Below are 256,292 nucleotides of genomic sequence, written 5' to 3' on the forward strand. Positions count from 1 at the left end.
CAAGAAAATATCCAGGTGTTATTGAGGGAGAATTGGTGCTGTTTTGAAGGAAAATGTGGCCACACCAAATACTGATTTAGCTTTTTTATGTTTACTGGACTTTGTATCAAATTAATTGTTAAATGAAAACTATTTATGGCATTATTTTTTATAACATCCTCACCATGCTACACATTTCACAAGTTCCTGAAACTTTTGCAGTACTGTATACTGCATATGCAATTTATAAAAGTAATTCATTAACATTAATTAATGTCTTAGGTATCATGAACAAGCAATGAACAACATACATTTTCCAGCATTTAATTTCTCTTTGTTAATGTTAGTTAATAAAAATAAAATTGTTCATTGTTAGTTCATTTTAATTAATAGTGCATTAACTAATGTTAACAAGTACAACTTTTGGTTTAAAAAATGTAGTAGTTTATGTTGAAATTAACGTTAACTAAGATTAGTTAGTCTATAGACACAAACCTGACGTTCTGAAAATGTTCTGTATAAACATTATTCACAGCTGTGCCATTTACAGTTTTTGATGTGAATGAACATTAGGCTGTACAGTCTTTTCTATAGCACACTCTGTATAAAGCTCCTAGATCATATAATATCACATCACATCTATTTATTATTATTTTATTTTTTCAGTGTTGTTCAATTTGTTTCAGATTGTTAGTTGAACAATTTAAAACACTTTAAACAACAGTACAGCTGATTTAAACAACCCTCACAGCCTCATTGTCCTTCCAGTCAAAAATGCAACTGTCAACTACAGTAAGTGCATGCCAGTGTCAGCATTCTACAGGCTTACCACATCTATATATTTACACATCTTAGCTAAAATGAAAAACCCTTGTAGGCTTCAGAGAGGGTTTCATAAAGCACCTTCCAGTTTTCACAATATAAGTTTTATATCATTGTCTATTTGATTTTCTTTGCCAAACTTACACATGTGCAGATGCAATGCTTCTGTTTTGGAAAAGACATATTCTCTCTCTTTGGCTTGGAGTTGACAGTGAGTTGATCTGAAAGAAAATCCCTTTTATCTTAAGGAAATCAAATATATTTTCTGTTTTAGACACACTATCCTCTATGTCACATTCAAGGTTAAGTTAATTGATTTTTTATTGATTCAGACAATGCAACAGACAAGTTGTAATTAAACGAATGAAATCAGCCGCATATACAGCAATGTTTTTCTTGTTTATTATCAGCAATTCATCAGACACATACAGTATAAACAACCTGTAGGAAAAGAAAGCAACATTTTCACACAGTAACCTGGTTCACCCCAACGAAGATCAGTAACATCAGTATCTCTCTCTCTCTCTCTCTCTCTCTCTCTCTCTCTCTCTACACACACACACACACACACACACACACACACACACACACACACACACACACTTCGAGAGGTTTATCCTAAACACTTTGTAAAGTAAAAAATAAATGAACAAATCTATATATAACTAAAGAAATCATTAAATAATAGATAATTTATGTATTTACAAATTAACAAAACAAATATTAACATATACATAAGCAAACATTACTTTCACCCATTGTAGATAATTGAAAGTAAATTTCATGATATGCCTTTAGAGATCAATAGTGCCCATAGTTCATTCACTGTAGATATGGTTTCTGGGAATATTGGCCCTAATCTACTTATTTGTGCTTTTTAACCAATTGTTTTGTTGGTTGGTGACACTGATGGCTGTTTCAGTCACATCTGAATCCACATATCATCTTCTTAGCCAAACCTGTTGATGTACAACATGCACTTTCATGTTTTCCTGGTGTGATTATTTTAACCTTTTTATTTTCTTTCCCTATTCCTTTCAAAATTGAACATTACAAACATGTAATGTGCAATCACAAACCATAAGAGTTTGATCAAACTTAATGTTATGAGTTAATGAGACATTTTAAACCTCAGTTATTTTAAACCAGAGATAATACTGCCAAACTGAATCTTTGAATATCAGAGCTTTGGTTTTTGTAGAGTAGCTGATCTAGATTTGCACACCGTTGTTGTGTTAGGTAGACATGGTAGATAGATTGCAAACAGAATAGCTTTACATAGACACAGAAGGATGACCAATACTTAAAAGCAAACATCATACTGTTTAAAGACTGTGAACACAGAGCCCTTTGAATCCAAGAAGAAAGACATGGAAAACTTCACCAACCCAGATCTCTAAGGTGAAAAGAACCATTGGATAATACACATTAAGTCAATCAGGCAAAGAAAGCAACACATCTCTGATTGTAACTGTACATACAACAGGGGGTTTTGTTGAGTCCACAATGAATCTTTTCAACTGTGCCCCATTATCACAAACAAGAGGAAACCAGTAAACAAGTATGTATAAAAAAAACATTGGTGAGCTTCGTCAGAAGTAAAAGGGCTACTTTTTACTCTCTCTCTCTTTATAATAAACAGTTCTAGCACAAGAATGTACATCATCTTGTTTCAGGAGAGGCAGCTTTATATGGCAATGCAATATAAGTAAATGTTCATGCTGCACTAATATAGTGCAAAATGGAGCCTGAATACAGAGAAGGGGAAAGGCAGGCCAGAGTGTTTATGGGGGTGCTAGAGGCCCATATAATCTGCTCATTTCAATCCTTCTTACCACAAAATATTGATGCGGAGAAGGATCCAGCAGAAATTCAAGCATATTTCAGGGCTGAAAATGCAAAATTGTGTATTTAAGTTGTTTGAAAATGACTTGTCCCAACAGCTACCTACAATGTCTGTCTCAGCATCAACAGTCAAAACACTGCAGAAACTGACAAGAAGTGTGATATAAAAGAGAAGGGCATATTTTGTGCTTTCTCAGCAAACACGTCTCTATTTAAAAGGGTCCTGCAACTTTCCTCCTGACAGACAAGTTTATATAGAAAGATGGCAGACAGGTGAAGGCAGACTTCCTAAAGAAGACCAGAATCTGTGAAGGCTCTCGTGAAAGAAAGTATAAACTTGAACGTAAAAAAGGAGGAGGGAGAAATATCATATAAACATGAACAGAGTCTCACTGAGGTTCCAAGAGCGTCTTATAAAAAGCAGTCCATAAGTTTGCGTGAGTCTCTTTGTTTGAGGCTTTGAACCGGTAGCCAACTGTGGAGGGATGCGGGTATCTCTAGTACAAGCAGATGCGGGTAAGCTACATGTCAGCATCACCATCATAAGCCAGAGTCAGAGGCTTGAGTCTGTTCATCTGTCTTCTCTGGGGCTTCTTTGGCTTTTTGCTGTGGAGGAAAAAAGAAAAATCCAATGAACCTTTGCTGCAGATACAATAAGATTGCAAGGTTGTTTCCCTACACATACATCTACTAAAGATCTGTAATATTTTCTTTAAACAATTAGATAAATACAATTTGTTACCTCTGCAAAATGCGTGTATTTAAACAAAATAGGGCTTTTGGTGTCGTTAGACTTCCATGCATTCCATGCTTTAGTAAAAGGCTAGTTCTCATGCCATAGATGAATCTAGTATCGCTTACACTACTATCCCTGCTATATATATATATATATATATATATATATATATACTAATATATATATATATATATATATATATATATACACACACACACACAGTTGAAGTCAGAAGTTTACATACACCTTAGCCAAATACATTTAAACACAATTTCTGATATTTAATCATAAAACAACATTCACTGTCTTAGGTCAGTTAGGATCACTACTTTATTTTAATAATGTAAAATTTCAGAATAATAGTAGAGATAATTATTTATTTAAGCTTTTAATTCTTTAATCACATTCACAGTGGGTCAGAAGTTTACATAGTATTTGGTAGCATTGCCTTTCAATTGTGCTTTCAAATATTTTGGGTAGCCTTCCACAAGGTTCTCACAATAATATTTTGGAATATCATCTGGTCTAATGAAACAAAAAATTGAACTATTTGGCCATAGTGACCATCATTATGTTTGGAGGAAAAATGGTGAGGCTTGCAAGCCAAAGAACACCATCCCAACTGTGAAGCATGGGGGTGGCAGCATCATGTTGGGGTGCTTTGCTGCAGGAGGGACTGGTGCACTTAAATATATGGTATCATGGATATATGGTATCATGGGGAAGGAAAATTATGTGGATATATTGAAGCAACATCTCAAGACATCAGCCAGGAAGTTAAAGCTCAGTCGCAAATGGTTCTTCCAAATGAACAATGACCCCAAGCATACCTCCAAAGTTGTGGCAAAATGGCTTAAGGACAACAAAGTCAAGGTATTGGAGTGGCCATCACAAAGCCCTGACCTCAATCCGATAGAACATTTGCGGGCAGAACTGAAAAAGTGTGTGCAAGCAAGGAGCCTAAAAACCTGACTCAGTTACACCAGTTCTGTCTGGAGGAATGGGCCAAAATTCCAGCAACTTATTGTGAGAAGCTTGTGGAACATTTGACCAAAGTTAAACAATTGAAAGGCAAAGCTACCAAATACTAGCAAAGTGTATGTAAACTTCTGACCCACTGGGAATGTGATGAAATAATTAATAGCCTATATAAATAGTTCTCTCTGCTATTATTCTGACATTTCACATTCTTAAAATAAAGTAGTGATCCTAACTGAAGGGAAGGTTTTCTAAGATTAAATGTCAGGAATTGTGAAAAACTGAGTTTAAATGTATTTTGAAAGGTGTATGTAAAAAAGGGTTGCCCCTTACCAAATATCTTCCTAGTCAACAAGTAGTTCTTAGTTTAAGCTATTTGTCTAATCTAGTTGTCGCACAATTATGATATTAATTTAATTACTTACATCTATGTTTTTTGAAGGGCATCAGAAATGAAAATGTAAGCACAGCGTAGTTTTAGCTGGAAGACTACAGCTGTACATCATTACACCATTTGCTAGGTAACCCCTAACCAATCACATGTAAGACATTGCTTTATAAGTCTGCTCACAATCTATCACATTGATGTTTCAGTGTGCTAACACAGCAACCACCACCACCAGTTGAGTCCCATCCTGTACGGGGGTAGGCTCCTCGCCCCTGCCTCCTATCTCCGGCAGGATATGACGGTTCCTAGTACTACAACTTCGGACCGCCAGACGGGGCTTACGCCAAAGAGAGACATTTCTTTTCTGTTTTATATTCATCAAATAAATGAGTTTGCATGTCACCTTCTTGGGGTCACCTTCTTGCCCACTTGAAATGATCCCACACTTTGGATTTCCTGCCCGACATAATTAATTACCACATGGACCAGCAATGTAAATTATCATGTCTGTCCGTCTATGACTGCGTGACTTCGCCACTTCCTGTGGATTTTTTTTTCTGTGACCAACTTGTTTATATATATATATATATATATATAAATAAGAAAAGAAAAAACTTAAACTAGCCTAGGCTGCTTTGGTTTTAGCTTTCTGGTTTTAGCTGCTTTAGTTGGTCTCCTCCTGACCTGGTCAGACAAAAAGTGCCCACAACCCTCTAAAACAGCAAAACAGACTAACCTTATCAGTTTTGGGAGACTCCCAAACCACCTTATGCTGCTTAAAGCTGCATTATTTGAAGGTTAAAAAATATCATATTAAGTATGCCAATGAGGAAATTTGTTATGGAATTAAAAAGATGATAAACTGGTTAGCTGATTAGTCATTAGCTGCCATGCTGATTTATGGAAGGAAGCATAGCATATGCTATAGCTATAAAGGCAATAAGGAAGTAGCCAGCAGCATTTTCCAGCCCACTAAGAACTCTATCTTAGACTTACCTTAGGGAGTACTGTGGTAAAGAGACACAGAGTGTGGGACACATGTGGCACAGAGTTAGGGACACATGTGAATACAACATCCTCTAAACCCCAGTGCCAAGATTTCAAATGTAGTACGTAATAAACTATTAGAACAACTAATGTAATTTAATGGGTGAAGCAATAATATGAGATGAAGTGAAATAATCTGCATGTATTTGAATGTGTATCTATGTTGTATGATAAGAAGAACACAAAACAAAAACAAAAGCCTTCAATGAGGATGATCATGGCTATGCTCTAACTTACCATCAGAGGGCAGTGTGATCATAGAAATTGGCCTATATATTGGGCACCTGGCTAACTTCTGATAAAAACTGCTCAAATTAAACAGACATATGTTAATATAACAAAAAAAAAAAAAAAAAAAAAAACAACAAAAATAATAATAATAATATATTAAGGAAATACACCGCCATAGAGCTAGACCTCTGAACTACAACTCCATTTCTAACTGTTGAACAACCTGCTCACCTCCTCCAAACAGCTCCACATAGTCAGATAGTCACATGTGACAGTGAGAAGGCATGTTTGAAGGACATGAATGGCCACAGGACAAGGCCACATGGGAGGGGACTGAGCTGAGAGCTCTAGTTGATCTGACTCTCAATGTGCTGACATTCAGGGCAGGTATATTTCAACTCTTGGTCGTTGGGTCTGACCCAAACCACAGAGGACATGGACGGGTCCGGGCTCAGAGGGGAGCGCCGGGCCAGCATACAAAAACTGACAGATATTGGGTTAAGGTAACAAATGAAAGAAAAAGTCAAATGGAAACAGAGTGACACATGCAAAGGAAATTAACTTTAAATAAATGATGAATACAATTTAAATAATATAGCAGATGAGTTATGGAAGGAATTAAAATAATATCTTGTTTGTTGTTATATATATAAAAAAAACGAATTCTTACCAGGCTAAGTAAGTCATAGAGACAATGAACACAAGCAGTACAAAAGCTCCAGCTGCCACACCATAAACCCAGGTCTTCAGTTTGCCATCTGTGCAGGTACACACACATCAACACAAGTACACACACAGCTGCATTTCTACCTTATCACAGCAAAGGCAACAAACATTACTTAAAGGAATAGCTCACCAATAAAATTTAAATTCTCTCATCATTTACTCACCCTCATGCCATCTAAGACTTTCTTTCTTCTGCAGAACAAAAACAAAGATTTTCAGAAGAAAATCTTAGCTTTGTTAGTGTATATACAATGCAAGTGAATGGTGACCTAAATTTTTAAACTCCAAAAATCACATATAGGAAGCACAAAAGTAGTCCACACGAAGCCAGTGGTTTAATCCATGTCTTGTAATGGGATTGAATCGAAAAGACCAAAATACAACTCCTTTTTTCACTATAAATTTTGAAGAGCAGTCTCCTTGCTGATCGTGATTTTAAGCTTGATTACACTTCCTAGCACCATCAATAAATCTGCAGTGTCAAGCACTAGGAAGTGTAATCAAGCTTGAAATCATGATTGTGCCTAGAGACTGAAATGGCAAGGAATAAAGTGAAAAAGAGTTATATTTTTGGTCTGTTTTTACCCAAAATTGATTGTATCATTTCAGAAGACATGGATTAAACTACTGTAGTCGAATGGATTACTTTTATGCTGCTTTTATGTGCCTTTTGGAGCTTATAAGTTTTATCACCATTTAATTGTATTGTGTGGGCCTACAGAGCTGAGATATTCTTCTAAAAATCTTTGCTTGTGCTATGCAGAAGAAAGAAAGTCATACACATCTGGGATGGCATGAGTGTAAGTAAAGGATGAGTGAATTTTCATTTCTGTCTGAACTAACCCTTTAATGTAAACTATTCTCTACTATCTGCTGGAAAAACATTTACTTGTTTTCAATATATTTATATTCGATCAGCCACAACATTAAAACCACCTGCCTTATATCGTGTAGGTCGCCCTCGTGATGCAAAACAGCTCTGATCCTTTGAGGCATGGACTGCATAAGATCTCTGAGGGTGTCCTGTGGTATCTGGCACCAATATGTTGGCAGCAGATCTTTTAAGTTCTGTAAGTTCCGAGGTGGACGCTCCATGGATTGGACTTGTGGGTCCAGCTCAATCGGATCGAGATCTGGGGAATTTGGTGGCCAAGTCAACACCTTGAACTCTTTGTCATGTTCTTCAAACCATTCCTGAATTTTTGCAGTGTGGCAGGCGCATTATCCTGTAGAAAGAGGTCACTGCCATCAGGGAACACAGTTGCCATGAAGGAGTGTACGTGGTCTGCAACAATCTTTAGGTAGGTGGTATGTGTCTATGTGACATCCACATGAATGCCAGGATCCAAGGTTTCCCAGCAGAGCATCACACTGCCTCAGCCGGCCTGGCTTCTTCCTATTGTGCATCCAGCTGCAATCTCTTCCCCAGGTAAACCACACAGACAAACCACACTGTCCCAAAAGAGAATGATCTAAAAGAAAATATGATTCATCAGACCAGGCCACCTTCTTCCATTGCTCCATGGTCCAGTTCTGAAAGTTCGGTGGTAGACAGGTCAGAATGGGCACTCCGAGCGGTCTGCAGCTACACGTCCCCATATGCAGCAAGCTGCGATGTGCTGTGTGTTCTGACACCTTTCTATCATGGCCAACATTACGTTTTTCAGCAATTTGTGCTACAGTAGCTCTTCTGTGGGATCAGACCAAACCTTAGCCTTGGTTCCCCACGTGCATCAATGATCCTTGGGTGCCCATGACCCTGTCACCAGTTCACCGGTTGTCCTTCCTTGGACTACTTTTGGTAGGTACTAAACATTGCATACAGGAAACACCCCACAATACCTGCAGATTTAGAGATGCTCTGACCAAGTCATCTAGCCATCACAATTTGACCCTTGTCAGAGTCACTCAGATCCTTATGCTTGCCCATTTTTCCTGCTTCCAACACATGAAATTCACGAACTGACTGTTCACTTGCTGCCTAATATATCTCACCTCTTGACAGATGCCATTGTAACTAATGTTATTCACTTCACCTGTCAGTGGGTTTAATGTTGTGGCTGATCAGTGTGTATACCAAAACGTTTTGCACACAACCAGTCAACAGTTTGGATACAATCTTTCTATTAGGCTACTATATAGGCTACTAGATAATTTCTAGCCTTTTAGAATAGTAGTTTAAACTCTCGGAATCATGCTGTGACCAAACAAATGTTAAAATATCCAATTTCAAATGTAAAAAATTCTAATCTATCTTATAGTTTCTTCAAAGTAGCCACCATTTGCACACTCTTGTCATTCTCATCCAAATAGGAAGTTTTTTTAAATTATTATTATTATTTGTTCTTAAAGCTGAAGTATACAATTTTTGCATCACTTGCCCCACTGAACGGAATTGCAAAAATAAAAAAAGTTTTCAAAAAAGCTTTCTGAATACACCCCTCACCTGCAACTGCTAATTGAAAACAAACAGGAATTTTATAGTGCCACAGAGACACAGTGTTTCCAGTTTTTGAGAAAATGCACCTATAGTTGTCACTGCATATTAAGCTGGGATATAAGAAAGTATTATAACACATAAAAATGTACATACTTCAGCTTTAAAAAATGTTCTGTGTTAACAAATTCATACATAGTCTACAAAACTAATTGACAGCATTTCTGCATCAGCTTTAAGAACAAAAGGTTTTTAAGATCATGAGAAACACAAATTTCGTCAGTGTGTTCAGACTTTTGACTGATTGTGTCATTTGAATACATTTAGCAAGGTAAAAAAAAAACATTTGTTGTGAGTAAAAATGGTTAGCAGTAGCTAGTGTCAAATATTAGTCTCTATGTAGTCTCTTTATAGCATCTTTAAATGCTTGTAAAGGGCCTGTGCAAATAATTTCAAACATGGCCTTTCCACAAACTTACCAGGTCCGAAGGGTTGCAGGAACCAGGTGCGACCAGAGCGACCTGGCAGGTTGGCGGTGGGCTGGGTGGGGTTCAGGGCTCTAATCGTCTTCACATCAGCCTTGCTGTCTCCGGCAGTGGGGATCTCAAGCACTGGTATGACCGTGCATTGATCCAGCACTCCATCTGATGTCATGACCTCAGTATAACCCTCTTCACAGCCGCATATGCCAGCCTTTCAGGGGGAGCCATTGCACCAATTACACAAAACCATTAAACTCTCTGTATACTGTATATCAGGCAAACATTGTATGCTTGTCTAGCTTGTGTAGAACAAAAACTGTACTGTCTAAGTCTAAGGATCTAAAGTTTTATTGACATTTAAGATATTTAAGAGCAGCTTTGACTTTTTTGATAAGAACTCCTTTTGTGTTCCACAGGAAAAAAAAGGCATACAAAATTCAAACAACATGAGGGTGGCTAAATTGATTGAACAGACTGACCTGATGTGAATAATTTTTTGGCCACTGCATTTAAAAAACGTTGTTACAAAATGTATGTAACTTAATTATCGAAAATACATTTTATTTTTAATTATTTTGAAGTCGCATTCAAAAGCTGCTTGTCTCAAACATTGAAGGAGGCATGTGTCCCCTAAGATTGAAGAGGCATGATGCTTTTGATGCCAGATTTCTATTTGTGGCAATCCCTTTTCCTCTAAACAGCTGCTAATTTAATTCAGTTTAAGTCTCCTGCAATCACTGGTGTTAGCTTTCTCTCTACCAGTGTCATGTTGTTCTTTTCTCTCTTTAATAGCTCTGTTGGATGCTAAGAATATTTGTGTTCCATCTAGTAATGATATCAAAGATACCTTAGCTCTTTCTTCTGGGCTATTTTAGTGTGTTTCCTGGTTCTGAAAAACATCAGAGGATTATGAGAATGCTAAAGATTCTCCAAAGCCATGAGTCCATGTTCTTGCAGGGCTGCTGACAAGATACATCACAGCATGCGTTCTTTCACTGACAATACATTTGGGTCTGCATGAGATTCGCCTTTCTCTGGGCCTGAAGGCTTGTGTGATTGGCACACTCACTGTTAACTCGGAATGCACAAGTAATTTGCATCTTAAATGGTGGGTGCAAGATAGTGGGGAAGGATGCAGCAAAAAGATCTGATATGAATGTATGTAGTTTAGAGCCACAATGAAGTGTTTCAATACACAGTGTGTGGCCGGATTCTGATACGCTCATAATTATCTCATACAGTGCAAATAATATGCAATGGGGGAGAGCACACCAGATGACGATCTTCAAAGGATGAGGATGTGCTAAAAAACCCATAAACATATTGATACTGTACTTGTAAGAACTTAGAATAAGTTAATCCAAAGATGTTTGTATAAGAATAGAAACACTTAAACACATTTACATGTGATAAAAATAAATTATATATACTGTAAATGGAACATACCATATACTTCTATTTTTAAATATAAAGCATATCATAATTACTACATAGTATAATATTACATCCGCAAGTGATGGAGAAATACTTCTTGAAGCTCTGATGTAATTTGCAGGTGTATGGTGGAATTGTATTCGCTGTTTAAGAATGTAATATTACTTGCAAGTGAAACACTCATAAAATCTCAGAAGCAGCAGAATAAAAAAAGTGCACTGTAACATATATGGAATTTAGTTATGAAGAGTTATTTATGATTATTTCAGATTTACATTGACTTGCTTGCATTGGCGTTTTGATACAGTTTGAACAGTTTTCTGTGAGAGTGACACGAGTGAAGTGCACTTTTACATAAATCTACCTCTGTATAGTTTAATGAGCATATTTTAATATTTAGGTGCAATCCGAACAAATAGCTGAACTGAACTCTTGAAGCCTATCATTTTATTTTATTTCTATGTAAAAGAACTGCATATAAAGGGGTAAAAGCACACAAATGGCTTAGAGTTAGATTGAAAAAAAGATCACAAAAAAAATCACATTGAATCCAGCCTGGCTGTTTACACTGAAGGCATACTGGATAAAATCAGATCACGTATCCGATTTATTTCCACATATTACAGTGGCCAAGATTGGATTTGAAAATGTCAAATTCAGTGTGCTTGTGGTGTGAACGTTTGTCATATTTTACTCATTTCTGGGCACAATTTTGTAAACCCCCCAACCAAAAACAACAAAACAGCACTGTTACGCTTAATAATATAAAGCTCTTGAGTAATACTGACTTGTCTTCCCTAAGGTGTTTCTTTGGGCTTGCAATGCGACTGGTTCTAATATTATCTGACACTGGTCACAGTATGCTTGATATAATTGGTTTCCTAAGTCCATGCATAGCACTAACACTCTTATATCTGTCAGCAAAAAAACTGAGCTGCACTTAAACCTGTATTTTTCCATTTAATTTGATGGCAAACTTGCAGATTTAGTTTTCCTTTTAAAAGCTGATGAGGAGATATCAGATCCTCCTATTATAACCTGTGTACAACAGGCTGTGCTTCTTGGTTCTCATATTTCAGATCTTCCCATTAAGCATCCCTGCACTATGTCTTAATCTACTGCACTGAATATCCATGAGAACAAGATATTCATGTTTGTTGTCTGCCTGAATCTCAGTACACACATCAGCCAGCATCCATACATAAACGTGCATACAAACTAACCTCAGTGCAGTATGAGCGAGGTTTGTCACAGGCCGGGTCACATGATCTGTCTGCCACTGGCTCGCCTGTCAATGGGCATCCACCTGCAGGGTAAAAGGTCAAAGTTCAGCTACATAGACAGGAAGGAAGAGAAATGACATACAGGGTGAATTCTGAAAGACCTTGGTGTGCACTTTAAGGGGACTGTGAAAAGGGGATCTTTCCACATGATCATTAGAGAAGAGTATTTTCAGTTAATGATCACATGACGCCCTACGAATATCACTGGAAAAATTCCTTACATATTTACTAGCAATGCACTGATGTATCGGTCAATCATCAGTATCAGACAATTAAAGTAACTATCTGCACTATCGGACATGGGCTGATTATAACGCATGCAGCTTTTGAAAGAAAATATCTCTTGTGTGGAATTACTTTGAATTGGGTGAAAATAACAGCAAAGTTGCAAGCTTTACCATGCTAGAATTTCACAAAGTTGAGTTACCGGTAAACTTTTAAATCAACTAATTTGATAATACTCCTCAAAACTCCACACAGCAAGGAATACAATGAGTTTGGTCAACTTTAAGCAAAGGCTGCTTCAACTAAAATGCTTCATCATTCAGAATTCAATTAAGAACAAACAAACATACACACACACATATATATGGCCAATTTAATGTGAGCCTAACAAGAGGCTATTTAGAATTCACAAAATGTGAGCTAATAATGTACTTTTTGTAAGTTACCAGTTACTCAAAAAAGCATGGAAAACAGAGTACTCACAAAAACGCGAGAGGTCTCAGACATGAGCTTGAGATGTCAACTCAAGGGCATAAGAGCCCAGAGTAGCAAAGCATCTAACCCACAACGTTCGATGAATGTGTGTGAAGAGAACCCTATCGCAACACAAACTTGTCATAAAAACTGATGAATGTGAGCGGAGAGGACCAGCCTGCCGCATCACAAACTTGTTCAGGCATGAGCCGAGATGTCGACTCAAGGGCATAAGAGCCCAGAGTAGCAAAGCGTCTAACCCATAAAGTTTGATGAATGTGTGCGAAGAGAACCCTATCGCATCACAAACTTGTCATAAAAACTGATGAATGTGAGCGGAGAGGACCAGCCTGCCGCATCACAAACTTGTTCAGGCATGAGCTGAGATGTCGACTCAAGGGCATAAGAGCCCAGAGTAGCAAAGCATCTAAACTATAAAAGTTTAATGAATGTGCGCGGAGAGGACCAACCTGCCGCACCGCAAACTTGCTGCAGAGGGAGACCTCTAGCCAAGGCTTTAGAGGATGAGAGCCCTCTGGAAGAGTGCGCCCTTAAACCTACTGGCGAAGCTTGAACGCGCGCCTCGTAGGCCCGGGCAGTAAGGTCCCTCACCCAAAGTGACAACCCGGTCACGGCTTCAAAGTGAAGAACTGCTGCCCTGACTTTACGCCACTAGCAAATGCGGTGGACATAATTCTGAAGGGCACAGACTGGACAAAGTCTGACTAGTCTTTAGCTGCTCCGGCATTACAAACGGCAGGGAGCAGAAGGATTAGAGAATGACTGGCCAAGGGTCGAGAAAGGCACCTTGGGCAGGTAGTCAGGGTGAGGGTGCAAAGAATGCTCTTGGTCCTACCTAGGGCAACTCAAAACAGGCCGGCAAAAGAGACAGAGCCTGTAGGTACCCAAGTCTCCTTAGAGACGTAATTGCCATATGAAAAACCATCTTGAGAGTCAGAAGTCTACCAAACGCTGACTCTAGAGGTTTTAAAAAGGGGGGTCTTACCCTATGAAGAGGTCCTAGCAAGGATGCCTCTTAGAGGGCACCCCGCCCACCAAGGCATGGCAAACCGAAGTGGAAGCCACGTAGAACCTGGCAGTGGCGAGGCAAGTGCCCGCTGACAGTTCTTTCCACAGAAAATCCAGAACTGAAGCAAACTGGCAGTTAGCTGGTTCTGTAATTTGAACTTATTAGAAGGAAACGCATGCAGGCGCATTTGTGCCATGTATGCGCCACCACGATCAGCACCCCCAAGGGAGGGGGACTGGGTGACTCGGGGAGAAGTAGAGGAGACATTGCGCTATCAACAGAGGCGAAGAGGTCCTCTTCTGCCCTGTAAAATCTACCCAGATCAGTTCCAAGTGAGGGAGCCCTAGCGCTTGCAATGGTCTCGATAACTTCAGGAGAAAGCCCTGTGAACCTCAGTTGGTACCCTACAGGCCCAAGGCGAGCCGTCGAGGAGAGATATTAACTCCGAGAACCATATCCTGTTTAGCCAGCGCAGCGCCATTAATAGGAGGCAAGACCCTTGCTGGTGAACATTGCCAAGACTCCCGGGAGCAGAGAAACCGGGGAGAGAAACGCATACAGACGCATTCTGGGTCATGTATGTGTTTTAACGTCCAGACCCAAGGGGGCTGGGTGATTTCAGGGAGAAGTAGAGGAGACATTGCTCTATTCATAGAGGCGAAGAGGTCCTCTTCTGCCCTAAGATCTCACCCAAACTTGTTCCAAGTGGAAAAAGCCCGGCATTTAAAAGGTCTCGATAACCTCAGGAGAGAGCCCTGTGTCCCTCAGTTGGTACCCTTAGGGGCCAAACATGAAAGATTCCACAATTTGGGCAGGGATGAAACATTGCCCTGTGCCTGAGACAGAAGATCCTTCCTGTTCGGCATCTCCAAAGGCGAGCCGTCGAGGGAAGAGATTAGCTCAGAGAACCAAGCCCTGTTCAGCCAGCGCGGTGCTATCAGTAAGAGGCAAAAACCCTTGCTGGCGAACTCTGGGCAACTACTAACTTAGGGTGGAGTTCTTAACTCCCCCGTTGGTATGGACCGTAAATCTGCTCCCATATACGGGCATCCAGGGATATAACTGACCTGAGTGACAGGAGCTTGCCCTGGGCCCTAAGGAGAACCCAACGTGTCAGAAATACAGCTGACAAGAACGTGGGTCTCCTTGATGATTTATGTAAGAGGCTACCGCTGCATTGTCCACCCGCACCAAGACATGGCAGCCTCAGGAGGAGGTATTTCAGGGCCAGAAATACAGCCATCAACCCGAGACAGAGACTGTGACAACCGAGCTGATGACCCTCCTATCCCCTTAAGCTGGACGACCACTTAAGGCCGCTACCCCGCCCATCAGGGAGGCGTCTGTCGTTAGCAGCCTGCGACAACAAGACACACCTAGAGTGGGACCCAAGGCAGAAAACCGGGGTCTGAACCACATAGAAAGGGAACGAAGCCTGAGGCGCGTAACCCTATTTAGCCTAGGGGTTTTGGCCCTTGGAAGAAATCCCCTGGCTTTTGGCCACAACAAAAACGGTCTCTTGAGCAGAAGGTCCAGAGGGATCACTGTGGACGCATTCGCCCTGAGACCTGGAAATCATTGATACTGATAACAGTGCAACCTTGACCTAGCCTGACTTTGCTCAGGGTGATCTAAATGGACTCAATCCTAGCGGGAGACAGTTGTGCCCGCATTGAGATTGAACTCCATACGATGCCCCGATAGACAGTGTTCTGAGTGGGAGAGAGGATGCTTTTCTTGGCGTTGAGCCTCAACCCCAGAGAAACAGATGAGCTAAGACGATGTCCCTGTGCTGAACTGCCAGTTCCTGGAACTGCACTAGGATCAGCCAGTCGTCTACATAATTCAGAATGCAGATGCCCCAGAGCCAGCGCTACATCATGCATTGTGAATGTGCAGGTAAAAAGGGCTAGGCTGAGTGAAAGAACCTGACCCTGGAAGACTTCGCCCCCGGAAGTGAACCTCAGGAACTTTCCATGTTGTGGCAGAACTTCTAAATGAAGTATAGAAGTGCGTCATAAGATCAATGGTGACCAGCCAAACGAGTTGTAGGGCTTGAGACACGACCGTCTTGACAGGCATCATCTTGGACTTGAACACCCATGGGTAGTTCAAGCTTTAAGCTCTAAGCCAGACGCCACCCCTCACCCTCCATGGGAAATGGGAAGTATTTAGTGTAATAACCTAACTCTCTCTCTGGAAGGGGAACACATACCATGGCCCCTTTAACCAGGAGATTGAGTTACATATTTTTTTTTTTTACATAAAAAGAAATCCGGTTCACGGTAGTGAGAACATGCCATTGAAACACGGAAAAGCGGCGAGTGAATTAAATCCTGACGCCCTTATAAGACCCACAGAAAATAATATATCCGGCAGAAGTTCCCACGCTGCCAGGATCTCTGAGATGGGTATTATATTTTAACACTTCCTGTTGAGGGGTTGTCGAGTGTTTCGAGTCCTGAATAAAATGCAGGAACAGCGAAAAACACCCAACTGGGAGGAACAGCATAGTGTGCAGAGCAGCATAGTGTGCAGAGCAGCACCAGCCTGACCTGCTGCTTGATAAGCCCTTCCCACTAAAGTGGAGGTTGTCTTACAAGGCTTTGAGGGGAGAGAGGGCTTCTTAAGTGACGATGCCGAGCCCAGCAAGAGATAGCCCGCAAGTGTCTCTTCGACCGGCGGCATCACTGAATACCGCCGTGCCTCAGCACCCACGACAGTCGAATATAATGACGTCAAGGGTATGTGAACACGGGAAGAAAATATATATATATATATATATATATATATATATATATATATATATATATATATATATATATATATATATATATATATATATATATATTTTTTTTTTTTTTTTTTTTTTAGGGGTTCTCCATGAGCGAAAAAGCTCTTAATGGAGGTTTATCAAAGAAGGGAAGGAACCCATGAGGCGTTCCCTTTCTTAGACTGGAAGATAAAATCTATCCCCTAATTTGGAGCGTTTGGGGGTCTCTTTTTCGCGTGGCCAGACCAATCTGGCAACCGCACGAGTAACAACATCGAGCAATTCCTCCGTAGATTTTTTTATCACGGACAGAAAGCTCGGAGGCGGGAAGAGAATAGCGATCCACCTCATGATCCGAGAAGCGTCGAGATCATGTGAAGAAACAGCTGGGTTTGGGGAGAGAGTGAGAGAAAGGGATCAACCCGTCTCTTGCTCCTCAGCCAAAACCATGCAAGAGCCCCACGAACGATCTTCTTTTCGAGAGTGCTGACTCCCGGAAGCAAGCGAGGCGAGCACGACGCACTCTGCCTGTTAAAGCAAATCGCAGTGCTCGCTCCCACCCTGCTGCAACGCGAGCAGCGTGCTCCCAAACAAACAGCAAAAACTGATGTGTGTCGTCTTCAGCTATAGAGCAAGAAGAGGGAACACGCACCGCTTATGGCTTTCAGTCATTCTCTCTTTTTTAGAAATATATATATATAATATTTTCTAAACAGAAGAGAAAAGAGAACAAAGAACAAAGTTCACTGCACACTGTCTAACTGATTCTAACTCCTAACAGAGGAAAGAAAGTTTTGACAGGGTGTGTGAAACACAGAAACAGAATCGCTCTGAAAAAAGAGTTTCTGACGACACCTGGTGACGTATGCATTTATAGCCTGGCCTCAGGTGCATCTAATGATTACATCAGCCGAGGCTATAAATTCCGGTCAATGTTCATTGACGTGTTCCACACATTATTCAGCTCGGCTCACAGTGAAAGATGTTCCCCGTAGCGCTTAGCAGCGCAACATCATAGTGAAGCCTTTTGTAAAGGGAACATGAATACAGCTGCTTTTTACATTTCTTTCGAAGTTGTGTAATTAATTATCAGTGACTTGACAGAAGGTAATGTAGCATAAAATAATCTTATATCGGTATCGGCACACAAATTTTGTAGCAGTGCATCCCTAATAGAGTACTTAATAAATGTTTGTTTGTTTGTTTGTTTTTACCCAGCACCATTAAATTAGACAGTGCACACTATTTGAATTCAAGGCACAATCAGGCTATATTTGATGCAAATGTTTTATTTGTTACAGTCTTACCATTTATTAGCATGGGTTTTACTGCCATGTAAGAAGTAATTTTTTGAAGTGTGTCGAAGTGGCTTACATTGGCTTAAACTGACACCTAGTGGCCTGGATGCTGCATTATTAAAACAGAGTAGTTTACAGTTACCAGTGCCATTGTAGAAATTCACTATGAACAGTAAAATAGGATTAAATTCATCCATGCATAAAAGTGTCCAATTATAGGACAGTTAATGAGATTAAGTGAGTGGTATTCAGCTGGTCATGTGATGCTAACGTGGCTGCCCCTGTCCCATGTATAATAAAAGAGCTTTTATTAGGTTACTGATATGACTGAACTCTTCATCTCACATGAGTTGTCAAGATTTCATACATTTCAAAATTACTATTCATTGCTTTAGAAGTGAAACTTTTACAATGAGGGAAAAAAGTACTGATTGAACCTTTAAGGTAACATTCTGATTAAAATAAAGTGCCAGCGATGTATTGCTTTGTGTAGTGTGTTCCAAATGTGCACATATGAAAGTAATGCCCTGCACCCTTCAGTGTACTCAAAGTGCTCAACCCTTTGGAGTAGGACATAGGGCATGATGCTCAATTTTGAATGGAATTAGCTGACGGAAACACACAGTGTATTATCCTGGAGGAAAAAGGCATCAAAGACTCTCCATTCTGTTTGTCTCGCTTCTCGCTTTCTGTCTTTCTTTTTCTCTCTCTCTCTGGAAATGCAAAGCAGTGCCAGGCACGTTTCACTCCATGTCTTCCTTCCCTTCAAGCTCAGCTGACAGACATATTATGATACAAGTTCTGAATTACTGCCTCAAGTTAACTGATATGCATGAGGCAGTTATTATAAAGTAAAAAAGCAAACCTCAGGGAACATCGATACATTACCATTATTTCTGTATATAATATGAATTTCTGACTATATGAGCAAAGGTCCAAAAGAGAGGGGAAGCTCGCACACAATGTGTATAAAAAGTCTCAAATATTTTTTGTTTATCGAGAGGCCCAAAAGTACAAAAAGAGCTCTTCTGGACCTTAGTATGATTTTTTGAGCTTATGCACCACAGCTACCTTTCAGTATTTGGCGCGGGCGTCTACAGCTTTTGTTCTTCTGTTGGTTTACTGACTATGAGCAGACATTGGCTTCTCTTCTCCTGAGTCCCATATGAATATCTAGGCACTGTAGAACACAATTAAAAAATTATCATCTTCTTGGGAAGCCTATGTATATGATCTTAAAGTATGCAAGCATGTCTTTCTCGCTCTCGCTTTCTATCTTCCTCTCTACTAACTATAGCCTGTGGGAATCCACTGGAATGAGCAGCCAGCGGCAAATGCAGGGGTTTTATTTTCTATAAGCTGAGGTGAATCAATACATCCAATCAACAATGAGAGAAGTGAAATTGAGCAGCCTCCACTGCTTCTGCCTGTTACAATGACAATTGTTAAGGTGACAACTCACACTAGGTGTGTCATACGTAGCTGGTTTAAATCAGAAACCTAGTTACCATGCGTGTAACTAGGAAAATTGAAAGTCATTTTTAAGACCTTTAAAGTAAAGATGTTGACTACCAGACCTGGAGTCGCAAGTTCGATTGACTCGAGTCTGGCTTCCTAAGCAACCAATTGGCCCGGTTGCTAGGGTGGGTAGAGTCACTTTGGGTTAACCTCCTCGTGGTCGCCATAATGTGGTTCTTGCTCTCGGTGTGGATGCCACGGAGAATAGCGTGAAGCCTCCACATGCACTAGGTCTCCGCGGTAACATGCTCAACAAGCCATGTAATAAGATGCGAGGACTGACTGTCTCAGACGTAGAGGCAACTGAGATTTGTTATCGGCCACCCGGATTGAGGCGAGTCACCACTCCACCATGAGGACCTAGAGCGCATTGGGAATTGGGCATGCATAGGGATAGTTTGGGATAGTTTGCCCAAAAATCTAAATTATGTCATCAACTTTTTTGTTCTACGGAAGAAAGTCATAAAAGTTTGGAACAACTTGAGGGTCATGTTTGGTGACCTTCAAGGTATCCCTTTAAGCATATGTCTCAGGTGATAATTCTGATATATTCTAGGTTTAATACAAGTTAAGCTCAATCGAAAGCATTTGTAAAAAATATTACTAACTCTTCCATTCTTCTCTTTATCGAGGTTATAGTGAGACACTTACAATGGAAGTGAATGTGGTCACTTCCATATATATGCCTTTAAGTTCCATTCTGTAACATTTTTACCTTTAGAAAGAAGCTAAAGCTACTGGTCTCCTTTTAAAGGTGCACCACAAACTGTAAGCAATGGCAGGAACATGTTAACTAATTAGCATCTTTGATGAATATTCATACTGCTGCACACTTTAATGTCACTCATGGATATGCATAACTGGGGATCAGGTTGCTTCAAAGGGATTGGTTATAGCACTAGAAATGCTTCCGCACTGATCGGCCAATCAAAAGTGGCCAGACTCATGCATGCCATCTGGAATGAGGTCAGTTTGGGTGGCTCAGTGTAGAGGACAAATAAACACCTTTAAATTGTATGGAGGGCAAAGGGAATGATTCCAATCTGCATTTGGTGTAAGTATGGTATTACAAATCTCAAAGCAAAATGAAATCTCATATTTAAATGTATTTATTTATTTTTTTCAAATTGAGGTTCTAAAAAGGATGAGTAACATAGGCATGCTGCTGTCCTCACATATCTCGTTTGCGCCAAAACATGGATGTATGCAAACATAGAAATACATGCATAGACACATTGACATACATGGGAGGATAGCTGGCATGATGGTGAATGGGATTAAACTGTGGGTGTGACATTGTCAGGGATTAAAAGATTATTTCTATGATGTATATACAGATGTATAAGAGGAGTCATCATACTTGTCAGCCTCCCTGGCTCTGACTGGAAATGACAGCACAGGATGTCAATTTTATCTCAAATTACAGTCTTTCATCAAACACTCATTCAGTGGAGAGAATATTGACAGTTTTGTCAGTGATAAAAATGTTTTCCAGTGAACCTCTGTACATCAACAGCAGATAAAGTGCAGTTTATTTGTGTTTCTACCAACTAGTGCATCCATAACTGCACTTGAGTCCTTTATTTTTTCAACACTCATCAAAATAATTTTATCAATGAGTATTTTTATCTTGTTTTCCACTTAAAAATATCCTCAAAATAATATACATTTACTTGAGCAAAATTGCATAAGCTATAAATATATTTTCTTGGCCTATTGGGAAATTGTTTGAGGTTTATGCTGAAAAATAGACTTCAATATTCTCTCCAAACAAGTCTTGATATCTTACCCAATTTTGAATGAATGATCAATGTATTTTACCCAATTAAATAAGATTAGCATATTTTAAGGATGTTTATATATTTTTTACTGGAAAAGAAGACAGAAATAGTGATTAAGAATTATTTATTGCTGAAAAAGATGGATGCAAGTATATTTATTCTAATCCTAAAACATATTAAAACACATTGACTGTGCCCCATTTACTCCTCTCATCCACAATGGAATGGTGTTTTCCTCCACAGAAACGGAGAATTTTCGAAAATGTAAATACTCTCTAGCACTGCATTCTTTGGAAAATGTATTTAACCTAAAACGTATTAGTTTAAATGTGACCTCAGAGGATTAGAGAGATCATAATGAGCACACACATCCACACCTGTGACGTTTAATCCATCTGAGCGCTGGCACCATACTTGTCGAGATGAGCCTTTCCATGCACCAGTCATCCATTTGTACTCATAACACTGGCCCTCTTAAAACACATAAAACACAATTATGTAGATAGTGACACACTGATAAATATAAAAAAAAATATTATTGTTATTTTTTTTTTTTACTTTTAGGTAGTTCTATATTGTGCAAACGTTGTATAGTGAGGATTTAAAAAAATAAATAAAGCAATTCATCTTTTTTATTTATAAATCAACTTCATGCAAAGTGCAGTAAACATAAATAAATACATACAAAAATATATATATATATTTTCTTTTTGTGTGACTATCTTATGCCTTTGAAACTTCTCTGCAAAAGGAATGTTTGTAAATCTAAAATTGATATTTCCTTTGTTTTTTCTAAATTGATACACTAAAGCAGAAGATATAAAATAACCATCTTAAAACAAATGTTTTTTGTGATCGTATGTCCTTAAGACCTTTGCACAGCTCTGTGCCTATATGTCAAATTTTTCGACTGACCCTGGTTGTTTCAGACCCACCTGTACACGGTCGCGCTTCCCATTCCTGTTCTGGGCACTGCAGAAGATTCTCGGGTTCCTGAGCTACAACAGCACGAGAACGCACCTGCACAGAACCAAATCCCAAATCGTCCCCACTGATACAGCTCAGCTGACATGGGCTCCATGCAGTCCAGTCCATCAGATAACACTCACCTGCCGAACACACAAACACCTCAGTTAGAATATTAATGGGTGATTCATTGAGAGAGGTTACTGGGTCTAAAACGAAAATGTTCAGCTTTGTAGTTTGTTGTGCAAAAATATTTAGTTCCATGTTGCGAATCTGTACGACGAGAGGATGTGTGACCAATAGAGGATCGAAATGTCACATACTGGCCTCTTGGCTCAATTCAAAGAATACATATTTTAAAGCTGTGTGTTTTATTGTTTGGAACAATATGAGTCTGAGTAATAGATGACAGAATTTTCAATTTTGGGTGAAAAATTCCTTTAAGAATGCCAAAAGTCAAATCCTCTAGTTATCAATTTGAATGTGGTCTCCGGATCAATTCGGTTGAAGTGGGACAGTCTGTCGTATTATAACAGCAATGCTGATTTATGTATGAACAGCTGACAATGGCTTAAGTCACACAAAATATAATTTATCGAAGAGCACACTGCATTAGAATTAATATTCAGATGTAAAGTAGTGCACAAAGTCAGATTAATTCCAATTTTTATGATGCTTATCATTTAAGAATGTTAAATGTAGCACTATCCAAAGAGCAGGGCCAGAAATTAACCAGGGCTCAGTTTAAAATGCCATGGAAAGTGACAAAAATGCCCCAAATATTGAACATTTTTGTCAAAAATGCTCCTAAAGTGAATTCTTAAATTTTTTATATCTGTTCCCCAACCTTCGATACTGTATATGCCATTATATTCTATTAAAGTCCCATAGACCATTTCAAGGATGTAAACAATAACTAAGGAACTGGAACTCTGCTGACCCTGAAGCATTTACGGATCCTGTAAATAAGGCTCTGAGATAACATATTTTCTCAAAGAATATCAAACGTTTACCTGAAGTGGCTTAAATATGTTGTTCATCCTGATCGTCTAAGCCATTAATGTGATAAGTGTATCATACCTTAGAAAATCACAATATTTCCTCAGTGGAGAGATCGGGAATATTGGATCGCTCCTGTTATAATAAATACTGTGGCGCAGCTCTGCTGCTGACCCAGTGCTTCACTTGTGTATTGTTGTTTGTTTTTTCTTCATTGTTTTGTGTTATTTGTTTTGTTTATTTATTTATTTATTTTTCCTGTGCTAAAATTAGTACGTAAAATATGAAAATTAGATGCTTTATTTACTGGGTGATGGCGCATATGGTGATGTGGCTAGCAGCAGTCGGCATGGAGGTGAACGCCGTGAGTGGCATTCTCGTGTATAATCGGGAGGAACTTCTGTTATTAGTCCCCCATTTACGGAATAACTGCCTGAAAGTGGAATTGCCTGAGGATTGTGAAGACCTGCTTAGGAAATCCAGGACAAGGATATGCAAGAGAGAAGAAACGAGGACCAAGAGGTGGGGGTGCGCCAAAGGGTTAAAAGGAGAGGCTGCAGACGCGCTTTGCCTGTAATTACCTTGTCAAATGTACGGTCCCTACGAAGTAAAATGGAGGAACTATCATTGAAAGTTAAGTATGATAGTGATTTTAGACAAAGTAATGTATTATGTTTTATGGAGACCTGGTTAAAAGAAGAAATCCAGGATATCGACATAAGTGGATATACAATGATAAGAGCAGACAGGGATGAAATTGCGTGTTATAAAGCTATTGGAGGAGGTCTGTGTATCTATGTGGATAACAGATGGGCAACTCAATTCCAAATACATGAACAAGTGTGCACTCCGGATTTCGAAATTTTGTCTCTGTCTTTTAGACCTTTTTATCTCCCTAGGGAGTTAACAATTATTTTAGTATATGTTCCTGGACCGGTCTATGAAAAAGCCAGGACCAAAATAGCAGAAAGTTTTAATGATGCACTGGCCCGTTCATCTGAACAAACAGTATTTATTCTGGGGGATGTGAACTCTTGTGATCTGTCATTCTATCTACCCGCTCTATACCAATATGTGGATTGTCCATCTAGACTTTCTCACATTTTGGAAATATTTCTGATGGTTATAAAGCTATTTGCCCCCCTTCCTTGGGGAAGTCAGACCACAATATTGTACATTTATTCCCCAGATATCGGGCTAAGATGAAACAGGAGAAACCGGTTGTTAAGTACATACACCTGTGGACTGAGCAAAGCAAAGATCATTTGAGAGATTGCTTTGACCAAACCAACTGGCAATTGTTTTTTAATGTATGTGACAATGTTCATGATACACTATCACGTCTTGTTTAAATTTTTGTGAGAACAATTGTGTTCAAAACAAAACAGTATGTATATACCCAAATAATAAGAAGTGGCTCACTAAAGATCTTAAAATATGCCTTAATGAGAAACGTGAGGCCTTTATGAAGGGTGATAAGGAATTAGTTCGAGAGAAGAATAGAGAACTTAGGGGGGAAATTAAAAGTGCTAAACTTGAATATAAGAATCAAATTTAAAGTATTTTATTTTAAGGGTAATGCAAAGCAGGCATGGGAGAGTTTGAATGTTATGATGGGAAGAAAGGGGAAGATAATTTACACCACTCCTTCATATAATGCATCTTTTGCTGATGATTTAAATGTATTTTTTAGTAGGTTTGATACTGAATCTAATAGGGTTTGTTCTGAAATTCCTTTATATGAGAATATTACCCTGGAAGAATATGAGATTGCGTACTGTTTGTCTTGTATTAACCCTAATAAGGCACCTGGACCTGATGGGCTGACTGGGCGGGTATTGAAAGACTGTATTTATCAATTGACTGGGGTTTTTACTCAACTATTCCAGCTTTTGATAAATGCAAAAACAGTACCAAATTTATGTAAAATATCTACTGTCATTCCCATACCAAAAAAAACAGGACAAGGATTTTAGACCCATTGCCCTCACATCTGTATTGGGAAAATGCATGGAAAGAGTAATCATGACACATCTAATGAATTATGTGAGTGATGTTCTTTGCATATAGAAAAGCTAGAGGTACTGATGATGCTGGGTTAACTTTATATAATTCAGTTGCTGAACATGTACAACAAACTACAAACTACGCTAGGATTTTGTTTTTAGACTTTACATCAGCATTTAACACAATGAAAATCCATATTCTTATGATTAATTTGAGGATTAACGGGGGACTTATTTGGTGGATTAAAGATTTCCTTTCTAAACATCCACAAAGAGTGGTTGTTAATGGCAACATGTCTAGAACAATTATAGCAAACACAGGAGCCCCACAAGGAGCAATTGTATCACCGTTACTCTTTTCTTTGTATATTAATGAGTTTCCAATTAGAAATAAGGCTTTTCGTCTTTGCTGATGATATGGCTCATACCAAGAGCACATAAAAGCCCTTTTTGAGTGGTGTCAGCTTAGTTCACTTGTGGTAAATGTGGATAAAACAAAAGAATAGGTAATTACTGGAAATAAGCAGAATATTTTGAAGTTGGAACCTGTAATATTTTGTGGGAATCCAATTTAATTTGTTTGCAATTTTAAGATGCTCAACTTAGTTTTATAGAGAATACTGACAGCATCTGTATGAAAGCTCAGCAAAGGTTGTATTTGATCAGGAGGTTATATCACTTTGGTGATAGAACATAATTGAAATGGTCTATAAATATTTAGTTGAAAGTATTTTAACTTTTAACATGACCTTGTGGTATGGTAATTTGAGTGTTAAAAACAGGGTCAAGATTACCAAGATTGTAAATGAAGCCAGTAAGATAATCGGCAAGACACAGATACATCTGAATGATCTATATACATGTAAAGTCAAGCAAAAGGCTTTAGTGATAGTAGGGAATGTGTCTAACACTCTTCATGGTGAGTTTCACCTGTTGCCATCAGGGAGACCTTATAATGCAAGGGATCGATGACTTCTGTCTTGTTTTGTATGCCTTTTTTAATGTATATGTATATTTATATATTGTTTGTCATGTATTGTATGGTGAAGCCAGAGACAATTTTCCACAACGTGGATAATAAATTTAACCAAACAACCAACCAACCAACCAATGAAGCTGTTCAAGGCAAGGTAATGATAAAAATACTTGTCTCTTTCTTCTGTGCTAGCTTCTACACTGCTCCATCTACTATGATATCTTAAAGCTCTACCAGTCAAACAATTAGATGGCATACATTTTGTTCAGCAGAGATAAGATGTGTGCCAAAGTTGTTAATACTGCAAGTATTCAGCAATCTCGCTTCATTGCAGCGATTCATGCATCCATTTATAGTTGCTTTTTCGGCGATCTAAACACTTTAATTTCCATTAGTTCTAGGCATCCAGGGAGCATCCAGCCACCACATTTTAATAATGCCATTTTATGTTAAACGTGTTAATGTTAATAACGTTAATCTTGTTAAAGTTGCTAAGAATGAAGTGCATCACGCTGTTTGAATGAGTTTGAACACTATCAGGAAATGTTCAAGGGACAAAGACGTTACATCCTTAAACCAACAAATAGTCCTTAAAATTGTCTATTAGTTGGAGTATTTGATTTACTTAACATGGATGACATACTGTCTGTTTTTAAATAGTTAGAAAAATAAATCCTTCATAAATATCCAAAACTCATAAAAATCTATGTGAAGTGTGTAATGGGAGATCAGGAAAAGAAAAACCAAAGACATAGAGAGAGTGCAGTAGTAGGTCACAACTGGAGTTTTATCGATTGGGGTGAGACAGGATGTGTTTCATGGTTCTCCGCTTCTAGGAGAAAGAATGATGGGGTCAAAGGCCAGAGCAGGGCAACCACAAAATTGCAACTACACTGAGAGCAATGCATTATCTCACTGATACTAACCCTAACACAGCACAAACCTCCCCAGATAGCAAAAAATATCCGCACGGCTTCTTTTTGCCGCCGTCCCTAAGCTATCGGCTATAGGTGCGTCCCACTGGCGGGGATGAAACGTTTGCCGCCGAATTCGTCACTCCCATTTCTTGCGAGATGCCGCAAGATGGTCTTCATTTTCTCTAGCGGTTGCCTCGGGCTGATCGACCGCGGGCGGCTGGCGGCAAGCCGCTTTGAAATACAAGGATTTCTACTCTCAAAATCGACCAGCCATGTTGGCTATTATTATTTTTTGCTCCAAACCATTAGGGTTTATAACAGAGTCTTGACTCTTGATTCCATGATAAGGTAAGGTTTAGGAAATGACATTTAAATTACTTTGAAACTCTGAAGCGATTATACAGTAATATATGTAAAATATATTGAATTATTTTATGCACTTGAAAATTGTTTACATTTCTTTGATTGCTGCACATTTGAGACATGCACCAATAAACCAAAAATAATTCCTTTTTGTAAAACTTACTTGGCAATAAATATCTTTATGAATCTGATTAGGTTTTAAAATAGATATTTAATTAATGGTATGAACAATTTAGCAGAATAAATTGATGAAGTTAGACTTTTCACGAATGCCTGACTATCAGTGAACAGTGAAAGACATCTGCAACATGGCCAAAATCTCGGGTATACTTTAATTTTTTTTATTAATTTGCAACCATGGTGATATCTGTCATAAACATGAAAATCCCTGTTTTGATGTGAAGGATAAACTCAATGAAAAAGCGAAATTATCCTCTGGTTTCACAGTTGCGCAGAAATTTCGTTTATGTCTAAATTTTTTCCAAACTCGATTTTTTTTGTTATTTTACCTTTTACAGGTTTTGCAATTATGACCTGTACAAATATTTAAGAAAGTGTTAAAGTCCCTGTAAAGGCAATAAAAAAAAATCTAAACGCATTATAAATGTTAAAAATGTATTGCTAAAACACATTACAAATACTGAACTGTGAAGTTCCTCTTACGCCATATCTGTTTCCGGTTTACTTGCGCGTCGCCCAAAATGTCTGTTTTTACTCGATGTCTCCAGAATCTTCCGAAAATACGCGTCAGTGATGTTCATCGCATTGTTGATGCCTGGTCCCCTGCTCCGACAAGCAAGAAGGACAAGGGCTTTAAACTCTACATATCAAGTTATCTGCACAACTACAAGGGTAAGTATTTTAATCTAATGTGGTGTGCCGGCAGATAGCGGCTAAGCTAGTTCGCCACGTGTTCATTTTGTATGTAAGGTTAGTATAGAAGCTTGTTTTTTCTTAGTTTTAAAGCAGACTGTTTGTTAATTTGTGTGATAATTGTAATATAAATTATATTAACTTGCTCTCCTCTCAGTTTCTAATAAAGATCAGGGCACAGGTGAAGTCACTGTCAGGGCATTGTGCTACAGGTCCAGGAGGAAAGCAGATAAACCTCACAGTTTGAGTGTATGGTGAAGCTAGAATTGATAAGACCGCAGTTACAGGCTTGTTACTTTAATAGCCCGATGTTCCTGGGGACTCGGCTAAGGTTATTCATGTTTAATGTAACTCAAATCAAATGAAAACAGTTATTGTAGGCAGGTAAGTTTCCTAGCTGGTCCCTCCGGGTAAAATTAGTTCTTATTCAAGTTTTCAACTCAGTCATTCGTTTAAGATGCAATCTTGTGTTATAAGTATTAGGCTATCATGATTATAAAGTGAGCAAGCTATATAAATAAGTATTTAATATAATAAAAGTGTAGAGCAACAACCGAGGGTGTAAGGTAAAGGCTGAATATTGTAGATTTATTACAATATGTTGCATGTTTGAATTCAAATACCTGTGGATATGCAGGAGCACACACTCTACAAATGCCTGACTGGAGATTTGCCTGATCTATCCGTCCTTCAGGTGAGTAGGGATATAACAATAGCAAATTTCACCGTACAGTATGATATATCAACCAAAATATGTATACCAATATTTCATTATTTTCTTTTTCCTCCCCTTTTACAAACAAATATTCTGCTTCAAAGAAAAAAATTAAATTGATGTTATCATAAGGGTTCTTCATTATGAACTTGTATGCCATGCATAACACACTGTGGATAGAAATTACAGGGAAAGTTACTGGTATGATAATTGTGGTTATATTATATTACTATTATATTTAGTGTATTGCTAATCAATATATTGTTACTTCCCAGGTGACAGCGGCTCACTTCAAGAGCAGGTGTAGCAAGTTGGGACAATGTTGAAGACATTTGCTCGCACTGGGCAATCAGGTACAACTTGCAAACAACACCTGTGGTTGTTGGTTTAATTCCCACTGGGGCCACCTGTACATGTAGTAGACCTAGATATAAATGTGATAGTTTAGTAGTTGAGGGACCAGGACTGACTACTTTATTCTTTTATTCTGGGAACCCCTGTAGGTACAGATCAAATCCTAATGCTGCGACGTCTTGGAGTTTGGCGATGTTGTGCGTAGCATGGACAACAAAATGCTATGCTGCAACATTTCAGTGCCAATGTGTCTGTTGGAGAGTTATCCCTGCCAGGGGATCTGTTACTCCCCCTAGACACCCAGGAAGATTTGGCGTTGCTTGACAACAGTTTGAGGCAGGATAAAGAGCTCCAGTAACGATTTGTAAGTGTGCCGATTTCGTTTATAACGCCATAGGGTAATCTAAAAAGTAAAATTAAGATCGTACACTGCATATTCTACAGTCTGAATCCACAGCCTGTCACATTTTAAATTTATGAGAAGCTTCAGAGAAATGTAATTTGTAACATGTTTTTTTTGTATTTTCAGCTTCGATTTTTGGCAATCAAATGTGGGAGGGACCTTAAGACAACCGTGTGGCGAATGCTTCAGAGTATCTTCTCTAATCACCTTTCCATCAATACAACCTGGACTGGTGTAGGGGATAAAGCATGTTTTAGAGACATGTTCCTGAAGACCATTGTTCAAAGTAAGTTGGATATTTTTTTATATTTAAGTAGATGTGTATGACCTTATGCCATTCAAATGGAATGACAGATCTTTATTTTCTACAGGAGCCATCCGGAAGAACCCGGCAACCCAGGATGCCACTGATGAGGCGATCCAGGTTAACGTTACGCGTTACCTGAAAGGAGCATCTGAACATGAAGGTGGAAAAAGGCGCTGCACAGCTGAGAGGGACCCACAGCCGACCCCTTAAACCTAGGCTGACTACTGACACCCCAGCATCACTGACAACTGGAACCCTTTCTTTATCCTGCAGTCAGTAACATCAAGACCCCTAAAAAAGCCTGCTAAAAGTGTCAGACTACACTCACCCAATCCACACTGTTCACTGTGGAAATTGCTCTTTTTTTTTTCTTTTTTTTTTTCTTTTCTCTCTTGACCCTGCTTTGAGGGCAGCTCCTTGGATGAATATGGGATGGTTTGTGCTTTTATACAGGTGCACACGGAATCACTGAAGATATGCCAATTTGCACTGCCTCATTCTGGAGGTCGGGGAAAACCGGTGATTCTTAGCCCACTACGCCACGCAGTCCCCAATCTCTCCAGACATTCTGATTGGCTGTGTTCTCTACAGCCAGATTTTCTGCTGTTAATTATATTTATTCCCACTTGTTGTCATGTGTAAGTTGAATGTCAAAATGTATATTATACCTGTTATCCTGCACATTCCTTGATACCAAAGATCTCAATTATTGCATATACAATTTGCTGCTTATTTCATTGTTACAGTGCTTAACTATTCTATTTTTAAATATAGCTTGTAAATCCTAGATTATACATCTAATACTTGATATTGCACATTAACTAGTACCAAAAATTCTACTTTCATTCCGTCACACAGTGCTTAACTGTTATTCTATTGTTAAATATAGCTTGTCAATCCTTGTGCCACAGGTCAGCATTGCGGTTATAATGGTATATTCTACTCCAGAGCTTTACTCTAAATTATTACCACTTAACCTTTTGTTAGAAATGACTTGTAAATATGATGTTATACCTCAATTTATTTGGTATCCTGCACTTTCTTTGGTACCAAATATCCTCATTGCTTATGTTTCCTGGTAATTCTTTTCATCCCAGAGATGACCTCTTTATATTATTAACAATTATTGTAAGTGTTACAATAGTGTTTTAAAAAAAAAAACATTTTTTTTTTTACCAAAATTGAATTGGAAACCTGCATGTTCTTTAGTGTGTGTTTGTGTATGTTTGTATTTTTCTGTTATTTATATTTCAGTGATCTGACATCTTGTTTCAATGACAGTTACTGTACTTTGAAATGTGGAATTAAAACGCCAAATGGAAATTTGTCTGGTTTGATCAATCATTATTCTTGATAAACTGCACGCTATAAATATATATATATATATATATATATATATATATATATATATATACAATAAGCGGCGGCAGATCGCTCGAAAAAAGCGTTTGCCTCTGCCGCTCCGCGGAAGGTCCGCCTTCGATGTAACGGCGGCGGAACAGCGGATGGCCAGCGGGCCGGACGCGGAATGAAGGTGGTAGGAAGGCGGCTGCCGCTTTTAAAAAGCAAACGTGTTTGCGATATCGCCATTCTGCCGCTTCTACTGCCGCCGGAGCACCGCCAGCGGCCCGCCGACTTATTGCTATCTGGGTCAGAGCCCCACAGACCAGATGGTACATTACTGCCACTGCCAGCTCGCTCACAATACTTTCTTTCTGCCACCAAGAACATGTCAAAACATTGACTTATCTGTAACTCAAACTACCTTGCTGAACCCAAAATGCTATTAAAAATTTGCTAGAACAGAAATCCTTTTTTTTGGTTGTTTTTTCCAACCTGCCAAAATTATAGTATGATAATTCACACATCTTGGAATACTCAAGTTTATCTATAAAAAAGTTGTATGAAGTAATACAGTAGGGCATATGAGGGAGTGTCCCAATGATTTTTTTTTTTATTGTCTCATAAAGCTATGCTGAAGTTTGCTATGCCAAAAGTCTGACTGATTTAGAAGCAAGCTGCTTGACATGGAAACACAAGCTTGTAAACTTTTTAATGCACTTCCCTCAGGCCAGTGTGAGGAAGTTTTTGAATGCTTTAGCTATAGGCAAACTGAGTTAAACTTCTTGTATCTTAGGCTGGATTGAGTTTCTTTTTTTTTTTTCAACAGGGTAACCTTCATAAACCAAGCTGAATCAGCATGGTACAATTTCAATACTTGAATTTGCAGGCAGACATAGTCTTAAGAAGGGAACATTTGTGACATAAAATTTTACCTGGGCAGGGCACCGTGCAGGACTCTTGTAGGATTATCTGTTTGTCTCCATCCACTGTCTGTTCTAGGTCTCCACACAGCTCCTCATCAACCATACTACCCTGATCCTTCCCAGAGCCATCAGGCACAAAGCAGGACACATTCCTGAACCGTAGACCCTCTCCACACAGTGCACCCTAAAGCAAACATATAATTATCACACTATTGTCTGCATTTAGACAACAGGTATTTTGTATTAGATTAATGTTGAACTCTACACAATAACACTTCCTTTGATTAAAATAAAAGTAAAGAGACAAAGACAAAAACAAAAAACATCTTAAAGCAGCCTAAGCTGGACTTCAGTTGATCTAGCTGGTCTCCCATCATGGTTAAGCGGGTGTTCAGCTGATTTAGCTGGTGTTCAGCTGATTTAGCTAGTCAGCAAGCTGGTATCTCTGCTTGACCAGTTGAGGGGTGCCCCAAAATCCTCTAAAATGAACAAACCAGACCAGCCAGACCAGTTGGGGTACCATCTAAAACCAGCCTAAGGGTGCCCAGCCCGATCCTGCTAAAAGCAAAGCAGCATAAACCAGCCTAAACTGGTTTTCTGGTTTTAGCTGGTTTGGCTTTAATTTGGTTTACCAGCCAGGACAAGCTGGTCTTCAGATGGTGCATTTGGTCTTCAAGCTGGTGTTTAGCTGGTTTGGCTGGTCAGCAAACTGGTCCACCTGCCCAACCAGTTAAGGGATGCCCCAAAACCCTTTAAAACTAGCAATCCAGACCAAACAGAGCAGGCTAGAAGACCAGCAAAGACCAGCACACCATCTTAGACTGTTTTTTTACAGCAGGGTTTTCTTTAGCATTCTAGACCTGGAAATTGCAATAGTCTTTGTGATTATACAAAAAAGGGCACAAAAAATAATCAGCATTGTTTCTCAGTGCAGTGTCTGCCTCATGTTTTGGACTGTCATCTACCTATATAACTTTTTCATGCCTCCTGAAAATGTCTTAAAATATAAGGCACAATTGTTGCAATGCTGCATAAGACCACTGAGAGTTGTCAGAAGACTCGACTTGGAGACAGGCAGCAGAGAACAAAGGGTAGAGTCAATATTCTCTCACAGTCTGCATTTTGACAGGGGCATGAGGTAGAAGGGGGAGAAAGAAAGAGAGAGAAAGGGAGAAAGGGAGAGTCTGTCGGCTTTAATTAAACCCCTTGTTGGGCCCTGAAAGCCAGACTGATGATAGCAGGAAGTCGACAGCAGAAATTCTCGGGAAAGGGCAAAGCTGTAGAAGGTTAAGGGATATTCAGAATATATATTTTGTATTCGCACATTAAAAACTACAGTCTTTGTCTTCTGGAAAAAACATACTCATGAATTATCTTGCCACACAGATTTTGACCAATCAAACACTCTCTGAAAAAAGAAAGACCCTCCCCCTAATGCCACCTACAACTGCATAGTAAAAAGGCTCATGGCTGTGACGTATCTAAAGCCTGTTGACTAATTACATAAAAAGCCATAAGTCCTTTAATTTGTCTCGCCCAAACTTCCGTTTTCAAAAGAAAATATGTTGATTTCATGGGGTCTTTATCTTATCTTACACTCCCCAAACCGATTCAAAGAATTACCTCAGACTTGCAAGGAGACCAAGCAATGTATCTCCAGCTGTAGCAGGGTTTAACAGGACAGGGTTTCCACTGTTCCAGTTGTGAGGAACATGGTCTTCCATCTCCCTGAGAGGCCTGGATCACAGTTCTCCTCCTCCAGAGCTTTCCTATAAGAAATATGAGAAAAATACAGATTTATTTAAGTTATTGCACTTTAACAGCTTGTTAAAATTTTAATACCTTCAGTATTTGATGTTTGTTCAGACACTGTAGTTCTAAGCTAACATTTTGAATAAGCAATGACAAATGTTATTTTAAATTCATTCAAACAATGGCGGCAGAACACCCTAGTTTTCCAGATGCACGGCATTTTTTATGTACATCTTGCACTCTAACCTCAAGCACACAGACTCAAGACTCATTGAATGAAATAAAGGCTTTTACTGTAAGTGAATCATCTCAAGTTACACACACTATCACAGGTAACTCAATTCCTCCCCAAAGGAGAGCCAAAAAATGATGTGTGACCTGAAACTTTTTTTTTCTATGTTGTAATGTTCTTCATGTCTGTGAATAATTTAATCAACCACGCATTTTTCGAGCCTAATTCCAGGTCCTAAAACCATTCGGAATGTTAATCTCTCTCTCTCTCTCTCTGTGGAGTAGAGACACTTTCAGGCAGAATGCATCCTGCTGTTTAAGAGTGGCGCCCAGGGGAGTCTTGCAATAAAACTCTGTCAATTAGTCGTAGTCTCAGTGTGAAATGCATGAGCGTGAGTCTGCCACACCCTTTTCTTACTAGAGCAATTATTTCACATGGCAGGAGGTACAACAAAGAACCAAATAATAGAAACTTATAAAACATGAAAATGTGCATTACTGTTACTCTATGATCTTAAGAAGCCCTTAAAGATATTTATGTGTTTTTCCTCAGGGCAAGAAGAATATTTTTTTGAAGGGTCTAGAAATCTGCAATATGCAACAACTGGCATGCAGTGCTAGTCTTGAAATAAAGACCACTGACCATTTTGCAGTAAAGTAGTGGCTGTTCCCTGTCAAAAAGCTACACTTATGATGCTGTGCTGAATTAACGCTTTGGGAACAACTTTAGGTGTGATCAGCTGTGAATATGTGTGCAACACGTCAATGAAAATTGACAGCAATTTAAAGCCTCTGCTGGTGACATCATTGGATGCACCTGTAGCAGGGCTATAAATAGATGTGTCACAGGTGCATCGTCAGATCTTTTGTCTTCAAATCACTCTGTGTGTGTGTGCTTCATGAGCCTGTCAGAAACTTTCTACATTCCTCTGTTAGGAGTTAGAATTGTTAGGCAGTGTGCAGAAACCTTTCTCTTTTATTTAAAAAAAAAAAAAGAAAAAGAAAAAGAATGACAGATAAACAAAGCAAGCGGTGTGTGTTCTCATGTTTACGCTCTATGGCTGAAGCGGACCAGTTTTGCTTTGTGTGTTTGGGGGTAGAGCATGCTGCTCTTGCGTTGCGGCAGGGTGAGTGCAAGCATTGCGATCTGTTTACAGTCAAAATGCTTCACACTCGTCTCACTTACTTCCAAGAGCCAGCGCCCACTCTTTCATTGTGGGGCTCTCGCATAGATCTGGCAGAGGAGCGAGAGACGGGTCCGTCCCTACCGCTCGCTCTCTCCCCAGATCCAGCTGATCCTTCTCGTGAGCCTGAAGCGTGCCTCGGCGCCTCTTCGGTTCACAAGGGGGACGCTGAACCTCTGTATATTCCACGCACAATAATAAAGCGGCTGAGGTATTACTTGAGGTGGTTACTTGGGCTGTGGCCAGACTATAGTTAGACTGGTCATGCAAAAAAGAGACCCCCCCCCCCAACACTCCAAACTAGAAGACAGATTTCTGTCTGGTGGCCAAAAGTAAATAAATAAAAAGGGAAGGGAACGCTATATCAGTCCCTTCCTTTCTTCTATGAACTCCATAACGAACGTTCTCATTCATGGAGGAATCCTTATACTTCCCGTGTCTTTGTGCCGTCGACGTTGACATATTTGACAATCGTGGGTGCTGAGGCTCGGGGGTATTCGGTGATGCCGTCGGTAGAAGAGACACTTGTGGGTTATCTCTCGCCTGGCTCGGCATCATCACTAAAGAGACCCACTCTCCCCACAAAGCTGTGCAGGACCACCTCCACGCTTGTGGGGAAGACTTATCAGGCAACAGGTCAGGCTGGTGCTGCCCTGCACACTATGGCAGTGTTACAGGCGTATTAGGCTAAACTTTTGAAGGACCTGAGTGCGGGCACCACAGTCGATGAAGAGGATTTCTCTGAGCTTCGTTGAGCCACGGATCTGTCTCTCTGCACGACCAAGCAGACGGCCTGCGCCATTGGCCGGTCTATGTCTGCTTTAGCCAGCATAGAGAAACACTTATGGCTTAACCTATCGGGCATCAGAGACAAGGATAAAACTTTCCATCTCGATGCCCCGGTTTTGCCTTCTGGCTTATTTGACGCTATGAATATAGTTATCACTAGGTTCCAGGAGGCAAAAAGTCACGAGGAAGCCTTCAGGCAATTCCTTCCTCACCACACTCAGGGGAAGGGGTCGTCAGCCACCCAGCCCCGCCCGGTCCTTCTAGACAGGAGACTCAAAAACAAAGCGTGGCGAATCGTGATCCCCCTCGTAAAGACTGGGGACCGGTTTGTTGCCCTCAGCAGCCCCCAAAGCAAGACCTCAGGGCAGTTATTTCTAGAAAAAAACACCCTGATGGTTTTGCACCCAGCTTTGTGGGGGTAGCCCCCCCCCCCTTGGGACGGGTCACGTGAAACATCCACCTGTACCCTCCTGATACCCCCACGAAAACGCTCCATTCCCGCCGCCACTGGTTTTTTGGGAGTTAGCAGTTTCTAGCGAAATGTTGGGTGTTCCCCAACATTTGGGTGTTGCTTCCTGCCTTAGTCCAGGACACGGGACACTTGACATCCCCTCAACAGTAAGTGTCAGAAACGATACCCATCTCAGAGAACCTGGCAGCATGGAAACTACTGCCAAGTGGTTCTATGTGGATCCTACGAACAGTAGAAAAAGGCTACAGAATTTAATTTGTTTGCCATCCTCCGCGTTTCAACGGCATGGTTCCACTACCGTGAAACCTGAGCAAGCATGTTATTTTCATTCTTCCATTCGGTCTAGTCTTATCACCCCGCATATTCACAGAATGCATGGATGGAGCACTGGCTCATTTGCGACTCCGGGGCATCCGCATTCTGAATTACATAGACGACTGGCTGATACTAGCACAGTCACAAGAACTGGCATTACAGCACAGGGATATCGTCTTAGCTCATCTGGTTTCTCTGGGGTTGAGGCTCAACGCCAAGAAAAGCGTCCTCTCTCCCACTCAGAAAACGACCTATCTGGGGATCGTATGGAATTCGATCACAATGCGGGCACAATTGTCTCCCGCTCTAATCGAGTCCATTCAGAACATCCAGAGCAAAGTCAGGCTAGGCCAAGGTTGCACTGTTGCCTGAATGGGAGCAGATTTACTGTCCAGACAGAAAATACCGACGGGGAGTGGAAACTCCACCCCGAGGTTGTGGAACAAATCTGGGTGAGATTTTACAGGGCAGATGTCTCTCCTCGACAGCTCCCCTTGGGCGATTCCGGACAGGAGGGACCTTCTGTCTCACGCTCAGGGGAAAATATTTCATCCCCGGCCAGAGCTGTGGAACCTTCATGTTTTGCCCCTGAAGGGTACCAACTGAGGGACACTGGGTTTTCAAGTTAACAGAGCAGCCGCGGCCGTCTACCCGGGGACGGAGGAGCCCGGGCGCCTGTAAACAGAGGATGGCCTCCAACCACGAGGGGAGAAGGGGCTCCTAACCGACCACCTGGAGAGGTAAGGGCTGCTGCCAGGGGTGGAAGAGACCCCTATCAGCCGCTGAAACAAGACGGGTTCTGAGACCACCGACCGCGAGTGGGGAGGGTCTCACTGCCGACTGCCAGGGGCGGGGGAGACCCCTTCTGTTCCCCGAGAACAGTTAGAGGGTGGAGGAGTGGCCGAGGACCAAGCTACGGTGTATCAGAGAACCGGTGAGTACGTTTTTTTTTCATCTCTCTCTCCTCACTCTCTCCCACTGCCACTCCGCGTTGGCCTTTTCCCTCTCTTTTAAATTTTACAAAAGGATTTTTTGGGGGGTACTACACTGTTACAGGAAGTACCCCCTATTTTAATTATTTTGGTTTCCCTCCCCCTGTCCCCTCCCAGATTCATTAAGGTGGGGATGACCTGCCGGCAGACGGGGCTTTAGGGCATGCCCTCCCCCAGGGAAAGAGGGGGGGTGGGGGGGCAGGGGGAGGTTGTATGTCAAGGACCCCAGCCAGAGAGAACGGGGAGGAATGTGACAGGGCAGAGGGCGGGGCCGGGTCGTGATACTGCACACCCGGTCCCTTATCAGGCTAATTAAACCTCCAAGAGGGATAAAGGCCGACTGTGGACGGTGGTGCAAGAGAGAGAGAAAGAGAGAATATTTACGGGCAGCTGACCGTCATGTTTGTGTTTGTGTCTTTTGTTTAAGTTTTTAATTAAAATATTATTTATATTGTCAAGCTGGTTCTCGCCTCCTCCTTTCCATTGAACTCCATTACAGTAGGTTTACATTTATGTTTGCATTTTATTCATTAAAAGCCCACCCCATTATCGTTTACCTCGATATATTCCACCCTGACCATTTAACTGGATGGACATCTGAGTTTTCTGTAATTTAGCCTGACAGGTATGTTATAAAATATTTAAACATAAAAATACTTATAAAATGTGTATTACATTTTTCAAAGGATTCAAGGCCAAAAAGTCACCGAATTGTAGAAATTACCCGTTTACCACTTAAGGTTACCAAGCCTATAAGTAGGAATTCTGTTATGCACTGCCACCTTAGTCTCACATAGCCAGACCTTTGATTATACGACACAAGGTCTGGTCCACGTTGCAGCTTATTTTGACCAAGGACTGCCCACAGAGACAAGCACATATTATATATTATACTAGATTTAGTTTAGTTTTTTGGATTTTCTCCCCTTTTCTCATGCCCAATCCCCAATGCGTGCTAAGTCCTCATAGAGGCGTAGTGACTTGCCTCAATCCGGGTGGCGGAGGACGAATCTTATTTGCCTCTGCGTCTGAGACAGTGAATCCACACATCTTATCATGTGGCTTGTTGAGCACGTTACCGCGGAGACCTAGCATGTGTGGAGGGTCACATAATTCTCCAAGGCAACTCACCACATGCCTAACCGAGAGTGGAACCACATGACTCTACCCACCCCAGCAACCGGGCGGCCAATTGGTTGCTTAGGAAGCCTTTCTGGAGTCACCCCCTGGATTGGAATTTGTAACTCCAGGTGTGGTAGACAGAATCTTTACTTGCTGAGCTACCCATGCCTCCCTTATTATACCAGATATGTTATACCATAGTAAAAGTTAAGCATGAGAAAAAATACACACGCATGCATGCACACACACACTATTTAAATTAAATTATTTGAAAATCAATTAACTGATTAAATTAAATTCATGATTAATATTCACAATTTCTTAATAATTACTGTTGTTAATACTGTTATATAATAATAATAGTAATGATTATTTTTATGATGATGATTTTAATAGTTATAATAACAATAATTAGTAGTATTTTATTATTAATATAATTATAAATTTTATTCAGCAAATAGGGTGCAAATCCATAGATATGATTTATGAAGATTTTACAAGTGCAGAAATAAATGACACATCTGCACATTTAATCACACATTTAATAATAAAATTATTTTGTGATATATTTACAACATAACTAATCAATTCTGACTTCTACATTCATAACCATCCAATATACCTAAGTATCAGGCTTTAGAAAAACAAATATATAGGTCAAAAACCTTTTATAAAATGGAATTTAATACATCACATATTGTTAGGCAGTCACGTACCTGTACAGTCTAGTCACACAAGTTAATATTTCAATGTATCTGAAGCTCAAAACGGGTCAGAAAATTCTGCAGATGGTCGAAACCCCACTCAGCCCCCATATGACTCTCCATTGTAAATAAATGACTTCCATTCTATCATCTGTCGTGTGTTGAATGCAGTCTAAACTACAGATTAACAGAATACAGCTCTCTTTCATGTTGGCTTTCAAAGAGTGTACCTAGTACTAGCTTGATTTGTTTTATTTAGAAAAAAGCTGAATGTACACAACCTTGTAGGGCATGGGTAGGTACTTTGTAATGTTAAACACTATCGTAGCCCAGTCCCCGGCTGAGACGCTGCCCTGAAGCTAGTTGTACCAGATGCAATTCATCTTCTCTGAAGCCTGCCATGATGGACCTTCTCTGCGGACAAGCCTCTCTGAAGCTCCCTGCTTTCCAACAACCACAAACCAAATCAACTCGCAGTTCCTGGTGTACTCTTTATATATGCTGGATTCAGTTGGGAAAACTGTGGATACAAAAGTGCTTGTGAGCCTTTGAGTGAGTTTCTAGCTGTAGGGATCTCTCTTATATCGGTTCTCTCCCTCTCCTATCTCTCTGCCATTTAATCTTTTCCTGACTATTTGCCATCTCTCTTCTGGCGGCCAGTGTGTGAGATTTAGGGCAAACCGAATTTAACCGATGAGCCACAAGGTATCCATTGCAAGCTGTTGCATTCAGCTCTTGGATTCACTTTCAATAAATCTTGTTTGAAAATAGTTGCACTACATGGACAAAATTATGTTGACACCCAAAAGCCACACCCATATGCACATGATGAAGATTTCATGTCAAAAATGTTATTAAGGAGTTGGTCCTCCCTTTCCAGCTATAACAGCTTTCACTCTTCTTAGAAGGCTAGATGTTGGAACATGGCTGCAGGGATTTGCTCCCATTCAGAAACAAGAGCATCAGTGAGGTCAGGCTAGTGCATGTTGGGTAATGGGCCATTCCAATTTCTCTCAAAGGTGATAAGCCGGGTTCATGTAAAGCCAGTAAAATTCTTCCGCACTAGACTTTGTAAACCATTTCTATATAGCTTTGTGGGTTCTACTAAACGTTGGCCTAATGAGATTTCATGGCTATATCCTTGATTTAATGCATCTTTTAGTAATACTGTAAGTGTAGCTATAAAAGCCAAACTCATACTTTTGGCCATGTAGTGTATTTGGTAGAGATGCACCGACTGCAATTTTCTTGGCCGATTCCGATTTCCGATTTTTTTTTTTGCAAGTGTGACCTGCCAATACCGATTTTTTCCAATTCCGATTTTCTTTCTAAGAACTATTATTGACCGCATATACAAACAAAATCTACCTTTGTTCAATCTAAAATGTTATTTTCATAATAAAATAAATTATTAAACATTAAAATTTACCCCAAACTGCACTAAGTTACAGGATCTTCTCTCACTTAAACAACTCTCAAAATAAAGTGCTCTGTGACTAGAAAGGGGTAGAAATAACAATTAACTGCAAATGAGTTGCTTTATATAACAAAACCGATGTAATTTTCCACTATTTTTATAAATGGACCTTTTTTCTTTATTACTCATCTAAAAAAACAATTCCAAAGATTACAAGCCTATGAACAAAACTGAAGTGTCCAATACGCTCAACATTGACATTAAGCTTACGTTAGATGTCCAAATATCAGTTGTAAAACTTATTGCTGCTTCGAGATCGGCTTGTCCCGGGAGTCTCCCGTATTTCACACCCATCAACACCCCCCCTCCTGTTTTGTTATTTCTCCCGGGAAACTCCCATAATTTGTATGGCCCAAACCACGTTATATGAATAATCACATCAATATATTATTCCAAAGTTGTCCAGTTGCCAGATATTGTATCAAACTCATCCTACTCACACAATCGACAGATTGATTACAAATCATTTGTGACCTCAACCTGGAAACCTACAACCCAGTTGCTCTGTTGATATCTGTGCAGGTAGTAGATGTGGGATGTTGGATCAAGCATCACTGGTACATGGAAGGAGAAGACTCAGCTGGTGCTCCGGTGGAAAAAAAAATATATACATGTACATTTAACAACAGCTGGATGTTAGAATTTAATTTCATATCCCAAAGCCATATCAACAATACCCACGCCTTTTGCAATGTGTGTAGCACTGATTTTAATATCGGACATGTTGGGAAAAATTACATTACTCAGCACAATAAATCACAATGGCACAATTTGTATAGTATTTAGCCTGCCTCCGCCATCCAGCACCCCCTTCCCCTGCCGGATTTGTGTACCCAAATGTTGACCGATAACAGGCTGCGTGTGTAACATGACACGAGATTAAACAACTCGTGTATCGAGGAAATGTATCAGATTTCTGAACCCTCTGTCCTCAACTATGGAGAACAGCTGGTCATACAGGACCATGAATTCCATAATTTTCCTCGTAATTGTTTTGGTCTTTTCGCTGCTCATACCAAGGAAAGATAGGAAAGGCTGCTGACTTGTGGCTGGTTTAGAGCTCTGACTAGCTTTAGCCGCTTTCCCTTTTTAGCTTCTTTTTTAAAATGGGCATTTTCAGCTGGGTGATGGTGTTTTAAATGTCTAATTAGGTTTGTTATTCCGAATTTTATTGTGGTGGTTCCCCCACGGTTTACTTTAGCCTTACAATTATTACACATTTCGAACTTTATGTATTCTTCACTCACAGTAAAGATCTTCCACGCCAATGACGTTTACATGCGGCTGTGACGTTATTGCCTGCGCCGCTGGCAACAAAACAGACCGGCCAGTCACTGGTCCGGGCCGAGCATGCAGAAAATCGGCTGATTCCGGTCCCTGGCCGGTCGATCGGTCGGTGCATCTCTAGTATTTGGCATTCGCGTCTGTGCACAAGCCAGAGAATTGTTCTCTTCCTCTTAAGAGCTACTGATCACCTGCTGATTCTCTATCTTTGTGGGATTCTTCTTGCCTGGGGACAGATTAGGGATGCCACTATGAACTAAGCCAGTACAGGTTTCATATAGCAGCAGGGTTTTCTCTTGTTGCTGCTGCCCATTGCCTCAAACACCTTGTATAGTGGAGAGGTCTCTAAGGCCCCAAGCACACAAACATAATGGGCCCAAAATCAATCGTCAGAGCAGATGGAATTACACTTAAGGACATCATTATCCTCCTCTGAAATGCTGGTTTTGGGAGATAACAATTGTTCTCACACCATTAATTTTTTTGTGGTTTTAGCCAACACTCTAAAAGACAACTAAAAGCTCAGTGTCATTCCCAAAAACCTGCCATTTGAGGAACCAGTCATGCTAGCTAACATCAAAAAACAATGTTTTGGACCGCAAGACCAAAACATCCTCCTGATGCTGTTGATATTGTCTGAAACAGTCAATGACACTCAAACTAGGCACTGCTGAGACTGTGAATTAACAGACCGATTTAGTGAAATTCAATCACACAAAATCGGCAAATTTTAGCATGTGCTAGCTCATATCAAACTACTAGTGTGAATGTTTTAGTTCTCCAAGCGGCCTACCTGCAAGGCCACAGGTGTGAGAGCAATCAGTCCAAGATGACCAATCAGAAAGCTGGCAGTTGATGGGGCACTCGACCACACAGGAAGCATTCATCTGCCATTTTTTATCAAGACCAAGCTGAAATAACATAGATGAATACAGTTAGGATTTACAACAATGGAAGCAGTACAGCAACACTGAACATATGCTGTAAACAATATTACCATACCTCCTCACAAAACTTGATGTCCACAGATTTGCCATCACTGCGAACACAGTCCAACATGCGTGTCTTGAATCCAACCCCACACACCGCTCGTTCACTCAGCTGACATGTGCTCCAGTCTGGATGTGAAAGATCAATTTCATTTATTTTTAAGTCTCTTATTTGAGGTCTATGTCAAGTCTCAAGTCAATTTATTTGTGACAAAAGGGCCAGTCTCAGACTTGAGTTTCCATTTCTCATTCTAAGTGTCTGAAAATGTCCCAACATTTAAGCTGGCAGATGATTAGCTGCAATCAGTGTAACATATCTCTGTGATTCCTTTATCTTTAAATGGATCTGGCAGCTAATGCAAATGCTGCAGATGAGATGTGGTCTGTAATTACCTGTAATATTGTAAGAGTAATGGAAACAGTTGGTGTTCATGGTGCATTGTTCCTTCTCTGTTGTTGGAGGACACTGTTTTCCTTCACCAGGCTGACGGATAGGGCTGGCAGTCCTCTGCCTTGTACTGTTTACATTGCATGGCTTAAAAACACAAAAAGAGCTTTCAATGAACAAATGAATGACAACCTTGCTGAAAAAAACAAGCCTAATATGGTTTGCTCTTTTAAGCTCGTCTCTCAGGTTGACCAGCTGAAAGTGCCCAAAACCCATCTAAACCAGCCAACAGACCAACCTAAACAAACTATCAAACCACCTTAGCTTGATTTAAAGATGACACGCAATCAAAATTGTCCCAGTTTATTTTATTAATGCATGTTACTGGTCTTATTAGATCCGATTCACATCCATCTTTAATCAAAATAAGTTTTAACCCTACCCCTTCAAGAGTATAAACAAAACTTCCATCATAGCAGCTAATGCAGAGATGATAAGGTGTATTTTTGACTGTTTTTTGACTGTTACGAGCCAGTTGGCTTGAGTTTATATTTTGAGTGAGGAGGAATAATGGCAAATTTGCAGACATTTCACTCCTGAATTGCTGAGGTGATCTCTAATGAATAAAACATGATTGCCTCTGGAGGTTATTCATATTTTTAATGCAGGTATATTGGTATGTACAAGTAAGTGTTTTTTCCCTGTATATGTAAATGTTAAAATGTTGTAATCTTTTACTCACTCATTTTTCAACAGCTACAGCCTCGACACAAGAAAAGACAGTGATGTGCTTGTGTGTTTATGTTGCCAGTTTGATCATTAGTGTGTTGAGATCACTGCTTAGTTTCACCGATAAAGGGCTCTGGCTTGAGCAGCACGGTGGAAAGGGTGTGTGTTTGTGTGCACTGCAAACTTGCATTCAGATCTGCCTCCATTCCGCTATGCAATGTCCACTTTTCACATTCCAATCAACAACCGATGGATAAAATCATGTCACTGCCCTAATATTTTTTTCTAATTCGATCAGCTGTTGCACTTGGAAATACATTGCAATAAGTCTGTCACAACTTCCGTTTAATGCCGACTTTAAGATTTTTTGCAGCAGGGAAACTAATAACATGATGAACAATCTATTTAAAAAGGCAATCTTCAATTGTTCAGCATATGTGCAGCGGATATATTTTGCTTTCAAATTGTATTGCTAATTCAGATGTTGGCTGTTTTTTCTGAGGGAAATAAATGCCTCCCTGATTTCAGAACATTCATGTGTAAGATGGTTTAAGCTTTAGCGCATTTTCAATGCTGGAATCCCCTCTGTATTCATGACAATTATCTTCCCTTGCAGTTTGGTGGCAGCATGCCTGGGAATCACACTGAAAGAGACATGAGTAACCCTCCCTCTGAGAGAATCCTCAAAAACGCCTGTGCACAGGCTTATGCCAATCCAAAAATATTTAAAGCGTAAGCTCACAACCCAACAAAAAGCTTAACAAAACTCCAAGCATCAACCTCCACCATACAAAAACACTTTCCACACCAATGACTTCCAATTTTCCTTTATTTACTGGTGCTGGTCCACTGCCAACAAAAATGAAACAATGTTAAATTGGTGTTGGCCGAGCTTGTGAGCTACTCTGAAAAAACATGCTGTGTGTCAAATCCTACTCTACAGGAAATGGAAAAATAGGTGGAAGTGTTCTAGACTCTCACTGGCCAATCAGTATGCACTGAAGTTCCCAGACAATGGTTGGGCATTTATGGAATGTGTGCATTGAAAAATGCTGTGTGGAATGTTAAGTTAGGTTTAAACTATCCATCGAAATTACATTTATATAAATATATTGTATTTGTTTATCTTGGTTCATGTTATTTCTATATACAGTATACTAATCCATTTATCACATTAAGTTGTATATGTTAACAATAACTACTGCATTATGAGCTAACACAAACTTAGCAATAAGCAAAAGTATATTTATTAATTAACATTAATCGAGATTAATAAACACTTTAAAAATCATGATACCTAGTGCATTAACTAATGTTAACTTATAGAACAATATTGTAAGGTGTTCCTAATTTCTTTATAAATATAATTTTCTTACTAATGGGCATCGACTCCAAGGGCCCCAGTCGGTCAAAACACAGTCCTCTGGACAGGGAAGTTTTCTTTCTCTGGCCCCAAGAGGCATTTCCTCTGGATCACAGAGATAGTCCTCTACAGGGTCTGAAGGCCCATTAACAGTGTTCTGCATGCACCTTCATAAAAAGAAACAAGCTTGTGAGCTTATTGTTCATTTAACTATTATGAACACTATGAAGCCATAATAGAAGATTTAGCATTGTTGTTGTTTGTGATACTCCTACCTTACTTTCCTCGTCTGTACACCATCACCGCAGTTCTCCTTCAGATCAACATTGCTGACCCTCCAAACGCTCCATGGCTCAGCCACCCAGACATACTGACTACAGTCGCTCAGACACGGGACCACTTCATACACCTGAAGATACACCACAACACTTTCAGCAGGGGCGTAGCAACCATATTAACTTATTACAACCTGAAACATTATAGGTTTAGACAGGTAACTGCTATAATTATGAATGAGAGAAATTGCATCGTTGAATATGGCTGCTCTAGGAATAAAAGTCTGGCTTTATAGTTAGAGCCAGTCAACTTTTCAATAGATGTGTCGTCCTTCTGTTTCCTCAAGAATGTGTATGCAAAATAGCTGGATCAGCTTAAAAATATTGTTTCTTTATGCATGAGTTGAGCTAAAGAATTACAATGTATGATACCGATGTTGTCACATTTTGTTGCTGATTTGAAACATGTTTTTTTAATTGAAATCTTGACCAGTCGTTTTGGAGATTTAGATTTTCCCCCATTCAAGTACAGTAAATAGGAACTGTACTTGTATAAATAGAAAATAGCTTAACCGAAGCATTAGAGGCCATCAAGTGACCAGACTCGCCTTAAAGGTACTTTGTTATATTATTAATTATATTTATAATATATAATTTCTTTATATTTATTGGTTGCAAACTGGTTGCTTTTAACATAGACTGAAGGAACATGCAAGCAAACATAATGTCAAATTCATAATATTAATGAGACAAGCCAATAAGGTTTACAATGTGTCCCCTAATGTTCAGATCTTTCCTACGTTTCATCCTGTCGAGTCATACATTTATCAAGATCTTGAATTAATGATTCTTTAAAAAAATATATTCCCATTCATCAAAACCAATTGATTAATCAAGAGAGTGCAACATTCAATTATTGGTGTGTTTCTATGTGGTTTAAAACTTGAGATTTTTACCTGAGCCTGTGGCAGGATTCCAACCATGATAGGAGAGAAGATGAAAGAGAAAAAATAGAGAGCAGAGAAGTTATTGCATGTCAGTCATTTAGATAACCTCAGAGGACAATCTTTTCATGCTGTGTATATTTACACCATTTTAGCCATCCTCTTTAAAAATCTGATGCCATTCTAAAGCATAGAAAATGTTTGTTTCATAATACACAAACCCCTTACTGTGTTAATAATAAAATAAAATGTTGTTCTATTTGTTCTTTTATTTGAAAATGTATAACACCTTTGCAAGTTTAATGACTCTTATGATAATTAATCATTAAAATAGACAAGTGCATATCCAACAGCATTATATAAATATGACTGGATTCAACATTGCTACATACTTGATTCACATGGTCCAGTTTGGGGCAGGGCCTTCCACCATTATAAGGTTTTTCTCGAAGCCACTTGGATCGTACTTTGACTCCACTGCCACAAGACTTACTGCATCGAGACCAGTTTGACCACTCACTGAGTTTGCAGTCAGATGGGCAGGGGATAATACAAGCTTCCTCAATATATCCTGCGAAAGTAAGATAGAGACAAATTAGGGTTCCCCATCTGTCACTCACTCGACGTTGTGTCGATTGTAGTGACACAAGGGGTCTCTTCTGAGAGCCTTGCGTACCTTCTATACTTGAACTTGAGTAAATGCCAATGTCAAATTGGCAAACAGAATTTGCATGCCCCGCCCTGGACATACGGGTATAAAGGGAGCGGGCAAGCGAATGCCAGATAGATTTTTCTTCGGAGCCGAACGGTTGTGTGATCAGTGAGCTGTGTGACACATGACTGCTTCACCCACCTCTGTAAGAGAGCTTGCTGTTGGATCTTTCTCCTCTCTGCACAATGTGCAGACTCTGCCCCTGGGCGCTTCGACAGCGCTTCTCTTATAAAAGAGTTGACTTCTTTGAAAGAGTTTATTTTCCTCTAAAAGAGTTTGATCCTGGTAAAAGAGCAACATACACAAGTGAGCGTTGAACGTTCTTTTCAGGACGTGTCTTTTTAAAGATGCCCTTCCAACAGTGTAGTTCCTGGATGCGGTCGATTTCTCTCCACTTCTGATTGTCATAAAAGCTGTGTCATGTGCCTGGGCTGCGAACACACACAGACAGCGTTTTATGAATGGTTTATGTTCTCAGTGCGAGAACATAGCCATGGCAACATTGCGGTCGCGGCTTTCTTTTCTAACGAGAGAAAGCCACTTCAGTCTTTCTTTCTTCCCACAGAATTCAGGACGACCCGGCTGGCATTGAAGACGATTTGAGGATGACAACAGGCTCTGTTTCGCCGGGTAAAACCCCATGAACCACCCGGCACGCTTGCTTACTTCCGTACGAGCTCGGGATGTGTGCTGTTCACTTCGCGGCCAGCCTGCATTCTCCTTCAAGCCCCCGGAATTGGATGATGATTGGATAGCATCACAGCGGCGTCTGATGCTGATGACTCGCCTGGGCTTCCACCTTTGGGTCCGCTCGACCAGTCTGAGCCTGACGCACGGATGTCCGCTATGCTTTCCCGGGCCGGCTTGAGCACGAGGTGGACTGGAAACCTCTGTCCCCATCTCACAACTACTCGATCGATTCCGCTGGTCATAGCTACGCCCCCCCCGGGAGGTCCTTCAGGTGGACAGAGCGGTTGCTATCCACCTGTGTCCCGAGAATGCCGCCACTTGTCGGGACCGTCCGATACTCCCTCCAAGGCCTGTAGGACAATGTCACCACTGACTGCGAAAGCCTACAGCGCCACTGGACAGGCTGCCTCCGCCTTGCATGCCATGGCTCCTGGTAGAGTTACACCAAGCCAAGGCACTCAAAGATCTGTTCCTGGGTAGTGCCGATCCTGACGTGCTGTAGGAACTGCGCTCTGCCAACGACCTCGTTCTCAGAGCTACGAAGGTCACAGTGCAAGCACTCGAGCAGGCGATGGCCACCCTCGAGTTCCAGTAACGCCATTTATGGCTGAACTTGGTCGAGATGCGCAACGTTGACGAACCCGCTTCCTCAACGCCCCTGTCTCCAAGTTCGGTCTCTTCGACGACTGTCTGGCATTCACTCGCCCTCTCCCTTTATACCCGTATGTCCGGGGTGGGGCATGCTAATTCTGTCTGCCAACTTGACATTAGCCTTTTCTAAAGTTTAAGTTCAGAGGTAAGCGAGGCTCTCAGAAGAGACCCCTTGTGTCACTACAATTGACACAACGTCTCGTTCCTTCCATCGGGGAATGGAGGTTACAACAGTAACCATGACATTTCTAAAACAGTATCAGTCAAACGAACATGAGGTTCACATGATGCAGTTATAACAATGGTTACTGGAGTTTGTCTAATACATTTTGACAAGTGAAACAGTGCTGAAGCACAGTGTCTCGGTTTCTGTTGAAGTTTAATTTTACATCACAACTTGCAAAGGTCATGTTTCATTCTGGACATTCTTGGTTGGAAAGCCAAACAGATGGTATAATAAACAAGCTAGCTCAAGTAAATATCTAAGAATATTTCAGAGGATTACTCAAACTGTAGGCTGCAGGAGGCTGCAAGAATTCCACATTGGCAATAATGCATTGCTCCTTCAAACCTACAAGCACAACAATATTTGATGCTAACAAGCCATTGGATGATTACTCCATGGCTTTACAGCAGTTTTAATGAGCATTTCAGAAAGACACAAATAGACACATTTCTGGTTGCCGGTTGCATACAGATGTTAAAGCACAATGTGAGATATCTGATTTGCTTTTAGGCAGATCGTGACATTTGCAGTGACAACCTGTCTATGAACCAATAAGAACTTGTAAATGAATCCTTCCTTCTAGGGACAACAAACCTTTTGTTAATGAGAACATTTTAGAATATAGTGACTGATATCAATCTCTTGTCCAATATACACAGTATTGAACCGTCCCTTTATGAACACGTTCAAGAAGAGACCATCAGTAACATATAAATTACAGTATACATAACAATATTTTTTTCATGTTAGATAAAAGTAGGAGTAGATAACGTTGAAAGTCTTCAGCACAAATTGAGTAGGTGCCATTCAAACAGAACATGTTTTTGCATCTGTCTGTGCTTTTTTGTAAACTGTTGTTTTATATAAACATGCACTAGACGGACATCTTTGACAGTCACGCTGCGCCAAATGCCACATTTTTAAGATGCCATGTCAAGTTAAAAAGAACATCACCTTTTAAAAACATGTCTCGAGACACCTGCGATCTATTCTATTCATTGTATTGCATCTACAGCACCTTTTCTTAACACAATAACACATTCTGTCTGAAGGGCCCCTTATCTCTCTGCCTATTATCATGAGAGGGATTGTTCCAGATATTTTTGCAAGTGTTGTTCTAAATCAGGAAAAAAAAAGAATATTCTCACACATACTATTACATTTTGGGCTATCTTTTTGCAATTCACAGCCTGTGCCTATAAATTTTAAATTGGACAACTCACAAAAAATTTGCTTAAACAATCCAATGACAACAAATCAAAAGGTAAAAACTCTTTGCACTGAATTTTGTTTTGCAATGTATCTTCTCATAGTTGGATTAAACACAGGCTCGACCCCCAACAAATCGCCTCAGGCAACATGTCAACCTGACAGTCTCACAAGCAAGCAACAATGCTTCAAATTGTGAGGAGCACAGAGTCTGAAAGGAGCTAGGGGTGTCTCATAACCAGCAGGAAATGAAAGAGAGGGAGAGGGTAACGCCCTGCCTCTGTCAGCACATCTGCACTGTAGGGATGCTGAGTCTCTGAGTCACTCACAGGCCTCAAGCTGAGTGCGTACAATCCATACGAATGGATTGTGACTCATAAAAAGAGAGATCTTAACATCACGAGCTCTTGCATTGCCCAAAACATTCAAGCACTGTAGTTTCCCACATTTTAATCTGGGGCTGAGGGGAATGGATTGCCAAATGCTCTTTTCTGTATCCCATGCTGTAGGAGATGATGAAAGGTGTCCATACCGAATTAGACTATGAACACTGTTGTGGAGCTCAAATGTTTTGCATTGATTTTTGTATTGACCATCAGTGGGTGTAAAAAATACTTAGCGAGATAAGCTCTTTTCTGTTTTAAGTGAAGAGAGACTAACTAAAAGGATACAACAAAAAGGATAAAAACATGCATGCTTCTATTGTGCATTGTTTAGTAAAACATATTCTGCAAAAGCCCCAAAACGCTCATATGCATTTCAAATTGGATGAAACTGAGAAAACTGCTTGTAGCTGTTTGTTTTGTATTTTCAGTTTGATGCATGCAGTTAATTGTTTCTCATATTTGTATTACTACATACATTAGGCTATAAAAGCCTAAGACCACATTGATATTATGGCCTTTTTTCTCATTAAATCCTGGAAATAAACACGTTTTAGGATGTTGAGAAATAGGGAAATAAAGGGAAAACAAAATTAATTGCAATTGAAAAGTAGGAGTATTAACCATGTTAACTATTTTGCACAAAGACCAGATTTCCTTGCCTCCACACAGGATGCTTTTTGGAACATTCTCATATAATGTTGTGATAACACAAATCATCAGGTTTTGCATACATGTCTGCAGTTCATGTTAGAATTTTCACAACAGAAGCATTTTCTCTAGTGTTTTCAGACTTTTGGACCCCAATTTACATTGTATTCAAATCACTTATGTGTGTCATTACTGTTAACCCACCATGACTGTTGCAGCGTGATGTCTCTACAAGGCGGTTATCTTGGTCATAGCACACCGTGGCTTGATATCGGTAGCCCTGGCCACACTCCTTGGTATCACCTTGCACTTTCATACCCAAAAGACCCTCTACACGGCCACCCTCGGGCAGGATGCAGTCAGACCAATTACCCACCGGCTGGGCGTTGTACTTGTTGCAGGGGCAGTACTGGGTCTCACTCAGGGGGTACATCTGGGTGTTTTTACATTGCTCTCTCTTTTTGCTTTTACCTGAGCACACAATCACATAAATCAGTAGATTTGAGATCAACAAACTTTAGAAGACATAATATCATGGATAGTTAATTCAAAAATGAAAAATATGTCACACTTATAATTTTCTCTTCTCTGTGGAATACAAATGGAGATGCCTCAATCAGCAATTACGTTCAATGCATTTTCTTTCCAAACAAGGAAACTGAATAATGACTGAGGCTAGCGTTCTGCCTAACATTTCCTTTTGTGTTTAATGGAAGCAAGAATGTCACATGGGTTTGAAACAACATGAAGGTGGGAAACTGATATTTTTATTTTTATTTTTTTTTTTGGGGGTGAACAATGATTTTAATAAAATGGTTCAATGTTCAGGGTATCTTTAAATATTTTTAAATAAAATGGTCAAGAATTAAGTTAAACGTATCCTAATTTAGATTTATCCAAGTTAAAATACCTATGCGCTAATCTCATGTAATCTTTTTGGACAGTTGCCAGACTTAAAGCAGGTCTTTTAAAGGGCAATTACACACACTGTATTTTTGTAACCTTCTAAATCAGTGACTAAGCCCCTCATGGCACTTTACGCTACAGATTAAACCCTATTTCTGGCTCAGTTGAGATTCAGGCACACTCATGTAATTGACAGCATTTAGCAAAACTACTTAAATCATGGAGTGTTTTCCAATCAAGTTAATTGATCACGCAAAAACCTGTCTTGTTTAATCTAGTTTAACCAGGTATTATCTGCACTGGTTATGTGCTGCTCCATGTGTTATAATAAAGACATTGCCATTATTTTCAGTGCAAACATGCCTCCTTTCTATGTAAATGAGTTTTATTATAGACTGCACCCGCACCATTTTATCAAGACAAGTGGTGTAGATGAAAAGAATGCCAAATAATGTTAGTCTGTTGAATCCTTGACAATTAAGCACACAGAACTGGCCAGCAAGGCTGCACCATGCAAATTACCTTTAGTCCTAATCCTTTGGCCCTGTCTGCACCATTACCTTATCTACATACATCTTTAGTGACTCGGGTACTAAATCAATGCAGACAATGGTGCTCATTCATGTAACTCTTGTAAATATATGAGTAAATTCTGTATGAGTAATTTGCACATGAAATGGACCTTTCCGAAAATTGTCCTCCGGATTCACAAATGCCTGGTCACCTGAGATTTGTTAGTTAAATGTGTGCATGTTAGTGAATTCAAAATATTCATAAATACAGGGCGTGTGAATGTTCACTCACAATTATCATAAATCCACACCCACAAAAATGCCTTTTAAGGAAGTCCTCAGACATGCCAGTAATTGTGAATAGGGACATGAGGAACAGTAATGAAAGGGTTTTAAAATGAAGTGCATTCAAATCACAAAATGTTGATTTAGCAAACACGCTGGTGTGGTCACAAAGAAAGTGAAGAACCAGGTTCTTTTGTGAATCAAACAATCCAAGAGGTCAAAACAAACAGTTGACACAAAGCGTTAGTGTAATGTTCAGTTCAATAATGATGGTAACAGTGATATTTCCTTTGCAACTGGAAGACTCTTTAGGGAAATTAATAGAATGCCTGAAGAAGGTCTTTAACCGAAACGTTGTAAGCTAATAAAAATTTGCAAGTAAAATGACAGAGTGAGGGTTGTTTCTATTTTTTCCCCCTTATTTTGAATATTATGCGCCTGCCCAAACATGTTTATTTATAGGTTTAAAGCATTAACATTGACCATACACTAACAACTAAATGCAATTTATCAATGACTACACAGAATTATGAATCCAAATTATAGAGCTCATATTAAATAAAGAAACTGCCCAACCAGTAACCTTATAGGGCATTCATTTTTTCAAGAAAATCAGACAAAAAGACATCTTTCCTTTAACTTTTTTAATAACATTAATTCTTAGTGTATTTCCCCATATACCATAACTAAGTTCAATTAAAAAAACAGTGGGTGAGAACAATCTGTTTGTGCATTTATTTAGTCACTTAGGCAGAGACACATTTGCATAAGCAAGTAATCATTGCACCAGCTGATTCATATAGAAGCAGCACTTACCAACTAGCATCCTTTTCCTGGTTCTAACGCCCACACAATCAGCAGCACAGGATGAGAATTTGGACCAGTTAGTCAGCTGGCAGTCATTCTGGCATGGAAGCTGACAGTATTGAGTGAGTTGAGGCATAGGACCAGCAAACTTGAGACAGGCTGAAACATCTACCGGTCCACCATCTAACTTCTTACAGGAGACAACTGTGCGATAGAAGAGATATCACAAACTGATAGGCGTGCATTATACAAGATAATTAACAAAAGAGGCAACTATGACACATTACATGATCGACAGCATATGAACACCCAAGCTGTGAAGACAAATCTTAATGTTAGGGCATAGAATGAAATTATATATAAAGGGCAAAAAAAAAAAAAAAAGCAAAGCACAACAAAACAAAACTATACTCAAAGTAAGCCAACATTAAGGAAAACTCTGCTTGTCTCTGGGCAACACTGATAAAGATAAACCCACTTTCATCTGCAAAGCCACAAATATTGAATGAAGATAAGCATCTTGTAATGGATTACACTAGTAGACGGATAAATGCCTATTGACTCGGGAACCAGAACAGATCCAAACATATATGGTGAAAGCCATTGTATTGGATTTCTTCTTCTACCATGTCTGTGTATTGCAGGATATTACGGGTAATGGTTGCTAATGTAGGCTGTGCTGAGAAGTGTTGTGTATCTTGATATCTAATGAAGCTCTTTACATTATGGTTCTAATGTGAATCTGGGAATCATCTGCAGACACGCTCTTACTTTGACCAAAGTCCAAGCTCTTCACGGGATACATGTCCTACAGTATTACAAGTAAGGCATATTATTTCTCTTTTAATATTGTTTTACATTTTCAAACAATATTTTGTTTCCATATAAATGCGTTTTAATGTCAGTTATGAATTATGTGGAACTTTGTGTCTAATTTAATGGTAAATGCAACTCTATAAGAGATATTTAATGATTGTATAGCACCAACATCAACTGTCTTGAGGCATAAAAACCAACACTCTTATCTTTCATTTTCAAAGATGTTTTTCAATCACACCACAGTAATGGGCTTGCGTTTGAACCCAGAAAGAGTTTACTGGTGAGAGTCAGAGCAAAGGGTTTAGCTTTTGACTGCTTCAGAGATGGCCCCAAATAACTTGAACAACATTTATTTTGGATCCAGAAGCATTTACACAGATTTCTCACCAATTTGGAATGCCCAATACCCACCTCTTAGTAGGATATTGTGGTGGGGCAGTAACTCACCTCAATCCGGATGGAAGAAGACAAGTCTCAGTTGCCTCCACTTCTGAGACAGTCAATCTGTGCATCGTATCACGTGGCTCACTGTGCATGACACTGCGGAGACTCACAGTATGTGGAGGCTCATGCTACTCTCCGCGATCCACGCACAACTTACCACACACCCCGTTTAGAGCAAGAACCACTAATCATGACCACGAGGAGGTTTCCCCATGTAACTCTACCCCCGGGCCAATTTGGTTGCTTAGGAGACCTGGCTAGAGTCATTCAGCATGCCCTGGATTCAAAATTGCGACTCCAGGGGTGTTAGTCAGTGTCAATCCTCACTGAGATGCCCAGGCCTCCGCATTTAGACAGATATTAATGTTGTTAATAAAGAGCCAAAAATAGTGCTATGATGCTAACTCTCAGTCACATATCAAATGACAACAAATCATATGCATTTGCAACCTGTTTAAAAATCTCCCCAGCTTCAATGTGAACCATAGCTACAAGTATAAACAAAGATATTTCAACATATATGGCCTACTATTGTAAGATGTTGCATCTTTCTTATAGAAAGGTTGATGATGAGGGGTCTTCTGTACCTCTACCCTGTAGTCCTGGTCCACAGGTCTCCTGAGCTCCAGGAGTGTCCTGCCGAATGGTCCAAGGCACCAACTGACATCTACGCCACTTGTGAGTTTTCCACCTATGGCACAGAAAGACAAGTTTTATACAGTGGGGACCCCAAGAAACTTCAGAATCCCCAACTCCACTTGATCTGATTACCCCCACCCCCCGCCCCGTTCCCTGATCATATGGCGAAGTAAGATTACTTTTTGCCCACCCCCACAAAGATCACATACTAGTACCAGCCTTGTTTACCTGTAGCCTGGACAAAAAGATGAGGCATCACATTCCTTTTCCTGGAAGAGAACTTCTGGGCAGTCCTGGCCCCCATTGGCTGGAAGCTGAACAATGATACGTTTCCTGGATTGCTTCTTTTGATGGCACCTCCTTAATTTACACAGGAAGAGATATCGCGTATAAATGCAGAAAAGCTCATAAAGAAAATGTTATCACTCATAAATATAATCAGTACATAAACTTTGCCTGATTACATTGCATTTAACAAGGTTTATCCTTAAAATGTGCAAAAATGGCAGTACATTTAAGCTATCATATGCTTTGTGATTTAACGACTTTAATATTAAGTGCTATTCAGAAATGAAATGATGATAATGAGGCTACAATGGTCAGCTTTTTAAAACTTGATTAAGCTATTTATCCTCTCATTGAACTTCTCCACTAGGAAAAGGCAGTTATAAATATGTGTCTCGTTGTTGATTATTTATTCTCTTTTTATAGCATTACAAGGTAGAGGTACAAATTGATAGGGTAGTTCCCTTTGTAAAAATAACAGATATTTTTAAATATGCAAACATATTGTACATTATTTAAATGCAATCAATGCCAACAACAAAGAAGAAGAAAAATGGATGTGTAGAGTAGGATGAAATAAAAAATATTAGCACGTTGAAGTACCTCTCCACCAGATGTTAATTGAGAGGCATTAAGCCAATGTTTCCTACAAAACACACTCAAGTGTGACATTCACAGAAAAAAATGATATTAACAAGCAATAGCAATGCAGCACAAGTATGTCTTATATAACAAATTGCTCAGATATTGTCTGCTTATTATAATATTTGCTCTGGTTCCGACAGGCGGGGTTGCCAGGCAACAATACATTTCATAGTGTTGATAGAGAGCCACTGTGGAAACAAAGACTGTTTTTAACACTCCTGATGGAATGCTGAGAAAGCAACAAATAATAATTTATTTTATGCTCTTTAACCAATTTATAATTTTTTTTAAAGCAGAGAACCTGTCTGGCATGAGGAGGGGCAAGGTGTCCAATCACTGTATGGAGTGACGATGCAGTCTCTCTTACAGGGCAGAAGACATGGTCTCACTGTCTCCGGACGCAGGCTCTCTGGACACCTACATAAACACATTAAAACAGGATGGAGATGTTCACACTAACCAGGACCACATTTTCCAAAAGCATCGTAAGCCTAAGTAGATCGTAGAAACCATTAGCGCCAAAACAATTTAACGATCAACTTAAGCTTGCAATGCTTTTGGGAAACACAGCCTAGGACAATGAAATCACTGAACATAGCATGCATCACTGTGAATATATGTACCGCTAAATGATTAGATGGCTTGAAATACTTTTGGGAAGTAGACATTTCCACCATTGTGCAATGCTATTTTTTACTTTGTTCTTCAATGTAAACATGTGCTAGATGTACGTCTTTGACCATTGTGCCGCATTCAACTGTCTTGTTTGGATGCCGTGTCAGGTAAAAAAGCATGTCAACTTTTAAAAGCACATCTTGAGACACCTATATTTTGTTATGTGCATAGCTTTTTTTAGGGCAAGAATGAATTTGGTCTAGACGGTCCCTTAGTATAGTGCAAAATCATCCAAGTAACAATTTCATTGTTCTTGATACACTGTATTCAGAACACATGATAATAAAGCATTAACTTGACTTCTTTTTAGACAATTACTATAAGTGTAAACTGCATAATGTAAATAAATGAGTTCAGTCTCAACAATTGTGTTTTTGTTATAGTTGTCCTTTTGAATATACTGTATGACACTTTCTTCTCCTTTCTGTTCCTATCCCTGTGTCATTCCAATTTTCCTGTTCCTTTCACACACAGTCCCAGCCCCATAATGATCAACATGCAGCTCGTGTGTGCAAATCTGCATCTGTATGTGAATGTGCAGATCAGTGGGTAAAGCCCAGCACATGAATAACCCTGGGAAGAAAGCAGTTGCTCATTTCCATTGCCAGCATGGTGTGCCCGAGCACTCTGTTTCCACATCCACTGACAGAATAATGCAGCTATTAAACTGAATAAATAAACAGTTAATTTATTTTCCCAGTAGACACCTTGACGGGGAGACCAGACCTAGATGCTTAAAACTACCAGCTGAGAGCTCATCTACTTACAGTCACAAACTGTCAATAAAGAGCATGCACTGGACTGAGGGATGTTTTTTATAAAACATAATAGATAATATGCTTCAATATCTATTGCAACAAAGGGTAATAAAAGTTTATGGACTTTCTGTGACCCGCTTGAGGACAATGAAAGGACATGTAGAGGCATTGTTATGGGTAGACAATGAACAGAATAATTATTTAAATATGTATGAGGATATAATTATACCTTAAAACCATGATTAATGGTTAGGAAAAATTTTACCAATTAGTAAGCTCTTTGTAACATCTTGTGAAGATGAGTGCTATATTATATCTAAATATAAAATACATTTAGACAGAATAAAATCTCTTCTTTAAGCAAGCAGCTCAATATACTACATTATTTTGATTTATATTTACAAAAATGCACACACACACACGCATGCACACACAAATAATTAACTGCAATGAAATAACATTTTTCATTCACATTTTGTATTTTGTTTCGTGAATTCCAAAGAAACACACACATTAATAGAAACGTACTTTTTAGGTGGCACCTGGCCTACATTGACCCGGACACAGATAACTTTCCGTGTCTGCATCCCTACCGAGCAGAACGCCTCATTAGTGCCGACTCCTGCTCCACTGTGGCTGAGCGAGCTGTTGGCAGGAGGAACGGAGGTATCCTCTATGCACTGACCCCAGGGTCCCGTTTGCCAGTGGTACACAGTGCAGGGATGATCATTACAGTTACGCACCTCCTGCAAAGCACCGCTGTTTGGGCACTGACTCCCACCTAGGAGATAAAAGTGTTATGGAAGTGTTAGAATTATGGGTAATTTATAAACCCAAACCATTGTGAAATAAAAGCTGTTGACCTGGTATTTGACCATCCTCTACATCATTAAAGACTAACCAACCCAAATAAATGTACTTGAGGATTTGTGTCAAACGTCCACCTTATTCTTAAACATACACACAGTGACCACTTTATGCGGAGACATGCGGCGTGTGGGAATAGCGGAGATTTCAACCCCATTATATCAAATATTATTCTGCTGTGTCTCATAGATGCATTTATTAAAATTAGATGTTTGTTCCAATCTTGCAAATAAAACTCTCCACGAAGCAGGGAGGTTATTCAGATGCTCCATCAAGACAAGTCGGCTCCCTCATGATAATGCGCATTGCGTATTGGATGGAAAACATGCACCAATTTGTATTTTCTTAAGTTGAATTTTTAGAAATGCACTTAAAAAATGCTAATCATTTAGATGGAAACTCAGCTACTGAGATCAAATTTTTTCCACATTCTGATGGTTGATGAAAACATTTACTGAAGCTCCTGACCCGTATCTGCTGCCACACGATTGGCTGATTATATAATCACATAAATAAGTAGGTGTACAGGTGAACCTATTAAAGTGGTCTTTGAGTGTATATTATCTTGGTAATGTATAGGCAAGGCAAGGCAAGTTTATTTATATAGCACATTTCATACACAATGGTAATTCAAAGTGCTTTACATAGAAGAGATTAAAATAAGAATAAAAAAATAAGAATAATTGAAACAGTTTAGAATAAAATAAAATAAAATACAGTACAAACAGTCGGACACACAGTGGCACAGTGCTCATTCAGTAAATGCACAGCTAAACAGATGTGTTTTAAGTCTGGATTTGAATGTGACTACTGTAGGAGCACATCTGATCTCTTCTGGAAGCTGGTTCCAGCTGCGGCTGGCATAATAGCTAAAAGCAGACTCTCCTTGCTTAGAGTGAACCCTTGGTATTTCTAGCTTATATGATCCTAATGATCTGAGTGATCTGTTGGGTTTATATTCAGTGAGCATATCTGCAATATATTGAGGTCCTAGCCCATTGAGTGATTTATATACCAGTAATAATAGGGAGTCAGTCTATAATTTACTAAACTAAACAAAACTAAACTGTGAAGTACTAAACTAAACTGTACTCAAATATTTGTGCCAAACGTTGATCTAAATCTATTTGTAGAATTTTACATATCATTAGAGATATTAAATAAATATTATTAATTTCAATCAACCCACAGAACACAGTAAATGGTTCAAATTGGGCCTATTCATCATATCAGTGCACACACACACACACACACACACACACACACACACACACACACACACACACACACACACACACACACACACACACACACACACACACACACAATCATTTTAGACGTACATTTTATAACTTATGATTTATTCTACAGAGACAGCATATGATCTAATTTCAGACTGCAGTATGGAGGTATGATATTGGACCAACTTTGCTCAGAAAATTTTGGATTACAATATCAACTACAGCGTGATAATCTGGAACATCCCTCCACAAAATATCCTTCTTTCCTAATTACTATTATTGTTAACTTTTGCTTTTGTGGTTTGTTAATCTGTTATTTTCTTATATACTGAAGATATATACTTTCAATAAGAATAAAAAAAAACATGTACTAAAGTGGTATTGTGGCTATTTTTTTATTTAAAAAGTTGACCCTATGAGCAGCTCTCATGGACTTGATGAAATATGAGCAGTGTTAAATATATGAGGTTACTGTGACCATAACTGTTAAGATGAGAGCTGGGACACTACAGGAACCCAAATTTATTGCTTGGATTTCATTAGAAACCACAGTGAGGCAAAGCAACAGAATCCCCATGGACTAGGCAGCCATTATCTAAAAAGTGTGCACAAACAACAACACACCAACAAATGACAAAATGTTAAACCAGTGAATGAGAAAAATGTATGTTTTCAGCAGCGCTCCTTGTTCAAGAGCACCTGAAATAATGAATAATTGGTGTTTCCTTTGTAGCAATGCATAACAAAGAACTTCAGTACCTCATTTATTAAAAAAAGGTATCGACTACTACCACACACTTCATTAGACATGTGAGAATCATTAGGAAACACTTGCTGAGATTTGTTAGGCAGAGCCACCATAAAAGAGAATAATAAATACTTCACAGTTACAAAAGGGAAGTTGTTTAACCCAAACTTCTCATACTATTGCAGGGCATGCCAGAGAAATGCATTAGCACAGCTTCAAAAAGCTGCACCAGAAACACATTGTTTTAAATGGGTATTATCCCTTGGGTTATTTTTTTGACCTGTGGCTCAGATGAAGACTAATCCTTAGTACAATTACAAAAGTGAGTCAGTGCATAGCTCTGAGTAATTTCATGCTCTTCACCCAACTCTGCCCCATTAAGGGCTGCAGGTCATTTTGCACCTCAACCCATCCATAGTCAGTTTTGAATGTATCTTCTCTTGGTGTTGGACGCAATGGTGTCTGCATGACATACTCAAGAAATTGTTGGTTCTGAAACTGTCAAGCTCTCCACCGAAAAAATTTAACACCCCGCCGAGTGTTAAAATAAAATTATATATAAAACATAAATAAATAAATAAATAAATTATGTTTAAAATTGTATTCAAATTGTATTGATACACACTCTGGTTGGAATAAGTGAGATCTAAGGCCTTCTTTGGAGAGAAGGGAGGGCCATCCACAATTCAAGCAACGAGTCTGTGGATATACTGTGTTGATATTTAAAGACCTCATGAAATCGCATGAGATGTGCAGTTTTATTATTTCCTTTTGAAACTGTTAGTTTGGACGGGACATATTGTAGGGTGTGCCACTTTTTTTTTTTAATAGCCAAAAGGCTTTAGTTCCCCGTCTGTCGCTCACTTCGACATTGTGTCGAAGAAGCGACACTAGGGGACTCTTTTGAGCACAGAATATGCCTCTGATCTATGAAAAAAGGCCAATGAGATTTAGGCAGACAGTATTTGCATACCCCGCCCCGTACATACGGGTATAAAAGTGGAGAAATACGTCAAGTTCATTCTGAAATTTTCTTCAGAGCCGATGGTCGTGTTGCAGTCAGCTTCGAGTTACACACCCGTTCCTGTTCCTCTGACGCTTGCTGGCTGTTGGATCTACGGCGTACTTCTCCTTCTCTGCGCAACAGTGCAGTTTACCCCTGGGCGCTTCAACAGCGCAAAACTAAAAGAGATTTATAAAAGAGTGATTTTCTCTGAAACAGATATTTTCCTCTAAATGAGCAATACACAGCTGGTGTTGAAAGTCCTTTTCAGGACGCATTTTTATAAAGATGCCCTTCAGCCCCTGTGTAGTTCCTGGATATGGTAGAGTGCTCTCCGCTTCAGACGGCCACAGGCGTTGTCTCGTGTGTCTGGATTGTGATCACACCGAGGCAGCGTTTGTGGATGGTTCATATTTTCACTGCGAGAACATGACCATGGCAACGTTGCGGTCACGGCTCGCTTTCAATAGAAAGCACGGCACTCCAGCCGCACCCCGCATTGCTCCTGCTTCCCATGGGATTGAGGACGATGTGGCTGGCGATGGAGGCGATCTGAGGAGGCAGTGGGGGCAGTGGGTGCAGCTCCGCCGGGTAAGGCCCCTTGGGCCACCCGACCCCCGGCACGCTCATTGACTCCATGCTCGAGGCAACAGCGGCTCGACTTACAGCCAGCCTGCCTATCCTCTAGAGCTCGAGGTGGATGATGCATTGGAGAGCGCAGCGTCTAATGCTGATGACTCCCCTGGGCTGCCGCGCAGATGTCCGATATGCTTGCCCGGGCCACCGACAGCATGGAGCTGGACTGGAACCCTCCATCCTCCCCACAGCCATCGCGGTTGGATGACTTGTTCCTGGGGGCTCCGCGCCGCACAGAGTCCAGTTTTTCCCGGAAGTGCATAATGAGCTGACGTCTGCTTGGAGGGCACCCCTCTCCACTCGTCACAAAGCCATTCGCTCATCCGCTCTCGCTACCCTCGACGTCGGAGTGGCCCACGGGTACACGGCGATTCCCCAGGTGGACAGGGCTGTTGCGCTCCACTTGTGTCCAGAAAGCCCTACCACCTGGCGGGGTCGCCCTGTACTCCCCTCTAAGGCCTGTAGGACAATGTCTTCATTGACGGCCAAAGCCTACAGCACCACTGGACATGCCGCTTCCGCCCTGCATGCCATGGCCCTCCTGCAAGTCCACCAGGCCAAGGCACTGAAAGATGTGCACGGGGGACATGCTGCAAGAACTGCGCTCAGCGACCGACCTCACCCTCAGAGTCACGAAGGTCACAGCGCAGTCACTTGGGCAGGTGATGGCCACCCTCGTGGTCCAGGAACGTCATCTGTGGCTGCACTTGGTGGAGATGCGTGAGACAGACAAAGTGTGCTTCCTCAACACCCCTGTCTCCCAGTTCAGCTTTATCGGCAACACCGTCGAGGACTTTACCCAGCAGTTCTCGGCGGGGAAGAAACAGACGGAGGCCATTTTGCATATCCTGCCCCGCCGCAAACCTGCCACCATGGACTATGCCCCGTCTGCTCACCGAGGGCGTCCTCCTCCAGCGAAGAAACGCCCTGCTTCGCCTCAACCCGGGCCCAGCTCTCAGCGCACGTGTCGAGCACCCTGCAGAAAGACGATGCCCCCCCATCTCACGGACCCCCTCGAGGACCCGCAAGGCTCCCAGGTGCTCCTGAGACGATCTACCCAGGGACCAAGACGTTAGCTCAGGAGCGGGTAAGCAGACCGCTCCGTCCCCCGGTGGAGGGCCGGGAGGAGAATCTTTTGTTAAATTTATTTAATTTATTTCACCCCTAGACAGGTCTGTGGTACCCATATTCTCAGTAAAATAGCTATTTCCTTTGTCTCTGGGTAACCTGGCCCGCAAATGCCGTTCTCACAGCACACCTCAACAGTCCCGGCATGCTGGACGTGGACCCTCCGTCCTCACCCACATGACTGTTCCCCGGCCGGCCGGTTCTTACGAGTCCAGAGGATGCCGCTACAGGACCTCCTCCTCATTCACTAACCCAACCCCTGCCAGGTGTGCAGAGAAAGGTAAGTGCTTCCAGTCTTTTCTCACCACCAGAGCCTCGGGACGCGTCCACGCCTCCCGACACCGTACTACCTGCTCCACCCCGCTGCGAAGCCCCGCCGGGTACGTAAAAAATAATCATCCCTTTGGTGCCCCTAGCACGGAGCTTAGATGAGTGGCTTTCACTTCCCAACCCGTCACGCTGGCCCGGACCATTTGACTCGGTTACGCAATTCAGTTTGCCAGGCCTCCGCCCCCCTTCGCGGGCGTCCGCTTTTTTTTTTGCCGAACATTCCAAATCCCCGCACGTGGAAATCGCTACTCTCTTACTCAAAGACGTGATAGAGCCTGTCCCTCCAACCGAGATGAAGAAGGGTTTCTACAGCCCTTACTTCATCATACCCAAGAAAGGCGGCGGCGTACAACCAATCTTGGACTTGCAAGTTTTCAACCGGGAATTGCACAAACTCCCGTTCAAAATGCTCACGCAAAAACACATCTTAACTTGCGTCCGCAATCTAGATTGGTTTGCAGCGGTAGACCTGATGGACGTGTACTTTCACGTCTCAATCCTGCCTCGACACCGACCCTTCCTACGGTTCGTGTTCGACGGCCAGGCATATCAGTACAAAGTCCTCCCCTTCGGCATGTCTCTGTCCCCTCGCGTCTTCACGAAAGCTGCAGAGGCAGCCCTTGCCCCGCTCTGAGAAGCCGGAATCCGCATATTCAATTACCTCTATGACTGGCTCATTCTGGCCCACTCCTGAGAGTTACTAAGCACTCACAGAGACCAGGTGCTCAGGCACCTCAGCCGTTTGAGGCTTCCAAAAAGAGCAAGCTCACCCTGGTTAAGAGCATCTCTTTCCTCGGCATGGAGTTAGACTCAGTCTCAATGTTAGCACGTCTCACCAATGAGACTCAGTGATGGAATACCTCGCCACCTTCAGGCCAAGCACAATGGTCCCTTTAAAACTTTTCCAGAGGCTCCTGGGGCATATGGCGTCCTCCGCGGTGGTCTCGCCGATGGGGTTGATGCATATGAGACCGCTTCAGCACTGGCTTCAGACTTGACACCCAAGATGAGCATGGCGCCACAGCACGCACCGGGTGATGGTCACCACCGCCTGCCGCCAAACATTCAAACCCTAGACAGACCTCTGCTTTTTGCAGGCAGGAGTGCTCTTGCAGCAGGTGTCCCGATGCATCCTGGTCATGACCCACGCCTCCAGATCAGGTTGGGGAGACGTGTGCAACAGGCACGCAGCCACGGGCTGTTGGAAAGGGGCCCCGCTGTGCTGGCACATCAATTGCCTAGAGTTGCTGACTGTTATCGTTGCCCTGTGGAAGTTTCTCCCGTTAGTTCTAAACAAACATATCCTAGTCAGGTCAGACAGCACCACCGCGGTATCGTACATAAATAACCAAGGCGGCATACGCTCCCGCCACATGTCGCGACTCGCCCGTCGTCTCCTCCTTTGGAGCCAGCAAAGTCAAGTCGCTGCCCGCTACTCACATCCCCGGCGACATCAATGTGTTAGCGGACGCGCTGTCATGACAACACTGGCCCGGTGGAGAGTGGAGGCTTCACCCCAGTTGGTCCAGCTGATTTGGGAACGATTCGGCCTGGCCCAGGTAGACCTGTTTGCATCCCGAGAGACCTCCCATTCCCAGGTGCTGTGCAAGGTCAGGGAGGACGAGGAATAAGTCACCCTAGGTGCTCCCTACTGGCCCACCCATGCCTGGTTCTTGGACCTCGTACTCCTTGCGACAGCCCCTTCCTGGCATATTCCCCTGAGGAAAGGCCTTCTTTCTCAGGGATGGGGCACGCTCTGGCATCCGCACCCAGACCTCTGAAACCTCCGCGTCTGGCCCCTGGATGGGATGCAGAAGATCTAGCTGGTCTATCACCTGCCGTTGTAGACATGATCAGCCAAGCCTGAGCCCCCTCTACCAGGCAACATTACGCCCTGAAGTGGTGCTTGTTTTGAACACACAATTGGTGTTCTTCCCAGGCTGAAGACTCACAGAAGTGTGCAGTTAGGTCAGTGCTCTTATTCCTGGCAGAGAGGTTGGAGGGGAGGCTGTCCCTTTCCTCCTTGAAGGTGTATGTTGCTGCTATCGCTGCCCACCACGACGCAGTAGACCGCAAGTCTTTGGGCAAGCACGACTTAATCATCAGGTTCCTAAGAGGCACCCGGAGGTTAAATCTTTCCTGGCCAAGCCTGTTCCCCTCCTGGGATCTCTCTGTGGTCAGAGACCTCCCTTCAATCTGCTCGAATCAGTTGGACTCAGGGCCCTCTCTCTAAAGACTGCCCTGTAGAACTCGGTAACACGCTGACGAACTGGCCAGGTGGATCGCTTGCACCTAGTGCCCTTTCCCTCGGCCGAGGTAAAACTGTGCGCTTTCTCTCTCAGGAGATTCCGTATATTCGAATCCCTGGATGACTCCTCCCTAGCCCTATGGGTCTGCAATTTGGCAGAGGAATTAGCTGACCCAATCCACTGCGGGTACTCAAATCTACCCTGTACTGGAATAGGTGCTCCACAGGTCGGGACTCCTGCGTGGACTCCTCCTGTGTGTATTTTTCACGGTACGATCCCCTTGCGAGTGGACCCGTGTCTCCCTTAGACAGTTCCAGCTGCCCTCCGGTCGCCGTGCTGTAGCAACTCCCCCCTCCTTGAGGCTGGATCTACCACCATGACATTTTTTCCACATGTGACCTGGGTGTCCCATGTGATGTATTTCGCCACTTTACCTCCCCGTCCCTGGGCAGATGTGGTCTCCGCAGGGTCTTTTCCCAAACTGGGTAAGACCCCTTTCCCGCGATGCATGTAAGGGCCCCAGCTGTTTGGCTCTATGCAGGAAACGAGGGAAAAGAGGCCTGGCTAGGCTCGGCCCGTTCCCAGGTTGGCAAGCATTGCCTTGTTCCCCTGTTTAGGGTAACCAAAAGGATTCCGACGACTTTTATGGGACATTGGGGAAGGATACGTGCAGTCTGACACAACTGGTCGCCTTTGCATGTGAAATACTTGCCCGCTCTTGTGTCAGCAGTACACGAACACGGCTCAGAGCATGGCGTGATTTGAATTGGACCCCTAGTGTCGCTTCTTCGACACAAAGTCGAAGTGAGCAACAGACAGGGAATGTCTAGGTTACATATGTAACCTCCATTCTCTGATGAGGGAACGAGACGTTGTGTCCTCCCGGCCACGTAGCTGAGCCGAGCCACTGTAGTGGCCGGACCTTTTCCGGCTCCTCAGAAAACTCCTGAATAACCTTGACGTATTTCTCCACTTTTATACCCATATGTCCGGGGGTTGGGTATGAAAATACTGTCTGCCTAATTCTCATTGGCTTTTTTTCATAGATCAGAGGCATATTCGGCGCTCAAGATAGACCCCTAGTGTTGCTTCTTCGACACAACGTCTCGTTCCCTGAGGTTACATACATAACCTAGACGTTACCTTTCATCATAGCCAGGAACCATAATTTGCTACTTGCTTCTTAGTTGAAGGTATCAGGGAGGAGGGTCATTCTCATTCTAGAGACCATTTGATTGAAATCTGAAGTGCAAGATGAGTCATCAATATTTTGTTATTTGCTTTCCCAAAAGGAAATGTTTTATTTATTTTTTAAATATGTTTGAAAGCTAAAGGTTAATTCTGTCAACTTGCAGTAGTACAGGAGCATACAGATGACTTAAAAAAAAATAGTGTTCTGTCAAAATTGACGTAAACTTAATTGCTATAAATTTGCAGCAAACTCATTAATACCTCGGCTTCAATCTATGTGTTTTTATGTGCATTTTGGGGTATTGCATAAAAAAACACTGGATGGAAACACCAAGATGCAAATAAAATCTCCAAAATGTGCATCAAATTCTTAAGCGCACACTTGAGGAGGAAAACTTTTTTGAGCTGCATAAAATACATTTGCAGCTTGGATGGAAACTATTGTCACCAAAGGTTTGCTGCAGATTCAACACAGTGAAGAGCTGAAAACTTCTGGCTAACATTTGCAGTGAATTACAAGCTCAATTGCATGTAAAAATAATGAGTGGGAAAGTTAGTCAGACCACTAGATTTTTTGTAAGGCTAGATAGACTTAAAATCACAAAACTTTTATTTTGATTTCATAAGGTCACATCTCCACTTAATTTCACACCTAGTTCAGGTCTTAGAGCCTATACTTACGAGACAACGAGTTGAATTTCCCTACTGCTCCATGCTAATAGAACTCTCTTCATCATCTCACAGATGGCAAGCAGAGCTGTATCTACTGAACTTCATGCTACCGTCAGCACACACCTGCTTTCTCAGACGCTTGTCATCAATTTGATGCACCGTCTCCTGAATCGTTTGACGGTTAATGATCTGAGCACCACAGCACGTAGCACAATCCACCACAGGGCAAACTCATCATTGCGCATATGTGACCACACATTCATGATAAATCCATAGAGTTATCAAACACACTACTTACTGGGACTGGGATTAGTTGTCACACTTTTTACTCAGGGTAGGTTTATTTTTTAAAGTCTGTGCACATACCTTAAAGGGGTCATGACATGAGGAATTACATTTTTCCTTGATCTTTCAACATACAACATACTATAAATAAAACACACTGTAAGTTTCAGAACTTATAACTTCTTCCTCACTGCAACAAGAGCATTTACTGAAACCAGGCTGCCAAAACAACTCCACTACTTCCTCCACATTGTGATGTCACAGTGGTGTTCATTTGCATCTGACCACCACCACAATAACATCTCAACAGATACTTTACCTTATCACTTCTGTAGCCTGCTCAGTAGCTGTCAGTCAATTGCAGAAAGCCAATCATAACATTGTTTACTGTGGCATTTACTGTCAAATCATGAAGGAGAAGCAGCACAAAAAACAGGGCATTTCTGACAGGGTCAATAATGATGGAAAATGGTCATGTTTACAAATGACTGTTTTTTTGTGTAAAAAAACCTAGATTAATATTATTATTGAACCTCAAGGAACATATCAAAATAATTTAAAAAGCATGCCATGACCCCTTTAAAGTGTTATCAACAGTAAAATTAATGTCTGGGTTACTGTCATAACCTCCGTTCCCTGATGGAGGGAACGAGACATGTATCGATGTAGTGACACCAGGAGTCTCTCTTGAGAGCCTCGTTTACCTCTTATCTTTCAGAAAAGGCCAATGAGAATTGCCGAACAGAATATGCATGCCCCTCCCCCGGACATATGGGTATAAAAGGAAGGAAGTGTCCATCTGTTCAGACATGTTTTGAGCTGAGGAGCTGAGAGTAAGGTCCCGGCTATTTCAGCGGCCAGTACAGTGTTGTGGCAAGAGGGACACCCTGTCACTCACTCTAAGTCGTGTCGATGTAGTGACACTAGGGGTCCCTATCTAAAAATGCCACAATACTGAACTATTTTACGTGGACTGCTCATGCAGGTGCAAGCAAGCTGCTGCGTGCAAATATAGCAGGTACATCAGACAGGGGGACCGTACCATGGAAAATACATCACAGGAGATTATTGAAATAATCAAAACCTGTGAAGCACCTGTTCCAGTACAGGCAAATCGTGCCTGCGGTGGGTCTGGCTGAGGTTACTCTTTTCCCAGTTGACCCAAAGCCCTAAACGGCTGAGGTGCCTGAGCACCAGACCCCTGTGTGCATAGAGCAACTGTCGAGAGTGTGCCAAGATTCCAAGGCGCTTTCCAATGCAGGGGCGAAACTCTCATCCAGCTCAGGGGCTCCGAAAAAGACATCAGACTGACCGTAAGGCGAGCTGGTCTCATCCCAGTACCGGACGATGCAGACGAGCGTGCTGGGGAACAGGTGGTCCGCAGGGATTTACCTGGCGAAACCACGCCCGTTAATTCAGTGAAATTAATTACAAAAAATACAAAAATACTAACATAGAGAAAATTATATCCATCACAAGCTCTAAAACTGCTCCAGTGAGAAATCATTAATATCTATGATTTGTTTACTGTCTTTGGAGTTTTGCTGTAACACAAATCATTAATTGTTAAGCAAATGCATGAAGAAGTGGTGCTGTTATGGTTAAAATGTTATTGTGATTAGTGGTAATGTGACCAATATTAATCTGATTTAAATTGGGATCCTCTCAGAATAGCGCTGAGATGAGTGACTGATGATTGAGAGCAGCTGGAGAATTGTAGGCCTACATGTTTTATTGACACCGCGAGTGGGCATACTGAAGGGAGTGAAGCTGAACGTGCTCATCGCTCAAATAGTCTCTATCACTCAACACAACATCTGATTGTCACTACTCACGTTACATCACGTATACTCCGATTTGTATTTGCATGTTTATTTGTTGTTTAATTCCTTTGTATACCCTTTAGCAGTCTCATTATCGTCCTGCTCACAGTGCAGCAAGTCAGAATTACTACCGTAATGACTCTAGAAAATGGGCAACTTAATATTCCTACACGTGTAATTCTTACATAATTAAAAAAAATAATAGATTAATCGAATAACAGCATGTCTGAAAGTTTAAATTTGTGAATACTTAGAATTGCCAGAAATTCACCCTCCAGAGGCCACATTGTCATGCTGTGAAAATGCTCATTCATTAGAGTAGCAGTGCATGTGTGATTTAAAACAAAGATCAGCTGATCAAGATTTTTGTCTGATCGATCGGTGCACCCCTATGAGTTATGATTACTAATGCAATCATGACTGTATAAATTGTGTTATGTTCAAGGAAAACAAGCTGATTTGCTCCCATCTGCAGTCTGTTCCACAAGCCGCAAATACAGGATGTGGAATTGAATATCTGGCCGGTGAGTGGCAGAGGGAAGAAGTAGATTTCAGCCCAGAAGCAATCACTTAACCATCAGTCTATTTTACATCAGACACACACTCTTACATCGTCAGCTCACCTGAGGTTTGAATCACTTAACGCTCAGAGATCCTCATAACTTTCTGATGGGTGGCTTTTTTTGCGAGTCTGCTCACACGGAAGATTGCTAAACTAGCACTAAGGAGGTTAGTGCATCTAGCTATTCACAACCTGCTAATGTCTACTTAAACATCTGTGTGGCTACAAAGCTATATCAGCAACAAATTAACTACATTATCTTTAGAAATAAAGGTAGTGATTATACCAAAGAGGGCAGGAACCTTTGGAACCATAGAGAAAACTTCAAAAAGACAAAACAAGCTTTTATAGTCTAGCTTTGCATTCAATACATCTTTCAAAGGTTAATCACAGATAGTACTACAGCCGTGGCCAAAAGTATTGTCAGTGACCTAAATTTTGTGTTTCGCAAAGTTTTCTGCTTCAGTTTTTGTGGTGTTGATTCACATTGTTTCTAGATTATTGTGCAGAGTGATCTGATGCATTTTAAATAATTGCAAAAAGCTTCATTGGCCAAAAACAATTACTATCACAAAAACCCAAATTTCACAGTTTTTTAGCCATGGCACAAAATGACCAGCTAACATCATTTCACTAATCATATACAGTCAGGTCCATAAATATTGGGACATCGACACAATTCTAATCTTTTTGGCTCTATACACCACCACAATGGATTTGAAATGAAATGAACAATATGTGCTTTAACTGCAGACTTTCAGCTTTAATTTGAGGGTATTTACATCTAAATCAGGTGAACGGTGTAGGAATTACAACAGTTTGTATATGTGCCTCCCAAGAGACCAAAAGTAATGGGACAATTGGCTGCTCAGCTGTTCCATGGCCAGGTGTGTGTTATTCCCTCATTATCCCATTTACAAGGATCAGATAAAAGGTCCAGAGTTCATTTCAAGTGTGCTATTTGCATTTGGAATCTGTTGCTGTCAACTCTCAATATGAGATCAAAAGAGCTGTCACTATCAGTGAAGCAAGCCATCATTAGGCTGAAAAATCAAAACAAACCCATCAGAGAGATAGCAAAAACATTAGGTGTGGCCAAATCAACTGTTTGGAACATTCTTAAAAAGAAAGAAGCAGAGCTCAGCAACACCAAAAGACCCGAAAGACCACGGAAAACAACTGTGGTGGATGACTGAAGAATTCTTTCCCTGGTGAAGAAAACACCCTTCACAACAGTTGGCCAGATCAAGAACACTCTGCAGGAGGTAGGTGTATGTGTGTCAAAGTCAACAATCAAGAGAAGACTTCACCAGAGTGAATACAGAGGGTTCACCACAAGATGTAAACCATTGGTGAGCCTCAAAAACAGGAAGGCCAGATTAGAGTTTGCCAAACAACATCTAAAAAAGCCTTCACAGTTCTGGAACAACATCCTATGGACAGATGAGACAAAGATCAACTTGTACCAGAGTGATGGGAAGAGAAGAGTATGGAGAAGGAAAGGAACTGCTCATGATCCAAAGCATACCACCTCATCAGTGAAGCATGGTGGTGGTAGTGTCATGACGTGGGCATGTATGGCTGCCAATGGAACTGGTTCTCTTGTATTTATTGATGATGTGACTGCTGACAAAAGCAGCAGGATGGATTCTGAAGTGTTTCGGGCAATATTATCTGCACATATTCAGCCAAATGCTTCAGAACTCATTGGACAGCGCTTCACAGTACAGATGGACAATGACCCGAAGCATACTGTGAAAGCAACCAAAGAGTTTTTAAGGGAAAGAAGTGGAATGTTATCCAGTGGAAAGTCAATCACCTGACCTGAATCCGATTGAGCATGCATTTCACTTGCTGAAAGAACAAGCAGGAACTGAAGACAGTTGCAGTAGAGGCTTGGCAGAGCATCACCAGGGATGAAACCCAGCATATGGTGATGTCTATGCTTTCCAGACTTCAGGCTGTAATTGACTGCAAAGGATTTGCAACCAAGTATTAAAAAGTGAAAGTTTAATTTATGATTGTTAATATGTCCCATTACTTTTGGTCCCTTAAAAAGTGGGAGGCACATATACAAACTGTTGTAATTCCTACACGGTTCACCTGATTTGGGTGTAAATACCCTCAAATGAATGCTGAAAGTCTGCAGTTAAAGCACATCTTGTTCGTTTCATTTCAATCCCATTGTGGTGGTGTATAGAGCCAAAAAGATTAGAATTGTGTTGATGTCCCAATATTTATGGACCTGACTGTACAAATCCCAGCTGCACCTGGGAAAGTGTGAACGAGTACAAGTCAGGTGAAAGCACTCTATCATTCTGATTGAATTATAAGCCATCATTGCTTTGCATCAAAATGGCCTCACATGCAAGGAAATTGCTGTTAAGAATATTGCACCTGAAAGAACCATTTAAGAAGAACTTCAAGGAAAGAGGTTCAACTGCAGTGAAGAAGGCTTCAGGACATCCCAGAGTGTCCAGCAAGTGCCAGGACCGGATCCTCCTGAGGAGTCGGCTATTGAATTGTATCACCACCAGTGCAGAGCTTGCTCAATATTGGCAGCAGGTTGGTGTGAGTGCATCTACACACATAGTGAGGTGAATACTTTTGGACAATGGCCTGGTGTCAAGAAGGGCAGCAAAGAAGGCACTTCTCTCAAGAAAAATATCAAGGACAGACTGAAATTCTTCAGGAAGTACAAGGATTGGACAACAGAAGACTTGTGCAAAGTTATTTTCTCTGATGAAGCCCCCTTCTGACTCTTTGGGACATCTGGAAAATTGATAGTCCGGAGAAGAAAAGTTGAACGCTACCATGAGTCCTGTGTCATGCCAACAGTGAAGCATCCTGAGACCATCCATGTGTTGGGTTGTTTTTCATCTAAGGGAGTGGGCTCTCTCACAATTCTGCCCAAAAACACTGCCATGAATAAAGAATGGTATCAAAAGATACCTGCAAGAGCAACTTCTCCCAATGATCCAGGAGCAATTTGCTGGTGATCCGTGCATTTTCCAGCATGATGGAGCACCATGTCACAAGGCGAGAGTGGTAATGAAGTGGCTTTGAGATCATTACATTGAAATTTTTGGATCTGTGGCCAGGCAACTCCCCTGATCTTAATCCCATAGAGAACCTGTGGTCAATCCTCAAAAGACGAGAGGACAAGCAGAAGCCCACAAATTGTGATCAACTCAGAGTACTATTAAGGCTAGAATGGATTACCATTAGTCAGGATTTGGCCCAGAAGCTGATATCCAGCATGCCAGAGTGAATTGCAGAGGTTATGAAGAACAAGGGTCAACACTGTAAATATTGACTCTTAGTATATATTGAATCTTTTTGCCAATAAAAGCCTTTAAAACGTCTCGGGTTATGACTATAACCCTTGTTCCCTGAGAAGGGAACGAGACACTGCGTCGTCCTGCCACGCCCCTCAAGGCCTGAGAGCGGCTTGCTTCATCGCTAGGCTAATGTGTATGTGTACCGGCGTCACTTTTATGCATCCGGTTATGCCGTCACATGTTACGTCATGACGCAACACCAATCAAGATTGGAATAGTTTCATTCATAATTCAGAGGCGCACGCTAAGGAGCGTTCCCCAAAGAGTCGTTTTCAACGACGCAGTGTCTCGTTCCCTTCTCAGGGAACAAGGGTTATAGTCATAACCCGAGACGTTCCCTTCCGAGGGAACTCGCACTGCGTCGTTGAAAACGACTCTTTGGGGAACGAATGCCCACTAGGCCACGCACCGAAAAAAAAGGCCTGCCCTAGGGTGAAACTGAACTCAGGCACTCAGCTAGGACGAGAGCACATGTGCGCCAGGCGTACTAGGGAGGTGCAGACTGTAAAACCTGATGAAAGTGTGCGGGGTAGCCCAACCGGCTGCCTCACAGATCTCCTGGAGGGGTACTCCCGATAAGAGAGCCCTAGAGGACGCCATGCCTCTAGTTGAATGAGCCCTCACGGCCAAAGGTGAAGGCAAATTGCGCACCTTGTAGGCCGAGATAATAGCCTGAACAATCCAATTACTAATGGTTTGTTTCGAGGCAGGGAGCCCCTTCTTAGGTGACCCAAAACACACTAACAGTTGGTCCGACCTCCTCCAAGAAGAGGACCTCTCGAGGTAAACACTCAAAGATCTGACAGGGCAGATCAAATGGAGCCTCTCTTCTTCTGCCGACACATGAGGTGGAGGATAAAAAGCCTGCAGGACCGTAGACCGTGCCGTGTTAGACGGCACCTTAGGCACATAGCCAGGTCTCGGGTGTAAAATGGCTTTAACTCCGCCAGGGGCAAACTCCAAGCAAGCTGGCGTCACTGCCAGGGCTTGAAGATCACCCACCCTCTTTAGAGAGGTAATAGCTAAGAGAAAAGCCATCTTGAACGTCAGGTCCTTGGGCGAAGCCGACTGAAGGGGTTCGAAGGGGGCCAGGGATAACCCTTCGAGAACCACCGCCAGGTCCCAGGCAGGAACCCTGGACCTGGTTGTCGGTCTCATCCTCCATGTACCACGGAGAAAACGAATGACCAGCTGGTGCCTCCCCAGAGGCCCATCACTCAGTGGTGCATGGAACGCCGAAATGGCAGCCACGTACACCTTAAGTGTGGAAGGGGAGAGACCCGCAGAGAAACGATCTTGAAGAAACTCCAGAACTGAAGCCACCGGGCAGTTAACTGGATCTAATTCATGTTCTCTACACCAAGTGGAGAACACATTCCACTTGAGGCCATATAATCTCCTAGTAGACGGAGCCCTAGAGCCAAGTATGGTTTCAACCACCCCCGCTGATAGACCAGCATTTAGGTACTGAACCCCCTCAGGGGCCAGACCCACAGTTTCCACAGCTCTGGACGAGGGTGGAAGACTGTGCCCCCCGCCTGAGACAACAGATCCCTCCTCAGAGGAATCTGCCATGGCGGAGCTATCAGGAGTGAAATTATGTCTGAGAACCATACTCGGGCCGGCCACATGGGGGCAACCAGAAGTAGACTGATGCCCTCTTGGCGGACCCTTTCCAGGACTCCCGGGAGCAGAGCGATCGGGGAAATGCGTACAGGCGAAGCCTCGGCCAAGCCTGTACCATGGCATCCAACCCCAGTGGGGCTGGATGTGAGAGGGAGAACCAAAGTGGACAGTGGGACGTCTCTCGAGACGCGAATAGATCCACTTCTGATGGTCCAAATTTGTCCCATATCAACTTCACCACCTCTGGATGAAGTCTCCATTCCCCGGGCCTCAGCCCCTGCCTCGACAGGATGTCTGCTCCCTGATTCTGAACCCCGGAATATACATGCTCTGATAGACAGTATTTTCCCTTGGGACCAAAGAATTATCTGATGCGCCAGTCTGCACAGAGGGCGCGATCTGAGTCCTCCTTGTCGGTTCAGATAAGCTACCACTGATGTATTGTCCGAACGTACTAGGACATGGTAACCTTTGATGTCTGGAAGGAAGCTCCTCAGAGCCCTGAACACAGCCAACATCTCTAGACAGTTTATGTGCCAAGAATGATGATGGTCCTGCCACAGACCCCTGGCAAAAGCGGCCGTCCATGACCGCGCCCCAGCCAGTGAGGGAGGCGTCTGTCGAAACGGTTTTCCGGCGACATGACGCTCCCAACACTGGCCCTAGGGACAGGAACCAAGGTTTCTTCCATATTAGCAGAGAACGAAGGCATCTGCGCGTTACTCTGATTATACGAAATGGATTCCCCTTGGGGAAAACACCTGGCTTTCAGCCACCACTGGAGGGGCCTCATGTGTAGAAGGCCCAAAGGTATCAAGTTGGATGCCGCTGCCATGAGGCCCAGCAGTCTTTGAAACTGCTTTACAGTGATGGCCTGGCCTAGTTTTAACCCGGACACCATCGCCAGAACGGACTCGATACGTGCAGGAGACATGCGTGCCTGCATCGTAACCGAGTCCCACACAACACCCAGAAACGTTGTGCACTGGGATGGTTGTAACACACTCTTTTGTGTTGAGTCTCAACGCCAAACTTCGAATATGGCCAAGGACGACATCTCGATGCCGAACCGCCATTTCTCGAGACTGGGCCAGAATGAGCCAGTCATCGATAAAATTCAGTATGCGGATGCCCTGAAGTCTCAGAGGAGCAGGAGCTGCATCCATACATTTGGTGAATGTGCGGGGAGAGAGTGCTAGGCCGAACGGAAGAACCCGATATTGGTAAGCTTCGCCCCCGAAAGCGAACCTCAGGAACCTCCTGTGACATGGAAGGATGGGTACATGAAAATAGGCGTCTTTTAGATCTATCATGACAAACCAGTCCTCGGATCTGATCTGACTCACGATGACAGGAATGGTAAGCATTTTGAACCTGAACCTCCTCAAAGGCCGGTTCAAAACTCTGAGATCTAAAATCGGCCTCAACCCCCCATCCTTCTCTACAAAATCTACTACGGGAACCAGTCTCTCGAGGCTGGTCTCGGGTGTTTTTCGAGCACTGTTCTCGACTTCCTGAAGCGAGATACCGGCAGGATTTAGTCGATACAGTCCTTGTGACCACAATTGATGTGTGTTTTTTATTTTTTGACGCGAACAGCACGGTGTGCGTTCGCTGGAAATTGATGTGGCCCGAAGCGTCAGAGACGGCGGGAACCGACACCGATTTCCTGAGAACTCCGCGCTGCGAGAGCAACCTCGGTTGCTCTGCAGCGGGGAGACAGCCCTCCGAGGTTCTACCACCTCGGTAGGACCTCTTTCCCGAAGCTTCCACTAAGGGAACCAGCCTCTCGAGGCTGGTCTCGGGTGTTTTTCAAGCACTGTTCTCGACTTCCTGAAGCGAAAGACCGGCAGGATTTAGTCGATACGGTTTCTGTGACCACCATTGATGCTTGTTTTTTTTTTTTTTGACACGAACGGCACGGTGTGCGTTCGCTGGAAATTGATGTGGCCCGAAGCGTCAGAGACGGCGGGAACCGACACCGATTTCCTGAGGACTCCGCTGCGAGAGCAACCTCGGTTGCTCTGCAGCGGGGGACAGCCCTCCGAGGTTCTACCACCTCGGTAGGACCGCTTTCCGAAGCTTCCACTAAGGGAACCAGCCTCTCGAGGCTGGTCTCGGGTGTTTTTCAAGCACTGTTCTCGACTTCCTGAAGCGAAAGACCGGCAGGATTTAGTCGATACGGTTTCTGTGACCACCACTGATGCTTGTTTTTTTTTTTTTTGACACGAACGGCACGGTGTGCGTTCGCTGGAAATTGATGTGGCCCGAAGCGTCAGAGACGGCGGGAACCGACACCGATTTCCTGAGGACTCCGCTGCGAGAGCAACCTCGGTTGCTCTGCAGCGGGGGGGACAGCCCTCCGAGGTTCTACCACCTCGGTAGGACCTCTTTCCTGAAGCTTCAACTAAGGGAACCAGCCTCTCGAGGCTGGTCTCGGGTGTTTTTCGAGCACTGTTCCCGACTTCCTGAAGCGGGAAACCGGCAGGATTTAGTCGATACGGTTCTTGTGACCACAATTGATGCTTGTTGTTTTTTATTTTATTTTTATTTATTTTTTTTTTTTTTTGACACGAACGTTCGCTGTGCGTTCGCTGGAAATTGATGTGGCCCGAAGCGTCAGAGACGGCGGGAAACCAACACCGATTGTGTGCGGCCATGTAAGCCCTACTTATTAAAGCAGATGTATCTCTGCAGGGCTTACTAGGCAGCGCCGGGGTTTTAGCCCATATACCGTGCCCCCAAAACATCGTCTGTAATCAAACACTGGGGCTGGAGATACGGGATGAATGCGGTTTACCCCACGATCTCGTTTTAGATATCTTTGTGGAGATCGGGGAAAAACGGCAAACCCCGGCGCTGAGTTTGTGATCTGTGCCGCAGGAAACGCACGTCTAATTGCTTTCAACTTGCGTTCCCTGCTCATTTTGTGGCCAGCTGATATTCAGTCTGGCCACGGCACGCGTCACAACCTCAATCAGCTCCTCATAAGCTTGGCCAAAAACTGGCGTGCTTGGCTCACGGTCGTCCGCATCGATGCTGAGCATATCCACTTCCTCGGAAGCAGTGAGCTCAAGCAAGGGGACCTGATCATGGGCAGAAGAAGCCGCGACGCGGGCTTCTGCACCACTCACAGTAGGCTCGGGATCCTCAAACGAAGAATGAGAACGTGCCGCAGCAGTCTCATTCTCATCTGCAAAATCCCGCTGCGAACCCCGCGATTTCAATCGCCGCGCTGCCTCAACAGACGCGGGACCAAAACCGTGGGGAACGCGAGCCTGACCGTGCTCATCGAAGCACGCCAACCGGGAGCACAGCACTCTCATGGGTAGTGCTTCACAACTTTCACAGGCAGATCCCTCGAGAGCTGCCTGTGCGTGCTGTGCTCCCAAACAGTTCACACATAAAGCGTGCGTGTCCCTACCCGTAATGAAACGAGGGCAGGGGTGCACGCACTTCTTGAACTGTTCGGTGGCCATAATATTTTTAAATCAGACAAACAACACCAAATAAGACAAACAATTTCAACATAGAGCGCTTGCTGAAGAGCGAAAGCTAATGTGTATGTGTACCGGCGTCACTTTTATGCATCCGGTTATGCCGTCACATGTTACGTCATGACGCAACACCAATCAAGATTGGAATAGTTTCATTCATAATTCAGAGGCGCACGCTAAGGAGCGTTCCCCAAAGAGTCGTTTTCAACGACGCAGTGCGAGTTCCCTCGGAAGGGAACTTATGAAATACTTATCATTGTTTTCCAGTATATCATAGAGACTAAAATAATCTGCAAATACTGAAGCAGCAAACTTTACAAAACACAAAATGTATGTCACTGCCAATACTTTTGGCCACGGCTGTAATGTTAACCAGAGTAGTTTTAGCAGTAGACTGCATCTAAAGCATGGTATTGTTCTCAGAGTGTAACATATTTCCACTAGTCCTTACCATACATTATTGTCACCCAAGCAACAATTATTACAGTAGCTGTAAAATGCAGAGGACAGAAACAAAACAAAAACTAAAAAATAGAGAGTGGTCATCATGGTGGAGGAGAAATGGGAAGAACACAGGGATTGTGATTAAAATATTTGCACCTTCCCCAACATTGTAGGCCATAATGGAGCGTGCTCTGGTCTGCTTGCCCTCTGTGTTTTTTCCTGAGCAACTGTTGGAGCACAGAGACCAGGTAGTCCAGGGACTGAGCACACAGTCCTTTGGGCATGGCACCTCACACAGCACAGGCATGGGTAGGATGGCATCACGACACAGCTGTCTGTCCACATATTTACCTGAAAACAGCAAAACATAGGGCAAGTTATATTCACACATCAAAAACGTGGACCCCATGAAGACTAGCAGGGATGGATGGATCAATCTTGAACTAGTGATCATTTTGAAACTGATGTCTGACATAAAATGGAGATCCTTACTTTTTAAACAGGGGTTTTAATATATATTTAGAATGAAAATGTATGTGTATCATAAGCTTTGAAGTTATCCAATGGTTTTTTAATATTTGTCACAGACAGCGCTTGTGCCTCAGTCATGTTGCTCATTCAAACAGATAGAGCAGTGCGAAGTTAATAACAAAGAAACACTTTCTGGCATTATTTGAGAGGAAAAACATTTATTTTATTTTAAAGTTGTTGAAAGACTGAACATATACTGGAATTAAATACTATATATTTTTTAATTAAAATAAAAACAGTTCATTTGCAGTTAGGGCTTATTAAATGTTTTAAAATGATGGCTTTCAAGTACTATGATAAATAGATAAAATGACCAGAAAAATAAATAAATATAATAATAATAATAATAAAAATTGCCAAGATTTTACCCCAAACTTGAGTGTTATAGTGATAAAGTATAGATAAATGAGGAACAGTTTTAGAGGAACATTTGTCAACATCTGCCAACACTTTTGAGAAAGAAATATGTTTTTCTCAGTAACAAAATGCTTATATAAAATAAACACTTCAGAAAAGAGTGCACCATGTCCTGTTCATTTCAATTAAATGTTGCATTTGTAACACCTCCAGAATCTACAAACAAATGAGCCCCTTTTTTTCCTAGCAAAAATATGTCTTTTTACTTTAAATACTGTTACAAAATATTGTTTTCACTTACTGAACAGTTACTGGAAAAAGAAAAAAACTAAACTGAAAATGACAAATTAGTGTTTTGTCTAAATAGAAATACAATAACTTGCATATATATATATATATACAATATAATTTAGATCATTTATATATACTTATATAGGACATGTATTTAGCTATATAAATTTGCAACATTTCAAAATTTATTAAATCTTAGTTCAAATTAAAATCAAATTATCTCAAAATCATTTAAACATTTAGCAGTGCTGAATGGTGATAGAAAGTAGTAATTTAAATGTTTCTTGCTATTTATCTGGGAGAACTTAAATTAAGCCTTAAATATAAACCTTTGATTTATAGGGACCTTTAGCCCCATTGCACTGTGCTTAGTAATGGATTGAAAAGAAAATGCTGATATGACCAATCCTTATAGGCTAGCAACCACTTTGTGGAAATTATCAGAATTCAAATAAACTAATACTCATAAAACCGAGAGTATGATTGTGAAAATGCTAACACATAAAAGACTAAATCCATTCCTGTACTGCAGCACAAGAAATACACCTACAGATTTAAAAACAGGAAAACGGACAAGAAAAGCAAAGTCAAACATCACTCATTGATAAAAAAAAAAGCATTGTGTGAGCATTAATAGACTAGTCACTGTGTGCGTAAATAAATCTACCCAGACAGAGAATTCACACATGCATGCAATCCACAGCCAAGTGCTGTCATTATGTCCAACTGTGCACAGCAACAGCACAAACATTCAGTGCCAAACACCCACATTCACTCACATGTACTCTTAAGGACTTCCCTTCAATAAATTAATTTCCACACTATTGCGCTCCATATACGCTTACACATACGTATATAGCCCTTCATGAAAATCTTCAGATTTATGAAATATTAAGCAATATGCAAAAGGTTACACTGCACAGATAGAACTCCTTTGCACATTTATGGCTTATATTTTCCTCAACAGTTTAACAGCATGACACAGAGGTTCTGTAGATGTTAATGTGCTTCTAGTGCACATAAATTCTAGATTACCTTATACATCAGCTCTTTAAAGTCAAATAGAATGTGACAGCTGTGCTCTCAGAAGAGAGAGGACCCAGCGATATTTGCAAACACATGAAATGCAAGCTGCTCTTAAAAGTGTACACTTTGTACAGAGTCAAGGCCCTCTGTGAGACATTTTAAGATCAACATTACACATTCATTCTTTTTTATTTATTTATTTTTAGCTTAATGTTAAAAATAAGAAAACATCATGACCTATTATTTTCAATTAATTACATGAAAAAAGCTCCCAAAAATAATTACACTGTAAGTACACACAGTTCATTAGTATACTTCATTGCTGGTCTAATTACATTGTAAAATGAGTATTGTAATTTTAATTGTGACATTTTGTAAAACAATTTTACTGCACTGTCAGTGTTAAATTGTGATCTTTGCATCAAATACATTACATAAGCATGGTCTTTGTGAAACACAAGGGGTTTGTGAGATTGTGATAAAAATGACAATACTAAATTAAATGAAATAAAAATTTATTAAATGTATATATATATATATATATATATGTGTATATATATATACATATATATACATTACATTGACACAGGAGTACAAAAAGGTGGAATAACCAGGGTATCAGGATTCCTGGAACACACAGACACTCTCACCCAGATCATTAATTAATTAAGACGTATAAGAATGTGAAAAAAAGTAATGTAAACATGATGTAAATTGTATTTTGTGCAATTTTCTTTTTTTTGTAAATTAATATGTGCTGTATTATAGGTTATCATTTGTAGCGTCTGGAGGAATCAATGGACTAATCATTCTGAATAACAAAGAACCCACTGTTAAAACTCCCCTAATCACTGAAATAGCGCCAACTAGTCTCCACAGCACAATGCGCTATTGACAAATAGACACTCCAGCTATTGACAAGCCCCTTTCCCATGTGACTCGCCTCACACCACGTGCTTTACCATGTGAGAAAAGCCATGTGAGACTTTGAACGTAAAAATGTGTGTGTGTGTGTGTCTTTCAGTTAAAATCTAGAAATGTTTATTCTTAAGGAAATATGCGTAATCCCTGTACGTTGTGTATTTCTGATGATAGATCAAAACTAGTTGAAATTTGTTTAGTTGTGTAGTAAAACTCTGAGGCCGTATATTTAATAGCCTAAGAGTGTATATCCACTTTTAAGTGTACCAAATACACGTTTCTTGGTATCAAATTAAACCTTACGACTTGTCCTAGCTGAATAAAAATATAAGATTACCTTAGAATTGTATTCTGCTATGTTTTACCATCTTTTGAGTTATTCAAGCCAAAGCCGGACCCGGTCATGCAAATGAGCCTTGACGGGACAAAGGGACCATCTCATGCCCAAAATAAGGGAGACTTTTACGACCTCCAAAGGAATCTGCAGAGATTGCTGATTCTCACTTAATTCTTACTGAGAAGGAGAAATGAACCCTTTTAATCCTATATATTCTATATATATATATCCATGTGATAAATGTATTGACATGTATCTAATGTTCCATCTCATGAGTTCCCTTTATGTTGTTTGGTCTATGTTTTCTTGCAAACTCTAATGGGTTAATGTTTCAGACTTTGCATACTATGGTTAACCGAAATCATATGTGTGGCACATTTGGTCTCTATAACTTGGTATTTTGAAGATCGAAATGACTGTGTACATGATATGTCGATAACAACAACATATTAGTATTACAAGAATATGTCCTAGTTTCTTCATTGGCTACCACCCCTCCAGGGTGCACACCAAGGAGCACCCTTAGAACAAAGAGCAATAAACCAAATTCCCGCCTGGAACTTCCACCCTTCTTATTGGTCGAGCCAATGAGAGGTGGGACACGTTTTTGTAAGGTTATAAATTGCATCCACACTGGCCCTTCGCTCTCTTATCTCTTCCTTCTTCTTGGCTGCTCCCAACTCCCAACTTACTTCATCTCTCCTCCCTTCCCCTTGGACTCCCCCCGGCACCCCTCTCTCTTCTCTTCTGCTGAACATTGCAACTTCTCGGAACAACCCTTCAACTCTCTCTTCAAGTGAGTCTCAACTCCACGCTCTGGAAACACCGAACCGAAATCCTCCGTCTCAAGAACGCCACGAGGACACGACATACACGCAGTCTTGCTCAGCCACACTAAGGTCCATTTTGCAAGTATTATTTCATCTGAAATCCAAACGCGTTAAAGTGTGTAATTCCATTTGCTGGCTCTTAAAGGGTTAATTGTTGTAATAAGTTGGCTATCCTTATAATAATCCATCTATTTTCCTTATTGCTTTTACTGTGTTTAACTTGCGTATTTTATGTTTATTCTATGTTAAATGTTTGTTTGTTGAGTTTGTGATATATCCTAGTTCTTTGTATTAAACCCAATTATATGCTTGGTTGTCTGTGTGTGTTGGTCATAGAACAAAGCCTCTTTAATGTGCGATCTAAAGCTACGAGCTGATATTATCAAAGTAAGTTAACGTGCTTTGATGAGTAAGCTTATAACTAAGAATAAACCTTCAAGGGAATTGATCAGGAGTATTTAGCAAAGCAGTTCAGCTGGACGAACTGACTGATTCGTGGTAGCCTACGGGTCAATTCCATTAAGGTGTTATTAAAATTAATATAGCCTGTCTGCATATAATGTATATTCCTAATTAATTATAATTTGTTGTGTTTAATTATCTATATACATTTGAAGCAGTCTCTTGGACTACATAAGCCCTTTTTGGGGCGTTTTTGTATGTATTGGTATCTGGGTCAACCCGTATGATTAATCATTGATTACGATCATTGAAATTAATTGTACATTCCCCAAACCTGACCTGGATACCCTACACATTACATAGACTAGTAGGGGGTACATCAAGTAAATAATTTAGGTCATAGAGGTTCCACAGAGAGAAAAGTTGCAGAGTGTCTTGCACCCTGGTTTAAATAGTATCGGCCACACAGTGCAGCTATTTGTACCCATAAATGGTCTAGTCAACAGGTGTCGCTCTAGTAGTGTGGTGTGTAAAGACAGTGTGAGAATGTGTATTGTTGTCCTCGCAGCCCCAGTTCAAGGCCGCCTTTTGTCCCACTCTTGTTCATATCTGATTTCCTGTTTCCACTCTTGGCAGAAACCATAGTTTTAATGCAATTAACCATGGTATTACTTTCGTAATACGGTGGTAAAATAGTAATCATGTTTAATTTTGTGGTTACTGTAAATTTGCAACATATACTTGTGAAACTATGGTTACTGTAGTAACACCAAGGATATTTATTCTAAGGTAAGATTAGAGTTAGGTCATCAAGGAAGAATAGTCTAGGGAGATCTCAAAATTCCACACCATCTCACTGCTGAATGTAGAGGAAATGTTTACCTCAACAGTTGGGAAACCACTACATTGACACAGGAGTACAAAAAGGTGGAATAACCAGGGTATCAGGATTCCTGGAACACACAGACACTCTCACCCAGATCATTAGGGAGGCAAAGGAGCAAAAAGGATATCTAGCAGTTCTCTGACTGGATCTGGCAAATGCATATAGCTCGATCCCAAATCAGCTGGTTAAAACTACCCTGAAGAAGTACCATGTGCCAGGCTCCGAGATCCGAGATCTGCTCAAAGATTACTTTGGCAACTTCAAGATGAGGTTCGCAGTTCACTGTTTTTTTACACAAAAGAGTGGCAGAGGCTAGAGGCTGAGATTGTAACAGGTTGCATAATTTCCATCATCTTGTTTCCTGCAGCGATGCACCTGCTTGTGAAATCTGCAGAGAGGCCAAGCCATGGACCAATATTTAGGTCTAACATAAGACAACCACCTACACGAGCATTCGTGGGTGAAATTACCATAACAACATGGTCAGTTATTGAGGGAAAGTGGATGCAAAAAGAACTCAAGAGGCTAATGACATGGGCTAGAATTACCTTCAAACCCAGCAAGTCCATGAGTCAAGTCCTGGGGAAAGTGAAGGTAGATAACGTCTCGGGTTACTTGACTAACCCTTGTTCCCTGATAAAAGCGGAATGAGATGCTGCACTGAATTAGCGCTTTGGGAACAACTTTAGGTGTGACCAGCTGTGAATATGTGTGCAGCACATCAATGAAAATTGACCAGAATTTATAGCCTCTGCTGTTGACATCATTGGATGCACATGTAGCAGGGCTATAAATAGATGCGTCACAGGTGCATCATCAGGTATTTTGTCTGAAGAGCAGACCTGGGGCATCTCAGTGCGGCAATGAAGAGCAGCATTTCGTTCCACTATTATCAGGGAACAAGGGATACAGTCAAGTAACCCGAGATGTTCCCTTTCAAAAAGCTGAACTTATGAAGCTGCGCTGAATTAGCGCTTTGGGAAGGAGAATACCCACGCCGCCGCACTGTGGATGTCCGGACACCTTACGGTTGTGTAGTCTGATCACAAAAGCTCAAGAAGTCTCAGACATGAGCTTGTGATGTTGACTCAAGGACATAAGAGCCTGGAGTGGCATGAACATCCAAACTATAATAACTAATGAATGTGTGTGGAGACGACCAGGCTGCCGCATAACAAACATGCTGCAGAGGGACACCTCTAGCCAAGGCTTTAGAGGAGGCGACCCCTCTGGTAGAGTGAGCCCTGATATCTACTGGCGAAGCCGTGCGCCTCGTAGGCCAGGGCAATAGCGTCCCTCACCAAATGCGACATAGTCTGCTTGGTGGCGGCCGCCCCCCCTGTTTGCGGCCCCCATTGCAAACGAATAGTTGCCCTGAATTATGCCACTGGCTAGTGTGGTGGACTTAAGTCTGAAGGGCATGGACTGGACAAAGTCTTACTTCTGAAGTGACCAGAAGTAAGGTCAAGAAAGGTACCTTAGGCAGGTAGTCAGGATGAGGGTGCAAAATTGCTTTAGCCATTCCTGGGGCAAAATCTAAGCAGGCTGGCAAGACAGACAGTGCCTGTAGTTCCCCAATTCTCTTTTAGAGAGGTAAAAGAAAAAACATCTTGAGAGTCAGAAGTGGTTCGAAGGGTGTCAACCAGACCCTCAAGGACTATTGCTAAGTCCCATGAAGGGGTCCTGGTCCTAGCAGGAGGCCTCAGTTGCATAGCTCCACGAATGAAGCGAGCGAGTAGAGGATGTCTCCCCAAAGGCAACCCGTCCATCAAGGCGTGGCAAGCAGAAATGGCGGCCACATAGACCCTGAGAGTGGCGGGGCATATGACCGCTGACAAACTTTCCCTGCAGAAAGTCCAGAAATGAAGCAATCTGGCAGTTAACTAGATCTGCATTATTTCAAAGACTCCCCAATGATTGGCGTAGATTCATCTGGTAGAGGGACCCCTAGCACTTAAAATGGTCTCGATAACCTCAGGTGAAAACCCAATGTCCCTCAGTTGGTACCCTTCAGGGGCCAAATATGAAGGTTCCACAGCTCAGGCCGGGGATGAAATATTGTCCCCTGAGCCTGAGACAGAAGGTCCCTCCTGTCTGGAATCGACCAAGGCGAGCCGTCGAGGAGAGACATTATCTCCGAGAACCATACCCTGTTTGGCCAGCGCAGCGCTATCAGTAAGAGGCAGGACCCTTGCTGGCGAACTCTGGCCAAATCTCCCGGGAGCAGAGAAATCATGGGAAACGCATACAGACGCATTCTGGGCCATGTATACACCATCGCGTCCAGACCCAGGGGGGCTGGGTGACTCAGAGAGAAGTAGAGGGGACATTGCGCTGTCTGTTGAGAGGCGAAGAGGTCCACTTCTGCCCTGTAAAATCTATCTCAGATTTGTTCCACTACCTCGGGGTGGAGTTTCCACTCCCCCGTCTGTATTTTCTGTCTGGACAGTAAATCTGCTCCCATTCAGGCATCCAGGGATACAAGCTTCTCTGATTAACAAGAGCTTGCCCTGGGCCCAAAGGAGAATCTGCCGTGCCAGTCTGTGCAGCTGGCTTGAACGTAGACCTCCTTGATGTTTTATGTAAGAGACTACAGCTGTGTTGTCCACACACACCAAGACATGGCAGTCTCTGGAGGAAGTATTTCAGGGCCAGAAATACAGCCATCACAAGAGACAGTTAATGTGACAATCAAGCTGACGACCATCACATTCCCCTTGAGCTGGACGACCACTTAAGACTGCTACCCAGCCCGTCAGGGAGGCGTCTATCGTTAGAAACCTGCGACGGCAAGACGCACCTAGAGTGGGACCCAAAGTGAGGAACCGGGGTCTGAACCACATAGAAAGGGTATGTAGCATGTGGCGCGTAACTCTTATCAGCCTAGGGGATTGGCCCTTGGATTAAATCCCCTGGCTTTGAGCCACAACTGAAATGGTCTTATGTGCAAAAAGTCCCAAAGGGATCACCGAGGACGCAGTTGCCATGAGACCTAGTAGTCGTTGATACTGACGAATAGTGCAACCTTGGCCTAGCCTGACTTTGCTCAGGGTGTTCTCAATGGACTCGATTAGAGCTGGAGACAATTGTGCCCACATTGTGATCGAATTCCATACGATTTCCAGATAGGTAGTTTTCTGAGTGGGAGAGAGGATGCTTTTCTTGCCATTGAGCCTCAACCCCAGAGAAACCAGATAAGCTAAGACGATATCCCTGTGCTGTAATGCCAGTTCTTGTGACTGTGCTAGTATCAGCAAGTCGTCTATGTAATTCAGAATGCAGATGCCCTGGAGTCGCAAAGGAGCCAGTGCTGCATCCATGCATTCCGTGAATGTGCGGGGTGATAAGGCTAGACCGAATGGAAGAACCTGATATTGGAAAGCTTTGTCCCCGAAAGCGAACCTCAGGAACTTCCTGTGTTGTGGCAGACTTTCTATATGAAAGTACGCATCCATGAGATCGATCGTGACCAACCAATCGCAATGTTGGATTTGAGACATAGAACCACCTGGCAGTAGTTTCCATGCTGCCAGGTTATCTGAGATGGATATCACTTCTGACACTTCCTGTTGAGGGGATGTCAAGTGTCCCGTGTCCTTGACTAAGGCAGGAAGCAACGCAACACCGTACATTTAGCTGGAAATTGATAACTCCCAAAACACCAGAGGCGGCGGGAATGGAGCGGTTTTGTGGGGGTATCGGGAGGATACAGGTGGATGTTTCACGTGACCCGTCCCAAGGGGGGCTACCCACACAAAGCTGGGTGCAAAACCTTCAGGTTTTTTTATATTTTTTAAATAACTGCCCTGAGGTCTTGCTTTGGGTGCTGCTGAGGGCGACAAACCAGCACCCAGTCTTTATGAGGGGGAGCACGATTCGCCACGCTTTGTTTTTGAGCCTCCCATCTAGAAGGACCTGGGCAGCGCTGGGTGGCTGATGGCCCCTGCCCCTGAGTGTGGCAAGGAAGGAATTGCCCGAAGGCTTCCTCGTGACTTTTTGCACCCTGGAACCTGGTGATAACTATATTTATAGCGTCACCAAATAAGTCAGAAGGCGAAATCAGGGCATCGAGAAGGAAAGTTTTGTCCTTGTCTCTGATGCCCTATAGGTTAAGCCATAAGAGTTTCTCCGTGCTGACTAAGCAGACATAGACCGGCCAATGGCGCGGGCCGTCTGCTTGGTCGTGCAGGGAGACAGATCCGTGGCTCGACGAAGCTCAGAGAAAGCCTCTTCGTCCACTGTGGTGCCCGCACTCAGGTCTTTCATCAGATTAGCCTAGTAACACTGCCATAGTGTGCAGGGCAGCACCAGCCTGACCTGCTGCCTGATAAGCCTTCCCCACAAGCGTGGAGGTGGTTCTGCACAGCTTTGTGGGAAGAGAGGGTCTCTTTAGTGATGATGCCGAGCCAGGCGAGAGATAACCCGCAAGTGTCTCCTCTACCGGCGGCATCAATGAATACCCCCGAGCCTCAGCACCCACTAAAGTCAAATATGTCGATGTCGAGGGCAAGGAGACACGGGACGTATAAGGATTCCTCCATGAATAAGAACTCTTGTTATGGAGGTCATAGAATAAAGGAAGGGACTGATATAGTGTTCCCTTAATTTTTGGCCACCAGACAGAAATCTGTCTTCTAGTTTGGAGCGTTTGGGGGTCTCTTGTTCGCATAGCCAGTCTAACTATAGTCTGGCCACAGCCCGAGTAACCACCTCGAGTAATTCCTCAGCTGCTTTATTATTGTGTGTGGAATGCACAGAGGTTCAGCGTCTCCCTCGTGTACCGAAGAGGCACCGAGGCACGCTTCAGGCTTACAAGAAGGATCAGTTGTATCTGGGGAGAGAGCGAGTGATAGGGATGGACCCGTCTCTCGCTCCTCAGCCAGATCTATGCGAGAGCCCCATGATGAAAGTGTAGGCACTGGCACTTGGAAGCGAGATGAGTTTGAAGCATTTTGACTGTAAACAGATCGCAATGCCTGCACCCGCCCTGTCGCCACGCAAGAGCAGCATGCTCTTCCCCAAACACACAAAGCAAAACTGGTGTGTGTCCGTTTCAGCCATAGAACATAAAAATGACAACACACACTGCTTGCTTTGTTTATCAGTCATACTTTTCCTTCTTTTTTATTTTTTTAAAGAAAAGAGAAAGGTTTCTGCACACTGTCTAACAATTCTAACTCCTAACAGAGGAACGTAGAAAGTTTCTGACAGGCTCATGAAGCACACACACACACACACACAGAGCACTTCATTGATGCACTGAGATGCCCCAGGACTGCTCTTCAGACAAAAATCTGACGATGCACCTGTGACACATCTATTTATAGCCCTGCTACAGGTGCATCCAGTGATGTCACCAGCAGAGGCTATAAATTCCGGTCAATTTTCATTGACGTGTTGCACACATATTCACAGCTGGTCACACCTAAAGTTGTTCCCAAAGCGATAATTCAGCGCAGCATCTTAAGTGTAGCTTTTTGAAAGGGAACAACTTCAGATTCACGCTTGGGGTAGATGAGATTTCAACGTTGTCAGAGAAATCGGTCAAAAGTCTGGGAAAATGGTTTTATGACACCCTCAAAGACACAACAAGAATTTATAAGGTGGTGGATAAGGCTGAGGAGTGGATGAAGAGGGTGGACAGAGCGGCCTGCCAGGGAGTTATAAAGCCTAGTGTTAACAGTATGGTATCCTCTCACAACTTCTCTGGCCCTACCTAGTATGCTAATCCCCACCTAATGACCACAGTTGAGGGAATGGAGAATGGAAGGACTCCTAAAGAGTTGGCTAGGTGTTCCCAAAAGCTTTAGTAACATCCAGCTGTATACCTCATGTACTAGTCAAAGAGTTCCAGGTGACACAGGTCAGGCAAGTGAAATTCCTTAGAGATGAAAAGACATCAAGATGAGGACAGTGGGAATTGAGGATTGCACTGGGTAGAAACGGTCAGCCACAACAACAGACCTGGAGCCAGATACAAGATTACATTATTAAGACATTGATAGTCTCATGGGAAGTGTGCAAAGAGGAAGCTGCAGAAATACCAACGGCTGGTGGATGAAAGTGTCCAGAAACGATGGAGAGCAAGGTGCCTGCCAGTGGAGGTTGGAGCCAGAGGCTTTCTGGGATAGTCACTTTGGAGAGCGTTGAAAACACTGGGCATCAAAGTTCAACAGCACAGGAAAATCATCAGTACAGTCGGCCAAGAGTCAGAAGACCATGGCTGTGGCTGTGGCTGTGGTAAGGAGAGAATAGCATTGGGTCAGCCACCTGGTTCAGGTCGGCATGATTAACCTGGCTGGTGCACCCTTCAGAAGATGTTGTGATAGCGAAGGTAATCACCTGAGGATGAACCAGGTTGCAGCTGTACATCCAGCTGTATTTCAAATAATTATGAAACAAACACTATATTGACATTTAAAAAGGGAAATTGCTAAACTTTTTTCACAGGGTAACCTAGGGTAAGATGACATCAGAATAGCTTACAGTGTAAAATAATGTAATCTTTATAATGACAGAACAGGCTGCATGTATGAAAATACACAGAATTTTTAGTTCATACTTTAAATATACTTTATATAAAGTATATGTCAGTAATTTCAAATCTCTGTTTTTTTTAGTGGGGATTCATGGAATGTAATGGGGATTGAGAGATATACTTTGTTAGCCTGTTGTATCATATTTGATACATATGGATTTCAACATGCTTTTTCAGTAAAATAATATACACAATTTTAACCAAGCATAAGTTTTTTATATTCATCAAATACAAATTTAAAAAAAATCAGTAACAATGTAATCATTACTGTCACTTTTACTTTATTAAAATATGCTAATTTATCCCAAAATAATCATTTTTGAAGAAGTCCACCGCCAAATTAAATAGATCGATATAAAAAAATAACCACTAGGTGGTACCATAAACATGTCTTTTTAGCTTGAACAGAAAGTGAAACAGGAGCCGTCAAACATTGTGTATCACATTTGATACATACAGGATTATAGGTTTAAATATGGGTGCAAATATTATCTGACACTATGTGCACCAGGGTACAATTAATAGTTACCGTTATTTGCACCAGAGTTGGGGTGAAAATTAAAGCTGCAACTATTTGCACTGTGGTGTAAATAGCATAATTTGGTGTGGTGTAAATTGCATATTTTATATCTCATTAAAAGATAATGTTTCAGTTTTAATACATGACACCAGAAAACCAGAACACAAAAGCAGTGTTTTGATCATAGAGGTCATCTGAAAGACCTAGTTTTGGACACCAACCCCTCTGTGGACTGTGCACCAGCCCTTGTATCGAATAGTGAAGCCCACCCCTGAAAAAAAGCCCAAAGTGACTGAGTCAGATGACACCGCAGGACCCCATGGGACACAACAGATCCATTCTCATCAGCACCAGACAACAGAGATCACAAATTGAGAGAAGAGGAGAGGCACTAGGGAACAATGGGAAGTGGTTGAGAACGGGGGTGGGACTTCCACACACCACTATTGTGGACACACATTCAAGAGGAGGCATTCCATGTCAGGAAAAAAACATTATATTCTTTTACAGACATTCAAGTGCCTTGTTACAGGTTTGATTGGAAAACAAGATGAATTAGATCTTACAAAATAGATCAATTTACCACAAATCCTATTCAACATTTTCACAACAACATATTTATATGGCATCAATTGCTTTGTGATAATCATAAAAATAAAGAAAGAAAAAGTTTAATTATTATTAGGGCTGTCAATCGATTAAATGTTTTAATTAAATTATTTACAGTACATGACATGCCGATTAATTAATCTAATTAATCATACATATAAATATTTACTAAGACACTCAAATAACAATAATTCTTAATATTTCTTTTATAATTATAATTATATTTTAGAAATCTAATTATTCAGTTAATTAAAATGCAGTACATTATTGTGGTAGAGTATTTGTTTCCATATTACTGAACATATGTCTTTCATTAGCCTACATGGCACAGCAATCCGTTTTGCAACTGAATTAGTCAAAATTTCCGAGATAGATCTATTATAAGGGCTTGTCTAAGGATGCGTTAATGTACACATGCATCAGACAGACACTTTTGGAGCATCTCACTTTGGATGTGTTGCATCATAAACTGTGTTTTTTGGTCTTGTGTCAAGTTAATCATAGTTTGAACTTAGAAAAACTTATCTCTGGATTCCTGCAATCGAAAATCGTGCTCCGTCCAACAGTGTTTCAACGCAAGAATGTTGTGTGCTGTCACTACTGTCAAGCAAGCCTGAGTTTATTTTGTTCTATGTACTGCTGCGAGTTGCCAATAAAGCTTATGAGTTTACTTACTGCCTCCTGCTGAAAACAGGTGATAGGAATATTTGTTCTTATGGTGATTATTTGCGTAAATTTTTATCATGCTTTTTTAATATATATAATTGATCACTGAATTAATGTGTTATATTTACAGCCCTAATTATAATGCATGATATGCTAATTAATCAAATGTATTATAAATAATGCATATCAAAATTTGCTGAGAAAGTCCCCTAAATGAAGATCATTATGAAGGACATTACTACAGCAGATTAGTAAAGCATTGAATAGATGTTACAAAAAAAATACTTTAGGAGTCAAAATATGAATTGTTTTATTTTCATTTAATTGAAATCTATCATCGGGCTACAGTCCACCATCTGTAGTTCAATTTTGCATCAAGTTTTTCAAATTGCACCATATTTGCCATATTTTAGGACACCATAGCAAGTTAAAAGTACTTTCAATTAATATATATATATATATATATATATATATAAAAAAAATTTTGGAGTGTTTCCTGTAGCAGCTGATGGAGCTGGGCTGACTGAGAAACCTACAGAAACATGCTTGAATTGTTCCAATTGTATAAAATTCCATGTCATTGGGCAATAGGCATGACTGAATGTGTTAATCATGATTTGTACTGTGTATATCTATCTATCTATCTATCTATCTATACTGTGTATCTAAAAATACTACAAATGCTACAAAATCCTTCAACCTTTGCTGAGAAAAATTACCATTAAATTCCAAATGACTTATAAAATCACTCAGCAAGTAAATGCTGGGAGAAATCTAATATCAGCTGTATGTCTACCCTTTATGCATCTCAGATGTGTTAAATCTCACCTGCGTCTGACTGTCCCCTGATGGAAAAGAACCAGACAGCACCTGACATTTCCTCTATCGAGTGCTGTCACATCCTGATGAGGCTGCACACTACACTTCTCAAAGTTAATGAGGGAGAGAGGTAGTTCAGCTAAATGCAGGCTGACACGGAGAAAGACTTTGAGTTAATTTTATTTATACAGGCAGCTCTACATCATAGCCAGAACAACATTTCACCATCTCAACTGTGAGGCAGGACAAAAAATAAATTAAAATATGACCTTGAACAAATCATATTATTCCTCTGTGGACTGATACATATAGACCAAATACAGTACACTGATCAGCCACAACATAAAAATCATTGACAGGTAAAGTGAATATATAGTGGATATATTAGGCAGCAAGTGAACAGTCAGTTCGTGAATTTCATGTTTTGGAAGCAGGAAAAATGGGCAAGCGTAAGGATCAGAGTGACTCTGACAAGGGCCAAATTCTGATAGCTAGACGTCTGGGTCAGATCATCTCCAAAACAGGAGGTCTTGTGGGGTGTACCCAGTATGCAGTGGTTAGTACCTACCAAAAGTTGTCCAAGGAAGGACAACTGATGAGCATGCAACTGAGTCATGGGCACCCAAGGATCATTGACAAAGAGGCAGTGTGATGTTCTGCTGGGAAACCTTGGGTCCTGGCATTCATGTGGATGTTACTTTTACACGTACCACCTACCTAAAGATTGTTGCAGATCATGTACACCCCATGTCAACAGTATTCCCTCATAGTAGTGGCCTCTCTCAGTAGGATAATGCGCCCTGCCACACTGAAAGATATTTTCAGGAATGGTTGAAGGAACATGACAAAGAGTTCAAGGTGGTGACTTCTGATTGAGCATTTATGAGATGTGCTGGACCAAATAGTTTGATTGATGGAGGACCCACCTCGCAACTTACAGGATTTAAAGGATCTGCTGCTAACATCTTGGTACCAGATACAACATGTTGTGGCTGATTGGTGTAGAAATGTCTTTAAAAACTAAAAACAAAAACATGCAGTTAAACTTTACAATAAAGTTGTATTTTAAACATTAGATGCATTGTTGTTCATTGTTTGTTCATGTTAGTACATCATACATTAACTAATATTAACATATGCAACTTTAAATGTAAAAATGTATATGTTGAAATTAGCATTAATCAAGATTAATAAATGCTATAAGTATTGCTCATTGTTATAATAATATTGATCGTTGTTAGGTCTACTTACTGTTACTACAACTTACTTACTAATGTTAATGAATATAACCTTATTCTAGTGTGTTACCAGATATCCTATATGTTTCTACATCTTCTACACATGCTATAGTTCTTAATATGGCCAATTTGTTTTCATAGCTTGTATCTATTATCAAAATAAATATCTTATATGATCTTTGGTTGACTCAGTTGCTTCTATGGAGAGTAGTATTTTTAAATGTTCATTTACAGTGTTACTGAGAAACACTTTCTATTAAGGGGTCTATGGGTTGGCTGAATGTCTGTGTGGGATGGTTCCTGGGTCACAAATGGTGTGCAACCCCTGTTATTGTGTTTCAAAATATATTTTTGCATTTACATAGCTTGAAAGAATAGTTAGTACAAGATGATCCGTTTGTTAGTTTAGCTATGTGTTTATCAGTGTGAAAATCACTGATCTTTGAAATATTCATTATACATTCTACAGGCGATTACAGACTATAGAATTCCACATGCAGTTTAGCTACTGTATGTGGCATGTTAGGGAAGGTGTCTCTGGGTAACTGTCTAGGAAATGAGCTTCATTCGAAGGGGGGGTAGGGAAGTGGTAGTCGTCTCTGTGGTGACAGCTGAGGCACCGGCAGTATGACACCTTCAGCTGGTGTGAATGGGATCCTTTATTATAAGACTTGCAAATCTGATTGAGATGCACACACACACTAGTGTTTTTCTCTGCCTTTCTCTCTCCCCTGAGTCCTCATTAGCCACGTGAATGCTGAGGTTCTGGAATGTCACAGTAATTGCCATGTCCATACACTGAAATTTACATTTACAAGGAGTGAAATGTGAGGATGTAAAATACAATTACGGTGTGCGCTCATAATCGATTCATTATTGCAAGCTGAGTCGTTGCCAGACCTCAACACAAGACATTAACAATAAAGAAAGCAAAGATAAAGAAGTCGCAGAGCTGGCGGTTCTATTTTAAACATTGAAAATTCTTCTTGTCCCTCACATCCACAATGATTTAAGGTTAATTATTTTTGATGAGCTGCACTGAATAATTAATTTAATTTCCAGATGTTGGCAGCATACTTTCAATCTCTCTCATTAAGAATTAATGTTACCCTTTGTTAAAATATTTGCTCAACTTTGCTCTAGTCCCTGTTACATTACATTTAGTACATTAAATTAATTAGACGGGAAGAATTAGAATTAAAGTTTTGCCACACATACCTCACTACAATATCCACAAAATCTCATTCAAATGTTTTTCACTAAAACATAGCTGGGCTATTTGACTCCTAAAATATATGTGCTTACAGTAGCTGTACAAAGTACATAAAGTATATAAATTTTATATATTTAAAAAAAAAGATTTTTTTAGCCCCACACCACCAGATAGAAGCTTCTGTTGACAAAAGCTTTTTTATACAGCAAGAGCAAACAATCTAATAATTCCCAAACCACCAAGAGCTTATGCAATATTAAGTAATTGAAGCTTTGTGTTATTTACTATCCAGTATGCATTTGTTTGTGTGAGTCCATAAATATTTGTTTATCAGTGTAGTCTAGTCCAGTGGATCACAACTGGTGGGTCGCAACCCAAACAATGTGTGGAGCACTTGCTCCTGTTTCACACATCACAATAAAAGACTGAGCACAAGCTAGTCCTGAATAAATTATTTACTCAATTACAATAATGACAATTGTGCTTGTGCATTGTGAGATTTCAATGTATCCAAGTGGCTCAAGTGTTTTACTACATTCACCAAAATGTATTCAGATACATTTAATGATTTTGTGTCCATTTCTGGTGATTCCAGAAGGTGGTGGCAAATGAGTGTCTTGTGTGAAATTAGTTAGTCACTGAATCAACGATCAAAAAAATATTTTAATCCTTTAAAATGTGTATGTTTACAGACCTACAAAGAGACTTTAGTAGAGGTTTTAAGCAGTATAAGAACAAAGCAAATCTATCATTTCCCTACAGTTTGTGAGCTGCTGAGCATGGCTTTTATCAAAAGAGAACAATAATAGTCTTATAATAATTATAATGAGTTTCAATAATGTCTGTGCATTTTCGTGTATAAAAAAGCATGTCTGCATATCTATTCACATCCGTAAAATGCATGTATTCTAAGAACACAGCAGATCTATCTTTTTTACAGTTTGTCGACTACTCACCAACACTGAGATAAAAAAAAAACAGGAGCTGATATTAAAAATAGCTTTAGATATTTAACACAGATCTAGAAATCTGCTTAAATTGGCAAAAATAACCTCACAAACATAATGTAAAAGGCATAACTTAATGAAGACTCATGCACTTATATAAAGTGCATTTCACGTAATGCTGCCAATCAAGAACAATATGCAGATAAATAACTCTCATATTGTGAGTTCCTCATCTCTAGATTATTAATTTAGATCAACATCAATGCCGATAAAAAACATGGATAAATGTGCATTGTTGAAAGCAACTTTGTAGAAATGAACTGAGCCGTGTTGATTAGACTGTCTGACTGACGGCCTATTACGTAAGAGTTGTCTGGCTCATGAAACTCACCCGTGATTGGCTGGATGGTTGCTCAATCAGCCCAAAGAAACAAAACGCAAAGAATACTGTATACAAATCCACTATTTGGACTAGGTATGGGTTTAGCTTGGAAAAGTGCGCGGGACAAAAGTCACCTTTTTAAAGAGTGCGGGGGATATGTCCCCCATGTCCCCTGTGGCTGCAATGCCCTTGATTGTACACATTCAGGATTAATAAGCTTATGAACATTTAAAAAAAAAAAAGGTGAAAACTTTTCCCACAAAACTTGTTGCTGACTTCAAAGGCAGTGTCCTTTACAAAAATCCAGTTCAGGCAAACTTACTGCAAACTTGCTTCAAATTTGCCACAATTCCCCACTCATTATTTTCACATACAAATGAGCTTTGCATCAAACACTTCAATGTCACCAAAGGTTTGCTGCAGGTTCACCACTGCAAACATCTGGCAAAAATTTTCAAGGAATCGTAAGCTAATTGGCATGTGAAAATAATGAGTGGTATATTTGCAGCAGGTTTGTAGTAAGTTTGTCAGAACTTTCAATTTTTTGTAAGGAGTGTCAAATCAAACTGTACAATCTGTTGGTGCAATTGATCTTTCATTCTGTAAAAGCCAAAAAGGACAGGTTGAGTGACCTGTCTCACTAAATTTTCAAGGGTAGATCTGTTAGCTACTGGACAATTACAGTGCATGCTTGATTATATAGAGCAAGCACTACAGAATTGCTGAAATGCGTTCTTGTAAGAACTTTATAACGGGGCTCAAGCACATTAAGCAGATCCTTAAATCCTGTGTTCTCTACGAATATGTGTGGTCGCATATCTACAGCAATAAATGCTGTAAATCCTATGGCATTTGTTATTGCTTTAGCTCTATCTGAGCTTGCAACATGAGGCTGCTTGAACACCGTGGTGAGACTAACTTGCAAAGGCTGTTTTTTCACAGATGGTGCTGGTGTTAGCATACTTAGTCAACCCAATAACATTCAAATGCTATTGGATATTTGCTGGACTTTGGGATAGTAAGACAGTAGACCACCTTAACACATGTGGCTTAGTGTTTAGAAGACTACGTATAAGGCAGCAGTGGCACTTTGTATTGCTCTGAATTCCCCCTCTGGCTACTCTAACAATAGAGAACTACTACCAGCCGCCCATGCAAAAACAGCAATTACCGCATTGGGCATGAGTCCAGAACATAAGCCCTTTGGACAGCTTTCAAGAGTGGACCCAGCTGTGCAAGAACAAAACAATCTGGGGTTGTTCCTGCATTCGACACACTACACGCCTGGACATGACCCTGAAACAAAAAGTCTTTTCAAGCAAATATTTTTAATTAGCCTAAATTATTCAAAAATAAAGAATTAATGGGTTATCTCAGATAATACAAATGGTTGGTGTATGTACTACTGTATATCACTTACCATCACTGTCAACACATTGTACTTGTGGATTTTGGGTTCCTGGTCCACATACTTTGTCATTGTCTGGAACACACTCTTCCAGCTTCACCAGCAGCCAATCATAGCAATTGGGCTCCTCACAGGGAATTGCTTCAGTCAGGTGGGGGCAATTTCCTGTCCCACCAGTGGGCTCATTCATTATTTTCCTTTTCCTAAGTTTGAAACCTGTAGATGAGCACAAATCATAGTATTAAGTATCACAATTAATTTGACTTCTTTCTGTGCTGAAAATAATAATAATATAAGTTAATATAATTTTTTGTGTTGTTTTTCAGTAAGATATCTAATTAGTTAATAATAATAATACAATGTTTACTTTTCTTAACCACTGACAATTTTCTTTTCTTTTTTGTTATAAGCATAAATCTAACAAAATGTACAAATTGTGAGGTTTGTTCTTAAAAATAGAAAAACGATTAACCAATGAGGAAAGGAAAATAAACTTATTCAAGATAAAAAAAAAATAAGTCTTGTTATCTTATGCAATTTTGCTTCTCATGTAAATGAATTTTGTTTAAAGGATGTTTAAATATGTTTCAGAAAATAAGCCAAAGACACTTGTTAAGAATTTTATCATTATTATTATTATTATTATTATTATTACTTAATTTTTTGCAGTTTGGTTGACACATTCAGCAGTCTTTGATTTTTCTACAAAGTCAACATTGTGTTAAATGTGCATGTAGGAAACGTAAGTGTGCATATTGCCATTGCAATATTAATGTTATTTGCGTTGTCATAAACAGTGCAACAAAAAGAAAGAAAGAAAGAAAGAAAGAAAGAAAGAAAGAAAGAAAGAAAGAAAGAAAGAAAGACATATTCCACTCACTTAGGGTTTTTGGTGACACCTAATTTGTTTCAGAGCGATTCATATGAATTTAGGATTTGTACTGTAAGTGAACACTCCACATTAACTCCAGAACACAAAGTACACCAGGTTCACTTTATTTTCACTTCCATGTAATTCCAAATACATTTGGCCATTACATTTGGTTATTATAAAAAGACAATGCATGTGGCTAATGCATGTAACTACACTGAAACACAGTTTGTGGGCTCCTGAGGTCATATCATGCACAAGATATCTACTAGTCAACTGGTTGGTTGCAGCCGCTAGTGTTAAGCCCTATCAAATGTCACAGTGTGTCATTGCGCAATAATCATAATATTACATTTAACATATCAGTCCATTAAGCGTGGGAGATGACAGAAATTACTGGAGCAGCTCATCATAATGAATATTATTATTTCTTCCATCATTACAATTGCTTTGCACTGAAGGGACTAATGCAATCAGCAATCCATTAATACAGAAGAGGCTTTGGCTCCAGGGGTATTCCCATTCAAGTGCAGAAAAAGCTCCAGTGAAAATATATATATATATTATTTTTTTAAATAGAAGAAAGGAACTGGACTCAGGAGTGGCACAAGGTCACCTACATGTCTCCTGCCATCACCCTCCCCTTTCTGTTGCTAGTCTCTGGCCTCTGCTTTAATCTACATTGCTGTTTGGGGCCGATAAGGCAATATGGAATGGGGGGCCTTTAGGAGTTAGTTGGAGATGGTAGCGTTGTCTCTTTCTCTGATTACTTCTGTCCCTCTGTCTCTTTCTGGCTTTATTTAATCAGAAGGTCAGTATAAAGCACATTGTGGTTGGGCGAGGTGGGGAAGGGGGTGTAAGGGGATTGTATCACATACTGTCAGTCAGCCCTAAGGTGTCTGATGGTGCGTGTGTGTGTGTGTTTGTGTGTGTGTCCTTATCAGACAAAGCAGGATACTGGATTTCTTATGACCCCCTGTTAATAAAAAAAAGACAAAGCCACAGCCTTAGAGAAATATAATCCAAATCTTGTGATTTATCAAATCCAAGGTTCACGCAGACATATTTTTTGTTGCTTTATGTTGAGATGTCACTTATAATTTGTACCTTATCACACATTCAAGTTTATTTAAGCACCTTGTATGGGCTATGCAGATTACTGATATATTACAGTAGAACAGCCTTGCTGTCATAGTAATATAGTTTAGGGGGCGTTCACACTGGATGTGTTTTCACCTTTGAGTGCTACATTGCTTTTTTCAGTTTTCTTCAGCATCTAACACAAGATCCTCATGTTTTTATAAAATAACGGCAACTTTTAAAAACGTATTACTGATATAATACAGAAGAACAGACTTGCTGATATTGTAACATAGTTAAGAGGCCATTCACACATATGCATTTTTGCATATGCGTCTCTTTTCTATGTAAGCATGCACTAGATGGAAATGTTTTGACCGCTGTCAAAAATTGCTTTTTTTCCAGTGTCTCACATTTGACCACTGCATTTTTCATATGTCACCTCAGGTCTAATTGAATGACAAATTATAAAAATACATTTTTGAGACATCTGCAAACTTTTTGATTCATGGCGCTCTGTCTAGCTGTTTTTAGGTCAGTAGCCTGAACGGCCCCTTAACAATGCCATTCCAAAGTATGGACCTACCTACTCATTCTTTATTATTATTATTTTCCACATTTTAGAAGAATAGGAAAGTCATCAAATCTATGAATCTAAGAAAAGGAAGTTCAAGAATTTTTACATGATCAAAAATATTAAACAAATCAACTGACTCATCTAATTCAAATTCATTTTTTTCAACTACAATTTAAAGAAATAAATATAAACAATTGATACTTGCTACCAACTAAATCCAAACATTTCAGCACAAGGCTTAAGAATGAAAGCTTTTTAAGATCATGAGAAACAAATTTGGTCTAGTGCATCCTAACCTTTGACTGGAATCATACATCTAACATTTATCACTAGTAAAGGGTAACAAATCATTGAGTTGGTTTCCATGGACGAGTCGTGCGTCATCACACAGATTTTGCATTCCCTGATCCATAAGCGAACAATCACTTATATGTTTTGTTAACAAGCACATTAGTGTCATGTTGTTCCACTCCCTAAAACTTCTCTCTGTTAGCCCACTTCACCCTGAATAATGAGCAACACTCTCAGATAAACAGTATGTATATACACACATGTGCTAGAGCCTGCCATTGAGCTATGTGACACAAAGTATGAAGCATGGACATCAGAAAAGAAAGAGCATGGAAGACTTGTTCAGAGAATATCCATCATTAAGATGCATGGTAGAGAATTTCCTCCATCCCATCCTTTTGAGTCGCTTCATTAGGGATGAGTCAATATGCATTAGTCATAGCATGGGTTGCTGTCCCAGGCATAATTAACGAGAAAAGCAGCCAGCATGCCACCACCTTTGATACACTAGTAGCACCTTTCAACATTTACAGGGAATATAAATCGGTAAACTTGTGCTAACTCCCAGACTAACAGGTTCTTTGGTACTTCTATAGAGAATTTTATGTTTGTGTATTGACATTTACATTAATGCATTTGGGAGATGCTTTTCTCCAAAGTTCATGTTAAACATTTGATCAATATACTGTACTTTTCTTGGGAATTATCATTGCTGCCACATGCTCTACCAATTAAGCTACAGTTCTCAGACCGTCTGATAGGCCATTCACATGGAATGTTTTTTGCACATGCACTCGATGGACATCTTTTACAGCTGTTGTCTTTTTAGACATTGTGTCAAGTGAAAAATAATTGATACTTTAAAAAACATGTCTGGAGACACCTGCGTTCTATTATATGCTCTGCATTACATTTTTCTGGTGCAAGAACGTGGTCTTTCTGAATGGCCCAAACCCATAATCTCTCTATTTATATATAACATTTTTTTCTTCATGTTTTGGTGTTAAGTTTGGTTGTTTTTCCTCCCTCTACAAAGGCACTTAACCCACAAACCTATGAGAAAATGAATCTTCTGCTCCAGTAGGCAGTGATAACTTTATGGAACAGATGGTGATGGCGCAGATAGTGGTGAAGAGGTGGGGCGGTGTGAGTTATGTGTTGAAAAGGATTCTGTACACAATTCATGAGATTCACAATGAAAGAAGGCAGTTTATTGATCCGCTCTGTTTCAAAAGAGCAAGATGGGTGAAACTACATCTCTCTGATCAAAACAGTTAAAGATGAAAAAGACCTATAATTCAAACTAAGATTACTCTCACCTTTCTTGGTGGACTGATCTTGGCAGTTTTCAAAGGTGCAGAGCCCCCATGCGCTCCAAGAAGACACCTCACATTCCATAGGGCAGGGAATATGGCACAGCTGAGTGGTGTTAGGAGGAACACCCAAACATAGGTCATTGTCCACTGGACGAGAGGCTGAGGAAACATATGCAATCACAATGTAACAGAGTTTCTAGACAAACAGAACATCTGTAATGTGCAATTAATAATATGCAATGCAATACATACAGCGGAAACCAGGGCTAGTTATCACAATGTTTTCACAGAGGTTTTGATGGTTTTATGCACAGATATATATAACCAGCTTTTGGGAAAGTTGTCATAGAAGCTCAACCTGTGTCTGATGAACTGTATCTTTTTTCCTAGGCAAGAGCAGTGAAAACGTTAAAGACTTCAAATGAGGTGACTATGTAGAAAATTACTTTTAAAAATACACCTACCCTGTGAAATATTCACTGTGACAACTAGCCTTGGTCTCCCACAAATCATGCAGAATAATGTACTTTGCAATATACAGTATATACATGTGAACATGACTCATTAAAATATGACAAAAATACTAATGCTTGATTATTTTGATAGCATTTTTGAGTTCTGCTAAATGAATAATTTTTCATTATTTTATTTTAATTATTACATTTACGTCTAATTAAAACTTTGTTTCATTTTGTTTGATAAGAACAGTATAGGGAAGACAGGAAATGTGGAACAACATGCAAGGATGCAAGCCAGACTCGATCTTGTCTGCTAGCATGAGCACCACTGGTCAACAAGTGAGAGCACATGCACTAACCCATAAGCCGTAGCTTACACTTAAAAAGGCATTTCTAAATAATTATTCTGTGAACAAATTTTGTTTTTCTAAAGTATTTATGTATCAGTGAAATTCAGAGCATGAAAATCAAAACAACAATGCAATTTGAGAACATCATATGGACAAATGCTCACACATGTTTACCAAGACATCTTCCAAGATCCTCTTTTGTCTTTGTTTTCCTTATATTCATAATTAGCTACAATATAGCTCCAAGCCATATAGGTGACTTTTGGCAAGGTCAGTGCATGAATGGATCTGCCACTGACATCCTGTGATGGATCTTCTCTTAATTCACATGCAAATTGCTCTGCATCCAAAAGGTGTACTTTGACTAATCACTAAAAATGATTTGCGTTATAACTGTGTTGATTTACAGAGTGATTTTAGTGATTGATTTCATGGTTTTATGCTGGAACAGTTATGTTGAGTTAATGATTCACTCAAGCTTGTTTAAAATAGAAATTAAAAAGGTATTTGTGAAGTGCTCTGCTGGGAACTGCTGCATCTACCACTCAATTTAGTGAGCTAAAATTACTCTCCATTCTAAAACTGATGCATCAAACAAAAATAAACAAAAATAAAAAGGTTGCTGTCAAATTGTCAAACTGATGAAATTGACTTGCAAATGCAGATCCCTTATTCCCAAGAATAGACCTTTCTCCATTCACTCCATACATGTTATTAAAGGGAATTAAAAATTTAGGTCATGTACTCACCTTAATGTTGATCCAAACTTTGGACTTTCCATGAAACAAAAATGTTATGCAGAGTCCCCATTCACTTACATTGTATGGAAAAACATACAATAAAGTGAATGGTGACTGAAGCCAACATTCTCCCTTACATCTCTTTTTGTGTTCCAAGGAAGAAAGAAAGATTGTTTGGTACCACATGAGGTTGAGTAATAATGACAGAATTTATTTTTGGGTGAACTATCCATTTAAGACATGATTGTGTTTTTGAGGAATTGAGGTGGACAAAAGCCTGTCTGACTTCCTGTTTCAGTGGTTCCCCTATTCACCGTCCTGTTAACCCACTCTGATTAATAACCCTCTCCTTGCAGGTTGACCTTGTTCAGGTGGCACAATACTCGCTTGGAGGTCTGATGCAGTTTGCCCACTCAGGGTTTCCCCGACCTATTTATAGCATGAGATTCCCATCAGTCACTCTGTCTGTCTGAGAGCTGCCAACACATTCACCTGTTTGCGCATTCATCATCATCATCATCAATAACTTTCTCTACCTTCAGGGTGGTGCTGCATGGATGCTCTGTAACAAAGCCATGTAGTTAAATATCTCATAAAGATCCACAACAGGGTGCTACATTGATTATATTCTGGAGAGCAACACGGCCGAGCTGAACCGAATGAACATTGGCCGCACTGTTGTTATGTTCTGTCTCCTTGTGACTGAGATGTGTTAATGGATAAAGACTGAGCCAGCAGCTGCTTTCCCCCTGTTGTCTAAATGTCAGAAGCCCCCCACAGGGAGAGGAAATCAAGCACAGCTTCCCCAGGCCTATACAGCAGAGCAGGAAGCTGGAAGGGTTGTGGCACTGGCAAAGAGGAAGACAAGCTGCCTTTGATATGTAAAATGCATGCTTTGTGTTCACTGCCACTCTGGAATTCATAATACAGGTTTAGGAGGCCATAATCTCAGAATAATTGAAACACATTCAAATTCCTATAGCAATAAATAATGTATATGGGCATATACTGTATATTGAGCCTGTTGCATGTAGTAGACAATACTAAAGCAATATATCTTGATAAAGCCCATTGACAGCTATTTTCTATTAAAGGAATATTCTTAGTTAAGCTCAATCAATAGCATTTATGGCACAATGTTGATTAACCCCCAAACATGACAACGAAGTTGTAAAATTGGATATAGCTTTACACAGAAAAGTTCAGTAAGTGATTTTAATCACACTAAAATCATGTTATCACATATTGTTTGTTTTGTTGCTATACGTTTGAAACAGTGAGTTTTTTGTTTACATTTACGGATTGGCCCCATTCAAATTCCTTCGAAATTTGTGTGCCAGACAAGCCTCCCAAGAGGGATAAAGGTCGATTGCAGAGGATATTTATCCCTCTCGGGAGGCTTGATTAGCCTAATACGGGACCGGGTGTGTATGATCACAACCCGGCCCCGCCCTCCGCCCTGCCACAATGTGCCTCACTGTGCCTCACTGTAACCCAATTTTTTGCTTTTTTTTGTGACTAGCTCTGACCAGTAGATGGCGATATGCATGAAGAACGTGAATTGCCTAAAACAAAAGAAGAATGAGGAAGTGAATGTGGAGATTAATAGTAAAAAAAAGGACTAAAACATTTATCTTTTTCTCAACAACTATTCTGTTGCTTCTAAACACATGGATTTAGCCAGTGGAGTTGTTTGGATTACTTTTATGTTTCCTTTATTTGATTTTTGCAGATTCAGATTTCTGGCCACCATTCAATTCCATAGTATGGACCTATAGAACTGCAGAAGAAAGAAAGTCATACACTAATGGCAATTTCCTGAAGGTAAGTAAATAATGAATATTGATATTCCTTCAAGCATTAGAGTTTGTCCTATTCATTTTTGTCTGAGTCTGGCACTGTACAGAATAGGCAGGTTGCAGGAAAACTTCTCGGGTTATGACTATAACCCTTGTTCCCTGAGAACGAGACACTGCGTCATTGAAAACGACTCTTTGGGGAACGCTGCTTAGCGTGCGCCTCTGAAGTATGAATGAAACTATTCCAATCTTGATTGGTGTTGCGTCATGACGTAAAATGTGACGGCATAACCGGATGCATATAAGTGACGCCGGCACACACACATTAGCCTAGCGATGAACCAAGCCGCTCTCAGGCCTTGAGGGGCGTGGCAGGACGACGCAGTGTCTCGTTACCTTCTCAGGGAACAAGGGTTATAGTCATAACCCGAGACGTTCCCTTCCGAGGGAACTCGCACTGCGTCGTTGAAAACGACTCTTTGGGGAACGAATGCCCACTAGGCCACGCACTGAAAAAAGGCCTGCCCTAGGGTGAAACTGAACTCAGGCACTCAGCTAGGACGAGAGCACACATGCGCCAGGCGTACTAGGGAGGTGCAGACTATAAAACCTGATGAAAGTGTGTGGGGTAGCCCAACCGGCTGCCTCACAGATCTCCTGGAGGGGTACTCCCGATAAGAGAGCCCTAGAGGACGCCATGCCTCTAGTTGAATGAGCCCTTATGGCCAAAGGTGAAGGCAAATTGTGCACCTTGTAGGCCGAGATAATAGCCTGAACAATCCAATTACTAATGGTTTGTTTCGAGGCAGGAGCCCCTTCTTAGGTGACCCAAAACACACTAACAGTTGGTCCGACCTCCTCCAGGAAGAGGACCTCTCGAGGTAACAGCTCAAAGCTCTGACAGGGCAGAGCAAATGGAGCCTCTCTTCTTCTGCCGACACATGAGGTGGAGGATGAAATGCCTGCAGGACCGTGGACCGTGCCGTGTTAGACGGCACCTTAGGCACATAGCCAGGTCTCGGGTGCAAAATGGCTTTAACTCCGCCAGGGGCAAACTCCAAGCAAGCTGGCATCACTGCCAGGGCTTGAAGATCACCCACCCTCTTTAGAGAGGTAATAGCTAAGAGAAAAGCCATCTTGAACGTCAGGTCCTTGGGCTGAAGCCGACTGAAGGGGTTCGAAGGGGCCAGGGATAACCCTTCGAGAACCACCGCCAGGTCCCAGGCAGGAACCCTGGACCTGGTTGCCGGTCTCATCCTCCATGTACCACGGAGAAAACGAATGACCAGCTGGTGCCTCCCCAGAGGCCCATCACTCAGTGGTGCATGGAACGCCGAAATGGCAGCCACGTACACCTTAAGTGTGGAAGGGGAGAGACCCGCAGAGAAACGATCTTGAAGAAACTCCAGAACTGAAGCCACCGGGCAGTTAACTGGATCTAATTCACATTCTCTACACCAAGTGGAGAACACATTCCACTTGAGGCCATATAATCTCCTAGTACACAGAGCCCTAGAGCTAAGTATGGTTTCAACCACCCCCGCTGATAGACCAGCATTTAGGTACTGAACCCCCTCAGGGGCCAGACCCACAGTTTACACAGCTCTGAACGAGGGTGGAAGACTGTGCCCCCTGCCTGAGACAACAGATCCCTCCTCAGAGGAATCTGCCATGGCAGAGCTATCAGGAGTGAAATTATGTCTGAGAACCATACTCGGGCCGGCCACATCGGGGCAACCAGAAGAAGACTGATGCCCTCTTGGCGGACCCTTCCCAAGACTCCTGGGAGCAGAGCGATCGGGGGAAATGCGTACAGGCGAAGCCGGAATATATATTGATCTGATAGACAGTATTTTCCCTTGGGACCAAAGAATTATCTGATGCGCCAGTCTGCACAGAGGGCACGATCTGAGTCCTCCTTGTCGGTTCAGATAAGCTACCACTGATGTATTGTCCGAACGTACTAGGACATGGTAACCTTTGATGTCTGGAAGGAAGCTCCTCAGAGCCCTGAACACAGCCAACGTCTCTAGACAGTTTATGTGCCAAGAATGATGATGGTCCTGCCACAGACCCCTGGCAAAGCGGCCGTCCATGACCGCGCCCCAGCCAGTGAGGGAGGCGTCTGTCGAAACGGTTTTCCGGCGACATGACGCTCCCAACACTGGCCCTTGGGACAGGAACCAAGGTTTCTTCCATATTAGCAGAGAACGAAGGCACCTGCGGCGTTACTCTGATTATACTGAAATGGATTCCCCTTGGGGAAAACCCTTGGCTTTCAGCCACCACTGGAGGGGCCTCATGTGTAGAAGGCCCAAAGGTACAATGTTGGATGCCGCTGCCATGAGGCCCAGCAGTCTTTGAAATTGCTTTACAGTGATGGCCTGGCCTAGCTTTAACCCGGCCACCATCGCCATAAGGGACTCGATACGTGCAGGAGACATGCGTGCCTGCATCGTAACCGAGTTCCACACAACGCCCAGAAACGTTGTGCACTGGGATGGTTGTAACACACTCTTTTTTGTGTTGAGTCTCAACCCCAAACTTTGAATGTGGCCAAGAACGACATCTCAATGCCGAACCGCCATTTCTCAAGACTGGGCCAGAATGAGCCAGTCGTCGATATAATTCAGTATAGGGATGCCCTGAAGTCTCAGTGGAGCAAGAGCTGCATCCATACATTTGGTGAATGTGCGGGGAGATAGTGCTAGGCCGAACGGAAGAACCCGATATTGGTAAGCTTAGCCCCGAAGCGAACCTCAGGAACCTCCTGTGACATGGAAGGATGGATACATGAAAATAGGTGTCTTTTAGATCTATCGTGACAAACCAGTCCTCGGATCTGATCTGACTCACGATGACAGGAATAGTAAGCATTTTGAACCTGAACCTCCTCAGAGTCCGGTTCAAAACTCTGAGATCTAAAATCGGCCTCAACCCCCCATCCTTATTTGGAACTATAAAGTACCGGCTGTAAAAACCGGACTCCCTGTCTGAATGAGGAACACGTTCTATGGCCTCCTTCAGCAGCAGAGATTGCACTTCTTGTTCCATCACCTGAGCCTGCCCCGGAACCACTGTAGTCTGCACCACCCCAGAGAATTTGGGGGGGCGGTGCCCGAACTGCAGTCTGCACCCTGATTTTATTATATGCAGGACCCATGCAGATATGTTGGGAAGATGATTCCATGCCTCTACAAAATCTACTAAGGGAACCAGCCTCTCGAGGCTGGTCTCGGGTGTTTTTCGCGCACTGTTCTCGACCTCCTGAAGCGGGATACCGGCAGGATTTGGTCGATACAGTTCTTGTGACCACAATTGATGTGTGTTTTTTATTTTATTTTATTTTTTTGACGCGAACGGCACGGTGTGCGTTCGCTGGAAATTGGTGTGGCCCGAAGCATCAGAGATGGCGGGAAACCGACACCCATTTCCTGAGGGCTCAGCTGCGAGAACAACCTCGGTTGCTCTGCAGCGGGGGGGGCAGCCCTCCGAGGTTCTACCACCCTGGTTAGGACCTCTTCCCCGAAGCCCTACTAGCCTTAAGGACGTCCCTCAGGTCGGCCCCCTGGCTGGAGGGCTTCCGCAGGGAGCGTTTCCTCTGTTGCCAAGCTCCTGGAGGAGGGGCTCTAGAGGAAACGCTCTGCTTTTGCTCTGCGCGGTGCGAGGAGCTGACTGAAGGCTGGGGCTGATCTATTTGCCCCACCCTACTTGATTTAGACTTGGATTTACGGGGGAGAAACTGCTTGAATGCCGCAGATTGTTTCCTCGCCTCCTGAAACCTGTCGACGACCGATGTAACGGCGTCGCCGAACAGGCCAGAGGGTGAGAGCGGGGCATCAAGCAAAAAAGCTCTGTCTTTTTCTTTTATTCCCGACAAATTTAGCCACAGATGCCTCTCCGTGGTCACCATAGCTGCCATAGAGCGGCCAATAGTGCGGGCCGTCTCTTTAGTGGCCCGGAGAGACAGATCTGCGGCTCTGCGCAACTCCGCGATATCTTCGGGAGTTGGCCCCTCCCCCTCGTCTAAATCTTTCAGGAGATCGGCCTGGTACGCCTGCAAAATCGCCATTGAGTGCAGGCATGAACCAGCCCGACCTGCCGCCATGTAAGCCCTGCTTATTAATGCAGATGTATCTCTGCAGGGCTTACTAGGCAGCGCCGGGGTTTAAAGGGAAGATGCCGACTCAGAAGAGAGGTAACCGGCTAAAGCCTCCTCCACACCAGGCATCTTCCCATAGCCCATATCCCGTGCCCCTAAAACATAGCTGTAATCGACCACACTGGGGGTGGAGACACGGGACGAATGTGGTTTATCCCACGATCTCGAGATCTCTTTGTGGAGATCGGGGAAAAACGGCAAACCCCTGCGCTGGGGTTGTGAGGTGTGCTGCAGGAAACGCTCGTCTAATTTGCTTCCGACGTGCGTTCCCTGCTCATTTTGTGGCCAGCTAATGTTAAGTCTGGCCACAGCAAGTGTCACAACCTGAACCAGCTCCTCATAAGCCTGGCCGAAACCCGGCGTGCTTGGCTCACGGTCGTCCACATCAATGCTGAGCATTTCCACTTCCTCGGAAGCAGAGAGCTCGAGCATTGGGACCTGATCGTGGGCAGAAGAAGCCGCGACGCGGGCTTCTGCACCACTCACAGTAGGCTCGGGATCCTCAAACGAAGAATGAGAAAGTGCCGGAGCAGTCTCATTCTCATCTGCAAGATCCCGCTGCGAACCCCACGATCTCAATCACCACGCTGCCTCAACAGACGCGGGACCAGAACCGTGAGGAACGCGAGCCTGACCGTGCTCATCAAAGCACGCCAACCGGGAGCGCAGCACTCTCAGGGGTAGTGCTTCACAGCTTTCACAGGCAGATCCCTCGAGAGCTGCCTGTGCGTGCTGCGCTCCCAAACAGTTCACACACAAATCGTGCATGTCCCTACCCGTGATAACATGAGGGCAGGGGTGCACGCACTTCTTGAACTGTTCGGTGTCCATAATTCTTTTAAATAGGACAAACAACACCAAATAAGACAAACAATATACATAGAGCGCTTGCTGAAGAGCGAAAGCTAATGTGTGTGTGTGCCGGCATCACTTTTATGCATCCGGTTATGCCGTCACATGTTACGTCATGACGCAACACCAATCAAGATTGGAATAGTTTCATTCATACTTCAGAGGCGCACGCTAAGGAGCGTTCCCCAAAGAGTCGTTTTCAACGACGCAGTGCGAGTTCCCTCGGAAGGGAACTTGATTGTCCAACAAAAAAATTCTAAACTATGACCCCTGGAACTGAATGACCAGATTGAATCTGCTTAAAGCACACAATATCTGTCTTTGAGTACCTGTGAATAATTCCAAAGAGCTAGTGGCAAATCACTTTGAAATGTCCAATCATGTGGAGCTTGAAATTAAATCCTCTCAAATCTGTCTGAAATTCCCTTTGGGGAAAAGTGACAGATTTTTTTATTATTATTATTATTGATTAAAATGAACCAGCCAAATGAGAAAGACGTTTAAAGCTGTAGTTTGTCATTTCTGCACTACTAGCATCACCAAATGGAACTGCAAAAACAAGTATTATTTTTAAAATATCTCCCTCATCCTTCATTGGCTGGACAAACATATAGTCCTGGTTGAGCCAATGTTGCTCTGTAGGGTTTGTTGGGTGTCAGCATATTAAGTTGGGATAGGTGAAAGTATTTTAACGTCAAACCAATTACACTTCAGTTTTACTCAGAAAAGGACAATAGAGTAGAAAATAACTAAACATGATTTGAATAAAGATGATAAAGGTATAAACTGAGTGAGATAAACAATATGTAAAAAGAGCATAATGACTGTATTCGTCACATGAGGCAGAGCTAGACAGAGCTAGGTGTGGAAAAGCTTGAGGTGTATGTATGTGTGTTCATGAGTGTAAAAGAGAAAGTGCATGTGAGAGGCTGGGCAGATGTTCTAGCAGTGTTCCTTTTCTTTATCTTACACAGTTCTTCCATCTGTCTGTGTCTCTTCAGCGCACCAGGCCTGTCACCTCACCAGCAGGAGGCTGCTGTCAGTACCATGTGCCTCCCTTAAGGCCACATTAAGGATGGGATTCCTGCACTGGCTGGCAACCTCACATGCAGGAGGGATGGACACTTAGGCCCTTGCTCACTAAGATCCAAGATGAAGGGTACAAATTTGTTTGAAATTGTGTATGTAATTTATGGGTATATTGCAACTAATTTACTAAGAATAATTGAGCAAATAGCCACTCATGCAAATAGGATGGACACATCCATATTTATGGGAGGCTTTTGTATTTGTCAAAATGTTAACCCTAAATATTTAGGTTACCAATAGATATTTTAAGGTGAAAATGTATGTGATTTATATAATGTACAGTATATGTGAAATAACTAATCAGAAACAATGTTGAAAATACTTAAATACAGTAGGAGGACATTATTTACTTTCAAACAGACCTCCTCGGTTTTTTGCTGATTTTCATTCTTCGTTTATATCGTCACCTACTGGGCTGTTGTGCAAATGTGATTTATTTATTATTTTCCTTTGCTTTAGACCGCCCTTTCTTTTCATTCTCCTTCCAGTCCAGTAGGTGGCAATATGCACGAAGAATGCAAATCAGCAAAAAATAGAAGAAGAACTTTGTCCTCTCGTGCACATGCATAGGAGGGCTGATGAAAGTGTAGATTTATAGGAAAAAAGGACTTAAATATTGATCTGTTGCTCACCCACACCTATCATATGGCTTCTGAAGACACTGATTAAACAACTGGAGTCTTAAAAAAATGCTTTTATGCTGCCTTTATGTGCTTATTGAAGATTTTTCACTTGCATTGTATGGACCGATAGAGCTTAGATATTTTTTTAAAAATCTTTTTGTGCAGCAGAAAAACGAAAGTCATACACATCTGGGATGGCACGAGGGTGAGCAAATGAAGAAAGAATTAAACATTTTCCTTTAAGTTTGAATATGACAACAAAGTATCAAGTTTATTTATGATTATGTGTTTTGAATGTTGAATTTCTTACCAAAACCTTACAAGAAATAATTTCATAGCACATTAATGCATGTGAGCAAGAAGCATTGGTTAAATGCACTGTATGTATTCTCCAAAACTGTTTAATACACCACTATTTGGTTTCAATATGTTTAAATGTGGCTTTTTTTCTAAAGGAAAGCTTTTGGCTTTGTCTTCTTTTTTATGGTGTGACCAAGCCAGACCAGCCAATGACTACCTGAGGACATTTGAAATTGAATAAGTTCCCTGAGAGGTTGGCGGTTCATCACTCCGAACAGATGGCAGGGGAGTTTCTGTGTCAGTCTGAGAGTGAGAGCGGCACCAGCCTCGGTGCACGGCGTGAGACATTGGCACATCCCTGTTTCTGTCATATTGCTTTAGACAAAATATGTGTTTGGGTGTCTCTGCAACTGTGTGTATGTCTGTGACGCCATTACCACTTAAACTGCCAAGTAGCTGCCTAGCTAATTAGTACAGTACTGCCTTCTTTATTCCTTAAGTCCCATCTAGTGGTCTCATTTTAGCCCGTAACATGCAATCCAATTACAGTATATGTTGGCTTGAGTTGTGCCACAGTGCAGATATAAAACTGAGTTTGACTACAGCTTAGCTAATAGTGAGCTTTTAATTATGTGCATGGACAGAGATCAAAAGAAAGGTGATAAGAAAGGTGATTTTACCACCTTTAACTTGGCATCAATAATGTTAGTAATCTTAATTCACTTATGTAATGACATTAGTAAGAATGCTAATCGGGCATCATCTAGGTTTACAGTGATTGTGTTTTTTGAGACACATGTCTGCTGCACATTTCTACTTTAAACCTGATGGATTTTAGGTTTATTTTATTATTATTATTATTTTTACTTTTATTCTTTATTCAGCTGTTTAAGAAAAGAGTGACATGAACTGATTTGTAAGGGAGAGGTGAATGGGTCCAGGACATGTCACTGACCAGACTCGAACCAACATCCCCCATGTGAGCACCAAGGCTCTGTGTCTGAAGCACATGTAAACCACTATACCATAGTACCAAAACAAGAAGAAGGTTAAGCCAATGATACCAATGATTTGAAAATGCTAAATCAATACATTCCACAGGCAAGTTTTTTTACCGTCTTTGTTCTTGAGGGAGCTAAGGTTAGATGAGGTTTCCGTGGGGGCTTGAACGCAGTAGACCTCCCTGGTTTGAACCCCTCCTCCACAGAGCCCAGTCTGGTTGCTCCGGCGACGGTCCTGTTGGCTGAGGAGCACGTCTACTCTGCAATCGCTCCACTCTGTGGTTCTCCAATTATACCTGCAGTGAGAGAGATGGTGGAAAATAGAAGGAGGGAGAAAGGAAAATTCAGTACAAAGAAAACTGATGATGAGCATTCAAAGTCCTCTTAACCCACTACTATTTTCTTAATTTATCATCTGTAGCCCTAACACCGCTAGACAGTGCTTTTTTTTCTCACAAAAATAAACTACACTGATCTCTCTTTTGGAATTATAAATATAGTTTATTTTCAAATAGACCAATCAGAAGCAATTCAAGTGTAAGTAGTTGACTAAAGACACAGTTTTATTAAGCATTCCTGAATTTGATGGCTGGACTGCTGTGTTTTGATTTATTGTGTAAGGATAGGACACTAGCAAAATAGAAGACTGCCACACTTAATTCTAAATTTCATACTCTGATTTTTTTATACCTTTGTCTTTTTAAAAGGCATACTTTTTTAGAAATATAATAATTTGTCATTCATTATCATTACTATAGTGCTTATATACTGACAGTAGATTATCAGAGAGCAAATTAGAACGATACATTACATCTACAAAATGTGATATTGAATGTACCTTCTACAGTAAATTATTTTGAAAGAATAATACTTTGAATAAATGAATCATAGGATTTATTGAATAATAGGACTTCATTATGACTTGCCTAATGTCTCAAACAAGTTTTTTTAATGAACAGCTCACGTTTTGTTAAAATTGAGTTATGAACAAAATGTTGTCTTTTAAGACTACGATCTGAGACAGACAAGTTTGGCTCAGCTTTGCTCAGATTAATGTACATACCAGTGTATTACCACGTGTGTATGCACACCACATTTGGCTGTTCAGTCAAAAAGCTTTGGAGCCATATTCTTTTTCAGTTTCAGTGTTAGTGTAGTTACTGCGTTTGGACTTTGTAGGGCAGAGATGGAGACAAACCAAATGTATTGTTTTGTATTATCAATGAGCACTAGCTAAATAGGAAATAACTTCCTCTCTATGGTTGGCCTTTGATCACCTTTTCTTTTCCAGATATGCCTCACTGATCAAAGCCTGAGGGCACGCGCCAGGGGATGTGTGTGTATGCGTGTGCGCCTGTGTTGAAATGTCCAGTGACCTTCAAGTATAACAAATCTTGCTTCCAGAATTAAGAAGACTTCAAAACAGCAAAGGAAGGGAGCATTGTTAACACATTTCTTGACCATGAACTTGCACTTTACTGTCTGACATCTAACATGAACTAACAAGGAAACCGCTCCTTGTTTTTCTTCTGTAGTAGCGTTAATGGAAGAAAGTGAAATATTTTTTCCCACTTTATAATTTTGAAAACCATGGATCTCAATCTCAACCAGCCTGTTGATGATTCTCAAATGAAGTCCATTTGACCTCATAAATGTAGAGCTTCTATATTCCTGAGCTCTGAGTTAGTGTGTCTATGCGAGCATGTCCATGTGTGAGAGTGTGCTTAAAAGCTTTGATCTGTGCAATTGTAGTTTATTCATAACAGCGTGTGTGTGTGTGTGTGTGTGTGTGTGTGTGTGTGTGTGTGTGTGTGTGTGTGTGTATGTGGCATATTTATGTGGTTTATGAGGACACATTTTTAGGTTACAAACTGGTAATCACAAGGGTATTATGCTATAATTGTATACACATCCATCCTTTTTTATCCAGTAACTTGGCAGAAACTGCAGATATATCAACAAACAGTTTTTTCTATTTTTTTTTTCATATTTAGTTGTTACTTAAATTTACTTTACTTGAACTGTTGTATATAAACAACATCACACTTACAACCATGCTAGATGGCCCTAAATCAGCACTGCTGTGATTCGGCCACAGGCAGCTATGATGGCGAGTGTGATATTGCTTAAATATACCATGTACTGTTTGAATACTCGGCTGTAATGTGTGCGGTTCAAACCGTTGAATGCACAGGTAGTTCTGGTCAGTTTTAATCACCGTTTGATATTAATGTGCCATTTGTTAACCATAGCAACATAACATTACAGAGCAAGCAGAGTGAGCAATAGCAATTGAAAACATTCTTTCATCACTTTCATCAGCATATAATGAAATATAATGGAATTCATCTTGTTTTGCATGGAGGGTGAGATAAGGAAATAAGGACCTATTAAATTCCTCTTTTGCTTTCTGGCAAGGCGATGCAAGACGATTTAAACTGTAATGTGTTGTGTATATTATGTTTCTGTTCTGAAGATCCTATAGCCCCTTATCATACAGTAAATGCTACTTTTACTATCACTGCCATGTTTGAAACATCGTTAAATAATATATTTCCTCTGAAGTGTCAACCCCTCTACATTCTGTGGATATTATTAATTATTGATTGTGCATTTAAATTCACAGTTTTGATCAAGTGTGTGTTCGCATAAAATTGTCTCTGTGTCTAGTTTAGAACAGGCAGAGCTGCAGATCTAACGGCCCTTAGGTAAAATTAACTGTTATTTTTTATTCTTCCAGTTATAAGTTATGCTGCAAAAAAAATATATTACAGCTGTAACTAATCAATTCTCCGCTTTGCGTTAGGTGGTTCTTCGCCTCAACATCGTGCATTGAAAATCGTTTGACTCACACCAAGCCTTGGATTATCCCTTACATATCTACTGTGTATGTATATATATATATATATATATATATATATATATATATATATATATATTAGTGAATAATTACTTAAATGTCAACTTGTATTTCATTTGAAGCAATTGTATAGCTTTACAGAAGTTGCGTGGACCATTTTTATGATATTTCCATTGTGCCTTTCTGTCAGTTATTGAGCTTGACAGTCCCTGTCCCCGTTCACTCATTATATGGAAAAGTTCAGAGAGAATATTATAAAGCAACTCCTTTTGTGTTCTAAAGAAGACCAAAAAACTAATAAAAAGTTTTGGAGAGTGAGTAAACCTTGACAGAATTTAAATTTGTGGGTGAACTATCCCTTTAAATGATTTAACAGTAGGTGAGTATTCAAATGTAATGGTTCCAAGCCATTGCTGACCACTTACAGTATATCTCACACTGGAGGGACATTTGGTCACAAACCCCTGCTGTAAAGGATTCTTAGTGACAGCAGTGAAAGCACACGTGGGGTTTGATGAGGGAGCACGGCCTGGTACACACTGGGTTAGCTCCACAAGAGTGGCATTCACCTCCATCTAATACAAGGGGACACACACTCTGCTCTCGTGTGTGTGGCAAGGTGATGAGTGATGGAGCCCGGACTGGCCCATCTGTGAGGGAGATCAGATTAGACAGCGTGTCGTCTGTTCTTGCAGACATTCCCTATTCATCAGCTCAAGCCCTCCAGAGTGGCGCTGTGCCAAACTACCAACCCGCTGCCATCTCTCCATCTTTCACATCAGATCACTTCTCCATCTGGGTTTTAACACGTTCATGCTACACAAAAGCCACCAACACATGCCATCCATAAAGGGAGATGAACTATTATTCATACTTCTGTTAACATCCGGCCAATTCAAAAGCTGCCAACCATGTAAATAATAATTTTTAGATGCTTTGTACAATACAAATTACAGTATACTTTTTACTTGGAGCAAGCAATGGTTACAGGACTAGCTCACCAAAAAGTAAATGCCATATTTTCTGAAGCTATAGAAAAGCTTTATGAGAAGAACAGACCAAATTTAAGTCGTTATTTGGTGATAATCTTCCCCTCTGCCGGAACTCGCAAATTTCAGTCGCACTTGTTTTCAATTAAAAAATGGCACCTTTAGAAGATTCATGGTATGTTTGATGCCATTGATGGCAAATGTAATTGGTGCTTGTCCATCATGTGACTAATTGTGACATGACAAGTTTTTACACTATACGCGACCACAAATTTAATTTGTGACCTACAGCAAAGGGGAAGATTATCAGTGACAAACGACTTAAAGGGTCATCATTTACTCACCCTCATGTTGTTACAAACACGTATGTAACATCCCTCCATGGAACACACAAAGGGATGTTAGGCAGAATGACAGCCTCTCAGTTACCATTAACTTTCACTGTATAGAAAAATTATGCAATAACAGTGAATGGTGACTGAGATTAATATTCTGCCTAACATTTCCGTTTGTGTTCTACAGGAGAAAGAAAGTCTTGTGGCTTTGGAACAACATGTGGGTGAGTAATAATGACAGATTTTCATTTTTGGGTGAACTATCACTTTAATTTAAGGTCTGCTACTCATACAAATGTGGCTTCAGAAGCATGCAAATTATGTGGAGAACATGATAATTTTATGGTGATTTAAATCTCGGCTGTATAAATCACTATCCACTTTTGGATGGAAAATGTATGTGAAAGAGTATATCAGAAATTGTGCCTAACATCTAACTTTAAAAATGAAACAGGTTTGGATCGAGTAAATGAAGGAAAATTAAATTTATTTTTCTTAAAGAGGGAAATCATTTAGTGACTTTGTTAAGGGCAAAATAGTGGAAATTCATGGAACACCCTCTGCAGGTTTTGAACCCTTAACCTTTTGGTTTCCAGCCCAAATCTTTAGCCATAATACTATAGTTGAAGTGTTCATCAGCAGTTGTACTGACACAACAGTATATCCATGAAATCAAGTAACCTTTAAAATAAACATTTATAATGGTTGCTTAGTTAGTCACTTTGAAGGACATAATTAGACTGAATATTAAAATTAGTTCCATGAACTTCATAATCCAATAATGAATCAGAACTGATGTTGCACTTACGCTACACATGGAGGGATTCCTTCTCCATGCGGTAAACATGGCTCACTCTCCTCCAGCTCAGGGCACATTGCTCCTCCACCCACAGGGAATTGCTGCACCTGACGTGTGCGTGTATACTGTCCCTTGCGTCCGTTCAGATCATAGCATTCCTTTGAACAGTCCGACCAGTCCGACCAATCCGACAACTCACAGTCCTTGGGATTGACACAGGCTTGGTATGTCACCGGGAGAGTCTGCTGGTTACAAAGGCTGCAGAGAATAATAGAAATCAATTTATTAATAATCCTCAAATTGTCATTGTGCAAAATACAAGTACAGAGTCAATGAAATGTAGTTCTGGTTAGATGCTAACTGCATTTCATTGGCTCTGTACTTGTATTTTGCACAATGACAATAAAGTTTAATCTAATCTAATCTAAAAAAAAAATGCATTTAAGATGAAGTGTATACTTTCTGTGCCACTATCTTAACCAAATGGAACCATGAAAATAAACATTGTTTTTAAACAGCTTTCAGAATGCACCCTCTGTCTTCCATTGGTTGAACTAATAGTCCCACCCTAAACTCACACCATTGGTTGAGCCAGTGTTCCAGTGTTGGGCTGGCCGTGCCACTCAAACTAACAGAGGAATGTTAAAAGTGCCATAGAACCGCTGTGTTTACAATTTTTGGGGAAATCAAACTATGAAAGACTTACTTATAGTTGTCTCAATATATTAAGATGGGATAAAATGGGGGATGCTCTGATCGATCGGCCAACGATCTGCATCGGCCGATATTCATGTCCTATGGCTTGATCGGTGATCGGTAAATTTGGCCGATCGCATAAACCGATTGCTCATGTCACAAAGATGCGCGGCTCCTTTAAGACTTCAGCAGAACTGTCATGGATTCATGGAGTGTGGGGAATACTGGCATAGTGTTATAAGCAAACAAGATTTACTCAGTAGTTAAGAATAATGCAGTGGGAGAGCTATGGCAAATATGAAAATCTTGTGTCCTGAGACTAAAATATTTTCACAATTTAGTCTCTACAATGTCTTGACATGATGCTAACCCTAATCCTAACCCTATCCTAACCCTAACCAGAGCCCCCCCTGCAACTTTGCTCAGCCCTAATTGCCAAAGAATCTGATTTTCATGAATGTTAAGTTCCCCAAAAGTACAGAAAACAAGAGTGACAATAACAATACATATCGCCAATTGTCGGGGCCAAGCACATATGGCGAGATGTCCAAAATAATCCAATATGACAGAAAAGATCCTGTGGATGCTTTGGAAACAGCTATTTTGGTGTGATATTTCAATTGCTGTGAGCACAGTTGCTAGATGAGGATTTTCTCAAGTTATAGCGCCCCCTAGCATCAAAAATGAATGAAACTTGGCATCTTGATCCACAGTGTCCTTTTCTCCAAGTGTTTGTTAAGTTTGAAAATTGCGCTCACAAGATCATAGTCATTTTGGCCACACCCTAAAACGTATTTGTTTATATCTTCGGAACAATTTGACATCAAAATTCTTTTAACAACTTTTTGTCAGGTGTGTCTATAAATGATGGATTCATGAGCCTAAAGTTAAAAGAGCTTATTATAGTGCCACCTAGATTTCGATGGGTGTGCGTGTATGAGCCTGAGTAGCAGTTGGGATTTGGGACTATCCTGCCAAGTTTGGTGTCGTCTCTAGGACATAAGGTCTTTGCAGCCATTCACTTATGAAGAAGAAGAAGAAGAAGAACTCTACTCTCTCCTCTCCACTAATAGTTGGTGTGTGGTTAGTGTACTGGCAGACTACGGCTGCCGTCGCATCATCCAGGTGGAAGCTGCACACTGATGGTGGTAAAGGAGAGTCCCCTGCTTACACAACTTAAGTGAATTAATTCCTTTACTTTGTAAGTGTCTGAAAATGTAATAATGCCAGCACTTGAAGTTACATGAGTACACACAAAAACTCAAAGATTCTCTTGTTGAGGGGTAAGTTTTATACCCACGCTCTGTCGTCAAACATGTGGACGTGGTCCCACCACTGCGGACTAGCCTTATTCAGATGGAATAAGTTTTATATGGGGACATGGGGTAATGTACTAATTACCAGAGCTGCTCAGTAATATTAATCCTGTAAGAATAGGTCATGTCAGTAATTTTCCCTGACTTTTTTCGGACTGTGCTTTCCTGCGCCGGTAAAAATTAGAGCGTGATTACCTATTATGAAGAATAATTATGTAAAAATAACCTCTGGTAATATTAATCCAGTGAAAATTACTAAAAAGCCAGTTAATCTGCACTTTCCAGCCCTTGAGTCCTTCAAATATGAAATATGTACCCATGTAAAAGAGAAATGAGCAGTTTTTGATTATGATTTGGCACAGTGAGTGTGGGAAATTATGTTGAGCCAGCGTTTCGGAACATAAAATTACAAAATATGAAGGGATTGTCCATATTTTTAATTTAAGATTGTAAAACAAGATTAAAGGCTTGTTAATGTCACCAGTTCTGCTGTATTTAACCAGCTAATCGAATACATTTCATAATCACAGATACAGTATATGATCATGTTTAATTATATATACATTATACATTATTACATTATACATTTTCTAATAGGTCAATTACGTGTGACGGCAGAGTGTAAATTCTGTATACACTCCCATTTTTATGATTTTTAAAGGCACAGCTTATCCTGTGCATGCGAATTGATGATAAATATTACAGATATCTGCAGTAATAATTATTATATGGACATATGCCAGGAAAACGAATCCCATCCAAATAGGTCTTTAGCCACACTCATCTAACCGATGTTGAAATCATTAAAGCCGTGCTTACCATGGCAGCAGTGAAAGTTGCTTTTGCCTACTTTTGAAAATATGAAATATCAGAAGGTCATTAAAAACCTGAGTGTGAACCGTGGCCCTCATAAGAAAAAGCGTTCAGCAATTGAACCATAGTTTGGGCGTGAGATTAATGTAAACATAGATATCAGATACAAGTCATGTCTTCAGTGAATGTAAAAGTCCGGACAAAAAAATGACAAGTCCCCATTCTAACTCTAGAGAAGGAACACATGGCCTGTTTTATAGTTGCACTATCAGAGTCAATGTGAATGTTGACAGGTATATTTATTTGCTGAAATGTCTAAAGGTGTATGTGGTGAAATTTCCATAACACGACAATATATCTTTTACTAAAGTAGAGAAAAAGTTCCTGTTGTGGCCGTTCATCATGTGAGACAGAATAAGGACAAACATGTATTGGAGGATGTGTTCGTAACATGCTTTAGCATGCTTTTCAGTTACTTCAATACAACTTGCACTCAACATCAGGCTGAGCAAACATGTAATGAAAAATCACTTGGCATAGCAGAGCCACTTATAATCCCAGGCCATATTCATAGACTTTGTAAAACTGGCATTATGGGTGACATTTCTGAAGGAAAATGACTATTGAATCTGTTTTGAATGGTTTTGGTTTGGAACAATGCAATTACATTAGGGGCAGAATGTGTCAGTTTCTAATAGGGCAATAGAATTATGGGTAGTACATAAGACCCTTTAGTGATATTTCTATGTATCTCTAGATAAGTCAAAGATAAGTCTTTGAAGACAGGTAGGTTTTAGTTAAAAACACTTAAAGGAATGTTCAATAAGTTAATGAGTTATTAAGTTAAGCTCAATCGACAAAATGTAAGGGCTTTTATAAAATTATAAGCTTGAAAAGTGCCTCACTGTAACACATTTTTTTTTTTCTTGTTTTTAAAGGAAGGACAAGTAAAAAAAAAAATTCGGTAATCAACGTTATGCCACAAATGCTGTAGATTGAGGAATGTTCCTTTAAGTATGTTTTTCAGTGAAAGACTTGACATCGCTTGCGCATTCATGAGTGCTTTGAGGGAAGCTTGTTCAGGGTCGCTTGCACCTTTATGCGATAAATTGTATTGTTTAGACCTAAAATCAAAGCAACTTCTTGCTTTTCTCATGTAATGGAGTGGTGGTGGCATAGTGGGCTAAAGCACTAAACAGTTAAGCAGAAGGTTGTTGGTTTGATCCCCACAGCCACCACCATTGTGTCCTTGAGCAAGGCACTTAACTCCAGGTTGCCCTGGGGGGATTGTCCCTGTAATAAGTGCACTTTAAGTCGCTTTGGATAAAAGTGTCTGCCAAATGCATAAATGTAAATATAATGTAAATGCGTTGGATGCAAACGCAACTTTAATAAAACTAATAGGTTGTTTTTTAAGCTTTAAAGTGAGGCACTTTCCACCTGCCATTGCATTAAAGAGATAGATAAGTATTCCTTTTTTTTCCCTTTTGTGTTCCAAATAAGAAAGAAAGTAAAATATGTTATGAACGACAGAAGCCGAGTAAAAATATGACAGAATGAAATCATTATCACATTTAAGACTAGAGCGTTAGCATGTAGTGTCTGTATATTCTGCAATGTAGTCTGTGAAGTTAAGAATGAACATACATAAATATATAATAAATAGGAATACATTAGGAAACAAGGGACACTATTAATATCAATAGCCCACAGGAAAGCTACCACATGTCTATCAGTGAACCGTCTTGTTAACTCTGCAAAAGCTGGAATGTGGAGCATAATACATCTTTGTATTATTTTTTGAATAAGGTCTGTTTGTGCTTGTGGCTTGTGTGTATTTGTGTGGGAATTTGTAAAAGATCATGTTGCACTGTAGCAAAACAAACCTTGGCTCTGTAAATCAACTCATGTCACAGAATGTGTGCTGTTGAGAGCAGGCTTATTTTTACTTTCTCAAACACACACACTCACAGGGACAGAAGCCTGGCTGGCTATCACATTATGATGCAGAAAGGTAGAGAGAGGAATGGAAAACACTAGAGATGGGACATGGGCAAAGTTGAAGATGCTCAACTTGACTTAACAAGTCCAGAGTGTTATTATTGAGTTTGTAAAATCAGCGAGTCAATACTTGTTTTCTCTTATTACCGTTAAAGTAATAGTTTACCCACTGCAATGGGTTAAAATGGTCAGAAATTACAACTCCATGTCGTTCCATGTCGTTTATTTAGTGCTAAAAGCAATACAAGTTTTTTGCATGATGCAGCTGTGCATGAGTTTCTCTCATGTATGCAAAACAGATGTCAAGAGTTTCTATTCAAAACTAATTCACATTTTCGGTTGCTTTTCACCAAAACCTATTGTATACCTTCAGACACATTTAATATGACACACAAGCCACATGGACTACCTTTATGACACTTTTATGGCCATTTTTTTAAGTTTTAAAGTGAGGCACCATCAACTGCCAATATATAGATGGAGTGCTATCTTCATTAAAACATCTCCTTTTTGTATTTCTCTTAAGAAATATAGTCATACAGGTTTGGAACATGATGGCAAGTACATTATGAGATCATTTTCATTTTGAGGTGAACTATTCCTTTAAACATCCTATTAAATTGTAAGATGAGCACAGTTTTCTTTCCTGTGCTGACAAGTTTGAGTGGGCATATTGAAGGTCTTGCCCCTATTTTTAACTGGCAGATAGGCTTTAGTTACATCATAGCCATGGACCATGACTTTCTACTTGCTAGTTGATTGCAGATTATATTAAGGTGGACTTTTTCATTTTTGAAAGTTAGTGAGAAGAAGAGAAAGATTTTTAATGTGTTTATCAGCTAAAGGTGTAGGGGCACAATAGCATATATATGGCTTCAAAGATAGCATACATGAACTATAAGCCACAAATTTCTTATTTTGATAACTTCAATAACTAACTGCCTTTAAAGGACTAGTTCGCCCAAAAATGAAAATTCTCTCATCATTCACTCGCCCTTATCCCAGATGTGTGTAACTTTCTATCTTCAGCAGAACACAAATTACGATTTTTAGAAGATTTTCTCAGCTCTTGTCCACGCAATTCAACACGGCGAAATTGTGAAGCTCCAAAAATCACAGAAGGAAGCATAAAAGTAATCCATATGACTCCAGTGGTTAAATCAATGTCTTCAGAAGCGATAGGTATGGGTGAGAAACAGATCAATATTTAAGTCAATGTCTACTTTAATCTCTCCTCCCTGCTCAGTCAGTCTGCACTTTAACTTTCACATTCTTGTTTTTAGTGATACACATTCTCCATGCATATGCCCCCTACTAGGCAGGAAGTCAGGAAGACTTAAATGGACCTGTAACACCTACAGATCTGAAATATTCTTCTAAAATTTGTAATTTGTGTTCTGTAGAAGAAAGAAAGTCATTCACATCTGGGATGGCATGAGGGTAAATGATGAGAGAATTTAAATTTTTTGGTGAAATATCCCTTTAATATTTACTGAAAAAATGCCTGAAATGTCTTTATCAATTGCAAAAGCTTCAATACTATGTTTAAATTGAATTTTACCAAGTCTATGTTAGAATGAAGCCTCTAAAATAACAACAATTTCATAACCAAGTCATGAACACATGAGGCGAAGAAGATAAGGCTGACCTGAGCGCTGCCGGGCTTCCGCTTCGGTGCACACATGTCACCTCCCGGGTCTGGAAGCCCACATGGAGATCCCAAAACTTCAATCCTTGCCGGTTCTGGCGATTCCTCGTCCTCTTCTTTTTGATGAGCTCTCGTGTCTCTGGGTCCCTCACATTCCCTTTCTCCTTCACCCTTTCCCTCACAATTTCTCCTCTGTTTTCCTTCAACTCTTTTTTCTTTTTGTTCTTGCGACGTTTGCCCTGGCGGTCTTGCCTTGGCTGCCTGTCCCGTTTTGCTTTCCGTTCTGCTTTCGACACTCGGGCTTCTCGGATCTGCCGCACAGGTGAAATGGTGCAGGGGCCCCAAGGGCCCACCCTCAGACTGTATAAGCTCTCCTGGCCCTCACAAGGTCCGGGCTGGCAGGTGCGGAACTCTGTGAGATTCAGGCAAGCTGATCCACCAAAAAGGGGTGGGGCCAGAACAGACCGTATGCGGTTCTGCAGGCCCATCCCACAACTCTTGGAGCAGGACGTCCATAGAGAGAACTCTGAAACAACGCAGTCACGTGGGCAGGGGATAAGACAGGCCTGCTCTAATCGTGGCTTGGGCTCAAAGTACTCGCAGATGGCATCTTCTGCAGGCACACCATCCGCCTTGTGCACGCAGCCCACCTCTCGGGTCTGGATGCCCTCCTCGCCCCGCGAGCACACCATTGGCCTTGGCACGCCCACGTTGCGCATGGAAACTGGCACACACTGGTTCCATGCCCCTAACTGCCAGTCATACAGCTCTTTGTGCCAATCGCACACACGGAAACAGCTCTGCTGGTTGCTGGGCCGTTCTGACTGAAGGCAGTTGGTGTGTAATGTAGTCCAGCCCTCGGAGTGGGCACACCATACTGCCCGGCTTTGACTTCCTCCAGGACCACACTCGCTGCCCATACACCTTCCCCATGGCCCTAAAAGAGAAATGTACATAAAAGAGTGAACTATAGCAATGAAAAGAAATAACCATGGGCATCACTTTGTTTTAAAAGTAGTGGGTCATGAAGTAGTGCAGCTCATGAATATTAATTAGTTTAGGTGTAGATAATGTCAAATATTTGTTTTACTGTTTTAAAAGTATAATAACAAACTTCTGTGTTGGATTGTCACTTATTCTAAGACACAAATGAAATGGAAACTCCTGCTCAAAAACTGTTTGATATTTTGTCTGCATTTGACGTTTTAATGATGAAAGCACTCCAAAATTGTTGGGGAGAAAATTGGAGCAGGCAAAAAGTGATGGGGACATGACCCACCCGTCCCACCCATAAATAATTAATTGTTTTAATAACAGGTTACTCTGAACAAGCTGTTCACTGGGAACTAAATCACTCACTGAGAGTACATCCGGACATATTTGTGAATCAAACCCATCTGCAAAGTTTTCACTCTTTTTTACTGTGAAATTTAGAACCAGCTGAAATTGAACTTGTTTAAAAAAACTAAAAAAACAGACAATGGAATGCGTTAAGTTGAAATAGTTTTCATTAGGGATGCACTGATAAGGATTTTTTGGGCTGATATCGATAACCTATAATTCATAGCACATTATGACTGAAACAGAAAACAGGTAGATTCACTTTTACCTTTCAACCCGAAACAAAATAGGTGTCCTTTAAAGGGTAACTAAACACCTGCTCAGAGTCTGACTCCACCCACTAGAAATATTTGAAAATGCAGGAAAAGTAGGCAGATCCCGGCGGGGATAGAGGGAACGAACCGAGTGCGGGGCTGAGCGGGGAGGGGGCACCTGAGACTCGTAGTGACGGATTAATTGACAGCTGCTGTCAGACTCCTCACACGGTCGCAAGACGACATGTACATGAATCTGGCGTGGTGAGCTGGAACCTGCTTACATCAGCTGTCACCGCTTACGTCACAAAGTACTGCAACAGCCAATAGGAAAATTCAACTGCAGTAGCCACCGTTCAACCTAAAGAGGGCAGCACTCAGACGTTTTTACACCATATATTGTAGAATTAAAACACTTCATACACAAATGTCAAAAAAATTACTTGAATCAATGACCAGTACTAATAAAGCCCCATGCTTACAGATCATTAACTAAAAAAAGTTGGTTTAGGGTTTAGTTACCCTTTAAAAGTTTGGAATCTGGACTTCACCATCTGTCCAACTCTTAAAAGGAATGTTCCGGGTTCTGTAAAAGCTAAGCTCAATCGACAGCATTTGTGGCATAATGTTGATTACCACAAACATTTATTTTTACTCATTCCTCCTTTTCTGTAAAAAAAAAATCTAGGTTACAGTGAGGCACTTACAATGTAAGTGAACGGGGCCAATATTTGGTGGGTTTAAACACAGAAATGTGAAGCTTATAATTTTATAAAAGCATTTACATTCATTCTTCTGTTAAAACTTGTGTGTTATTTGAGCTATTAGGTTGTTTATATTGTAGTTTTTACAGTCATCTTAGGGTTTTAGGGTTTGTTGACATTACATAATCATGGTAAAGGAGTTGTAAAATTGGCAATTTATTCACACTTAAATCGTGTTTACACGCATATTCTTTATGTCTTGTGGATATACTTTTGAAACAGCGAGTATTTTATAGTCCAAACTTGGCCTATATAAGACATGTTTAATGCTTTTCCACTGGTTTTGCAAATGACACTTTGCTTTACTCGAAGGTTTTGCAAATATTTAAGGACAGGAGTGGCTCTGCCGAAAGCACTAATATGGAGATTGTTTATAAACAAATAAATAACTGCAGGGATTCGCTCCATTTAGAATATTCCGGATTCATCAGCATCGCATATGAATACACAAATTGTTATACTTATGTTTTTATTAATGAATGAGATCCATAGTGTGGACTTTAGCTTGACATAGATATAGAGTCAGCAGTCTTAAATAGATGTCAATCGTGATTTTCACTCATGTTCAATATCCTGATTGCACTACTTTTAGCACTTCCTGTGCTGGTTATAATTAATATCCGTAGCCTACATGCACTTAAAGACATTAAAGGGAGTAAAAACAGGGCACACACAGGAAGAGTCAAATGCGCATTGCCTGAATCAATATTCTTGGATTCCCAGGGACTCTATAATTCAAAACACTCACGGGAGATGCAGTGGTGAAGACAAGCTGATTTTACAGATGGATTTCACAGCTTGCCAGAGACATCATTGTGGGCTAGTGTTGTACAGGGAATATAAAGAAAAAGGCAGAGGCTTGACTCAAGGGGATGGGTCATTTTTAGCTAAAACACAGCTTTACACCATCCCCCTTCTTTCAATGTCTTTTTTCCACCTCCATATCTACAGTTTTTCTGTCTCTGTAGACCACTACTCTGAAGCTATAATTCAAAGTAACCTGAAAGACAACTAAAATTCAGTTTGACTGAACTTGGTGAGGGCACAGCTCAGGAGGTAAAGTATACCAAGTGATTTTTCATATGTTTAATTTGCATGGTAATCCGTTACTGAGGTAATATTATTTGATTGTGAATCACAGCTGAGCTCTTCTTGCAAAGCATTTTCTTTAAAAGCACTCTCTCTGACGATGACAGTTCATTCTGGGCTCGGGTACCTGGCTCATAAAGTGCCTGGGCCAAAGGGTGATTTGCCTCAGAAGACCATTTGAAGGCCTGATTTATGACTTCACTCGATAAAGACAAGACAGGGCAAAGTAAATGTCAACGGAAGTAGCAGCAGGCTGAAATTTGCCTACAGATGCAACCGCAAGGACCAGGTCAATATAGATCAATACCGACCACAAGAAACTGCTTCAGATACAACGGACTAGGCAACCACAAACTGAATGTACTCAAACAGCTGAATGTCCTAGGTCTAAGTTGTATTAAGCTGGTCTAACTAGTCTTCCAGCCTAGCCAAGCTGGTTTAAGGTGGTCTAGCTGTTCTTCCTGCCTTGCCTAGCTGGAAAAGTCCCCAAACACCATAAAAAAACAGCAAACAGACCAGCCTGACCAGGTTGGGAGACCATTTAAGCCCAGCAAACCATCTTAGGCTAGTTTAAGCTGCTTATAGTGGCTAGTAATTTCCGACTTATACTACAAGCAATTTGCCACAAAGTTGGACAGTGTAAATTCCAATTTTCTATAGAAACAAAAGAGCAATTTGATTTTGAGTGCAAGGCTTGGGATAAAAATTCCTCTCCTCTTCCACACTAGTAAACACTTCTGTGTTTAGCACTCACATGTAACAACAATAACCAGAGCCCTATAACAGAAAAAAACCTCATGTGTTTATAGTCGTAGCATAATGGACCTCCCCAAAGAGAGGGGACAAGAGCTTCTTCATTCACTCCGCCTGCAGCTGCAGGTGCTCTGAATAATTTACGAGTATGTCACAGGGTGATGTGGTCATCTAAAGGCCAGGGGACACCAGGGAGGCATACAGTAGATCAGCATGCAGGAATGAGTAGCGCAGCAAAGAAGCACAGTCATGCCCATCCTTTTAGAAAGGATAGAAGATGGCATATTAATTTTCACCTGTACAGGTTACCCTGGAACTGTGTTTCTCTATCTGTCACTCACTTAATGGTGTGGCAATGTAGTGACACTAGGAGTCACTCTTGGAAGCCCCAAACACCTCTGATCTTTGAGTAAAGGCCATTGGGAATTGACAAGTGGAATTTGGATGCCACTCCCACGGACAAAAGGTGCTGGCTCACAACCACTCATTCAGATTTTTTCTTCGGAGCCATTCCATTCACCTCAAGAGTGTATGCTGTTGTATTTACAGCGCATTTCAACAGTTTCTCCCCCTCGTGCACAGATAAAGTACAGAGAACGACCCTGGTGTTTCAACAGCTAAAAAGAGAGAGTACATTCTAAAAGAGTATTTTCCTCTAATAGAGTGGCACTGACAGAGAGCGTATTTTTAAAGATGTCTTTCCGTCTGTGTACAGCTCCTGGTTGCAGAACTATAAAAAACTGTGCTTTAAACATCTGCTTGGACTGCACGCAGAGTTTTAGACAATCTGAGCAGCTCTTTGTCAGCTTTGGAGGACAGCGAAATGGGAGAGCTGTCTCCAAACAGAGGATCACCCACTGGGTCATGGATGCCATCTCTTTGGCATACCAGGCCCAGGACGTGCTGCCCTTTTGGGACTATGAGCACACTCAACTAAAAGTGTGGCTGCTTCCTGGGATTTTCCATTTTTGTGGGAGAAAAAATAATAGATGAGGCCATGGCTGGCGTGGCCTGTCCCCACTACAAGTTAGTCTTGTCCCTGGGGTGTGAGGGTCTATATGACACTCATGGGGCATTGGGGAAGGTTAGGTGGGGGCCGGGTGCACTTGCTACGAGGCCTGAAACCTGCACCGTCAGTCCACGTAACACAGTTCAGCTGCTTGTGGAATTTCATATAGGGACCCCTAGTGTCACTAAATTAACACAACGTCGAGTGAGTTACAGATAGGAACGAGATGTTGTGTTCCTCTTGCCACAATGGTGAGCTATCCGCTGAAATGGCCGGAATCCTGTCTCAGCTCTTCAGCACAAAACCTGAATGAGTGGTTGCGAGCCAGCTCCTTTTATACCCGTATGTCCGGGGAGTGACATGCAAATTCCACTCACCAATTCCCACTGGCATTTTCTCAAAGATCATCGGTGTTTGGGGCTCCCAAAGAGCAATGCCTAGTGTCTCTGCATCTACACAAAGTCTCGTTCTCTCCATCAGGGAACCGAGGTTACGATAGTAACCAAGAGGCTCTTACACTGCTGTTCAGTGGCACCATTGCACAGCTGCAGAATATGTTGAGACATAATATTATTTGCACACATCAACATGCAATTTATGAATAAGACAATTGTACTAGGGAATGGGATTCATTATGTATTAGTTGAGTTGTGAGTTTGCAGTCTGAACTATGTTGTCTTCGCTGGCTGCGTGCAACAATAAACGTCCAGTGCGACCAGTGTGGTCCAATTCATGAACACATGACTCCAATGATCCAACAAATTAATCTTCTGAACAAGTTCTTTTAATAAATCTGTCAAAAAGACTCAAAATGTATTGGTTTGATTCAGCTGATTACTTGATGAATCCATCAGAGCGGTAACTTAATTACCACACGTGTCCATACAATAATGTGTTTAAGATACACTGACAAAAATGGGTTACCCGTTGCAAAAACAGAATTCTGAAATAGTTTTTTGGGAAGATTTATTAAATAAAGAGAGATAGAAAAAGGAAGGGATGTGCAAATGAGAAATGGAAAGGATGGATTGGCAAAAAGGTGTATAAAACAGAGGGAGGATAAGGAGAGAGGTTTATGGTAGAAAAGACTCCTTTGTTTTGTAGGCTACTGCTTCAGGTATTAGATCTACAGCCTCAGGGCATCAGTAAAAGGGCTCATCAATTTTACCATTCATTCATCCACCTACCACTCACTGCCATTTATTATTTGCAAATACACAAATGCAGTCAAAAATATATATGGCACAATTACTTTCTATGATATAAAGATGCTATTTTCAGTTACTGTAGGTGCAGTTCAAGTTCGGAATAAATCTGTTCCATTCAATTCAATTCAAGGACAGTTCAGTGGCATAAACAAGCTATTAAGAATTAAAAGTTTTTGATTATGCCAATTTATGACAAGGCTTTCTGGAATACTTGATTCTGATGTAAAATTACAGATTAACTGTTGATCATTGTCCCAGGCAAACAGTTTCAAATTTAATGTCTCTCGTATCACTCTGTAGTCTCTTCTCATACAATAAAATAACTTAAACTCAAATAAATATTTTATGTCCATTTTTTATGTATTTGGTAACTGGACATTAAATAAGCTGAATAATGCACAGTCAGCCAGTCATTATCGCAAAACAAGCCCTTCAGGGTGATACAAGAAACCCTCTACTTTGTGCCAAGGTCCTTATAATGCTATCATGGTTTATTTTGTGATAATGACCGGATGACTGTACATTATCTCTTACTTATATTTCAAATACTCCAATTGCAAGAAAACAATGGACAAATCTTATAGATTTAACAAATGAAAGTAATTATATTTAGCACAAATATTGTCCCCTACGAGTAAGAAATCCATTACATAGTTAATTTAGGTTTTCATATTTAACCAAACACAAATTCTCAAAGGTCTGCCTTTGTTCACAGGAGACAAGCAAGCGATTGTTGAAGGTTATGAGACTAGATTATGTGGTCAATCTTAACTGTCAGGAGATGGAAGAGAACAAAAAAGTCAAAGAAAGAGACTGTGGTGGGAGGAGGAGAGGGGAATAACAGTGTATAAAATAAGTTCCCATTTAATAATAAGAAGTCTCCCATGTGTCCTCTTCTATCTGCCCATCCCCAATTTTGCAATTCCTGTGGTGCCAGGTGTGCCAGCTTAAGCTGGAATTTACCAGGAAAAATGTAAATTGGAATGCTACTCCTTACCAGCTTGGATGAATACAGGGGCTTTGGAAAATGGGAGCATGCAGGGCAGACCCTCGGCTTTATAAACACCCAGGAATAGGTCACACGTTTCAGCCTCTGACTATTGTTTTGATCTGCATGATTATATAGCCACAATGTTATTCCATTATATTCCATGATATTTGCTGTCAGAGAGGAAAAAAGACTCATTCTCTGCAGTCTTTTATCAGGCACAATATCAGACAGTGATGAGAGACCTCAAACCACAAATATCAGACAGTGATGAGGACAGACTGGTTTTATCTACTGCCCACAGAGAAATATTGAAGTTGTGCTGATAACTAAAAATATCATGAACAGCTCATACTATCAACGACATATTCAATAACAAGAGATCACCTACATCCGGAAAAACAATATAGTAGGATCTTTTATCCCTTTTTCTCATTCATATATGATCTCTGATTTGATCAAAGAAGACAGACTAAGCCCTTTCAGAGCTTTCTGCAACATCTATTGGCCACAAATCCCTTTACACTGATGTTACAATGGGTTTTAATTGCTATTCTTGGTTGAGTGATGGTTGAGTGCATTTTCTATGGTTGTTTAGAGTTACAATGACAGTCACTGGTTATGCAAAGTTGCTAAAAGACACATATTGCCAAAGAAAGAAGTGAAGACCTTTAATAGGCAATAATCTCAAACCAATTGGCCTACTTGGCTTCTCCTTCAATGACACTTTAGAACAAAAGCTGCCAAAACAAAGGTGTTTTTGAGGTCAATTCGGTGGTTCATAACTGCTCGCCGGGGCAGATTTTCAGGAAAACATCTTACCAGCTCCTAAGCACCTTCTTACTGCAATTGGTCCACATCATTGGTAGGTGTGACCTGGAGCTCCACCTACTTTACATCTGACAGCTAATTCTCATAGAGTCAGATAAGATCAATTAACATGGACATACCAACATGCAGTTAATAGCGAGATGGCGCAAATTCACATACATCTGTACAATAATTTGCTTAGAGACATTTTCAAAGGACATGTTATGCAAGTTTTTGTTTAATTAGTCTACAAAAAGAACAAAATCTACTCAACTACTCTTAAGTGTTCATTCACTCTTTTGTTTTTAAATACTGCTTCACTCGTGTGCCTTCTGCAGTGAAAGCCATTCTGTATTCTGCCCATTAACCCTCTTTTATACACCCATAAATTTATTGGCATAACGTTTTTAATAATGCATTTAAGCGTCATAGTTGATGCTTTACATGTAGTCTTGCACATCCTGATATTTAAATGTTCCTCTAAAATGCCTCCCACAGTGGTGTGACTGGTGTCTGAGGCACCATTTACACCATGCATTAACATGCATTTTCTGTGATCAGATCACTATCGGATTACACTTCACCACATTAAATAATAGGAGCAAAAGCACCCAAGAAACGTTGTGATCAGATCATGATCTGATCAATGAAACAACATCCAGAGGTGTTTAGGAACAAGTTCTTGCCACATTCAAAGGTGTAAATGCAAATGTGTTTTCGTTATCCGGATTCAACTATGTAAGTAATCAATCATGTGACGAGGTCATACGTTGATAAAATGCTCTGTTGTGGGTTCTTGCCTTTTTCTGTTTATTCTGCATTGCGAATTAAGGAAAATAAAAGACACTGCCACCATGTGATCTTATCACCCGAAGAATTAACAACATACCACAAATTATTATATTGTAATACACTTGGAATATCTCATCTCCTCATAATATATAAGTAGCGTTTTCCATTTTTGCACGGATAACTTTGATCAGATCTCTATCCGATCACAGTGGAGACACATTTGATTGCAATGTATAAATGCAATCCAGCTAAATACTTTCCAGATAATATCCAGATATGAAACTCATGTTCATTGAAAGTGTAAATAGGGCCTGAATGCTCGCAAACAATATGTTGTTGCTCAGCTGTTTCGAACTACTTCTTGGGTCTGAACAATGGCACACTTCTCTGTAAATGTGCTGGGGTCCTTTATGGGGAAGTTTGTGTTTCCTGTCACCCTCATCTTTGGTCAACGATCATCATTTTCTAGACACTTTCTTCACAGGACACAGGATGGCTTAACCACAAAATGGTAAGAGGTGCCTCAGGTCATCTCTAGCCTTGCTGCTTGCCGGCACTGGAAAAGAGCTTTTGTTCGCCTACTGCAAAACAATATGCTTTAAGAGTAAAGAGGTACAAGAGTAAAAAGGCCATTCTGGCTAGAAAGAAAAGGAAAATGAATATGTGGCCAATATATGGTCCAGCAAGCTCTTAACAAGTGTTTAGTATATTTATTGTGATCAAGGATGTTCTTGTCAAAAGGAATAACAGAGCAACAAACCTCAAGTTCTTGTGTCACCACAAATAAGACACACGAATAAGGTGCAGGAAAAAGGTTTAAAGATACAAAGATGAGCTGGGAATGCATATATAGGAAATGCTGACGTTAAAAAGCTTGTTTTCTCAATGAAACATCAGTATGCAGAGGGGAGATTTGCACATACTGGCTTTTGTGTCACAATGACTTGCAAAACAGTCGTTCTGACACTTCTGTTCGGTTTTAGAGCAGATGAAGCAATATCTTATTGTGTAATATCATACTTATTGTATCTTGCATTAAAGCGCACTGAGCTTCTTTTAGGATGTCGTACAACATTGCATTTAGCATGTGAAAGCCACAAGAGATTATGCCGCACAATTGTGAAGGTACTGTTTTCAGCAACATTAACTACACTGTGGGGAAGATTGAAAATGACTTAAAAGTAGCTCTTTTGTTCAGACACGTTTAGGTCATTGCTTTTTAGGGATTAAGCTTTTGGTTTGGTTTTATAGACTGGATGGAACACATAATAATGTGCTACAAATCTCAAATGCATGATCCATTGGTGATTATAGATGGAGAGAAGATGTTTTGTCAGATCTGACACATTGGAATGACAAAATGCTGTCATAGCTTATCTTTGGATAGTCATACATTGCTGTTCTTTAAACAGCAGAATACTCTACAGCAAATGAGCATGATTTTACAGTAACAGTAACATAATTTTCTATCTTCTTTAATCATTGGTAGAGCATGTCAAGGGCGAAAGAAATTAAATTGTTGAATTATGTGTGTATGTGTGTCCGAGAAAAAATATGTTCACTTCAAGAGAATAAGCTGCATGATGGGATTCCTACCCCCTGCTGAAAATCCATCTAACACGCAAACCTCCACACATTTATCATTCACCACTAAATGTGTGTGTGCATGCAAGTGTATGTACTGTAAGTGGACATGGAGGGATTCTGTCCATATAACCTCACACAGAGAGGGGGTGTGGCCACCTACTTGAGCTGTCAGTGTATAGCCACCAATTAAATGTTTTTTTTTGTCATTCAGCAATACAGATGACGGAGGCCTTTAGAATTCTTGGGCACGGTAAATCCTGAATGGAAATCTGTTTAACTCATTCATCTAATGTGCTGAGAGACTGATTGAGTATGAAATATAATCATCAGAAAAGTCACAATATACTTATAAACAGAGTATAGATAATAATTTAATTGCATTAGATACATAAACAAGCGACATTTGCAAACAAATGATGCTAGACCTTTTTTCTGAACAAAATTTATTTTTTTATTTTTGTTATTACCTACAAAATAAATAAATAGCATTATCTATGGACATGTTTGGAGAAATTGTGCGTGCAATGTGCTAATGGGATGGGTCAAGTGCAATTTAATTTTGTCATGTCACAGAGTTAAACATTGTTATTCTTCAATAAAACATACACTTAAACACTGTGCCTCTGGAAAACATTGCTTTTACAGAAACAAACATCCCTCTGCACTCTCCAACCCTTCAGTACATGAGTCAGTCTGTAGCAGCCACAGAGAGGCAGATGAGACTCACAACTAACACCATATCAGTTTGGGCCAGGTGGACGTCTGTGCCCTCAGGCTGTTGGAAGCTAGCCATATCCTCCCTTTGTTCCTGAGCGAACAGTGGCATTCTGTTTTGTGAACTTGCACAATAGAGAAACACCTAAATCTGTATGGCTGTGATGATATGGTCAGAGCTTGAGCTACCCACACACACAAATGCTGGATGACACAATGGTTTATTTTTGGATACCCAAATACTCACAAACACACCCACAGGTATGAACAACCCTGAAGAAAAACAGCCTAAGCTAGCTTGCAGGTCATAGCTGGTCTCCCAGCCTGATCAGATTTTTCTGGTTTGCTGGTTTAGAGGGGTTTTGGGCACTTGATTGCTGGTTTGGCAGGATGATCGGTTGGCTGACTAGCTAGACCAGCTTGGCCAGACTGGAGCTGTGTCCCAAATGACACACTTTACACTATGAACTTACAAAATCTACTTGGCACTCAGACAAGTAGTGTATGAATTTTCAAAGTGTAGTATTGGAAGCATTTGCCATTTAACAGCTGATGGAAGTGACATTTCAAGCACATGTTATGTGTTGCTACTAGCTTTAGTGCATTAGTTTAACACTAGTATCTTAAACACTATTCACACACCTTGGGGTGATGTTAAAGCATTCAACTCACATTTGTAAGGTACTGTATCCAATGACGTTTTGCTAGCTGTTTTGTCAGACCAGTAGCACAGCCAGGTAACTAAGCCCCTTCCGCTATGTACGGCAAGCCGCATGCTCTGAAAGCCAATGTTGGTGAAGTGTCCAACATTTCACACTCCATTTTGACGATTGAAAAAGTGTATTATCTGGGTACTTAAAGTACACTTCTTTTTGCTGCATTTTCAATGTTAACATACTACTCGCTCTACTTACACTAAAAAATGCCGTAGAATAGTGCAAAAGAGTGCAGTTTGGGATGCACCTTGGGACAACAAATAAACCAGCTTAAGCTGGTTTAAGCTACTTTTTTTCCAGCAAGACATTCTATTTTTTCCTTAAAAACTCAAAATTAAGCTAAATGCTCTACATTTAAAACTAAGTCCCCAAGATACAGGATGTTCATAACAAACTGCTGCTGTTTTCTAATTCTAGCAGATCAAATCAAATCTTAATACCATGCTGGAAGGGTAATTAATCAGAGTCTTTCAGGAAGATGTCTCAGCCGTAAAACATGATTTGCCACCTGCTATAGCTGCAGGCAGTGGTATTAGGGGAAGGGGTATTCTCATTCTATAAAGCATAGGATTGGACCAAAAAAAATGGATAAGCCCCCAAGTACAAGATGAGTCATCAATAGCTTTGGTCCATTTTCCAATAATAGAAAGACTATAGCCTTCATTTTGAATGTGTATCTGTTGAAAGTCATATAGATGGTTTCAATACTAACAGACATGGACTAATAGCCACAAAACTCCATAACCCATTTGATTTTATGGAGTATTTAAAGACAGCTTTGAACAGGACAGCAGGCCAAGTACAGCAGGCCAAGCACTGTCTTGGATTGAGGGCTGACTTTCAATGGATAGCAGCGAGTGAGCTGCTCTGCCACGCACAAAACCCCGACCCAGAATCAGGTCACCTATGGATTATTTAGCACCAGGTTCTCCACAAACGTGTGGTGCATGAAGGGAGAGGGGCAGCACTCATCTGAATGCTTCCCGGCCCAATCCCGGCCAATTGGAGTCCTGCGGCACTACGGAATCATTACATTTAGGGGGGATTCTGACTTCAGTCTTAATCCCACTATATTCAAGATGGCACCGTACTGTGTGGTGGCCTGCCATCGCTCTCCTTCTGTGTTGTTTGTTTTGCTTCTTTTTGCTTTGTTTTTATGTATTTACACTCACTTAGGCCAATCCCATTGGGTGTATGATCACCAAACCTTACTTGACATTTGATCGTTTGTTATGAATCTTTCCAAAGTGTTTCTTTCATTCTCATTGTACTCTGCCGGTTCCGGCAAAAGCATACTGGGCTGGATGTGCGTTCTGCAAAAAAAAAAAAAGTGGGTGTCTCAACGAGAATGAGGAGCGATCTGGATGCTGCACAGTTCACAGGGGCCATGAGGATTTCGTTGAGAGGAACTGGGCCTGGAGACGCTTGTGTCTTCTACCTGTTTTCCCAGCAATGTGGACTCAGACGCCGCAAATAAACATTGTCAAAACACAGGACCACACCAGAGGTGGGAATTCCAACAATCTAAAGTACCTTAAAACAGTAGGAGCTTATGGTGGCCCATCGGATGATTCTCTGGTTTCCAGTTCAGTAAAGATGGAATTGGTTAATGCTTGCTCTCTTTCGAACAAAACTTTTATTTTTAATGACTTCTTTTTATCTCATAAGTTGGACTTTTTATTTATCTCAGAAATGTGGATGAATGCTGGCAAATTTAGTCTTGATGAAAGTGAATGTGACTTTTTTAGCCTCCCTAGAACTGCTGGTCAGGGTGGTGGGCTAACTTCAGTTTTTAAACATCTGTTTAAATTACTCTTTTTGCTGACTGTTAACTCTCAGCTAATCAAGTTTTTCTTACGATCTCTCGGTCACACTTAAAGCTTAAGGGCAATCATGCATTTTCTGTTTCTGGTCTGAGGTTGTGGAATGATTTTCTGCTCAATATTAAATCCTCCACAACCATCTCCATCTTTAAATCTCGTTTAAAAACCTATCCATTTTTTTCTGGCTGTCAACAATTGATAGATACTGTGTGCTGTGATTTTATGTTGTTTTATGTGTTAATGTTTATTGTTTTTATGCAATTGTTACACTGTGTGATGTGATATTTATGTTTGCATTTTGCTTATTGTTTTACCTCTAATGTTCAGCAATTCGGTCTACAGTGTAGGTTTAAAGGGCTTTATAAATAAAGAAGACTTGAGACTTATAAAAGCAGGCTGGGAAATACTACAGGAGATGACAGAAGTGAAAAGAAAGAAAGACAGAGATAGACAGATAAAGACAGACAGAGATATAGAGTGTGAATGAGAGGGAAGTGAGAAGGAAATCGTTAAAGATATATGCCCTTCAGATTAATGTCATTAGTTAGAGCATTGGACAGGGGTGGAGGGGTTTACATGATTGGATTTAGCTCTGATAAGGAAAAGAGAGGTGTAGAGAGAGAGAGAAAAGAGAGATGCAGACCGCAGGGGTCATGATTGTCAGCATGTGGCCCTGTGGAGGGGGTAGTGACGATAGGTTTGTGGGAGCCACATGGTTGCTTTGATTAACATCACGCTCACATCACTTCAACATATGCTGTAATCCACATTAAGCAGCACTCCAGCAAAATCATAGCCTTGTTTAACCCTCCTTTTTATCTGCATCCACTGAATGAGGAAAGCAAAGGGGGAAATTGAGTTTAATTCACTTTTAATGTTTAATTCTTTCTCCCTCTAAAACAACAAACTAATTAAAGATTACATTTTTTAATTTCTTTGGCTGCGGCAAGTTCATTAGTCCGGAGGTAACTGTTTGTTGTGTGAATTTGTGATGATAATCTGACCGGGCATATGTTAACATTGCAATTGTAATATTGCAGTCTCAGTGTGTATGAGGAATGCAACTGAGGCCACAATAAAGCACAGCTGGATTGTGGGAGAGACGGCAGGTTCAAACACAGTTCTTAGAATTCATTAGAGACTATATACATGTACATGGTGTCTGAGCTTTAGATCATGCCACTGGGGGATTAGCACATACCTGCCCACTAAATTTAGCTTAATGCACAGGATAAGACTAAAGTGTGCCTACTACTCTATCTAATGGACCCCGTTCACACCTGGTATTAAGCCAATCCGATCACATGTGGTTAGCACTAAATACAGGTGTAAACAGGGTCTAAAACATTTTGTTATCAGATCACAAAAAACACATACGGATGTGGTCAAAAACGCATGTAACCGCATCACATGTCCAATATGCGACCTCGCAGCAGCATGGAAGCGCCACCCTTCATCTGTCAATCAACCACTGCACTAAAGCAAGAGTTTAAACTTTGTCGGTTACGAGCGGCTTTAAAAGGAAACAACTGTCCGATCGAGAGAGAAAAAAAAACAGATACAAACACAAGCATGACAACTTCCAAGTCCTTCTTCAGTGTGTCTGAAATCAACATGCAGGGACAATGAGAAGCACAAACATCAGCAGCTCAGATTAATACAGGTAATCCACTAAAATAACAGACAATTCTGCTCGAATTTTAGATTATGTTTAGATTAAATTTCAGCTTCATCCGAAAAAAATAGTGCACCGTTTTCTTTTTTTTTCTTCTTTTTTCTCATGCTTTCTTTGTCTTTTCTGACTTTGTTGCAGTTTATTATCATGAATTAACACACTAACATAGGGACTGATGCATGTCATCATGAAACAAAGTCCCTCCCCTTCAAATCCATTCAAAAGTGGTCACAGGAGACACACCCAGGAGTAAACATTGATGTGTCTCATCTGATCACATGTGGTCGTATCACCCGAGACGCATCTTAATACCAGGTGTAAGCAGGGTCATAGCTACCTTAACTTCATCAATCTGACTCTGAATGAAGATTTTAATGGTAACTTGATTACAGGACATTACAGAGAGACCTTTTAAAATGGATCCATATGCAAAATTCTGAACGATAAGAATTGTCTCCTTTTCATCTAATAAATTAAAATTGTTAAGACAGGACAAGGAACTAAATTAATCAAAGATAACAAAAAAAATGGTCCAGAGTAATCTTCAGTGTTGTGTTTTTACACGATTTCCATCTTGTAGTTCTGAATAATGTTGTTCATTTTAATTCTTTTATATTAAATTACAATTCTGGATCCTGTTTGCTACCTCAACTCAAATTCAGTTTAAATTAATGCGTGGACACGCTGTTGAGTTCACAAGGATTCAAGATGATGATTAATTATAGACAAATTATTGAAAATAAAAAGTATATGTGCTTTGTTCCATTTTGAACTGCAATGTGTTCATCTTTGAGAAATATTGAAATTTGTTTGCATGTTATGAAGACACATTATAGTGACAAGTACTTTAACAGGTTGCTGATTTTGTTCATTATGGTGATGATGTTGATTACAATTATGACATTGACTATGATGATGATAAAAGCAGTAATGATAATGACTATGACAATGGTTATGTTGATGATGTTGATGATTGTTTTTGCAGTCACTGATTTTACAAAAACATCAATGTTATGTGGTGGTTAATAAATCTGCAAATGACAAATAAGAAGCTGGATCACTTCATGTGTGTCAGCTAGAGAAAGTGGTACAGCTCAGCACAAGACAGACGAGCAAGCAGAAATAGAGACTACTGGGAGTCGACCGAAGGCAAAAACTGGGAAGAGTGGAAAGAAGGGGCTGCCAACGGGTTATTGCTAGAACATATTGGAGAGGATTTAGAGAAATTAGGGAAGCAGAATAGATAAACAGCATGCTAAAGAACAGCACATGCTGGAACTCAATCTCACAGTTTAGTCTTGATGCCACTGTGAAGCATCAGAGTGCCAAAAAAGACGGAGGAAGTAAGCATGGTAATACCGACAACAGCCAAGAACATTAAAACACACGAAAAGGTCACATCAATGTGAACTTTAAAGATAAAGCCAAATTACCCTGAAGTTTAGAAGTGAAAACAGGAGAATTCAGAGATCTTTAATAAAAGATATTAAAGACAATATAAAAATTTGGATTGTGTGGTTAGACATCAATGTTTTAACAAACAATGAATTAATTAAAAGCACAAATTAATACATTTATATCTCCAGAAGACGGAATACTTAATTACTAACAGCTGTTATGCAATTCTGTAATCGCAGAATGTTTTTAATGCAGTTCCAACTATCCTGGCCAAGTTTTGGCCAGAGCTAACCAGTGAGTCACAGGCAGCAAGCCATGAATGTCAATAAAGACATAAAGAGAGAGACAGCAAAGCAAAGCCTAAAGTCTGGTTTTATACCATGTCAAGACATGTGATGGTCTTATAAGACGTTCTTAAGGAACTGGTTAAGTAGTGACCTCTGGTCACTGATAGCTTCTAATGCCCCCAAACTGACTCCCTTAACAACAAAGTGATAACAAATAAAAAAACAATTCAGCAGTGTGGAGTGATGGAGACATAATTCTACCTGCTTGATAGAAGCGTAAGACAGAAATAGAGGAAGAACGGAAGTCAAACTTCAGCTAAATTTAACTGGGTAATTTTCAACAGATTGATAGTGATGCCACTTAGGGAATAATGCATACAGGGTATTTGTTTACAATTAATACAACACAATCAACATAATTATTCAGTCAAAATTGGCTATTGTGGCCCCTGAAATAACTTGGGTGACACTTTACACCTAAATCTACTACAGCCTATGCAAACAACTACCTTGCACTTCGCTACTTCCACTCATAGAGTTATGGCATGTACTGTATGTTTGTTTGTGATTGTGAATTTTCAACTGCTTGAGTTATGATATCTTAACAAAGTTATGCTGCATCTGTGGTAGATAGGAATCAGCTACAAGAGGATTTTACTGGATTTCAGTGTTCTAGGAGGCTTACCATGACAGAGCAGCTCTTAGCTGCATTTGACTAAAACTTTAAGACAACAAGTTGATTAGAGTGATATGTGTCAGTTTTTCATCCACAAAGATGGGCAAGATTAGGATTAGGGAGATACATTTATTGTTAAACATAACAATGCGGCTGAATCGCAAAGATCATTGTGGGAGTCTGGTAGAGTCCATCTGTGTACTTGGTTTGAAGTGATTAGAATGAGCTCTGATGCCTCTGATCTTCATTTCCTGTAGGTCTGTATGTCACTGTTATGCATGCCTTGGCTTAAGCACATTTACTCTAGGTAACATACACCACATATTAACACTCCATTCTGGCTCAAACCAGCCTAGATATTCCCATCCACATTAGAGAGAAGTATTTTATGATGTGCTGCACGTTGTAATTGCATTTAATTGGAAATGGGGCATGGGGGCAGAGTCATGGAATTGACCGTTATGGTTAATATAATGATCTGAGCACTTTCTAAATGTACAACATTAGCCAACTTAATCAACCTACATGGTGTATGATGCCATAACACAGAAAGAGGTTTGTTCTTGATGGTAAAATAAAGCAACACAAGACTATGTGTTACAGTAATTTAACCATGTGTAAAGCAGTTCAATGGAAAGGAGGAGGCGAGAACCGGCTTGGCAATATAAATAATATTTTAATGATAAACTTAAACAAAAGACAAACACACACATGATGTCCACAAACGATCTCTCTCTCCCACACCATCCTCCGCAGTCAGCCTTTATCCCTCTCGGAGGCTTGATTAAGCCTGATATGGGACACGGTGTGTAGAATCACGACCCGGCCCCGCCCTCCGCCCTGCTACATTCCTCCCTCATCTCTCAGGCTGGGGAGCCCCCGGCGTGACGTCCCTGGCCACGAGCACTTCCCCGCTCGCGGTCGGCGGTCTCAGACCCCGCCATGTTTCAGCAGCTGGCAGGGGACTCCTCCGCCCCTGGCAGCGGCCCTGACCGTTCCAGGCGGTCGGTTAGGAGCTCCTTCTCCCCTCGCGGTCGGCGGCCATTCCTCCACTTCAAGGCGGCCAGGCTCCTCGTCCCCCGGCAGATGGCCGCGGCTGCTCCATTGGGGTGGACGATAGTGGCGAGAACTCTACTACGTCGTATCCCTCCTCCTTCCTGGGTTTCGGCACCAGTGTAAAGCAGTTCAATGGAAAGGCTTGATTAGCCTGATAAGGGACCGGGTGTGTAGAATCACGACCCGGCCCCGCCCTCCACCCTGCCACATTCCTCCCTCACTCTCTCAGGCTGGGGAGCCCCCGGCATAACGTACACCCCCCCCCTTCCCTGGGGAGGGGCGTGCCTTTCACCGCGTCTGCCGGCAGGTCATCCCCATCAACCTGGATGAGTGAGGGGACAAGGGGAGGCATTACCCAGCCACACCATGGTAATGCTTACTCATAACGGTGGCCAAACCAAAATGTTAAAAGATACCAATTTCCATTAAATAATTAGAGCCTAACTGTATGCTGTTTTTTTTTGTTGTTTTTTGCCAAGCAACATGACACATTAAAGGAATGGTTCACCCAAAAATGAAAATGTTCTCATAATTTTGTAATCCCAGATGTATATGACTTTCTTTCTTCTGCAGAACATACATTTTAGAAGAGTATTACATCTCTGTAGGTCCATACAACTCAAGTGAAAGGGTGCAAAAAATAAATAAAGGCATCAGAAAAGTAAGCCATACGACTCCAGTAGTTAAGTTTATATCTTCAGAAGGGATTTGATAGGTGTGGGTGAGAAACATATCAATATTTAAGTAAACTTTTAGCTAGAAATACATTCCCGATATGCATGAAGAATGTGAATAGCCAAAAACATTAGAAGAAGAATGTGGAAGCGAAAGTTAGGGTGATTCTCATTTCTGAAATTGTGTCCTTGTTTCCTTTCCTTCCTCCTTTCCTCGTTTCCTTGCTCCACCCTCTTAGGAAACAAGGATGGAAGGAAACGAGGACAGAGGAATGGAAGCAAGATGCACTTGTAAAATGAAATGTCCTGCTCACTAAAGAGTAACTTCAGAGCATTCATCGGTAAGCTTGCCGTTATGTTATTGATGTTTTATTTATTAACTTACTAATATTAAATCCAAATAATTCAAGATGCACTGTTGAAGTATGTGGCAATTATGGTTTATTTAAACTGCAAAGGTGAAACATTAATTCAAACACTTGCGTCAGATTTCACATCTGTGGAGGATAATTTATGCGCACGCCAGGTGCTTCGACCAAAACGTATTTTGCATAGGATGCTCCTGTTTTTCATCACTCAAGCATCCTCGGTAAGCTTCCTCTCTCCTCGATCATTGCCTTCTCGTGGTGCATTCAGAGAATTTATACGTCCTTCATGATGGCAGACTTTGATCGGTTTCCATTTCAAGGGCTAACGGACGGAGGAGCAAGGAATCAAGGATGCACAATTTATGAAATGAGAAGCACCCTTAAAGTGGAGATTGTCTGAGCAGGAAGGAGAATTTATAGTAAAAAAGGACTTAAATATTGATCTGTTTCCTACCCACACTTATCATATAGCTTCTGAAGACATTAAATTAACCACTGGTGTTTTATGGATTATTTGTATGCTTTTTATGTGATTATGTGGATTATTTTTTGGATTATCCAAATTTTGGCACCCATACACTTGCATTGTATGGACCAAAAGAGCTGAGACATTCTTCAAAAATCTTAGTTCTAATTTTATTTCAATGAATGAAAGATAGAATTACACATCTGGAATGGCATAAGGGTGAGTAAATGATGAGAGAATGATGTCATTTTTGGGTCACTATTTACAATACTTTACAATAAGGTTCCATTTGTTAAAATTAGTTAACAACATTAGTTAACATGAACTAACAATTAACAATACTTATTAAGCATTTATTAATCTTAGTTAATGTTAAGTAAAACATATATGAATATTTAATATAATATTTAATAATCAAAAGTTGTATTAGGTAACATTAGTTAATGCACATTGAACTAACATTGTACTTTTTTATTTTTATTAACTAACATTAACTAAGATTAATAAATGCTGTGAAAATATATATAGTTAATTGTTTATTCATTACACCTAATGCATTAACTAATGTTAATGAGTGTTACCTTATTGTAAAGAGTTAACCCTTTAATATAGAATTCAAATAAAGTTTCAAAAAGTATATCTGTATACAAATACAAATAGTATATTTGTTTTCCAGAAATATATTGTGTGATTATATTCTATCCATTTAAATGTCCTATTTTCTTAAAAAAAAACACTTGAACACCACACAAATCTGCCTTTCTCCAGAACAGCATCTTTAACCTAAAGAACAAACAAGGGCTGACCCTAATCACATGAAACACCTAAAGTAATCATGTTAGCTAGAGACCTTTAGAAAGCTGCAAGACCCATTCTTGCATTACCATTAGCAGCATTTACCCTATTGGGGACTCAAACATGTTCACACAGTAAAACACAATAAAGATCCAAGAGAGAAGACAGTAGAATCACATTTCTAAACTATAATGTTCTTAAACAAGTCATGTCCCCTTCAATTAGCTTCTTTCATCTTGTGTTAAGCCAAAAGTAGTGCACTGAACCACAAAAATCATGACACAAGTCTCAAAATGTTTTATTGAGGAGCATAGTGCTCTCTCCACTTTGGTTGACCAATAGGCCTATAGATTTTTCAATAGCCGACACTAATACGGATAACTAGATAACTGGCAGGCCCGGTTCTATGGGGGTGCTTGAGGGTGGTTAACCTTAGAGCACCTGCAGACCAGGGCAAACTATTGCCCGCGGGTCGATTTATCATGAACGCTTTTATTAGATCTATCATTTATCTGGCTTTGGGACCTATCCTGCATCCACAAGCTTTTAATATGTTCAGGGTTGCCAGACAATACATGCAACACCCCAATCAGAGATTTGTACTAGCAGAAATTGGAAATATTTTGCCTTATGTCATACTTAATTTATGCAATCTGGCAACCATGCATGCAAGTGCACACGCTCTCTCTCTCTCCTCTTCGCTGTCTCTCTCTCCTCTTCGACAAAAAAGAAAACATAGTGCTCAACAGTGCAATATTATGCTCAAAGAAAAGTGTGATGCAGCCACTCCTTGTCCATTCATGAGGCTGTGTGTGCTGTTTAGTGCCAAGTCTGCGAGCAAACCTATTAAGTTATGAACTTTAGTTAAATCCAAATAGATCTTCGTATCATTCGCACATGGAGGGGACATGTGAGCAAAACCAAGTGAGAGAGGAAAATGTTTGTTCTTTTTGTTATTTGTAAAATAAGTCACTCACACCTGTATGTGAATGTTACACTCGCAGTAATCATTCATCAGTGTCATGCAGCCTGTTTTATTCAGTTGTGTGCTGAATGGGATGCCAAACAATCCACGAGGAGACCCACATCATGACCCATGAGCGTGTAAACAGGTTGATATTTTTTTATAGAATAAAACAACTTTGTTCATTTTGTAGCAAACATGAGAATAAGCTTTTAAAATCTATAATTTATGCATATTTTATTTTACTATTAAACCAGAATCACAGTGTAGTGTTAATTACAATTGTATTGAAGTATGGTAAAATAAACAATTAATAATTATACTCATTATAGCCTTAATTCAGTTTTAATAACACATGATAGAAATTAGCAGTAAAAATTCAAGCAATCGCAGAATGCTCCCATCAGTATACACTTCAGTATATTGTGCATCATTCATTGAGTGCACTAGTACTTCTGAGCTTAAAAGATACAACTATGCAGAACTTTTTATCTTCTCTCTTCCAAGTTCTAATAAACAGCTGATGTGGCCCCTGTACCAAAATAGTTGCACACCCATGCTCAACTCAATATGTAAGACTAATACTGTAAATTGGCAAGCAGATTTCCTTGAATACCAGCAAACACACAAAAATCCCTGCATATTGTGAACTCACAAAATGCTGCATCAAAACTTAAACGTGTATGATTTTGCAAATCAGTATGTCCTAATCTCAGGCGCAGCATTTAGCTGTCAATTTTAGTGACGAATCAAGAGAAAAAAACAAAACAAGCAATAAATGTGTTTTACACTAAAACATATAAAATAAAAATAATTTCTTTACATAATTTTAGAAGCATTTAAACATGGTTTAATCTATTAAAAATTATTTAATTATGATACATCTCTTCTTTATACAGAGCATCCCCACTATTTTCAGAAGCACTCTCAGTGATTTTGATCTGGAACCGGGCCTGCTCAGTGGCCAATGTTCGATACAAAGCCAATACCATATGTAGTTTAAGCTTTCCTAAAAACACATTTCCATATCTATATTTTTGCCAGTTTCCAAGTACAATTAACACTTGTTATAGCAACTACTTTCATTTTCTTTCACATGTATTACTAGTAAAATGTAGGGTTATCAGTTCATAAACACATAATTTTTACCCTGTTCATCACACAATGCTATTTTATGACATCAAAACACTTTTACTAAAGTACATGATTTGTAAGGTGATAGGTGCATTGTAATGGCTGAATTTCATAACCAATTTCATTTATAAGGTCATTAATGCAAAATCAAAACTCAACTAAAGGACAGGGGTTCGAATCCTGAAGAATATGCAAGTCAAATGTGCCATAGAAGCACCACCAAATTAAGTGGTTGCTTCAGCAATTGCATTTTTCATCTAACATTTGCCTTTTATGACATTATCAGTTAGGGTTGGGATTATGGTTTAGGGTAGGGAGGCTGGTTTTGTTGATTTAAAACCTGATAGAGTGTAACCTTAAAAACCTCCTGTTTGTTACTACAATTTTGCTTTTTATGAAAATTTTGGTTAGGTTTGGGGTTACGGTTTAGGGTAGAGGTAGAGGGTGGATTTAAAACTCCATAGAACATTAACCATACCATAGAAAATATATCAAAATCTGTTTGGGAAAAAAATGTGTTATCACTTTTTTCAAGGAGCCACACAATATTAATACCACGCAATATCACCACAATCAAGTTTTTGCTTATTTAATTATAGGAATTGAGAGATATAAATATACCCTGAATTTTTATTTTTTATTTTTTTGCAATATCTACTTAAAATTAATTAAAATTTAATTAAGCAAGGCACAAGAGAGAGTTGATGCTTCTGTAAATCAGCGAAGTGGGCATGGTTATTAGCCAATATTCTCACAGTGGTCAATTACTGGCCAATATATCAGTCTATCACTACTCTCCACTACTCATTTTGAAAATATGCCCAAACAAGGTCACTCAAAGTTTCCCCTTGGCACTAGTTGGTTAATAATGTGAGAGGATGTATAAGGACCTTCCATAGGGATCCATATGGGCTGGAATGAAAGAACTAAAATAGTGCTTGAACTTTTGAGAGGGTATTTGAACCTTAAAATTTAACACTAAATGAGTTACAGAGGCATGGGGGGAGGAAGGCAACATCCTTAAAGAGTCTCACTTTATAGTGAGCTTTCAATCATCGACTGTAAAGCTAATCAAGATTCCTGCCTCCCTCTCATACCCTTGTACTTGTACACGTATTAGAACATTTCCAGTGTAGCACAGGGACACTCTCAATAACAGCTCTCCTTAATGCAAATGCCTGGTAACCTACAGGGGCTTTTCTGCATCAGCTTACACACACACACACACACACACACACACACACACACACACGCACACAAACACACTCCTCTACACAAACGTGCATACACACACACACACACACACACACACTCGAATATGCCCTCCACAAATGTTAGTGTGGTGCTCAATATCAGGGCCAGTGTGTCAGCAAGGCGGTGTGATGAAAAAGCACACACAACATTACAGAAATCAATCACGCCAGCCCTGTGCTAAAAGCGTTGGCGCTTTACCTGTTTAGCAGCCTCCAGGTCTGTTTTCTAAAGGGCATACAACATACCACAATGTCCTTTTCAACAAACAATGAAGAGGGTTATAGTCAAGTCAAGTCAAGTCAAGTGGTTTTTATTGTCGTTTCAACCATATACAGTTAGTACAGTACACAGCAAAACGAGACAACGTTCCTCCAGGAACATGGTGCTACAAAGGACCAATGTAGGACCACATGAGACTACACAACGAAATAAAATACCTATATAAACTACCTATATATACCTATATAAAGTGCACGTGCAAACATGTGCAAAAAGTACAGGACAGTACAACAAATTACTGACAATGAACAGGACAATAGACAGTGCAGCGCCGACCAGTACTCAGTAGTGCAAAAAGATGACAGTTTCTAAAAATGTAAACATAACATACTATGAGATAATGTTCTATGCACATAGCAGTTATTGAGGTAGCAGACAGTTATAAAGTGACAGTAATTAAAGTGCAACTCAGGACACGTGTGTGTCAAACCAGTCTCTGAGTATTGAGGAGTCTGATGGCTTGGGGAAGAAGCTGTTACACAGTCTGGCCGTGAGGGCCCGAATGCTTCGGTACCTCTTGCCAGACGGGAGGAGGGTAAAGAGTTTGTGTGAGGGGTGTGTGGGGTCAGTCCACAATGCTGGTTGCTTTATGGATACAGTGTTTTTTGTAAATGTCTTTGATGGAGGGAAGAGAGACCCCAATGATCTTCTCAGCTGTCCTCACTATCCTCTGCAGGGCTTTGTGGTCCGAAACGGTGCAAGTCCCAAACCAGGCAGTGATGCAGCTGCTCAGGATGCTCTCAATAGTCCCTCTATAGAATGTATTGAGGATGGGGGTTGGGAGATGTGCTTTCCTCAGCCTTCGAAGAAAGTAGAGACGCTGCTGGGCTTTCTTGGTGATAGAGCTGGTGTTGAGGGACCAGGTGAGGTTCTCCGCCAGGTGAACACCAAGGAATTTGGTGCTCTTGACGATCTCCACAGAGGAGCCGTCGATGTTCAGCGGAGTGTGTTCACCTTGTGCTCTCCTAAAGTCAACAACCATCTCTTTTGTTTTGTCGACATTCAGGGACAGGTTGTTGGCTCTACACCAGTTCGTCAGCCGCTGCACCTCCTCTCTGTATGCTGACTCGTTGTTCTTGCTGATGAGACCCACCACGGTCGTGTCATCGGCGAACTTGATGATGTGATTCGAGCTGTGCATTGCTGCACAGTCGTGAGTCAGCAGAGTGAACAGCAGTGGACTGAGCACACAGCCCTGGGGGCCCCAGTGCTCAGTGTGGTGGTGGTGGAGATGCTGTTCCCGATCCGGACTGACTGAGGTCTCCCAGTCAGGAAGTCCAGGATCCAGTTGCAGAGGGAGGTGTCCAGGCCCAGCAGGTTCAGCTTTCCAATCAGGTGCTGGGGAATGATTGTGTTGAATGCTGAGCTGAAATCTATGAACAGCATTCGAACGTATGAGTCCTTATTGTCTAGGTGGTTGAGGGCCAGATGGAGGGTTGTGGTGATGGCATCGATCCGTTGAACGGTTTGAACGATCACGCAAACTGCAGTGGGTCTAGTGAGGGGGCAGCTGGGTCTTAATCTGCCTCATGACGAGCCTCTCAAAGCACTGCATGATGATGGGTGTAAGTCGCGACGGGACGGTAGTCGTTGAGGCAGGACACTGAAGACTTCTTTGGCATGGGGATGATGGTGGTGGCCTTGAAGCACGTTGGAACAACGGCGCTGCTCAGAGAGATGTTGAAGATGTCGGTAAGAACATCTGCTAGCTGGTCTGCACATCCTCTGAGCACTCTGCCAGGAATGTTGTCTGGTCCAGCAGCCTTCCGTGGGTTGACTCTACGTAGAGTTTTCCTCACATCTGCCGTGGTAAGACAGAGCACCTGGTCGTTGGGAGGAGGGGTGGACTTCCTCGCCATCATGTCGTTCTGCACTTCAAACCGAGCGTAGAAGTCATTCAGCGCATCTGGAAGGGAGGCATCTTTATAAGGGCATATTATGCACAAGCCCTTTGTCTGAAGAATATACACCATAAAAAAGACAAATAGGAAGCTTTGGAAGAAAGGCCTTTATGTTACAGAAAAGCGCCACTTATTCAGTGATAATAACTATTACCAACGAGTAAAAAAAAAAAAAAAGTAGTTCAAGTGGGTCTTAGCTGCTTTAAATTGGTCTTTTAGCCTGGCCAATCTAGTGCTCAACTAAACCCTCTAAAACTAGCCAAGACCAGTCTGACCAGGTTGTGAGACCAGCAACACAGCTTCAGGTGGTTTAAGCGGTTTATTTATCACAGTAGCAGTTTAGTAAGAAAACATTCAAGTTTCAAGCAAACATTTTGGTTATACATGGCCTCGCATGAGCTTCAGTTCAAACATTGGAGTCATGTTCAAATTTGTTCATACTAATCAAATGCACCTCAAATTACCTAATAGTTCAAAACAGAATAGCATGCTTAGTCAACTTAACCTATCGCAAGAAAACCATCTATCCACATCTGGCATCATCTTATCACTAAATCATAAATCATTAAGTTAGCGCAAGATAAAAGAGCCAGTGTAGTTATGGTAGACGGATAGTAGGACAAGGTAACAATTTGTGAGTGAGCGTGATCATGATATTACGCATCAATGATGACGTTGTCGATGACAGATGTATACATGAAAGGCACCTTGAACTCTGCAGACATAAAATTATATGGCATCAATTTACAAAGGTTGGGAAAGGGCTTCACTCCCACAGTAATCAGCTCATGTTCCAATCAATGGCTGGGAGTCTGACTGCTGAATAATTCAGCACAAGACATGCTGCTCCCAAATGAAGAGAGCCATGAACATTATATAAACCTTTGACATACTATAATAGATTAAGTGATGAGGAGGGTGTGACCAGGACTTGAGGATGCACGCCTGACGCTGAGTTCCCAGTCAGTGGGAGAGAGATAAAGAGGAGCCGGGGATTCCAGAAAGAGAGAGAGAGAGAGACAGAGAGAGAGACGGAGGTCTTCCACATTCTCTCTCTGGTGTCCAGAAGGGAGGTTAAACAGCTGGCTGTCTGGTGCAGTAAATACAACCTTGAGCTGAACACACTCAATATGGTGGAAAATAATTGTGGATTTTGGGAGGAACACCCCAACACTGACCCCCTCACCATTCTAAATAGCACTGTGGCAGCAGTGGACTCATTCAGGTTCCTGGGCACTACCATCTCACAGGACCTGAAGTGGGGTTGGGTACCTGGAAGCGTTCTCCGTCAGCGACACTTGACTGGAGTTCGGTCTGGCAGATTCTCATGTCATCCTGATACCCTGACCGGGCTACGTGCCCAAGGTTCCTATGACCCCTTTCAGGAATCAGGTAGTGAACTTGCAAGCGCTGCCCTGGGAGGAGGCAGACCCAGCCTTAGCATTGCTGTGTCCGGAAAGGGAACGCTGTCTCCAAACAGAGGCTTTCCCACTGGATCGCGGACACCACTGCGTCGGCCTACTTGACCCAGGCCGTGTCCACCCCCTTGCGGGTTCGAGCACACTTAAACCGCAATCTTCTTCGCCATTTTAAACAGTATGTCCTCTCCAATGTGGAAAGTCCGGTAAGAGGTAAGCGTCTTGAATTTGTGTAATTAATCAGTCTGTTGTGTCTCTCAGCTGTGATGAGCCATAATGCTGAAGTTGTTCGCTTAAAGCTATTTCCTAGCTTTAGAAGTGTATTAGTAGTAATACAAGAGATTACGTAGTGCTGTTGTATTTAAACACTGACTGATGCTGACTTCACATAACCTAACTGTTTCATATTACACACAAATTACATGTAAAGAGACACATATACAGAAGCTCTTAACACATCTGCACTGCTCTTACACTTTAGTTTTGAATGCCACAAACACAAATGGAGTTATACACACGGAAAAATTAAGCGTCCAAGTGATGATGGTGTGAGACCATCAGTACTCATGGAACATCTCTCATCCAATCAGATTCAAGGACCGGAACTAACTTTTTATATATATAAATATAAACTAGTCTTTTTTAAAACTAAGACAAATCATGCGTATCAAAGTTGTACTATTAGGATAATTTGTAAAACAAAAAGAGAAGTTTGTAGAGCTATAAGATATGTCCTATTTCATGGCATAAGCCACCCAATAAGGTGGCCATATGGTTGAACAGAACTGTGAGGTGCCAATTTTTTTCTCACCTCAGATGGGGTGAAGCAGACACCTCTCTCCGACAAACCTACAGGGCTTTATTTACACCATCAAATGTGGGAAGGAAGGGAAGACTGTCATTTTCAGAGACACACACACAAACCAAATCAGTCACAATTAAACATTTCTAGCAAGTGTCAAAACATACAGGCACTCTGTAAACAGCCACTGCTCATGAACACCTTGCACAGCTCCAAAATAAACACTAAATGTAGATCTGGGTGGCTCAGCATTTAAGGCTCTGGGTTACTGACATAAAGTTGGGGGTTTAAGCCCCAACACCAGCACGATGCCACTGTTGGGCCCTTAAGCAAGGACCTTGACCCTATCTGCTCCAGAGGTGCCATATCATGGCTGTCCCTGTGCTCTGACCCCAGCTTAGCTGTGAAAACAATTCACTGTATATATAAAATGTAGATCTGGGTGGGCTCAGTATCTCACATGCCCCTGCCCCTCCTCCCAGCCCTCCTTAAGCCCTACCACCACAAGGGGGCCCTGTCCCATACCTGTTCCCGGAAGCCATGGCTGTCCGTGCCGCAGTCCTTTCCTCATCGTTGTGTGTTAGCATATGTTTATCTTGTATTAAGTCAGCATGCATGTGAGCATGGCTAGGTTCAGAATAGCCTTGGTTCTCTTTTATTTCTGAAGTATATAGAATGTATACATGGCAAAAGCAAGCAAGCAAGCAACTTTATTTATATAGCACATTTTTAAACAACAGACGTTGCCCCAAAGTGCTTTACAGAATAATAACATGAAAGTCATACAACAAAAAACAGACAAACATTATTCAAAAGCTAAAGAAAATAAATAAGTTTTTAAATAAGACTTAAAAGTTGTAATCGATGGAGCTGATCTCACATGGAATGGGAGACTATTCCAAAGTTTGGGACCTACCACGGAAAAAGCACAATCTCCTTTTGATTTTAAATTACAACGAGGTACCTTTAAAAGTCGTTGATCGGAGGACCTGAGAACTCTAAAAGGAGAGTAAGGAACTATAAGATCTCTGATGTACTGGAGGGCAAGGCCTGACAATGCCTTGTAAACAAACAAGAGAATTTTAAAATCAATCCTAAATTTGACCGGAAGCCAATGTAGGGATTGCAGTACCGAGTAATATGTTCTCTCTTTCAGCACCCTCGTTAAAAGCCTTGCCGCTGCATTCTGCACTAACTGTAGGCGGACAAGCAGAGTCTGGGGGAGACCGATATATAAAGAATTGCAGTAGTCAAGCTTAGATGTAATAAAAGAATGAACTACAATTTCTAAATCATCACTAGATAAAAAATGCTTTACTTTAGCAATTGATCTCAGGTTAAAAAAGCTTCCTTTGACAACAGCACCAATCTGTTTCTTAATGTTAAGTGATGAGTCCATGATTACCCCTAAACTCTTTACATGATTCTCAGTCTTTAGGGATAAAGATCCCAAATGATCAGGAAAGCAAGATAAGATGGGAGAGCCTACAATCAAAACCTCAGTTTTACTCTCATTCAATTGGAGAAAGCTGCTGGATAGCCAGAGTTTAATGTCACTGTAACATTCCTGTACTTTGTCCAACGAACAGGTGTTATCTAGCCTCACAGGAAAATAAAATTGGAGATCGTCTGCATAGCAATGATATGAAATGCTATACTTTCGAAAAACACTGCTTAAAGGAAGCATGTAGAGCGAAAACAGCAACGGTCCCAAAATCGACCCCTGAGGGACACCACAAACTAAAGGGGCCAATGTGGAAGAAAAGTCTCCCAGATTCCCAGCAACTGTCCTGCCTTTTAAATATGAAGCAAACCACTGAAGAGCTATACCCTGCACACCAACCCAACACTCCAGACGACTGAGAAGAATTTCATGATCTATTGTATCGAAGGCAGCGCTCAGATCCAATAAAACCAGAACAACATGTGATCCAGAATCCAATGATAATAATACATCATTAGTGACCTTGAGCAGTGCCGATTCTGTACTATGACATGTCCTAAAGCCTGACTGGAATATATCTAAAATATTATAAGTATTCAGATATGAATATAACTGTGAATAGACCACTTTCTCTAAAATTTTCGAAATAAAAGACAATTTAGAAATTGGCCTATAATTGTGATATACTGTATGATCCAAGTTAGGTTTTTTTAACAAGGGATGAAGAATTGCATGTTTAAAATTATTAGGTACCACTCCGTTCATTAGAGAACTGTTAATTATAGCTGTTAGGCTAGAACTCACAGTAGGAAAAACATCTTTAAAAAGATGGGTAGGTAGAACATCCAGTCTGCAGCTACCTCCGTTCATTTTAGAGACAATATCTGCCAACTGCGCTGGTGAAACTGGTTCAAAGTTAGAAAAAATATTAGACAGTGCAGGATTAATTAATGAACAGGAATGTACAGGTACTATTTCACTTCTGATCTTCTCAATTTTTTGTGTAAAAAACAATAAAAAATCTTCACAAGTCTCTTGTGTGGCATCTCTCATAACATTCCTTGAGGGGTTTAAAATAGAATCAATTGTGTCAAATAGCACTTTTGGCCGATTTGCATTATCTGAAATTACCTTAGAGTAAAATTTAATTTTTTCCTCTTTTACTACTTTCTGATAGTTAGCCAAAGCATTTCTTAATATCTCATAGGAGACTTGAAGTTTATCTCTCTTCCACTTCCGTTCAGCTTTTCTACATTCTTGTTCTGTTTCAAAAGTTGTATGTATAAACTACCCGGATGACCTACTACATTTGACAAAATGAACAATATACAACAGAGCTTACTGTATGGAAAATTGGATCCCACAGTGCAATGTGTTTTACTTGACCTTTAATTTCTAGTGATTAATGAACCAGAAGTAATATTAGACTTTTATAATATTTTTTTCTTTTTTTACATATCTTCCTTGACTCATTATTTGATCTGACTACCAAATGTTAAGCTATTTGTACTCAAAATTGAGTCAGAAATGCTAAATAACTATTTGTTGATAACTGGATGGCACTCAATGAATTTAACATGACAAACACATTGAAGTCCTTTGACAACAATGTAGCACATGCAGCTTTCAAGGGAAGTCGGAAATGTTGTAATTACAAGTTCCAAGCACATGACCAAGCAAAGTCGTATTTACCAGTGGTAAACACTGAATTCTAGATGAAAACCGAGTTGACATGAAAGATGATAAAATGTAGCAATTTTGCCAAATTATTTCAATTTCAGTGCTTTATCTCATATTAGTCAACTAATACCAAGCCAGCGACTCACCCATCAAAGTTTATTTTATGCAAATAAATTAATATTTGCTAGATGAGATGCATTAATAAATCATATAGGTTGTGTAATATCGATGCAGGTGTATTCACTTATGCTTATTCAACCGTACAACAGAAAAAAAGAGCTTTTGCTGTCATTCATTGCATAAAACATTTAATTTGGGCTTTTTCTGTATTTTTTTTCTGACTTGAATTCATGACATGTCGTAATAACAAATGCCCAAGTCGCATAGGAGATTCCCAAGTGCACTTAAAGGTAGCAATACAACTGTTTGAAATGTTTATTGTGGAATAATGCCTAATTTTTCACTTAATATTAAAAACAAATGTAGATATACCATGTATACTGTGCAGTATTCAGTTAGTAGTAAGCCAGTATTCCATTCTGGAAAAAAAATCTATATTATCATGCTGCAAAAGAACTGCTAAATCAGAGCCATTGTCACTTGGGACACTTTGAGGCATTCACATGCCTTATGTTCATGCACTGTAAATAGGGTCAAACACAGCATATGGGGAAATGGTAGCACCTAGGTGAGAAGGGGAAAGAGAGGTATATGTGTAGATGATAAAGATTGTGTAATAAGGACGAAAATGAGTGGGTGTTTGTGTGCGTTATAGCAGGTGTAATGTTGAAAGGGGTGTGTGTGTCACTAGTGTCTGTGCTGATCAGGGGCGCATTAATGCACAGGCTTATACGGGCTGAAGCCCAGGGGCCTACAACTCCCATGGGGCCCAGCGGGAGGAGCGCATTTAAATGCTTTCAGTGGGAGATGCGGTTGTTTACATGCACTGTGTCTCATTTCGTAAGCTGTATCCTCCAGAAGTCACATTTGTCGGCCACATATGTCATCGAGGCTGTCTCATTTCAGAAAAGCGAGTAGGTCTCTCCAAATACAGCCTTCGAATGTGACCTTCTTTCTCTGGAATTCTGAGGATGCATGAGGTGTAACTCGTGGGCACTCACAACATGCAATTCAACGAAAATTTACATAATTTGTCTGAAAAAAAATAAAAATAAAAAAAATATGCCAATTTGCCTGAAAATAATTTGTTTAATGCAAGTAATATTAATTCCAAAATAGATAGGTGCAGAGTATATAATATGTATAATTATAGTAATATATAATTAAAATAAAATATTATAGACTAAAAGTACACCTGATAAATCTATTTTCTTTTCTCTCTACCTCATTATAACTCTCATAAATTTTACCTCATCATACATTCCCTTCCAAAGGGACTTTGTTTTACTCAAAGCGCTCATGCTTGTTAAAGATTGGCATGCTGTCATAGCAACCATGAAAAGTTCTGTTTCCGTTTGTCCTATGAAGGCCGTCTCATTTAAACGAGACTTGTTTAAAGGAGGATGCTCCGTATACAGCAGCCTTCAAAGGACACGTCCTAGCTAGCACGCGGCCTTCGAAACAAGACACAGCTAGAGTGACAGTGCACAACCGGTAATGGTGTCCATGTAGTGTTCAATTTTACCCTTACTAATGTAAATGACATTAAAAAACAAACCATTTACTAAATGTAATGCAAATTTCAAAGTTCATATAGAATTCATAACTCTTAACTCTCTCTCTCTCTCTCTCTCTCTCTCCAGGCTCCATGTAGCAACACATATATGGCAGGTGTGTTGTTTAGTGAAAATACATGAAATATAATGAAAAGGAAGGAGCTTTCACTCTCTTACTGCATGTATATTTGTGTGAATTGAATTGAGTGTGTAATGTCTATTCTGGTGTGCTGGTACATCCCTTCAACGAATAGACTATACCCTCATTCATTAAGAGGTGTCTCGAAATATTCCTCAATTGAATTTTATTTTAGAATTTTCCCTGTCATGTTTATTATCGCTCATGTGTGTATCTTTTAAAAATTTTCAAATGCAGCATGTCTGTTAAATGTTAAAACAAATAATTAGCAGGGGCTAATTTTTATTGAAATATGCATAAACAGAAGTGACAGGCTTAATAATGTGTCTGAATTAGCAGTGTCTGGGTCTCATGAGGAGAAGGTGGATCAGAGGTGCTGTGTGAAGACATCGTGAATAAGAATTATTGGTGTAAAGTGAAGAAAGAGGATGAATGTACAACATACTGTTTTATAAAATATTTGATATTATTGTATCTCAGCATGCATCAAATGCTAATGACCACTTTCCCACTGTGATAATCTTACACAATAACAAAATAAAACCATGGAACTGGAAATTGTTTGAGATAAATTACTGTTTTTGATGTAAATCCTGTTTTTTCCCCCTGAAAAACACAAAATGAGTATTCATACAGCTCTTTTTCGTACAACAACAATTCAGCGTGACCACGTTTGTCAATCACTCCAAAAAGGACAAAAAGCTAAATAAAATGAGTCCATATGATTCATGTGCTACATTCCATGTCCTCTGAACCCATATGATAGAGATTCACCATAGCTCTTAAATCAATCTAAATCGCCTTTAGATGTATCAGCTCTGACCTTTGTGAAGTTTGGTCACATGCAAGAACCAATGGCATTTGGCATAAAAATGTTTAATTTAATTTAATAAACATTTTTCCAATTTAAATTTCAGTCTATTGCTCACACAACTCTCATAGGGCTTCAGAAGACTTGGAATGCAGTGACTGAGTATGGACTACTTTGACAGTGTTTTAATGGTGGTCAATATGGTCAGTATGAACTTTCGTTTTATGAAAATTAGCTGCATGTTCAACATTTCTCATGTTGTGTTCCACAGAATAAAATAACAGTTTTCATTTTAGAGTGTACTATTGCTTTAAGGTCTCTCAAACAACATACCTCTCACTGCACCATGGGATCATTAGTTTCCTGTGTGGCAGCGATGCTATAATCCATAAGCACTTCATGAGAGCTTTAATATTTGTTAGTGAAGGCAGAAGTCAGCACCAGATTGGATTATAGAAGGGTGCATGCACAGGTTGATTGCTTTTTTTTTGTTTGTTTGTTTTTTTCTCCACTGATGACCTACTTTTTTCCTTGTCTTACTAATAACTCATTGTTTATTAGGTATTCACCACAGGGAAAAATATCCAGATTTGTTTATTTTAATAATACATATCTTTAAAAAAAATCCAGGCAAAAACAAAACAAAACAAAACAAAGATATGTAAGTAAATGTTAAAATATCACCTAGGCAGTGTGCAAAAAAAAACAATCAGTATTAAAAAATAGTTCATGGCATGCATGAAACAGTACCAGAGTGAACAATCTCCTAAGTATCTACACATGAAAGCTTCCATCTACTGTACAGAAACCAGTTATGTGCAAATAAAGCGACAATTTCCCAGCAATATTGCAATTATAAACCATGGTAACAATTTAGATTGTATTCATTAATATTAGTTAACTAAATTAGTTAACATAAACTAACAATTATTTTACGGAAATTATCAGCCTTGGTTAAAATTAATTTCTTCATATACTAATACACTTTAAAATTAAAAGTGAACATTCTGTATGTTAAAATGACTTAATGTATAATGAACTAACATGTACTAAAACTAAACAATTGCATTTTGATAAATGAACAATAACCAAGATGAATAAGTCCTGTTAAAATTACTCAATGCATTAATTAATATTAACCAACAGGACCTTATTGTAAAGAGATACCATAATTTAAGTAAGCATTTGCAACTGTTTGAATTGAAATTAGCCTAAAATCCGGCAATTAGGGAATAAAACAAAGAAACCATTCTTGTCCCTGAGATTTGCAGCCCTTTTATTTGAAGGTTGAGACTATTCTTCTTAAGGAATCTTTGAATAGAAGTAATGTAAAGACTGCAAAGCAAGACAAGTCTATTTCTTTTTTGCATCTGATTACTTTATCTCTGCACACAACACATGACATGACATCCTGTTATCTCTATTATTGTCAGAGAGCAGTTTCTGGGACAACAACTTTATGCATTCTGCAGCAGGGTCTTTTTTTTTTTACATTATCGAGATTCAATGACAAACTCGTGCTATGACAAATTAGTCTTAAAGGGGCCACTGCAGTTAGAAAATAACCAAGGTTAATATTTAATGCTGGAGTGTCATTTCATGTCCTGATGAGGGAAATAGCCTTTGTGCCCTTGAGTTACAACACTTCACTGACCCTAATGGAAGTGGCAAACAGGGCATTAATACAAAGAATATGAAAATGAATAGTCAAGATCATGTTGCAGTATTAATAGGAACCATCTCTACTGAAACATGTCTCAAATAAATCAATAAATATATACTTTAGATTGCTCCTTCCATGAACAGAGTACAAAATGGGTCCTTAAACGCTATCAATAAGAAGACGTTTTGTTGTTGTTTCAAAAAATGACCAATGAAAATAATTCCTTAACCCTCAGAAATGTTGGTCACCAACATATATTTGATGTGTTTTTAACTAGCTCCTTTTTATCCTTGGTTAAATTTACCAAAGTGTACCATGTTCATGGAAAGTGCCACATACCTACTTCTAACTCTTTTACAGACTACAGAATGCACTGGACCATATGCTCTAGTATTTAAAATCATTGCTTACAATAAATAAGTGTCCTTAATTTACACATGAGTGCCTTATAATAACCATGTTTTTATTTCTCTCTCAATAACTGCTCATCGCTGAATCACAGATTTCCTCTGAGGTTTAAAAAATGCTTTGAATGCAGACATAGTGAGTTGTATGCATACGGTCAGGTGTAACTGGCTGATAATTAAATTCTAGTAATGTATTTTTCATTGCTAGTGGGAACTTGCGTGGTTAAATTACTCCTGAGAGCACATGTTAGGGCACAACAATATATTCAAATTGGACAAACCAATTTTATGGCATATTTCTGGCACCAACAATCATCCATGTGATTATCTAATCAGCCAATCATGTGGCAGCATTGCAGTGCATAAAATCATGCAGATACGGGTCAGGAGCTTCAGTTAATATTCACATCAACCATCAGAATGGGGGGAAAATGTGATCACAGTGAGTGTGGCATGATTGTTAGTGCCAGATGGGCTGGTTTGAGTATTTCTGTAACTGCTGATCTCCTGGGATTTTCACACACAGCAGTCTCTAGAATTTATTCCGAATGGTGCCCAAAACAACAGACATCCAGTGAGTGGCAGTTGTGTGGACAGAAATGCCTTGTTGATGAGAGAGGTGAACAGAGAATGGCCAGACTGGTTCGAACTGACAAAGTCTATGGTAATTCAGATAGCCGCTCTGTACAACTGTGGTGAGAAGAATATCTTATGAGAATGCTATTCTGTTTTGGTGGCACAAGGGGGACCTACACAATATTAGGCAGGTGGTTTTAATATTGTGGCTGATAATGTATGTATATACAGTGAGGAAAATAAGTATTTGAACACCCTGCTATTTTGCAAGTTCTCCTACTTAGAAATCATGGAGGGGTCTGAAATTGTCACCGTAGGTGCATGTCCACTGTGAGAGACATAATCTAAAAAACAAAATCCAGAAATCACAATGTATGATTTTTTTACTATTTATTTGTATGATACAGCTGCAAATAAGTATTTGAACACCTGAGAAAATCAATGTTAATATTTGGTACAGTAGCCTTTGTTTGCAATTACAGAGGTCAAATGTTTCCTGTAGTTTTTCACCAGGTTTGCACACACTGCAGGAGGGATTTTGGCCCACTCCTCCACACAGATCTTCTCTAGATCAGTCAGGTTTCTGGGCTGTCGCTGAGAAACACGGAGTTTGAGCTCCCTCCAAAGATTCTCTATTGGGTTTAGGTCTGGAGACTGGCTAGGCCATGCCAGAACCTTGATATGCTTCTTACAGAGCCACTCCTTGGTTATCCTGGCTCTGTGCTTCAGGTCATTGTCATGTTGGAAGACCCAGCCTCGACCCATCTTCAATGCTCTAACTGAGGGAAGGAGGTTGTTCTCCAAAATCTCGCAATACATGGCCCCGGTCATCCTCTCCTTAATACAGTGCAGTCGCCCTGTCCCATGTGCAGAAAAACACCCCAAAAGCATGATGCTACCACCCCCATGCTTCACAGTAGGGATGGTGTTCTTGGGATGGTACTCATCATTCTTCTTCCTCCAAACACGGTTAGTGGAATTATGACCAAAAAGTTCTATTTTGGTCTCATCTGACCACATGACTTTCTCCCATGACTCCTCTGGATCATCCAAATGGTCATTGGCAAACTTAAGACGGGCCTTGACATGTGCTGGTTTAAGCAGGGGAACCTTCCGTGCCATGCATGATTTCAAACCATGACGTCTTAGTGTATTACCAACAGTAACCTTGGAAACGGTGGTCCCAGCTCTTTTCAGGTCATTGACCAGCTCCTCCCGTGTAGTTCTGGGCTGATTTCTCACCTTTCTTAGGATCATTGAGACCCCACGAGGTAAGATCTTGCATGGAGCCCCAGTCCGAGGGAGATTGACAGTCATGTTTAGCTTCTTCCATTTTCTAATGATTGCTCCAACAGTGGACCTTTTTTCACCAAGCTGCTTGGCAATTACCCCGTAGCCCTTTCCAGCCTTGTGGAGGTGTACAATTTTGTCTCTAGTGTCTTTGGACAGCTCTTTGGTCTTGGCCATGTTAGTAGTTGGATTCTTACTGATTGTATGGGGTGGACAGGTGTCTTTATGCAGCTAACAACCTCAGACAGGTGCATCTAATTTAGGATAATAAATGGAGTGGAGGTGGACATTTTAAAGGCAGACTAACAGGTCTTTGAGGGTCAGAATTCTAGCTGATAGACAGGTGTTCAAATACTTATTTGCAGCTGTATCATACAAATAAATAGTTAAAAAATCATACATTGTGATTTCTGGATTTTTTTTTTTAGATTATGTCTCTCACAGTGGACATGTACCTACGATGACAATCGTAGACCCCTCCATGATTTCCAAGTGGGAGAACTTGCAAAATAGCAGGATGTTCAAATACTTATTTTCCTCACTGTATGTATACTGTATATACTGTATACACTGTAAACTGTGTAAATTCAGCAAATTCTGATTAGATGAGCTGTGCTTTATGTATAATGACTAAGAATTCTCACCTGTGTTTGCACATTCTACATTAATGCAGTATATATAACTTTTGTCATATTGTTATACTCTTATAACTGTTTATTAAATATTGGTGACAAGATTTTTATTACATTGCTTGCTTTTGACCTTCTATAAAATAAATTATCTGCTGTAGTCCATGTTATAAAACAGAAAGCAACTCAACTTTGATCTGCATTGTAAAATCACTGCAATACACAGCCTCACCCCCAAAGCCTCTTGTGGTGTCACGAACCCCGCTCCTCTGCCCCATCCCCGCTTCATCGCACACACACTCACTCCTCAAGCTTGCACGCTCGCTCCGCCCCCTCGAGCTTTTCACGCTCTTTTTGCTCGCTCGAGCCCTCACGCCCACTTTGCTCCTACTCGCTCACATGCTCGTAGGCAATCTCCCTTCCTCGAGTTTCTCACGCGTTTCCAATCCCCCAGAACATTATGACCACCTGCACTCGCGTCATCTGCACTCCTGCACATTAGTTTCACCTGCACTCATCTCATCACCTATCATTGTTTACACCTGCACTCGCCCCTATATATTTCACAACCCGTTCGTCTCACTCCTGTTGGTTATTGTATTTAGTTTTCCCGTGTCTTTGCCCCCCGCTAGTCTCGTCTAGTTTTGAACTCCTCTTGTCCTCCTCTTAGCTTGCCAGCTCCCCTTGTTCCCCTGTCTTTTGCTCCCACTAGTCCCGTCTACTCTGATCCTGTTTCCCGGCTTCGACCTCCCCACTCTCGTTGACCACTCTCTCCCGGATTTGCCACTTTGTTTCCCCTGCTTTTGACCCTACGCTACCCTGACCATTCTCCCTCTGGATTTTCCGTGCTGTACTTTTGTTTGCCTGCAAATAAACGCAGTTTTGACATACATTGTGACTGTCTCTTCTTGTGCGGGTTACAAAATAACCAACTGTTACCGAAGACAGTCACATACCCGCGCTGAGGATTCACGCAGCTCACTAGAGCGGAGGTGCACGTCACATTCGGCACGAGGAGCTACAGTTTGGAGGCAGGACCAAGCGCTCGCGGCCCAGGGGCAGCAGGTATGTCCCTTGTCTGATTTATGTCACCCTGTTTCACCTGTGTCTGCCCCTGAGCCCTCTTGGTTCAACTCTTGGTTTTGCGTCAGGGGAGTCAACCCTTGGAGGCTTATGTGGTTGATTTTTGTGCCCTGGCCAACCAGGTGAATTTTGATGAGGTGGCTCTGAAAGACATTTTTCAATTTGGACTGAATGAGCCAGCCTCATCATTCATGCCTGGTGGTCGCTGCTCTCTCAACCTGGCTCAGTTTATTGACCTCGCCCTACTGTACGCTGGTTCCTCGTTTACTGTGGGGGAGGCAGAAACTGAACCAACGTTCCATACCACGGCCCCCGTCTTGAAGCCTACCACGGCCCCCGTCTTGAAGCCTACCACGACCCCCGTCTTGAAGCCTGTCACGGCCCTAATCCTGAAGCCTGTCACGGCCCTAGTCCCGAAGCCTGTCGCGGCCCTAGTCCCGAAGCCTGTCGCGGCCCTAGCCCCGAAGCCTGACACGGCCCTAGCCCCGAAGCCTGACACGGCCCTAGCCCCGAAGCCTGACATGGCCCCAGTCCCGAGGCCTGTCACGGCCCCAGTCCCAAAGCCTGTCACGGCCCCAGTCCCGAAGCCTGTCACGGCCCTAGTCCCGAAGCCTGTCACAGCCCCAGTCCCGAGGCCTGTCACGGCCCCAGTCCCGAAGCCTGACACGGCCCTAGCTCCGAGGCCTGTCACGGCCCCAGTCCCGAAGCCTGTCACGGCCCCAGTCTCGAAGCCTGGCACGGCCAGCGAGTCAACGCCCATGCCTGCCACGGCCAGAGAGTCAGCACCCATGCCCGCCACGGCCAACGAGCCAGCGCCCATGCCCGCCACGGCCAACGAGCCAGCGCCCATGCCCGCCACGGTCGGCGAGCCAGTGCCTGTAGCCTCGACAGTCCCCATGGCCACGTCCCCTGTTGGCCGAGGACGCAAGAGAAGGAAGAGGTTCCCTCTGAGTCTTCCACGGCTCTGCCGGGTTCTGCTCCGCCCCCAGAGTCTTCCACGGCTCTGCCGGGTTCTGCTCCGCCCCCAGAGTCTTCCACGGCTCTGCCGGGTTCTGCTCCGCCCCCAGAGTCTTCCACAGCTCTGCCGGGTTCTGCTCCGCCCCCAGAGTCTTCCACGGCTCTGCCGGGTTCTGCTCCACCTCCAGAGTCTTCCACGGCTCTGCCGGGTTCTGCTCCGCCCCCAGAGTCTTCCACGGCTCTGCCAGCCTCTGCTCCGCTCTCAGAGTCTTCCACGGCTCTGCCAGCCTCTGCTCGCCCCTCAGAGCCCTCGCGGCCTCCGCCTCTCGAGTCTCCCAAGGCTCCTCCTCTCAAGCCTCCCAGGGCTCTTCCTCTCGAGCCTCCTAAGTCTCCTCCTCTCGAGCCTCCCAGAGCTCTACCTCCCAAGCCCCCCAGGGTTCTGCCTTTCAAGTCTCTCGAGCCTCCCAGAGCGCCACCTCTCAGGGCTTCTCCTCCAGAGTCTTTCAAGGCTCCTCCTCCCAAGCCTCCCAGGGCTCCTCTTCTCGAGCCTTCCAAGGCTCCTCCTCCCAAGCCTCCCAGGGCTCCTGCTCTCGAGCCTCTCAGGGCTTGTCCTCTCGAGTCTTTCAGGGCTCCCCCTCCCAAGCCTCTCAGGGCTTCTCCTCTCGAGTCTCTCAGGGCTCCTCCCCCCCTCAAGCCTCTCAGGGCTTCCCCTCTCGAGTCTTTCAGGGCTCCTCCTCCCCTCCCGAGCCTCTCAGGGCTCTCAGGTCCCTCCGAGTCTTTCATGGCTCCACCCCTTCAAGCCTCTCACTGGCTTCAGCCCCTCGAGTCTCTCAGGGCTCCTCCCCCTCTCAAGCCTCTCAGGGCTTCCCCTCTCGAGTCTCTCAGGGCTCCTCCTCCCCTCAAGCCTCTCAGGGCTTCTCCTCTCGAGTCTTTCAGGGCTCCACCCCCTTCCAAGCCTCTCAGGGCTTCGTCTCTCAAGTCTTCCAGGGCTCCTCCTCCTCCCGAGCCTCTCGGGGCTCCGTCTCTTGAGTCTTTCATGGCTACCCCCCTCGAGCCTCTCGAGCCTTCCAGGGCCCCACCTCTAGAGCCTCTCGAGTCTTCCACGACCTTTTTCCCTGAGCCTCTCACGGCTCTACTCCCAGAGACTCCAGAGCTTCCTAGGGCTCCGCCTCTCGAGCCTCCTACAGCTCCACCTCCCGAGCCTCCCACGGCTCCACCTCCCGAGCCCCTCATGGCTCTGCTCCCAAAGACTCCAGAGCTTTCTACGGCTCCGCCTCTCGGGCCTCCTACGGCTCTACCCCCGAGACTACAGAGCCTGCCAGGTTGTCGCCTCGGGGTCCTCCCACGGCGCCACCTCCATTGGCTCCACCTCCTGAGCCTTCCAGGCCTTCCCCTCTAAAGCCTCCTTCGGCTCCACCTCCAGAGCCTTTCAGGCCTTCACCCCTAAAGCCTCCTTCGGCTCCACCTCCAGAGCCTTCCAGAACTCCACCTCCAGAGCCGCCTACAGTTCCGCCTCTGACGGCACCACCTTTCACGGCTCAGCCCGGACTTCCTGACCCTCTCCCTGTCCTGTGGCCTCTTCCCTGGCCTCTGGACCCTATTCCTGTCCTCCGGCCCCAGTCCCTGTCCTCCAGTCGCCTTCCAGACCCCCTGACACTGTCTCTGCCCTACAGCTGCCCCCTAGATCTCCCGACCACCCGCCTGTCCGCTATGTTCCCCCTGACCTTGCCTTGAAACTGCCCATTGACACCATGGACTGTCTCATTTCCCTCTGTGCCCCTTGGACTGCCCTCAATTTTGTTTGTGTGTTTTGTGGGTTGTCTGTTCAGGGTTTTTTTGTTTGTTGGGATCGTCCAGCACCACTTCCTCACAACCGAGCGCGGCCGTCAGGAGCCGTCCGTTTTAGAGGGGGAGTACTGTCACGAACCCCGCTCCTCTGCTCCCATCCCCGCTCGTCGCACACACACTCACTCCTCAAGCTCGCACGCTCGCTCCACCCCCTCGAGCTTTTCACGCTCTTTTTGCTCGCTCGAGCCCTCACGCCCACTTTGCTCCTACTCGCTCACATGCTCGTAGGCAATCTCCCTTCCTCGAGTTTCTCACGCGTTTCCAATCCCCAGAACATTATGACCACCTGCACTCGCGTCATCTGCACTCCTGCACATTAGTTTCACCTGCACTCGTCTCATCACCTATCATTGTTTACACCTGCACTTGCCCCTATATATTTCACAACCTGTTAGTCTCACTCCTGTTGGTTATAGTAGTTAGTTTCCCGTGTCTTTGCCCCCCCGCTAGTCTCGTCTAGTTTTGAACTTCTCTTGTCCTCCTCTTAGCTTGCCAGCTCCCCTTGTTCCCCTGTCTTTTGCTCCCACTAGTCCCGTCTACTCTGATCCTGTTTCCCGGCTTCGACCTCCCCACTCTCGTTGACCACTCTCTCCCGGATTTGCCCCTTTACTCGACTTTGTTTCCCCGGCTTTTGACCCTACGCTACCCTGACCATTCTCCCTCTGGATTTTCCGTGCTGTACTTTTGTTTGCCTGCAAATAAACGCAGTTTTGACATACATTGTGACTGTCTCTTCTTGTGCGGGTTACATGTGGATTATTTCTTAATTATAATATACTTTTACGTTTAACCCTGTGGTGTTGAATCTCATTTTGGATAAAACCAGAGACAGTATAAGATTGGAAGTTGGGTTAGTCCAGTCTTAAAAGAGCCAATCACTTGAACTAACAAACTGAACACATTTGTGTACATTAACCACCAGGCTATCTGTTTTACTATGCTTCAAACCACAGAATGGCTTTGTTTTGGCTATTTCCAGGATTGTGCCTAATTATCCTGGTGAACCAGAATTACCCACAACACATGAGTGCTCCTCAGAGATGGTCACAATTAGATGGGGCTGGGATTCAGTGGGGGAGGTAGTGGGTTTAATTTCAGCAGGAGATGAATGAAGGCTTAACAACATCAGCAACCTCAAACACATCCCACCCACCCATCATACTCATGTCTACTGTTGAGTATGACATTTTTGAATTCTCCATTCTCTATTTTTAATTAAAGCCAGAATAATCTAATAATCAAAATACTCTATAATTGCTGCATAAATTACTAGTATACCATAAATTATGCATTATGAGAACATTGCCAATTGAGTTAGCTCATTTAAGAGACAATCAAAAGGCTTTCTCCCACAGCAGACATTTTCTCTGACCATGTGGGTCCACAGCAGATGAGCAGAGCACAAAAGACAAATAAAGGAAACTGCACACCAAATAAAAGTACAATACACACCCATAAGGTAAAAAATGATGACCCAAATGGAAAAATACTTTTTGTTAGCATACAGGCAGCTGCTTAACTAGATGTAGCTCCTTAAGAAGTCTGGGAAGATGGGGCCAGAGATGGCTGCTTCGATGTGGAGCTCTCTAGCATTTTCTCTCAATTTGGAATGCTCAATTCCCATTACTTAGTAGGTCCATGTGGTGGTGCGGTTACTCACATCAATCCGGGTGGCAAAGGACAAGTCTCAGTTACCTCCACTTCTGAGACAGTCAATCCGCGCATCTTATCACATGGCTCGTTGTGCATGACACCGCGGAGACTCCGCATGTGAAGGCTCATTTTATTCTCCAAAATCCACGCACAACTTACCGCGTGCCGTGAAATTCCATATTTAGTTGAACTATCTTTTGATGTTCTAAAGATGATGGCATCAAAACACACAGACATGAAGTAGTGATCAGTGCTCAATTCAGTTATATACAAGGTTGACAAAGTATGTTCAAGAATGTTCTTTAGGTATAACCATATACGGAACAAGAGCCTTGTCCTGTGTCCTGAATGTATGATGTAATGACAACTGCAAAAATTATTTACTCTTGTTTTTTTTAGTAAGAACAATTTTACCACAAGAAACAACTTACTTAGTATATATATATAGCACTTACAGATGTAATGAGATACTCCGAATATAACATCTCCTCAGCTCCTGTTGCATTACAAGATAGTAAATTTGTCCAGTGGATGCACACTTCAGAATCTCATCGGATACAGTCGGTCATCCAGGTATTTCTCGGCTACTGTTTTATAAATAATGAGGATTTGGACAACCTATTCACGTGACATACTGCTTCTGGCTACTATATAGGAGGAAAACAGGCACATTCAAAGATAGGAATATCCTTGTATTGCTTTGATTTGCAGAGACCAGTTTCCAAGATAATAAATGGTGCAGTATAGAAGGAGAAGATCAGAAGAGCTTGATTTCAAGACAAAAACCTGTGTATAAACTTTGAGGTGATGTGGGCATGGCTGAGCAATGTCTGTGGAGAGCGAGGCTTGGAGAGGAAGAATGCTAAGGATTGACCCCTGTGGAAAATTACCTCTAACAGCTGTTTGTGTTTACAGTGAAAGCTGGAGAGAGATAACACTGTTAGAAATGTATAGAGGTGAGAGAGAAATACCTCCACAAACACTCAAACCTCATGCCACAGTTTTCTAGTTTGGCAGAAACAGATCAGATGCGGGTGTTACTGGGGGAGGACCATCATGAATCAGTTGCAGCAAATTTCATTTTTGAGATGCACACCCTCAGAAACCAATCACTGCCATAATGTACTTCAGTCAAAGTACTTTTATTTTCTTATGTTCATAATGTCCAGTTAAATGCTTATTTTATTTTATATATTATATAGTGTATATTGTTATTATAGTTTTTATTTGATTTGATTCATTACCTGGCACCTTATTTTAATTCTCTCTTTATTGTTATTTGTCACTATTTTATTTTTATTATTTGTCTTGTCATTATCTGTTTTGTGTATTAATGCTTTGGCAATAATGTATTTAAACACAATCATGCCAATAAAGTACTTTTAAATTGAAATTGAAATTGATAAAGGAGCAGCCAGAGCCACAGTAAGGGGGAGTGAGATGCACAAAGCTGACTGTTTGTGATTCTGATTGTGCTGAAAAGCCATTAGTTTGTGTGTTACACCGAAAGAGTGTTGTAAATAAGATGACTCAAATTGGAATATGTATCTGGCTTCTACTTCCTCCTTAATAAAGAGAGCAAGAGATATGTCACAAACCTCCATACCTTGTTAGAGTCTTGTAAAATTGACAGTGCAATTCATCAAGTGATATATCTAATGTGTCAGTGATCCCTCTCACACCTTCAAAAGACAACCCAAACAAAATCTATTGTGTCAGTGTTTCACAGTATACCCGCTGATCTAGTCAGACTAAATGGTGAATTGTGGGCAGGAAGAATCAGGGATCACTGTCTCTCTGCCTGCAGACTTCTGCTGATGTTGCTCAGTGTTCCTTTACTCCTTATGCCTTTTCCCCTTTTTAATGAGGCTTTACTTAAAAAAAAAAGGGAAAAAGTACCACTATATGGCTCATTGAGCTGCAGTTTTCTAATTTCTTCAGTTCAGTTTGTTCCAAGTTTTGTGCTTCATTAGAATTGGTTTTTAGACTCTCCTCTTCTCCATTGGCTGATCTGATAATGAGAGATCTGATGGAGTATGTAGACATATATACTTTTTCTTCAGCTGTCCATGCTGTTCTATTAACATGAGGTGATGGCTGGAATTGCAGTCACTGGCATTATGAGAACTCAAGGTGAAAAGAAGGACTACGTTATTGTGTCTCACTGTAATGAGAGCACTGAAGACTTCATCACTCACGCTCAAAATCGCCCATCGCACTGAATGCTGTGTGTTTAATGAGGCTGCTCCACTTCTCTCTACTGATTGCTCCCTCCATGTACAAAACGTTAAAAACCAGCTTCTTCATTATTTTGCCAATTTTGTATTTTGAAGAGCCTCACATATACATAACTGCAAATTCAATAATCAGTATTACACCACAATGTTCCAACAAGTGTGCACATGGCTGGCTGGCCTCACATTCACTCTCTGTTCTAGTTAGTGAAGTCCTCCTCAGTTTCTTCAAATTCAATTACTTATTATAATCAGAGGTGGGTAGTAACGTGCTAAATTTACTGCGTTACATTTTCTTGAGTAACTTTTGGAGTATGTTTAAAATTGGGTACTTTTTACTGTCACCCAAGTATATTTTTTTACTTCTTTACAATGGGGGGTGTTCCTGTCATTACATTACTGCGTTTCATTTTAGTTCATGTGTAATTTATCGAGACATTATTGAATGGGACTGTTACAAGAGTGGAAGTTCACACAGCTGCACGCACTGCTGTCACAGGCTGTCAATGCTGCAGCATCAAACATGAAAACACTTTCTTCACTCCTCACAGTGAATAAAAAGAATAGTTTAATATTGCAATGCCTTCATTTAACAGCAAGACAAGCTGATATGTCAAGATTAAAATCACAGCTTCAACTTAAGGCTGGACACTGAGGTAAGTTTTGGCACTAATGCTAACACAGGCTTTTCTGTGTAATGTGATGGTCATTTTCAGGGTAATAATAACTGATAACTGTCTTATGACATTCGTTTTAAAGTGTACATTTTTAAATCAGTGCAGCAATATATCAGTGCACTTTGTCCCTCGTCTCGCATGTCATGAGCAGTATTTACGCATTTACTGCAAACTATTGTAGCTACTTCGGGCAGATTAACTGTATAAATCCATGTAAACATCCAAGTTAAGTGTAAATGCCTTTTGCTCTGCTGTTCACATAATTGACAACTGGAGAGCGAACAAACAGCATTTCTAAGCAATGTGCGAGGCAATCGTATGGCAAAGAGAGTGGCTGTGTCAGAAATCGTTCACTCATTCACAATTTCTTATATAGTGAATGGCAGTGAGTGCACTATATCTTAGCAGCGAGTGAACAAAATGAGTGAGTGAATTCAGATGCTGAAGTTTACACAGTGTGTCGGAGCTCTGGGGCTGTCGCAGAAACTACATCACATATGAACTTAAAATACTTGGGCCTTACTTGTTATTCTTATTATATAATATATTAATACAATAAATCTTCATTCTGTTTGTCATTTTTTATATATACTGTAACCACATTTTTACAGTATATAAAGAGTAAACACATTTTATCAAATAAAGAGTACATTTTAAAATGTATTTGTATGTTTTGCATCTCTATATGTTATTTCAATCAAGAAATGATTTGTCAAATAGTAATTTAATACATACAGCAATAAAACATTGCAGGAGTGAAGGAAGCAGTAAACTCCCAGCTCATACGTCTTCCACATCAAATGGTGTGTACATCAAATTTACAGAACAAGGTGGTCTTGCTGTACAGAACTAATTATCTAAATTCTTTTGACACTGAAAACCGTAACTACACTGAATTACGAATCTATACAGGACTTGAAAAGTTATGAAATAGCATAAGTAGGCATTAATAAAGCATGATTTGGTTTATATTTCATCATTATATACAATGTCCTTGTAGGACATTTTCACATTTTCACCATAATAAGTATTAGAAGTGTTTCCAAACCTCTCTTCTTATTGACAAATTTATCCAGATCTGACAAGAGCACTTAAAGGGACAGTTCACCCAAAAATTGAAATCCTCATTATTTTCCTTGGTGATTCACATTCTTCTCTGCATATCACCCCCTGCTGGGCAGGGAGAATAATGTCTAGCAAAAAATGAAAATATTCATCTGTTTCTCTCCCACACCTAACATATCACCTCTAAAGATATGGATTTATCTACTGGAGTCTTATGGCTTACTTTTATGCTGCCTTTATGTGCTTTTTGGAACATCAACATTTTGGCCTACAGAGCTAAAACATTCTTCTAAAAATCTTAATTTGTGTTCTGCAGAAGAATGGAAGTCATCTATATCTGGGATGGCATGAGGGTGAGTAAATTATGAGATAATTTTCATTTTTGTCTGAACTATCCCTTTAAAGTGATAGCTCAGCCATAATTTAATATTTTGTCATCATTTCCGAACCCTCATATTGTTCCAAAACCATGCGACCCTTTTACTGAATGTAAATAGTGACTAACATTCTGTCTAATATCTCCTTATTGTTTTGCATGGAAGAAAGTCATATGGGTTTGGATTTAAATCGCATTGACACTGTCCAATTCTTGGTCCTTATTGGTTGACAGATGCAAGGTGCACATCTATAAAGTAAATCCAAGTTTGTTGACCAGTACTAGAGTTCGCTATCACTTTGAAAAATTATTTCTAAGAGTCAGGTAGCATACCAGAGCAAAATAAATAAATAAGTAAAAAAGACAATGGCACTGGCACTGGCCAAGCAAATTGGATAAAAATGACAAATAACATCGATATTCTCTCTCTCTCTCTCTCTCTCTCTCTCTCTCTCTCTCTCTCTCTCTCTCTCTCTCTCAATCAATAGAATATTTTAGCTTAATGTTTCAGTAATTAAATAAATGATCTGTCATGGCCAGCTCTAAGCATACAAGGGCCCCTCCAAAGATCACATCATACTACCAACCCTGTGGTCAATTCAAGTGGCTTTATTGTCATTTCAACCATATACAGCTACTACAGTGCACAGTGAAATGAAACAACGTTCCTCCAGGACCATGGTGCTACAGAAAAACAACATTAAATATACACAGAACTACATGAGACTACACAGAACTAAAAGATCTACACATTTCTACGTAAAGTGCATGTGCAAACGTGTAAAAACAGTACAAGACGGTACAATAATTGCTGAAACAGGACAATAGGCAAAGTAAGAGTCAGTGCAGTGTTGACCAGAACAGTTCTAGAGTGAAAGTGTCAGATGAAACAGGTAGTGCAAAAAGATATTACAATATAATAGAAAATGTTGTGAATGTAAACATAACATAAAATTACATCGTTTTCAGCAGATAAGCTTATAATATATATGGACATAGCAGGTATTGGGGTAGCAGCCAGGTAGAAGTGACAAGAAATCAAGTACAATATTTTATAAATAGAGTAGCAGCCAAAAATTCAGGTAGATAATACAGAAACGTGCAAAACTGCAAAGGTCGGATGGTGTTCATTTGAGTATGTGTGTGTGTGTGTGTGTGTGTGTGTGTGTGTGTGTGTGTGTGTGTGTGTGTGTGTGTGTGTGTGTGTGTTGTCAGTTCAGTCTCTGAGTGTTGAGGAGTCTGATGGCTTGAGGGACGAAACTGTTACACAGTCTGGCCATGCTTCATTACCTTTTGCCAGATGGCAGGAGGGTGAAGAGTTTGTGTGAGGGGTGCGTGGGGTCATCCACAATGCTGGTGGCTTTGTAAATGTCTATAATGGAGGGAAGAGAGACCCTGATGATCTTCTCAGCTGTCCTCACTATCCTCTGTAGGGTTTTGCGATCCGAAACGGTGCAATTTCCAAACCAGACAGTGATGCAGCTGCTCAGGATGCTCTCGGTACTGGGCTGCTGGGCTTTCTTGGTTATGGAGCTTGTGTTGAGGTACCAGGTGAGGTTCTCCGCCAGATGAACACCAAGGAATTTGGTGCTCTTGAGATCTCCACTGAGGAGCCGTTTATGTTTAGCTAAGAGTGGTCACTCTGTGCTCTCCTAAAGTCAACAACCATCTATTTTGCTTTGTCTACTTTCAGAGACAGGTTGTTGGCTATGCAACAGTCTGTTAGCCGCTGCACCTCCTCTCTGTATGCTGACTCATTGTTCTTGCTGATGAGACCCACCGCAGTTTTGTCATCGGCAAACTTGATGATGTGATTCAAGATGTGCATTGCTGCACAGTCAGCAGAGTGAACAGCAGTGGACTGAGCACTGGTTCGTCATCAATTTTCCATACTTTAAGTCTTATTTCACTGTTAAGTCATATATTTTCTTCTCAGTTTGAATTGGTCTTATGAGACCAATCATCTCAACACAAAACAAAAATGTTTCTCATCCTCTGTGCTTCACACAATGTTTCACAATCATTTACATCAGAGACTGTATTTGTGTGAAAAAACTCTTCATCAATGCACATGCCTTAATCACCTACATGCAACATTCCAATCACCCTTTGCTTTATTATAGCTATGAAAATTGTCAGGGCTACAGCTGGAAAGATGCATCTTGAAAAGTAGCTAAGGCAGAAATCTGTCACACACACACACACACACACACACAAATCACACAACACTTTTTGAATGTGATCATCAGTGATCCTTCCTGTGCAGCTCTTTAGGAATTGCAGAGAGAATAAAGCTCCATAGCCCAACATACTGAGCAATCAAGCTACTGAATGAAGCTAAGCAAACTCACTGCCTTCCACAACTCTCAGTGAAAATTAGTATGTATTATAGCAAAATTCATCCAGTGGAATTTAGAGCGAGTGCAAATAACAATCTTATGACATTTCCTTAATGCAGATAAATCAACTACTCAGTTCAAGAATGCAAACTAGAAGAGACACCTGATTGCCCTTTTGTTCACAAAGCATGAGAGAGAGTAATGCAAAGCAATTCCCTCTTTCATGTTCACCTGCCATTAGCCATTTAGCCAGAGAACAAATTACAGCACTTTGAGGATAGAGGTAGTGTATAGCCCACTATGACTTTCCATTTAACATTTAACAGTGCTAGCCATAAATGATGAACTGGGCAGTACAATTTTACACACAGGGATTTACAGGAATGGACAGCTGATGCAAAGCATGGCAATCCTTTCTTACATATTTCTAGGATTTTCTTATTTTCTGTCAGAAGTTTCACATAGTAAGTGGTTACAACTTCAGGTTACATTAAACCGTCATCTTGTTGGCAGTTGAAACAAAAACATGCAATATTTCAGTAGTTATACTAGAAATACTTAAAGAATATGAGTATTAATGTGAAACTGAAAGAATAATTTCCTTTCGCACAAGCCCCGGTCTACAGTTCAGAACTGAGATTCTTTCTTGAACCGTCAGATTCTGCAAGAAGACGATTACAGCAGGGGAGAGGAGCTTACCCCTTACAACAGGATGGGACCTAAAGTGGTGGTGAAGTGGTGTTGGGGGGCTGAAAACAAATGGAAGCATAACAAAGCAATGAAGGACAGATGTGCAGAGCTTCCAAACTATAGGGTGGATTATGATCGGATGAGATGTCTGAACTGAATGAATGACATAATGCCTGCTACAAGTCTTCCTGATAGAACTATCACGTAGATTTCAATTTCTTGGATACTTCTTCAGACAACATGTGCAGGAAAAGGACAGCATTAAAATGACTTCAGGCAGCCAACATGGAATGGCGTGATCACACAAGGTTTGGTGGGGAAATAGAGTGGAAAGTCAGACGTCTGCAGAAAAAAAGGGGGATGAATGAGTCAGAACGAAGAGGAAAATGTGACTGCATTACTATAGCAATGTTTATCCTTAAGCCATTAGTGGCTGTTGTGCCGCTTTCAGCTCAGTTCGGAGAATTCTGTCAAGCCTATGCAATCTTTGGATGTTACCACGTGTTTGAATGATGCAAAACATGGAAGAAGCTTCAAGCACAATATGTGGAGATATTTTGCCCATTGGAGAAGAGGATGTCATTGAAAATTAAATTTGAGAACTACGTAGGGGAGAAATATTTTTAGTAAATACATTTCAGATTGTAATTGTTGTGGTACACTATTTCCTATTTAAAAGGAAAACTGTGAATCAGGCACCATCCATGGACATTTCTCTGAGATGCCACAGCTGTGGAATTTGTGACACAATGCTATATAACTGATTATGAGGATATTATGGAACTTTGTGCATGTCTATGAGAAAGTTATAATGTCTCATCCCTGTAACATTAAAACACACCTTTGCTATGTTTAATCTGTATTAACATGACCATTTTAAGACCGTTATAATAGGCAAAGTGTCATGCAATGTAAACATTATACATTCAGGGTGTAGTTCAATATCATATAATTTAAGTATTTTTAGAACACTCCAAATAATGTTTTTTTGTATTAAATCTAATCTATAATCCAACTAGCATCCACATATGAGTAATGTAAGACTTATTCTAAGGCTTGTCATTTAGATTACTGTAAACAGTCTCTCCTTCGCTGTCACGTATACCTTTCCTGCACTCTTTTTTTTCCATCTCTAGCCATTTAAATATTAAATTATTGTATAGTGTCTAAATAGTATTTTTGTATGCAGTATTAACATCCAGACAAAAGCACTGTGCATGTTTATGTGATGGCATTGTCATGCCGTGAATAAAGAACAGGAGTTGGTTGGATAACTGTGAAATCCCCATAAATGAATAATTTAGAAACAATAACAACCATTTTCCCCAAAATTTTCCACCAAATTACCTTGTCAAGAAACATTCTTTTCTCGTAACCACTCACATACTAATTGAATCATCTGAAGGATTTTGAATAATAATTGTGAATGGAGCAATACAATTTTGCGAAACTGCATTCTGACTTGCAATACAGTGTCACATGATAGATGAGGTGCTCAAGATTCTAGATAGATAAGTAGTACTCAAGTATGTTGTTTGAGACGTAACACACAGGTCTCGTGAATCATTTTACATAATTTTACATAATTTGCAAAGATGAGAGAGCTAAACGTACAAGAGATGTTTAATCACTTAATAAAGAAAAAACAAATGTGATGAAGCTGACAAGGCGGGCACTGTGCTGTAGTGCAAGGTGGGAAGATGAAAATAAGGGGGTAGTTCCATAAGGGACCATGGCTGAGTGCTTGGCGTAAATGTGATGAATTGAGGGTCCATGGTAACTTACTTACAGTAAGCCCTGCAGACCTGGCAATGAAAAATGACATGGATAAAATGTTCTCCCCCCATCCACCAATGTTTGTCTTCTCTCTTTTATTCCAAGAAAATTATCTATTTTTGAGCTCCCAATAAAAGAGCAAACAGAAGAACATCCACTTGGGTATTAAAACATCTATGGTCATATAAGGGAACTCTAGCTGAACTGAAAGTGATATGAAGAATTGATTTTCAGGATATTATATTTATATGTTATAACTTTTGAAGGCAGAAGAAACCCTTTGAGTAGATTCCACAGAGTTCAGGAAGATTTTTACTTCTAAGCACTTCACAAATTCAGACACACTTTCACCATAAAGTAAGAATGGAAATGTGTGGATGTGTTTTGTGTAAAAATGGAAGGTGATGTGTGGGTGGTGAGTGGGTGTCAGGATAAGTGGATATTTGACAAGTTACTATTTAAATGGATAGATTCTAATCTTACCACATCATATATAAAATACTAACTGCTACCTAAGCCCCCCCATTTAATATGTAATCATTATTGCCTCACCTTTTCTATTTCTCTTTCTTCAGAAGTGTGTAATTTCTGCACCACTAGCATCACCAAATTGCAAAAATAATGGTTCAAGTCGCATTTGCAACCTACCATACTAATCTTATTATTTCTGCCAACTCTATAAATGGCAGAAATAGTAAGGATAGTTTGGTAGTATGTGATTTGAAATTTAGACAGTGACTGTTTTCGAATGGGTTTCCTAAACATTCCTCCCATTTGCCATTGTTCGACAACTGAAGTTCTTATCAAAGGTTTGGGAGGAGCATATTGGTTTAATCCAATCAGTACTGAAGTAAGCATATATAAGATGATGCTTACATATGTCCTGAAACAGGACATATGTAAGCCACCCCAACTCCACCTGCATGGCTAGTTACCAATAAATTAGAAAAAGTAATACAGGGGGTACCTCGGGCTCTGATCAAGTCTTGAGATAGAGCCCTCCATTATGAACAGCAAGCAACATATGTTTACCTTCTCTTCATTCAAAGATTACATGGACATGTGAACTCATGAAACAGGCAATCCACCCTTAAAATCATGTCATTGTATGAGATAATGGGAAAGTACATGCACAAACTTACTCTGATTATGCTTAAAAAGCCGGCAAATTCCACTATTACATGTACTTAAGAAAATGGTTGTAGTGATGTGGGCATGGCTGAACAAAGTCTGTGGAGAGCGAGGCCAGGAGAGGAAGAGCGTTAAGGATTGACACCTATGGGAAATCACCTCTAACAGCTGTTTTGTGTTGTAGTGCGAGCTGGAGAGGGTTAAAAGGGCAGTCCAAATCATCAGGAGAGAGTGAGACACACAAAGCTAACTGCGTGTGCTTATGTTAAGCTGAAAAGCAGCCCATTTGGTAGAATGAAAAGTGTGCAAAATAAAGACTTGTGTTGAATCTTTACCTGGCTCTTGCTTCCTCAAGAAGAAAGCTAGAGACCTGTCACAGTGGTGCTGAAACCCTGGAATTTGGAGGAAGATACACCATCACAGAGTTCTCGCCCTTCGTCAATCTGATGAAGACCTTCTCTAGTGTCCACCAAATGCAACATCAAGCTCTGCTTGAGCTTCGCCAGGAACAGAAGCAGCGATACTAGGTCATCCTTCAAGCTCAAGCAGAGGACCGGCAGGTGATACTGAGCTTGATACCCCAGAAGGATTCCACTGGCATGACTTTGGCCGCCACCACTGCCATGATCCACTTCATGCGAACCAAGTTGGGGCCAGAGGACGACCCAAAGGGGTTTGTGGAGCTGATTGAGAATGTAGCAGAAGCAGCGGGATGACCAGAGTCCCAGTGGGTAATCCGCCAGCTGTCTCTGCTGTTGGGAGAAGTGTAACTGGCAGCCTAACAACTACCTGTAGGCAACCTAATGGGGTATCAGGACTTGAAACGTGCCATATTGCAATGGGTCTGCCACAGCGCTGAGCAGCACTACCTGCGCTTCTGCGCTTCTGCTTCACTCGATTCTTGGTGAGCTCGGCCTGCCCATTTGCCTTTGCCCAACAGCTCATAGTCTCCTGCCGGTAGTGGCTGCTGACAGCATAATGCAACACAAATGCAGTAGTCAACCTTATGGTACTGGAGCAGCTGATCAACAGACTACTGAAAGGGACGGCGTAATGGGTCCAGTGTCACTGCCCAGTGTCGCTGGATGAGGTGATCCAGCTGGCTGAGGACCATATGGCAGCGTATTCGTTTTCTGGCGAGCTCTCTCTCATTCTCTCAATCTCCCTCTCTCCCTCCCCCTCTCCTTCCCATCATCCTGTTCATATTTCACAGAAAAGGGGAATTCCTTCCCCAAAACCAGTTCCTTGGTCCCATGGGCCATTCAACCCACTGGCTTTCCCTAACTCTCTCTGCTCTTCCCCACAGACTGATGAATCTGCTGCCATGATTCTAGGCGTGAAGTCTGGAATGGTCTACTGGAGCAGCGGGTAACCTGGGCATTTCCAGGACCTATGCCCTGTGATGGAGGAGGAGACATTTGTCCGGGTCCCCGACACGCCACAGGCCATCCCTGATTGAGCAGGAGCCTGTGAGTATTGGGTACATACCAAGATTTGGTGGATTCAGGTTGTAATCAAACCTCCATTCAACAAAGCTTGGTTCAATCCGAGGTTTTGGATACAAGCCGGCGGGTGAAGGTAAGGTGTGTGCACGGGAATATTCAAAAGTATATATTCAAAAACAAATGTTTTATATAATATTCAATGTCAGGAGGAATTAAGGGAGGGGGAATTCTAGGCTTCCCCAGCCCTTAGAAGATTCCCTGCAGGGATTTCCCTCTGGAGCATATGCGAGACAAGATCCATCGGCATGCCTTTGATCAAGTGAAAGTGATACAGCCAGACATTGCACTCACATCAAATATCAAGCTGGCCAACCCAAGAGCGCCATTTATTTGCACTACGAGATTCAAATTCAAATTAGTATTCAAATTATTGTATGGACGTCGACCACATGGCGTGCTCGAATGTCCCACAGGAAAATTGGGAGGAGGGACCTTCAAAAAGCAAAAATGAAATTCTATACATTCCTGACCTGAGAGCAAAACTCCACACACTGGGGCAATTAAAACACTGGGGTGAATTTGCTGAGATTAAGACCTTGTATTGCACACATCAAACTCTAAATTACTCACCAAGTGGCAAGTATCCTTCAAGGTCACACAGCAAGTTGGGGAAATCGATAATGAGGTGAAATGAACAGATAGAGGCGTAGCACGTCAGATTTACCCGAGACCTAAGACCAAAAAGGAGGTGAGACAGTTCAAAAGGCTGGCTAGCTAATATCGCAGGTTTGTGCCTAATTATTCCACCGTCACCAGCCCACTGACTGATATTACTAAAAAGGGAGCACCAGATCCAGTCCAGTGGGTGGAGCAGTGTCAGCAGGTGTTCACACAGGTGAAGGCTGCACTTTGCAGTGGGCCATTATTATTTTGCAGATGGATGCATCGGACAAGGTGGTGGGAGCAATACTGTACCAGATGGTGGAGGTGGAGGAGAGCACAATGCTGTAGATTAGTCGTAAGCTCTCGCTGAGGGAGACTAAGTATAGCACAGTGGAGAAGGAGTGTTTGGCCTTCAAGCGGTGGTCTTCACCCTCTGGTATTATCTATTGTGTTGTGCTTTCACACTCTGTACTCCAGTGGCCCCATTGCATGAAGGATACCAGTGGCCCCACTGCATGAAGGATACCAACGTGTGGCTCACTTATTGGTATCTGGCTCTCCAGCCTTTTAAGTTTGATGTGGTCCACAGGCCGGGGGCACTGATGGCCTGTTATTACAGGGTTTTTAGTAGAAAGCATCGTTCTGGAATGTCATTTAAACAAGAATACTGATTTCCTTATGCGTTTTAAGGGATTAAGAGAAAGCAGTTTAACACACATAGGATTCTGTCAAAGAAAGTAGTTTAATGTGGCCATGTAAATGCATAGCGACGTTTCAAGAGCGTGCATTGGTGGAGCAGCCCGGGAAAACAAACATTGTAGCCTTTCATTGTCCAAAAGCATCAACACATTGGAATAAATTAAGTCCAATGGGAAAATAACATACACTCTAAACCGTACCAATTTTTACACACCAATGTAAAATATCGACTGTCCCTCAAATCTGCACTTGTGCACTGGGAAAATCCCGGAGTTTTATGTAAGAGGGAAACCCCATTATTGAAGAAAAATTTAGCTGTAGGTCGCAATAGAAAGTGAAGGAAACAAATACACCAACAACTCTGGAATGTTTGGTAATAAAGTCAAGCAACAGAGAATGAAAGAGCAAAGTCTTAACATATCCCATGTTTGTTATTTACACACGTTTTGCGGGAAAATTATGTTGATGTGGAGAAATCCGCTTACTGACGGAGCCCCATGTATATGGGAGTAAAGTATACGCCTCTTACACAGTGCATATTTTATATTATACTTGCAATAACCCACTTTATTGCAATAAGCCACTTTCTGCTGTCCATGTTAACATAGTCAATGTAAGTGATCGTGTTAATGCCTTAAACAGCTTTCCGTTATCGGAGGAAGGTCAAAAACTGTTTATTAATAAATCTACCGGCATACCTAGATTTTTGGTCTTTACCTCAATTTTGTCCTGATTATCTGGTGTGCAAGTGTTTTGTGCATACAGATTTAAATTTTTACATCAATAGCAGAGAATAACCTGATGAATTGAAGTCTCATGGGTTTTCTTGCATTGTCTGATTTTTTTAATTAGCATATTTTTGGTAGTTGTCAGGATATTGGTGTGCATACAACACTCAATGTTGTAATGTTGGGCTCGTCAGGATGCTCAAACAAAGATAATGTAAGAGATAGGGGTCCAAATATCACATAAAGGCATCATAAAAATAATCAATTCGACTCCAGTGGTTTAATCAATGTCTCCTGAAGTGATCCAATCGGTTTTGGGTGAGAACAGACCAAAATATTTTTCCTTTTTCTGAGCATGAGTCGAGCACTAGGAAATGTAACCAAGCTTGAAATCATGATCATGCCTAGAGACTGCAATGGTAAGATGTACAGCAAAAAAATATATTTTGGTTTGTTCTCACCCAAAACTATTTGGAACTATCTCTTTAAGCTATTTTCCAAGCAGTTAAGGTAAATTTTGTCCAGTTCATATTCAGCCATAGAGAGGATGTTGTGATGCAGCAGATATGGCTCTCTAACAATTTCCATATACATTGCTAGCTAGATGCTTAATTTCTTTCAACTTGGCATCTGATCGGAAATGCATCATGGATTCAAAAAGGTCAATTCAGATTACGGTTAGCAGATTAGACAGACAGGAAATCCCCATTAGATCCAAACTCACTTATTACACTCAGCCTTCACATCAGACTTCCAGCTGTGAATCTGGTGGAAATTACAAACATGGAAGCAACACCATAGGGATACAATTTCTATAATGTGAGAAAAATATTTCAAGATTAATATACACTGCCAATCAGAATAGTTGCTTTTGATGATCTTAAAACCATTTAAATCTAAAAGCTTATGCTTAAAGACTTTTAAATTAGAGACATAAATTGTGCCTGCTTACGTTTTTGTTTAACAAAACTGAAATTTCCATATTGAATATAGAAGAAAAAGCTGCCCACAAGTGGCCAGCATTCATGGGGACACCAATACTCTCTGAAAAGCATCCCTGATGGATACCTCATGAAGTTGGTTTGGAAAAAATAGTATGCACAGCTGTAATCTAAGGGTGACTACTTTAAAGGTATAGATTTGATTTTTTTAACACTATTTGGTCACTACATAATTCCCACATTTTCAATTGTTGTATTTCATAGTAGTAATGACTTCTCTTTTAGGCTATTATTTTAAAATGTAGAAAAGAGTAAAAGTAGTAAATGTAAAGAGTGGGTGGTGTCTTTTGGGTGGATCAGCCACGCTAATGCATTTATCAGAGAGCACCGTGGAAATTTAGAGCACCGCTAAAGAAGCATCTAAGATGACACACAGTCTTTTTGTTCTTGTTTATTCTCCATCTTTCACTCTCACCTCCACCAAGTCCTCTCCCATTAGTGCTGTTGCATGGATTGAGAGCTGGAGTTCAGCTGCCGACAGCTCAACCTGTCTGCTATTTATATCTCCTTCTGAAAAGTCTCTATGCAATGAAGTATGGCTCTGCTTAGCTCAGCTGCTTGGAGACAAGCTTGGCATGTGAGTGTGTTTCCAAGAAATAAAAGAAAGAAAAGGAGAGAAAATTAGAGAAGAAAGAACACGTCATGTAGCATGAATTTGCACCGTAAACTTCCACAATCCCACATCAGCCACAAAATTAAGTAATTTTGAACAGTGTCTGTTAGTAATTGGGGTTTTGGAAGAGGTGGATAAAGACACTAATCAGATAATTTTAATTGTTATTTGTGGAAATGTCGATTTGGAGGTGGCATTGAACAGAAAGTGTATGACATACTGTAGGTGTTGATTAAAAGTGGTTTAGTGTAATTAATGCAATCCCTTTGCACGTTTCAGCAAAGTTAAGCAGCCTACTGCCGGAATGTGAGATGTAGTGAGTGTGAGATAGAGGTAGAAAGGGATCAAGCACACATTGTGCTAGTACACCAATGTGTTTAGTAGTGCCATCAATTACTAGCTTATCTGGATGCAGTCTGGAATCAAAGGGCAGTTCTTGAGTTAATTTCTGAAATCATCATCTGTTTCCTAGGTATAACAGATCATAATCATAATAAATCTAATTTCTGAAGAATACAAATTTCTCAAAAGCAGATGCTGCTTTCTCAGCAATCTCTGTCATAAAGCTGACCTGGTAAAGCCTTTGGAAGTGCAAAAAAGGAGTTGTGCCACACACCCAGGTAATAACAGTACAAAGCTCTCCCACACATGGCCGACAATCCATTTCGCAAACTAATGAGGAGTGCGAGTGCCAGCCTGCACGTGTGCACAAAAGAAAAAGGAAATAGAGAAGGGGGCAAGTGTAACAAATCACACTGTCAGTCTGTCTTTTGTCTTCTTTTTGTCTGTTTTGGTGAGCACACATCAGGATTCCTCCCTTGCTCTTCAGGACAAAAAGGGAAGAAAAGAATGAGTAAGCAAGCAGATGCTAGAGTAAGTGAAACAGATGACAGCAGGAGGTGGTGACCTAGCAAAAACAAGGAGGGTTGAGAATCTTGTGTGTATCAAGGTTCTAAACCCTTTTTGTTTTTGCCTGGTCACCTCCTTCTGCTCGTCTGCTTCATTGAACCCTTCGTTAAGCCCCGCCTTAAAACCGTTACTGACCAATTCTAACTTAACTGTTGAACAGACAATAAGAAGTCTACGGAAGTTCTGTTTGGATGGTCTTGAAAGGAATTTTACTAAAATTATCAAAGGCAATAGTAGCTTTTCCGGTTTTTCCAATTTTCCGTTCTTGATCGGCTCATGCTCGGTCGATCGCGTTGCATTTCAAAGTATACGCTTCTGACCACGCGCGAACACGTTTAACACATGCCCACTACAGCTCAATTTTAATACTCTTAGTACAGTCAATGGCAGGCACATGTGCATACAATTTGCACACTGTCACACTTCACGTAAGAAAAATTTTATTTACCACTTAACCACTACTTTACTGATAATTATACAGAAAATAGCACCATTCATGTAAATCTCCACCTCATTCCTATTAAATTTTCTATAAAGCTTGTCCGAAGGTGCTGTCACATTAACCTTTGCACTGGGAAATTCTATCATCTAAATGGGAATCTGCGCAATTAGGAATTTCACCTGATGGACATCCGGTGTTGAAGAATTTCCCTATGTGAATTAAGCGGATGGATTTACAGGTTTAGGTTTGGTGAAATTTGACTCACCAAATAATTTCAGCAGTAAGTTTATTAATAACTTGAGTATTAAGTATGTAGTATAAAGAGTATAAACATGAGTATAAAGTGCAGCTTAAAAATAAAGACAGCTTGGCAATATTTGTTTGCGTATATGACATGAGCTTAACATCTGTCAATGCCTTCTTCACCTCTATAACAGTACCAAGCTTTGAGCAAGCAACAGTAACCGAGTCGGGTGGAGCTTAAAAAAGAGATATAAATGAAAGAGGACACAAAAAACAAAGAACAAGAGAAAAAATGTGGCTCTTGTGTGATGCAGACCGTTCCGAGCGAGCAGCACTTGTCATCTAGGATGTTTTGAGCAGTTGGACTGTACTCAAGTAAAGTACCACACAAGCAGCAGCAATTTGGCACTTGATGAATCAGAGAGACAGCTCAATTTCATCCTTCCTCATAATGGTTTCGTAAATCTCTTGCTCCACTGCAAAATTCAGGCTGATGACTGGCCATAATTACAGCTTGATCACCTCAGGAATGTTTGTGCACTTCCATATGATTCCCTCTACCATATTTCTCCATGATTAGTCATACCAGAGTACAGAGAAAGCTGGGATGCATATGGCCACATCTCCTGTAGCTTGCAGGGGCCTGAAAATAATATTGTTGTGCAGTCTTCAGGTGGTATTGAAGACTGTGGAACTGAAATCTAACCGAGTGCAAATGTTTGAATGAACCGCTTGACACTTGGCCTCCTGCTGCTGATGCACACCTCATCTACTCCTGCACCGACATAACCGCAGTGTCAAAGGTTGACCTAAAAGAAGGGGAAGAGTAAAGGTGCTGAAGGAAGGAGACAAAAGAATGGAAGTAGTATCAAAGTGTCCTTTTTGAAGGATGGACATTAATAGATCAGTAGTGGCAGGTTCACACATTCAGAGGGAATAAAGGGTGTCAAATCTGCTGGACAGGATGGGTGGGGTGAATGGGGGAAGTGTCTTGCCGGACTCAATAGCTTCCTGCTATATTCACGCCACTGCTAGGAACAATGCTGACCAGAAAGTTCAGCCCTGTCTATTAAGATCAGTGTGTTTGTGTTATTTCAAGCAGCTGAAGGGCAGGGAATGGCCCACATAGAAGCCTTGGAAAGTGATGGTCATTTAGAGGTAAACCTTTGGAAGAGACAGCAACACAGAAAAATAGGCACTGTACAGAAAAGCCGTGAAACTCAAGAGTGTTTGCAATAAATTCCACAAAATCATGATCCTGAGATGCCCTTCACAAATGCAATGGTGTAAGGAAGGGGGGCTGTTTATCATGTAAGGACAGGAAATACAATGTAATAATCTGGGCAAACACTTCCCTAGAGCCTAAAAGCCCTTAAAACAGGGACATATGTACACAAAATGCACTGTCAAATTCTTTGAGGATTGGAGTAAATTATATATCAGAGGTCACCAAATAGCGGACCGTGGTCTGGGTCTGGACCCCGGATTGTATCCATCTGGACTGTGAGACATCATGACAACAGTTGCCCATCTCACCTTTTCTACGATTTGTAGGTTAGCAGCGCAACAAAACAAAGGATCTGTTTTCACCGCAAGCTTTCCTGGATGTAGATAGCACTGATTTTTCAGGGATCTATTTCTATTGTAATATTTCTCTCTAGCACCAACCACGTTTCCTTTATACCCTTTCCCGCTCTGCACGTGTTGCCTCTCTCTCCTGGTCCTCGATACAAGGTACCACATAGTAGAGCTGCAGACATGATATTTTAACGACTGTAGACTGTAGCGGATAAATACAGTGAGCAGCATTCTAGAACAATTTAGTCTCCTCCCATCTTCTCCACTCAGGACCATCCAAAGGGAACCTCAGGAAATGTTATTTCTCCAATCAACTTTCTGCTGACCATCACTGTACTGCACAAGCTAGGGCTATTTGTCAAAGCCACAAAATATATTGTGCTTTCATCAAAAACTGATTTGGTCCCAGATTAGCCCTACAGGCAGACTGCTGCTCTTGTACTTTGCTTTCCCCCTTGTCGTTACAGCTTAAAATACTACTGAGTGTGTCATAGGAACACCATGAAAGCAAAGTGCAATTTGTGTAAAATAATGTTTGGACCTTCAGGAGATGGATTTGTGCATTTCCAAGAAAGATTGAGATTTTAGACTATGTTTGCATGAGTTCTGAGGTAAAGCGTTTTAGGACTTAGTTTGTGCGTATTTATTCGAAAAGCAAAAGCAAGGCTTCACTGTATGTAGGTTAAATTTCTTCAGCCAATCTGCTCGTCCTCTCTCACCCCATGTTTAATCTCCTGCACTCAGCAACAGCACAGGGGGGCAGGATGCTTCACCAGAGTACCATGACATTCGCAGAACAACTACAGCTAGGATGCACTACACAATTAAAGCAATGTGTGCTGTGCAATAAGTCATAGACTTAAAGGAATCTTTCATTCATAAATTCAAATTTTGTTATTATTTCCTCAGCCCCAAGTTATTCCTGACCTGTATGACTTTGTTCCATGTAATGCAAATTATGATCAGTATCCGTTTATGTTCATTGAGGTTTTTACTCTGCCTAGAATTTATTTTGGTGTCCAACAAAAGAAAGAAAGTTATCCTTCAACATGAATGTGTGTAAATAATGAAAGAATTGTCATTTTTGGGTGCACTTTCTCTTTAAAAAACACCATAAGGAAAGGAACAGGCACTATGCCAGGCAGAATGATATTAACATTTTGTCTCCACTCTATCCTCTCTCTTCAACCCTCACATCATTTGAGTTGTCAAATATGTTTTATGATGTGCTCTTAAAATAACCTATAAACATGTCTTGAATCCCACGGATCCACTGAACACCTAGTTTAACATATTTGCAGTGTATCCCTTGCATTGATCAGGCCCCATCTGAAAAAGACTAGAGAGTTCAGAGTTCTCCATTGATCTTGCAGAATCTCAATCCTGTCCTGGCCCCATTGCACCCACTTGATTGATCCAGAGATTCTCCATCCATTCCTGCCTGAGACCCTGGTCAAATTACCCATTAATCTGTAGCTGGTCCAGAGGAACTATTTCAGTGTCCCAGTCCACCATACACCTCCTGACCCCAACATACATCCAAATCAGACTCTCTCCAACCCTCCAGCCCACACCATCCCCCACTTCCACTGCTGGTGGTGTCCCATGCATGGCAAATTTACACCCCTGATATGTGTAGAGACACCACCCAAAAACAGAAATCAGCAAAGATCTCTCAAACACTTGGAAAATACACTTACTGTACAGTCCATTAAATATGTCCATGCTTACCAAAAGTGAAGCATGACACTGCAGGTATTTCCAAACAGTTCCAGGATTTACTGCAACCAAGCAGTACATTTTTTATATGTAAGCAAAATATGTAGACAATAACTCAAATTTACACATCTGAATCCAATCAAATCATATTGGGATAGTATTAAAAGCTTGTGAATTGAAATGCAATCGAATGAATAAATTGGTATCGATACCCAGCCCTATCCACATGCTTAATTAAAATCAGAATGATTCAAGTTCACGTTTACTTTATAGAAGTAACCATCTTGTTTTACAGGATCTACTATTGTAGCTAAAATCTTTTAAAAGTGATGTGGAGAGTTATCAGTGAGCGAAACACATTCAAACACCATCCTACACATGTTTTAAAAAAATATCAAGCACTCTTCACCAGCCAGCATATGCTTAAACATTCTCAAAGCTCTGAAAATAACTGGCAGGACTTACAGACAAAATGTTGTTGCAGAGATATTATTCTGTAGTATTTAACTTGCACACATAAATATACTGTATAGTCACCTGTCAACATGGTGGACATTCATTTGGACAATCTAATTTTGACTTTATAATGAAGTCAGCTTTCATTTCTCGTCACTTGAATCAAACATGAACCTGTCACTGTCAGCACATTAAAACAAACTCAATAAGGAGAATCACTTACAGCCAAATTAAGAATACACTTCTGCTTAGATTAAACAGCCATACCTGTTTGCCAGATGTAGGTGGGTTTGGTGTTGGTGACTGTTTGAGTCTGGACATCCCAAAGCCCAAAAAAGAGCAGAGTGACTCTGAAAAGGGAGGCAAGAGCCCCGGCTGAAGTGCCCTCTCTCCCTGCTGCACTGCTGGCAAGCACCATGGCTTTAGCCCGGCCAGATAGATCCACCGGCTAAAGTCTGGCCAAACAGACTGCACAATTCACACACACTAAGCTGGAGACGTATGCAGGAGAAGATAAGGCATAGGGAAAAGTGTGCCTGCTATTGTCCCTCTCACTCTTCAGCACGAGCTTCCTCCAGGAAAGGGTAATCCACTTGTCTCTCTGCTTTCTCTCCTACACTCCACTATTTTCCTCCTTTTCTTTCTCTGTTCCTTTCTTCCTCACTCTGTTCTCTGGGTCAGTGGAGAAGAATGAGGTCTGAGCAGAAGAAACAAAAATGAGAGGAACAATAGATCCCTCAGCTCAGTACGCTGGCTTGTGCGGCTACTGCGTCCTGCCTCAGCCTGGCTGATACAGCACCTCCCATTCTCCTCCCTCCTCTCTCTATATCTCTCACTTGCTCTCACTCAGCCTCGCTCTTCTTTACTGATCCAGCATCCACCTGCAATCACTCTCTGTTATCACTTTGCGCAGCTATCAAGGGCTGCACTATTCTTCACACAATAGGGGAATTGGGGTAGGCAAAGGGGAAATGGCAAGAAGTGTTCATATTTTAATTGGTTGAGAGATGCAGAGACACTGGAGTCGCTTGCACCAGCTGGGACCAAATGCTATAAAGAGATGCAGGGGAAAGATATCTCTGTGAGTGTGATAGAAAAGCATGGGAGAGTTAAAAGGTGAAGGGAGGGGGTCAGAATCCTAACTGATGTGAGGGAGAGAGGACAGCAAAAAAACAACCAAATGAGAGTGGTGAAAACCCTCATGAATAATTAAAGTGAGCTTACTCTGACCTTGTATGATTTTCAAACCATAGATGGGGGTGCAGTGTTATGAGAGACTGTCTCCACAGTTATTATGGAAACACCCTGGGGAATCACACCTTTAGACAGATGTAATCTTAGAAGAAAATGTAATGAAAATAAGATAAATTACTATATATATATATATATATATATATATATATATATATATATATATATATATACACACACATCAATGAAAGATCAGGATAAAGAAACAAAGTGTAACCCGCACACACACACACAAGACGAGACAGTCACAATGTCGATGGGAAACTGCTTTATTCACAAAGCAAAGCAGGCAAAAGTACTAACAAGGGCAAATCCAAATGAGAATGGTCAACGAGAGCGGGAGGTCGAAGCCGGGGAATCAGAATGGAACAAAGGGGCAAATCCGGGAGAGAGGTTGAGGAAGGCGTGGGGGTCAAAGCCGGGGTAATCAGAATGAAAGCAACGAGATACTAAACAGGGGAGCTAGGGGAACACTAGAGTTGGCAAGCTAAGGGGTAAACAAGAGGAGAGCAAAACTAGACGAGACTAGCGGGGGGCAAAGACACGGGAAACTAAATACAATAACCAACAGGAGTGAGACGAACGGGTTGTGAAATATACAGGGGCGAGTGCAGGTGTAAACAATGATAGGTGATGGGACGAGTGCAGGTGAAACTAATGTGGTGACTGAGAGCGGGCGCAGGTGTACATAATGTTCTGGCCATTGGGAGCGGGCATGTGAGCCCGAGGGGGGAGATAGTGTACAAGCGTGTAAGCTCGTAGGAGCAAAAACGAGCGTGCAAGCTCGAGTGAGCAAAACGGGCGTGGTAGCCCAAGGGAGCAAAACGAGCGAGGAAGCTCGAGGGGGAGGAGCGAGGGAGCGGGGTTCGTGACACAAAGACCGATTTTAAAAGAAATGAAATCCAAAATGGTTAGATACAGTGGGGCTCAAGTTCACTTGTGAAAATGCTTTTATTTTGCTTTTTTGTTATTTCTACAATTACAAATGATATTATCTGCATAACATTTTTGGTGAAAAGTTGAATAAAAAAATATAAACATACATTTCTGAATTTCATAGTTTTTGGTATGTCCCGCATTTGCTTTAATCACAGTATGTCCTCTGCTAGCATGGAATCCACATGTTTGCGCAAAACCAGATGACACAATGCTCTCCCAGCATGAGATATGGGAATCTTTGGGAGGCAAGGAAATCAACTGGAGACAAACAATTGACAGAAAGAACAACAAATGATTCAACACAGGATGATTCTTCGTCGTCTTCTTCTTTGTCATCATCTTCTTCTTCGTCATTGTCTTCTTCGTCGTCTTCGTTTTCATCATCTTCTTTGTCTTCTTCATCGTCGTCGTCTTCTTCTTCGTCTTCTTCTTCGTCTTCTTCTTCTTCGCAGTTGGCAAACAAATGAGAGGTGCATTCCCACCACTCAACACAGGATTCAACATGAAGGGAGCTTAAGAAGAGAAGGGTTGATAGTGAGCAGGTGCCGCCGATGATTATTAATTGGAGAATGAGACACACCAGCCCAGGAGGGACTAACCAAGGGAGGTTATGGTGAGAAGAAAGACAAGACATGGAGCATGAGTGTGTGAATCCCGACACCAGAGACAAATCCGAACTAGACAGAAGAGTCAGGATCCAGACACCATGCTCCGATAATGAAACACAAAACCCGAAGCCATGTGCCCACACAGAAACACAAACAAAGGCAGATAGAGCAAATGGTCAGGAAATAAACACTGAGTCATGTGCTCAACACAAACACAGAACACAGGTGTCAGGATCCTGTCACCACAATAAACATGATTGACAAAATGACAGAATCCTGACAGACATAAACAATATGTATGTAAACAAGATTTAAGTATGATTATTAAGCTTATTGATTATGAGTATTATTCACTTCATTGCCATGACAAAGTAACGCCGTAAACCGTAAAATGAGCATAAAAAACAACGATTTGAACAACTTTTCGGCTTAAATATTCCACAAATTTTACCAGAACAATTAAGGTAAGTACTTTTTTTAAAAGAAGAGCATCACATTTCTGACTTTAAACCCTCTAAAATTGGCCCCATTTACTTCCATTGTAAGTGATGCACTGTAACCTCGATTAAACTTTTTTTATATATAGAAAAGGAGTGAATAGTCAATAACTATTATTATTATTATTATTATTTATTTTATATAAAAAAAAATTGTGGTTATCAATAATGCCACAAATGCTGTCGATTAAACTTACATTTTAGTGAACCAGGAATATTTCTTTAAGGATGTACTGTAAGTATCTGTCAGTTAACGGTCATAGAATGTCAAATCTGCAACCGAGAAAAGGTAAAATAAATAAACAAATAAACAAGTAAATAAATAAAACAACTATGTAACAGAAATCTGAGCTTTGTCAGGTCAGTATGAAGTTCAGGTGGACAGTAAGACTTAGCGACCAGTTTTAAGATGGCCAAGAATTATGTACCTATTTAACTGGTAGGGACAACATCACACCACTGTGGACATATTTGTTGTTTAGCAGACACTTTCATTTAAAGCATTTTTCAGTATTTAATTAGCAAAAATATTAGTGTCACTGGATCAGCTGGAGTTAAATGGCTTGCTTTATGGCACAATGGTGACAATGGAGAACACTGCTGAGTCAGTAACTCTACTTACAGTGTAGCATTTCTGCTTGGGTTTCAACCTGCAACCTTTGTTTTGCTGGCTCTTTGACCATAAGGCTGGCACTATCTCACAGAAAAATAAATGGTTGAATCCATCCATCCCTGAAGTTTATATGACATAAAGAGATAGCAAGAGATCGGGAGAGAGATCGAGAGAGAGAGAGAGAGAGAGAGAGAGAGAGAGAGAGAGAGAACTCTGATTATTGACAGATCAGAGCTGGGTGGGATTACAAATTCAGCTGCCCTCCTTAAAGAATCAAAAGAGACAGAGCCATGCGGTATCAAACACAAATACACATGCAAACAATCCCACACACACACATCTAAGACACAGTGTGGGAGACACTGATATCCACCACTGCTTTACCTTAATACTGGAGTGCAGCTAAAGAGCGGGAGAGAGAGGTAAAAGGGGGGTGGGGAAGAACAGATTGAGAGGAATGAAGCAAAAGCTTTGTAGGGCAAAGAGTGCAGCAGAAACAGGGATAGTAGGGAAAGACAAAAACCACGGAAGAAGACAGATGGGCAGAAAAAAAGCAAAACAGAAGGAAATTGAGAATGAAAAAGTGTGTAGGACGGTGTTTTTTTCTTTGCTTTTGTAGAGACAGAGCTTTATAATGAGAAGAGATGTGAGCAGTGTGTGGGGCATGATGAATGGCAGTACAAGCATACAGTCTTCCACAACACTTCCTTCTGATCACACCTGATTACTGCATGTGTACGTGAACGTGTACGAATGGGTACGTGTGCGTCTCGCAGAAGATAATTCACATAGAGGCAGCACAACACATTCATTGCTCAGCACGCTGTAACACCACCAGCCCTACGCAATTAAGCAAACAAAGGCAAAACACGTTATTGTAAAGCAGGTGCTTGTGCTCTCACTAACGCAACATGCTTACGGTGCGTATGGTGTGAAAGAACTGCATGCTACAATTAGCACACCTCAGCACAATTACACACCACATGGAAACATAGAACATAAAGTGATTAACATTGAATTAAAACATCATTATAAAGTGAATAGTTACAAATAAAAAGTTTGATTAGATTAGACATTTTTGAAGCTGTTGTAAAATGCTGATGAACGCACTTCGTTATTTTTTATATCAATGCGGCAAGTTTCTACGTTGCTTGCCAACCATTAACAGCCAACAGTAAAGCTTATGAACTATATTACTTAGAGCAAGAATAGTTTTGCTTTTGGTTATTATTCAAATATATGAATAATAATAATTATTATTCATGTTTTTGATTTACGGTTTATTTGACCTGTTCTACACTTTAGGCTTATTAGGGTTAAATGTAACCATCTACCAATCAGGACCTTCACAATTTTTTGACCAGGGTGCGAAGAACATGCTATATCTTTTTTAACTTATCTGAATTTTGGTTCTCACAGTGGATGATTTAAAATAGTGAAAAATTGCATAGACTTGCATTAAAACAATAAACTTTGCATTGAAACGTTTCACCTTTGTCAAGCCAACATCAATTGATTTGAACACTGTTGACTTATATTGCTGATGCCTCCATGGTTACAACATATTTTTTAACCATTAACACTGTCCTTTACCCATAGTAAAATCACTATAAATCATTATTAAAGCAATAATAAAGCAGTAAACTGTAAATCTTTTTCTCAGTACGGTGTGATGTAGTTTTCACACAACACTTTAAATACTTTAAATACAAGTGATCAAAAACTCACAGTATCATAGCTGAGTGAGATCCTGAGTGTACACAACTTATTCTAAAATCTACTCAAACCTTTTTAAATAGCAATTTTCTGTTGATAATTTCCCTGAAGCAATAGAGCAATGGCGCAATAGCTCTTTCAGTGCACCTGCCAGCATTGTCCTGGGCAGCAGTGAGTGTGCAGTCACGTGGACGAGCGGGGTGGAATAATCGACAACTCCTGTCTGCGGTGAAGCCTCATTAAGAGACAGGACAAAGGAGTGACGGCGTACTTGTCAGGTGTGAAGTGTCTCCCACAGGACTCTAATGGCCATGTTTTATCTTCAAGAAGTGATTAGACTCGGCTACCAGATGTGACTGCTGTGTTTGCCGAAATTTCCCAGACGCCACATTCCTGCACTAACTCACACACCTTCATCAATGCCGCTCTTCGATGAGCACCTTACCAATCAACCCCATACCCCTTACAACTTCATCTTATGGATCATGATTGTCATCCTGACAAAGGTTGTTTTAATGTTATATATTTAGTTTTTTAGCAGCATTGTTTAAATACCACACTAATAGTGTGCTGTGCTTCCGCTTTCAGACAATTGGCACGGTAAAATGCTCTCAGAAAAGATGTTACCTCATGCTGTTTTTGAATGCCCAGGCACTAACGTCAACAGTTTGCATGGGCCAAATGTGAGAAATAATTTTTTTTGGTGAGTAAAAAAATTAAAATAATTAGGGGCTGTTTACACCGAATTTGTTATTGCATCTGTTTCTGCACTGTTTTTAACTTTTTTTATACATGTAAACATGTGCCAGTTGTACATTTTTTACCTCTCTGGGCTGTCTCGCAGTTATTCCAGTGTCTTGCAAAGAAGCGCTGTGTTTTTTTGGATGCCGTGTCAAGTTAAAAGTAACTTTAAAAATCATTCCTCGAGACATCTAGCTTTTTTAGCTCAAGAACCAATTTGGTCTGAATGGCCCCTTACTCACCAGTGACTGGTTAATTTATAAGGAACTGCAAGATTATGCATTTATCAAACTGTAAGAATGATGGTCAGACCATGGCTAATATCTGTGTTCTAAGCAATTCAGTCAACATAGATGATTATAACCAGGGTCCTATCCCGAGCATTGCAATGTCAAGATACCATGCCAACTTAAAAAGTGTCCATTTAAAATAAAAAAATAAAAAATAATAATTAAAATAAATTTGTCTCGAGACCCCTGCGACCCGTTTCATTATTTTGCACTCTGTCTAGCTGTTTTTGAACGCAAGAACACATCATATGTACCCCACTAGTCAACTTGTTGTTCCGGAAACCCATCGACTTTCCTAGAAATTTCACTTGGATCTTCTGTCTGTGCTCAATTATTTAGCCACAGAGATCCAAATGGGGTAGGTTTCCATTAATATATGACCACTCAGGTGGTCTGATGTGGATGCACTTTTGAGAAAAACACAAAACTAGTACAAATAAATGGCCCTGATAAAAGCAATATTTCTCATTGAAAGAGAAGAGCATTGCATGGAAGCGGTCTGCTGCAATAAATACAACTGTGTTCAGGCCTTCTACCTACAGAATGCACATTCTTATGGATGCATTGGCTATTAAAGGTTATTATGGTTATTTGAATGATCACCAAGTAAGAGCCCAGTGTATTTGTTAACAGCATGGTCATAACTTTCAGCACAATATGGATGGAGAGTGCAGTCATTTGAACCATTACCAAAAGAGTCCTTCACATTGCTTGTGGAGACATTCTGAGAGTGTATTGATCAATAAAGCGCATATATCTGCCCATCTATTGGTGTATGAATTTGCGTCACTAGAGGTGCAGTAATATGGCTTTGAGTCTGACGTGTCCATATCGAAGTGGAGCAGACAGGCTTGGCATACTACACTGCAGACCCTGTCCAGTGTTTTTGTTTTAGAGAAAGAGCTCAATGTCTGACTCATTTTTCAAATCTCCCAGAACAGCTGGAGGGGGCAGAGGGTGGGGGACCAACAAGGGAAGTGGGAGGGGCATGCTCATCCAAGCTGATCCAATTTAAATATGCAAATGTTATCCAAGTTGGAAGAGGAAATGGGAAGACAACTGGAAAACAAAAAGGGAGAATAAAAAAGAGCAATGCCTAATACAATGAAACATTTAACATTGTTTAGCCTTCAATTAAGGAAGCAATTATATGGCCAAAATAGGTGTGATGACTGATACATGGTGGTCATGCGATTTCTTCAATCTAGCTCTTAAGGTACCTGTGCTGATTTGAGCCACTCAAAACAATTATAAATATTAGCAGCTGTCTTAATTTGTAGGGCAAAGAATAACTTAAAGGGATAGTTTACTCAAAAATACAATTGTGGATAGGAACATCATGAGGGTGTTTTCATTCTTGAATTAAACCTTTTGGGTGAACTTTCACTTGTGAACTTTCACTCACATTAAGTTGCAACTTAACCAACTTAATTGCTAGTAAGATTAGACATTTCTTTCTATTGATATACCATAAACCATTTACTTGTTATTTTGGTACAGGTTAAAGTCTATGTATGTTTCACCAAGTACATTAAGTGCATATCCTTTGTTATGCTGAGTAGCCTACCTAACACTATTAAAGCTGAGATCCATAAATCCAAATGTGAGCAAATCATCCATTGTTTACGTCAAGACCTGTCAGGTCAGAAGTAATGCATCCCAATCCATAAGCTTTAAAGAGATTGTTCTGAACACTTCCCTGATAATAGACAATAGACAATAGAAATCACCCATAAATGCTAATCCAAGCAGCTCCTATCTGTCAAGGCAAATCAAGCCTGAAATGAGCTTAGTCATGCGCACTCCTAGTTTCCTCTGATCCAGAGTTGAGCTGAGACCACTATGCTTCCATTGTCTTCGGCTTCACTGAGTCCCAGTATACAACCAGACTTGGAACAAAGGCATCAGGGGATCCCCCTTCCCTTCTTTTAAAGCCATCCCCCAAACGGGGGTGGGGGGGGTGGGGGGGGTACATAGCCATCAAATGGTCACCCACTCATCTTTTGGGAGCATACGCCTGGTCCTCAGGGGAGGGGAAATTAAACAAATAAAGGGGAGGCTGCTTTAAGCACTTTACCCCTGCAAGCACCGATGTACATTTCACACAATCAGCCGCTGCTCACTCACCTTATGAAATATTTTCATCCCATGAACAGACAAAGCAATCTCCATGGAGATTATTTTGCTCTTGGAAATCATCAGGCACTAAAATAATGATCTGCCATGTGAGTTAATCAAATTAGTTTGAAGCTCAAAATGGATAAATATGTAAATGACAGCAGCTGAGGTCAAATATTGACCCGTCTATGATTTGGAAACAGAGAAGGGAAAGTGAATGTGATGTTCCAAAATGTTATACTCTGGATCCTTAAAGGAATAGTTCACCCAAAAATTTTACTTCTGTCCTTATTTACTCAGCCTCATGCCGTTCCATCACTTTCTTTTGCTAAATCTTTCTTTCCTTTCTTTTCTTATACTGGTCTTTCATTTCAACACAATTGCAGTTGATAGAGACTCAATTTAAAGATTGAAATAGGACCCAAAATTATCATAAAAGCAGTCCATGCGACTGGTGCATTATATTCCAAGTCTGACAAACACATTCAATAGGTTTTGGTGAGATACAACCTGAAATGTATGAAATTTTGCAGTGTAAATTTTGACATCCATTGCATATTCATGAGTGCTATGAGAAAAAGACATTCACAGAGGTACATGCTCACACAATAACATTGTTTTGTTTTGTTTATTAGCACTAAACAACACATGTTCTCCCATAAACACACAAGCCATTGTGAACAAGTTTCTCTCAACTGCCCATGAATGTACAACAGATGCGATTTTCACTGAAAAATGACTTACATTTGGGATTGTTTCTCATCTCAGCCCAAAGTTAGTTTTCCTTTTATGTTCTGCATAAGAAAAAAGTTATACATTTTAAAACGAAATGATTGTGAGTACATTTAGTCCGAATTTGAATTTTTGGCTGTTCTTTTCCTTTATACAAGCCAGGATGAAATCTTCGTAGAGCAGAGCATTTTTTGTGTGTGTGTCAGTGTGTGTTCAATTGATTTGTTCTTTAATGACCTTGTCTACATGATGTAGTGCAGTAGTGTGACTATCTGTCTGCATCCACTGGAGGGGGGACAGGTGTCTGGATATATGACTGGGATTGGGGGCCTCTGCAATGGGAGGGGGAGGGTCACAGGTACCATCCCCAAGATGGAAGCATGAGGTCTGGACTGTAAGAATGGGAAAAGAGTGCCATCACAGGTGATGAAACATGTGGTGTGGCTTTTTATGCTCTGATCTGCTGTAGACATGTTGATTACCTCACATGAAGTATCTGAGTATCTTTAGGCCAGCTAAATGTCCCTTCTATATCATTATTTATCAATTCATAGAACTGCAAACTGAATAATCAATTTTTGGAGGTCAACCATGACCAATTACAGAGGTGTAGTCTATAAGTCGATAAGTTCCTTCAAGACTGCATAATGCATCATAATGGCATGCATAGTGGAAAATGATACCAACGGGCTAAATTGTGAGAAACTGCCAAAGAAAAATGCATTTTAGAATTTATGCAAGTCTTTTCACAACACACATTATTTCAAAGCAGCTTTACATAAAATCATGCTTTAACAGAAAATGAAACTGTAATCTCTATAAAGTCTTTGAGTTATCATCCTGTAGTATAAATACATATGATTTTAAATTGTGTTAAAAAATATATATATATAAATAAATAATAATTGTATTTAGAACCCCTGTGAGCAAGCCGAATGTGAGTGTGGCAAGGAACACAAAACTCCATAAGATGTTGGTTAATGGCTCACTGTGGGAGCCAGTTCCCTTCTGGGTAACATCATGAATATAATGCCAATATTAATTTATGGTGTGTAGTGCAAGTCATGGTTTAAAAATAGTAAACTAAGTAAGTGTCAAGGGTCCAGAGGTTAAACAAAGATTTTGTATGAACTGTAAGATTAATGACTAATGTCTTCTAAATCCATCCTGGATAAACTGCAGAAATTCACATAGATTAATTGTGTATTGTTAGTTGGCTGATGAAGGGGCTTGTTGGCAAGTAATTGATAGTGCATGTATGCACACCTATGTATATATACACACTATGTACTCAGGATCATGTAGATGTAGTCTAATTCATCATATTGCTGAAGCCTTATACTGTAGGTTTCGATCTAACGAAATCTGTTGGTATAAATGACATAAATGTCTTAATTTTTCTCTGTGATGTATTGCACATCCTATTGGGAAGGTCAGTGATTCAGGTATGGAGTAAATGTTCCATACAGAGGTGAAGACATCAGTGACAATGCCCATTTTACTGGCTCTGAAGAAGTGCTTTAATAATGCAGTATGTGTTCATTGAATGACGGAAGTCATTCAGGTGGAGTTGCTTATTTATCTCTGTCATCTCTGAAATGCACATGTGTGACAGAGGGCTGACTGCCGGCCACTGAAAGCTGAAGAGCTCCAGGCAATTGGGAAAACCCTGCCATAGCAGCAGGGGAAACTGCACGTTAGACAACACAAAGGAAAATACTAACAGTTTCCATTAAATTACATTTAAGGAATAGTTCATCCAAATATTCTCTCAGGGTTTACTCACACTCATCCCATCCCCGATGTGTATGTCTTTCTTTCTTCAATTTAAGAAGAATATTTCTGCTCTGTAGTTCTATACAATGCAAGTGAAAGACGGCCAGAACTTTGAACGTCCAGTGGTTAAATCCATGTCTTCAGAAGCGATATTATACGTGTGGGTGAGAAACAGATACTTTTTAAGTTTTTATTTTTAATCCTCCCTGCACAAAGAATGTTAATAACCAAAAAAAAAAAAAAAACGAAAGAAAAAGAACTAAAGGAAGTGAAAGTAAAAGTGTGGCGCTTTGGCCCAAGGAACCAATCATCGAGTCGCAAGGGTTCAGGGGTAGCGGAGGGTTCCACACCAGCCCAACACTCATGGCAAGCATGGCCGCCAGCTCAGCATCAGCTTGTGACTGGGCTACCGCACCCGAGGGTGGGAGTTGAGCCAAGTCTTCCACGTTATGACGAGCCTGCTCTCCGATGCTGCAATCGATAGCTCATCCTCTTCGTTAGCCCAGAATGAGATTGTGAACCCGCTCTTAGATGGGCCCACGGTCTCATCACAGAACTCGACCGGGACATACGAGCGTGCTAAGGAATGGGAGGATCCGTGGGGGGTTTCCCGGTGGAGAGGCTCACATTGAAACCTCCCCAGTGCTAACCGACACATATCCGTAGGTAGAAGGACCGAGCCAGGGAGCCACTGGGGTGGCTTTCCCTCTGACGAAGATGTACCCAAGCACATGAGACAGCGATCGTGGCCGTCAGAAGTGGAGAGATTGTAACCGCAACCAGGAATAACACACACAAAAAAAAGGCATCTTGAAAAAGACGCTTTCGTAATTGTCACTCTTTTAGTAGGAATATTCTCTTTTAGACAAAATATACTCTTTTTTTTTTTTTCCGAAAATGTACACTTTCGCTACTGAAGCACCCAGGGATGTTTCTCTGCAAAGCACCAGTGCGAGAGGGGGAGAACCGCTGTAATATGCCATAGAAATCAACAGTTTGTTAGAGCGAGAGATGAATGGCTGGCAGAGTAATGAAATACAACCGCTTGGCTCCGAAGAAGAAGTCTGAATGAGTGGTTGCATTCCACCTCCTTATATACCCGTATGTCTACGCAGACAAATGAAAATTACATACCTGAACTTAAATGGTTGTATTTACTGGACCCTTTGGAGTATGGACACAGTTGTAGTATCTTTTGAAAGGAGACACTTTTGGCTTTATTTCCCCAATTTTCAGAATTAATATATGTTCTTATTTTTTTAAGTTAGAGAAGCTGAAGTTTGTAGTAATGGAAATATTTTGTGCTGAACATGTTTTTATAATCTAAAAAAACACTAATAAAAGTGCCAAGACAACCCAGAAATACAATGTTCTCAAAGCCACAAGTCTAAAGAAGTTGATGATCTAACAAAAAATGAGGTTCCTGCAAGCTTTTATCTCTGTAAAATCGCTGGGTGGAGTACAGAGTAAAATTAAGGCTGCGACTTTCAAGATGACACACAATCTGACTGCACTGCTTGGATATTATGAATAAAACTACACTGCATTTTTAAAAGTAGATTTTGGAGACTAAAATAGACTTTCTAAAATATAAGATAATATACAGTTTTACAACATTAATGCTGCTCAGATTTCATAGTTTGTTAAAGAACGAGGATGAAGGCTAATTCTTTCAGGCGAGATCTCATGTAAACAATGAAGAATATATAACTATTTCTCAGATTTATCACTTTTATGGACAAAAAGTGCTATTGGATGTTTTTCAATGAACGCTTGTCATGGACAATTGACCCAAGTGTGGCGAACTGGATTCATCTGGCAATCACGTTTTCATAACAAATGTATGAAGTCCTGTTTTGATATTGCATGTTTTCCTTTGTACTCCTGGCACAAATAACTAAATTGCTGTTTCTGGAGCATTGCTATTGTGAAACAGAGATCGGATATCAATGTTGAACCCTTAGACCTTCGAAAATATGTAAAATTTGTTAACATTAATTACACTTATAGACGGAAAATGATATATTAAATGTAAGCAGAGTGACGTCACCACCGCATGCGGGGGGATTGTGTATCAACAGGTTAAACAACTTTACAACTCAAATAATACATGAGTTTTAACAGAAGAAATAATGCAAGTGCATTTATAAAATTATATGCTTCACATTTCTTTGTTTAAACCCTCCAAATATTGGCCACATTCACTTTAATTTTCCCCATTCACTTCCATTGTAAGTCAAAATAATTTTTTTGTGATAATCAATATTATGCCACAAATGCTGTTGATTGAATTTAACTTGTATTGAACGCAGAACATTCCTTTAAATGTTAAGGTGTGGGGATTGTATTTTGAATTTTAGGTTCCACTGTTTACTTAAAATGTGTACCTTACATGACAAGTCTACTCATAATTACACATGCATTACAATATTTTATGGATAGAGTAGGCTACTTGGAATTTGTAAATAATAAAAAAAGCTAAAGTGTGTTTAAATAGTGAAAACAAAATATAAAATTAAATATACATTTTTACAAACTATATTGCAGAAGTTTGCATACCCCTTTTGTTTAAGGCCTATCTGTTTTCACACCCCTTTCAGAATGTATACAAATAGAAGAGATAAAAGATTATATATTTCATGTAGTACTTCCCTTCAAAAGTTACATTACACAAAATGTACAGTAATTTAGACAACTAATCCTGTTCAAAAGTTAGCATCCCCTTGGTTCTTGGATCTTGTGTTGCCTTCTTGAGCATCAATGAATGTTTGTACCTTTTATAATAGTTCTGTGTGTGTCCATCAATTGTCCTAAGTGTCAAAAGCTGGATGTCTATAATCATTTAGCCACTGTTGGGAATAACTCAAATGTGCAGACGATGCTGGGAAACTAAAGAATGTTCAGTATTGTTCTTAACTCGTGAACAATTATTACACAAACAGTCTTTAATCATAGAGAAAGCAACACACCATATTAAAGGATTTGCTCTCATGCAGTCTGACTCATGAATGCGCAAAGGAGATCAATGGTTGTTAAAGAGTTTCACTTAATAATACATCAGATTTCAGTTTGTTTCTCACCAAACCTTATGGTATTCCTTCAGAACAAGACATGAGTCCCATACAATAATTTGTTAGACTTCTGAATTTTACTTTTGTCCTTGAAGCTTGAAGAAGTGGTCACCATAAACTCCCTTAAACTTGTGTGACATCACTGAGCACAATTTCTTTTTTTTTTTTTTTACAAATTCTCCCTTTGTGTTAAGAAAAAGAAAGAAAATCATAAGGAGTTATAACACCACAGGGTGAGTAAACAATGACTGAATTTTCATTTTTTGGTGAACTAATCATTTTAGAACCAAGGAAAAGTAAACTAAAATGTAGCTACCATTTTGTCTTGTGGAATATATGAGAATATCTGTCAAATTGCTTCTTCAAGGTCATACTAAATACTTTTTTATGATACCTCTTTTTTTTTATGATAATACACGGATGCATCATGGTTTTAGGTGCACAAGCAGTGCATAGAACTGCCCCATGTTTCCCATGAACCCATGAACTAACAATCATGTCCATGTTAAATGACCCTAATATTAGCAGTGGATTTACATGTGTTTTTGGATGTAGCATTTGCAGTCAAGTTGTGTGATGTAACTTCTCAGTGAGTGCTAATTACTACTGTGTTGACTCATTATTTTCCCAAACCAGTCAGCAGATAGAGACTAAAAAGAAATCTCAATATATATTATTTGTTTAGATAGGGATCATTTTTTTTAATCTAAATTGAAAGGACAAATTGAAAATGAAGTAGAAATAAAAACTAAACAATAATATCTTGTGCAGCTTTCACTTTCTTTAGTCTATGTTTGAGTGGAGGAGAAAAAGCAACAAATAACTGAAATGACAACAGAACACAATAAGAAAAGGACAGTTTTGTCATTTATGTTGACAATTTTTTTCGTAGTTTTAAAAGTTCAAATAAGCTTAAAATATTGATGTTGAGTTTACAGTCACAATTTGAATTCAGATTCATGAACAGATTCTTTCGGGCTCGAACTTGACTCGATTGTATAAAAACCCAGACTTGACTCTGTCTCGGCCTGTTATGGTCCAACTCGGCCCATTTTGAAATGGAACTTGACTTGTAATCGATTGTACTGTATAAAGACTCAGACTTGACTCGGTCTCGGCGAGTTATGGACTCTGTCTTGAATCCAACTCAGCCCATTTAGGACTGGAACTTGACTTGGACTCAATTTTTTAAAGACTCAGATTTGACTCGGACTCGACTAAGGTGGACTAACACTAGTGAATGGCCCCAAATGCTTCGGCATGAAGCAAAGACAAATATGGTGTCCTGAACATATACACACCTACAAGAAATCAGACATACATTTCTGCTTAAAAAAGATTACCACTAATCATTTTTAACCTTTAGACCAAGGAACCCCCTCAATCCCTGTACCCCTTGGATTGTGGCCCACCCTGGGCTCAGATATTTTAATTTATCTCCATTGCCCTTTACTTTTATTAATCTACACAGTGGCCTCTCTAAATTAATCTCTTTACTAAAATCTATATGATATCTCCATAGCCTTCAGATCACACTAACACATTCATCTATAACATTTGCCACAGATTTAGCAATAATATGTGCAGTTGCAAGGAATGGCCATTCAAAACGTTTGGTTACGTATGTAACTTCCGTTCCCCGAGGGAGGGAACGACACGTTGTGTCGGAGAAGCGACACTAGGGGTCTCTCTTGAGCGCCGATATCCACCTCTGATCTATGAAAAAAGGCCAATGAGAGTTGGCAGCCGGTATTTGCATGTCCCGCCCCCGGACATACGGGTATTTAAGCGGCGCAAATACGGGAGTTCATTCAGGATTTTTCTGAGGAGCCGGAAATGGTCCAGCCACAACAGTGGCTCGGTTCAGCGACATGGCGGAGGAAAGACACAACGTGTCATTCCCTCCCTTGGGGAACGGAGGTTACATACATAACCAAAGTTCCCCTTCTGTCGCTCTCTCCACGTTGTGTCGGAGAAGCGACACTAGGGGACCCATTCCAATCTTGCCATGCGCTGAACCGTGTATGTGAACCGCTGATACAGAGGCGGGCAGGGATTTCATCCAGTGCCGCGCATTGTCTGTACCTGGCTGCACGTACCCTTCCCCAATTCCCCATAAGAACATCGGAATCCTTCTAGTTACCCTGGAAGGGGAACAAGGCGATGTTTGCCAACATGGGAATGGGCCAGCCTGGCTGGGCCTCTTTTCTCTCTATGTTTCTCGCATAGAGCAATCACGGCCGGGGCCCTTACACGCATATAGGGAAGGGGGTCTTACCCAGACCCTGCGGAGACCACACCTGCCCTTTTTCTTGGGGAGGAAAAGTGGTAGACACGTCACACGGCCGTCTTAGGGCTCGTGTGGAAAGTATGGTGCGGTGGTAGATCCAGCCTCGAAAGGGGGGAGTTGCTACAGCACGGCAACCGGGGTAGCTGTAACTGCCTAAGGGAGACACGGGGGTCCGCTCGTAAGGGGACAGTACCGTGGAATTACACAAAGGGGGAGTCCGAGCAGGAGGCCTTACCTGTGGAGCACCTATACCAGTACAGGGTAGCCATCAGGGTACCCACAGTGGCTTGGGTCGGCGAGTTCCTCCGCTGAACCGCGGACCCGGAGGGCTGGGGAGGAATCGACCAGGGTCCCGACTCGGAGTGGGGCGCCCTGGGAAGAAGGCGCACTACTTTACCTTGACGTCAGGAAAAGGGCACTGGGCGCAAGCGATCCACCCGGCCGGTCGGTCTACGTGTTACCGAGTTCTACGGGCTTGGACCTGACAAAACACGAGACGCAACCGACTCGACGCGGCGGTTGTAAAACCTTGCGAAGGTGTTGGGTGTTGCCCAACCCGCGGCTCTACAGATGTCTGCTAGGGAGGTGCCCTTGGCCAGTGCCCACGAGGACGCAACACCCCTTGTTGAGTGAGCTCGGACCCGCAAGGGTAGGGGCACAGCCTGGGTGTGATAAGCCAGTGTGATGGCATCGACAACCCAGTGGGCGAGCCTCTGTTTGGAGACGGCATTCCCTTTCTGCCATCCCCAAAAGCAGACAAAGAGCTGCTCAGAGTGTCTGGTGCTCTGTGTGCGGTCCAGGTAAATGTGCAGGTTCACTACCTGATCTCGGAAGGGTGTTGTAGGAACCTTGGGCACATAGCCCGGTCGTGGTCTAAGGATCACAGACGTATCCGCCAGACCGAACTCCAGGCAAGTGTCGCTGACAGAGAACGCTTGCAGGTCCCCGACCCTCTTGATAGAGGCAAGCGCGATCAGCAGGGCCGTCTTAAGAGAGAGGGCCCTGAGTCCAATTGATTCAAGCGGCTCGAAGGGAGGTCTCTGGAGTCCTGCCAAGACTACCGAGAGATCCCTGGAGGGAACTAGGCCTGGGCGGGAGGGATTCAACCTCCGGCGCCTCTCAGGAACCTGAGGATCAAGTCGTGTTTACCCAAAGACTTGCCGTCTACAGGATCGTGGTGGGCAGCAATGGCGGCAACATACACCTTGAGGGTGGACGGGGACAGCCTCCTGTCCAGCCTCTCCTGTAGGAACAGGAGCACTGACTTGATCGCGCATCTCTGCGGGTCTTCAGTTCGGGAAGAACACCAATCTGCGAACAAGCGCCACTTTAGGACGTAAAAGTGCCTGGTAGAGGGGGCTCTGGCTTGGTTGATTGTATTCACAACGGTCGCCGGTAAGCCGGCTAGCTCTTCCGCATCCCGTCCAGGGACCAGACGTGGAGGTTCCAGAGGTCTGGGCGCGGGTGCCAGAATGTGCCCCGTTCCTGAGAGAGGAGGTCCTTTCTCAGGGGAATTCGCCAGGGAGGAGCTGTCGCGAGAAGTCTGAGTTCCGAGAACCAAGTCCGAGTGGGCCAGTAAGGGGCCACTAACGTGACTTGCTCCTCGTCCTCCCTGACCTTGCACAGCACCGGTGCAAGAAGGCTCACTGGGGGAAATGCGTACTTGCACAGCCCCGAGGGCCAGCTGTGTGCCAGCGCGTCTGTCCTGAGGGGAGCCTCTGTTAGGGCCTACCAGAGCGGGCAGTGGGAGGTTCCCTGGGAGGCAAACAGGTCTACCTGGGCCTTGCCAAACCGTTCCCAAATCAGCTGGACCGACTGGGGGTGAAGCCTCCACTCCCCGCCGGGCAGTCGTTGTCGTGATAGCGCGTCCACTACGACGTTGAGCTTGCCGGGGATGTGAGTGGCACGCAGCGACTTGAGCGGGCTGCTGCGTGCCCGCTGCACACGGCACCCCACCCGGACCGGGAGGCGTCAGTTGTGACCAGAACACATCAGGACACCTGCTGCAGGGGCACTCCTGCCTGTAAAAAGCAGAGGTCTGTCCAGGGTCGGAGTGTTTTGAGGCATGCGGGGGTGATCCTTACCCGATGCTTGCCGTGGTGCCATGCTTGTCTCGGGACTCGCGTCTGGAGCCAGTGCTGGAGTGGTCTCATATGCATCAACCCCAGCGGCGCGATATGCCAATTGAGACGTGGAAGTACGTGTCCTTCAGGTCTACCGCTGCGAACCAATCTAGATGCTGAACACCAGCCAGAATATTTCTCTGTGTGAGCATTTTGAACGTGAGTTTTAACAAGGCCCGATTGAAAACTCGCAGGTCCAGGATTGGTCGTAAGCCGCCGCCTTTCTTGGGTACAATGAAGTAAGGGCTGTAGAAACCCTTCCTCATTTCGGTTGGTGGGACGGGCTCTACCGCGCCCTTGGCTAAGAGGGTCGCGATTTCCGTGCGCAGGGAACTGGCATGCTCGTCGTGTACTGCGGAAAAGCGGACGCCCCTGAAGGGGGGCGGGAGGCGGGCAAACTGAATTGCGTAACCGAGTCGAATGGTCCGGTGCAGCCAGCGTGATGCGTTGTGAAGCGAAAGCCACGCTTCCCAGCTCTGCGCTAGGGGCACCAAAGGGACAAGTATTTTGGACGTACCCGGCGGGGCCTCACAGCGTGACGGAACAGGTAGTGCAGCATCGGGCGGCTTCGTTGCGGCCTGAGGCTGATGTGCTGAGAATAGACTCAAAGCACTTACCTTGCTCCGCGCACCCGGCAGGGGGCGGGTTCGTGACTGAGGAGGAGGTCTGATGCTGGCATCCTCTGGACTTATCTGAACCGGCCGGCCGGGGGACAGTCGTGGGCAGGCGGAAGGCGGGATCGCCGCGTCCGGTGTACCGGGACTGTCGTAATCTGAAAGCAGATTGCCGTGAGAACGGCATTTGCGGGCCAGGTGACCCAGAGGCAAAGGAAATAGCTCTTTTATTGAGAATGTGGGTACCACAGCCCCCGTCAGGGGGTGTGGCAAATTAAAAAACAAAGGATTCTCCTCCTGGCCCTCCACTGGGGGACGGAGCGGTCTTACCACCTCTGGAGCTAACGTCTTCGGCTCTGGGTCGGCTGTCTCAGGAACGCTTGGGAGCCTTCAGGGTCCTAGAGGGGTTCGTGAGACAGGGGGCGTGCGCCGCCTGCGGGGTGCTCGCCGCTGGGGCTGAGAGCTGGGCCCAGGTTGAGGCAGAGCAGGAGCTGGTTTCTTCGCAGGGGGACACCCTCGGCGGGCAGACGGGGCAGGGCCCGTAGCGGCAGGTCTGCGGCGGGGCATGAAGTGCGAGATGGCCTCCGTCTGCTTCTTCACCGCGGAGAACTGTTGGGCGAAGTCCTCGACGATGTCGCCGAAAAGGCCAATCTGAGAGACAGGTGCGTCCAGGAAGCGGTTCTTGTCGGCCTCACGCATCTCGACCAGATTGAGCCAAAGATGGCGTTCCTGGACCACTAGGGTGGCCATCGCCTGTCTGAGTGCCTGCGCTGTGGCCTTCGTCGCTCTCAGGGCGAGGTCGGTCGCTGAGCGCAGTTCCTGCAGCACATCAGGATCAGGTCCACCCCCGTGCATGTTTCTGAGTGCTTTGGCCTGGTGGACTTGCAGGAGGGCCATCGCATGCAGGGCGGAGGCAGCGCGTCCAGCCGCACTGTAGGCCTTCGCGTTGAATGAGGATGTTGTCCTACAGGGCTTGGATGGGAGTACGGGGCGGTCACGCCAGGAGGTAGGGCTACCGGGGCATAGATGGTACGTAACTGCCCTATCGACCTGGGGAATCGCCCCGTATCCGTGGCACTCTCCGCCGTCGAGGGTGGTGAGAGTGGAGCGGGTGGCACCTAGACGGGCAGAGAGCGGGGCTCTCCACGTAGACGTCAGCTCGTCATGCACCTCCGGGAAAAACGGGACCGGGGGATGCGAGGCCGTGAACGGCACGCTGCCCCCAGGAACCAGTCATCCAACCGTGAAGGCTGTGGGGAGGATGGAGGGTTCCAATCCAACCCCACACTCACGGCGGCCCGGAAAGCATGTCAGACATCTGAGCGTCGGCCTCAGCCTGGGCCTGCTGGCCCGAAGGCGGCAGTCCAGGGGAGTCCTCGGCATCAGACATCACACTCTCCGATGCAGCGGCGAGCTCATCTGCTTCGGGCTCGGGAGGATAGACAGCCGGGCCGTGAGGCGAGCCGCTATCGCGCGAGCGTAGACGGGGACCAGCGAGCGTGTCGGGGAACGGGAGGTTCGAGGGGGGGTACCCGGCGAAACTGCACCCGCTGCCGCCCCCAAATCGCCCCCAGCGCCAACCGCATCGTCCTCAATCCCGTGGGAAGAAGGAGCAATACGGGTGCAGCTGGGGTGGCTTGCTTTCTGTTGAAAGCAAGCCGCGACCGCAACGTGGTCATGGTCATGTTCTCGCAGTGAGAACATGAGCCATCCACAAAACGCCGCCTCGGTGTGATCGCGGCCCAAACACACGAGACAGCGCCTGTGGCCGTCTGAAGCGGAGAGCACTCTACCGCATCCAGGAACAACACAGGGGCGGAAGGGCATCTTGAAAAAGACGCGTCCTGAAAAAGACGTTCAACGCCGCTGTGTTTTGCTCTTTTAGAGAAATTACTCTTTTAATAGGAATTTACTCTTTTAATACACAGTGTGTTTGTGTGTCTGCGCTGTCGAAGCGCTCAGGGGCAACAATGCACACCGTGCAATGTGAAGGAGAAAGCCGCTGTTGTGCGCTGTCAAGATCCAACAGCATGCAGATCGTCAGAGGAAACAGGAACATTTAAAGTGGTGTGTAACTCGCATCAAACTGCAGACAGACCATCGGCTCCGAAGAAATTTTCAGAATGAACTCCCGTATTTGCACCGCTTAAATACCCGTATGTCCGGGGGCGGGACATGCAAATACCGGCTGCCAACTCTCATTGACCTTTTTTCATATATCAGAGGTGGATATCGGCGCTCAAGAGAGACCCCTAGTGTCGCTTCTCCGACACAACGTGGAGAGAGCGACAGAAGGGGAACCCAATAATATCAGCGGTGTCTATGTTCGAACACTAGGAGGTATTCAATTGCTTTCTTATCTCATTTATTCAAATGCTGATGTTTGATTTTTTATTTCATAACCAGTGAAATAAATGACACTTGGCACACCTCAGTTCTCCAACGCCGACTGCTTGCTGCTAATTCAATTCCATCCCACCAAATTAATGTGGTTAGCAGGCTGTTTCGCCACTAAACAACGGCCAGTATCTGATCAATCCCCTGTGGAATTCAATGGATGTTGATTTACATCAAACACTCTTCACCAGTGGCACTGATCAACAGCTGTGAAATCTTGCCTTTCAACAGCAGTCACAGAGAGCTTATTGATTAATGATATAGAACGAATGAAGAGAGAGGAAAAGCTCAGACCTGCTTGTGAGAGATGGCTTTCAAGGGACTGACCTTAAGACCGCTAACTCTGTTTCTGGTTTATGATATTTGAGATGGGGCTGAGGTAGGCAAATAAATCTGACAATACTTTTCTCGAGAGGAAACATGAGGGGGAATTTACTAAGAATTAATTGGCATTGATAGCATTGTTAATTTGCACATGCTTTGTGTTGTTTTAGCACCCAATTCAATAAAGGAATTATGTCTATCAGATAACGGCACAATTCCCAATTTTCCCAGCCGGTCCTGAGTGCACGGTTGTGGAGGATGCAGCAGACTACCGCAATCTGGCATACCTTGATGGAATAGAACATTATTTATCCACTACTACGATCAGGCACCTGAATCATCTCATTAAAAGTTTGCTTGAATCAGGGCAGTCTCATGAGGAGGCGTCAACATTTTGACTTTTGGCCTATATCATCACAACATCCTGGTCATTCCGGTCTCACAATTCTGAAGATTCCATCATAAAATTGGCAATCTTTGGATTTATTGCATGTTTTACCACAAGATGTTTTGTTATACATATATTAGTTTATTTATGATTGCCAAAAATATACAAGAAGCAAAAGACAGATTAAAGTACAGTCACAATAATTTATTTAAAAAAATGACAAAAAAAAAAAAACTATACAAGTATTCTATGCTGCACTGAAAGTCCTCCAAACACGACAAACGATAGCTTTGTGTGAGGTACAGAGTATTAAAATATTCCTCCCCATGAAGACATCACATCTCATTCAAAAATCTACAAACATCAGCATGTTGCAATTGGACACAATACATGTGAAAGCCAATGGTATGTAACATCAATGACGTTAATGCTGTCATAACACTTCAAAAATTGAGCGGCAATTGTTGAATGTTTAAATAAGTATGGAATTTGAGTGTTATGGCAGATGGAGAAGATGATCGTTGCATAAAGACTTAAATTTGGGCCTGTTCCTTACACAAAGCCATTACACACAGCCTTAGAAGATCTAGAATACATGACTAGATAATTACTTTTTTGATCATTTTTGGTGCTTGTGGCATTACTTAAGCCACAGCTCGGACATTCTGAAACTCTTTTCGAAAAGAATTCAAATGATAGAGAACCATAATTTTCAATTAATTTCATTTTAAAACATAGCCTTGGGTAAAGCACTAAAATCCTCAGAATTAGTTAAAGGTGCATTCAATATTTGTGGTTTATGTTGTTCTGGTCGATATGGCATTTACACTGACCTCCAGGGTCATGAATGCAGCATCATTCAAATGCAATATTATTTGGTCACTAATAGGTTATGCCATTGTAGAAATTCACTATTCACAGTGAGCCATGATTAATTTAATCTATGAGTGAAAATGTTCGATTACAGGTCAGTTACTGAGATTAAGCAAGTAGTATTCGGTTGGCCATGAGATCTTAACATGACAGCCCCCATGAGGGGACCTATTCTACTATTTCATGTAGAATAAAATAGCTTTTATAAGGTTTAATATGTCTTCTTAAAACTAAGATGACATACAACATAAACTCTCCAAACACAGAAAGAGGACAGTCTGATCTGTTACCACAGCAAATTTGACATCTCTACCTCAAACCCTCTAGCGCCACCAATTGCTCAAATTTGCACTCACATTTATGTTAATAACTTTTGAACTGTGAGTCCTAGAAACAAAATTATTTTTTCATTTGATTTCTTGGTTCAAGACAATTCAACTGCATCCTATGACGTCATTTTCTGTCATGACAATATTTCCACCATTTTAAATTTTCTGAAAAACCTACTTTTTCAAACTCGTCCTAGGCTGTTTGACCGATTTGCATGAAAATTTGTCTGCATTATCTAGAGGCACTTACAACAAAAATCTATTCACAGAATTTTGATAAACCATACCGTTTTCGAAATGCGCTTCAATGAATTCAACAAAGAATGCCCAAAATTTAACTTGAGAATGTATCTCTGCAATGCTTTGAGGGATTGGGATGAAACCTGGTACGTGTCATCACAATTATGCCCTGAGGTTGCCTGCAGCGTTTTGGTGCACTGCCTCCTAATGGTCACAAGATATGAAAAAAGCACTTTTTTTTTTTGCTTATAACTTCTGAACAGTTTGTCAAAATAATCAAATTGGTCTCATTAGATACAGTTGGGTATAGCAAGTCCAACGATATGAAATATTCATATGTTGGCCACTTTCGACGTTTGCCATTTTGAATTTTGTCATAAAATGCTGTATTTTATGAACAACTTTGCATGTTGTTATGGAACTTGGAATGTGTTTTTGGCACCATGCTTTGAAGGGACACAAAACGTTTTGGGACAGTGCCACCTTGTGGTCAGAAATTATAATGCTATTTCTAAAAATACTAATAGCTATTTACTCCTTTCGCCTACTGTCATGAGACTGGTCTTGCTAGATTTCATGGCTCATGCTGAGAACAATGATACAAATTATGTCATGATCGAGCAAACTTCCTGTCCGCCATTTTTAAATGTTTTGAAAACCTACTTTTTCTAACTCCTCCTAGACTGTTTGTCTGATTTGTATGATAATTGGCATGCTTCATCTAGAGGCACTCACGAAAAAAAATGTATTCACAGAATTTTTATAAAAAATAAAAATTTTGAATGGTGCTTCAACTAATTTGATGAAGAACATGCAACATTTAACTTGATGCTGTTTCTCTGCAACACTTTGAGGGATTGGAACAAAACTTGGTACGTGTCATTACCATTATGCCCTGAGGTTACCTGCAGCATTTTGCCACTCTGCCCCTACTGGTCAGGAGATAGAAAAATGTCTATTTTGGCTTATAACTCTTGAAAACTTTCCTGCATGATAACTATCATGCCCATATACTACCTGAGCAGTTTCAGAACAGTGGCACATACTGGACAAAAATTCAAAGAACTATCCATTTTTTGTTATTTTTAAAATAAATATTTTTTTATTATTAAAAGTTTACTTTTTCTAACTCCTCATACACTGTTCATCGGACTCTAACAAAAAACATGTCACAAAGCTTCTTTTGCTGCTCATGTTGCTGATAATTGACCTTGGAATCACTGCTTACAGCTATATTTATTATTATTACTATTATTTCTTTTAGTAACATTTTTGTAAGAAGAATGTATTCAACATCAAACAGGGACCATAAGAAAGACCTCATGTGTGATTAATGTAGCCTTGATATGCTTGAACAAAAATATGGAACAGGCTAAGTGGATCACCACGCAGCATGAACCAGTTGAAAAATTAAATCATCATTAGAAATGTTGTTTGAGCTCAAGATATCAAATGCAAATGTAAAAGATGCTTTCATGAATGCACATGAATGCACATGAATACAGCTCAAGGATGTATGTAATCCTTTTAAAAGAGCTAAGGTCAGAGAAATATTAAGTTAAAAATGTGCTTCTTCTCAATCCATTTAGACCTTTTCAACCAAATGTATTTGTATTATGTAGTCTGCCTATAATGTACAGCATAATATAATGATTGATGTGACATACAACTCCCTCTTCTCTCTAAATAGAGTTGGGATGATGAGTAAGCTTAAATAAGTACTTCTCTTATCTTGCAATGACATTTAACTTTCCTTCTTTTAATAACTTATCCAGGTTTCTATTTGAAATAAATAAATAATTGTATTTATTCTTTTGATGTAAAAAAAAAAAACACTTAAAATGTGCAAAAGCTGGAATTGGGACAAATGTATATAACCAGATGCTGTCACTGGTAATCTTCCCCCTACAAAAAATCTATAAAAAGGGGTTCCTGCAACCTCTTTCTTTAAAATCTCCCCTGTTATTTTGTGTTTCTCCTCTGTAAAGAAAAAAAAAATGTTTAGCTGTAAATCAGGTCATAATTAATGCACTATTTTCCATTTTCTTCACTCTGAAAACTTCCACTTCACCCATTTTCATGCCCCCTGCAAGCCCCAGAGTCTTTCTAATGTCTGCCAATGGGAGCGCATTGGTAGCATTTTTTCCTAGAGACAGTGTGCTCCATGTCTATGGTGGCTCCCCTCCTCTACTCAGTTGTAGAGTTCAACACCAATCAGATGCCAGGCCGCAATGATTCCGCATCACAGCCTTTCCCGTTCGGCAAAGCACAATATGGGGTTTTTCAGGCTTGTTATCCTCCGGGCATGAGGGGTACCATGTGACGGCATGCATCCTCAAAGACAATGGAGATTACACCCTGACACAAGCACATTAAAACAGATTTGTGCTAGGTGGGGGGTGGCTGCTCTGCTGAGGTCTATGGAGTACTTACTTTGTATTGGCTAGATTTGACAGCTTTGACTCCAAATAATTTCATGTATATTTTATTATAGATAAAATAATATGATATTTAATGTATGTATCTTACACAAATCTCCTAGGGTTCGAGAACAGTTGATTTGTGTGACATTTGATTTGTGTTGATTTGTGGCACTTGATTTTGCAGTTACAATATATTGCAGAAGTACTGTTTGTAACACATTTTATTTTTAACACAAGTGTCTTTCACAATCATATGTATCTTTGCTTCCATGAATACCTTTGAAAAGAGTTCTGATCTAGGACCACATGGCTCTGTGAAAAAGGCAAACTTGATCATGAAACAACTGTCCCAAGTTTTATTGGCTTTATATATTTGGATGATGATCTAATATTGTCATTGTTTTCTAACAAAAAGTCACCATCTGAGCTCAAGGACGAATGTGATCAATAGCACAGCTCTCCAAGCCCTCTCATATTACAGAGCATATGCTACTGATATTGTGAGATGTCTCTGACTCTAAATAGATCAGGATTAACTGAAAATCGCCCATGCGCTGTCAACTGGTGATCCCTTCCAAAGAACGCAAATCTATCTCATCCCAAAACCGATTAAGAGCAACTTAAAACCAAAATTCTTATGGATATTTTACAATTAAAAAAATATAAATAAGGTGCATTTCAAATGCGATGAAAAAAATGAAAATCGCTCATGAAATATTTGCACACTGTAAAGGCAGCAAAAGGAGAGCTAATCAGAGAGAAAAATATATGTTAATAAAAGCAAGAAAACATTTCTTCCTCTCTAGTCACATGTTCATTATTAGGTGACGCACACAAGCTAAACATGCTGTTCTGCTGCAGTGCATCTCCTTTCCTTCATCTTGTTTTATTAAACTTCGCTAATACCTTATATAGAAAAAACACCTCTTGCTTCTACACCACTCAGTATGTTTACATGTTTACACTAAAACAATGTGTGTGTGTGTGTGTGTGTGTGTGTGTGTGTGTGTGTGTGTGTGTGTGTGTGTGCATGTTTATGTGGTTTACGAGGACAATTTGTTAGGTTACAAACTGGTAATTACAAGGATATTATGCTATAAATGTGGTTTATGGGATATTTCTAGTGTCCCCATAATTTAAATAGCTTTAAAAACATATTAAACAATGTTTTATTGAAAATGTAAAAATGCAGAAAGTTTTCTGTGAGGGTTAGGTTTAGGGGTTGTGTTAGGTTAGGGGATAGAATCTATAGTTTGTACAGTATAAAAATCGTCTCGGGTTACATGTGTAACCCTTGTTCCCTGAAAAAAGCGGAACGAGATGCTTTGCTGCTAAGCACTAGGGGAACAACTCTAGCTGTGAACTGAGCTGAAATAGTGTGTGTAACACGTTGACCGGAATTTATAGCCTCGGCTGATGTAATCATTAGATGCACCTGCGGCCAGGCTATAAATGGATACGTCACCAGGTGTCGTCAGATACTTCTTTTTGAAGAGCAGTCCTGGGACGTCCCAGTGCGGCAAAGCAGCGCAGCATCTCGTTCCGCTTTTTTCAGGGAACAAGGGTTACACATGTAACCCGAGACGTTCCCTTTACAAAAAGCTTCACTACGATGCTGCGCTGCTAAGCGCTAGGGGAACGCAATACCCACGCCGCCGCACTTGGGGCTGTCCGGACCCCTACGGTTGTGCAGTGTACTCACAAAAACACGAGAGGTCTCACACATGAGCTTGAGATGTCGACTCAAGGGCATAAGAGCCCGGAGTAGCATAAACATCTAAACCATTCAATTTTGATGAATGTGTGCGGAGAGGACCAGCCTGCCGCATCACAAACTTGTTTAGGCATGGGCTGAGATGTCGACTCAAGGACATAACAGCCTGGTGTAGCAAAGCATCTAACCCATAAAGTTCGATGAATGTGTGCAAAGAGAACCCTATCGCAACACAAACTTGTCATAAAAACTGATGAATGTGAGCAGAGAGGACCAGCCTGCCGCATAACAAACTTGTTCAGGCATGAGCTGAGATGTCGACTCAAGGGCATAAGAGCCCGGAGTAGCAAAGCATCTAACCCATAAAGTTCGATGAATGTGTGCGAAGAGAACCCTATCACACCACAAACTTGTCATAAAAACTGATGAATGTGAGCGGAGAGGACCAGCCTGCCGCATCACAAACTTGTTCAGGTATGAGCTGAGATGTCGACTCAAGGGCTTAAGAGCCCGGAGTGCAGAACATCAAACTAAAAAAGTCCAATGAATGTGTGCGGAGAAGACAACCTGCCGCACCACAAACTTGTTTAGGCATGGGCTGAGATGTCGACTCAAGGACATAAGAGTCCGGAGTAGCAAAGCATCTAGCCCATAAAGTTCGATGAATGTGTGCGAAGAGAACCCTATCGCAACACAAACTTGTCATAAAAACTGATGAATGTGAGCGGAGAGGACCAGCCTGCCGCATCACAAACTTGTTCAGGTATGAGCTGAGATGTCGACTCAAGGGCATAAGAGCCCGGAGTGCAGAACATCCAAACCAAAAAAGTCCAATGAATGTGTGCGGAAAGGACAACCTGCCGCATCACAAACTTGCTGCAGAGGGAGACCTCTAGCCAAGGTTTTAGAAGAGGAGAGCCGTCTGGTAGAGTGCGCCCTGAAACCTACTGGCGAAGCTTAACCGCGCGCCTCGTAGGCCCGGGCAATAATGAGGATGCCTCTTTGAGGGCACCCCGCCCACCAAGCCGTGGCAAACCGCAGTGGCCACATAGAACCTGGCAGTGGCGAGACAAGTGCCTGCTGACAGTTCTTTCTACAGAAAATCCAGAACTGAAGCAGACTGGCAGTTAGCTGGTTCTGTAATAAGAACTTTAGTAGAAGGAAACGCATGCAGGCGCATTTGCGTTACTACGTTCAGCCCCTCCCGAGGGGGAGGGGGGGGACTGGGCGACTCGGGGAGAAGTAGAGGAGACATTGCGCTATCAACAGAGGTGAAGAGGTCCTCTTCTGCCCTGTAAAATCTACCCAGATCAGTTCCAAGTGGAGGGAGCCCTAGCACTTGAAATGGTCTCGATAATCTCAAGAGAAAACCCTGTGAACCTCATTTGGTACCCTCAGGGGTCAGACATGAAAGGTTTCACAATTCGGGCCAAGGATGAGAAGGTCCTCCCTGTTCGGAATCGCCCAAGGCGAGCCGTCGAGGAGAGGAATTAACTCCGAGAAACATATCCTGCTCGGCCAGCGCAGCGCCATTAATAGGAGGCAAGACCCTTGCTGGTGAACATTGCCAAGACTCCCGGGAGCAGAGAAACCGGGGACAGAAACGCATACAGACGCATTCTGGGTCATGTATGTGTTTTAACGTCCAGACCCAAGGGGGCTAGGTGATTTCAGGGAGAAGTAGAGGAGACATTGCGCTATTCATAGAGGCGAAGAGGTCCTCTTCTGCCCTAAGATCTCACCCAAACTTGTTCCAAGTGGAAAAAGCCCGGCATTTAAAAGGTCTCGATAACCTCAGGAGAGAGCCCTGTGTCCCTCAGTTGGTACCCTTAGGGGCCAAACATGAAAGATTCCACAATTTGGGGCAGGGATGAAACATTGCCCTGTGCCTGAGACAGAAGATCCTTCCTGTTCGGCATCGCCAAAGGCGAGCCGTCGAGGGAAGAGATTAGCTCAGAGAACCAAGCCCTGTTCGGCCAGCGCGGTGCTATCAGTAAGAGGCAAAAACCCTTGCTGGCAAACTCTGGGCAACTACTACCTTAGGGTGGAGTTCTTAACTCCCCCGTTGGTATGGACTGTAAATCTGCTCCCATATACGGGCATCCAGGGATATAACTGACCTGAGTGACAGGAGCTTGCCCTGGGCCCTAAGGAGAACACAGCGTGTCAGAAATACAGCTGACAAGAACGTGGGTCTCCTTGATGATTTATGTAAGAGGCTACCGCTGCATTGTCCACCCGCACCAAGACATGGCAGCCTCAGGAGGAGGTATTTCAGGGCCAGAAATACAGCCATCAACCCGAGACAGTGACTGTGACAACCGAGCTGACGACCGTCCTATCCCTTTAAGCTGGACGACCACTTAAGGCCGCTACCCCGCCTGTCAGGGAGGCGTCTGTCGTTAGCAGCCTGCGACAACAAGACGCACTTAGAGTGGGACCCAAGGCAGAAAACCGGGGTCTGAACCACATAGGAAGGGAACGAAGCCTGAGGCGCGTAACCCTATTTAGCCTAGGGGTTTTGGCCCTTGGAAGAAGTCCCCTGGCTTTTGGCCACAACAAAAACGGTCTCATGAGCAGAAGGTCCAGAGGGATCACCGTGGACGCGGTCGCCCTGAGACCTGGAAATCGTTGATACTGATAGCAGTGCAACCTTGACCTAGCCTGACTTTGCTCAGGGTGATCTGAATGGATTCAATCCTAGCGGGAGACAGTTGTGCCCGCATTGTTATTGAACTCCATACGATGCCCCGATAGACAGTGTTCTGAGTGGGAGAGAGGACGCTTTTCTTGGCGTTGAGCCTCAACCCCAGAGAAACAGATGAGCTAAGACGATGTCCCTGTGCTGAACTGCCAGTTCCTGGAACTGTGCTAGGATCAGCCAGTCGTCTACATAATTCATAATGCAGATGCCCCGGAGTCGCAAGGAGCCAGTGCTACATCATGCATTGTGAATGTGTGGGTAAAAAGGGCTAGGCCGAGTGAAAGAACCTAATCCTGGAAGACTTCGCCCCCGGAAGCTAACCTCAGGAACTTTCCATGTTGTGGCAGAACTTCTAAATGAAGTATAGAAGTGCGTCATAAGATCGATGGTGACCAGCCAAACGAGTTGTAGGGCTTGAGACACGACCATCTTGACAGGATCTCTGAGATGGGTATTATATTTGAACACTTTCTGTTGAGGGGTTGTCGAGTGTTTCGCGTCCTGAATAAAATGCAGGAACAGCGAAAACACCCAATTTTGACGGAAGCCTCTGCAACCCAAAACACCAAGAGGTGGCGGGAATGGAGAAGCTTCGAGGGGGTACCGGGAGGGGTGAAGTGAAGCATGCGCCCCGTCCCGAGGGGAGCTACCCCCTAATCTAGGCGCAAGACCATCAGGGTTTTCTCTTACTAGAAATGATAGCCCTGAGGTCTTGCTTCGGGGGCTGGCGAGGGAGGTGAGACTGTCTCCAATCCCTGGGAGGAGGAGCACGACTCGCCACGCTTTGCTCTTGAGCCTCCATTCAGACAGGACTGAGGCGGGTCTGAGGCTTGCTCGTCAAGCGCAGAACCCACACTCAGGTCGTCCGGGAGGTCATTCTGGTACGCCTGTAAAACACCATAGTGTGCAGGGCAGCACCAGCCTGACCTGCTGCTTGATAAGCCCTTCCCACTAAAGTGGAGGTTGTCCTACAAGGCTTTGAGGGGAGAGAGGGCTTCTTAAGTGACGATGCCGAGCCCGGCGAGAGATAGCCCGCAAGCGTCTCTTCGACCGGCGGCATCACTGAATACCCCCGTGCCTCAGCACCCACGATGGTCGAATATAATGACGTCAAGGGTATGTGTACACGGGAAGAAAATATCGATTTTTTTTTATTTATTTTTTTTTAGGGGTTCCTCCATGAGCGAAAAAGCTCTTCATGGAGGTTATCAAAGAAGGGAAGGGACTCATGAGGCGTTCCCTTTCTTAGACTGGAAGATAAAATCTATCCCCTAATTTGGAGGGTTTGGTGTCTCTTTTTCACGTGGCCAGTCCAATCTGGCAACCGCTTGAGTAACAACATCGAGCAATTCTTTCGTAGATTTTTTTATCGCGGACGGAAAGCTCGGAGGCGGGAAGAGAATCGCGATCCTCCTCATGATCCGAAGAAGCGTCGGAACGCGCTTTGAGATCATGTGAAGGACCAGCTGGGTTTGGGGAGAGAGCGAGAGAAAGGGATCAACCCGTCTCTTGCTACTCAGCCAAATCCATGCAAGAGCCCCACGAACGATCTTTTTTGTGAGTGCTGACTCCCGGAAGCAAGCGAGGCGAGCACGAAGCGCTCTGCCTGTTAAAGCAAATCGCAGTGCTCGCACCCGCCCTGCTGCAATGCGAGAGCAGCGTGCTCTTACCCCCAAACAAACAGAGCAAAACTGATGTGTGTCCTCTTCAGCTATAGAGCAAGAAGAGGGGAACATGCACCATTTGTGGCTTTCAGTCATTCTCTCTTTTTTTTTCTTTCTTTTTTTTTTTGAAATATATATATAATATTTTCTAAACAGAAGAGAAAAGAGAAAAACGTTCACTGCACACTGCCTAACTGATTCTAACTCCTAACAGATGAAAGAAAGTTTTGACAGGGTTTGTGAAACACACAGAAACAAAATCGCTCTGAAAAAAGAGTTTCTGACGACACCTGGTGACATATCCATTTATAGCCTGGCCGCAGGTGCATCTAATGATTACATCAGCCGAGGCTATAAATTCCGGTCAATGTTCATTGACGTGTTACACACACTATTTTAGCTCGGTTCACAGCTAGAGTTGTTCCCCTAGCGCTTAGCAGCGCAGCATCGTAGTGAAGCTTTTTGTAAAGGGAACATTATGTCTATGGAAAGTCCTCATAATGATTGGTAGACCAACACTAATTGGTGTGTGTGTATATATAGAATATATATATATATATATATATATATATATATATATATATATATATATATATATAAAGGTGGTTTTAATGCTGTGGCTAATCGGTATATATACAGAAATACTCACACTAGCCCATCTGGCACAAACAATCATGCCACAGTCCAGATAACTGAGATGCCACATGTTTTACCCCATTCTGATGGTTGATGTGTACATTAACTGATGCTCCAGACCTGTATCTGCATGATGGTCTGCTGAGAGTATTATTGGTTGCCCCCTTCAAGAACTATACATTTCCAGAGGGAGGAAAAAGTCTGTAAATATCACACTGGACCCCACTCACCTTGCCCACTACCTTTTTGAACTGTTGACTACTGGCCGACCCTTCAGAGCTCTGAGCACCAGAACTGTAAGGCACATGAACAGATTTTTCCCTCAGGCTATCCATCTCATGAACAGTTACAATTGCCCCATTGAGCAATAATTATGTGCAATACACAGGTTAGTCTTTTTTATATTATCCAACACATCTACCTCTTCTGCAATTTCATTCCTCTGGGGAAAAAAATTAAATAAAATGTGCACTGTACATAACAGATAACAGATTTGTATTAAATTGCACTATGGATGTGTATGTGTGTATCTATGTAGGTGTGTGTCTGTGTGTGAATGTACGTATGTGTTTAATAATTTTTTATTATTTTTGTATTATTATCTATGTCTTGCTGCTGTTTTTGTATTGTTTTTTGAAATGCTGTGCACTAGAAGCTCCTGTCACGGAGAGAAATTCCTTGTATGTGTAAGCATACTTGGCAATAAAGCTGATTCTGATTTTATGCACTGCTGCCACATGATTGGCTGATTAGATAATCGCATGGATGATTGTTGGTAGCTGACGGGCTGGTTTGAGTATTTCTGCAACTGTTGATATCCTGGGATTTACACACACAACAGTCTCTAGAATTTACTCTGAATGTTGCCCAAAACAAAAAACATCCAGTGATGGCCAGTTCTGTGTACAGAAATGCCTTGTTGATGAGAGAGGTCAACAGAGAACGGCCAGACTGGTTCGAACTGACAAAGTCTACAGTAACTCAGATAACTGCGATGTACAATCGTGGTGAAAAGTATATCATATCAGAATGCTATTTTGAGATGCGCGTTATCGCAGTTTTGGCGGCACGAGGGGGACCTACACAATATTAGGCAGTTGATCTTAATGTTGTGGCTGATCGGTGTATATATACAGGTGCATCTAAAATAAATTTGAATATTGTGTTAAAGTTCCATAATTTAATTCAAAAAGTTAAAAATATTTTAGATTCATTACACATAAAGTGAAATATATAAAGCCTTTTTTGTTGTAATTTTGATGATTACGGCTTACAGCTCATGGAAATCAAAAATCCAGTATCTCAAAATATTAGAAAAAATTATTTATAATACAGAAATGTCGACCTTCTGAAAATATGTTAATAAGACTGGTTTGAATATTATTTTAGACTGTGATCAAATTAAAAGAACGGTAAATCTCATAATGTTATTCGTGTTCCCCCACTGTCACCTCATGCACCCCCAGGGGTATGCATACCACAGTTTGGGAAACACTATAAGAATGCTGAAAATAACCTCAGACCATCTCAGCTCAGAAGATGCCCTGAGTTCAGTTCCCTTTATTTCCACTGAGCAGTTCGTTGTGAACGCAACTCTGCAGGGTCACTTTATATATAGCCTACACGTCTGTGATTAAATCATAAAATAATACAAAAAACAGGTTCACATCGAACCATGATATATATCAGTGATTATTATCATCATTAAAATTGTTTTTAGATCTTAATATGATTAGTAATTTTCCACCTGTTGTCATAGACGAATACTTTAATGATGGTAAATGTAAAGGTGGTTATATAAAATCAAAATCAAAGAGATTTTTTTTTACCTCTTTGTTATTTAATTTTTTTTTCATTTAGTTTGAAGTGCAATTTGAATTTATAAATGTCTTTTAAGTTTTAAATTTTTTGAATAAATGAATACAATTTTAAATGCAAAATCACAAAAGCAAGAATATTCACTATATATTGGACTGGTGTTGGTTGCAGGAGGGGCCATGGCATGCAGGGTGGAAGCGGTCTTGGACCGCTCCTACATCGAGTGTAGTGAGAGCGGAGGAGCAAGAAGCCGGTTCGGGCAGTAAAAGGTGCCCTTTACGGCTTACTCAACTCGTCATGTCCGGGAAGAAAGGAACGGGGGGGGGGGAGGAACCTCGTGCTCGCGGTACCCGGGAAAGCATAGCGGACCTCTGTGCATCAGGCTCAGACTGGGCAAGCAGACCCAAAGGTGGCGGCCCAGGTGAGTCATCAGCATTAGACGCCGCTGTAACGCTCTCCGATGCTGGGAGCTCAAGGGATCAGCTGGCCGGCCGTGAAGTGGGCCGCACTCATCCCAAGCTCGGACGGAAGCAAGCAAGCATGCCGGGGAGGCGGGTGGTTCGAGGGGATTTACCCGGCGATTTTAAAAAGACGCGTCCTGAAAAGGACGTTCAACGTCAGCTTTGTATTTGCTCTTTTAAAGAATCTAACTCTTTAAGAGAAAATAACTCTTTTAACTCCGCTGTCGAAGCGCCCAGGGGAAAACTGGACTGCCCTGCAGAGAAGGAGAAGGCCGCTTATATGCGCCGTAGATCCAACAGCAATCACACTCAGAGGCGGGCGCAACAGTGTGTGACGCGCAGCTCACTGCATACATGACCATCGACTCCGAAGAAAATTTCTGAATGAACTCGACATATTTCCCCACTTTTATACCTGCATGTCCGGGGGCGGGGTATGTAAATACTGTCTGCCAACTTCTCATTGGCCTTTTTTAATAGATCAGAGGTATATTCGGCGCTCAAGAGAGACCCCTAGTGTCGCTTCTTCGACACAACGTTGAAGTGAGCGACAGACGGGGAACTATAGTTACATTTTAAGTTCTTGTTTGTCTATAAGGATACTTAGCATGCATGTTCTTGATGATTTAACATTTATGATCTGCATCAAAGCATAGCATTCCTGAAATGTGTGTCATGCAAATGTGGGGATGTCATGCATCCCCACAGCTCCCCATAGTTCTGCGTAGCAACCAATGAGCAGTAGCGGTTAGGGACCAGCCTCCACTCACAAGTGAGCACATATACAAACACACACATATGTGCTTTATGCTAATATGTGTGAATGTGCCTACTACAAAAAGATACATGGTCAAAACACATTTATCAGCATGCAACTTGAATGCGCATACTGTCTGCTCAAGTGTTCAAGAGCTTTACAGTGGTATCAGATGCAATTATCAGATATTAATGTGGAACAGTCACACATACAGTGTTTAAATGACCTCTTCTAACACACACATGCTCAAGCAAGGATATCCATGTGGATTGTAAGGACATAGAGCAAGTGGGAATGTTTGAATAGAGGAAATGCTATCTAAAGTAGATAGGTCTATACACAGCTTTGTCAAGGTTGTTTTAGGCTAATTTAACATAGTTTACATATTCATGTAATGCAAATGATTAAGGAAAGGTAAAAAGTTAACAATTATGGTGTGCAGTCATTGGGATACTAGAAGAATAATTCATATAAATTTGAGGCCATTTACCTGTATGAACATGCTCCATTAAATGTATTAATGTGATTTAAATATTTAAAAAAAAAACAAATTCTATGCAGTCTGGCTGATTCATTGAAAATTCTGCATTAACCCCTTGCACATGGTATTTAAGATAACTGCTTCCATTACTGCAGGTAATGATAAGGTAATGTTAGTGATACTGTTGACTTGTTGAACTTGGATCTTTCCATATGCGCTCAGTGAATTGAGTGCATATGGAAAGATGCATGTTTAACAATTTCAGCATGTTTGTTGTTTGAGATTACATGATCCAGCTCATATTTAATTCATCACTCAGCAATATGCTCAAAAATTACAGACATGCTGGCCTGCATTTTCTCACACCTGATGCAAACAGCCATTTTAATATGGGTAGTATCTTGTTTGCATCAAAGTGTGTTATTAAGAATTCTCTGTGAAACAACTGATAGTCCAAATCATCCAGTCTCAGGTTTCGATAATTATTTGGGGAAAAAACATTAAGATGTGGCTCTACATCTCAAAACTGTAAACACCAATTTTCGCTCTTTGGAATATTGAGACAAGGATATACACAGGGCACATTCCTCTTCACTCCTTCAGATGCTGTTAAAATGGTGGGGAAATGGAATATTAGAGTAGGCTAATGTTACCACCATTACGTATTCACGACTTTCCCAAATAAATAATTAGAACAGTCAGAAGAGAGAAAGACGCCAAATTTACTGTCACTCTTTCAGCAGCTGTATTTGAAACCCAATCTCAGCATTTTAATGCTAGGGTAATACAACACAAAGAATAATGTAACACATAAAAAAACACAAGAAAATATAAAATGTTTGCTATATTTACACTGCTAAACAAAGCATAAACCCATCATCACAGAGTGTGAAAAGGGTCCACTCATTTCAAATTATATATGTCATCACTTAAGAACCACATTAACCAAGAAAATAAATGTAAATTTAATACACCTGTAGTGTTAAGATGGCTTGTTTACAATTTGCTCATCATTAATAATAAAGCACTTGGTCAAATCATAGATTCAGAGTATGAGATTCAACCCATCCATACGTAAAGAGTTTCTATTTTACCAAACCTAGCGTGCTCAAAAGACAAGCGCTTATAAGAACATTGACAAAGAACCGAAAATGCACTAACCTCTAAGTGCAACTAAGTTTAAGCAGGACAGCATTTCATGAAAGATAAAAGAAAAAAAAAAATTTTTGTTTTTTAAACAGGGATGATGAATCTGACCGTAATCCTTAAACCGTAAAAACTCCACCGCATTAACAGACTGTAACTGTAAGTCAGAAGAGAGATACAGCTCTTTATAGGCAATTGTGCCAGATGACATCACAGATCAGAGCTATAAAGGAAATTATAATGCTCTTCAGCCCTGACTTTGCACTTCAACCACTAATGCAGTCTATCAAAAAACACTCTAGTCCGGCAAATGTAAAGTAAATTAAATTAACATCAGGGTTTCCTCTGGGTGTGATTTTGCATTCCAATTGATCAGATGACTGTCTGCACACAGAGAAATTATAGCAATCTATCATCAGAGTGTCTTCAGTACCCATTTCTGTGTGTCAATCACAGAGATATGGAGAGAGAGATGATGGAGCAGCTTTGCTTCTTTCATTCCAAACTCTTATAATGTAAACAAATACTGGTGCAATGCTTGGCCAAAAGGACACCCAAACACTACACCCATTTGTTCTTGCTGAGCATTTTATTTCAAAACCATTGGTTTTGATAGGGAGTTGCTCCTACTGTTGTTGCAAAAACAGCTTCCACTCTTTGGGGAAGGCATTCCACTACATATTGCTCCAGAAACAGGAGCATCCTAAAGATTTTCAATTGGGTGCATGTCCACACCAAACTTAATAAACCATTCCTTTATGGATCTTGCTTTGTGCACATGGAAATTGCCATGTTGGAACAGAACGCTCTTAATTTGGCCTCAGTGGGAGAGTGTACAGTTGAAAATGAAAAAGGACTTTATCAGGTTAGCATACTTTGCATTTATCACATGGGGGCAGGTATGTAATTAGGAGGGCCTGAAAGGGCCTGATAATACTCAAAGTCTGAATCACACTATACTGGCTATAAATCAATGTGATACTGATTTGATACAAAGATTTAATAGAAATGCGGTCTTAAGCGCTGTATAAAGTGTTAATTCTGCCATATTTTAAGTCATGAAGCCATATTTATATTTCCTTTGGTGGACGTTAGTATCTAAAAATTTTTTATAAATGTGGACATTTAGAATTTGGTGAAAGAAATAGTGGTTGTCAAACGTAATTATGATCACAGTGCATGTCTTTTCTCTGATATATAAATGACATGCAAATTCCAGTGTCTGTGTGCTTTCATATTTATATAATTGGTGTTTTAACAATGCTGTAAATATTCTCTATACTCATAACGCTATATAACATAAAAATTCCCACAGGCATGGTGACCCCAGTTCATTCTCAAGAAAATTACATTAAAGAAATTCATTCACACACGGATAGGCTAGAACAATAGACGACGATGTCTATGAGCATATACGCAGACACACTTGTGAAGGTGAGTCAATAAATGCTGAATTGGCACTCTCACCTCCTGTGCTTCAATGAAAGCATGTTGCCGCTCTCCAAGGTGCTGAATTGCTGGACTGGTCTGTAGCATAAAAAGAGCAGACCATCGTAGCATTTGGAGGCTTTCCCTTATCTGTGCAGTCACACGAGCAGACCTCATTAAAGGCACTGACCGCAAACAGAACACAAGATTCATGATGGGTGTTTTATGGGTTGACAGAAAAAGCACCTTTTCATTTGATTCAAGTGAGTGTCAGTGTGTGTGAGAGAGATACAGAGTGGATACATATCTGGTTGTGTGAAAGTATGTGAACGTGTGTGTGTGTGTGTGTGTGTGTGTGTGTGTGTGTGTGTGTGTGTGTGTGATTTATATGATTTATTCTTGACCTCTCACCTCTTCCTAGAAACAATAGGATCGTCCCCTTGAGGGACTGGACAGAAGGAGAATTGCCGTTGTTCTCTGGTCTGAATTGACATTTCACATACTCCTACACTGACACCAACAGCAGAACACACCATTTTTTCTTGATCTTGGGGCACTGTCTGAATGAGTCTCTGCAACATGGCAAACCCAAAAACCAGCCATGTGCATCTGACCAGAAAAGACAATGAATTTCCTTCCTCCATTCTCCCTCCATGCTGAAAAATACAATATAAACACATCAAGAGGGAAGAAGAGCAAGACAAGAGAGGAAAAGGAGGGAGAGAGACAAAGAGAGTCTGATTCTCATTAAACTCTCACAGCTAGTAATTGCATTGCAACTGAACACCTTGCTGAAAGAGAAGAAAGGGGAAACAATAAAAGCTGCTTGCAACATTGAAATGGGCACACAGTCATAAAACATACATATGCACACACTACTGTAAAACATACTATAGCATGCAGTAAATATTTACATGAGCAAACACAAAGACACACACTGGATGAGGAGATAGAGGGAAAGCCAAACACTAACAAACAAATAATCTTTAAGGTTGTTTTATAAATGGTTCTTTGCAGTACCTTGAAATAAGTAAATAGTTAGTTCGTTTTTTGAGTACCTAAAAAACGTTTTCTAGGCAAAAAAAAAAGGAAAATGATAATAATAATAATTGTTATTATTATTAATTGCACAGTTTTCTGTGATTAATTGCAATCAATCATGGTACATTAAATAAAAAATTACAATTTATTCATGAATATATCTACTTTATACTTTGTTTTAACTTGCAAGAAATTAGTTAGTCATCATATACTTTAATTATTGAAATATGTATATATTAAAACTCTCACTTTTTTTGCAGGTATAAATCTTTGATACAATATTTGATACACATTTTCAAGCCATAAAATCAGCAGATATGCTATAATTCAAAATGTGGCAAAACTTTTCGGTGTTTTCAGACTTTTTTAATAATAGGATCAAATGTGCAGATTTAATTTACATCAAGCTTTATTAGCAAGAGATACTTAAGTGTATTTCACCAATTGATTATGAGACACTTTAGATTAGCATATATTAAATGTTGAAGCTTAATTTGCTGAAATTTTAAATCGAAAAAAATATTTCCTCTGCTTACCATTCATTCTCTATCATGCACACATTAGGACTATCTAGCACAGTATGTTTTTGACTCTGTTTCAGAAAACTGAGTCAGTGTTTTTGGATGATGCAAAGAGATACAGTAGCTTGCCCATATCTTTAGCACTCCCAGTTAACAGCTAGCAGGTGATGTCTCCATTCTCTGTACAGTAAAACACTCCTGTGTTTCGTGTGCACATAATGAATAACCGTGTAATGAATAAGCATGCACAGCACCACACAATCAGTTTCTGTGCTAAGATGTGCATTCAAGTCAAGCGTGTACCTCAAGGAAATTCATATGCCAATTTTAGCAAGAGGAAATAAAACAAATTTAAAAAACAGGTTTCAGGAAGTGAAAAAAATATATACTGCATTGTTATTTTAGTTTTTTTGTTTTTTACTCGATACACAGTCAACCAGTGTTGTAGTCAAGACCACCTAAACCGAGACCAAGTTTAGACCAAGACCAGAGTGAATCGAGGCCAAGTCAAGACCAAGACCAGACCACTTTGAGTCCCACACTGCATAAAACACTTACGATAAAATGTAGAACATGCAAACCATAGGCACTTGTCAAATTGATCTGAAAGATCCGCATTCCCATAAAAATACCCACAGGAAAAAAATTAAGATTCCTTTTATTGACTATATATATATATATATGTATATGTATGTGTGTGTGTGTGTGTGTGTGTGTGCGCGTGTGTGTATGTATCAATGTACCATGAGAAAAGTCTTGATAAAATAATCAAGAGGCATTGCAGAGGTGAATTTTATGTGTGTGAATTTTCCTTAGTTTTCTATGAGCAAACAAATACAAATAAACACTAAGGAGCTGAAATCATCTTAACCATTTTTATTTAACACTCCTTTCACTGCATCAGATTTTCTGGATGACTCTTCCCTAGAAACCATCATTAAGTACAGAATATATCAAACAAAAATTCAATACTTAAGTCTTCAGTTTTCTCTGTCTTTTCTTAAACAATAGAGTAAGTTTTATTTTAGTTTTTGAACCAACAACAAGCATTGTATAAATGTGTGCAATTTGTTAACCACATTTTTTATGTCTGAGTGGTGTAGTATTATATATGCAGAAGAACTGCAGCCATATGATTTGAATCTAGGAAAACCCCAATCTTAATCCTGGCATTCCACAACGTCATAAATTGAAAGACTTTGGTGCCAGTGAGTCTCACATCTGGCCAATAAAACTAACAAAGAGACTTATCTAGATCCTATATGACTTTGAAAACTTCTTTTCAAAGAGGTCCGAAATTCAAAGGTCAAAGCAAAAAAGACAGAACACACACTCTTGGAGTTCCCGAGAGACTCGGGACTCATAAGATTCTGTCCTCTGATATAAACCAATTTGCAACACTTAGACTCATCAGATCATGTGACATTGTGATCATTGTTCAGCAAACATCTTAAAAAGGACATTCCTTAATCGAGAAACATTGCTAGATAATTCTGACAACTTGCTTTGAACTGTGGTAACTTGTATAACTGACAAATTAATGATTATAGACTGATTTACCTCTTTAAAATGTGTGTAATGTTTTATCCATGTGTGGAGCGGAGGGGGGCAGGGCCGGGTCGGAATATCGCGCGCCCGGTCCCCAATTGGCCTGATGAGGCGCGCAAGGGATAAAGGCGGCTTGTGACGATGGTTCGAGAGAGAGAGAATTACGGGCATGTCCGTCGTGTGTGTTTATGTTTGTGTGTTTTGGTTTTGAGTTTCATTAAATATTATTTACATTGACAAGCCGGTTCTCGCCTCCTCCTTGCCACTTGGCGAGCAATTTAGAGTTCGACGTTGGGAGAATACAAGCACCTTAACTCCCGGTGCAAATTCCCGTAGCCGAGCACCCCTGTCATACAGCCGGCGTTGGCGTTCTTGAGCCTGGAGAAAATTCTCCTGTGTTAGTTGCCCCAGTGTGTGGAGTTTTGCTTTAAGATCGAGAATGCCAACACCCGAGATCCAATACCAACTAAGTCCTTAAAAGAGGTATTCCCTGTAATTTCAGAACCTATTTTTAATATTATGAACTCCTCGCTATCCTTAGGACATGTCCCAAGAAACTTTAAAATGGCAGTTATCAAACCGCTTATTAAGAATCCACAACTTGATCCTGGTGAACTGGCTATTTATAGACTGATTTCAAATCTCCCGTATATGTCGAAAATACTATAAAAGGTATTATCCTCCCAAATATGTTCATTTCTACAGATAAATAGTATATATGAACAATTTCAGTCAGGATTTAGGCCTCATCACAGTACAGAGACTGCACTTATCAGAGTTACAAATTACTTGCTCTTATCATCTGATCGCAGCTGCTTTTCACTTCTAGTGCTTTTAGATCTTAGTGCTGGATTCAACACGATAGATCACAACATTCTCTTTAATAGGCTAGAGCAGGGGTGTCAAACTCAGTTCCTGGAGGGCCACAGCCCTGCAGAGATTAGTCCAGGTCCTGTTCCAAAATGCCTCCTTATAATCTTCTAATCTGCTTTAGTTGTGTTTAATTAGGGTTGAAGATAAACTCTGCTGGACTGTGGACCTCCAGGAACAAAGTTTGACACCCCTGGGCTAGAGAATTATGTTCGAATTTGTGGAGTTGCATTAGCATGGTTTAGCTCCTATTTAGCAGACCATTACTGCTTTGTCTATGTTAAAGAGGAATTGTCAAACCAAACAAAAGTAAAGTATGGAGTGCCACAGGGATCAGTTTTAGGGCCTTCTCCTTGTATATGCTTCCCCTGGGAGATATTATCAGGTATCATGGAATAATAAGAACTGTTATGAGACAATACCTTTATAAAACATTACATTTCTTCAAAACCTGATGAGATTTCATAATTCTCCAAATTAGCAAAGTGTATCTATTAAATAAAAAACTGGATGGCAAGAAATTTCCTTCTACTCAATTCCAACAAAACAGAGGAACTAATTATTAGGACCAAAAACCTCTAAAAATAAGCTGCTAAAATATCATTTGACTCTCGATGGATGTAGTGTCATCTTCAACAGCAAAGAATTTAGGTGTTATAATTGATACCAATCGGAGCGGAGGAACGGCCGCCGACCATGAGGGGAGTAGGGGCTCACTGCCGACGGCCTGGAGCGGGAGAACTGCTGCCAGGGGTGGGGGAGACCCCTACTGTTCCCCGAGAATGCGGCGGGGCATTCAGTCCGCCAGGGGCTGGAGGATTGCCTCTGATCCACCCTGGGAGGCACGGCTGTCATCCGTTAGAGGGTGGAGGAGTGGCCGAGGACCAAGCTATGGCATATCGGAGAACCAGCGAGTAAGTGTTTTTTTTTCTTTCTCTCTCTCTCTCTCCCACTGCCGCTCCGCGTAAGCCTTTACCCTCTCTTTTAAATGTTACAGTTTTTTTTGATGGGGGGTACTGCCCTGTTATATGGAGTAATCCCCTATTTTTCATTGTTGTTTCCCCTCCCCCTGTCCCCTCCCAGATTCATGAAGGCGGAGATGACCTGCCGGCAGTAAGGGCATAATGGCACGCCGGGGGCTGTACGTCATGCCGGGGGCTCCCCAGCCTGAGAGAACAAGGGAGGAATATGACAGGGCGGAGGGCGGGGCCGGGTCATGATTTTACACACCCGTCCCCTTATCAGGCTAATCAAGCCTCCAAAAGGGGTAAAGGCGGACTGCAGATGGTGATGCGAAAGAGAGAGCACATTTACGGGCAGCTGCACGTGTGTGTTTGTGTGTTTGTGTGTGTCTTTTTATTTAATTAAATGTTGCTTATATTGCCAAGACGGTTCTCGCCTCCTCCTTGCCCATGTATACCCCCTTTACACTGATCATTTTAGCCCCATTTTATCATTGTTACATTGGCTACCTGTTAAATTTCGAATAATTTTTTTAATTCTGTTAACTACGTACAAAGCTTTTAATGGTTAAGCTCCGTAGTACTTAAGTGACCCTCTACATGCTATATTCCATTACGATCGCAAAATTCTGGCCTGTTAATAGTTCCTAGAATATCAAAATCCACAAAAGGAGGTTGATCCTTTTCATATTTGGTTACTTATCTATGGAATAGCCTCCCGTACACTGTTTAGGACATAGAAACACTCACTCAGTTTAAGTCTAGACTAAAGACAAATCTATTTAGCCAGGAATGCACCTAATGTATCCTTCAACTCACAATTAGGCTGCTTTAGTTTGGTCTGCCGGAGCAGAAACACCCATCATGATCTGTACTCTGCATAAAATTAAATTGCATCTACACTAATATTATTCTATTTGTTTCTATGGCTCAAGCTTGGGATTCAAATCCCAAAGTTTCCAGAGCCTGCCAGATCCAGCTCCTTTCCTGCTTGGTGCCGGACTCCACTGCTATATGTTGCTGAGAGATGACGACATACTACAGCCAGTGCCAGCCAAACATCATTTCAATCTATTACAATGGACTTCAGATGATGAAATGATGCCATCTCCAACCATAAGACATGGGATACTTCATATGCCATTGCCTGAACCTTGGATTTAGGATAGACCTCACCAAAATTACCGGCCAGGTTGAACTCCGATGCACCTAACTAATCTCTGCCTGCATCACCTCAGTCTAATGATGGACTATGATCTTGAAATGGAATACATAGACTATCAGTTAATTACCAGCAAAACCCTTCATCAGCCAACTAACAAGGACAATGCATCAATGTGAACTTCTGCAGTTAATCCAGCATGGACTTCAAAGACATTAGTCATTAATCTTACAGTTCAAAATCTTTGTTTAAACACTGACCCTTAAGACAGGGTTCCCCACTTAGTTTTCACTAAGGGCCAAATTCTGTGAACAATAAAATGTCAAGGGCCATGGTCCTTGGTGTAATGAAAAAGTGTTTGTGCTACTGCTATTATTATTATTATCATTATTATTACTACTACTATTGTTGTTTTTATTATTACGCTTTTTTAAATAATTCTTTTATTAGTTATTTTTCTCAGTATTAGATTTTATTTATTCAAACAATTATGTAATTTTTTTTGTATATAGATACACAAAACTACACTGCCTGCTGGAAAAAAGTAGAAAAAAATCTTTAATGAAGAATCTGGATGAATCATGTCCTCCATGCGAGTCAACAGCACTATCTCTAATTACATATTCAATTATTAGTTATTGTTCCCCTTCTGTCACTCGCTCGACGTTGTGTCGAATATAGTGACACAAGGGGTCTTCCTTGAGAGCCTCGCATACCTCTGAACTTGAGAAAAGGCCAATGAGAAATCTGGCAAACAGAATTTGCATGTCCTGCCCCCGGACATATGGGTATAAAGGGAAGCGGGCCTGCATCTGTCAGTCAGATTTTTTCTTCGGAGCCAAACGGTTGTGCAGCAGCAAGCTGAGTCTCACTACTGTTCCACTCACCTCTATCAGAGCATTGCTGTTGGATCTACGGCGCATTACCAGCGGCTTTCTCCCTCTCTGCACACTGTGCAGTCCACGCCCCTGGGCGTGGAAAAGTCTCCATTCTGCCTCGACATTGACCCTTCCTACGGTTTGCGTTCAATGGCCAGGCGTTTCAGTACAAGGTCCTCCCCTTCGGGCTGTCCCTGTCCCCTCATGTCTTCACCAAGGTCGCTTTCCCCGCTAAGGGAATTGGGCATCCGCATACTCAATTACCTCGATGACTGGCTCATTCTAGCTCATTCTCGAGAGTTACTATGCAATCACAGGGACCAGGTGCTCAGGCACCTCAGCCATCTAGGGCTTCAGGTCAACTGGAAAAAGAGCAAGCTCTCCCCGGTTCAGAGCATCTCTTTTCTCGGCATGGAGTTAAACTCAGTCTCAATGATAGCACGCCTCACGAACGAGTGCACGCGGTGCTGGTCATGCTGCTCGGGTTGATGCATATGAGACTGCTTCAGCACTGGCTTCAGGCTCGACCGGGCTACGTGCCCAAGGTTCTTACGACAACCTTCAGAGACCAGGTCATGAACCTGCAAGCAACCTGCCCCGGGAGGAGGCAGACCCAGACTTCTATCTATTTGGACCAAACACAGAGCTTTAGAAGTTCTGAGCAGCTCTTTGTCAGCGGAAAGGGAACACTGTCTCCAAACTGAGGCTGCCCGCTGTGTGGTCGATGTCATTTCCTTGGTCTTCCAGACTCAGGCCGTGCCCACCCACTTGCGGGTTCGAGCACACTCGACGAGAAGTGTGGCATCCTTGTGGGCACTGGCCAACAGCACCTCCCTAAGCAGACATCTGCAGAGCAGCAGGCTGGGCAACACCCAACACCTTTGCGAGATTCTACAATCTCATGGTTGAGTCGGTCTCATCCCGTGTTTTGTCAGGTCCGAGCCGGTAGAACTCGGTAATACGGAACAGCCGATCAGGTTCCATCCAGTTCGCTTTCTCTCCCAGGTTAGCCACTAAGCTATCGCTTCCTGGATGTTCTTCCTCCCTAGCCTTCTGGCCTGCGAATTCAGTGGAGGAATTTGCGACCAGACCCACTATGAGCCGCAAGTGCTCTGTACTGGGGTAGAGCTCCAGAGGCTTAATTCCCTCTACAGGCAACTCCCTGTGATGTATTTTCCATGGTACGATACCCCTGTCGGCGGACCTGCGTCTCCCTTGGGCAGTCCCTCTGCCCCCGGTCGCTGTGTTTGTAGAGCTCCTCCATCATCAGGTAGGACTTACCACTGTGCCACTCCTACGTGTGGCTTGACAACCCATGTGGTGTATTGGCCACATATCACCTCCCCCTAGTCTGGGCAGGATGTGGTCTCCGCAGGGTCTTTTAACCCTGAAAGAATAGGATTGGGAAAGATCGCCTTCTCCGATGCATTTCATAGTGTTAAGATAGCCCCAGCCGCTTTATGTTCTGTGCGAGAAACATAGAGAGACAAAAGGCCAGGGCTGGCTAGCTTGCTCCCATTATGGTCATGTAGCACCTGTTCCCCCCTTAGGGGTGCTGGGAACCTAAGTTCTGTATATGACACCTTTTTCAGGGGGCATTCGTGAGGGTTAAGTGCAGCTGATACAGTTGCTTCTAGCACACAGCAGCCTGCTTGAACCTGTGTCAGCAGTTCACATAACATGGTCTAGTGCATGGGGCTTTGAAATGGGACCCCTTGTGTCACTACATTCGACACAACGTCATGAAGTGACAGAAGGGGAACGTCATGGTTACTGTTGTAACCTGCGTTTTCTGATGGAGGGAACGAGATATTGTGTCCCCCTTGCCACAACACTAGACCTACCACTATAAATGGCCATACATTATTCTCAGCTCCTCAGTGCAAAAACCTGATTGACAGATGCACGCCCGCTTCCCTTTATACCCCCATGTCCGGGACGGAACATGCAAATTCTGTCTGCCAATTTCTCATTGGCCTTCTCTCAAGTTCATAGGAACGCGAGGCTCTCAAGAAAGACCCCTTGTGTCACTACATTCAACACAACATCTCATTCCCTCCATCAGGGAATGGAGGTTACAACAGTAACCATGACATTCTTAAGAACAACCAAGTATTGCAATAATTTCAATAAAGAAAAGGCAGTGAGCCAGTGTTTTCTTATAAATTATTTTGAATATTAGGCTATGCATCAATTTTATTTATTTAATATTTTTTGTACAGTGTTATTCTTATTGTGCAGTATTCCAAGTGAGGACAGCTGAGAAGATCACTGGGGTCTCTCTTCCCTCCATCAAAGACATTTGCAAAAAACACTGTATCCGCAAAGCAACCAGCATTGTGGACGAAACTACACACCCCTCACACAAACTCTTTACCCTCCTGCCGTCTGGCAAGAGGTACCGAAGCATTTGGGCCCTCACGGCCAGACTGTGTAACAGCTTCTTCCCCCAAGCCATCAGACTCCTCAATACTCAGAGACTGGTTTGACACACACACACGTGTCCTGAGTTGCACTTTAATTACTGTCACTTATAACTGTCTGCTACCTCAATAACTGCTATGTGCATAGAACATTATCTCATAGTATGTTATGTTTACGTTTTTAGAAACTGTTATCTTTTTGCACTACTGTGTACTGGTGTCTATTGTCCTGTTCATTGTCAGACATTTGTTGTACTGTCCCGTACTTTGCACATGTTTGCACGTGCACTTTATAAAGGTATATATAGGTATTTTATATAGGTATTATTTTTCGTTGTGTTGTCTCATGTGGTCCTGTGTTGGTCCTTTGTTGTTTTTATGTAGCACCATGGTCCTGGAGGAACGTTGTCTCGTTTTGCTGTGTACTGTACTAACTGTATATGGTTGAAACGACAATAAAAACCACTTGACTTGACTTGACTTGAAGTGCATTTGCATCACAGTACCTTGTGTTATATGTTGCAGGCATTAATCCAGGCATTATAACAATACAAAAAAAAAGAGTAGTTGGTTTCAGGAGCCATTTGGAATATAATTGTTGCAAAATACATGTTAAAATATAAATAGGACGTATATTTATGCAACAGCGATCTTTAAAAAATATGTTTGTGTTACATGAAGACAATGTGTGTGTTAGGTGTGTTTTACGGCAAGCACATGTATAATTTTTTTATAAATTTCTGATATATACTGTCGTTACGTCGCCGCCGGTTAATTGTTCCTTTCATGCGCTCACCGTGATGTCGTCTCCGGTCTTACGTCAGCGGACCCAATCAATCCCATTTAAAACTCGACACAGTCTGACAGCGATGGAAGGGTAGAATGCTCCTTCTACTCTCGTGAAGCCTTTAAAATGACACAATCCACTCGCCATTGTCCGTGAAGATTACAGTACCTCAGAATCTACACATCATATCATGGTATTTTTGGACTTGTTTAAAACAGGATAATTTGCTTTTAGTAATCTTATTTAACAGTTTCTCATATTCTTTTTATGTTTCATGAGAGAAACGTGACAAGTATGCCACATCTGTTCATAACATCTGTAACTCTATGCTGTGCACAAATAAACAGCTTTTAGTCTTTTAGTAAAACAATACACCTGTTGTATTCTATTCATTAATTCAGTTCACAGATTTAATGATTTTACTACAAGTGTGATGATGAAGCATCATTTTTTGGAAATGTGAAGTTGTTTTTGACAGCGGACTAGAGTTTGTTGGAACAATAATGTTATAATGGACAAAATATTTAAACTGGTTGCAAAAAATTGTAATGCATAAACTTTTTAATGCAAAATATACTGAATTGGCAACTTAAAACTCTTCTACCGTCTCTATACCTTCACTAAAATACGGGATCAAAACAGTATTTATATATTTTGAGGAATTTTATAATTTTCCATGGCACACCTAGTAGGCATAGTGGTTGGTAAACACTGGTTTAGGTAGCCAAATTGTATTACAGAAGATTTGGCTAACATCTCTAAGACAGCCAGTTTCTTCTCCTGTCTCCCGCATCCACTTTCTTGGAGTGCATTTGAAGGAGACGGGGAGGGGTCACAGCCGTTAACAGTAACATCAATTTCTAATTATAAATGAGTCAAGTTATTGCTTGCATTTGAAGCAGGAAGTTTTACATACAATCACAGTAATGATTTTATCAAATAAATCAGACGATGCACAGTCAATTTATATCCCCACAGTTGTGGTCTTGACCGGTTTTGAAATAAAATCCAGAGGTCTTCTTTGTCTTAGACCGAGACAAGACCGAGTAAAAATGCGGTCGATTCCAAGATGAGACCTACAAAAAGTGGTCTCGAGAACACTTTTTGAAGGTCTCTGTCTCGTCTCGGACCAACGGCTGTCACCCGTCCCCATTATTGTCCTCTTTGTCTGAGACCGAATAAAAATGCAGTCGATTCCGAGACGAGACCTTCAAAAAGACCTGTCTCAAGACCAATACCGATCTCGAGTACTACAACACTGCAGTCAACTATTAATCGCATGAATTAGCATGTTAAATTTCCATGCCTTAGTTTACAAAATACATACATACATACAAACAACACAATGTTTTAAGGATGAAATAATCACTTCGGATTTAATAATTTTTAATTCAAGTGAGTGACATCAAATCTTTGAAACATATTCAGATTTTTGAGATACTTAGTATAATGTAACTAGATATTCGTGAGCAGAAGTGGTTTCTGTACTGTACTGTATCTACACATTTTCCAAAGTGTTTTATGTAAATACAATTAAAAAAATAATAAAAAATGTGTGCATGAGACAACTCATTTTTTCCATTTGTTTACAGACAGATTGCTTCACTTTTAATTGACTATATTACAATTCCAGTGGGTCAGAAGTTTACATACAGTAAGATAACTGTGCCTTTAATCAGCTTGGAAAATTCCAGAAAATGATGTCCAGTTTTTAGGCAATTAGCTAGTTAGCTTCTGATAGGCTAATTGGGGTCAATTGGAGGTGTACCTGTGGATGTATTTTAAGCCCTACCTTCAAAATCAGTGCTTCTTTGCTTGACATAATGGTAAATCTAAAGAAATCAGCTTAGACATCAGAAAACAAATTGTGGACCAACACAGGTCTGGTTCATCCTTGGAACCAGTTTCCAAACTCCTAAAGGTACCACATTCATCTGTACAAACAATAGTATGCAAGTATGAACACCATGGGACCACACAGCCATCATATCGCTCAGGAAGGAGATGCATTCTGTCTCCTAGAGATGAACATAGTTTGGTGCAAAAAGTGTGATTCAATCCCAAAACAACAGCAAAGGGCCTTGTGAAGATGCTGGAGGACACAGGTAGACAAGTATCTATATCCACATTCAAACATGTCCTATATCCATAAAAAAGCCAGACTACAGTTTGCAAGTGCACGTGGTGACAAAGATCTTACCTTTTGGAGAAATGGTGTCTGGTCTGATGAAACAAAAATTCAACTGTTCGGCCATAATGACCAAAATTATGTTTGGAGGAAAAAGGGTGAGGCTTGCAAGCTGACGAGCACCATCCCAGCCTTGAAGCATGGGATGGCAGTTTCATGTTGTGGGGGTGCTTTGCTGCAGGAGGGACTGGTGCACTTAATAAAATAGATGGCATCACGAGGAAGGAAAATGATGTGGATATATTGAAGCAATATCTCAAGACATCAGGATGTTAAAGCTTGGTTGCAAATAGGTCTTCCAAATGGACAATGACCACAAGCATACCTCCAAAGTTGTGGCAAAATGGCTTAAGGACAACAAAGTCAAGGTATTGGAGTGACCATCACAAAGCCCTGACCTCAAAAAGCATGTGCGAGCAAGGAGGCCTACAAACCTGACTAAGATACACCAGTTCTGTCAGGAGGAATGGGCCAAAATTCCAGCAACTTGAGAACGTGAGAACCTTGTGGAGTACTACCCAAAATGTTTGACCCAAATGAAACAATTTAAAGACAATGATACTAAATACTAACAGTGTATCTAAACTTCTGACCCACTGGGAATGTGATGAAATAAAAGCTGAAATAAATAATTCTCTACTATAATTCTATACATTCTTACAATAAAGTAGTGATCCTAACTGACCTAAGACAGGGACTGCTATCGACAATTAAATGTCAGGAATTGTGAAAAACGGAGTTTAAATGTATTTGGCTAAGGTGTATGTAAACTTTTGACTTAAACTGTATGTGCTTTTAGTTTGTGCTTGGGCTTGTTTTAATCACAAAGTTGCGATGTACTGTTAGTAACAATGTGCTATTTCCCACATTCTGTTTGTGTCAAAATGATAGCCCCCATGTAACATACATAAACATTTGTTGCATTTCGTTTATTGTCTCATGCAACAAACAGAATATGGGAAATGCCATCGTTACTTACAGAAGATGACTAAAACCAGCCCCAGAACAACATAACAAGGTGCAGAGATGTTGAAATAATCCTCACAGAGCAACCTAAGCTTGGCTCTCACTCACACAGACATGTCAATTATTTTGATATTTGCCCCAGTCTCTGCCAGAAGAAAAGATGTTGCAGTCAGAGAATTTCAGCAGCAAATAAATCTTCTAAAATATCAGTAGGAATTTCATTATTGGAGTGATAATAATATTTAGATTTTCCTGGTTATCGGCCAATTATAAATCGGCTGCCAATATATTGTGCATCCCTATTTATTGTAGTATAATCTCAAATAAGGCAGCATTAATTGGCATGTAAAGACAAAAAGAAATGTGATTGGCCACTTTACATGCCAGTCAGAAGGCTCTTCCTGTCTAAGTGGGCAGTTTTTGGCCTGAAAAAGCTGCAATATGGACCAGACTTTTTGCGGTTTAGTCAAAGGGCTGGCTACGAGAGGCTAGCTTTATCCTAACACTGTAAATAAAGGACTATTGGCAGACTTAAATAAAAATGAATTGAATATACATAACTATCATCTTTGTTCGTAACCTATTTGCACATCTTTAAATCCTTTACTTTGTTGTAAAATCAGATAAAAACATGATGAGGTGTACATGCAGTGGTTACTGCAACATCTTGTCAATAAGAGAGTCATCTGTATTGGTACAAAACCCATTATGTTAATCAGAGGTGTGTCAACCCACAACTAAATATTTTCTTCAAATATGCCACTCATGCAGAACCCAATTAGCAATATATTTACCAAAAAATAACAAAAAAATCTGTCAGGAGTGAACAACATGTAAGCGCTGTCTATCGTACAGTGAGCTGTCCTGCATGAATGTGTGTGCAAGAATGTGATGTGTGACAGCTCTCGACAGCAGAGGGGAAGAATGTGACCTTTGCTTGGGTCTGCTTGCAGTAAACATCTTGTCACATGTGGTTGTATGAAATATGACAGGTTTCAACTGTACCAGGAGTAAATGTTGAGGAACAATTGCAGATTTATGTAAAATGCTGTGTGCGATTGTGTTCGTGAGTGTACATACAGTCATGTGCACACCACATAAACTTCTTCACTAAATTACATTATTCACTGACCTGCATAAAGGACAATAACAGTCTCACACTTGGGATTTAGTGCCCATATATCTTCCTCAATTGCTTCTCTGGTTATTCAGAGCACTTCCAAATGTGGCTGGGGGGGGGGGCTATGCCCTGGGGCACAAGACCCTGACTGAAGTCTGCTAATGAGCCTCTTCTACACAGCTGAGTCACTCCATTCATTAACACAAAACTGGCACTCCCACTGCACTCTGTGTGTCTTTCTATGCCATGATATGATTGTCTCTCTTCCACTTTTAACAATGCTAATATAAAAATATAAAACTTTACTTTGACCTTCCTTTCCTTGGTCTCTTTTCAATTGGGCTGTAATAAAGACCAAAGAAAGAAGCTTGTCTTTTTTACTACTATAGCTTACCATAATCAGTGTGGATAATTAAACCAACAGAGCACCTCTTACCCATTAATATTTATGACTTTCAAAGGTTGTGTTCTTCTCAACTCTTCAGCTTGGTGTCAATTAAAAATGTATGTAAACAATTATTTTATTTTTTTGCAACATTACAACAAAATGGGGTATTTCATATTTAATGCCAATTAGAAAGACATGCCTTTGAGCATAGGTAATTAAAGCTGATATGTGGAGATTTGCTTTAAAATATTGCCATTTCATATTTGGTCAAACAGGAAAAACATATTTAAATAGCCAGTTGAGGTCAGAGTTCATGTGTTTGCAGACATAAACATCAGTTAATAGCATACTTACTTTAAGTAAGTGAATAACATGACACAATGATATTGATATTTCTTCTGGAGAACACAAATATGCTTAGAAGAATATGTCAGCTCTGATGGTCCATTAAAAGAAAGTGAATGGTGGCCAGAACATTGAAGGTCCAAACAGCAAATAAAGGCAGCATAAAAGTAATGAATGAATGAACATTACATTATATAGTGATTTTTCTGACACTACACTCAAAGCTCTTTACACAGTGAACAGGGGACTCTCCTCAACAACCACCAGTGTGCAGCATCCACCTGGATGATGCAACAGCAGCCATAGTTCACTCAGTACACTCACCAGCTATTAGTGGAGAGGAGAGTGGGATTTTTAAAGATCACAGGGAGTCAGGGTCTCAGTTTAACATCACTGAAAGATGGTGCCTTTTTACAGTATAGTGTCCCTGTCACTCTACTGGGGCCTTAGGACCCACACAGACTGCAGGGTGAGCACTCCCTGCTGGCCTTCCTAATACCTATTCCAGCAGCAACCTTAGTTTTCCCCAGGAGGTCTCCCATCCAGGTACTGACAATGCTCAACCCTGCTTAGCTTCAGTGGTCAACTAGCCTTGAGCTACATGGTGATATGTCTGCTGGCAAAAGTAATTTATTTGACTCAAGTGCTTTAATGCATGTCTTCAGTGAAATAATATGTATTGGTGAGAAACAGATCAATACGTATGTCTTTTTTTTTTTTACTATAAATCTCCACCTTTGACCAGCCCCGACCAGTAGTTGGCGATATGCACAAAGAATACCAACTGCCAACACACAAAAGAAGGGGGGAAAATGAAAGTGAAAGTGGAGATTTATTGTAAAAATTGGCTTAATATTGATCTGTTTCTCACCCACACCTTTCACATCGCTTTAGAAGTGTTTTTATTTTTGCTTCTTAATTTTAGTTTTCTACTGTATTGTAAAGTAACGCTTTTTAACAGGACAGATTAAATTGTTTGCATTCAATTTCTTTAGTAACCATACTTTGAAAAACAAATAGCATAATAATACAATCTTATGTGATTTTCTGCAATACTGTTTGGTTAACATTTCTTGACCAAGTGATCATGGCTATTGACCAAATGCTTTAAGCAGTTATTATGAATGATCTACGTATTAGCCATATACATTAACTATTATGTCAGCACTTGGTAATAGCGTAGATGTTGAATATTTTCATGACTAAAAAAATAAATTCAGATAAATCTGTTTTTTTTTTAGATCAGTTTTTTCTGTAATGTTTGTCAAAAAAATCAAGTAAAATAAAATTAAGTTATATTGAGTTAAATATGACCACTGTTTTGTTAAAAAAATTACATTCAGGGTGTTTATTTTAGCATGTTTGTCTGTAAAGTAATGTAGTTCACTGTAGCCTACAATAAGCCAAACTTTCAGTTATTTGCCTTCCCCTGTGCTCTGAGAACACAGCAATCACCAAACACCTTTCACTCACAATTGCCAGTCATTAGCATATAAAAGGCCCTCACAGCAGGACTGCCATCAGTCATCACAACCAGCCGAATTTCAACTGTTAATTTCCGGTGAACTTCATGGTTCCCTGTACATGTCCGCTGAATTGAGGTATGTGGCTTTTTGTGGACGTTAATGGTTTTATGTTACTTGGGTCCACTATTTCCATTATACATCTGACAAACTTGAAGTTAAGTTGGAGTTTACTATTCCCACATTTATCCAGATTTGACTCTTTTCATGCAGTGATGGATTTAACCACTGGAGTCTTATGGATTACCTTTATGCTGCTTTTATGTGTGTGTGTGTGTGTGTGTGTGTGTGTGTGTGTGTGTGTGTGTGTGTGTGTGTGTGTGTGTGTGTGTGTGTGTGTGTTTGGAGTTTCAAAGTTCTGGCCACCATTCACTTACATTCAATAGATCTACAGAGCCAATATATTTTTTTTACAGTCTTATTTTTAACCCATTAATAAGCATCATAATATTGGCCACATTTACATCTAGTTATCCTGAAAAAGAACAAAACAGCAATTACGCCTGCAGTGTACCAATAAAGGCAGTAATGCATTGTGCTTTACTAGACCTTGGTATGGTCCTTAGTCCAGGATGCACTATGTACTGTAGATCAAGCACACTAAGGTCCTCCCTATATTTTATACTGGCCCACTGGTTATTAATCCTAAATGTTTTCACAGTAATTTAGTTCATTAAGGCCTAAGATTAAACTTCTGTGTGCTCCATGTGTTGCCGATAGAAACAGCTCAGTCATTCTTCAAAAAGTGAAAAGGCACTTGCAAGTTGGAGCTTTTCATAGCCTAGTGTGATATTCTGCTCAAGATAATCATTTTTACACAGCCAGTGTTCATTCATAAAGCAACCTGAGTATGACTGTGTTGTTTATTTATACTAACTATTTAATTTACTTATATATACAATAATATATACAATATTTGTGGTATGTAATAATTTCAGTTGAGTCCAGAGTGCTTTTTTCCCAGCAGTGATGAGCACAGTAAGTGATGCTCTGCTGCCCTCTTGTGTTTAAATCCTTACTTTCAGCCTGAAGGTTTTGTTGAAGGGTTTAAGAAGCTGATACGAAATATGACAAAACAACATCGACAATGGATTTTGCTGGTGCACAAAAACACGTAGGTAAACCTTGAATCTAGATATTTAATTTTCTGCTCGTTTCTCTGTTCAAAGTTAGATCCCATTGCTGCTTAATGCTATCTGTTTGAACAACTCGTGCTACAATATTACAATAAATATGTGTACAGTTTAACTTGTCTAAAAGTGATGATGTGAAAATCGGGACATGCTCCGCAAGTAGAGATAACTTTTAAATTTTCCGATACCTAAAGCGGCCTACTGCGTTGTGGAATTTGCAACTCCTGTGGACGCATCTGGATCCCTATACATTTAATTTAGCTTTTAAAAATATCATTAGATTGCAACATATAGAATTATCTTTACTCTTTCTTCTTCCAATGTGTTACGTTTATAAGGGGAAGTGTTTATCAGACTAAAACCACAGTTTCTCCGTGACCTTGACTAAAGCCAAAAGTCGCTAATGTAAATGCAAGTCTATTCACTCGGCAGCCATCTTTGGAATGCTTCCGGGCAGATATGACGTTACACTTTCGGAGTAAATTATTACAGGATAAAACCACTAATATATTTTATAAATCAGTGGATAAACCTCAATAGTAATTAATGGGAAACCCATGAGAAATATAATTTTTGCTTACTTAATTGCTTCCCCAACATCAAAAGAAAAATGTAACAATTAAGTTTCCACAACTTTCCAAAAGAAGAGAGTGGTGGATTATGACAGTCAGAATGAGCACATAGTGGGAAGGGAGCGACAGAGCGGCGGTGCCGGTCTGTGTGGAATGTGTCCCATCAGTGCAGCTCACCAGGGGAGCTGTAGCGTTCGCTCACACATTTTGTTCAGCGCTCTGTGTGCGGCAATCAGAGCGAATTGGCCATTCACCCTCTAGCGTTACGCTTCAAAGCGTGGGAAGCTATTCCAGGGATATCCAAGTGGGTGTTAAGCACAATACAACAGGGCTATTTGCTACAGTTCGATCGCCGCTCGAAACCACTGTGAACACGGAAGCAGCGTGCATGCTTCGTTCAGAAATAGCAAGCCTTCTGTGCAAAAGGGCCATAGAGAAAGTGCCACCCTCTCTGAGCGAGTCGGGGCTTTACAGCCGTTATTTTCTTGTTCCCAAGAAAGACGGCGGCCTCAGACCCATATTAGATCTCAGGGTTTTGAACAAGGTGCTTGCAAAAAGACCGTTCAAAATGCTTACAATTACGAAACTCCTCACGCATGTGCGCCAGGGGGACTGGTTTATTTCTCTCGATCTGAAAGATGCATACTTTCAGATTCAGATAAATCCCGTCACAGGCCATTCTTGAGATTCGCCTCGACGGCCAGGTTTATCAATACACCGTCCTTCCGTTCGGCCTGTCCTTAGCACCCCGTACTTTCACGAAGTGCATGGGTGCGGCGCTCGCACCCCTGCGGAGTCAGGGTTTGTGAATTTTGAACTATTTGGATGACTGGCTGATTATGGCACAGTCACATATGGAGATTCTGTCTCACAGAGCAGTCCTCCTCAGCCATCTGAACAGTTTGGGTCTTGCAGTCAATTGGACCAAGAGCTCACTACAGCCCAGTCAGACAATTTCCTTCCTTGGAATAGAACTAGACTCCGTGGCAATGACGGCTCGCTTATCTACACAGCAGCGCCGTGTTCAGCGACTAGCCGCATCTTTTCAGATGAACAGCCTCACGCCTCTGAAGAAATTCCAGAGAGTGCTAGGTTACATGGCCTCAGCCGCAGCAGTACTTCAGCTGGGTTTACTGCACATGCGCCCGCTTCAGCATTGGCTAAACACCGCGCGTCTCCGGGCTTGGGCCACAGGCCGCCAGCCCATCAAGGTGACTCAGACCTGTATTTCAGCTCTGCAGCCCTGGACAGTGGCCGAATGGTATCAGCGGGGAGTGACAATGGGAGCTGTATCTCGCCGAAAAGTCATCTCGACAGACGCGTCCAACACGGGTTGGGGCGCGGTCTCGCGAGGGCTCTCCGGTTTCGGCCTATGGTCAGTTCAGGAAAAGCTCCTTCACATAAATTGTCTGGAAATGATAGCGGTCGAGTACGCCGCGGCGCTTTCTCCCGGTCATTCAAGGTCACCACGTCCTGGTCCGTTCGGACAACAGATCTGTGGTATCCTACCTAAACCGTCAGGGCGGTGTCAGATCCAGGAACCTATTCCATCTGACCGAAACGCATACTGAGTTGGTCCCAGTGCCACCTGCGCTCGCTGAGGGCGATGCACGTGCCAGGCCACCTGAACGACGGCCCAGACAGACTGTCCAGAGACAATATTCCCCAGGGGAATGGTCCCTGCACGCTCAAACAGTCCAGACGTTATGGCACCTATTCGGCAGAGCAGAGATAGACCTCTTTGCGTCCAAAGAGAACTCTCACTGCCCAATATTTTTCTCGAAGCGAGGACGCGCTGGCCCAGGACTGGCCCAGGCGCCCGCTTACGCCTTCCCTCCCGTCTCGCTATTGCCACAGGTAATGCAGAGGATCAGGGAAGCGCGTCACTCGGTGCTCCTCATAGCCCCGCGTTGGGATAATCAGACATGGTTCCCGGAGCTTACGCAGCTGTCACTGACAGCGCCGTGGCCCATCCCAGTGAGAGCAGATCTCCTCTCTCAAGCTCGCGGCACAATCTGGCATCCCCACCCAGAGCTGGGCGCTGCATGCGTGGGTGATCAACGACTACCCGTCGCTCTGCCAGAAGGAGTAATAAACACCATCATACATGCTAGAGCCCCTTCCACGAGAAGACTCTATGCGTCAAAATGGTCTGTGTTCTCAAAATGGTGCACCGACAGAGACCTGGACCCGCGGACATGTGGGGTGTCGTCGCTGCTCGTATTTCTACAAGAGCTGCTGGATAAGGGCAGATCCCCATCCACGCTCAAAGTGTATGTGGCGGCCGTTGCAGCGTTCGCTGAACCCCTGCACGGCCAGTCATGGGGTAAAAACGAGCTGGTCATCCGCTTCCTCGGGAGCTACAAGGATGAACCCCCCCGCGCCCCCCATCGGTTCCTATCTGGGATCTTTCTATAGTTCTCGAAACTCTGAAAGCCCCCCCTTTTGAACCACTTCAATCCGTGGATTTGAAATACCTTTCACTCAAAACCATTTTTCTGACTGCCCTGTCATCAGTCAAATGTGTGGGAGACCTTCACGCGCTGTCTGTCAGCACCGCGTGTCTTGAGTTTGGACCAAGTGACTCCAAGGTCATTTTAAAGCCTAGACACGGCTATGTTCCCAAGGTGATCGGTACTCCTTTCAGAGCACAGGTCATTTCCCTATCGGCGCTGCCAGCACCCGATAGCGAACGCGACGCCAATCTCCTTTGCCCAGTCAGAGCACTGAGATTGTATACTGCGCGCTCCGCCGCTTTCAGACGCTCTGAGCAGCTTTTCGTTTCGTTCGGAGGGCACACCAAAGGTCTCGCCGCCTCGAAACAGACACTATCTAGATGGATAGTGGACGCTATTGCTGCTGCATACGCGTCAAAAGACCTGCCATGCCCGTTGGGCATTAGGGCTCACTCCACTAGAGGCATGGCATCCTCGTGGGCATGGTCCAGCGGGATTTCCATTCACGACATATTTGTGGCAGCGGGATGGACTTCCCCCTCCACCTTTGTCAGATTTTACAATATGGAAGTGCCCGCTCTGCAGGCAAAACTACTAGCGGTTTAATACGCTACAGCTCCCCTGGTGAGCTGCACTGATGGGACACATTCCACACAGACCGGCACCGCCGCTCTGTCGCTCCCTTCCCACTATGTGCTCATGTATTACACAATCAATGACCCGCATTCTTGCCGGCCAAATATTATTTCCCCACTCATAAGGGCTCCCGGGTCCCCCTTAATTCCCTGGGGCTCATACAGTGGATGCTTGGCACGCACGGCGTTGACAATGGGTTCCCGTAGCATAAGCTAGCTTACGTAATACGAGAGAACCTCTCGTGAAGAGAACGTATCGGTTACCTAACGTAAACTCGGTTCTCTCTAGATGAGGGAACGAGTATTGCGTAGCCGGCCGTGCTTCGCGCCACGGCGACTTTTCGCTTCAGTCAATGAAAACCAGGGTTCCAGCCTACGAACTACGCTTATATGCACTCAAGTCACGCCCATTTTGGCGGGCTTTGATGCAGTGAGCGCGCGGACGCCTCTCATTGGATGCGAGTTCGCCCAAGCTCGTCTATAGGCTGCAGCAGTTGCCGCAGAGCAACCTATGAGCTCGCTAGCTAGCCCGCTCAAGGTCTGCAGCTGCCGCACTGCGTTGACAATGGATACAAAAATTAAGGATAATTTTTTGGCTTCAATATCTCAGAAATGATTAATCTTTCCCGTAGCGTAAGCTAGCTTACGCAATACTTGTTCCCTCATCTAGAGAGAACCGAGGTTATGTTAGGTAACCGATACGTTATCAAGCTAGCTTTTGTTGCATGTCTGCCTCAATAACAAATATATTTATAAATAATGTTTCACAAAACATTTGTCATAAGATGATTATTTATATCTTCAGCTTTAGTGTGTCAATAGATAAAATACATTTTAGACTCCCAAACATTACTTTTGCAAATAGAAAAGATTAGAATGGAAGAACAGGGTGCTCTGCAAGAGATGGCATTGCCCCCACAAAACCCCCCACTGAACATCGTGTCAGTCTGAGATTACATGAGGAGACAAAAGCATTGGTGACAGCCTAAATAAATTGAAGAACTGTGGTGAATTCTTCAAGAAGCTTGGTACATCCAATCTGCCAACAACCAATAAAAACTGTGTCCAGGTGTACCTAGGAGAATTGGGGTTGTTTTAAATGCAAAGGTGGGTACATCAAATATTTATTTAGCTTTTTTATGTTTACTGGACTTTGTATGATATTCATTTATAAATTAAAACTATATATGGCATTATGTTTGAAGACATCCTCACTATGCAACATTTTTCACAAGTGCCTAAAACTTTAGCTCAGTATATATATATATAAACTCACAACATTACAACCACTGATAGGTGAAGTGAATAACACCCAATGATTTACATTTACATTTATTCATTTGGCAGACGCTTTTATCCAAAGTGACTTACAAAAGAGGAAAACATCAGCGAATCATCTTAATGAGACATTTGTACGAAAAATGCCATACTACAAAGTTTTACTAGCATCAGAATAGCATTCAAAACAGATTTAAGTGCAACAATAATTTACATTTTTTTTTTAGTGGCTGGTTAAGTGCTATTGGAAAAGATGTGTTTTTAGCCGTTTTTTGAGGACAGAGAGTGAGTCTGCTTCACGGATGGAGTTGGGAAGGTCATTTCACCAACGTGGTATGATGAAACTAAGAGTCCGGGAAAGTGTTTTGGTGCCTTTTTGTGTTGGTACAACAAGGCGACGTTCCTTAGCTGACCGCAGGCTTCTGGCAGGAGTGTAGATCTACATAAATTATTTTAGGTATGCTGGAGCAGACCCAGTGACTGTTTTGTATGCCAGCATCAGAGCCTTGAATTGAATACGTGCATCAACCGGCAGCCAGTGGAGAGAGATAAAGTGCAACATGCGCTCTCTTTGGTTCATTAAAACAGACATGCTGCTGCATTCTGGATCATTTGCAGAGGTCTAATTGCACATGCAGGAAGGCCTGCAATGAGAGAGTTACAGTAGTCCAGTCTAGTTATGATAAGTGGTTGTGTGGCATGTTCTGAGAGGAAAGGTCTTATTTTCCTGATATTGTAGAGTGTAAATCTACATTAATCTGAATATCAATGATCCACTTCCTCATTACTCTCCACTCCAACATGAGCAGGTACCCAGAAAAAGACAATTAGTATACTTAGCTGGCGCACTCTGAACAAACTCTGAATAATTTCCAAAAGAATATCTTGCCTAGATGAGAATTTACCATGTATTAAACTTGTAAGTGCTGAATAGGAGTCTGAACAAATCACAAAATTTAGTGGATTGATTTCTTCCACCCACTATGGGAAATTTACTGTCACTCCCTAAGTAGATGTGTTTTCTAGATTTACACTGCTAAATAAGAAGCACTGACTTGTTAAAGTGAAGAATTTGATTATTCTTTCTGTAAAATTATATACAGTATATATATATATATATATATATATATATATATATATATATATTATACCAGAAACTTTGATAATGATCTATAACTCTGTCTTTAGACTTTCTCAAAAAGGCCCCTATTGTTGTCATTAGTTTTCAT

At 41.3% G+C, this 256,292-nt stretch overlaps 1 protein-coding gene across 1 annotated transcript; it reads right to left on the reverse strand.

Moving 5' to 3' along the window:
• Positions 1–1,420: 1,420 nt before the first annotated feature.
• Positions 1,421–193,523, reverse strand: LOC127650710 (thrombospondin type-1 domain-containing protein 7A-like). Its single transcript, XM_052136306.1, has 28 exons — positions 193,373–193,523; positions 127,471–128,407; positions 121,006–121,254; positions 116,128–116,309; positions 104,643–104,798; positions 100,517–100,720; positions 80,740–80,934; positions 59,469–59,721; positions 57,802–57,924; positions 56,806–56,934; positions 56,526–56,629; positions 54,685–54,879; positions 52,370–52,636; positions 48,036–48,214; positions 47,656–47,661; positions 46,700–46,833; positions 46,438–46,591; positions 44,338–44,479; positions 43,958–44,073; positions 43,749–43,866; positions 34,257–34,402; positions 32,643–32,817; positions 22,423–22,596; positions 21,865–21,960; positions 12,329–12,411; positions 9,669–9,882; positions 6,697–6,784; positions 1,421–3,252 (listed from the first exon to the last, which is right to left on the reverse strand). The coding sequence occupies exons 1-28, from the start codon at positions 193,521–193,523 to the stop codon at positions 3,168–3,170; spliced, it is 5,055 nt and encodes a 1,684-aa protein (XP_051992266.1). The 3' UTR covers positions 1,421–3,167.
• Positions 193,524–256,292: the final 62,769 nt, after the last annotated feature.

The sequence above is a fragment of the Xyrauchen texanus genome, chromosome 10, assembly GCF_025860055.1.
Source record: "Xyrauchen texanus isolate HMW12.3.18 chromosome 10, RBS_HiC_50CHRs, whole genome shotgun sequence".
NCBI classification, from domain to species: Eukaryota; Metazoa; Chordata; class Actinopteri; order Cypriniformes; family Catostomidae; genus Xyrauchen; species Xyrauchen texanus.

What these genes read in the sequence shown, in the direction of transcription:
- LOC127650710 (XM_052136306.1), bottom strand. Translation starts at nt 193,523, where the DNA reads ATGGTGCTTGCCAGCAGTGCAGCAGGGAGAGAGGGCACTTCAGCCGGG. An exon ending in GTACAGACGAGGAAAGTAAG is followed by an intron (nt 46,592 to 46,699) that starts GTAGGAGTATCA and finishes CTTTTTATGAAG; the next exon opens with GTGCATGCAGAACACTGTTA. An exon ending in CCTGCAACCCTTCGGACCTG is followed by an intron (nt 6,785 to 9,668) that starts GTAAGTTTGTGG and finishes GTACCTGCACAG; the next exon opens with ATGGCAAACTGAAGACCTGG.